Genomic DNA, 269,367 nt, shown 5'->3' on the forward strand with positions numbered 1-269,367 from the left:
CAAATGACTTTCCTACCTACAAAGAGGTAGGCAGTCTATATTTACAACGATGACTCTTCTTGTGTAGAGTAGGGATACATTTGTCGGCGAGCCGGAAGATGAGCAGCGATGACTTCTTGTCGGTACTACTTTCACTGTGACAGAGCCGGGTATAGCTTTTCCAGAAAGGGGCTGGGGTGCACACTTGCATTAGGGCCTGCACACTCCATTTTCACACGTTTCCAATTGTCATTTAGTAAACTTTCAACATTTGATGAGATAAAACAGTTCCGGTTTCTGGTCAAAGATTTTCAGCTAAATTTGTATTTCCATATAAAAGTATACAGTAGTATACAATAGTTTACAATAGATCTTGATCATATCCATTTTTATAGAAGTGACGGTTACATATAAAAATGGGCAAAGCAAAATGAACACCCTTATTAATGATAGATAAAACTCTAAGCAAATCATGCAATCATTATGGAAAACTGTGAATCGACTTTCGTCTGTGAAAAACACTCGCTGCCAATTTCGTACAAGGCAGTACGTATGAGTTTGTAAGTCTTTGCCCAGTGTAACCTACTACGACAATCGCTGTTCTTGAGTCACCACGATGTTCCTGGTTTTCACGCTCTGATACCTGCTGCACGTACGCGTGGTAGCGCGGTCCGTCGACTGACGACACCTTATAAAGCCGTTGTCGTCGTTTCCATTGCTGTGATGACCAGGTTACGCAGATGATGAGTGCCGTTTCTGGATGCTGTGACTGCCGTTTTGTGCGCTCGGCGACCGTTCTCGGGCGCTGTTGTGACTGATAGGCGGGCTGCTACTTCAAACGATTAGTTTTCCGTTACGGGGGCTTTGTTTCTGGTTTACAGGATATTGTTGCAGTTTTGGGTGATTTTGACACTGTTTTTGGTGTATATGACTTTAGTTTTGATAATTTTTTCACCGTTTGTGTGGTAGGCCTGGTCATGGGTGCTGCCAGTCTGCCAAAATATCCGCGATGTACGTTTGGCAATTTATTCGCAAATTCACGTCCTTCTGCACAGCCAATATGTGACATTTCGACGCATAATTACTTTGTCGGTGAACTGTTTCGGCCTAGAAAACTTTTACTGACTTGAACAACTTTGCCAAAATAGATCAAAATAAAGTGTTCACTTTATTTTGCCCATGAGTTTAATAACCGTGAATTAAGATCAAATGAAAAGTAGGTCTTCGTAATTAACGATATTGTAGCCGTTACATCGCTTTGAATATATCGACTATTATGTGTAATGACGATCATCAATGTATACACAAAGATAAAAAAAATCTCAAACACCCGTACGTTCCAGAATATCACTGTGTTACTGTTCCCCATAGCAAAGAAACCTATTGAGATCTCAGTTGAGCAAATTGACCCTTCACGTGACGTTGGCAAATCTAACGAGAGGAACAACCATGGCAAACAAATGGTCCATGTATATACTAAGGAAATCAGCAACAGTGCATAGCATAAACTTGCATTAACTTTAAGATATTTGAAAAGTTACCCAAATATCTCTGAGTAAAGATATAGCACCAGCACTTTGCGTGAAATTTGATGTCACGTATTTTTTGAAAAAATGTAGGTGTGTGTGTGTGTGTGAGTGAGTGAGTGAGTGTGTCTGTCTGTCTGTCTGTCTGTCTGTGTTGACGACACACACTCACGGACTGACTGGATTACATAATTCGGCTAACATCAAACTACCGTCAACGATTGATCTACATATCTACATAACTGTTGTCTGCTCGCCTTGTTACATTCAGTCTTACACACTTCCACATTTCAGGACTGAAGGGTGGGGGTAGGGGTAGGCACGCCTCACGCACACACACATGCGCGCACGCAAACACACACACACCTGGATCCACCTATGGTGTCAGCGAGCCTAACCATCTTACGACTAGCATGAGTTGCTGAAGATCAATTCTAACCCGGATCTTCATGGGTTTTCGACACATGAATTTATGACGTTCACACATTTCACATTTAAAATTTAAGAACGGTAGACTATTCCCATAGTCAGACATAATTTATCACTTGCTATTGTAAGTGGCAATGTGACAGGTCTGCGATATAGAGATGAGATGACTGGGTCTCATGTGCAGCCGTTTATTCAAGGACAGGGACTTAAGTTCACGCTTAGGCAAGATAATACCCGTCCACGTGTTGTGACAGATTTCGTGAGACAGCAGGATATTCCGGTTCTCGAACTGCCAGTTGTTTCCCTGGATCTGTCCCTTATCAAGCACGCGCATGGGGAGAAATGGAGACACGTCGAGCCCAGAATCATCGACTTTAGCTGAATTGGGACAAGCATTGGTTCAGACATTCCCAAGCTTTATTCAATGGTTTAGTGCGATTAGTCTATGCGTCGTCGTTGTCAATGCATCAACGCCAGTGGTGGACCCGTACAGTATTGAACTGAATCTCTCCAAGTCACACTAGCTTGTGTCAAATCATACAAACTTCCAGATTATCCTGTGAACAATTAAACAGTAATTGGTTAACACCACAATTCATGGCATTATGCTTTAGAACTGAAAAATGGCAAGGTCAAATATACCCATTTACTAGAGTGATATTTTATTACAGTGATATTTAGTAATGCGATCAAATGACGGTTGAACAAACTACAGGCGTCCAAATGGATTAAGACGCCTTTTGACAGAAAAGTTGGCTTTCCTGTTTGAAAGAGATCTCGAGTTTGAATTCGGCTTCTCCAGAATAGCTCAAGATGGCAGGCCCACCCCTCCCTGATATTTCCACAAATCTTACTATAAGTGCTTTATGGTTCAACTTCTTTAGTTTGATTCCTCCAACTTTTAAATGCCTTTGAAACAACTTCCACAAATCTTACTTTAATGGAGAAAATAAATAAGTAAGGACTATTAGCTTTCTATTTTTACTTGGCATAATTATCTAATGGTAAACAGTAACACAGTTAGCGAAATATACTGATTCATGAAAATTATCCTTATTGCAATTATGCATTATATTCAGTAGGTTAGGATCGAACCAAGATTGTTTTCGTATGAGACAATTTGTTTTGTATGCCGTGTGATATGTGCATTACCTCCCTTATATTCTTCCGTTTGCGCATGTGCGTCACGAAAGGAAGTTTTGGCGGAAGACGCGTGTGATTGGCATATTGTCGTGTTTTACTTAATATTTTTCTGTACGTTCAGTTTCTGTAGAAGTACACAACAATGCCTAAACAAGAGTCCTCTTCGGTGAAAGAGGTAATTCGAAACACTTCTACATTAGATAGCGACGTAGAGGTACAGAACGAACATTATTTGAGAAGTTGTTTTCTTACCACGTTTTCTTGGTTTTGAAGTTGATTGAGTTGTTTGTATACACGCAATTCAATATTTTCAATGTTCCATCATTGGATTTGTGGAGGTTATTGTTTCGGAGGGCGCTTTCATAACTTCACGAATGGTTCTGTCGAAATGATGTTGTTTTACACACTGATCATTCAAATTGTTCGTCTGCACGAATTTCAAGGAACGTTGCAGACGATAATTTATCAGTAACGACATTCAAGAACGATCTGTGAGCCATTATTAGCAATTTTCCAGACATTATTGGATGCTGCTTAGATATGAATTCCCCGAAAGTATGGGAAAAATAGCCTGACAATTTATCTGCCAGTTGTCAGTATTACTAGCGCCAACCTAAGAGCTGTACAGAATATGATCTACTTCTATAATTAGCTGCAATATGAAGACAAACCAAGTCACAGGCTGGCGTGTTATTTCTTAGAATTAGTGCCAAAACACTAACTGCCAGTTTGACTTGATTAAAAACACACTGTTCAATAAACATTATATGCGTCATAGATGTATGAAACCAATGAAAAAGTGTTTTGCCATCTGCAACCAGTCCAGAATCTACATCATAACATCTTGCAGAGGTCACTGAAGGTGTTGCACATGTTTTTCCCATGACAAATCTACATGTTTCCCATAACAAATGTCTTGAAACATTTCACTTTCAATTAGAACATATGATAAGATGTGAAAAATTAATTTGTCTGCATAATTATGAAATCTGAAGCCTTACTGGCTAGCGACCAGTTATACCTGTGTACCAGTTATCGCCAACAGCTTTACTTGTACTTCCGTAGTATTTCACACATTGACACATCCAAGAAAAGGATAGGTTACAAGAGTTAAAATTACTGTGAGTATTTTACATTGTAGACGTTACAAATGTGAATCCTTTGGAAGAAGAGACCCAAACATGTCGGGGTATGTCACATTACCATTAGTGTGTTGACATGAAATTTCATAAACAATGAGAATTGAATGAAAATCATCCAGGCGGTGTTGTGAATCTATGACTTGACACCTCAGTCCATGAAAAAGTGCAGATTTTAATTTGTCTGAACATACTCGTAATGGCAACATTCAGTTACTTAACTTTGAATTGACCCAAATTTCCATCTCCGTTTTATGGACTCGACAGATACCATGCAGATGATACTGACAAAATGTAACTGTCAGTGTCAATTTTCACCTTTATCTTTTCTTTTTCCCTGAGAAAACAAACATTGCCAAAATTGCAAACAACTACTCAAAATGTCAAGTTTGTTAAGGTCAACCCTGCGGTGACATCTCCGTTTTCCCCGTCAGCTTATATCAGCATCCGTCAACATCCACAATGAGGAGGAGTTTTGGTCTTTTAATTCTTTTTCAAAACATATTCCAATTAAGAAATTTCTTCAGTATGTGAAGGTTTAAAACACAATAGTTTTATTACCAAGTTTATGTCAAATTAGATGAATAACATAAAAAATGCAGAAATGGCGATAACTGGTCATGTTAGTTGTTGGGACAGCACGATCTACACTACTGCTCTTCCTGTTGACCGTGTTTTGGAGAAACACGATCAGCAACTGTAAATAAGCAGAAAACATCGGTGAATAGCTGATCTATCATCAGGACAAATTTGGTTTCATTATGTTAAGAAATAATGGAGCAAATCATTAAAAAACACTTTAAAATGGCGATAACTGGTCGCTAACCAGTATAGAGTACTGCTGATACAGTCGCTTAGCTGTATAAAATTATATTCTGATGCACACATCTGTTGGCAGAGTGAGTTAGATCCTAACTTATGAGTGTGTTCAATCCTCGATTGGACTCAGCTAAAGCAAATTTTAGAATCTGTACTTTATTGAAAAATTGTATTGCCAAATGGGGCAAAATATTGTTGCAGTTGATTACTTTCGGAATGGCATTGTGTATCTCGGATGGGACTTAAGCCTCAAACATAGTAGAAACTACATTTCTGAGAAATTGTAATCCCAAATATGTCATGTTAAGTCCTTCTTGTTATTGTCTCCGTGCCATGCAGATGCTGCACGAGATCTGAAAGAAAAAATTGTTTTAAGAGTGTCTGATCACCTTGAAGGCAATTTACACTCATGATAACGTGAACAGAAGACAAACCAATTCTGGCAAGATGGTTAGTGCAGATTCCAATCCAACTCGTGATAACTGCGTATTATGATGAACGCCTGTTTTCATATTTGGCATATTTTTATTTTTAGCATTATTTGGACCTGTATCATGTTATCATGAATTCGTTCATGTTTTGTTGCTTCAAAACTTCAATTATTGAATGTTTGCATGTTGTTGTGTTTAGTTTATAATTGCCATTGCCAATATTATAAGAATCCATAATTATCACTTGTATCTCCATTCTTTTGTTTTAGATGTACTGAACAAATTTACTTCAGTCGCTTTGCAGTTAATTAAGGCACTAGTTTAAAGCTCGAGTCACTTAACACCAGAAATTATGGCTTAGAAATTTTAGTGTCATTATATGGACTGAAAATTTACACAGGGTGTATATATTAAATAGGTCATATATTTCTTCTGTACAGATACACAATTACCCCTCTAAATCAGTTTGTAAATCAACCTTACGACTCATCTTTCGACAGATGTCTTGCTTTGATTATCTTCCAGTGGGGAACAAAGTAGAGCATTCACCTGAATCCCCTTGCTCCCTCATACTAATCATTATTTCTTTCATTGTCTGTATGTAATATGTTTTGAGTTTGCTAAAGGTACCAGTCACACTTAATATCGCAGGTGCCTACAACGGTCATGCAGCTCAGACTGCCATATCTGGACAATCTTTTGGAGATGTGGGTCAGACAGACACCTGAAACTTACAGGACCCAATGTCCTGTTACTTTGAAACACCATTCGTGAACACTTCAAGCATACATATATTTAAAATGTGACTTGTCAAACTGTTACACATGACAAATAAGGCGAGGAACATGCCAAATTGCTGGACTTATCGTCATGACTATTCTTTTAATCTCTTTGCGTTCAGTGTGATGTTTATGTGGCTTTATTGGGCTCATTGTCTGAAGTACAAGTCTCTACATGTCCAGTACATTATTACTTTAATGTGAATGGGGATGGATATGCCAAGGAAAATTGTGTGCATCAATGTTTGCTTATGCAACATCATAATCTCAAGGGTTTATCAGGCAGTGCGTACATTATAGAAGTATTATGTAGAATTTGAAGAATGTCCCTAAAGTGCTTCCTGCAGTTTATTTTAGTCATTTAATGTTTTTCAGTTGGAGAAGTTTTTTGAGAAGACAAAGAAAGATGTAAGTATTTCACAGTTATTAGTGTTTCCATTAAGGGCCAACTAATATGGTCAAAGTCTTAAGTACATAACTATTGAACTAGGTTTCATTTCTGAAAATATGTTTAATGTTTTGTTATTTTGTATTTAGTAAAGTGCCAATCTTTGTCCCTTTTCTTTGGTGCCGAGCTGCATCCCTAAGGCATGAGAGAATCAGGTTATTGTGGGTTTGCATGCCAGGTTGTCCCTATTGTTTCTTGGTTTGTCAACACAATACTCATTCTCATTGGTTTCATCTCAATCATTAATGCCTAACTGGATAACTTCTGGATTCCTTCTAAGTTAAAAGTTAACATGGTTAAGTTGAAATTTGAAGACATGCTGTATATATAACTTACAGAAGGTCAAGGTCACTATGACGATCACAGTAGCGTCTGTGTGAACTTAATCAGCTTGTGTTTGCGTGACATGTCAGGGAATGAAATAGTTCTGAATTTGTGTGTCATGACACATTCAGTTTGAAAGGACATGGATAATATATTTTCAATGCGCCAAGGCAGCACGACTGAAGTTGTAAAAATATTCCGCTTGCCGCTGGTTAGAGAAATGGAACATTCTATAAATTTGACTACATTAAATATTTCAATAGCTATTTTTTGCAGCCCATCAAACTGTTTATCGTAATTTCACAGCTTGACATGGGTGTAGCCATTCTGAATGCCAGTTAGCATCAGTGTTTGCCCATGACACCATGGTGTCATGAGAGGGAGTCATGGACATGTTGTAGGGAGTCAACATCAGTATGGAACTTTCATCAAGATGTCAACTGATTTTTTTATTACTTATAATATACAAGATAAAGCATGTCAGGTATTTATTCAGCACTGAGCAGTTAACTGGCAGACAATAAACTAAGTAGTTTTAAACAACTGTAAATTACAAGCTTAGATTATCTGAACTTAATGCCCAGTAGCATTACATCAACAATGACCAACCATTTAAAATTCACTGCATGTGTGAGTTAGTTTATGCATCAAATGCTCTGGTTTTCAGCGTCAGGGCAAACATTTGAGCATAGGGGCCAATGATATGACACAGTTTGTGGGTTATTGTGTAGCCACTAATAGGCATTGCAGAAAGGGCTGGGCAGAAAGGAACATTATGTAGTTCAGGGACTTTGAGACAGACTAGTTTACAGTGTTTTCTGTTTTGCTAACAGTGTATATTGAAATGGCATAATTGTTGTGATTTTTCTGTTTTACTCTTACATCATGTAGAAGACATCAGCTGATTGGCTTATTGCTGGTCAGATTCATTAAACTGACTTAGATAGAACTGTCTTATTTACACAGCTGCATGTAAGTCTCAAAGATGTGTCTAAACAGTAAGTTCTAAAACAGAAGTGATGCTATTAAAATGACAGTTCATTTAAGTGTATCTAGAGGAATTAGTCATGAACACTGGGACTTTGTTTTAAAATGGAGGTACATGAGACGTGTACAATTACAAGTTTTACTCTCTCATTGAAGTGTACCTGGATGATGGAAATTTCTAAATTGGAGTTGTCTTTCAGTAGACGTCTTTTTTCTCAAACCTGAAATGCAGTCATTTGCTGTAAGTATGTTATGGTACTTCCTCATAATAATGTAGATTGAGATATAGGACTGTTTTATTGTATCTAGCATTAGTGAAGTTAGCCATGGTTTGGCAAGGCAAGGCAAGTTACTTTAATGTGTAGGGGGCTTGTTCTTAACTTAGCTTTTTTATGCTTTTACAAATGGTTAACCTTAAGAATAGTTGTTCACTTTACACAACCATTGATGACTGTAAACCAATACAATGTTGTCTTTACCTTCACCCAAATTACATATTATATTACCTGGGTAAGTATGTACAGTGTTTCCAGTATGCTGATTTGTAGACCAGATTTTAGTGGACTATGGATGATTGCTCACAGAAGGTAAAAGGTTTATAGCTTCGAATCATAAATTTTACTACATACATGAAGAATGTGTGCTGGACATCATTGACATTTTCACATTTGCTGGTCACAAGCATTATTTAGTTGATGAGATTTTAGGTTTGGTTTGTTGCTTTAAGCTGTATTCAGCAATATTCCAGCTATATCGCAGTGATCTGTAAGTGATCTAGTATGGACCAGACAATGCAGTGATCAACAGCGTGAGCATCAATCTATGCAATTGCGACAAGATGACATGTGCCAACCAAGTCCATGAGTCTGAACACCTGATCCCATGAATTGCCTCTCATGACGAGATTGGATTACTGAAAAACAGGATCTTCACAGGGATACTGCATAATTATATTTGGCATAGTTATCGGGGTTTTTCATTGACATTGACTCATGGTGACTCACAGTAAATGTTTAGTATTTTTTTAAATTTTGGGGTATGACAATATTTTGCCAATGAAATGATTCCATTATCAAATATTGATAAAGCAAGGGCTCTGAAAGCATATTTTGCTGTATTGTTCTTTGTAGTAAGTAATCTGCATAGTTAGTTGTATTTAGTGAGGTATTTGGATTTAAGGTACTTTCATTTAAAAAATATTGCATCAGATTTGACTCATTTGAAAATATTTTTAGGGTATTTCACAAAATTGCAGAGTGACACATGCAGGAATAATGTCATATATGACCATGTCATTATGCAAGTATAGGGTAGTAGTTATGTGTATGAGTTTGAATCAGTATTTGACAAGTTGGTCAATTTCTTTGAAATGACATGAAAGACTTTTGCTTGAATTTACCTCAGTCTGTCAACAGAATTTGAGTTCGTAAGTCAGAATGTTCAGTCAAGACATCAAAAGTATCTATAGTGATAAAAATGCAGTTTAGCTCAAATGAACTGATATTGAGAAGGAAAGTGATTGTATGTCAGAGTGTTTGGTCCATTCTGTAATTAATGTTGTAAGTATGTTGTATTCTTCATAAAATGTTAAATTTGATCAACAGTTGGCCTTCTTTTGGCCATGATAATTGATATTGTTATTCATTAGCAGTGTTCAGTATGCTTACATTGTACAGAAAGAAAAGAGGTAATGTTTAGAATGTTATGTTTACCTTACTAATGCAAATATTTGTTGAAAAGTTTAGATGACTTGCAGAGCCTTGTGCGTTCAGCTATATATGATCTTAGAAGTGATTTCATTACAAATGATTTTCATTACTTCAGTTTGAAGGGACCCGTAAGGATCCAGGGTAGAATAGGCCTTCAGCAACCTTTGCTTGCCATGAAAGGTGACTCTGCTTGTTGTAATGGGACTGGGTGGTCAGGCTCATTGACTTGGTTGACATATGTTATTGGTTCCCAGTTGTGCATATCAATGCTCATGCTGTTGATCACTGGATTGTCTGGTCCAGACTTGATTACTTACACATCACCATCATATAGCTGGAATACTTGCTGAGTGCGGCGTAAAACTAAACTCACTCACTCACTTGGCATGAAGGTGACTTAGGCACAGAAGCAGTAGCACCGTTCTATGTACTATTACACTTAATGCAATTCTGCTTTTGTTAATCATGGTGTTGTTATGACAGGAAAATTATGTTTCTGTATTTCAGGCCGAGCTATTGGTTAATGACGTTTTCCCACAGAGAATCATGGCTTTGGAAAATCTGCATCAGGTGACTAATCAGTCTATCATTAATCGGAGCCTAGTTTTTCAGCTTCATAATAAGTTAGAATATAATAAGTTAGTAAGTTAGGCTTAGTTGTATGCTCTCATGAACATGAAGGTTTTTAGTTCAGATCTGAAACTTGTGATGTTGGAATTGTCACACAAGTAGGCTGGAAGTTTGTTCTATAACTCACCACCTGCTTTGCAGAATGCTTTGCAGAATTTCCGTGAGTGATGGTACATATCACAGGCACAGTAGTTAGGAGAGTGGACATAGATTGTAATGTCCTCCTCTGGTGATAAGGGCTGATGAGCTCGTGGATGTAATCAGGAGCAAGGCCATTGAGCGCCTTGGAGACAAACAATAGGAGTTTGAATTCAATCCTCTACCTTATTGGTAACCAATGTAGTTCCTTGAGTACAGGTGTTGTATGCTTTTACTTCTTTTTGTGGATAATCATTCTGGCTGCTGAGTGTTTGCTGAAGCTTGGCTAAAAAGTTACTTCTGCATCCAAACAAAAGACTGTTGCTATAATTGTGCCTGGATGTTGCAAAGGCATGGAGAAGGGATTTAACATCTTTCAGGTTGAGACATCTGACCAGTGTTCCTGATATGGTAGTAAGCTGTTTTACACCATGTGGACATACCTCACAAGGGTCAGTTCTGAATCAAAAAGGACTCCTGAGGTTTCTAGCACACACACTTGGCACAATCAGGTACTTGAAATGCCAGTTTCTGCTTCTGGGACCTTACTCCCTCGACAGTCACAGTTGGGAAACATCCTGTTAGATAGGATATAATCCTCATGAGGGCATGACCTGTAATACTGACACAGTCTTCCTGATGTGTCAACAGGATTGTGTGATCAGTTGTATTGAATGCAGCGGATAAGTAGAGAAGTACCAACACAGCAGCACCCATAGAATCCATAGAACAGAGAATATTTTTCTGTACTCGCAGTAAGGCAGTTTCAATGCTGTGGTCTAACACGGATTGCAGCTTCAGTAGTAATTAGTCAAATAGTTGTGTATATGCAGATTGTTATATTACATATTACATCATATATATGTTAATTTGGTAGCTCTTTAGCATGAAACTTTGTTCTGGTGCATATTTTAGTTTTGCAATGCTTGCTGTATCAATCAGTCTGCTCCAGTCATTTTCCTCAGACCAACTATTAAGCTCTTTTATCTTTTTGAACTCCTTATAGTAAGACCAGTAGTTAATTTTGATAAAGTTTATTTTGTAAATGTTTGTACAAATTTACTGTGACTAATTGATCTCTAAACAAATTTAGTTTGTTGCGTATAGTTTTAAAGGGGTAGCATGGTAATGCCATGGGCATGTATGGTTTTATATCCTGGATAAAATAAAATGAGTGCACCTCCTACAGTTGTCAAGAAACACAGACCTGCTTCTTCCTATGTGTTCAGCAGCTAGAGCTTTGCACATGTGTCTTACAGTAGATGGTCCTGGACTCTTTCATGCTATGGATTTGAAGTCTGTATCCATAAGATATCACTCATCAGAACCGTGTCAGCCAGCAGATACAGTCTGATAACCACTTAGTTTAAAAGCATCAATATACTTCGGTGAGCAACAGTGACATGGCTGTAACGTACTGGTCCTTTTTGTTCTTCCATATGTTCTTCCTTCTCACTATGGCGGTGGTGGTGAAGCCTAGTGGTAAAAGTGCTCATTTGTCACGCTGAAGACATGGGTTTAATTCCTCACATGGGCATAATGTGTTGAACCCATTTTGGTGCCCCCTCAGTGATATTGCGGGAAAATTGCTTAAAGAGACATAAAACTAAACTCACTCACTCACTCATTCACCTTATTACTATTATGCAGGATAGGTGATTTGGTCGTGCGTTCACAAAGTTTAATTGGTGGAAGTGAAGATTTAAGAATTAATCTAAACTTCAGTGATGAAAGTCAGTGTACTTGCATCTTTTAAGATCTTAAATTTCTATCTGTTTTGAGGATGTAAAGGAGCTCTTAATATGATGATGACTTAATATTAAGGGAGCTGCAAATATGTCTAGTTTTCTTTTAAGAAAGATCAATCAGGACATGGTAATATTGGGGCGATGCATGGGGATGGGAGGAAACGATATGCCCTGAGTCCCCATGTACTTTAATTTCTTTATTAACCTTTCATAGAAAAGTTTACTTTGTCTTTTCCTTTATTTTGTGCCTTGTTCCACATGTGGATTTCTCTCCTTAAATGCTTGAAATATACATTTTTTGAGTAATGTATAACTTGTGTTTCAGTCCATGAACCTGACCAAGTTGTCTGAAGTCCACAATGATTTAAACATCCCTGTGCCAGATCCTGTGCTGCTGCTTCCCGACACAGAAGAGGTTGGACATTAGTTCATGAATAGTTCACATGTACCATGTCAGCTCATGTCAACTGTCTCTCTGCTACAGTTGAACTCAGCTTAACAGTCTACTTATGAGTGTTGTTCTGAATAATTGAAATGATTGAAGACTGGCTGCACTGACTGAAACTCCCAAACAGTCGATCATGTTTTCTCATAATCAAACACAAACAATTTTGACATGATAAGGATGCTTTTGTGTGTTGTAAACTTTTCATTTCATAAGCACTATGAACATATTTAGTTGCTACTGTTTGTAGTTTAACACATCATCAGCATTACTAATCAATGAGATAGGGTAGCTAACAAATCCTGCAACCCACAGATTTTCCTGTGCCAGTGTTACGTGACGGATCACCTGTCAAACAAGTGAGAATCATTTCAGGGAAACAATGGAAATTCTGAGTTGATTTACATACAGAAAGTGTACCAACTAATATGAAATGACCCTTCTGATATTTACAGCCCGCTTTGTGCTGGATGTCTTTTAGATTTGGGCAAGTTGTTACTTTAACCCTGTTGCAAACTATATATTAGTATGAGTAATTAGATAAGATCATGTGGATGAAAATGCATGATTCCACTGCCCAACTGCAGCACCATGCTCGCTTTTCAAAGTTGACATTGCAAAAAGATCATCAAAACAGCATGAAAAATTGATGCTTTGTATACCCAGTATTAGTATGACCATTTCATACCCTTTCAATCTATGTTGTACAAGTAAAACCTAGCTCAACTTCCAGGTATGTAGTTGATGTTTGTGCCATCTATTGTAGGTGCATATCCATAATGGAACCCAGAACACTCACTTAGTTTACTGGTGTTGAAGATTATGACAATTATTATCATATAGATTTTCTTATGTATTCACACTTGCATTGATTGATGCTCATGCTCTTGATAGCTGGCTTGTCTGGTCCAGTATCAGTCCACAACAGCCCATCACCATGTAGCTGGAATATTGACGAGTGTGGTGTTATACAACAACCCAACCAACCAAAACCCAACTATTCCACAAAGTGATCTGCGTACATAGACAATCATAAGCCCCATGTTTAAACAGAGACTTACAACAGCACCAGCTCTAACCTTAGTCTGTGAAACAGGACCATTGGATCTGATCCTGTTGCTTATGGTCACAGGTCATATATTTCAGAGATGAATTGTATACGAATATCTGGAGGGTGTCATTATTTTCCTTATCCTGACTTATGTTTATTATGCTTGTCTTGTCCTTCTATCCAAGCATAGTCGAACACATGAATCCCTTGAAGTTCCCTTCATTAAAGCAGACATAAAATCATTACTCACCCTCGAATAACCCTCCTTGAGCCCATCCATTTTGGCAAGCTAATCAGTCACATAACATGCCATGCTCTTCACTCTCTCCTTATTCACCCTAGAGGATGGACACGAAGACATATCCTTTACTAGATTCGGCCTTATAATCAACTAAATTACAGCTGTATTCGGTTTTTTACCAGTATATTTGCATCATGTTACAACATTTTTACCAAATTGTACGTAAATTATTCCCAAATTGTACTTAATTTGTTTGCCATTTTAACTCATTGTCGTATGTTTCATAACAATTGATGAAAACTTGTTTGCGTTGCAAATATCAGTTGTCGGCGTTTGACTTGCATTTATATTGTGCTTCTTGCACTGACTATTCAACAGTTCAGTCCTTATATATTTGCTGTTCTTTAGTGTGCAAAGGATTATAACAGAAGGCATAACCATGTCATGTTGGGTAAAAGTACTAATAAAAGCACTAGTAATCGTTTGTTAACTGATGCTGAAATTCAACACTTCAATGAATCGCCTAGCGGCTCCCATGGACAGTCATGTGGTGCTGTGGGATATGCCTTCTCCAGTCAGAAGAGATCATCGTCTTCCAAGTTGCTGTCATCTCAGACTAAGAACCACAAGTCTACATCAGCGCTTGAGAAGAAGAAATTATCAACTTCGAAGACTTCGTCAAGTTCTTCACAGAAGTTGAGGTCCTTCTGTTCCGAGATACTCCCACCACACGAAGAAGACGTTTTTGATGAACCCTTGATCCTGCTACCAGAGGTTCCAATCCTCTGTCGACCCGTTACAACAGCTAGTGTGACGGCAACAGTTTCTACTCTGACAGAAAAGCTGATTCAACCCCTACAGCCATCACAAACACAAGATTCAGTGCAGAAGAAAAGGCTGCCAGAGCTCCACAGTACTACAATTGCATCGACGCAACTGGACCAAGATTGCAGTAGTCATGGGGTCCTGCACGAAGTTATTACAGACAGCCGATCAGAAGCTCACCTTCTAGATGATGAAAACCTGCGCTGTAACTCACATGCCAGTATCCAGTCCAAGCCTGTGTTGCAGGACAGCAGAAGTTTACAGTCTGAGACCTTAATGAGACCTTGAGGATCATCATAACTCTGCGTGCAGGAATCATCGCTGAGCTGACTCACCGTGGGATTCACCTGGAGACGGTCATCAGGATCACTCACCTGCATGCATCACGCACAGACTCCTACCACTATGAGGATAAATAGGATGCCATTTTTCCAGACACAGAAGTAACATCTTGGATTGCTCATTTTTTGGAATTAGAATCACCTTCCAAGGAATCTGACGTGCGTACTTATAAGATGATTGGCAGCGATTTTGATACGCTCACCATACCGCTGATTGAACCTATATCTAGAGTTCAGGAGAATCTACACACAGCATTTGATAAAGCAACTAAATATCAGGGTCAGCATATACTGATACTCAACCCAAAGAAGTTTCTGCCTTCTCTGCACCCAGTGTTTGCAATACTTCAATTTACCACCAGGGCCTGCTGCTATCTGCAGGCTTTAAAATCTACAGGCCCTGAATGAAATCTGTATGTCCATTTGGTTAAAGTCAATCCAATAAGACAAATTGTAAACCAAAAGTTACTGTGTTCTGTAATCTGATTGGTTGAAAAACATGATCAAATGGTATTAGATTCCCGGAAACTGCAAGACTATTCACTGCGTATTGACACGTAGACAATTGTTTTGTTATGTCATCAACAGTGGTGACTTCATTCAAATCATATTGTGACGTAGAGTTAGAATGACGTCACAAATGAGCGACTCCAGATGCTACCATGGGAACCAGCTGAAACAGCCAACTGATGACACTTCACTGCTGTACCCCTACTCGATGTAAACGAGTGCAGACAGTAAAACCCCTTTGGTTTACTTTTTTGTTTACAATGTCGATAAACATCATATGTTGGACAATTTCCGGGTGTTAATGAGTATTTGAAGCACGGGAATATTTCATTTGAAATGCATTCCCGTGCTTCAAATACTCAATAACACCCAGAAATTGACCAACACATGATGTTTATCTCCTAAAGAGACCACATTGTATACAGTTTCACGCTGTTTCTACAAAACCGAATGAAGCCTATGACGCACAGATGAGTTTTTATTTATTAGACTAGTGTTGACATTACAATACCAAAGTGCTGAAATACCAGGAAGTACAACTGTAAGCTATCGTAAAATGGTGGATCTTTGATGATTCTTGAATGTTAGAAAAGGGAAACATTCCAGTTGAGAAATAACTGACAGATGATTTGCTGAAGGTCATAAGGGTCTGCACATATATGTAACTGTTGGCCCGATACGAAAACAACTGGCGCTGAGCTTCCTGGCCCGAAGATGTTTTGGCAATTGTGGTACCCCCAAGATACAAGAACGAAAGTTGAAAGTTTGCACATTTACAGTGCAGTTTCAAGTTCCCATAGGAGGATGTGAAGTACATGACAACCAGAGATTCCAGGATGTGTCATTACACACCACTGATTTCGTCAGATTCTGGCAAGCGTAATAAGCATGAGTCAGGAAAAGGAAAAATGTGCAATTTTCTGATTAAGATGGCTATTTTATACTTATCCTGACTCAAGAAGTCAACTCTCCTTTTCTCCCCTCTCATGACACTCTGGATTTCCCTGCAAATCTGTCTGGGGCAAGTATTTGGAAAGAGTGGAGAGCATGGCATGTCATGTGACTGATTTGTGCACCAAAATGCATGGGCTCAAGGGAGGCTACTCATGGGCAAGTAATGATTTTACGTCCTCTTTAATGAAGGGAACTTCAAGGGATTCACATGTTCTGCTATGTTCGGATAGAAGAAGGGGACAAGCATAATAAGCATGAGTCAGGATAAGTATAAAATATCATTATTAATCAGAAAATTACGTATTTATTGAAAGGAAAAGGCTTAGGGTGTTCCAATATTTTCATACCATATGAGACTTGGAGTATCCTTCTCCTACGATTCCTAAATTCAACACATATAAATTAATGTGAATGGTAATATCTACAAAAAGAGGCAATATCAGTTACACTGAGTATGTAAGAGATGGTGGAAAAATCCATATTTCTTTAATTCTCTTCGCTGTGGAAGTTTAGTCAAGTTTCAAGTGGACTGCAGCATATACAGAGCAATTTGCAATGATCTTTTTTATTGTGCCTTCACAGTTTGCTTTAGCAGTTATCTGATAATGTAAATTTTTTAGAGACATTCATCATGACTATCCTTTTTTTCAGCCATCATCAAAAAAAAGGAAAGTTGAAGTCTCTTCTGACAATGGCGAAAGTATATCAGGTATAATTTGTCGACTAATGACTGCCTTGTAAAACTAGATGGCTTTCAGTTGTTAGAATGTGATTGCTGCTATGCCAGTAATTTTATGAAAAGGGTTATTAACAACAGAAATTATTATTCCATGGACTTTTCCAAAATGAACTGTTGAATTTTTGTTTATGTCTTGAAAAGATCAATTGAAGTGGTCATAACTTAAAGGTCACATGCAACCAAAAAATCAAACATTATTAAAACACAAATATCAGTTATTCATGACATATAATATACATTGCTGCTTGGAAAAAAACAAATAAAGAAAATTATAAGCATACAATCGTGATTCAAAAGTGCAATATTTCGGACTTTGGCTTACTTCCCTCGAAATGAAGTCCTTGGGAGACCGAACCCAGTCATGGCGGGTGGATGTGCACTCGAGTGTAACGACAACTTCTGATTGGCTGGTTCATTTGCTGATACGCTGAGGGCTCATTGTGTGTACAGAAAGATGATCTGTTTGATGGGCATTTTAGAAGTATGGCGAGTCACAAGAAAGTAAGAGGCGGTGGGGTAGCCTGGTCACTGCGTTCGCTCATCACGCCGAAGGCCCGGGTTCGATTCCCCACATGGGTACAATGTGTGAATCCCAATTGCTAGTGTCCCCCGCATGGATATTGCTGGAATATTGCTAAAAAGCGGCGTAAAACTAAACTCACTCACTCACAAGAAAGTAAAATTCTTTATGGATAACAACTTCTTTTATTGTACTTGATGCGTCGTTTCAGTGTGGATTCATATACTGTTGTCAAACAAAATCATATACACTAGAAGTTGTTATCCATAAAGAATGTATATAGAGAAGTTGGGTTTTGTAAATACATGTTCTCTGAATTTGTGTTCGATCCAATGACGAAAGGTCTCAGTACAGATGGTCAACAACTGCGTGAGTCGAAACTGTCATTCGTCCAAGTACAAAACAGGACTTGAAACTGACAATAGTTTGCATCAGTTTCCGTCAGATCCAGTAATCTGAGAAAAATTGTTGTAGTTTGTTTGCAAAGTTCGAATTGTATCTGGTCAATGATTGAAGCTGTGTATTGCATATTGTCTTTAACAGACAGGCAGGCAGACATACAGGTGTCCAGTGTTCACGAATAGTGTCTGACCGTCTGACAAATCTGGCACATTTGCCAATGGTCAGACAGAAGTCCCCAACCTGATGGCCCCAGTGTCTGACTGAATATATTACAATGACTGATAATGTTTGTCATTATATAATGTTAATAATTTCAATGCCAATTATGAGAAATGTTAAATCTGAAATGTGTGTATAATTTTATTCTGTGGGTCCTGTTAATTTTCAGTAGTCAGACAGACGTCTGAAACTTACAGGACCCAATGTCCTGTTACTTTGAACCACCATTCGTAAACACTGGGTGTCAATAAACCTTTGAGCTGTCTCTGTAACAGAGGCTGCTTACCACAATCAACAAGGTAGAGAGGGATGTATATAACCAACTTCACTCTCACCAAAAAAGCTAACATTACTCATCTGAAAGGATGTTCTGGCAGATTGTTTATTATTTGATATTCCATCCATAAATTGATACAAACATTGTTGTTAAGCTACAACTTTATGTTCACTATGCACTATGTCTGTGATATCAAATTTTGTAATATGCAAATTCCAACCAGTTGCTTGTATCATCTGTATATAGGGGATATTACAGCAAATGAGATCACTGTGACTGTGTAGAGAGTGTAAGCTAGACATGACTGAAGATGAATTTCATTTTGTTTTATGTCCAGCCTGTGAAAGCTTATGCTCTAAATACCTACTGTTTGTCTGTAGATCCTACAATATAAAAAGTAGTTTCATCAGTCTTATGGTATCTAAATTTTAATGATACAAACGTTGTCATTAAATTACAACTTTATTTTCACTGTGTACTATGGCTGCAGCCAACCTGCTGTACATGGGCCAGGGGCCACACATGCGGAATAAACAAACTGAAATTGAAATATGGGTAAAAGATTGATGTTAGTAAAATGGTCCTGTAGGAGCTGACATTATGTTTTGTTCTTCAGGGACGAGAGTGTTAGCTCTTCCTAATGGACTGGCTCCCTGTAACAAACACATCGTTGACTTGTCTGAGAAGATGAAACCTTTAATAAGGGATCTTATTGAACATGCTAATTTGGTGAGTTGATTTCGATTATCAATGAGGGTTTGCAAAGATTCTTCATGACATGATTTCTTGTATCAATACTTCCATCAAAAGTTTAGACTCGCTTGAAACACTCACTATAATATGTATATCATTAGAACAGTTGCAGAGGGATCATGCAACAAATTGCTGAAAAACACGTACAAATATCGAGCATGTGAACAGCTGTGTTTTGGGGTAAAGTTTTGTTAAGAATTGCTGACAATAATCTTTTCAAAGTTGTGAATTTGTTTTACGATATATTAGTTCATGTGTAAACAGTACCTTTTAACAGTATGGAATATTTTGCAAAATGTAGTTTAGAACAGTTGCCTGATGTAAGCGGCTATATTTACTCTAGTGAGTCTACACTTTAGATGGGAAGTAAATTTCACATGCATGACCATTAGCAGAACTGTGAAACGAGACTGCTTTAAGCATTTTTTGCAATTTTCGCTCCTATAGGAGATTTTTTTATAACTGCAAGGGGATTATTGACATTAGAGAGTTAGTATGTCCATGTACTTCTTCATCATGATTCTTGTTAATTGTTTTCAAAGACTCTTGGTCACAAGATGGGGACACTTCGTTTTTTATAATTTATATAATTTTAACACTTCCATAGGCACAGGTTCACAGTCAGATTCACTAACATGTTACACCATGCCAAGTCAAAGGTTTAAGATAGACACTTCAAAACATAATTTTAAGTAGTCATTTTCTGAGAACTCAGAGGAAAGTCAGAGCGGTCACCATCTTCTGTAAAGGGGGTCTATGGTATGATTGTTCTCTTTCTACTGGTTACTGCTGAACATTGATAGAACTATCATTTTATATATACATCATAACATGTTGACACATACTACAACAGCTATTGTAAGACACATGTCACTGGCACCTCCAAGGTTATTGTGATATGTGATTGTATCACTTGTTGTCTGTTAATGTTGCTCTTTGCATCATTAATTAAGGTCAGCAATTTATATTTTGTCAGTTAAGTGCATTGTTTTACATTGAACATTGAGGAAATGGTGATTACAATGTAGCTGTCTCGTTTGTTATCCCCTGCAACATGTTTTGTTGAGATGTTTGTGTAGGGGGTAGCATTAAAATGGACTCAGTCTGTGCATATTTGTCTTTTCTGGAGTACAACTCTCAAACTGTTTAATATTTCTTCACCATACTTGGCAGCCAACATAGCTAGATCTGGTGGTTTACTGGTGCGTTTTGGTAGTTTTGGATTTCTTAATGTAATGTATTTTGGGTTTCCATGGCAACAATATCAACACAGAGTGAAGTTGGTTGTAGTGCTTTTTTTCTGGAACAGAACTCTAAAAGCATTCAGTATTTCTGCACCATGCTTTTCTGGTGGCCTGCTATTGCCTTTTGGATGGTCTGAATTTCTGAATATGATAGTACAGGAGATAGTATTACAGTCTGAGATGTACAGAGATGAAAAGGATAAGTAATATGTTTTCATGTACAGATTTCAAAGGGATTAAGTGGTATGTTTATACAGTGGATGTACAAGGTTATACAACAAGAACCGTTGAATATATATGGTAGGGCTGATTGGAAGGCACATACGAAAACAGTAATAGGAAAAAAACGTGTGGAAGCAGTGATTAAGGGGAACATAAAGAAACTTATACATTGATAGCTTATTATCCTATACACCATCCATTCAGTCAGGGTGCTTTCCTACTGAACTTAAAAACTGTTCACTGTTTCATCACGAGATTTCATATATAGGTAGATCTAGTAATGAACTAGTGCCTTTTTGTAGATTTATGAATAAAATGGGTGTTTTTTGCGTGTGTTTCCAAGCTACAATTTTGGCTTCAGCTGAATTTGGTGGCTGTGCTCCTTTCTGGAGCAGAACTTTGAAACCTTTCATTACTTTTCTTCCACTTTCAGGCCCTACTAAGTAATTAAAGGAATTACAACAAATTTGAAGGAATTGTGAAAACGAAACTCACCGAGACGGGTGCTCTTCCTAGTGACACCATGTTTTGATGTGCGAGTTTCAGGACACGACCGACAAATCACGGAACGGAGTCGAAAAATCTCTGAAGATATGCGAGCGTGTTTCAAGTATTACCAACATTGCTTCCGATAGGGCCGTTGAGTTTATGTTATTATCACTAAACTGCTGATATCGCTGCAATTGTTTCGCAAGTGTGCTGCGTTTGTTTACATTTGAGATGCAATTCCTTCAAAGTTGCCGTAATTCCTTCAGTCACTTAGGGGGGCCTCACTTTGCCATATATACACCAAAACATTTGACATCATCATAACTCATAGGCATATTCATAAATAATATTTAGCCTTTAAGGTTGATAAAGATGACTTTGTTGCGTGTGTAAGCAAACATCTCTTGTCGTTTGTTGATAACATCATTATGTTGTGCAGAGAAACTTCGAGTAACCTTTACTGTATTTTGTATTTGCATTAAACTAAAGGTTAATTATTTCACTGGTTTAATCTTTGGTTTGAGTACACGTGAAGATCTGGGCTAAAATTGGTCTTCAGTAACCCATGCTTGTTGGAAGAGACAACTAAGGGGATTGAATGGTCATTCTCGCTTACTTGATGTCATCCTATACCAGTCATCCTATAGTATACCAGTTGTGTAGGTGGATGCTCATGCAGTTGATCACTTGATTGTCTGGTCTGGACATAATTTTTTACAGACCACCACCATTTAGCTTGAATATTACTGAGTGATGTGTTAAACAACAGTCATCCAAACTTTGGGGCATGCAAGAAAGAAAGGTAGTTGTTGTTTAGCTTTCAGTTACATAACAGGTACATGTGTTCTGTGGTCAATGTTTCTTCATTATTGATGCCAATTTAATCATTTTCCAGATCAAGATGTGGATCAGTTTTCTTATACCAAAGATAGAAGATGGCAATAATTTTGGAGTGTCCATTCAGGCAAGTGACACAGTAATATTGATGAAATACTTTGTGTTATGCTAGCAAACTATAGAAAACCAGGTATAAACAATGTCAATTTTGTATGTGATTAGATTATGTATGTTCCAAACATTTGTCGTTTACTTTATTATTATTGGTTTCTTTTTTGTTTGTTTACTAAAATTTAACCCATTTATACATAGGGTCTTAGATTTTCATCAAACTTTGTGTGCTAGTATATTTGGGCAAGCAGTGACGGGAATGGCATGTCATTTTATCAGTAATTAAAATTTTCTGTAGTTTTTTAACACTGCAAAAGTGTGTCCTATAAAGAGGACAATATGCAGATGCGTGAACTTAAATTAAGTGACATATTGGGATTAGGCGGGGATAAATCAACCTCTTCAATCATAAAATTGATTCTTTTCATTTGAATATAACCAAGCTGATGCTATACTTGTTCCAATTCCTAAACCTGGACATGACCTTACCTCTCCTTCATTTCATCAACCAATTTCACTAACTAGCTGCGTTTGCAAAAGCAAGGAAGGCATTATCAGTAATTTCTTAGTTTTGCACTTAGAAACCAATGATCTCCTTACTGGCATAAAACGTGGTTTATGTAAGAAACAGAAGTAAAGATTTACATGATTTAGTATGACATACCAACAAATACTTACCCAAGGTCCCATGAATGCACCTACCTAACACTGTAAAATAACCCTGTACCCATGGTTTTCATAAGTGAGTAGCAGAGGACTTAGGGATACATTCATTAACCATGATATTTTGTTCATCAAGAAACATTTTATGGGATCAAGGATCCTTATGAAATATTCAAATTTTATTTTGATAATACATATAGTGCATATAAAAGACAGTTTGATTGTATTCCATGAAAACGTTTAAACTAAAAGTGTCAATTTTAACATTTAACAGGTTGATCTCCCACTGTGTAAGCCAAAGATATTACCTAATTTAAGGTCACTTATCTCCATATCATCCCATTTATGCGACGGTACTGTAATGGAAAACTGAGTATGGAAAAAAATCAATTCGTCATGTAATGGAGGGGGGGGTTACAGAACTTGTAACTTGGTAGATATGTGTAGCAGATCCCAAAGTGATGCCTTTGGATATTTACAGGTTTTTGTGATTTATTATTTTCTCGGTTCCATGAAGACGTTGTGGACTTTGTTTTCAGAGCACAACTCATAAGCCATTTCATATCTTTCAAAAGATCTTTTTTTAATTTTTTTTTTTATTTGCACATTTTTTCTGGGTACAAGTCGACAAAACGGTAGGTAGCAATTGCATTGTCTTAATATTTCCAAGCAAGTATACAGGGCTGAATTTAAAGATTGCTATCCTGCTTGCACCAGGTGTAGCCTATGAGAAGAACCCAGCTGCACCAGCCTAATTCCAAAACTTCAGCTGTAGAGTAGTGTGTAAAACATCAGAGGTTTCAGTGTATATAAATTTGATGTAGTTACCATAAAACCATAGCAACATGAAGAGAAAGCTGATCCCTGCCTACATGCATTGTCATAGCCGAGAAGTGTCTATGTACAGCACTGTTTCGGTGCTATAGCTTTTCAAAGTGTAGGAGAAAGAGGAGCTGACATATGTCTGCTTATAATGTTAGACTTATTGTGGATGGATTACAGATATGTGGCATTTATATTTTTCATGAATTCCATGGTAAAAATTCAGACATGGTCTAAAAACACAATAAGTAACTGTCAGATGATTGCCCTTTCAAATATGTGGGGGCTGGAGGGATATGTCATCTTCTGATGACTCTTGTCTGCAGAACTTGGTAGATATATGAATCAGAACCTAAAGTGGTGCCTTTTGCTATTTACAAGTTTTTGTGATTTATCATTTTCTCGGTTTCCTTGGAAACGTTTCGGACATAGTCTGAAAAGTGTGAGGTGTGTTTCGTTTCGGGAGGAGAACTCAAAAGTCATTCTATATTTTGCCTTTCTTTGTCCTCTCAAACATGTGTGGGCCGGGGGGATATGTCATCTTCTGGTGACTCTTATATAGGTAACGTCAAAGTGCGATATGGGGATAATAATTGAAAGTCATTACAGCAGGATCCTTCTCAGGACATTAATTTCATAATGGATTTGTTGAAGTGAGGATCTAGCAAACTCTTTTCTAGCTAAAGTGAGCATGGCAAATAAGAGCAAATAACAATAAAATCTACCTGACACATATGTAACAACTTCAAGCAAATAATGTTAAGTCACAACATAAAGCAGATTTTTCTTTATCGGTTTCTGTTTGTTCATCCATTGACCCAGCATTTGTTCCAGGTACCATTTCATTCAGCAAACTTGGAGGTAAGTTATGAAAACACACACTATTTTTTTTCTTTTTTTATGTAGGAAGAGACCTTGTCAGAGGCAAGAACTGTGGAAAGTGAAGCCGCAACATACCTGGAGCAGATCTCGCGCTATTTCATCACAAGAGGGAAGATAGTGTCAAAAGTTGCAAAATATCCTCATATTGTACGTAGACTTCCATGTCTTTGGTCTGTAATCACACTGTTAATGATGTTCATGTTTTACTCAGCAGACATTTTGAAATTCATGTCAGAATACTCGCTGACATAATTGAAATGACTTACATATCACTTAAAATGCTCGATATTTGTAAATTTGGATGCAAAGTGACAGATAGAAGATGGCAGTGTCAATTAAATCTTGATATTACACAAACTGGTTATAACACGTATTCATTGTACATTGGAATGTTATGACCATACACATGGTGTTCATGGTGAGCTAATTAACTGGTTGTTAGGCATGAATGTTTTGTGCTCTTGATAACAACCACTGTATGATTCACAACTGTGAAAGCTTGGTCTTCCAGCCTGAAGAGTTACTCATTCAAGCGGCTTCAAGTTGCCAGTATTGCACTTAAAAATGAATATCTATTTAGGAAACTTCTTTCAATGGTTGCATGCCCACAGCATTCGTTTTGAAATTAATGAATGTATGAGCAGCCATCATAGTAAACAAACAGCTGTACAAAGCAACATGCACAGTAATGTGCTTACAGAGTTAACTGTTCTAAACTATTATTTACTTTCTTTATATGAAATCTAATCATCAGCGCTCCAGATATGCTGGGTATTTGTGTAAAATATGCTGTAGAAAAGCAGAAATATGCGAGCGTATGGAAAAATCCTAAGTGTTTACGGTTACTTTATGTCAAAATAACAATGCATATTTAGCCAGTACATCAAAATCGTGTTGCGTGATCGTATCAGTTCAAGCCTATTGAATAGAAAATTTTTCCATCTCAAAGTATTCGCAATTTAAAAAGCTTATGAACGTAAAAAAAATGGGCAACAGATGTTGAATACCAATTGTGGTTTGTTAACCCTTCAAATATTAGCCCATCTTTAAATAGCGACCAGTCAGGTAGCTGTTTTCTTGTAAAATTTCAACAATGGCAAGTGTGGTAGGAAGCTTCCACACGTTCAAAGTAAAATATCTATTTTTTTAGGCTTCATGAACAGACAACTACTTCATTAGAGGACTACTAGATGAATTAATAGGTCGTGGTTCACAATCAAAACCAGTTGCTGTTGATATTTTGTAATGAACTTGTAACTGTAACATTACCTATTTGTGGCATGGAAGGGAAACAACACGATGGGAACAAGTTTTGGGGGTTTTTTTTAAAAAGGAAACCTAACTGTCAGAGTAAAGACATAGTTGTTAATCATCTAACTTCCATCTTGGTATCTTGTTTTACATCAATAAGGATGACAACTAAGGCACATGTTATTTCTTCTAGCATAAGTGAATAAAGATAAAGATAGAATTTAGTATTTTGGGGATGATTCTGTCCTAACAAAAATTGAATAAAATGTTGTGTCAGTTATACTTATTTGAAAAGAATACACAGATTTTAAAAACATGATGAGTATCTAAGTAAATAGATACCCACTTGAAAATAGAAATACTCACTTTGTTTCAAATGTTTGGGTATTGCAACCACACGGCCAAAACTTTATCTGGAGCTCTGAATCATGCCAATGAGACTGCCTGAGAACACAGAGAACCATTATTGTGTAGACTTCTTAGTACAGTTAATGGCTACAGATTAGGGCATCAATAATTGCCTGTTAATGTTATCCTCTCAAATATACTTTTCAGGAAGACTATCGGCGATCTGTCAACGAGCTTGATGAAAAAGAGTATGTGTGTCTACGCTTAACCTGTTGTGAACTAAGGAACCACTATGTAAGTTCAAGCAGAGCATTAGTTTATGTTGTACTGTGTTGAGTCATATACTAGTGTATTTGTTATCCACCTGGCATGTAATGTGGGAGGATACAGTTAACGCCTTGTCTGTCCATCCGGCAGTAATCATTTTGTTTCCAGAGCATAACTCAGAAACCGTTCAATATTTGTAGACCAAACTTGATAGATATACTAATCTCAGCCTGTGGTTGTGCCTTTTTGCTATTTACAGATTTTTGGCATTTATATTTGTTTTGTTTTTCCATGGAACATTTTGGTGTTCAATATTTTTCAGCAAAACTTGGTAGATATATCAATCTGAACCTAAAGTGGTGCCTTTTGGTATTTACAGGTTTTTGTGATTTATTGTTTTCTTGGTTTCCTTGGAAATGTTTCAGACATAGTCTCAAAAGTGAGAGGTGTGTTTCGTTTCCGGAGCAGAACTCAAAGACCGTTCTATATTTTTCTGCAAAACTTGGTAGATATGTCAGTCAGAAGCTGAAGTGGTGCCTTTCACTATGTACAGGATCTTGTGATGTATTATTTTCTTGGTTTCCATGGAAATGTTTCGGACCTGGTCTGAAAAGTGAGAAGTGTGTTTCGTTTCCGGAGCAGAACTCAAAAACTTCTTAATATCTGTCTGTAAAACTTGGCACATATGTGTTGCAGACCCCAAAGTGGTGCCTTTTGCTCTCTACAGGTTTTTGTGATTTATTATTTTCTTGGTTTCTATGGAAACGTTTCAGACTTAGTCTCAAAAGGGAGGGATGGGCTTTGTTTCCGGAGCAGAACTCAAAAAAACGTTCAATATTTTTCTGCAAAACTTGGTGGATATATCAATCAGAACCTATAGTGGTGCCTTTTGGTATTTACAGGTTTTTGTGATTTATTATTTTCTTGGTTTCCAAGGAGATGTTTCAGACATAGTCTCAAAAGTGAGAGGTGTGTTTCATTTCCAGTGCAGAACTCAAAAACTTCTTAGTATCTGTTGGTAAAACTTTCTAGATATGTGTTACAGACCCCAGAGTGGTTTTTAAAGGTTTTTGTGATGTGTTATTTTCTTGGTTTCCGTGGAAACTTTTCGGACTTAGTCTCAAAATGGAGGGGTGGGCTTCGTTCCCAGAGCAGAACTCAAAAACCGTTCAATATTTTTCTGCAGAACTTGGTAGATATATCAATCTGAACCTACAACTCGTAAACCATTTCATATCTTTCAACAGATCTTGGCAGACATATGAGACAGATCTAGAAATTGTGACTTCGTTTCTGGAGCAGAACTCAAAAACCGTTCAATGTTTTGCTACAAAACTGATGTCAGTCAGAAGCTGAAGTGGTGCCTTTTGCTATAAACAGTCTTTTGTGATTTATCATTTTCTTGGTTTTCATGGAAATGTTTTTGACGTACTCTCAAAAGTGAGAGGTGTGTTTCGTTTCTGGAGCAGAACTCAAAAACTTCTTAATATCTGTCAGTAACATTTGGTAGATACGTGTGGCAGACCCCAGAGTGGTGCCTTTTGCTATGTACAGGTTTTTGTGATTTATCATTTTCTTGGTTTCCATGGAAACCTTTCAAACTTCGTCTCAAAAGGGAGGGATGGGCTTAGTTCCCAGAGTACAACACAAAAACCATTTCATATCTTTCAACAGATCTCGGCAGATATATGAGACAGATCTTGAAATTGCTGATTACAGATATATAGCATTTATAATTTTCATTAATTCCATGGAAACAATTCAAACTTTGTCTAAGAAAACAATGAGTAACTGTCAGATGATTTGTCCTTTCAAACATGTGGGGGCCGGGGGATATGTCATCTTCTGATGACTCTTGCTGGTTTGGTAATCCTGTTGTGACCCAGGTTAGAATGTCCCTGTCACACAGCTTGTACACTGAGACCCATAATGATGTTCTATACATTGAAGAAGGATTATCCTCTTTATGTTTCTCCTTTTGTTTTTCAGGCGAGTCTTTATGATATCATCCATAAAAATATGGACAAGATAAAGAAGCCCCGTAATGCCAATGCTGACAACTTATATTGACCAAATACGCAGACATAGGATGGACACCTTGAACACCATTCTCAAGTGTGGTCTGATGCACAGTTCTTTATATCTGCCTGTCATACAAGTGGACAAGTGGCAAAGACAGGACATCAGTCAGTGCAGAGTCAGATATTTTCATTTCATGTTATCAATATTCATCCAAGGACTAAGACAAAAAGTCAACACAAGTTATTGTTCACATTGTTGACCCAGACACAGTTCTTGAAATGTACGGAGCCATTTGTGGGATCCAGAGTCTTAAGTACACATTCCAGGAAGAGCAGTGGATATTTTTCCTGAAATAACATAATTGTTTCCTGGCTTTGGAGGAATGTCTTAAACTATAATTGGTTTCTGCAATATTGCATTCATTAAGACTTGAACCAGTGTTTTGTCACATGACATTTGTGTAATTCTTTGTCATCTGATGCACACATGGTTGAGAAATTGAGGAGGATGTCAGCAGACATTGTCACATGGAAGGTGTACTTGTCAAGCAGTGTTAGATATTTCATCTTCTTGCAACCAAGATTTAGTGTACAACTGTTTTAACATTTACAACTTTTTGTGTCTTGTTAATACATTTCTCTCTAAAGAGTTTTAAATTCTACACTGTGGTATGTGGTTCTTGTTTTAAACAGCTTTTACAACAGTGAAATGGTTGGAACAAGTTTGTGACAGTTACATGTGTTATTTTATTCTTGATAGCTTTCTGAATTGCATTGATAAAAGAGAGATGGTAATTGATCCCAAAATTTAATTACATTGTCAAAAATCAAACAGTGTCTTTTTGTGTCTTGTAAATTACTAAGACTAAGATATATTTTTCTATCCAATTCGACAATTTTATGATTGTCATGATTGTTTTGGAAGTATATGTTTACTTTGGTGGCAATCATTTGCACGAAGTAATTCTCTAAGAAAAACATTGGCATTAGACTGATGAAAGTAAATCAAAATCTGCTAAAGTATAATAGAAAGTCATGTTCAGTAGTGACAGTGGCTAACACACTTTCCTTAAAGCCATTAATGGTCGGCATGAACATGTCTGTCCTAATTGAAGTATCATGCATATAGGAGGTCATATATCACTGCGAAATATAACATGCAGATGCAAGTACATGCTATTGTGCATGAAAATGAATAGTGAAATGTTTTATTTCTTATTTTGCTGAAACAGTTAGATTTTTCACTCTTGGTTTTCATATATCTCATTTTATAAACAATAAATACATTTACATTGATGACCCACACTGCTCACTACCTTTTGAATGAATAGCTGTCTGGAACATATTTTTAAAAGCGAAGACCTGTGGTGGTTTTTCACATAGATTAAACTTTAATAGAATCAACGTTTATGTATTCATTACCAATGACACTGTCCATACTCTTATTTTATAAAATGCATAAGTATCCATGTTCTGCAAGTATAACTGTATCTGATGTTCATGTAAGCAATGGTGAATATGTAGGACTTTTAGGACAACAGATATTTTTGTTAGATGTTTATGCATATCTCTCCAAGTAAATGTAAGTATATCTGTGGTGCGTTCTTATTTTGATTAAACAGTATCTTTGATCATATCTCTTGCTGTACATTGAACATTAGTAATGTCGCTAAAGAAGGGCTCATCCTTTGAACCCTAAGTGAACTTCGCTATCCCAGTCGTAAGTGAAGGATGCTTAAGCTCTTGAGCCAATCCAATTATACATCATTTCTCTGCCACCTTCATTTGAATGCTTTTAAAATCTATTTAAAGAATACCCACACAAAAATCCTGTGATGGGACTTGTTTTTACATTTAGAGAGCATAGCATTCATATTGGGTTTCCTTTGTAATAGATACAAAATTCAGAAGCCTGACAGCTGAATGACAGATCAGAAAATTCATCTTTGTGGGGATTGTTCTCAGATTTTCATGTAATCAGATTTAAGTGAGCTTGGCAGGAATGGTCATTATTAGTTTGTTATATGAACTAAATCTCTGATGTTTTTGTATTTCAGTACCAGTTAGTGTGTTTGGGAGTTCAAAACATTTTGAAATAGTTATATATTTATAAATGATCTCTCACTTTGTGGTTTCATCTGAACAAAAAAAGCTGTTACTGTTGTAGACATTCCTTTGTTGACTCATAAATATCATGTATCTTTCATACATACTCTCATGGACAACTGTATGTTGGATATAAATGCATATACTTTGTACCTCAAAACTTTACTTGAAAAAAACATCAGGCTCCAGTTCTACACACAGTATTTCTTCACTGGATTATGTGAAATATAAAGTAGTTCTCTTTTCAGACCTAACATATTTGTATTGTGGAAAGAAAGGAATAATGTGCCTCTTAGGTGATATTGTACATGCTGACAATGCTCCATCATATGTAATAAAGTTTGACATTGCCAAATGTACCATACATTATTATTTATCCTTTTGCACATTGTTTATTTATCTTAACAGGGCACATCAGCCTAATCAATAATAAACTAGACTTCACCATCAAGTTACAAGGAGCATTTATGTCACTACATCTTCTCTCTATCCTACCCACGAAGGTCTGGGGTAGAATGGGTCTGAAGCAACTCAAGCTTGTTGGTCCAGACATGCTTACTGACAGACCACTACCATGTAGCTAGAATATTGTTGAGTGCAGTGTTAAACAACAAACCCACCACCCTAAGCATCCAAAGGCAGCATATATGTAAATGCATTTAGAGCACATATTTTATGCTGAGGGTTAAGATGTATGTGTTTCCTAATGAAACCCAGCTCATGACAAAGGAGATGAAAACTCTCCATCGGCATTGCCCTTCACCCTCCACTGATTATAACAGGAGGGATAATAATCTGCAATAGTGTGTACAGATATGTTTTATTGTAACGTGTCTTGGGCCAAGGCCAAGATCACTCACTGATATTGAGGTAAGGCTACCATTCCACAAGCTCTGAAATACTTTGGGTTCAAATCTTTCCTCCAGTTGTCCGTATGGCAATTGTTGTAATGAGCCTCTTTGAAAACACTTGATGTTGTTTAAACAACACATATCAGACTGTACAAAAAGTACAACAAAGTAATTCCAGTAAAATGTCTAGCTGGTGGAGACTGGATTCCTGGCTATCGTTGAAACTCCTCGTCTGATCATGAAACAAATTTGCCATCATGACACGAGTAAATATTCAATATCGAAATGGAAGTCAAAGTATGTAACTGAAATGCCATTGTATTCATTGTTCTCCATGCATTCTAATCAGCTGATATGTACACTTGTTATTCAATTCATTTTCCAAATGAAGCCATGACCATCAAAGCAAGCAGCTTGTAAGTTTCCCTATCAGTATTTCGAGTCATATCTTGATGAACTGCTAAAATTACACAGCCAGTGAGATGGAGAAGAAGCCTCCCTTGAGTGTCTAGCAATGATGTTATAGAGGCGCCTGTTTCACAGCACTTTTTCAGATATTCTGTTGTGGTCATTACATTTGGAGTTATGTGCACCATTGACTACGTAAGTCATTTGCAGTAGCAAATCAGTAATTAAGGGTCTGTGACCTTCAGAAAATGGATAACTTCAGGAACACGTCATGAACATTTGCTTGGAAGTAAAATGGTTTACCACCACATGCACTAGATTAAGGAAGACCCTTCCTATGCTACCATAAAATGGCTGGGAGAAGAATGTACAAGTGGAGGACCAGGTTGCTTTGTGGCCATGCTATGGAGCTAAGTAACGTCGGCCATACATGGCTACCAAGCAAGATAGCCGTCCAACCTAGTTGGTTGATAGGCGAAATAAAGATGGCGGCGTGGAAGGAAACAGCTTTAGGTAAATCTTAGAGATCTTTGTACTTGGTCAAGAAGGCTTGAATGATTTGTTGTCGGCCCTGTCCTATGAGTTCTTTATCTCGTCTTCGCCGAGGTCGGTGGTATTACGAGTCTTGGTTCAAATCTTCCTTCATGCGGTGGTACTTGGCTAGTTCGGCGAACACCAGATGAAATTCTTCCTCGCAGTTTTTACTGTCTGTGAGTGCTTTGGAAATATTATCATCCTGTTCGGCCAGGACCCTGATCTGGTAATGTTTGAAGACTTTCCACTGCTGTCTATGTGAGATGAATGTGAGCACAATTCCCGCCAGTCCCGACAACCCGACAGCTATTTCCATGCACAGGACAACATGGGCAGTCATAATGGTGGACAACTAGCCGACGGTTGGCCACGCCTAATCCCATGCCTGCGGTGTTGTTCCAGTTGGTGTTTAAGATCATTTACTGATGCAGACGAAAACCATCCACGGTTTTGAGCATTACAGCCACACCGTCCATGGCCGGATAGATTCCCTTGTCGGGTATAATGTCAGTCATGAAATAAGCTTCAATTCATCCTCCGTCAATTGTCGATGAGTATACGTAAAGCTTATCAGGTACAGGTGCACAGATAAATAAATGAGGTGGAGTATAGTAAAAGACTTGAAAAAACACTATGACCCTGTCGTGACTGGTGTTGTTGACTGTTCCTGGTTGTGCATAAATACGACAAGGTTTATGTTGATGGCGATCATGGCAGCCTATTTTTAACCCCGACAGAATTCACACATGGTTGTGCGGGGGCATCTCCGAGAAAGACATAGATAATAAGTGTAGAGCCTTGTATCACACTCATCCACAGTCTGGGAAGTCACTATGAGGTTTTTTCATTCATATCACTTTATATTCGAGTTCCGGACGGGTGACTAAACTAATACAGTTCCATTTGATGCTGACTTCTCATCGTGCGTACATGTTTCATTGTTCTCGGGCATGCACTTAAACCACATGAGATGGATGTGGCATTTAAGAAAGTTTTTGCGAGTGAGATCGTACCTTCCACAGTCACGGTGACGTCCTGCAGACTGGTGTAGACATTCACCCACACATAAATGAAGCAAGCGTGGTGTTGTTGTTTGATCACCTTGAGTTTGATCCCTTTCAGGATTTTGACGTCACGCGATGATGATGGTTTGCCGAGGTAGACTTGGATAAACGCAGGCGCATTTTCCAGGATGTTGACAACGCTGTTGAATTCTGACACCATCTGGAACCGCACGTTGTGCATCCCGGGTTTACTTGAGAGTGTGTGGATTATTATACAGGTTAGTTTCTTGACGACCATGCTGCGTCTCTGCGTCAGGATGTAAGCTGAGAGCAGCGTTCTGGTGTTGATGACTTTATGTCAGGTACTGGTCTCTGCTATGTCGTGAAGATGTAGGGAGACCCGAGCGTGAGGTTGAGAATCCAGTCGATCTGAGAAATCACCAGCACCCATCGGTCGTCATGTTCGGCGTGTACGGCTTTTCTCGAGCGATGACTGTGGTCTTGATACTGTTCAGGTTGAAAAGCTTGCCGCTGAAGGCTGGAGCCATCACCCATTTGTTATGGCTCTCAACTCTCTTGAAGGGCATTCGCCTTGAATGTTGTCGCCTTGAATAATCGAGATGAATGCACAGTTCGCGATATGGAACGAGGTTGGGTAGTTTCGTGCCTGTGACGGTGGTTTGTGGATGTCATTCGGTGGCAACCTGAGCCTTTGTTGGCCAGAGATCCCCCTCAATCGCAAGTTAGTTTTCTCATTGTTCAATTGCACGACCATTCTGTTGTAGTCGTTCATTTTGGGTGTGGTTTGAAGATTTCATTGTTGGGCGAGCGAGCACACACTGTAGTAAGTCAGGAGGTGTCGCTGCTGGTGGGGTTTTTTTTGTGGCTGTCAGTGTTGGTCCATCGTGAGGAGTAGGTGAGATCGCAGAGGGTGACTTTTAGCTCCCCTGACATGTTATTCATTGCTTGAGCACTTGAACAGGCTCGCTGCTCGTGATTTCTGAGAGGGTGATGTACATATTACACACATACAAGACACTACCATATATATTCATATATGTGCACACCCAAGGACATAGTGAAACTCAGCCACCTGTATGACACCAGGGTTTACCCCCAGAGATCATGCCCTTCACAGTACGGCCAATAAAAAGGTCGTTGGCAAGAGGAGGGACGAATGCGCTGGCCCGCCGATCGCCGAGATCGAAGATGTATTCCATCAAGAAAGTCATTCACGACGAAATCTAAAAGGGGTAAAAAAATACGCGGTGAAACAACACATCAAACACAAACTCTTCAAACAGACTCTCTTGGATAAACGCACTTTAAAACACGCCTATGGCATCACTCTTAACCAGACCTCGCTGTCGCCCTTGGATACCATCAATCTGCCTAGGTCTTGACGCGTTGGGAGTTTCAGAGACCCCCAATAAAGGAAACTCCACTGGATTCGTCAAGGCCTAGGCAGACTATTGAATGAAAGATGTCGTGTATACATGGAGAAGGTGTACTATAGCCGTCAGGGTTACCGGAAACTCGACAAAACTCGACAAAATCAATCGTGTCTTCGAGGATACCACAAAAGCTTGGCTCAAATAGGAAACCATCTGCCGTCTCTCCGATACATCACGAGAAGAAACTTTTGCGTTGCCATGCCCAGTCGTACCCATCAAGCCGGCCTCCAGTTTCTCACACACAACAGGGTGAGAAACAAAACGTACGCTTTGACCCTCGTGGACGTTGCCAGTCGCGACAAGGAATCGGAGCCGTTTACGACCAAAGTTGCTAGGGCCTTAGAACGGATCTATAAACGCAGTCGCTTAACCTGGATGACCGGATTACAGGTCTATCCCAGATGCGAGTTTATGGAACCGTGTAGCGTGTCCAGGTGAAACGAGGCGTGGCCGGAGCTCAAGAAGACAAGCCATCGTCGAAAGATTTAACGGGACTTTAAGTTATTTCTACATATCTTTGGTTATGTTTAACTTTCCTCCTCAGTGAAAATCAAGACAAGGTCTGTTATTATTCTGTTCATTCTGCTACATCAATGGCTAGGTGTGTTATTTCAGGTGTGTAGGCTATTCTTCATTTGTATATTATCATCAGTATATATAATAGGGGATAAAGATAATATTTCCTAGACATTTAATATCAGTTTGCCATCACGTCCTCTTTGTATGCTGCCAAATTCTTGTGATGTCATATCTATTTTCTAACTGTTAAAGTTGATATTTTGAAACCTTGATAATGAACCTTAACTTATACTTAAGACGTTTTCTCTCATACCTTCTGTATTTATTATTTCTAGCTCACCAAATGTTTCCTTTAATTAGGTCAACAAATCATCAATTTTCCACACTATATGTTCTCTTTATGTATGTGTTTCTTATGTCTTTTGTTTAATCTCTGTTTTCATTTCTCTTCATTTCTCATTCTCTTCTTCATTTCTAGGTTCGGAATTGTTTATGCAGTCATGTAGTTGCATAAATCAGTTGTATAAATCATCATCATCATCATCATCATCATCATCATCATCGTCGTCGTCGTCATTTATTCTAAAAACAACCGGTGGTACATGGGGAAATTAAATGCAAATAAATACAATAAATGTCAAGGTAGTAGGGATGTACATCGACATTTCGAATACATATACAAAGGTATATTATAACAAACAGAAAAAGCGCACATGTTACAAATTAAATTTTATTTGGAGCCTTTTGGAGACAATTCTGATATATTTCGCTAGGTTTGAGAAGGTTTGCCATTTTTTAAGAGAGTAGGTCTTTGTAGCAATTGAGTTGTAACAAAAATGGGTCTTCCGGAAAGAAAGGCTTTGCATTTAAAAAGATAAGGGAACTCATCTGCGACTGCTGGTGATCTGCAGAGGGGGCAACGTCGCTCTTCTCAGGGTATTCCACTCCAGCGGCCTGTCTCAATGGGTAGGTAATGATGTTCTGAAAATCAGCTTTGAGGAGGAGAATATACATTTCAAAATCTGGAGAGTGTTTGTACTATCGATAGTAGAAACCTATTGAGCTTGCCATGATATTTTCTTTCCAATTTTGAATAAACTGGCCCTTAAAGGTCACCTGCAACCAAAAAATTTAAACAGAATTATCACTTATTCATTACATATAATATACATTGCTGCTTGGAAAAAAACAAATATACAAAATTATAAGCGTACATTCGTGATTCAAAAGTGCAATATTTTGTACTTGGGTTTACTTCCCTCGAAGAGACAGAACCCAGTCATAGCGGGCGGATGTGCACTCAAGTGTAACGACGGCTTCATTGGTTGGTTCATTTGCTGACGAGCTGACTCCTCTTAGTGTGTTCAGAAAGATGATCTGTTTGATGGGCATTTTAGAAGTATGGCGAGTCACATGAAAGTAAAAATCTATATGGGTAACAACTTCTTTTATTGTACTTGATGCGTCGTTTCAGTATGGATTCATAAACTGTTGTCAAACAAAATCATATCTACTAGAAGAAGTTGTTATCCATAAAGAATGTATATAGAGATGTTGGGTTTTGTAAATACATGCTCTCTGAATTTGCGTTCGATCCCATGAAAAATCAACTCAGTAGAGATGGTAAACTACTGCGTGAGTGGAAACTGTCATTCGTCCAAGTACACAGCAGGACTTGAAACTGACAAGAGTTTGCATCAGTTTCCGTCAGATCCAGTCATCAGGAAAAATGGATGTAGTTTGTTTGCAACCGATAGACAAAAAAAAACCCCAGTCATGTGTATTACATCCGCCTAATTACATAATGATGAGGGAATTCTGCACTTTTTCATCCGGTTAAGTCTTTGTAATTCTTGACGCTACTCTCGCCGGTATAAATGGTATGAATATATATGCTTTTGTACGAACATATTTGTTTATTAAAGCAAATATTATACACGCTGTTCATTAAAGCAAACACTACCCTATCTATCATTACAACTACCTTGTATGAAGTTTATAGCTACCCGGTATAAATTGTATGAACACATATGACTTTGTGTGAACATGCCTTGTATTTTAATGCAAATATTACACTTTGTCCATTAGTAAAACTGCAAGGTATGAACCATATGAACGTGTATGTTACCGTGCGAACAGCTAAATATAAATAAGATCCGATTTAATACTATTGTTATGAACATGCTTTTTATTAAACTATATAATAATTACTGTCCGTAATTACAATGACCCTGTAGAAAGTGCATGAACTGGTATGTTACTGTACGAACATTTAACCACACATTGTAACGCAATGTCTTTATATATTGCTGTATGGAGATGAAATTCCGGTACCGGTGTTATGAAATACTAGTAACAAAAACTAAGAGTTGCCTCCCATAATGTAACACCTATTCCAAAATTCTTTTATCCGTATAAGGAAATACAAATGTTCTCAATTTCTGGCAAAACTGAACTAAACATTATTGGATGACACGTTTTGTTTTCTGTCCATAATTCAAGACTGAATTATATTTTATAGACTGAATGAATTATCAACTTTTCTCATACAATACATTTATCTTTGTGTAAACGTTGTCCAATAACTGTTGCAACGTCTCTTAGGTGCTGAATTAGTTCATCTTTCACTTGCACTGCTTTGTACTTGACGAATGACAGATTCCAGCCATGCTGTAGTTTACCATTTCTACTGACATGATTTTTTATTGGATCGAGCGCAAATTCAGAGAACATGTATTTTCAAAACCCAACATCTCTATATACATTCTTCATGGATAACGACTTCTTTTCGTGTATATGATTTTGTTTGACAACAGTATATGAATCCATACTGAAACGATGCATCAAGTACACAAAAAGAAGTTGTTATCTATAAAGAATCTTACTTTCTTGTGACTGGCTATACTTCTAAAATGCCCATCAAACAGATCATCTTTCTGTACACACAATGAACCCTCAGCATATCAGCAAATGAAACAGCCAATCGAAAGCCGTCGTTACACTTGAGTGCATATCCACCCGCTATGACTGGGTTCGGTCTCCCGAGGGCTTCGTTTCGGGCGAAGTAAGCCCAAGTACAAAATATTGCACTTTTGAATCGCGATTGTACGCTTATAATTTTGTTTATTTGTTTTTTTTAAAGCAGCAATGTATATTATATGTCAAATTGCACGTGGTCAATGATTGAAGCTGTGTACTGCATGTTGTCTTTAGCAGACAGGCAGGCAGACATATACGTGTGAATAAACCAGACACTGAGCTTTCTCTGAGACAGAGACTGCTTACCACAATCAACAAGTTTTTTTACGTAACGAGTAGATTATTTACTTGTTTGTGTACACAACCAAGATTAGACTACTGCTCACGACCTCAGACTCTGGGCATGCATACTGTTTCAAGCTCCGCGAACCTATTCACTGCGCATGCGTCATGGACTCAGCGTAGCACAGCTGTTGAAACCAGTTTTCCCCCCAGCGCTGGGGGAAAATTTAGTGAAACGTTTGGCTTTTCTTTCATCGCGTTTGTTTTCAACTTTATAGGTTGAATTGACATTTTTTTATGATTTGTTTCCGTAAATGCATACCGAAAGGTACCAGAATCCGCAAAGTTGTGTTTTACATTGCATGTGGCCTTTAAGAATACAATACTGGACTGCCTAATACATCAATGTAACATACAAACTGAATATTTGCTGCTTTGAGAAAGGCGGTGTGACCTGTTGGGATGTCTATAACAGGGTTGCAACTATTGCATACTTATATCAAAACACCAGTATATTCGTTAATTAGCCGCCTAGCAAGAGGTACCACACAACACACATAACACACTCACAAGGCCAGTGTAAATCGACGTATCTGTGATACTTCAGCGAGGATACTACCATCCCTGTCCTCATACTATTATCTGTGACTCTCCTGCGAGCATATGTCCCACAACGTTGTTATGATGACGATACAGAGATGTACGGTCTGTGTTACCTATCACAAAACTAATGTGTAGACAGGGAGTGGCACATCCAACTACCAAAAGACATGCCAAATCTACAGATCAGATTTCACCAGGTAGAGAATTTGAGTTGATTATTAACAATGAAACGTGACAAATCATTATCTTACCATTGGGTAATATCAGTTCTTATTCTCAAAATCTGTATATTCCGCGGTCCTAGATATTACCATCTCCCGCGAGTATATTTCCTGCCCTGATACTACCATCTGTGATCCTCCCGTTAGTATATTTCCTCGCCTGATTCTGAAGTGAGAATATTTCCCCGCCCTCATACAACCATCTGTGACACCCCCTGACGTTATATTCCCTAGACCTAATGCTGCTATTTGTGATCCCCAACGAGTACATTTTCTCATCGTCATACTAATGTCTTTGATCTTGAGAGGAGCATAGTTCCCCTCACTAACGCTACTATCTGTGATTCTCCCGCGAGTATATTTCCCCGCCCTCCAGTTACTATTTGTGATCCGACCGGATATAATTACCTGCCCTGATTCTACTGTCGGTAATGTTCTCGCGAGGATACTGCCCCGCCCTGATACTATTATCTATAGTTTTCCCGCGAGAATGTTTCCCATCCCCGATACTACTACCTGTGATTCTGAAGTGATCATATTTCCTCGCCCTGATACTTATATCTATTATCCTGAAGTGATCATATTTCCCCGCCCTGATACTTATATCTATGATCCTGAAGTGATCATATTTCCCCGCCCTGATACTTATATCTATTATCCTGAAGTGATCATATTTCCTCGCCCTGATACTTATATCTATTATCCTGAAGTGATCATATTTCCTCGCCCTGATACTTATATCTATTATCCTGAAGTGATCATATTTCCCCGCCCTGATAGTTATATCTATTATCCTGAAGTGATCATATTTCCTCGCATTGATACTTATATCTGTTATTCTGAAGTGATCATATTTCCCCGCCCTGATACTTATATCTATGATCCTGAAGTGATCATACTTCCTCGCCCTGATACTTATATCTATGATCCTGAAGTGATCATATTTCCCCGCCCTGATACTTATATCTATTATTAATAGTGAGTAGGGATTTATATTGTTTATATGAATAAGAGTCTGGTAAGTTATGAACACTTACACTCCAGGTTTGTTGTAGATTGTCAAATAGTCTCTGCTTGAACATTGATAGGAAAATATTTTTGTCGCCAACAACTTGGGAGATCCATACATATCCAAATCTAAATCTAAATAAAATATTTTTTATATTTGTAGCATAACAGGTGCGTCCCATGTCATCAAGGGCAGTAAGCATTCTGTAGCACTGGTAGGAGAGTCTCTCAGGGCCCATTTGTATCAGCCTACACCAGTACTTGACAGCTCTTGTCATATATGTAAGCTGTAGTGGAGCTCTACCACATTCACCAAGCACCATTACATTACATGTATATTTTGACACTTTGAGCAGAGATTTGCACATTTTTACATGGATATCTTCAATTATTTTGCAGTAATTATATCCCCAGATTTCAAAGCCATAGCAAAGGATAGGAGTAACAATGCTATCGAAAATCTTAAACAGATCTTTTCAAGAAATATCACCAAGTGTCCTCTGATATCTATGTATAGCCATCATAGCTTTAGAGCTCTGGGAAGCTAAAGAAATTTGAGCCCGTGCCCATATCAGTTTGGGTGCAAACATAATGCCTAAACATCTGTCGAAGGGTACAACTTCAATGTTTCCGCCATTGTATGTCCACTTTTCATAGCTACTTAAGGGTCCACCATTTCTAAAAACCATGACTTTTGTTTTCTTCAAGTTCACCGAATACGGCTGAATACGCTACAAATGATACATCGTCTGCAAACATTATAGCAAAAACATTTTTAAAATCTTGCGAAATAAAAACACCTTCTCCTCCAACATCTTCCAGTTGTTTTAAAAGCTTATTGATGAATATAATAAATAGCTGGGGACTCAAAATACAACTTTGACGGGTGCCAATATTACACTTTAAATAATCTGTTAATCCTCTTGAACCTATCACACAGGCACACAAGCTTGAATACATACATGAGAGTATATTATACAATTTTCAATTAATTCCAATCTCTTTCAAACTTTGTAATGGAATATCATGTCTTATGGTGTCAAATGCTTTTGAAAAGCCTTTAAATCTCCCTTTCCTTTTTCCGATATATTTCTGTATCATTGCTTTTAGGCTGAATATATTGTCAATAGTTGAGTAATTTGATGTGAAACCTGCTTGCACCTCATCAATAATTGTACATGTATTGTCCTCACAGAAAGTATTGCGTCTCTGGTTTAATATAGATGTAAATATTTTACACATTGTATCAATCAATGAAATTTCTCTGTAGTTGTTAACATCATTCTTATCTCCAGATTTAAAAAGAGAGCAAAAAATGCTTCTATTCCAAGCTTTAGGAAATACACCACTGTTTTTAAAGTATTCTGTGACAACTGCATCAGGTGATGTATTATTTGCCAACTTTTAGATAGGTTGTTCGACTTCTTGGCTGCTAATAGGTTGATTTAATACTGCTCACTAGTATCACTATCATCTTTGTCTATAATGGGAGGTAAAGACAGGTATATTTTCTATTTGGAGGAGAGATGAAAAGTGATCTGTCCATTCCTGAGTAGATTACTGATTCCATCTATCTTGTGTGATTGTCTCCCCTGTTTCAGCAATTTCCAAAATAATTTAAGGTTTCCTCTTGCATCAATTAGTTTTTGTTTCTGTTTATCCTGGTAAGATTATCTTTTGATAACAAATGCTTTCTTGAATTTAGAGCGTAGTAAATCCAAGTTATGATCTCTGTTGCTCCTCAGTGCGCGGTATTTCACACTCTTTTAAGTCTTCGAGTTCAGTGTCCCACCAGAGATGCTGACTAGATAATTTTGGCTTTGGATAGTGATTTGAACTAGAAAGGTAAACTCTCTTATTTATAGATGCTGCTTCTTGGTAAACATTAACAAGAAAACATAATGCAGTGTTCACATCTGTTGGTATTACGTGATCAATTTCATCTCTTTGTAGATAATATAACTCTGAACTTAGATTTAAAGGCTGCACTATTCTCCTATTCTCGCTCTAATACTACTGTCTGTGATCCTCCCCTCAGCATATTTCCTCGCCCCGATACTACTATCTGTGATTCTGAAGTGATCATAATTCCCCGCCCTGATCCTACTATCTGTGATTCTGAAGTGATCATATTTGCCCGTCCTCATCCAGCTGTCGGTGATACGGCCACCAGTATAATTATCTGCCCTGATACCACTATATGTTATCTTCTCGCGAGTTTATTTCCCCTCTCCGATACTGCTATCTGTGATCCCACTGTGAGAATATGTCCATGCCTTGACACTACAACTGTCTGTGTCTGTGAATCCTCCCTGTATTCGGGGAGGTTTTTTTTACACTTCACTGAGTGTGTGGCCCTCCCCTATGTCTGTGATGTCCCACATGAATGTATTTCCTCGTTCTAATGCTTCAGCGCTTCAATGACTATTCGCTAGCTGTCCTCTGCAAATGACGTGTTCACCCCTTGAATCAAGCTTACACTGAACATTGCTCCTTTCCGCGCCTTTTGTCGCCATTGAGTGCAATGTAGATGTGAACTTATGTTTCCATCAAGTGCAATTGATCAGTATCACATTAGATATGTGTACCTAAACTCCTATCGAGATGTGTCATATGTATAATGTTGTGCCATCTTATTTCTATGCATGAACTACATAAAGAAAACCCCATTAGTTTCCCAATTACACCTTCGCCCTCCCTACAGTGCTAAAGCCTAAATGAAGCAAGTCTAGATTTCCTCAGGTTCTTTATCTCTGGTATCCCTGGCACTCCTTTTCAGCTTAGATGGGTTTACGTGTTACAATCAAATTTATATATGTTCAGAGACTATGCATTAGTCTACACAAAAGCGCTGCTGAGTTTTCAGTCCATGTGTAACCACGTGTTGACCAGGTCTTCAAGGTAATATATTAATTTTCTATTTTCTCACAAATGTATAACACACTGGCGTCTTTACTGCGCAGTCCGCGTATCTAGACTTGCCTTTTTAAAAGATAAGCATTACTATACTTATCATTCAGTACAGCTTTGGAGCAAGGCTCAGTTCGAGGGATCACGTGCCTGTTCTTGTTTCAGCTCGCTTTATCTCTCGAAGCGGTTGTTCACTAAGGGACACAACTCGAACCGGTTCATATCGCTACCTGTCTATAATTAGAGTGATAACCTACATATCTACTATCAAAAGGTTTCAGTCAACCGGACTCGAATGAAACGTCTGCCTGCATGCACTCCCCCGGAAACTTACATACAAAGACGACACACAGTAGCCGAACCATGGACAACCATCTTTCTACCTTTGTTTGAACTCACGTCAATACCAGTGGTGTGGAGGGAATAAACTCTGTCAAGTTTTACGTCATATCCTACATATCTGGCAGTAAGGTGAGACATTCCCTGTGTTACATATACTGCGAGCCGCAGACACGTGCTTCGCTGGAACAGAGCAGACGTATGTTGTCGTCTGCTCACAATTCGATTCAGCTATTTCTTGTCTGCTGTATATATTCATGTTAAAAGAATGGGAAACAAGTCCAGTAGTACCTCCTCCGAATCGATCAACCCAGCAGTGCTTACCGTTAAAGAAGCCCAGAGGAAATACCTAGAAGAGATAGAGACGAAGTCCGAATCTGAATCTGATTCCGATCTAGAAGCGGATCCAGATAGCAGTTGTGATGACACAGATGGAATAAAACTGTTCAGGAAACGCAAGTTCTATTCTATGTTAAATACAGTTGACAGGAAGGCGAAGAAGGTCGACCCATCGGATTACACCTTTCCATTCGAGAACATCGTTTTCGAAGGCGGAGGGAATAAAGGACTTGCATACTGCGGTGCTGTTCGGGTAAGGATAGTTACAACTACAGACCTCAAGCATGTAACCTTTACACCAACTGAGCTAATACTGGATAAAATATATAACACATGGAAATACACTAGAATTTAACGATAATAGTAGCGTCAAAAACCATTGTGCTGTTATGTGCATTATCTTCGCAATGCATATTTATCAAGGGTGATTTATTTTTCTTTACACAGAGTACTATCCACTTGCATTTCACTAGCTGTGTACAGCGTCTTCATTGCGCCCCTGTATATTAAGCGGTGTGTAGCTGAACAGGTGTGGGTACTTCACTGATGAATGGGAAAGCCCTATTCAGCCCTCTTTGATCATAGATCTGCGCTGGTTCTGCGTTTAAACTACACCGGCACCGGTAAAACTATATTACCATGTGTGACGGCTGTGTCATAGTAAGGGTCGCTTGCCCCGCCGTCAGATACACGCTGGCATTTTGTGATTTTGCAGTCAAACATCTGCTGCATAGGTCAAACGCACTGGTTCGTGTCATACGATACCTTGTGTGAATTTCGCATTTAAAGAGATTTAGACACTAGATTAGGTGAATAGCACGCTATCTTTTCGGAAATAACAAGTGTTATTTCGTCATCCGGTACACGGCACGATAACGGCATATTACAGGCTGTGTCAGGGTGTCTAGGTTTACATAACGAGTCTGTGTAAATGTTTGAAATGTCCGTTTGAAGAGGATGTTCTGTACAGGGAGTGTTAGTAGAGGACTTGAAGCGGGGTTCACTGAGACATGTAAATTTGGTTTGAAATGTTAATGCAGCGGCGTCCGGGTATCTTCAGGCCACTGACAACATTACTGCATCAGTAAAGAATAATCATTTACCAGTATTAATGAACAATGCAACGCTGACTATTAATCTAGATCTCGTCTCTTAATTTCAGTAATAAAATAATATAATTTGAACTTTTGACTCCATGAGTATTTGGATGTGTTACATGGGAAAAGCATCCCGTTTTATCAGAATAGCCATTAATCAGGGTGTCACTCATTTGGATTATATTTTAATCTCTGGAATTGTACAACCGTAAACATGAGCGGTTGTCCAAACTCAGGGAGTGAGCAATTCCAGGAAATGTGCACGACACATACAAGGTGAGACGAGCACACACTGGTAGCTTATTTGAAGGCCTATGGGTTGGTTCCCCGGGTCAGCTTGCCCAACCCTTGCTGGTCGACACAAGTGTGAAGCAGCCTGTTTAGTCTTCTCTGCACAAATGTTATTTGATGGTTGAATCATAAAATATATGCAACATTAGCAATGAAAATCTTCACACTTGACGTTGTTAAAGAAGACAGGCACGGAATGAACAGTCGAATGTGGATTAACAACCAGCTGATGAGCGGACGCTTTAAAAGTAGGCTACCCGACCTCCCCAGTATCAATTCTCCTACTTTTTAAATGACATCGGTTCATAAGCAATTGTTCACCTGACTGGATCACTCAAACAATGTGGAAAGAAGGTCAGTTTCGGCGGTATATCTGTCTGTGTGACTGGTTGTACTTCAGTGCATGACTGTCATCAGTACAAGCTTGCTATGTAGGTTGGCCGTGTGTGCGTAAATCCATCTGTGTTCCTGGCTAGCATGTATGACTGAGGTATTTTAACCACCACTGGCTCAAATTTATAAACGCATATGAAGATTATTGCAAGTACATATCTATACATATGGTGCTTATCCCTGTCAATACTCATCCGACCAATACTGGATCTCCGAATTTCAAAACAAAGAGGTTAAATTTGCAATAAACCTTTCATGTAGGCTAAATGGAGACCAGTCAGTCCACTGTATTCGGTAAAGGACGTGACCGAGCGTGTCCATCCGCATTCATCTATGACGTCCATGAAATGTATTTTAAATTGTTATCTGAAGTCGAGTTCATTGTTCCTAGTTGTTTCTCCTGTATATATATATAATCAATGACTGTATCAGAGACAATGAGAACATGAATGTACAAGTATATGCCACAGGACTATTGTGACAGACGCACAGAAAATATGAGTTTTGCCAAATGAGAGGAAACTAGCTGGCCATGTCACAATATATTTGGAACACGTGATACTAGTATTTCATTTTACCAACATTCAATGCACTACTAACCGCATTGTATGTTCAATGAAGCAAGCGTATATTGGACTGTTCGCTGCTTCTCCCCCATTGACCTCTTGTACTTCAGTGTGTTCACTGACACGGAGCAGGCCACAGTTGCAGGTGTAACATTGTTTGGTCAGCTGCCCATAACCTGGAGCTCTGTACACTGTTGAAACGATCACCGAACCGACTAGAAACGATTTGTTTCATAAACAGTTGAGAAATATTTTTTCCTTATTTCCTCTTTTTTGTGGACATCGTTGGACAACCTACAACGCATCTATTGTTACCTGGCATACCATAGTCAAAGTATGTGAAACTCAGATTATATCACATTCAGCGAGTGGAAAGCTTAGATATCACTCGACCATATTACAGTCAGCGAGTGTAAAACTTAGATGTCGCTGGACCATATCATATTCAGTGAGTGGAAAGCTTCCATATCACTGGACCATATCAAAATCAGCGAGTGTAAAGCTCAGATATCACTCAACGATATCACATTCAGCGAGAGTAAAGCTAAGTTATCAGTGGACGATATCACGATCAGCGAGTGTCAAGCTTAGATATCACTGGACGATATCACATTCAGTGAGTGGAGAACTTAGATATAGTAGGACCATATCACAATCAGCGAGTGTAAAGCTTTTATATCACTCGACGATATCACATTGAGAGAGGGGAAAGCTTAAATATCACTGGACCATATTACAGCCAGCGAGTGTAAAGCTTACATTTCACTGGACGACATCACAGTCAGCGAGTGTAACGCTTGGATACCACTGGATGGTTGGTTTTCTGATATCCTAAGTTGACGGGACGGTTTTCTGATATTCCCAGTTGACAGGATAGTTCTCTGATATCCCCACCTGACAGGACGGTACACTGATATCACTAGTTGACATGACGGTTCTCGGATATCCTCAGTTGACAGGGCTGTCCTCTGATATCACCATGTATGGATGCCCCAAGGTGTTTTTGACATACAGGAATATGAACATATATCTTCCTATTGGAATGTGGTTTAGTCCTCCAACAGACGGTTTAAGAATATGAACATATATCTTCCTATTGGAATGTGGTTTAGTCCCCTCATAGACGGTTTAAGAAATGGCGCATATTGTGAGTGTAAATACATGTCGTGTTTCTTTGGGAGAGAGAGAGGAGTAGGGGTGGAGGGTGGGCACCCATTTCGTTTTGGGGAGGTAGGGGCGGGAACATCATTTTTTTAGATAATATTAGTTAGAAAAGCATGCCTTTGTAGCTGACATGTGCCGGTGGGTGGGGTCAAAGGTCAGATTGTCCATGCTTCTCTATAAAAATCATCATCACCCCACCAATCCATCCACGCTTCCCCAACTCCAAAACCTTACATATTATGAATGGTTCCTAATCACACAATACCTGGATTAACACTCCTGTTTTTCAAACATTTCACACAGAGTCTGATAAGTCATCCACTAACCAGCATTCGGTTTTTGCGGTAGTTGTGTCAGTTTTGATTTTTACGTATGTATTTGAATTTGTTTTCACTGATGTCCAGTTGTGTTGAAGTTAACATATGATGAAATGTCATATTTTCTATGGTCAAAATGCACAATAGTTTATCAAAGCAACACTGCATTTAACATATTTTAATGACACATGTTTTCCATATTAGTGTTCAAATTTGTGCTTGTCTTTGTCTAAATCCTGTGTTGTCTATAGTTTGTGCCAACCACAGACAACCATATCCATACTTATATGATAAATATGTGTGCAAAGTAACCTATGTCTTTCTTCTAGTTTAGTTCATGCATGTTTCAACTATGTCATATAATGTGTGTAATACTCAATAGACATATAATTCACAGCCAACATTTAACAATACCGATTTCACTAACGGCTGATGGTTTACACACTAAATATATTATCGTTGTATCCTTTCAACAATAGGAGCTCCCAATCCCCTGCCCCACAATACACGCCATCCGTCACAATCAGTGAAAAGGTGAAATGGATACACAGCTGATATAAATCCTTAATCTGAAAAAAAACCACTAATAGTTATTCATAGTTATTAAATATTTTCACCACCGTGTCTTACTTCCCGCTTAACCATTTCTAACATTACGATGTTTTGTTTTGCTAACGCCAATGCTCCACTACCAGGTACTGGAGGAACTTGGGATTTGGCCCCAGATCCGGAGACTGGCGGGTGCCAGTGCTGGGGCCATGACGGCCACGCTGTTGGCTGTGGGGTACAACTCTCGGGACATAGAAGGCTTCCTCAGTCAGGATTTGTCAGCTGTGTTTTTAGGTAAGGCTCTTCTGAAAAATAGAATAGCTTAACATGAATTAAAGTGCACTCTCCTCACCATTAGTGTGATCGTGTATGATAAAGAATGGAAACTGTCTTTATCATACTGTCATCCATCATACACGATGATACACGATCACACTAAGGTCGTTTACACTTTCAAAGAATGGAAACATGAAAGTGTAAACATGAAAGTGTAAACGACCTTCTTTATAAAGTGGGATGATAGTTGTTCAACGTTGGAAAGGGGAGTGAATGATCAAATTCTGGGAGAATGATAAAAAAGCATTGTTGGATAGAGGGGTATCACAGTGGATACGAGCCGCATGCTCGTATACGTATCTTTTAACTACCAATATTAACATACTTCTGCTGTTTAATATGCGGATAAACGATGTATCGACAGTAAGTGTTAATGGGCGCAACTGCGTTTGATGGGTTACGCACGGAGTCACTTGTAGAGGTCGACCGTAGCTCATTAAATTATTTGAAAATCCAATGAGACAATGTACTGTTTCTTGTTCTTCATGACAGAATTCCCACGAATTGCACTTTTCAAGTTACCCACTTATTTACATTTATTGAAAGCGACTCTGAAGTGCCCGACTTCGTAATGTATAGAAGCTTGTACCTACATCATAGATGACTTATCGTATGGCTAAATGGAACACTCTGTATGTGTTATGTGAAATATAAACACTGGTAAATACGACATGTGTACGTTGTCAGAATTAGAACGGACGAACCCATGAACCGGTACAGCTGCTGTCTCGATGTCTCACGGGAGAGTATTTCGGCACTAGCCTGGGATCCATTCCTCATCACCGCAATCATACATTTCTGAGTGTTGGCAATATCGACAGCATGACAGTATCAACAACATTGAAACCTGAATGTACCTGGACCTACCTTGTGTTTGTTTGTATGTATACTGACAGACCACCAGTGCGGCTATTGCAGTCTCCTACCAAACTTGATGAGGGGTTATGGCTGGAACCCAGGCAAGAAGATCTTTGAGTGGTTCGGCAACCAATTAGAGGCAAAGACTCAAGACAAAGACATTACTTTCAAGCAGGTACGAACCTAATCCTAACTTGCTACACCTTGCAGCCTATATCATATACACCAGGACCTGACACCACAGCCATGTACAGCGGGAGATATTCTTCCTCAACTGCACCATGTCCTCAAACCGGATCGTCTCTATTATACCACGTCCTCAAAACAGATCCTCAGTACTGCACGATGTTTTCAAAACAGATCCTCTGCTCTGAACCATGTCCTCAAGACAGATCCTCCCAACTGCACTATATACTACAATACAATACAATACACCTACTTCATCCACTCAACTGCACAATCCACATACCTCATCCACTCAAGTGCATAATATACTTACTTCATCCACTCAATTGCAAAATACACATACTTCATCCACTCAATTGCACAATACACATACTTCATCCACTCATGTGCACAATCCACATACCTCATCCATTCAAGTGCATAATATACTTACTTCATCCACTCAATTGCACAATCCACATACCTCATCCATTCAAGTGCATAATATACTTACTTCATCCACTCAATTGCAAAATACACATACTTCATCCACTCAATTGCACAATACACATACTTCATCCACTCAACTGCACAATCCACATACCTCATCCACTCAAGTGCATAATATACTTACTTCATCCACTCAATTGCAAAATACACATACTTCATCCACTCAATTGCACAATACACCTACTTCATCCACTCATGTGCACAATCCACATACCTCATCCACTCAAGTGCATAATATACTTACTTCATCCACTCAATTGCAAAATACACATACTTCATCCACTCAATTGCACAATACACATACTTCATCCACTCATGTGCACAATCCACATACTTCATCCATTCAAGTGCATAATATACTTACTTCATCCACTCAATTGCAAAATACACATACTTCATCCACTCAATTGCACAATACACCTACTTCATCCACTCATGTGCACAATCCACATACCTCATCCACTCAAGTGCATAATATACTTACTTCATCCACTCAATTGCAAAATACACAATCATACTTCATCCACTCAACTGCACTATACAAGTACGTCATCCACTCAACTGCACTATACACATACTTCATCCACTCAATTGCACAATACACATACTTCATCCACTCATGTGCATAATATACTTACTTCATCCACTCAATTGCAAAATACACAATCATACTTCATCCACTCAACTGCACTATACACGTACGTCATCCACTCAACTGCACTATACACGTACTTCATCCGCTCAACTGCACTATACACGTACGTCATCCACTCAACTGCACTATACACGTACTTCATCCACTCAACTGCACTATACACGTACTTCATCCACTCAACTGCACTATACACGTACTTCATCCACTCAACTGCACTATACACGTACTTCATCCACTCAACTGCACTATACAAGTACGTCATCCACTCAACTGCACTAAACACGTACTTCATCCACTCAACTGCAATATACACGTACTTCATCCACTCAACTGCACTATACACGTACGTCATCCACTCAACTGCACTATACACGTACTTCATCCACTCAACTGCACTATACACGTACTTCATCCACTCAACTGCACTATACACGTACTTCATCCACTCAACTGCACTATACACATACTTCATCCACTCAATTGCACAATACACATACTTCATCCACTCATGTGCATAATATACTTACTTCATCCACTCAATTGCAAAATACACAATCATACTTCATCCACTCAACTGCACTATACACGTACGTCAACCACTCAACTGCACTATACACGTACTTCATCCGCTCAACTGCACTATACACGTACGTCATCCACTCAACTGCACTATACACGTACTTCATCCACTCAACTGCACTATACACGTACTTCATCCACTCAACTGCACTAAACACGTACTTCATCCACTCAACTGCACTATACACGTACTTCATCCACTCAACTGCACTATACATGTACGTCATCCACTCAACTGCACTAAACACGTACTTCATCCACTCAACTGCACTATACACGTACTTCATCCACTCAACTGCACTATACACGTACTTCATCCACTCAACTGCACTATACACGTACTTCATCCACTCAACTGCACTATACACGTACTTCATCCACTCAACTGCACTATACACGTACTTCATCCACTCAACTGCACTATACACGTACTTCATCCACTCAACTGCACTAAACACGTACTTCATCCACTCAACTGCACTATACATGTACGTCATCCACTCAACTGCACTATACATGTACGTCATCCACTCAACTGCACTATACACGTACTTCATCCACTCAACTGCACTATACATGTACGTCATCCACTCAACTGCACTAAACACGTACTTCATCCACTCAACTGCACTATACATGTACGTCATCCACTCAACTGCACTATACATGTACGTCATCCACTCAACTGCACTATACATGTACGTCATCCACTCAACTGCACTAAACACGTACTTCATCCACTCAACTGCACTATACACGTACTTCATCCACTCAACTGCACTATACATGTACGTCATCCACTCAACTGCACTATACATGTACGTCATCCACTCAACTGCACTAAACACGTACTTCATCCACTCAACTGCACTATACATGTACGTCATCCACTCAACTGCACTAAACACGTACTTCATCCACTCAACTGCACTATACACGTACGTCATCCACTCAACTGCACTATACATGTACGTCATCCACTCAACTGCACTAAACACGTACTTCATCCACTCAACTGCACTATACATGTACGTCATCCACTCAACTGCACTATACACGTACTTCATCCACTCAACTGAACTATACATGTACGTCATCCACTCAACTGCACTATACATGTACGTCATCCACTCAACTGCACTAAACACGTACTTCATCCACTCAACTGCACTAAACACGTACTTCATCCACTCAACTGCACTATACATGTACGTCATCCACTCAACTGCACTAAACACGTACTTCATCCACTCAACTGCACTATACATGTACGTCATCCACTCAACTGAACTATACATGTACGTCATCCACTCAACTGCACTATACATGTACGTCATCCACTCAACTGCACTAAACACGTACTTCATCCACTCAACTGCACTATACACGTACTTCATCCACTCAACTGCACTATACATGTACGTCATCCACTCAACTGCACTATACATGTACGTCATCCACTCAACTGCACTAAACACGTACTTCATCCACTCAACTGCACTAAACACGTATTTCATCCACTCAACTGCACTATACATGTACGTCATCCACTCAACTGCACTAAACACGTACTTCATCCACTCAACTGCACTATACATGTACGTCATCCACTCAACTGCACTAAACACGTACTTCATCCACTCAACTGCACTATACATGTACGTCATCCACTCAACTGCACTAAACACGTACTTCATCCACTCAACTGCACTATACACGTACTTCATCCACTCAACTGCACTATACACGTACTTCATCCACTCAACTGCACTATACACGTACTTCATCCACTCAACTGCACTATACATGTACGTCATCCACTCAACTGCACTATACACGTACTTCATCCACTCAACTGCACTATACACGTACTTCATCCACTCAACTGCACTATACACTGACAGCTACCCACTCAGCTGCGCTATTGAACACTTGATGACTTTCTGGAAATTCGCTAGGATCTGGTTTCAACTCTCAAACAATGTCTTCTGACAGTCGGAAAAAGTGAAGTCCGAGGTAGCCGCACTACTAGTTCCCCTACTAGTTTCCCGTGGATAAAGCCTCTGGAATCTCTTAGCGTTTCTTGGTTTTCACAGAATCCACCCAATCATATCTAGGAAAAATGTTGATTACTATTAACAAGTACTATGTATCACCACTGCTTGAGCTATTTCAGATGGGTTTGCTAGTTTTAAACCACCTATCCATTGACCCTGTAGCCACCACTCTGTTACGCCTGAAGTATAACATCAAAGGTCTCTGAAGTGAGAATAGACCGCCCGTGAAGCAATACATTAGTGAATGAGCTCTGATCCGATAAAAAGTAAGCCCGTTTTTAAAAATGTGACAATCCGTCAAAGAATGGTAGACAAGAACGCCTTTCAACCGCCAACAATTATGCTGATAGCACCAATCAACTGTATTCAAACGTTGTCAAATCAAAGAAAGTTCAAAGGGTTTCAAATGTATGTCAAAATGAATTTTTATGAATAGGCGAAAAGTACACTCAAAGACAGATGACCGACATGGGCCATAAGCCTCTTAACTCTTGCATTACTAATAACTGGGACTCTCCCAGCTGTCTTTTGCCAACAAATTGCCCTCTATATGGCTGACACAATGTCGAAGCTACGTTAAATTTGAACTCGCTCACTCTTGGGGAACACGATACCTGAACAAGCCCACTAATGGTACTCCCTCCAGCACGCTGCTCTTCGCTTTCCAGCTATTGAAATTCCTTTTGGTGACAGGAGTAGACTTGAATCTGCTGCACAGTACAACTGCCTAAATGGTACGACCTCTCCTAGACGTTATTAACACCTGCCCCGGCCAGATGTCACAGGAACTCTACCAGTTGTTGGCACGTGTCTCACATTGTTCCGTTTGATCGTCTTGGAATACTGACGCGGATATCATAGCAGCACTACACAAACAGGTATAACTCCGATTTCACAGTTGTAGCATAAATAATGTAATCTACTGGCAAAAACAACGGACATATCAAGACCCTAAATCTGTTTTGAAAGGTAGACCTAGCTTTCCGTACGTCAGCGTTGAAACCCTTCCTACAAATAACGTCCCTTCAATACTGTGACACGTTTATAAAGACCCTTACACTGATGTGCCAAGCGCGGTGTCGCCCCATCAGAACTGTAACACTAACAGGAAGATTTACATCTCCTCGCCGACTGCAACGGGAATAACGTGGTAGATACGTAACCACAGTGTTCTTAAGGGCGGTCAACTCGACACGCCTCAGCAAGGGATAGTCACTAGATGTGCACTGCATGACCCGGCGATCATCTAATGGTGCCGGTTTTAGTTGCTGGAGGTTAGTCGTCCGATATCTTGGCCAACCGACCAAATGCATTTGGTAAAATGTATGCCATGTATTGGGTTGTGTGACTAGATGTCGGATAGACAACGTTGGTGAGCAATGAAGTGATATTTCAATTGAAGTGAGCATATCAAAACGTCTGCCAGTGCAGGGAAAATATCACTTTTCACAAACTTAGAAATTTCAGTCTAAAACCATAATGAAATAATACCCAGCACCAAAGCAGTAGCAGAATAGGGAAACGATCTTGTCGAGTTACGCCCTGCCACAGTTCTTGTTGGACATGTATGTGCATGTTCAAGTCTCAATCCTAGGAATCCATTTATGGTTATGGTTTTGTTGTTTTATTGTTTACGTTTTATTTTTAAGGTGCTACAGAAGTATGAGAAAGAGCTGTGCATTGTAGTTACCAACCTGAACCAAATGAGCACCGAATACTGCCACCCTAAAACAACACCTGATATGCCAGTTCGGCAAGCAGTGCGCATGTCCATGGCAATACCAGGTAGGGTTCATTTTCGAAACATCGGATTCAATACGGCCATAACATACTAGCTCTCGTGGGTCCACGCTAACGGTCCAAGTAATCAACACGCGTGTGTAATGAAATTTCAATTTCCCACGTGCAACTGGCTGTTCTACCAGCAAGTGGTTTCTCCTCGTAAATATATAGTAGAAATTTAACTACAAAATAGTGGTCGTTTGATCAACAACTATCTTATTCGGGTGTCCAAAATTATGAAACAAGTCATCCGAGTTTGTCTGTCGATTGTTGCAATTGTTAGATATTGTGTTAGTAAGCAATTCATTGGTCTCAAAAGAAATCAAACGGACTGTAACACATGTATCATTTGTTCATAAAACAATGCTTTGTTTCAGGTATGTTCAGAGCACCGAGGTATAAACTACATGGCGTGGAGGATACGTTTGTGGACGGCGGGGTACTCTGTAACTACCCCATACACTGCTATGACGGTATGTGCCGTTCCTAACTACCCCATACACCAATATCTGTAACTACCCCATACACTGCTATGACGGTATATGCCGTACCTAACTACCCCATACACCAATATCTGTAACTACCCCATACACCACTATCTGTAACTACCCCATACACTGCTATGACGGTATATGCCGTACCTAACTACCCCATACACCAATATCTGTAACTACCCCATACACCACTATCTGTAACTAACCCATACACTGCTATGACGGTATGTGCCGCACCTAACTACTCCATACACCAATATCTGTAACTATATCAAACACTGTTATGACGGTATGTGCCGTACCTAACTACCCCATACACCAATATCTGTAACTATAGCAAACACTGCTATGACGGTATATGCCGTACCTAACTACCCCATACACCAATATCTGTAACTACCCCATACACTGCTATGGCGGTATATGCCGTACCTAACTACCCCATACACCAATATCTGTAACTACCCCATACACTGCTATGACGGTATATGCCGTACCTAACTACCCCATACACCACTATCTGTAACTACCCCATACACCAATATCTGTAACTATATCAAACACTGCTATGACGGTATATGCCGTACCTAACTACCCCATACACCAATATCTGTAACTACCCCATACACTGCTATGACGGTATATGCCGTACCTAACTACCCCATACACCAATATCTGTAACTACCCCATACACTGCTATGACGGTATATGCCGTACCTAACTACCCCATACACCAATATCTGTAACTACCCCATACACTGCTATGACGGTATATGCCGTACCTAACTACCCCGTACACCAATATCTGTAACTACCCCGTACACCAGTATCTGTAACTACCCCTTACACTGCTATGACTGTATGAAAATCAAGAAGGGAAGAAGTATGGAACATCTGGAAGTATGGAATCTGGTAATCATTATCACTTTGCGAAAAAACACACTGTCTTTTATGAATATGTTAATCGATGCAGTGTGACTTTATCTGTTGGTGTGTTTTTTTTCGTTTGGCCGAGAAACATCGGTTGTTGAGTTACTTGACGGGTGGAGTGCGGAACACACAGAGAGACTGCACATTATAGACACTAACACCGGTAACAGTCTGCTTCCCGATCAAGCCCAACACTTTATTGCTTGCGTAAAATGCACTCGTTCTGCGTCAACGTCGAAAAAAAAGATATTTTCGTGTGGCAGTCTTACACCGCTCTTTAATCACACTGCCACTTCTATGTAGCTATCCTTATTGTTCGTTATGTCAACCCGTGCATAGTGTACAAATCACTGTTCAGTATGCCAATCCGTCTGCAGTGCACTGATTATTGTTTATTATTGAAACCAAAGTATATTTTACCCATGAGCCATGCAGTGTGTGTACAGTGAAGCGCTCTTTATTCAGTGTGCCAGTCTGTGTACAGTGAAGCGCTCCTTATTCACTGTGTCAGTCTCTGTACAGTTTAAACATCAATGTTAAGTGTGCCAATCCGTGTATGGTAAAGCGCTCCTCTTTCTGTGTGCCAATCAGTGTACAGTGTAGCGCTCCCTACAGCGTGCCAATCCATGTACAGTGTGGTGCTCATTATTTAGCGTGTCAATTCGTGTACATGTGTTTGACATAACTGATCTTCCCAGTATCTGGCTTCAGGTTGGTGGCTGTCGATGAAGAACACAGACAGCTTTATACAACGACTCCAGCCACTCAGTGCACTTACCCGACTCTTCGACAGGAGCGAGAGGTTCGGGGAATTCAACAATAAGACACTCGGATTTCTTTTGGTAGGTGTTTTTTTTTGTAAACCTGAGGGGTATGCTTGTTACAATTACGTGCGTGCCCTGAATTACACAGCCAAGTTTACATCCTGCATGCAGGGACTGCAATTACCTCCATCCTTTCTCCTTGACCCAAACATGAAGTACTACTTCTTTCAGTCACGATTCAAGCAGATTCACATGAGCAATATTTCAACAGACTGTTATTCCCATTTATATCTCAAACACAGTTTAGGATGGTTGTCATTCACGTATACAGGGGTTTCCCAAGCAGATAACAAATTAAGGTCACGTCTCTCACTGTTCTCACACTGTCTAGCATACAACCGAAGATTGGTTGGTTGCTCTGTTTGTTTTATATAACGCTCAGCAATATTCCAGCTATAAAGCAGAATTCTGTAAAAACAGCATTGCCATTTCTTCCTGCTGTTTGGAGTTAAGACGTATAACTTTATTTCATGAATCCTGTACCTGATGAACCAAAAGCTGAAGACGTCAACGCCGACATCACCACCAGCTGGGTAGACTACGATTCAGTGTTTCTCATCTACACCTGGAACCACCACACTACCATTACCAGCAATGGTTCGACTCTAGACCCAACATCGTCAAGGCTTTCCATGCACTCGCACCCTACCCTTTCTTCTGTTCTGTGTCACCGTCATCATCAAGAGCATAGAGAAGGGATAGAAGATTACGACTGTCCATTTACACATAGGTGTCCCCCGCCCTTCTCTCCACCACACTGAGACTATTCTGTGATGCAGGCGAAAGATGCACATAAATATAATCTAGGAATATTCTTTACTTGTTTATAAATGTCAGCCCTGAAAATAATTGTGTTTACGTAGCATTTAATGAATGTTACTTAAGAATAAACATCGACAAAATAGAGACATAATATCCCAGTGTGCGCTTGAAGAAATCTGGACCAAATCATTCCACTCTAGAGCTCTATGTTTAACTGTGCATTTTAGTTTACTCACTGATACACCCTAACCAACACATTACTCCCGCACTAGCAGGATGTCTGAACCACAATCACACTCAACTGTAATTGTACTCCACATTCAGGCGGGTTGGTGTCAGCGTATTCCCAATCTTCAGAATCAAGTCCATTCCCTCTGGAGTTGGTTGCGTGCATGTATGCATGAATGTCTTTATTTCCCCCAGATTTTAATCTGAAGATCATGCCAAATTAAATGCATAGTTTACAATACAGTATTTGCATTACTTCAGGGTATGAAATGAAGGCATGTGATATGCTATAGCGTTTGTTAAAGTTAATTTGCAGTGTACAATTTGAGAGCAGTAGGGAGTATTGCGTTTAGTAAATGTAAACTGAACCACTAAAGATATTGCGCACCGATTGTGGTTTCTTGAAGCACACACTTTAATTCACCCTCAGTAGCACAAAATAGGGAGGACTGAGTACAAACTTGACACATACGGCTAACACATTTGCAGGAATCAGACTTAGTATCTGGTATCATAACCGAAAGTCATCATTGTGTGTGGTCTCTATCGACAGCGATGAAAGCGTTGCAACATCTTTTCATGGTATGAATCAGTCGGTTCATGAAGGCTATTGGCTCTCTGATCCGTGCTCTGACATCTGATCGAGTCCAATTGCAGTTGTCGTCCTTGGTTGGAGGTCTTTCACTCTTCTTCACTCTCGTCCCAAAGGTGTTCTGTTGGACTTAAATCCCGACTGAGTGTAGACTGTTGTAGGGTTTGGATGCCATGTTGTCTTGGGAAGTCAAATGTTGCTGTGACAGTGTGGGCACGAGCGTTGTGTTACTGGTAGATGTGATTTCTGTAACGTCCAAAATGTGGTACAACGTGGGATCTTGTGACTTGGTCAATATAGCGAGCAGCTGTCGCGTCACTTGCTCATCTTGGACCAAGATTCTGGAACGCCACGGTATCAGCTAACTGGTTGACTGATTGGACTCCACACCATGACGCTTGAATCACCCCATGTTCTCATGCCTGCCTGGACGGTCGTGGATGCTGTTATTGACCCCAAACCACTCTTGCAGATTGTCCTAGGATGAATATTGAAATGACTGGCAGTTTGGCCAACTTGCAGTCGTTCTTCTAGTCTATATAATTTGTGTCATGGCGATTGTGTCAAAACAAACATAAGTTCGGGCGGGTTTGGTTCTTGCTTTCATTGGTAGTGTTGTCTCGAATTGCTCGTTTTCGCGAATGTCATACGGAACGTCTTATCACGTCTGCCTTTTTAGGTGCATGTAGACGATATGCTTCTTCATCAGAAAAACACACTGATGTTGTTTAAAACTGGTCAATCTGGATTGAAAAACATGTTAACAAAACTATACAATCATAATAAAAACACCATTTTGTAAAAACAAAATTTTTGACACGTGTCGTATTTCGATCGCGTAGATCGATGCACACGCTGTTGATCACTGGGTTGTCTGGTCGAGAAACAATGCCAGCATAGCATCGTCGTCAAGCCTATCTATTTCAGCAGTATGTAGAAGGATCCTACACATACGTGTTGATGATAGTAATATGAGCACAGATTATCGTTTGTCAGTGAGTTGCAATCATTATGACAGGGCCTTCTTAATTATTGTAATCTATATTTATCTATGAAAAAGACGAATATGTTGTATGTCTTGTACCCAGATCTTGTATATGGCGAGCAAGTAACACCATGTCCGTTCAGTCATTTGGAGTTCATTGTTTTATACAGCTGGTACCAATTCACGTCTTTTACATTTGTAGAATCAGCCGTTTTCACTCAGCTGGGTGGAGGTCAGGGCTGTTGAGGCCAAGTGATCGCAAGGAATTAACACATTGTGTGTTCATATATATTCCAAGAACAAGGCGGCCATCTCACTAAACTTATACAGCAGAGACCTCCTAATATGTCGACAGTGTGCTCAGTCGCACTGATAAAGGTCATTGTGCATGAAGCATATGTGCCATGTTCATTCATTTCTCATCGTTAACGTCGTGGCATTTGTTTGCACTGGTGACAATACACGAATCGTCGGAACATTTACTGTCAGCACAATACTTCACAAATACACGAATCGTCGTAACATTGAAGCTAATCTTTTCCATTAGCCTTAAGACTAACGTTCATGAAACAGCGAGGTTCACAAACTAAACTAAACAAAAGATACCTTACTAAACATGCTTTACCAAATGGTATAATTAATTCAGTTTCTCATACAAATTACTTACAGCATCGGAGCCTTAAACATAATTACTGCTAGGTTTTAGACGTTGCTTTCGCTGAATAATAACTGAAGTGGTAAGACGAATTGAGAATAGAATTATCTCTGCAGTAAAATGCAAATTTAACTTTAGAATGTATTTTCTTATTCAATAACTATACGCATGATGAAAAATACTATCCTCAAATAAATCATTACTCCAAATGCTTCAAAATTTAAAGATATCCCCAAATACACATACAATAAACATCTGTGTACCAACAACCTTGTCAACATTGAGACATCTGTACAGCATTAGGCCTACCACTGTTATGCCATATTGATGGATTGCATTCACTGCACGTTTTAAGGTCACATGACCTAACTATGCCCAGTCAACCCAGTCACAGACTTTCTGCTAAGTTTTTATGAAAATTGATTACATGAAAACTGAAATGAAATTACTCCTTGATCGTTAGTTGTTAGGATATAGCTGAAATATACTTTAAATATCATAAAACCATTTTTGGAAAAGAAACTTATAAAACAATTTGCAATTAGCATTCACACTGAACACCAACTGACGTGTCGAGGTGTTGTTATTCTGATGCCCTTGTGTCTATCTACTTCAACAGTTTTGTACAACATCTGTGAACGTGTCTGCTGCAATTATGAATTTATCTTATTACCAACTTTTAATATGATATGATGGGTGGCCCGTATTGCATTAATTTCCTGTATTGTTTTGACTATATCATACGATGTCCTATTGACGTCCACATGCAATATCCTTGCTTGGGGTGTATTTTCAAGAGCCGGAACCACTAATGTTGATCAGGCATGTGTTCAAAATTACTTTTTTAACACATTCAGAAAACTACACTTAGGTACCAACTGCAGCTATAATAAAGGCCAACGACACAGTTTATATTTGTGCATTTTAGAAATTTGACATGAAACGAACTGCGATCGTTAAAAGAACAAAATAAAATTGTCCCACACTGAAGAAAATTTAACTCTCCAACACACGTTTTAATGAGCCACTCACTGAAACGTATTGTTCTCAAAACAACTATTAATAAACTTATTTCCCAATTATTCCAGATACAAACAGTTAATATGCTGAACCCCATGGCTCCGGTCCGATGGCGTTCATGAGTTGGTAACACAGTTAGTGTAAAACAGGTTTCAAGTCTCAGGTGACGATAATAACGATCAATAATATTTTAAGGCACCCTGGGAATTGGAAAGAAAATGACATTTCACAGTTGACTTTGAAATCTTAACGGTTCGGATTTCCCCAGGCTCAAAGTGTGTATGTTTATTTGCCTGGTTTTTTTTATTTATAAAATCGGGGTATAAAGTTACCAAAGCGGTCCCAGTTGTAGGAACAGGTGCCCCAACATATATTAACATTCCGCACATCTTTTCCGATGCTCTAACCTCGGTCTTCAGCAGAATGCTACCTGTAAATTATATTCAGCCTACGTCACGTTGTCCTGGCAACCGAAAGAACATCGCTTGACTTAAGGAGTTTTCTCCCTCAGAGTGTCCGTTCTCGGCTTTATAACCCGACAGATGCTGCAAGGAGACCCCGTATATATTTGCTTTAACTCGTTATAATTGCAGTTCGCCAACACGTTTACTTGTATTACGGTCTTTCTCTGATGCTTGTTTACCTTGGAATGGCTCCTTTGGCAAACTTTAATGAGACAAATAACGTTTTCTTTTCTTTCATAGCACATACCTTTCCCTAATAATGTACTATGGATATCCGGTCGGGCCACTATGCTCACAGTGTGGGTATCCGGGTCACTGTGGTCACCGGAAGAGCATGACTTTCCAGCTGAACACGAACAGAACATGCCCTAAGAGTGGCATGCTGTCTTAAACTCGAGCGCGCGTCGTGAACGTATCTAGTGATTTGAAGAGAAACGGAACCTGGAATCTTCGGTGGTGGAGGTCCGAGTTTCTCAGACTCGGCTCTAACATTTGACTGCAAGCACGCATAGCGTACTTTGTAAACCCAAAAGGTGGAGCCGATTACTGCAGACAATATAATAAATATAAAGCCCGCAGATATATGATCTGCTATATGTTGCTAGATGAAAATGTGTCATTGCAACGGGAGTGAGGAAAATGCATGACATATACAGTATGGTTCAAAATTATTGAGAATAGCTAAAGCATTTCATATTATTAAACGAGAACAAATCAGATAAAATTGAATGTATTGTGAAAGTGAACTGACCTTTTCATGTTGTGTAGGTAACAATTTAATATTTTATCAAGTCTCCTTGAGCTTCACGGCACAGTCTAAGACGGGTAGGCATACTTCCTATCAGAGAGGTTAGTGTTTCGTGAGTTATGCTGTCCCAGTATCGGACCACTTCTCTCTTCATGTCTTCAATTTTTGTCAACCCCTTTTGATTCACACATTCCTTCATCATCCCCCAAATGTTCTCAATGGGATTTAAGTCAGGACTATATGCAGGAAATGGTAATGCAGTCACATTTTTCTCCTGAAACCACTGCTTGGCATGTTTTGCGGTGTGTTTAGGATCATTATCTTGCTGCAAAATCCAGTCATTTCCATAAAACACATGTGCACAAGGAGAAAATTATCTAATATGTTAGTGTAGCGTTGACTTGTCAGATTTCCCTCAAACACACACAGCGGGGTCGTTCCTAATAAGGATATCCCTCCCCATACATGAAACTTTGGGCTGTATTTAGGTCGTCGATACAACGGTGCTGACGCAGACTTTGTCCATATTTTCACATTATTGGGATATACCCATATTGAGCTTTCATCAGTAAAAATCACATTTTCCCAGTCAAAGTTTTCATGTGCCAAACACCACTCAACACGCCTGTCTTTATGTTCTTGTTTCATGAGAGGAGAAGGAATTCCAGTCTTTTTCTCCCATCCAAGATCAATCAAATTTCTTATAACTGTAGATTTTGATACAACTGTTGATCCCCTTTCTATCATTTCATACCTGATGTTGGAGATGCTTGCCCTTTGCTTTTTAGACACTAAATTCCCAGCCGGACACGATCTGAGAAGTCCAATTTTCTGGGTCTCCCTGCTCCTTTCTGGTGCCCAAAATCCTTTCCCTCTTTAAAATTCTTCCTAATCCTATACACAGTAGAGAGAGGAGGTCCTGTTCTCTCTGCCAATGTATTTACATCATCAATTCCTTGATTACACAACTCAAAAATCAACCTTCTTTTATCTTCAGCAGACATTGTTGACAGTGCTGAGGAAAATGACGTCTGCTACAAATTCAGGGGAGGTAACTCTAATTGTACTATACTCAGTAGGCAAAGATGAGTTACCTCCCTTACACCATTACTTAGTTTTAAGTATCAGTGAATCGGTTGAGGTGTTAGGATAGCTCAAAGTAAGAAGAAACATTCTCAATAATTATGAACCAGACTATATAAATGGGAGTAATAAATGAGCAGTTGCGGAATACTTATTTACAATGCTTGAAATATTTAGCGCTATTGATGTTATTTTTAAAGAGATTTTTATGCTCTTCTTATGATATTTCACATAAATTCCATGTGCCTCGCCATGTGCATTTCCCTGTTTGATGAATACATGTATATGTGTGAAATGTACATTAAAAACATCTCTTGTGTCGTCCGATTCAACTTACGATTCAATAATGAGAAAGAAACTTGATTGTATGCGTTAATTGTAGCCTAAATGATAGATTTAAATGTTAGATTAAACAAAAGACAAACCCGAGTGTCGCAAAGAAGTATACGTGGTGCCCCGTGATGTTACAAAACTAGTCAACACTACAACATTGTTCAAGGCAGACACTACGACATCCACATATGTTGCCAAGGGAAACCACTCCCATCTTGCGTGTAAATTGAGATTGACGGACCTCCAGTAGTTGAAAAGGTCAAGGCTATTGCCTATCGCCTGTCAACACTTTTCTTGATTTTTATTATCGAAAGGTATATTGTTTCTCATTTCATTGTTGAGCGTATCACTACCGTAAATAACAGTGGTTCTCATGTTAACAACCATAACAAAAATTAAAAAAATATATATATAAAAAATTAAAAAACAAAAGAACAAAAAAATTGTCCCAGACTGAAACGATCGGAGTTTTTCAAAACTGTGCCGAGTCAGTTGATTTGATTGAAGCTGACACTGGACTTAGCCTACAATCGTTTGCAACCGAGGTCTGAAATTGTGATCTTAAGGATTTACAATGATTTTCCGTTCCCATCCCGGTTCAGATATTGTAGGATGGTGTCGTTGTCGACATCCCCGAACATCTCGTGAAGGTGGCGCTAAGAAAATAAATAAAGAAGAGTAATAACTGGTCAGACATCAAAGACGTGGCTATTGTGTTGATTGTGTGTTGATGTTGCAGTATGCCGACAATGAGGAGGACGTGCTAAGGTACCAGCTGGAGAAGAGGATGGGGGTGGAGCTACAGGATCTCCCGGACACTAAACTGGCCAGGTAGGGTCGTCCGCCATTGTTTACATACATTAAACAAAGATTGTCATAACTGGTGATGGGTTGTATATCTTTATACACTTAGTCACTGCCGATATTTTCAGGGAGAAGGTGAAGACACGCCAGCTGCAGCTGAAGGCGGACAGGGAGCACAGGCGTGTTGTCAGGGCAGTGGACGCCTTCCTCCAGGTCAGACACCAATGTGCTTCTTCAGTTTTATATTATATTATATTATATTATATTATTATATTAATATTATCTAAACTTCCGACTCAAATAAATAAGCAGCAGTTAGCTGAATGTCAAACAAATAGATGACGATCAGGTTTAAACTGGCTTGAGGCAGATCTACAGGTGTTTTAAAACAGTATTCTTTGAAAACACATTTCGAATGTTGACATATACATTATATCTGCTAATGAATCAGCTAAAGGATATGAAACAGCACACTACACGCATCAAGTCTGTGTAAACAAACTATTTTTATGCAACTTCGCATCCCTCACAATTGATGAATTCAAAAGCAGTTCACGTTACCGATGCCTAAAGAGTCACGTCTTTAACAGAATGACGAAGTTTAAAGAATTGAACTTTTGACAAATGATTGCTTGGGAAGACCAAATCATGCCGTACTCACTGACCAGTTAGATCAAATATATTTCATTATTGTAAAATAAATGAATGTATTTCTTAGAAATGTATGCTGTCTATTTGATGTGACCGAATAATATTATCCTTGGTCAAGTCTTGTACCCACCACGGGTCCTTTATAAAACAACCATGCCCGCCCATCCAAATATTCTACTGTCAGTCCTTTCCCTTGTCTGATCTTTACAAATGAAATATGCTAGAAATTCTTTCTTTCCACTTCCTCAACAATTTTGCAGGTCCTTAAACGTCATAACGTCGACTGTGATGCAACAATTAGCCGGGATGAACTAGAGGCAGCACTTCGTGACGTAAGTATACCATCTTTACACACTACTACTATACTCTACCTCTATAAGGAAATACATTGCTGATTACGTTACGTTCTTTATTCGTATCATGAGGGAGAGGATTGTTATTGTGTCGTCATGTAACTGACATTGCGTCGACATACGAGACTTACATCGAATATATCCTTTATATATTGACAAGCATGACATATGCCCGCCTGATGCATTTTGTAATACTAATTCAGTGATTTGAGCACTCGAATAGAAACGGGTTGTTGCTGACTCTGAACTTTGGCGTTTGCTGGATGTAAGGTAAACTGATTTCAAACCTGTCTCCTTTCTTCTCCCGAAGTCTGTACAGCATGTGTGCAAGTCGTGGGCTACAGGGTGATACAAACGGCAAGGGCAACTGTTGTATTGTGCACATCGTTCTTCCGACTGACTGCTAACAATGTACTGGATATAATTAACCATACTGTATAAAGATATAGGATAAACCTTTATATGTATGACAGGATCACCTTAAGCCCCCTAAAGTTTGGTTGTGTGAAATATGTCAGTGTCCACTCTGGTGCCATTCTATATAGTCTCAGTGTCAAGAAATGTATTGTTTCCTTGGTAACTGCTGTGCATCCCTCCGTGTTGTCTAGAAGTATCCAGACTTTCGTCTATAAGAGACCAGCTACAGAGAGAGTCATCCAGAACTCTTCTGCACTTGTTTGTATACGTATTTCCTTACTTTAAACCACACGTCTTAGTATCAGCATTTGGGATTCTTAGCACCCACTATGTAGTGGTTCTCTAACGACAGTTTCCAGTAATGCAGACAAGTTGCATCCATTTAGGCGCTCACAGTGAATGCTCAACACAAATGGAAATAGAAGTTCAGATGTTTTCTCTTTTTCAAAATGAATATATCTGCAGTAGAACACATATAAGTGAAATTGCTGTATTTCACTTGTTTATATATACTGGCTACACCACAGGAGACCACCTTCACGAGAACGCGCCGAAGACGGATCTTCGGGGATGTCGACAACGACACCATCTTACAATATCTGGACCGGGATGGGAACGGAAAAGTAAGATAGCTGTCTTTTACCTGAGTAACAAACAAATATGTTATCCAAAGTGACAGATAATCTGTACTTGTTGGCTGATCCTTTTTCCAGTGACAGATCACTTACAACCAGCTGATACTCCACAGGTACATTCATAAGCTGATTTATGGTGACAAGCGCATTTTCAATCTGTGATAGATGATTTAGCCATCCCCAACGATAGTTCACACAGAGTAAACTGATCCCTTGTTTGTGACGTGCCAGATATTGTGAGCTGATCCTTTCTTTGCCACAGATCACATATAACGAACTCATGCGGTTTATGGAAGAAACTGGGATCACACTGCAGACTCGTTTCCTTGGTTACGACAGGAAGGAAGTGAACAATCTGTTCAACTTCTTCTCGACGCTACAGTCCACACTGCTAACTAACGTCAAGAGGATATATGTAGAGGTAGTCAGTTCTGACGTGTAGAGCAACGTTGTCGTGGTGGTATCATACATGCTGTACAGGTTTTGTAAAGCCATTGGTATCCGCCCTGACATGTAGAGCAACGTTGTCGTGGTGGTATCATACATGCTGTACAGGTTTTGTAAAGCCATTGGTATCCGCCCTGACATGTAAAACAACGTTGTCGTGGTGGTATCATACACACTGTACAGGTTTTGTAAAGCCATTGGTATCCGCCCTGACATGTAGAGCAACGTTGTCGTGGTGGTATCATACACACTGTACAGGTTTTGTAAAGCCATTGGTATCCGCCCTGACATGTAAAACAACGTTGTCGTGGTGGTATCATACACACTGTACAGGTTTTGTAAAGCCATTGGTATCCGCCCTGACATGTAGAGCAACGTTGTCGTGGTGGTATCATACACACTGTACAGGTTTTGTAAAGCCATTGGTATCCGCCCTGACATGTAGAGCAACGTTGTCGTGGTGGTATCATACACACTGTACAGGTTTAGTAAAGCCATTGGTATCCGCCCTGACATGTAAAACAACGTTGTCGTGGTGGTATCATACACACTGTACAGGTTTTGTAAAGCCATTGGTATCCGCCCTGACATGTAGAGCAACGTTGTCGTGGTGGTATCATACACACTGTACAGGTTTTGTAAAGCCATTGGTATCCGCCCAGACATGTAAAACAACGTTGTCGTGGTGGTATCATACACACTGTACAGGTTTAGTAAAGCCATTGGTATCCGCCCTGACATGTAGAGCAACGTTGTCGTGGTGGTATCATACACACTGTACAGGTTTTGTAAAGCCATTGGTATCCGCCCTGACATGTAAAACGACGTTGTCGTGGTGGTATCATACACACTGTACAGGTTTTGTAAAGCCATTGGTATCCGCCCTGACATGTAAAACAACGTTGTCGTGGTGGTATCATACACACTGTACAGGTTTAGTAAAGCCATTGGTATCCGCCCTGACATGTAAAACAACGTTGTCGTGGTGGTATCATACACACTGTACAGGTTTAGTAAAGCCATTGGTATCCGCCCTGACATGTAAAACAACGTTGTCGTGGTGGTATCATACACACTGTACAGGTTTAGTAAAGCCATTGGTATCCGCCCTGACATGTAAAACAACGTTGTCGTGGTGGTATCATACACACTGTACAGGTTTAGTAAAGCCATTGGTATCCGCCCTGACATGTAAAACAACGTTGTCGTGGTGGTATCATACACACTGTACAGGTTTAGTAAAGCCACTGGAATCTTTCAAAAAAGTTCTTGCATTGTTTAGCACCGTATCTAGAGATGTGTCAGACACTGTTATATTGTTCTTGTTGTTCCCAGGAAAGAGACATAGAGAGGAGTGTTGGCATCAACACTGGTCACGTGGGCACAACAGATTTTGTCCTGGAGGATGCGGACCGCGAGTTTATTGTCGAGGTAAGCATGTGTAGGTTACACGAGAACATATTTCCCATTTACAGGGTACATGTTTAAAAGGCGCAAGATACCGTTTGTAATATCTTATGCAACAATCATACAACTGATTTCTTGTGACAGCGAGGCAGACGGTCCGTCATAGCCTTCCTCAAATATTATGTCGCCATCAACGATCCTCCATTAAAACGTCTAGCCACCATCGAGGAGGGGCTTGTCCTACGTTCACAACCCCCAATACAACCGACATCAACAGCAACGGTCGCCACTGTACTCGACCAGGACCTCCCGTACATAGACGTGGCAATACCAGGGTCTAAGGACTCCGCGGGTGAAGTGGATATATCCCTCGAAGAGAAACTCCCAAGTGAGTGTTCTGACTGGTTAAGGGCTTCATAGGAAACCATACATTAGTCAGAATACCATCTATATGATCCTGCCCTGTGGTTGATACAGGTTTTATAGGAATTTGTTACGGGAAAATGATCATGGTGCACATTGATTAGTACAATTTTCATGGGGAACACTTTACATTCGTGTAGGATTAACATGATTCCTCTGATTGGTAAAGGCTTAATGACTAATATCTACTTTGTTAGTGTAAAATTAACCTGGAATATCGCCTCTGGTTGGTCAAGGCTGCATGAGGACTACTTCCCTTTCTTAGTGTTACATTGGCATGATCTCGTCTGACTGATATAATCTTCACGAGGACAACTTCCCTTTCTTAGTGTTACATTGGCATGATCTCATCTGACTGATATAATCTTCGTGAGGACAACTTCCCTTTGTTAGTGTTACACTGGCATGATCTCGTCTGACAGATATAATCTTCACGAGGACAACTTCCCTTTCCTAGTGTTACATTGGCATGATCTCGTCTGACAGATATAATCTTCACGAGGACAACTTCCCTTTGTTAGTGTTACATTGGCATGATCTCGTCTGACTGATATAATCTTCACGAGGACAACTTCCCTTTCTTAGTGTTACATTGGCATGATCTCGTCTGACAGATATAATCTTCACGAGGACAACTTCCCTTTCTTAGTGTTACATTGGCATGATCTCGTCTGACTGATATAATCTTCACGAGGACAACTTCCCTTTGTTAGTGTTACATTGGCATGATCTCGTCTGACTGATATAATCTTTATGAGGACAACTTCCCTTTCTTAGTGTTACATTGGCATGATCTCGTCTGACTGATATAATCTTCACGAGGACAACTTCCCTTTCTTAGTGTTACATTGGCATGATCTCGTCTGACTGATATAATCTTCACGAGGACAACTTCCCTTTCTTAGTGTTACATTGGCATGATCTCGTCTGACAGATATAATCTTCACGAGGACAACTTCCCTTTCTTAGTGTTACATTGGCATGATCTCGTCTGACAGATATAATCTTCACGAGGACAACTTCCCTTTCTTAGTGTTACATTGGCATGATCTCGTCTGACAGATATAATCTTCACGAGGACAACTTCCCTTTCTTAGTGTTACATTGGCATGATCTCGTCTGACAGATATAATCTTCACGAGGACAACTTCCCTTTCTTAGTGTTACATTGGCATGATCTCGTCTGACAGATATAATCTTCACGAGGACAACTTCCCTTTCTTAGTGTTACATTGGCATGATCTCGTCTGACAGATATAATCTTCACGAGGACAACTTCCCTTTCTTAGTGTTACATTGGCATGATCTCGTCTGACAGATATAATCTTCACGAGGACAACTTCCCTTTCTTAGTGTTACATTGGCATGATCTCGTCTGACAGATATAATCTTCACGAGGACAACTTCCCTTTCTTAGTGTTACATTGGCATGATCTCGTCTGACAGATATAATCTTCACGAGGACAACTTCCCTTTCTTAGTGTTACATTGGCATGATCTCGTCTGACTGATATAATCTTCACGAGGACAACTTCCCTTTCTTAGTGTTACATTGGCATGATCTCGTCTGACAGATATAATCTTCACGAGGACAACTTCCCTTTCTTAGTGTTACATTGGCATGATCTCGTCTGACTGATATAATCTTCACGAGGACAACTTCCCTTTCTTAGTGTTACATTGGCATGATCTCGTCTGACTGATATAATCTTCACGAGGACAACTTCCCTTTCTTAGTGTTACATTGGCATGATCTCGTCTGACAGATATAATCTTCACGAGGACAACTTCCCTTTCTTAGTGTTACATTGGCATGATCTCGTCTGACTGATATAATCTTCACGAGGACAACTTCCCTTTCTTAGTGTTACATTGGCATGATCTCGTCTGACTGATATAATCTTCACGAGGACAACTTCCCTTTCTTAGTGTTACATTGGCATGATCTCGTCTGACAGATAAAATCTTCACGAGGACAACTTCCCTTTCTTAGTGTTACATTGGCATGATCTCATCTGACTGATATAATTTTCACGAGGACAACTTCCCTTTCCTAGTGTTACATTGGCATGATCTCGCCTGACAGATATAATCTTCATGAGGACAACTTCCCTTTCTTAGTGTTACATTGGCATGATCTCGTCTGACAGATATAATCTTCACGAGGACAACTTCCCTTTCTTAGTGTTACATTGGCATGATCTCGTCTGACAGATATAATCTTCACGAGGACAACTTCCCTTTCTTAGTGTTACATTGGCATGATCTCGTCTGACAGATATAATCTTCACGAGGACAACTTCCCTTTCTTTGTGTTACATTGGCATGATCTTATCTGACAGATATAATCTTCACGAGGACAACTTCCCTTTCTTAGTGTTACATTGGCATGATCTCGCCTGACTGATATAATCTTCACGAGGACAACTTCCCTTTCTTAGTGTTACATTGGCATGATCTCGTCTGACAGATATAATCTTCACGAGGACAACTTCCCTTTCTTAGTGTTACATTGGCATGATCTCGTCTGACTGATATAATCTTCACGAGGACAACTTCCCTTTGTTAGTGTTACATTGGCATGATCTCATCTGACAGATATAATCTTCACGAGGACAACTTCCCTTTCTTAGTGTTACATTGGCATGATCTCGTCTGACTGATATAATCTTCACGAGGACAACTTCCCTTTCTTAGTGTTACATTGGCATGATCTCGTCTGACTGATATAATCTTTATGAGGACAACTTCCCTTTGTTAGTGTTATATTGGCATGATCTCGTCTGACTGATATAATCTTCACGAGGACAACTTCCCTTTGTTAGTGTTACATTGGCATGATCTCATCTGACAGATATAATCTTCACGAGGACAACTTCCCTTTCTTAGTGTTACATTGGCATGATCTCGTCTGACTGATATAATCTTTATGAGGACAACTTCCCTTTGTTAGTGTTATATTGGCATGATCTCTCCTGATTGGTAACGACTTCACGAAGACTCTTTTCATCTGTTAGTATAAGAACTTGTCTTGTCGTAACGTGGTTTGTTAATATGTTTCAGTTTTGAACCAGGCCCACGGCACATGAACAGCAACCCATAACATTTGTTGCCATCTGAAGCCTGCCAGAGGATGCATCAACATCCATCCCCGGATGAATGTATGAAAACATGCTGCTTTACATCAGTCACAGTAGTATTGGTACGGGAATAACAAACAGTGACATGGTCGCAATACAGGCCACATTGTATTTAGCAGGACAATTGTTTTCATTACAAAAGGATTCCAGCTGGATATGAATATGTTTTGCTGAAAGAGGCACATGAACAGTTTCAAAACGAGCAAGTATTTGGGTAGTAAACAGAACTCTCAATGGATAAATGCCATTTGAAAATCGTTGATGAACCACGAGTTTGTACATCGATTTTTGATGGATTGGTATTTATCAACATCTAGTATTGTCATATAACTGATGAGGCAAGTAGGTTCTTTGATTTCAACAAAGTGTTTATGTCATGATGTTTTTATGTGTGTTGAGCCTATCTGAACAATGTAACTTGCTTCGCTGTATCGTGCAGAAATGTCCATTCTTGTCCAGTAGTATCATATATTTCTGCATTGGCAATATGAGGAAGTGTCACCTTACCCCATTTAGTATCTCTGGACTCAGAGTGATGTCCGATCTGAAACAATGCCTGCCTGACCACAAGTGGATCGGGAAATTGTTCATTGCCGGTTGAAGCGGCTCACATCCTGCTATAGTGCATATCTGACTATAGTAGATTGGGAACATGATGAATTATGTGACTTTATGCACAAGACGTGATTGACTGGTGTCACATAGGCGTGTATAGTATGCTGCACATTACGTATAGTTTCATTGAATAACGGAGGACGGTGAGGTAGCCTAGTGGTTGAGGTGTTCGCTGTGTGAAGACCAGGGTTCGAGTCCCCATATGGGTAGTGTGTGTGAAGCCCATTTCTGATGTCCCTCGTCGTGATATTGCTGGAATATTGTTAAAAGCGGTGTAAACCTAAACTCACATACTTACTCATGTCACGGGTGGACCCCTGATATTAAACCACAATGATGATGTCACGCTGATGCTCTTACAAGTGATTCTGAAAATTAATTCATTAGTAGCATTACGTATCATTTATGGAAACTGCACACGGATAACCTCCAGCCAATGTGCCACTACGCCGTATCGCTAACCTTGATCTTCCTTTGGCTAGATCTTCTGTCATGTTAGTATCGTATAAACGCCATACGGACTCTGCGACATGTGTCGGAATGGTCATCTCCTTTTATTTCTCTGTTTGTTCTGTCTATACTGCCTCCAGTCCAGTCTGACTCAATCATCTAACTTTATCAGGTTTACGACTGGAGCATTTACTTACCGCGACGCAAGTTAACTTATTTGGAATACATTGAATACGCATCTACTTTGAGATTGTTTGTGAGTTGTGAATTCATTATGTCCGAGAACCTCGATTTGCTCTCAGCTGACTTTTCAATCAGGTGGCATCTCAATCAGATGCTTGAGAACACAAATACAAGCGCGTAGACTCCAGCCAAGTTTATCGCCGACTGACGGATCTCGCTGTATCACCATGGCAATCATGATTTGCAGGTACGGATATTGAATTACGTGGTGCATGATACTGCATGACTTCTGTACACACGTAGGTTCCGGTTATGTAAGGAGGTGTTCATAGATCTGTGTACATAATCCTGCTGAATATATTACACATGCAAAAGAGATAGAACTGCGGCTCACTTTAAAAATACATTGAAACGATTAGTCTTACGGATTTAGTTTCGGAAACTCCCACTGAAGTAGTTCACACGATGACGAGAGAAATATGCAGTAGTGAGTGAGTGAGTGAGTTGAGTTTTACGCCGCACTCAGCAATATTCCAGCTACATGGCGGCGGTCTGTAAATAATCGAATCTGGACCAGACACTCCAGTGATCAACAGCATGAGCTTCGACCTGCATAATTGGGAACCAATGATATGTGTCAACAAGTCAGCGAGTCTGACCACCCCATCCCGTTAGTCGCCTCTTACGACAAAAATACACCCTAAGAGCTGATAATACACTCTTACAAAAATACAGGAAAACGCATAGACTAACACTGAAATTTTACATAGCGTTCAAATGAATGTACACGTTTCATTTCTTATGAGTGATACAATAATGGACTAAGAAAGGCGATAGCCACATGATCTGTTGAGATAATAACAACAGCTGTTTAGATCCAGAGATCTGGAGTAAACTCAAACTCGAGCTGCGTATGATATAGCGTTGATGTTGTCTCCACCTTTGGTAGTTGATGAACAAGGGTGACTTTTGAGAATTCAACCAAAGTACCGATTTGCTGTCAGATTCTCCTGAACTGCCACCACTTTCACCTCCATGTAAGTTCTGTGTAGGATGTGGCTCCCGCTTCCTCCACCCAATTTGTCAGACGCAGCTGATGCAAAACGTTCACCGCACCGTCGGTAAAGGACGCCATGCATCTTGGCGTGGAGAAGGTATGATTCTTCACTACACCATGGTTACCGCCAGTGTAGAGCTGCAGCACCATACAGGTGCACTGTCGGGCTTACTCCTCCCGTCATTGTGTCATACGATAATCTCAAGCCAGACACGTATCTTACATCACGCTAGCACAATCACCTCAAAGACCTAAATGAAACACCCGGATGTGGTGGCCTTATTCAGATTTGGGCTGCCATTTCTCGGGCGACTTTGGTTTGAACTGAGGCGGTATGAGACACGATCGTGTGTACATTGCAATGGCATGCAGACTGGGACTCTCCGTTTCAGATGGCGGGGACAGACAGATGACACATGTTTGCTTTTTTATAGTTATTGCCACTGCACATCAGTTAAAAATGGTTAACGTCTGTTCACAAGGTCATTTATCGAACATGCGACTAGAATGTTTCTACAAACATATTACATTTGTACTGAATATGAATATAAACATGTTTATGAGTATGAATATAAATAAACACCATCAAGTTTGAAGAGTGTACCTGGTGTGAGTAATCCTAGAGCGAAAGGTATCGAGCACAAATCAGGATATCAGGTTGGCAACAATACGTATCATTCAACATGTCGTCATAACCCTGCGCAGACGACACCATTCGTGTCACTAGGACCTGCTACACCTATCTGCAGGGACTGGCCTCGCATTTCCCCTGGTACTTGACATACATGGTGATAACATGGAAACACCTGTTCGTACCACCGACTCATTCCGCAGATTCTTTACCTTGTAATACAGGTGTGATCGCAACATCCCTTGAGAGATATGTTGTGTTTGTTACATGAGTGAGTTAACCTTTAAGGTCAGCACACATGAGGTATGTAAATAATAAAAAGAAACGATTAATAATGAAGGCTTAAGTTGTATTTACGGGTGTCGCGGATAGCTACCTCACTCTACTTCCGCCGAATACACACCATGAACTCAGTAGCCATTTTTTGCCATTTCTAATGTTGGTACAGTCTGAATGTGTCCGGTGTACGTTAGCTACATCGTAGCCTTGCCACAAATACAATTTAACTAATATCTAACTGACGATATCCCATATTGTGAATATACTGTATATATGTTATCCTTGTGAACTGTTTGCATTGCAATATCCCACTATGAGTTTGTGTACCAATGTAAAAAGGAACATTCAGAGGCGCATACTCGTAACATCGGTTTGACTGCAGACACTTGCCAATGTAAAATAAGTTGGCTCTGTTCTTAACTGGTTGTGTTCTAAAACATATGAATCTGTTACAGTAACTATATTCTAAAACATGTTCATATTGTATTTTTTACATATCCCATACCATCTTGAGATTGTATACCAATATACCTACATGGGTTGTTAGTCCAGGTCTGAAGAAGTCATTATGTCGCATTGGCCATTCATACACATGAATACGTGTGCGAAAGGTGATAAATTTGGAATCCCAAGCGATGAAAGAATGAAGTGTTCAAGCATTGGCGGTGGTCATTTTGTCCACCACAAGGGATAAACATTTCAGTGATCAAATAGTCAAGGATTATATTTGATAATGTCAGATTTTTAATAATTGCTTTGTTAAAAGAAATTGACTTGTTTGAAAATCACATAGTTATATATCATAAGTGATGGTGTGAAATCTAGGTATGGTCCACGCATGAAGCAAAATTAATGTAAGTCCCGATTGTTCTCAGCCTGGTGATCTACCTTCAGTTGTTGGCGATATACAGTCTGTAATACATGTATATTGTATCGTCTGTGTTGCAGATTTACAATGCTATATGTCTGATATTATTGGTGTTTTTACTGCTCTTCGTTCTTCATATTCTGGATTCGTCCTGAATGATTGACTTGTTTCAATTCCTAAATGGTTGAAACAAGTGAACTTTTAACTCACTCACTCACTTCCGTTTTTTGTGGATCGTACCAGATTACCAGATGACACCCATATACCCCCCAGGTACTTTCCCTGGTCTTCAGCTGCCGGAGATCCATGGATGTGAAATAAACGATCCAGACTGGACCATATCATTGTTTACAAGCTGAGCGAGACAGCAGGGGTATCCGATACCTGTGTTGTAGAAGACAGCACTGGGCAGGAGCAGGGGTTAGGCAGATGAGTCCTGACCTACGTTATGACCGGCCATATTGGTGTGCCAGAAGCGATCCACTTCCTCCTGACAGCGCAGTAAGCCTTTCCTCTTCAAGTCGTCTCCAAGGAGCACGGTCTACGAGTAAGAAGCATGTTATACAGGCTTGCATTAATAAATCAGTGTAATGAGCAATGAGCAAAATTCTTCAACAGGCAAACCAGATTACGTACGAGATATAAAACAATGTCAAATGGCTTATTGTAACAGTCGGCATCAGTAAAATCCATTAAAAATACAAAAGTGTAATGAGCTGAAGAACCTGGCTAATGCAACAATTTCGACGATATTTTAGGTGTATATTCTGTCTTTTAATTTGAATGAAATAGAACATCATTACTACAGAACCATGCATTCCTCACAAAATGTAACCAACAAAAGTACATTTTCACGATGTGTTACTGACCTTGCCAAATTTTGTTTTTGGATATTTCTTGAAATGGCAAGGGTTGTTTATTGGAGGGAGAGGTTGTATTTTCCTGGCTCTCCGTTCACGTCGTCGCTGAAACAACGTCACCAACATATACACAGAGACACGAAACCCCTCGGTAACGCAGCTCAAAATGGCTGCAGGCATCCCGAGCTGTCGCTGGATGCTGTCGTACAAGGCTATACATACTAGCGTACAAGGCTATACATACTAGCGTACAAGGCCATACATACTAGCGTACAAGGCTATACATACTAGCGTAAAAGGCTATACATACTAGGGAAGTTGTACCTGTTGCTCCTGTGCCAGGATCCGGGTCTCTGTCTCCTCTGTGCGGCGTTTCATCTCAGCCCTCTGTCGGGTCACCTTGTCGTTGAGTCGCTGGATATAGCTGTCATATCTAGCTAGCTGTTCACTAGCAATCGCCTCAAGTTTCAGGGCCCACATCTGCTGGGTTACGTAATATCTTAGCTTATTGGGATGTGCCCGATACATTGTCGGTTGTACGTGTCATATTGAACACTGCAGTGATAACAACATGAAAGAATGTTTACATTAAAACTATTTTGAAAGAATTGTTTAAACTTACAACTACAGACTCTACCCCCAGTCTCTACGATCACACTCTTTTTCTCCAATACCGCAATGAGATACACTCGAGCTCAGCCTTATGGAATAAGCTGCTTGCATCCCTCAACAAAGGGACCGAAACTTCCGTAAAAAATATTCTAAAGAATTATATCTTACAAAAGATATTTCTCTATCAATTACCTTGTCTAAGCCGCATACAGGGCATACTATTATGTGAATAGACGCGCTATGGAAATGCATATACATGTATTATTATCATTATTACCCCACTGCTCTCTTACCTCCGTTTTCCCCTTCTTCTGCACGATCTTTTCCAGTCTGTCCAGATCGTCCCTGGTCTGTCTTATTCCCTTACTTCGTTCCTCCTCCTTGATTCGACGTGACCAGTGCACCTACATACATAAATGCCAAGCCGATTCTCACCATTTGATACTGCAGCCATCCCTATATATCTGTTCCACATAGAACAGAGACGTTTAGGGATCAGTTGCAATGCGGTATATCTGTACACACGGCAATGCGTTTGTTATATACAAGAACCTTTAAGATTACCTCTGATAGAGATTCCCGATACAATCCACATCAAAGCTAAAGACTGATTGTTGGACGTGTACATTATCCTAAGTTATTGATTTTTGGTGCACTTAACCATGGCTCCCATATTCTATACAATCTCCTCAGTAAGCCTGCAGATGCCACGCGAAAATATTAAAAGAAGTGTCAGTAAAATATGTGAAACACACCTCTTTACCTGGACGTTAGACTAATGCAGGTCATGAATTGAGGGTTTATCCACTGTATGGTGTATGGAAGAGCAGACAATGTTATTTTTTGTACACTAGCCAATGGTATCTGTCATCTTAAACCGGAAATATAAGACGCCCCGCCCCTTCCCCCCAAAAGAAAGAAACCATCATCAGACAAACAACAACACAAGATAATAACAAATATAAATAACAACATGAAATCTACAATTTACAATTAAACAAACCAAAAGAAGAACCCCCCCAAAAAAAACAAAACAAAAAAAACAAAAACAAAACAAAACAAAACAAAAACAAAAAAACAAAACAAAAAAAACAACAACAAAAAAACCCAGACATATCCAACCAAAAATCCCACTAAAACACCAAAACTAAGTTTGAAAGCCATAAGGAGTCAGGATCAGAAAGATTATGGCCCGTAATTGTAAGTGACAAGGTCCATTCGAAGTGTCTGTGTATGGAACTGAGACTGTGAAACCCTCACATCAAACATCACTTGAAGTGTCCTTGTATCCCACAGGGACTGTGAAAGTCTTCCATGTCTTTTCACTTGAGGCGTTTATGTATGCCACTGAGACTGTGCAAATCTTCTGTGTGATTTCACCCGAGGGGTTTCTGTATGCCACCGAGACTGTGCAAGTCTTCTGTGTGATGTCACCCGAGGTGTTTCTGTATTTCTGTCTGCTCCTGAGACTAGCACGGTGCAAGCCCCGTGTATGATTTCACCGGAGGTGTCTGCTACTGAGACTGTGCAAGTCGTCTGTGTGATTTCACCTGAGGTGTCTGTGTGCTGAAGATTTAGAAATCATTACTGTTGATATGTTCTCACCTGTTTAGCGAGGCGTGGGGTGTCGTACTGCATCAGTATGCTGGGGAACGAGGAGGTCTTCTTGTAGTAGTTTTGATACATTCTGCCCCTGCAGACGTCGTCTCCTGTGGTGATAGCAATCACACAGTCGAGTCAAGACTACCAAAGCCAATGTGCCCAAAATACATTCGAAATCTAAAACACGATGGAACTTTGTGAACCATTGAGACGCGAACAGTCTGACGTGAAAGTATAAGATACACCACATTTCAGTACCAACCTTGTTGGTGGCTTGTGTCCATTGTTGTCACATGGATTAATGTATTTCGCCATACCGACTGAAAGATGTTCATATATATGATAACACCGCCAACAGGAGTTTCTACATGCAGAATGTCATCATATGTGCATTGTATACAATGTATCACTAACGTACAATCTACGGTGTAGACGGGGGCAACATGCAATGCTGATGCCACCATATCATGGGTATAAGACTTATTCAGCGCTCCAGACATACTGGGGTCACCACAGACAGGCCAAGAATTAGACGTTCACGCGTCACAACGCCAGACAACGACAGATACCTCCGTCATAAAAGAGGGAGGATAACGTTTCTCTTGGCGTTTAGTGTATCAGTATTTATGCGTAGACAGAGTTTCAACCGGTCTGTTAAATGAACCAACATTGCCAAATTTATGTACTGAAGTGCATGTTTAACAAGAGTTCGTGAATAACATAAAACACTCGTTGAGAAGCCATAGGAACTATACTGCCTCCATTTACATAACGACATCCAGGTAGCATCCTGTTAGTACTCAGTACACAACGTAATTTCATACGTCACAAAACTGAAAACAACATGTTTATATTGTTACGTACCTTATTATATTTGGAGATAATGCCACTTATCTAAAAGTCAGAAAGCACAACTCTCAGAATATCTCCTTCTCCAGATTTCATATGTTTTTCATAACAACTGTCCGTTCGAAGCCATCTAACACTAGGACTGGTCTTTTGTTCTGCATTTTGACCGGCTTATAAAGCCTCGGCAGATCCACAAATGCTGTGGTTGTATGTGTCTTATAGTTTGTTCCACATATACATCCAGGGTGTATCAGTACAATGTTTTGTAGCTGTTTGTATGCTGTGTGGACTATGCAGGAGCAATTGTAAGCAGTCAGTCAAGCAGTGGGGCCTTCACCATGTTCACCGTCATGTTCTGGCACACTGGCACACCTGTGACGCCATCCTTCATGTTACCCGTTAGATCACGTCTAGATCTCCAAAGGGAGGTCATCAAGCCAATGAACAACACTTGTACAATAAAGACTATAGAGTACTTGACATCATTAACCGTGATTATTGGATTAAGTGACCCTCAGCAGGGATAATAACCCAAGTAGAAACATTGAGTCTGAATGTGAGAATTACACACTGAACTGAGGCAAGCCGCTGTTTGAAGGGTCAATTGCACAACTTAATTTTCACATCGACGTTATAACTTCATAGCAGCGATGACAGGATGGCGCTTGGTCTTAGTATATACGACCCCTGTAACTTACAAGAGTCTTACAGTCCCGTTCACCCTTTCGAAACACCGCGTGATGAATTTATTTCTGTTAAAATCTTTTCATCTAAGGTCAAGGTCATTCGTACTACCCGTGTAGTGTTTCACGTGACGTTAAACGCCACACTTTGTTGCAAGATACAGTACAACTGCTTCGGTCTGTAATGTGTTTCTGGTGTGTTAAACATTACACTTTGTTGCAAGATACAGTACAACTGCTTCGGTCTGTAATGTGTTACTGGTGTGTTAAACATTACACTTTGTTGCAAGATACAGTACAACTGCTTCGGTCTGTAATGTGTTACTGGTGAGTTAAACATTACACTTTGTTGCAAGATACAGTACAACTGGTTCAGTGTGTAATGTGTTACTGATGTGTTAAACATTACACTTTGTTGCAAGATACAGTACAACTGGTTCAGTGTGTAATGTGTCACTGGTGTTTTAAAACTTACACTTTGTTGTGAGGCATACAACAAGAGGTTCGCTGTGTAATGTGTTACTGATGTGTTAAACGTTATACAGTACAGCTTGTTTAGTGCTTTATTCACTGCAGTCTGTTAAGCGTGTTATCCACTATAGCTTTATAGTGTGCTATATGGTACAGCGTGTTTAGTGTGCTACTCAATGTATCATGTTTAGTGTCTTATGCACTATAGCTTGTTCAGTGCCTTATTCGCTATAGGCTGTTTAGTGTGTTATAACTATAGCTTGTTTAGTGTATTATACACTGTAGCTTGTTTAGTGTACAGTACATCTTGTTTACTGTGCTATATGCTGTACGTTGTTTATACATTACAGTTTGCTTAGTGTGTTACTCACTATAGCTTGCTTAACGTGTTTATAGCTTTATAGCTTGTTTGTGTGTTATACACTATAGCGTTTTAGGATGTTATGCACTATTGCTTGTTTGGTGTTCAAACGAAAAGGAAAATGAAATAAAGTAAAATTAAGAGTGCGAATCTTCATAAGTTTACCTTTCCATTTGAACATTTTAAACAGAGTTTTATTCAACTTAGGCTAAAAGTTGTTTTACAAACGATAATAGTTTCAAATTGTTATTTTTGTTTGTATTTCAAGGGGTAAACGCAGAAGTTGTAACAAATGCATTTGCGGTACGGGATGATTTTAACGTAGATCAACCCTACTTGCACTCAGTTTTTCATTTACTGTGCACACCCCTATATAATGCAAACTAATAATAACGATTTGAAACTGTGATCGGTTGTTAAACAAATTTCGTCCTAAGCTGAATAAGATTTTCAGGTTTAAATGTTTATTTTTCAAGGTAAAATATGACGATTTGTAATGTTAATTTACACTTCATTTGATTTACTTCTTTGTTTGAAGTAAAATTCATCGGTACGTGTTTCTCTGCAAACAGACTATAGTTCAGTGACTCGTTCAGTAGGTATGGTCGGTGTGTTTCATAATGTATTATACCTTGTTTAGTGTGTTATGCACTATAATGTGTTCAGTGTGGTGTACGCTACAGCTTGTTTAGTGCCTCGTACACTTAAGCTTGTTAGGCGTGAAGTACTCAATAACTTGTTTATTGTGTTGTATAGTACTGCTCTAGTATGTTATGCACTACAGCTTTGTTGTGGAATGCAGTACAGCTGTTAAGTGAGCCATGCACTACAGTCACACAAAACTCTTCGATTTATGAAAATTAACAAATCTGTCCATGGCGTGTGTGAATTAGTATATGTGTATGTGCGCGCATTCGTGTGTGGGTTAATGTCTGTTCCATAAACTGTGCCGCAGTTTGTCATGGATTCCAATCGCTGTCTATACCGAGGCACTGTCCACTACACCGCAGAGTCTGTTCAATTAGTAAAGATTAGACCCCAAAGTGTTTTTTTTTGTTGATGCACTTAACCCCTTTTTGCCATTGGTATAACTTTGTTTTCACAATCACTGGCGATAAATAAAACGATCGCTTGTGGGTCTGGAAAGGGAGTATTTCAACGTACACACAGAACTGCCCATATGTCACATGCACGGTACAGACGGGGACGGCAGTGTGACATTAACAACGTATGTAGTGTTTTGGTGCCTTTTCCTAGTCTACACGCGCAACAAGACCATACATTGTGACCTTGGCGAGTGTGAAAGCAAGACAATGCGATTAGGCAACACTCAACAAGGCAACATTTGAACGCTTGCTTCTTCTTGTGCTTGTGGTGCGATAATGCAACAATGATCCTTGCAGGTTTCATAGCTGAGTGAATCACAATCTACATCAACTACGAGTGGCGCCACCGGCAAGGAGCACGGTGCACAGTGCGATCACGGCAAGTATTGATATTTCCTACACATGCGTACTGGCCATCTCGGGGAATGTACACCGCTACCGGCGCATTATTCACGAGACGACCAATATCGCTCTTGTCTAGGAATATTCTCTAAAGGATTTTCATCAACTAACTTTCTCTAGGTAAGGATATTTTGCATCAAAGGCTGGTGTGTGTTGCCCAGATGACTGTATAAGTGGAAGGCGATGTATTTTGCCTCGTGTTTGTGGTATGTTTGGGACGGCCTCGGCATCGAGCTTCTTCTTGTTGCCATTGCAGCACACGACACGCAGCATTTCACCACTCGGTACCGTTAGTCATGTAATTTAGGTATGTAAACAAAGAATTGTGTGTTGTTTCAAGTTGGCATATGTCAAAACATACAGCATGGTAACAAGAAAGGATTTCCAATCAAATTAGCATAATGTCTATCACAAATATATTTAAACCGATACGACTTTGGAATGAACCCCTGCTTAGCAAATCATGACCACTGAGCAACATAACGATTCCATATTTCAACGTTCTTTTAGGAGTAAACGTCTGTATGACGTAATACCTAGCCTAGAATATGTGGATTGCCTTGCGTGCTTTCACGTCGTGCAGATATAGATGGCAACCATGTCCCGACTGCACTTCATCATAGTGAAGCCGCAGGCCACGCGTGCCGACCTAGTCTTGCAAGCACGATTATATACATCATGTTGCCATGCATGACCTCCGGAAGTCAAGATAGAGCGAGACGTTTTACGGCAATCGGCAGATTGGGTCATTAATTGCCATGGTAACCGAGAGGAACTCATCACGCTAGTATACTATCACAGGATGGCCAAAGCAAAAGACGATTACATGACAATGATATATCCATGTCATCGGTTTTCACTAGGGTTAACGAAAATACCCTATGTCGCACGACTTGACAGAACATACTAATTGAACTGGCGAGTCCTGATGTGCTTGGCTACATGACTCATACTCTGAGACTAGTTCAGTGTATTAATAAAATCGTGTAAAAATGTTTCACAGTTTGAAATGAAAACATAGTGTGTAGTATATTATTGTCTTTACACATAGAGCAATTCCATAATTACGATGGCAATAACTGCACTGTCGTGAAATTAAAAGTGAGCCACAGTTAGATGATGCACATACCATCAAACAAACAGTGATAAACCCACACAGACGGTAACCCTGTAGGCAGACAGGCAGTCTGCTCAAGGGTGAAGCTAATTTGTTGACAGTCTGGTTGTGACTGAGTCAGACATTTGTGCAGACGACAGGCACAACGACAGACCGATAAATAGCCTACTGGAAAGTCATACGTCTAATCGCGAGACATAAAGACGTAGGGACAATCTTAACCAGCCAGAGACACATGTACTTCAAGAGGCACCCAGTTCATAGTTAACCTCACTCTGTGATCTTTGTTATTTTTGCAGCTATTTGCATGCAACAATGTCCATATTTAGATCGTGGCGCTGCTACGGGCGTGTGCTAGGTAGCTTTTAGAACAGTCGGGGAAATCAATACTGGATGGGAATGCAGCTCCGTGTACTACGAGCTTGGTGCGACACACGCCAAGGGACCTGTCCCATTAACGCCTGTTATCTGAATACAGTAGTTCATCAAAGACCACTACATGTATTTCTATCTTTAGACACCCTACATCACACTGACACCCATCTATCTCTGGTGTCATACCAGAAAATATCACACTGACACCCATCTACCACTGGTGTAATACCAGACTATATCAAACTGACACCCATCTATCTATGGTGTCATACCAGAAAATATCACACTGACACCCATCTACCACTGGTATAATACCAGACCATGTCACACTGACACCTATCTAACACTGGTGTAATACCAGACTATGTCACATTGACACCTATGTAACAACGGTGTAATACCAGACTACATCACACTGACATCCATCTGACACTGGTGTAATACCAGACTACATCACACTGACACCTACCTCTGGTATAATACCAAGCTATGTGACACTGACACCTATTTAACACCGGTGTCTTGCCAGACAATATCATACTGACACCCATCTAACGCTGGTGTAATACCAGACTATGTCACACTGACATCCATCTGACACTGGTGTAATACCAGACCATGGCACACTGACACCTATCTAACACTGGTACAATACCAGAGTATATGACATTGACGCTATCTAACACCGGTGTAATACCAGACTGTATTACATTGACACCTATCTAACACCGGTGAAATACCACACTACATCACACTGACACCCATCTAACACTGGTGTAATACAAGACCACATCACACTGACACCTATCTAACACTGGTGTAATACCAGACTATGTCACACTGACACCCATCTAACACTGGTGTAATACCAGACTATATCACACTGACACCTGTCTAACTGGCGTAGTACAAGACATCACATTGACACCTGTCTTATACTGGTGTAATGCAAGACTACATCAGACTGACACCCATCTAACACCCATCTGTAAAACCTAGTGAACGAACGCATGACGTGGACTCTTGCATACTGGTAACGTGACAGGAGCTCTTGCATACCTTCAACTGCATGTAGGATAACATGACAGGGGCCCTTGCATACCTTCAACTGCATGAATGGTAACATGACAGGAGCTCTTGCATACTTTCCCTAGGATGAACGAACAGGTGGCAGGAGCTCATGCACACCTTCAAGTGGGCGTATTGACATGTGACAGGGATACGATGAGCACTAATAAACGAACAGGTGTGTCTGTACCTGTCGTTATCTCAGACATTATGACTCATACAGGTTCATTACAAACATCAATATACTCTGAGCTGACTCAGACTCAGTCTGTGTACAGACCGTTGCGTAATCTCACAAAGCCTATTTGTTGTTAGAAGCTTCTTTTTGTCTAATCCGTTAACACCTTGCAATTGTCTTTAATGTCCGGCGTCTGATCCCATGATTCTATGCCTGTGCACCTTTTAGTCTGCAATTATACATAGTAACTAGGCTGCAAACAAAGGCATATATGTATTTTTGTTGTACTATCAAAATACAATGCAAAATATAAGATAAAGGTAACCTGTGTTGATAACAAGCATGTTAAGTGCATAAACACAAGGATTCTGGTGTGCGCGCGCGCGTGTGTGTGTGTGTGTGTGTGTGTGTGTGTGTGTGTGTGTGTGTGTGTGTGTGTGTGTGTGTGTTAGTGCATGCACAGCTACCAATTTTCCTCACGCGACTGACTATATGTGTTTTCGTCGGTGACATAATTGCTGTGTTTCACGATTATGTAACTTGTTGCGCAATGTGACCCCAACTGAACCACACTTCATATTAGAGATTATGCATGTGGATATCACTGCGTTAAGTGTCAGGGGGAACATGTATGACCCAACGCAACGTGAACTCCATGATATCAGCTCTAATTGTGTTGGTATTCCTTTGGGTCAAATATAATGTCGCGGTGGTCAGTCTATCGTTGAGTGACTCAGGGTTGGGAGGGATATACCAAGGAAAGAGTAAGCGGGTGTCATATGAAGTCCAATCAAAATAAATTTAGTGTAAATATACATTATTAGATAGTTCACTATATTGTTTATCGGCATCTCCAGGATCATCGTGATTCACAGCTCATTTGTGTACAAGCACGGCAACCAGTGGGAGTGTTTTGGTGTTTCTTGGGAGCATGATACTTACAAACATGGTATTACAATGTAAGCAATGCACAGTGATTAGTATTTATATATTCATGTCGTCTGTGGAGGGGACATCAGGCTGATGGAAGGCCGCTGGTCATAGTTGTTCATGACAGCACTGTTGGAAAGTGTATTCCATCCTTTGTACAAGGGATATTAACGTCTCATTGTAGATCCCCACACGCTGCTCGTGCTGTAGCCTGTCTTCATATGGCAGTATAACGTTGCCTCTACGCCTAAAGAACATGGCTTTAACAAGAGGTACTAAATGGCCCAATGTTGGCTTGATGTTAGGAATAGCGTACCCCACCTGCCCTAAGTCATATTGCGTCTTCGAATCATCAGATGCGATATTGACCTTATTTGAATTTTTACCTCCCTGTCAGTTTTCTGTTACAACTTCTGGGTTTTGTGAGTGGTATTGTTACGATTTACCATTAATGAGTCCAATAACCAATTGCTATGCCAGTTCGAATGACAAAACATTGAGACTCTCCGCTTATCCGTCTTTTGAAGGGCCACTGAACCCGACAGCACACCATAATCTACTGTACTCACAGTGGTCGCCTTGGTGTCACACCATGAACTGCTGTACACACAATGGTCGTCCTGCTGTCACACCATGAACTGCTGTACACACAATGGTCGTCCTGCTGTCACACCATGAACTGTTGTACACACACTGATCGTCCTGCTGTCACACCATGAACTGCTTTACACACAGTGATCGTCCTGCTGTCACACCATGAACTTCTGTACACACAGTGATCGTCTTGCTGTCACACCACGAACTGATGTACATACAATGGTCGTCTTGCTGTCACACCATGAACTGATGTACACACAGTGATCGTCTTGCTGTCACACCATGAACTGCTGTACTCATAGTTATCGTCTTGCTGTCACACCACGAACTGCTGTACACACAGTGATCGTCCTGCTCTCACACCATGAACTGCTTTACACACAGTGATCGTCCTGCTGTCACACCATGAACTTCTGTACACACAGTGATCGTCTTGCTGTCACACAATGAACTGTACACACAGTGATCGTCCTGCTGTCACACCATGAACTGATGTACACATAGTGATTGTCCTGCTGTCACACCATGAACTGCTGTACACACAATGGTAGTCTTGCTGTCACACCATGAACTGATGTACACACAGTGGTCACCTTGGTGTTACACCACGAACTTCTGTTCACACAGTGATCGTCCTGCTGTCACACCATGAACTGCTGTACACACAGTGATCGTCTTGCTGTCACACCATGAACTGATCTACACATAGTGGTTACCTTGGTGTTACATCACGAACATCTGTACACACAGTGATCGTCCTGCTGTCACACATGAACTGATGTACATACAGTGATCGTCTTGCTGTCACTCCATGAACTGCTGTACACACAATGGTAGTCTTGCTGTCACACCATGAACTGATGTACACATAGTGGTCACCTTGGTGTTACATCACGAACTTCTATACACACAGTGATCGTCCTGCTGTCACACCATTAACTGATGTACACACAGTGGTCACCTTGGTGTCACACCATGAACTGCTGTACACACAGTGATCGTCCTGCTCTCACACCATGAACTGATGTACACACAGTGGTCGTCATACTGTCACACCATGAACTGTTGTACACACAGTGGTCACCTTGGTGTTACACCACGAACTTCTGTACACACGTGGTAGTCTTGCTGTCTCACCATGAACTGCTGTACATACAGTGACCGTCTTGCTGTCACACCATGAACTGATGTACATACAGTGACCGTCTTGCTGTCACACCATGAACTTCTGTACACACGTGGTAGTCTTGCTGTCTCACCATAAACTGCTGTACACACAGTGGTCACCTTGGCGTCACACCACGAACTGCTGTACACACAGTTATCGTCTTGCTGTCACACCATGAACTGCTGTACATACAGTGACCGTCTTGCTGTCACACCATGAACTGATGTACACACAGTGGTCACCTTGGTGTCACACCACGAACTGCTGTACACACAGTGGTCGTCATACTGTCACACCATGAACTGATGTACACACAGTGGTCACCTTGGTGTTACACCACGAACTTCTGTACACGTGGTAGTCTTGCTGTCTCACCATGAACTGCTGTACACACGTGGTCGTCTTGCTGTCACACCATGAACTGATGTACACACAGTGGTCACCTTGGTGTCACACCACGAACTGTTGTACATACAGTTATCGTCTTGCTGTTCCACCATGAACTGCTGTACACACAGTGGTCTCCTTGGTGTTACACCACGAACTTCTGTACATACAGTGACCGTCCTGCTGTCACACCATGAACTGATGTACACACAGTGGTCACCTTGGTGTCACACCATGAACTGATGTACACACGTGGTCGTCTTGCTGTCACACCATGAACTGATGTACACACAGTGGTCACCTTGATGTCACACCACGAACTGTTGTACATACAGTTATCGTCTTGCTGTCACACCACGAACTTCTGTACATACAGTGACCGTCCTGCTGTCACACCATGAACTGATGTACACACAGTGGTCACCTTGGTGTCACACCATGAACTGATGTACACACAGTGGTCGTCATACTGTCACACCATGAACTGATGTACACACAGTGGTCTCCTTGGTGTTACACCACGAACTTCTGTACATACAGTGACCGTCCTGCTGTCACACCATGAACTGATGTACACACAGTGGTCACCTTGGTGTCTCACCATGAACTGCTGTACACACGTGGTCGTCTTGCTGTCACACCATGAACTGATGTACACACAGTGGTCACGTTGGTGTCACACCACGAACTGTTGTACATACAGTTATCGTCTTGCTGTTCCACCATGAACTGCTGTACACACAGTGGTCTCCTTGGTGTTACACCACGAACTTCTGTACATACAGTGACCGTCCTGCTGTCACACCATGAACTGATGTACACACAGTGGTCACCTTGGTGTCACACCATGAACTGATGTACACACAGTGGTCGTCATACTGTCACACCATGAACTGATGTACATACAGTGGTAGTCTTGCTGTCACACCATGAACTGATGTACACACAATGGTCGTCTTGCTGTCACACCATGAACTTCTGTACTCACAGTGGTCGTCTTGCTGTCACACCATGAACTGATGTACACACAGTGGTCGCCATACTGTCACACCATGAACTGATGTACATACAGTGACCGTCTTGCTGTCACACCATGAACTTATGTACATACAGTGGTAGTCTTGCTGACACACCATGAACTGATGTACACACAATGGTCGTCTTGCTGTCACACCATGAACTTCTGTACTCACAGTGGTCGTCTTGCTGTCACACCATGAACTGCTGTACACACAGTAGTCGTCATGCTGTCACACCATGAACTTCTGCAAACACAGTGATCATTTTGCTGTCACTCTATAACCTACTGTAGACACTGTGTATCTAATGTACACACGGATCAATGTCTCCCTCATCTAACTGCACTCACGGTAAGTGTACTACTGATGGATTCCGGGCAATGCTGCATCTTGTTCGAGATCACACCTGGCTTTCCTTAGACAAAAATAATTTTCACTAGAAAATTCTCACTTCTCTGTACTTAACACTTTTTTATATTTGTTTGAAATTGCCATGTTCAAGGAGACGCCGTGTTGCCACATCTCCTTGATGCCTGTAACATAGCAGGAAATACTTTGGATTAGCCATAGTTTCTTTCATATTCAGTCACCATCAAACTTGGTGTACACTGCCCTTTGCCTGTACGTTCATATAAACGTATGTGGACACATTCGAGAGAATGGCAGAACTATGTCTGTGTACTATGGCCGCTGCACCAGCGTATGAAGAGCATAATCAAAGTTGTACATAGTAAATACTGACGCCTAAGTGCGCACTTGTGAGAGATGATTCGTGTTATCATATTAACATAGCACTTATTAGACTAATCATTTAATTTGCTTCTGACCAGAACGCGTTATAATCAGTCAGTAGATACATGCTTGGTGTAGGTACACTGGCTTATGCGTGTGTAAGACTGAGTATTATGAGGATGAATATTATGAGTACATGCATAATGATTAAAAATACAGCGACTGGTCATAACTGATGTATATGTGTGGAACCGTATGTTTGTAAAGACCTGTAAAGAACATGTATGGTGTAACTAGTCTAAGTGTTATGCATTACAGATTGGTAGACAATGTCCGACATTTTCTTGGCTCTGCCTGGTGCAACAGTTGATGGCAGTGTTCTATTCGGGAAGAATGCGGACAGACCGCAATCAGAAGTTCAAGAAGTGATATATGTTCCCCCGTCTGACCACGACGCCGGTGGGAAGCTTCATGTAAGTGCACTTTTATATCTGATATAGAGCGTTAACCGAGGATATCTTATAGCCTGTCCATATTATTAAAGTTGCTTCATATATTCACCACGAGGATATAATCTCAATCCCATTATTATATTCATTATATGCACATTCTATGCTGTAGATGTTGCTTTTCATATAGAAATATAACAGTGTCAAGATCGAATCATACTGGACGGAGAAGATTCATTGCATTTTCAGAAACTGCACGTGGCCTTCTGTTTATTGCAGTGGGGCAAGCCATGACATGGTAACTCAGTAATATGAGTAGCAACATGATGTTTCCAATATCCCTCTTGCGGCTCACGTATCCATTCAAACAGGGATCCTCGTTAAACAGAAATGGTTAATTTGTGTCTTTATTGCCTACGAAAATATGAACTAATTTCTGAATAAAACTTCTTCATAGGAGACATATTTATAACGTATTTTGTTCTGACAAATGACTTAATGTTTTCATAGATGTGTACCCAGGTACTATTCAAGCAATATCTGAATCTCTTGTATGTATTATATTGCAGACCCTGCACGACCCAATTTTGAATGAATATACTCGAAAGAAAAAACTCCGAAAAGATTTAAATTATCACAAATAAGCACCATCACACGTTTAGGGGGACTATTCAATTAGCCGCTATATTCTGTGTCCTATAAATACAAAGAATATACATACGAAGGATCACATTTTGTCACACTGATTTTCAGCAGCGATGTCATCATCAACGATCATGTGTTCGATGAACCACACCTTAATTGAGATTTGTTAACTAAGGTTACGTGGCGCGTTAGGTTGACACAGAATATCATTCACAGAACCTATGCAGCAAACCTACTCAAATATATCACCAACCCATCCAACCTAACAGAAAGACCTGTCCTCAGTCTGTGTATCATTTGAAGACTGTTGAGACTCAGTACTGGACGATGATGTGGAGGAGGAGAATTCTACGAGCGCTCACCGACATACTGCTTATTTGGCACACAATCCATCCTCGATATCTCCAGTGAATCCGCTCCGGTAAATCTCCACTATGCCATGGATGCATCTACGGCTCGGCCCGACGCGTTTATTACCTTCCAAGGCTGGCTGTGCATTCTCAGCTAAGTAGCCGTTACAACCGAGCTTGCCAGTGTTAATAAAGATAGCGGTCGCAGCTCATACAGGCAGTCCTACAGAAAAATTGTCAGGTCCGAAACTATAAAATATTATACTCCTTCTGCCTCTTTCAAAGTTCCTCTGCATGATTTGTGTCGCAAAGTTTAATCGGTTAGATAATATAAAAAGCGAAAGTGAGTTGTGATTGGTACGCTCAGCTTCCCAGTGTAGACACCTGATTGGATAGAAAGCTAGGCAAGGGAGGTAATAAGATTATTGTGCCGTAGATGCATCCAGGGTATAGTGGAGATTTATGGGAACGTATATTCTGGAGATATCGAAGATGTACACGAGCGAGTTGAATCCAAAGAGGGTGTGTTGCCAAATAAAAAGGCTTATTTGGTTTTGTTCAAATTACAATTGAGAGGGATGGTAGCACGTTTGTTTTAGGTTAGCATGAGTTTTTTTTTAAATTGTTGCTTTTGTATTGTACCACGATTGTTTGCAGTGTACATTTATAGAGGTGGACCAGGTTTCCCACACGTATGGAGCAGTGCTCAGCAAACCCGCGTGGGCGTGGGGAGCCGAGATGGGGGCCAATGAGAACGGTGTCTGTATCGGCAACACGGCGGTGTGGACCAAACTGTGTCATCCAGGGGACCACGCAGAAAAACTAATAGGTGTAGATTTTGTAAGGTTTGTTTGATTTGGTCTTTCATCTTTCTCACTGTGTGCTGATTGAAGTTAGGGTCAGTTCCGTTGAAGTCAGTCTAAGTCAAATGCAAACAGAATAGGGATATATTTTCTACATAAAATAATAAAAACAACCATATCACATTATTGAAAAGAAAGGTGACAGTTTGTATACATGTTCCATATATTTTTGCTTAGAATCCTTTACATGAGAATCGTATGCAGTTTTCAGTTGAGGGAAATAATTTACCTTGTGTGTTCAAGACATGTCCCTAAATGTTAGCCTATTCATCGTTATATGCATCTACTTTATTTCATCTCGCCTTGGTATTGCTACATGGATTGACACGCATGTGTCCTACATTCAGACTTGGCTTAGAGAGAAGCAAGTCGGCCAAGGACGCCCTAGATGTGATCACTGCACTGCTGGAGCGGTACGGCCAGGGTGGACCATGTGCAGAAGACCACAGCTTCAGTCAGTGGACATACCACAGTAGTTTCCTCATAGCTGACCGCTCAGAGGCATGGGTGCTGGACACAGCTGGTCAGTTCTGGGCAGCTCACAAACTGACAAGTAAGGAATCGTAACAAGATATAGACTAACGCATAGTACCTAAATAGACACTGCCTGGCCAAAAGTGAGTCATCATTAGTGAAATTCCCATAGACTTGCACGTTGATTAACCCTTGCAAGAATAATTTTCAAAAAATTAATTTCGGTCGCATTGCTTTCGATATTGATCTATCTGGGAATTCATCTCAGCTACATACACATAATTTCCATTCAATTTGCCGGTGATTATTACCAAAACTGCAACATATATATTTGACATACCAGTCAGGTTTTCTATGAGATAGATTACAACTAGTAAACTAGCTTGTACTTATGGTTCTTAATCTGGTGTCATTCGGTAACCCATCAACGTAAAGATGAAAGAAATTATGTACATGTACCTGAAGATGATGTCCAAGACGTTTGCAGATTAACAAAATACGATGACTCAATTTATGAAACGTATGCTTGCAACAGTTAATTGCAGGGGGTATAGGCAGTAGGAAAAAACGTGCTTCTAGACTTCTAATAACGGGCGTGAGGCCAAGACGTTACCGTGACAGCGGAATGCTCCAAGCCACATTCACATCTATTTGACATTTGTCCAAGATTCGGCCGATGGAAGGAAAAACTCAGGGTGAAAGTTTTTAAACAACAGTAAGGGTTATTGTTGTAGGCTGAAAGAGATCTGTAGATGTAGCGGAAACAGTAATATAATTCATGAGAGGGACTGGACACTCAACCCAAGTGGCCACATAGTTAACACAAACATGCAGGAAGGTGGACGGCGATTTTCTATTCTCGACGCTGGTGATGCGCTACTCATAGTTGCTGTACAAATCATTTGTTCCTGGCGATGATCGTGGCCAGTTTCCTTGTTTCCAGGGTAGATGTGTTACTCAAGGGGACTGACTTACGAACATGTACTTACGTAAGACCAGTGATCGTAAACTGACGTAACCTGGTTACAGATACCAGTGGAATTTCAGGATACTACCTAGGGGGAACTTGTCATAAGAGGGTATACGAATGTTTGCTGAATGAATGAGACAAAGACAAAGTCTATGTAAAAAGTTTGGTACTCTTTGGAATATATTGGAATTTGGAAATTTTGGGAATATGAAGTTTTTAAGAAACATATTGAAGGGGCTTCCATTACGATAGTATTTTATGGCTAAAACAAAAGAATATGTTAACGAATGTTAGTATTGTTGATCTAGGTGGTACATACAACATCTCCAGCACCCTCTCTATCGGCACTGCCTTCGATGCAAGTTCTAGTGATCTGCAAGAGAGGGCGAAGGCAGAGGGGTATTGGAAACCCGAGGACGGAGACTTTAACTTCTCCCAAGTGTTCGGGGCTTCTTTCACTGGAATGTCGCTGTCCGAGGCTCAGACTGCCAGCAACAGACTGCAAAAAGGGAAGGAACTCTTGGAGGCAGCATCGAATGAAGGTACGCCAGGTTAAGACGTGGTAGGATATCTTTCAGAGAAAGGGAAACAAAATCTTCAGTGTTTTGCAGAAGTGGCGTGTTAGAAGAGTGGGCCTCATCTAATGTTTCATAGTGTGACCGCATAAGCCACACTGTTTCAATCAAATAAGTTTGGTAGTAGGATTGTACCTATAAAGACCAAAGATCAAAGATTTGTAAAACTTTCAGGTAAGCTGAACCAGAACAACATTTTCAACATACTGCGTGATGAAAAGAGCAGCATCAACTTCAGTGGCGAGCTGCAGACAATGTCAAGTCAGGTCAGCCTCCTCCGTCCGGAGGGATCCAAGTCCATGGATATTCACTGGTTTACAGCCACGCCTAACCCTAGTCTTTCAGTTTTCAAGCCTTTCCTGTTCTCTCCTGAACCTTCGACCGGAAATTTTACCGTTTCTCCAAACTTTGGAGACAAGGCCCGGTCAAGTTTTCAAACAGCCGTGGATCGGCGCCACCCGTTATTCAAAGCCCATGAGAAAGGTAGAGCACTGATGGAGGGCGACACCCCAGCCGGTAAGAAATTGCTCCATACCATGCAGAGATTAGAAACAGACTGCCTTCAGGACACCCGAGAGTTTGTTCAGGATATCGACGACAACAAGCTGCAGGAACTCAATGATCTTTTTAATGATTTCTGTGAAACCGAAGTGAAATTCTACAAATAAATGACTATTTGGCGACCTTCTACCACAGCTTTCTAGAGTACCGCATTCCGTGCATAAACGCGTGTGCGTTTGTTATTGTCTCAACCAGGCCAGCGTACTGTCTCAGTCTGTCGACACGCAGTAGTGAATACTTGTAACAAACATCACTACTAACATAATGCATAATATTCTTGTGCAAATACTGTCCTATTAAAAGTGAAACAACCCCGCTCTTTACATGTGTCCAGTAACAAACCAGACAGACACACACACTGTCTGTCCAAAACAAACCAGTGGTCTTCAAACATTGCACCTATGCTTGTCATATGTGTGTGTGTGATTGCACAGTGTTAGTGCATTCTTGATATTAAGGTTTAATGCATTCCATTTTTGTTTAATATATTTTCTTGAGAAGTATTTCCCCACATGGTCAGGATCCACGGGAGGACACGAGCAAGAGGTATATATATTTTTATTATCACAAAAAAGAAATCTTACAAAGAGTTCCAGGTAAACTTGACCCTACACGACATTGAATGTTTAAAGCAGGGATGTTTTAGGCACTGTGAACATACCACACACAAGGACCACTTGTCTTTCTATGTGCTGTTTGTATCTACACACCATCTAGCTAGTAAACTACAACTCGTAACAACATTTCATTTATCGGCTGCAAATTCATTTCAGTGTACTTAATGGACTGTATGTTTCGGAATATATGAATTCAAGGTGGACATGAGATGTATCTTACTGAAAGAACACTCGGATGAAACATGGAATTATTTTTAAGCATGTTACGTAGAATAAGTCTGGCACGTGTAGAATGTCTGCGTATGAAGTGTATTGTTACGTTAATATCTTCACTGTACGCCCTTGGAATGAAACTCTTGATACCACTTGATACCTTGAGGATGTGCGCTAAAGTCGGTCTTACAATCCTATTACAATACTTTGTGGAAGGCAACTACTGACGGTGTTTGGGGCCAGAGAGACGTCGCTGTGGTTGATAGTCAGTCTCCAGCCACCGATCGCAGCTGTATCTCTGTGAAGTCATAACTGGGAAGTTAGTGTATCTACACTTTGAACACTGCTTGATAAGTTTTCCTTTCCCATAGAACTGGTGCACTATGGCATCCAGACACATGTATATATTTCTAAAATTTCCAAACCCGTATTATTTTCTGAATTGCTCATATTTAAATGAAGATATACAATAATTACGCTTCAAGAGAAGAGGCAAAAATGTCCATGTCTGTTATATGTATGTATTCCTGTACGGAGGGCCGTGAACTTGGCCAGTGACTATACCACGTGTTGCCTGACATAGTAAACACTGCACCTGGGAATTATCTTCCTGGTGGAAGTCTGTTGTGTGGTCACGTGTAGCCTTGCACCTTGCACTCGGCCTCTGTGTGTTGTTGCATCTGCACTAAATGTTGGCTATGTCGGGGCTATCGCCGATCGATTGAAAATCACTTGAAAATAACCAGAAGTGGCTTCGTGTATTCTTCTGGTTGCGTCCAGAGGTCCCTAAAAAAGCTTTTATGCTTTATATCTATGAAGTATTTATTATGTAGCTATTAAAGTTGTATATATTGGATAATTTTGTTGATTTGGTTATACCAGCAAAAGTAAACTGATTGCAATTTCTAGGTTGCCTTTTTACGCTGTTCTTAGGACTGCTGTAAGCTTCCATGGAAATAAAGCTATTGAGATGTCTGAGTATGTTATCTAATAACACGTGAAGCACTTCTGAAGCCTCTAATGAACAAACTGACAGGTATTTGTTCATGACTGGTGGCACAGAAGGAAGATAATGGGCGGCAACAAAAATACTACATGTAATAAATACGTAATATGATTGCAGTGTGATAAACATCGAGTATTTATAAGGAAGGTAATATTAATGTTTAATCTCTGAAAATTCTCCAGGGTATTCTCACTTTACAACACTGCTGATGAAGAATGTCTTCAACTGAGTACAAACTATGGCAATTTTTCATGCGTACCTTCTAGGAGTGGAGTCACTCAACTTCACAACCATACGGTACTGGTGGTGAGGATCCTTCATGTTTCGAGCATATCAACTGGATCTCACTGATGTAGAACATACCAGTATTTCTGTATACGTACATACATACAGTCGTACTTATGTACCTTCTTCACTTTTTTGTGAAGCACTGTAATTGAAAATAACTGATGTAGATGAAAACATTCAAAACGCCTTCAAGACTTTGTATACGCATCAGTCATGTTTAAGGCGCGACTCATTCCAGGCACTCTTCCATCAGACATCTGGGTAGAAGGCACCTGATAGATAAAATAACATCTGATGTATGTATGTATGTATGTATGTATGTATGTATGTATGTATGTATGTATGTATGTATGTATGTATGTATGTATGTATGTATGTATGTATGTATGTATGTATGTATGTATGTATGTATGTATGTATGTATGTATGTATGTATGTATGTATGTATGTATGTATGTACTGCTAGACACACATTAGATGATCCTGCGCACTAAACGCATTTGTGACAGGAGAGGCTGTACAACGAATTGGGCGAGTACACTTGGATGCTACAGGTAGCTTGACGATTATGCACGTGCAATACATGCTAACCGTGAGATGAAATCAACACCGCATATTCCCTCGAATGATAACACTGCAATTTCAGGCATAAGATACTGATATTCCACGCTAACCTTTAGTTAAGACGAAGACAAATAGATCATTGGGGCATTCACAAGCATTTGAGATATTCGACAATTTTGCTAAAAAAAACACAGGAAAATGTCATTTGCTTCGTGAAATGGATCAGTGGTCCTAAACATATTTGCTCAGTATATTGTGTTGATTCAATTCGTTGGGATTGTACCTGTTCCCAAATCGAGTGTGCTATAACAATTCATGCGTGAAACGCACGGGGAAAATGAACTTCTCGATATTTATCAGACAACCTGTCTCCCTGTTGTTTCAAGTGGATCGTTCCGTGGGGCGTTCCCAAGTATGCAAATTGGGGTCATTTGTCAGGTCGTGGATCATCTTATATCTGTTTACCAGTATGTATGTATATATATGTATGTATTATCGACTAATATATTGCCGAATGTGCAATGAAATCTGACAACAGATGGTTTGATATATATATACAGTTTTAAAAAGGTACATAGTCATCTCGCATCATCTCGCATCAACATGATGCATGTTAGACATGAATGAATTCTACATATTCAGTACGCACTTAGTAAATCTTATGAATGAAAAAGGTAGTTCCCATTTGTGACGCAAAGAAGTCACGGTCGAATTCAACCAATCAGTGACAAGCACAGCCACACGTGCACACTGGTCACTCAACTGACAGTTCCTACTGCAGACAGGAAATCCTTGTGATGCATGTGAAAAAACCCAAACGGTGGGTCCATTCCAAATAAGCTTCATTTGTACCTATATCTGTTGCAGGTAACTTTTCCAGGCAACATGTCAATATTCTTAGGCATCTTCCTCAAACAGAGGCGCTGACTTAGCCTAGTCCCGGGTTCAATTCCCACATGAGTACAATATCTGGCGTTCCCCGCCGTGATATTGTGAAATATTTTTACATATGGCATAAAACCTAACTCACTGTTCCCCATTCACAGGAAGGGCATAGGCATGTTGTTGTAGCTGTGGGCTCATTCTAAAGGTGGACTGAAGCTTTTCTATTGCACGCCCTAGATACCTTGGACATATCAACAGAACTCGATAATGAGGTCTTCATAAGGCATGGTGCCCCTTGAACTTTGATAACTGATAGAGATCGCCAGTTCACACCCAAGTTGGCCAGCAATATTTGTGAAATCTTTTGGTTAAACATCACTTAATATTTCTTCAAAGTATTACCTACAGACAAATGGAACGGGGTAACATTACGATTGCACAAGCCTTAAAATCTTTGCGATCATTCCCAAAAAGGAGGGATATTGTCATAGTCTTAAAATCACTATAATTACTTAAATTATGATAATCATATTTCGATAATAAGTTGCATAGTTGCACGAATACTTCATTAAACAATGAGCAATAATGAAATCCACAGATCGTAAGGTGAAGTAAACGACTTGCCGTCACATATCAGTAGCTATGAATAATGCAGCTTAATCAAGTTACCTCGGGCTGTAACATGCCGTGCATGGCCGGGTGCATCGTCATTCAAAAGTATAGATAATGTCATATACTTTATGATGTAAGTGATGGCACAGGAATAATCACAATAGATACAGCAGATGTTAGATCATTATAATAATAAGGCAAAGGTGTGAGTGAGTGATTTCAGTATTTTAGCCATATTGTGACTAAGAAAGCTGTACTTAATCAGGGAGCCTATAAAGAGGGGGAGGAGAAACTCCTCGAAAAGCCGCACAACGTATGTCTCGGGTCGTTACGTAACCAATATGGTGGCAGCGTAGTATTTAAGATTGAGCTCGGTTTATTTTCAACAGCTGATTAAGTTCGCTTAGTGTTGTAACAACTGAAATCCTACATGTAGAAGATAGGTTAACTATTTTGTCACTTCAGTTTAAGTCAAATAATTGGTATTAGTGTCTGTATTAGGACAGTAGATTTGTAGTAAAGTTTCAAGTCGATATGTTATAGCTCACTGGCTTCAATTGTCGATTCACCGCGAAGATAGACTAAATTGTGCCGATAAAAACCTCTTTCACACATTCGTGTGATTTTAAGAAGGAAAACATACCTTTAGTTGATAGGTATTTGTAAGTAATAGTGACAGTGTTATGACCTAAAAAATTGTTAGGGTGTAATTGAGGTGTGTGGAAAATGTGACATATCGCCGATCTGCCCTGATCCGTCACTGAAATGCTACAAGCCGTTGTTTGATTGTTTCTAGTTATTTCTTCAAAAAACATCTTTCATATACACCTGTAGTTCACATGAGGGGAATAAACTATCAGGTGAAATGTGTTTGCAAGTAATAGTGATAGTTTCATAATCTCAAAAAGAATGTTAGGGTGTATTTGAGGTGTGTGAAAAATGTGACATATCGCCGATCTACTCTGATTCGCCATTGAAATACTACACGCCGTTGTTTGGGTGTTTCTAGTAATTACTTCAAAATTAGCTTTCACATACACCTTTAATTCTTATGAAGGGAATATACTATCAGGCGAAGTGTGTTTGCAAGTAACAGTGATAGTTTCATAATCTAAAACAAAATGTTTGGATGTATTTCAGGTGTGTAAAAAATATGACATACTGCCGATCTGATCTGATCCGCCATTGCCGCTTGAGGATTATAGTTCCACAACTTCTTTCTCTCCTGGTGATCTTATTATTTGACAAAAGTGGAAAGGTGTTTTAGAACGCTTTGTGACAGTTTTACACTTTATTTTTGAGGGCAGTGTGACAGTGTCAGTTAACATTTTGTCAGTGCCCATTCCATTCCCCACATGCAATAAGATGTCTGAATTAATTATTAATGTCAACAAAAATGTCTCAAAGTAGATTTTTTAAAAGGACAGCTGATGTTAACACGTGTTCTTGCGATACTTTTGCGTTCTTTAACATGTTTTGGGAGGGAAGACCGCGGTGTATCATTTATTCTGTCATTCATTCACATATGTACTTCTTTCATTCATTCACATAATTCTTGCTCTTAATTCTTACTATAATTTATTCATTGTAAAATTCCGACTGATACAATAAACTGGTTGAAGTTCTGTTAAACACAACTGCAGTTGCGCTGGGAACGAGCCAAATCACTGTGTGTGCTGAAGCATGACGAGACACACGTTATTTAGTACAAATGGTAAAAAAGCAAGCGAGTGACCTATCCCTGTTGTAGAGTATCCCTGACTTAATAAATGAATAAAAACAAACTTACATAATATACTTACCTGTCTGAAAAGGTCAGTAAAACAACTAGATTATCACAGGAATAAATTAAGGACCAGTAATTAAAATTAAAATATTTTAACTGTAAATCACAAAACAGTATAAAGACCTAGGTTGCCAACGACTGAATGGCGGAAAGGCAGTTATTGTTAATGTTAATGTTGATAATCTCCATGCATTGATGATGTGTCAGGGGTTGTAGATACCCCACCAGAGTTGCAGAACAGGCTAAATGCACTTACGTTATTTAGCAGGCATGTATGGACATTAGTATGGACATTAACTTAGACAAAACATTCAGTGTGGTACCTCGAAATTCGGGATGTTTAAGGCATTAAACACATTGAGGTTGTGTCATTTTATAGACATCTTGGAACGGTTTTCACTCCTAGGCCAAGGCTCATGGACTAAGACTACAGGCTGCCTGCTCTCCCAAGTTAATAGAGCACTTATGTCTATGTATTCTTTTCACAGAAATGTTGGTAATTTGTCAGCTCAGGATGTCTTTCAGTTGTTTGATTCTGTCATTCTGCATATTTTGTTTTACGGATCTGAGATCTGTGGGAAATCATATTGTAAAATTATCGAAGACCTTTAGATTAAGATTTGTAGATATTACTTCAGAGCTGGTGGAAATGTAAGCAGTAGTATAGTTCAGGTTTCCATTACAGTTAAATCATATGTCTGGAGCTATTAAAATATATTGTAGGTTAATTCAGTTAGAATCATATAGACACTCATTTCAGGGTTATGATATGATGAAATCTCTTGACGATTTGAGCGGCAACAAAATATCTTAGTTGCATTTGTTTTTGGGTTTGTATGATATCTCATATTGTCGGTGATAGCAAGCTATTTATGCAGAAACAATAATGGTCTGCCACTATTCATAACCTTTCAGATTCACGTGTTTACAAGCGTTTTAAAGCGTTTACAAGCGTTTTCTTATGCTGATAAAGACTTGAATGTCCAGTAGTGACATGCTTCTTATGCTGGTTAAGACCTGATTGTCCAGTAGTGACATGTTTCTTATGATGGCTAAGACCTGATTGTCCAGTAGTGACATGTTTCTTATGTTGATAAAGACCTGAATGTCCAGTAGTGACATGTTTCTTATGCTGGTTAAGACCTGAATGTCCAGTAGTGACATGTTTCTTATGCTGGCTAAGACCTGAATGTCCAGTAGTGACATGTTTCTTATGATGGCTAAGACGTGAATGTCCAGTAGTGACATGTTTCTTATGTTGATAAAGACCTGAATGTCCAGTAGTGACATGTTTCTTATGCTGGTTAAGACCTGATTGTCCAGTAGTGACATGTTTCTTATGCTGGGTAAGACCTGAATGTCCAGTAGTGACATGTTTCTTAGGCTGGCTAAGACCTGAATGTCCAGTAGTGACATGTTTCTTATGCTGGTTAAGACCTGATTGTCCAGTAGTGACATGTTTCTTATGCTGGCTTAGACCTGATTGTCCAGTAGTGACATGTTTCTTATGCTGGCTCAGACCTGAATGTCCAGTAGTGACATGTTTCTTATGTTGATAAAGACCTGAATGTCCAGTAGTGACATGTTTCTTATGCTGGCTTAGACCTGAATGTCCAGTAGTGACATGTTTCTTATGCCGGCTAAGACCTGATTGTCCAGTAGTGACATGTTTCTTATGTTGATAAAGACCTGAATGTCCAGTAGTGACATGTTTCTTATGCTGGCTAAGACCTGAATGTCCAGTAGTGACATGTTTCTTATGCTGGCTTAGACCTGAATGTCCAGTAGTGACATGTTTCTTATGCTGGTTAAGACCTGAATGTCCAGTAGTGACATGTTTCTTATGCTGGTTAAGACCTGATTGTCCAGTAGTGACATGTTTCTTATGCTGGGTAAGACCTGATTGTCCAGTAGTGACATGTTTCTTATGCTGGTTAAGACCTGATTGTCCAGTAGTGACATGTTTCTTATGCTGGTTAAGACCTGAATGTCCAGTAGTGACATGTTTCTTATGCTGGTTAAGACCTGATTGTCCAGTAGTGACATGTTTCTTATGCTGGCTTAGACCTGAATGTCCAGTAGTGACATGTTTCTTATGCTGGCTAAGACGTGAATGTCCAGTAGTGACATGTTTCTTATGCTGGCTTAGACCTGATTGTCCAGTAGTGACATGTTTCTTATGATGGCTCAGACCTGAATGTCCAGTAGTGACATGTTTCTTATGCTGGTTAAGACCTGAATGTCCAGTAGTGACATGTTTCTTATGCTGGCTTAGACCTGATTGTCCAGTAGTGACATGTTTCTTATGCTGGTTAAGACCTGATTGTCCAGTAGTGACATGTTTCTTATGTTGATAAATACCTGAATGTCCAGTAGTGACATGTTTCTTATGTTGATAAAGACCTGATTGTCCAGTAGTGACACGTTTCTTATGCTGGCTAAGACCTGAATGTCCAGTAGTGACATGTTTCTTATGATGGCTAAGACCTGATTGTCCAGTAGTGACATGTTTCTTATGATGGCTCAGACCTGAATGTCCAGTAGTGACATGTTTCTTATGCTGGTTAAGACCTGAATGTCCAGTAGTGACATGTTTCTTATGCTGGCTTAGACCAGATTGTCCAGTAGTGACATGTTTCTTATGCTGGTTAAGACCTGATTGTCCAGTAGTGACATGTTTCTTATATTGATAAAGACCTGAATGTCCAGTAGTGACATGTTTCTTATGCTGGCTAAGACCTGAATGTCCAGTAGTGACATGTTTCTTATGCTGGGTAAGACGTGAATGTCCAGTAGTGACATGTTTCTTATGTTGATAAAGACCTGATTGTCCAGTAGTGACATGTTTCTTATGCTGGCTAAGACCTGAATGTCCAGTAGTGACATGTTTCTTATGATGGCTAAGACCTGATTGTCCAGTAGTGACATGTTTCTTATGATGGCTCAGACCTGAATGTCCAGTAGTGACATGTTTCTTATGCTGGCTCAGACCTGAATGTCCAGTAGTGACATATTTCTTATGCTGGCTTAGACCTGATTGTCCAGTAGTGACATGTTTCTTATGCTGGTTAAGACCTGATTGTCCAGTAGTGACATGTTTCTTATATTGATAAAGACCTGAATGTCCAGTAGTGACATGTTTCTTATGCTGGCTCAGACCTGAATGTCCAGTAGTGACATGTTTCTTATGCTGGCTCAGACCTGAATGTCCAGTAGTGACATGTTTCTTATGTTGATAAAGACCTGAATGTCCAGTAGTGACATGTTTCTTGTGCTGGCTTAGACCTGAATGTCCAGTAGTGACATGCTTCTTATGCTGGCTAAGACGTGAATGTCCAGTAGTGACATGTTTCTTATGCTGGTTAAGACCTGAATGTCCAGTAGCGACATGTTTCTTATGCTGGCTAAGACCTGAATGTCCAGTAGTGACATGCTTCTTATGTTGATAAAGACCTGAATGTCCAGTAGTGACATGTTTCTTATGCTGGCTTAGACCTGAATGTCCAGTAGTGACATGTTTCTTATGCCGGCTAAGACCTGAATGTCCAGTAGTGACATGTTTCTTATGTTGATAAATACCTGAATGTCCAGTAGTGACATGTTTCTTATGCTGGCTAAGACCTGATTGTCCAGTAGTGACATGTTTCTTATGCTGGCTTAGAACTGAATGTCCAGTAGTGACATGTTTCTTATGCTGGCTAAGACCTGATTGTCCAGTAGTGACATGTTTCTTATGCTGGCTTAGAACTGAATGTCCAGTAGTGACATGTTTCTTATGCTGGCTAAGACCTGATTGTCCAGTAGTGACATGTTTCTTATATTGATAAAGACCTGAATGTCCAGTAGTGACATGTTTCTTATGATGGCTAAGACCTGATTGTCCAGTAGTGACATGTTTCTTATGCTGGCTCAGACCTGAATGTCCAGTAGTGACATGTTTCTTATGCTGGTTAAGACCTGAATGTCCAGTAGTGACATGTTTCTTATGCTGGCTTAGACCTGAATGTCCAGTAGTGACATGTTTCTTATGCTGGCTAAGACCTGATTGTCCAGTAGTGACATGTTTCTTATGTTGATAAAGACCTGAATGTCCAGTAGTGACATGTTTCTTATGCTGGCTCAGACCTGATTGTCCAGTAGTGACATGTTTCTTATGCTGGTTAAGACCTGAATGTCCAGTAGTGACATGTTTCTTATGTTGATAAAGACCTGAATGTCCAGTAGTGACATGTTTCTTATGCTGGCTAAGACCTGAATGTCCAGTAGTGACATGTTTCTTATGCTGGCTTAGACCTGAATATCTACACTCCAAAAATCTCACGTTACAGGTTATATGCACAATATAAGAGTCTTCTTGAGCCTGAGGGATATCTATCCTTAAATTTGGTATATAAACTCCAGAGGTGGTGTATTACGTTTAAAGAATAACGTAGGTAGGTGGCAAAATATTGATGGATCTCAAAGAAATTGTCCCGCGTGACTTAGAAGATGAATATCACTTTTTGTTGAAATGTCCAGCTTATAAAGATCTTCGGGAAAGATTTTTGACTGACAACTTGCAAGTAAATATGGTATCGTTTTAAGAATATCCTTAAACAAACAAATCTGAAGACATAATTAATCTAGCTCGTTTTATCTATTATACATACAAAATATGAGAAAGGCTAGAATAATAGAAATTAGTATTAGAATTAAAAATAATACATTACCGTCACACGTGTACATACATGAGGCTCTGATATTTCGCTTTGGGGATGTAACTAAAGGAACAATTAACTCAGGCAGACAGGTAAATGCTGAATCCTTTAAGAACCTTTTCATGTTTTTATGCCTGTTTCGAAGATGCACATTACTATGTATATGGACCTGTGGCCTTCATACGTAAAGACTTTGATGATGATGACGCCTCTTTTCTGAATCCTGTAAGTATAAAGTTTATGCAGACGAAGGATCACAATTTATCACACATAGTTTCCGTCTGTCGCGACCCCATACATCTCTAACGTTAGGCATTGTTGACACAGAATACCAGCGCAGATAGATATTTGACGTTGTCACAACGTTATGGTTTCGTTGTTACAACGCTATTCTGTGGGCTCCCATTTACGATGTCACAGTGTTGTGGCCTGGCGTTCGTCAACATTGTAAAGTTATTAGAAGCTAACATATTTTACTTTGATTGAATGGTTTTCCCATTTGTGTGCAGTACAAATGAAGCAAAGCAGAAATTCAGTTCAATGTTTAATCGTCATATTGTCTGCTGTTTTGCTTGTGTGTTGTCTGAAGCTGTAGTTTGATAGTGGAAGAAAGCATATCAAACTGAAAAGGTTTGGCGAAAACTCTATGAAAACTCTACATGCTATGAGAAACGTTGTTATAACGTTGTTAGGAGCCCAACGTATGTTTCCTCAACGTAAAATGCGCAACGTTGGTATTAGGGTGTGGCATGACACCACATAAAATGACAAAAAACACTAACGTTGTGACAACGTTGTGTCATGACGTTGCCAATCAACAATCTGGTTTGCTGTTAGCTTGGAGTTCACGGAAACTATGCAGCAAACTAACTCACACATACCCCAACCCATCCACAATAACAAGGAAGACCACGGCGACAGTCCTAAGTCTCATTTAAACACTGTCGAAACTGTGTACTGCGATGACGATGATGAGGGTAGCACGTTTGTTTTAGGTTAGCATGAGTTTGCTTTTAAAATTGTTGCTTTTGGATTGTACCACGATGGTTTGCCTTGCACATTTATCGAGGTGGACCAGGTTTCCCACACGTATGGAGCAGTGTTCATACAACCTGAGATTGGGGCCAATGATAGCGGTGTCTGTATCGGCAACACGGCGGTGTGGACCAAACTGTGTCATCCAGGGGACCACGCAGAAAAACGAACTGGTGTAGATTTTGTAAGGTTTGTTTGATTCGGTCTTTCACCTTTCTCACTGTGTGCTGATTGAAGTTAGAATCAATTCCGTTGATGTCAATCTAAGTCAAATTCAGATAGAACAGGGATGTGTTTTTCTTCTTGAAATGGTTAAAAAACAATCATATTGCATTGTTATTTAATGATGATCTTGTTAACAAAGAGTAACCTAAGTCGCAGCAGGCACCTTATCGTCAGTCGGGCTAGGTTGTGGAATCTTGATAAAGCAACTAAAGGTCACAATGACAACTTTGTCGCCGGTTGTTTTGGGGGATTTTTTTTCAGTATATGCATTAACTGAGAGCTGGAATAGTTCGTGCAGTTTACTCAGGTAAGACACCTTATACTTTCTTCTACTTTGATAAATATTTGAAACTGTTATTCTGTATTAACCATACCCTATTGTAAATACCGTAAGCATATGTTACGACCCTTGGCACATCCATCAGGTTTATGTGGAACGTGGCGTCATGTCATATATTTCTGTGTACGATTGTTTATGTGATACTGATTTACCTACATGGTTTTCTGACTACTAAAGACTATTACCTGGCGTTGTGAGCACGTTTCTGCAACTGTAAGTCTTGGGTGATGTGTAGAATACTGACCTATTTCATTTCGTTGTGTTTAATATGTAACGAATCAACATGTAATGTTAAAGTGTTCTGAAAGCTGATTCCGTTGTGAACACTTTGTGTTTAGTATTTGTAATCCTTACTATTATTGACTGATAACGTCTGCTGTGTAGTAATATCTTCGTACATTAACACAGGTCTTGTCTTGCGTGGGAGATGGTATTGTCGACCTCTTGCCAGGCCAGCTGATTCAAAACAACTCACGTATTGATAAGGCAGTCACACTGGTGTTTGATGACAGCTACACTCTTCTGTGTGTATTATGACAGACACTCTGTTGCCATGTGTGTATCATAACAAGACACACTTTTGTCATGTGTATATTTTGTAAGGAGCGTCGTTGTCAGGTGTATATCGGGACATACTAACTCTTTTCCAGAGTGCATTAAGACCATAACATCATTCTATACTAGATACAAGAAATAGAAATAAAGGAACCCGCAAGTGAAATCTTTAGTTGAGGCAAAGCTACATAAAAGTTGAATACTGACTGTGTTCGAAGCCAGATCGGAAATAGCTCACGCCTGACGCCGCAGTCAGTACCATGTTACATTTACATGATACGCGTGCATCATGCGCCAAACTAGCATCTAGACTTTAAAACTGACTGTAAGCTTGTCCCACTATCTCTTGTGAAAATTCCGCCTCGACAGTACCTGACAAACGCACAGAAATGGTAGGTCATTGGCATAAGAGGGGGTGGACAATCTCAGGATAGTGTTCCTGATTCTTCAACAAGTTCAAACGCGTCATTTTCCGTTTCAACCTTATCGTCAGACGGGGATCGTTGAAATGAGGACCGGTAGGGCAAGATTCCCTAAAACCCTCCCGAGACAAGACAACTTCCTCAGAAGTAGACCTCCGGGTAGTCGATTTGTCACAAGATTTGGAGATTCTTGAAGAGCCACAGGAACACGTATTTTGAACGCTACCCTACGGAACAGGCACCGTAGCAGACGCCTATTCAAAGGCGTGACGACAGCATGTAGCTTGAGATGTCTTCGTTATCAGTATTCTCAGCAACGTCACAGTTGGGTGAACTTACGTTAGTGATTCACTGATGGACGATTGTGTGTGTGTGGCGACGCCGAGGAGAGCATTATTAGAGACCAGTGGTACAGGATTCTTATGGAGGCGGCTTTATCATAGTCTAGGGAGGAACTTCTTCCAAGAGGAGGACTGATTTCATTCTTGTACGGGGTACTTTGACAGAACTGCGGTACATGGATGTCTTACGGCAACACGTGGTTCCAATGGCTCACTGGGCAGGTGGCAACTTTGGTTTTCAGAACTCGTGTTGCCGTGAACTTCATGCAACAACAACTTCCAACAAGGTGTTACAACTTCACTCTGCTCGGCAAAATCACCAGGTCTATTCCTTCTCGAACATCTGTGGGATGTGTTAGGCTGTCCAGCAAATCTTGATGCGCTAGGTAGAATACTACATTAAGAGTGGCACCTGATTCCAAGGGCGACATTTCGGCGGTTGGTGTTCAGCATGCCAGCAAGGTGTCCTGCGTCTATTGCTGCTCATAGTGGTCACAGTCGTTATTAAGTATATCTGACATGTGTTCCTAGTATATGAATACCATGACCGATACACTTTTGCATTGTGTAAATCTGCACTCGTGAAGCATAACCCAGTTATGACGAGTGCTAATCGCAAAATATGTCCATAGCATCACATTCGTGATCGTAAGAGACAATCAAATTGGACAACATGTTTGCCCGGTTATTGGAGACCGTTCATAAGAAATCGTGCCTATTAACCCATGTTGACAGGTGATAGAATAACACGAATCAGATGATTCGTGCGAGCGATTTTTTGCTTTATTTGTAGGGGCGCTATAAAAAAAGATTCACCTTCTTCGGCGATTGATATAATCGGGCCCATACTAGCACCCGTCTAGGTGAAGTCAGGTTCGCAGTGGTGTATTGGTCAAAGGAATGCTATTTCTGGAACCAGTGCCCTCAACCAGAATCCCCACTCCACACCGGGCCCAACCTACGGCCAACAGGCTGCCCAATTCGGTCGCTTCAAAACATTTCGGTACAGATACCCACCCTGCCATTGATTTATCAGTTACAGATTCAGTACTAATTCACATATTCGTAAACCAAGGCAGGGAGCCACGGAAGAAGACTGAGCACTGTTTACGTGACTAAAGTGAACAACGGTAAGTGCTAAAGCTAGGGAAACATTCAATCAAAACAAACTCCTTCGCAAACTCAGGTTTCGAAACTAAATGCACTGACGCCTGTGTCAAAGGTATGGAACATGATTCAGAAAATTAAAGCTAAGGATCTAAATTAAGCATCAGCCATCTTAAAAATGGGGCTTAACTATCAACTAATAAAACAAAAGTCTGATAATGGGGAAGATTATAACGAGATAAAATTGCACTTGGGCAAGCTCATGATATGGCAACAGGAGCTGATAATATACATTATGAACTTTGGGAGCGCTTGCCAGAATCCCTTTTAACTATTTTGATGATCATTCGACGTCCAGGAAGTTTCCTGCATCGTTGTTTTTCATTTATTTTTTCAAATTCAGAGTGGTGTATGGATCAAACTACCCTCCTTCACATATATGGATCATTGGTCCGATTAAAACTTGATTACGGTTCCATCGTATAATGGTGGAGCTTGAAAAGCAGCCTGAAACTACTTGACTCTGTCGAAGGTTTAACACTTTGTCTTGGATATTCCAGAACCTCTCCTAGTGACAAGCTCCACGTCAGTGCCGATGGGCCATCCTTGAAAACACCGTTGTATTTATTGCACAATGAACACCAAAGTATTTTGACAATATATGCTTACAATTGCGTTTTTATTTTTCTTTATGAGGACTTGTACAATACAGCGTTCAGCTAGAAACTATATCTCCTTCTCGCCCTCTTTTCTTCTCCTCCTTGGCAATTGGTGAGGCCACCAGTCGACCTAATGTTAGTGGCATTTAGACAATCAGAAACTAATGAATTACAGTATAAACAAGAATTTAGTCAATTAAGAAATAAATATGACACATAAAAATCCATATTTACCAAAGGATCCAAGGATCCAGAACAATATCTTGTCGATTACTAAATGACAGTTCAATGTTCACAGCAGATGGAAAAGCCATATTAACAGCCTTAAATATATGTTAATAATACCACTAAATATCAGCAATATATTATCTTTCAGACTCTCTTACATGCAATTCAGGCTATTAAAAATCACGCTTGTAAACATCCATTCTTAATTGAAATTATTGAATTATAATGATCTTGCTACTGGCCAATGCAGCATCACCCTTTGTTAGTTACTCAGCCACGCTGACATTTCTGGTAACACATTTTCCTGTTAACAACACTCAAAAAATATGTGACACCACTTCTGATTCCATACTCTGATTACAATGCTACGAGGGTTGGCTGAAAAGTTCTAAGCCTCACTGTGAAAAAAAGTTACAAAGTCCACGTTTGTAATTTATTTTTCTACATAGTTCCCTTCCAAGTTCACACACTTTTGCCAGCGATGCTGCAAGGCCCGAATCCCGGTCAGGAAGAAATCTTCTTCAGCTACCCTAAAAAATCAGTCACAGCGGAAATGACGTCATCATTACTTGCAAAATGGCGACCGGCGAGTTCCTTTTTCATTTTGGGGAACAGGTGGAAGTCAGAAGGAGCCAAATCAGGTGAATAAGGAAGATGGTCAATGAGTCCAAAGCCACAATCGCGGATTGTTGACATGGCCACCACCGATTTGTGAACAGGCGCATTGTCTTGGTGGAAGAGGACACCTTTAGCGATCATCCCTCGTCGTTTGGCTTTGGTTGCTTCTCGCAACTGGTTCAGTAGATCAGCATAGTATCTGCCGTTGATAGTTTGACCTTTTTCAAGATAATCAATGAGCAGAATACCTCTGGAATCCCAAAAGACTGATGCCATCACCTTTCCAGCTGAAGGAACAGACTTGGCTTTCTTCGGAGCTGGTGAATCAGGATGCTTCCACTGTTTTGACTGTAGTTTTGTTTCTGGTTGAAAGTGATGTATCCAGGTCTCATCCATGGTTACAAATCGTGCCACAAAATCATCGGGATCTGCTTCAAAACGACGCAAATTGTCAAGGGACGTCTGGAACCTGTCACGTTTCTGTTCTGCTGTCAAGAGCTTTGGCACCGATCTTGCAGAAACTTTCGTCATTCCTAATTCGTTGGTGATAATAATTATGCTCAACCCTCTCATGAGAGATGCCCACTACACTAGCAATATGTCGAGTAGTCAATCGTCGATCATCCATCAACATATCGAGCACTCGCGTGATGTTTTCTGGAGTGGTTGCTGTTGAAGGCCTTCCTGAGCGTGGGTCATCATCATGGCTTTGTCTGCCACGTTTAAATTCTGCAGCCCACTTCTTTACTGTGGAAAATGAAGGAGCATCATCCCCTAGAGTGGAGACCATGTCAGCATGTATCTGTGTTGGGGACATCCCTTTCTTTTGCAAGTACTTGATGACTGCCCTGTATTCAGTTTTGTCCATTTCTGATGATTTCAGAGGGTAGGTTTACCAAAAGAGCTGTAGTTGAGATAAAACTATTAGTACGTTTGTAGTTCTTGTGTCTATGAGTTACTAAATGATTGTCCTCATTGGTGGCAAACACCTGTCTCTACCTGGTGGGGAAAAAACACTCAGACTGAGAACTTTTCAGCCAACCCTCGTATCATTAGAACTTACATCAGTGAACTGATGCAGAAGAAGTGGGACACCCAGGAGTGTATCAATAAACTATCGGCTACACCTACTTGGTTTGTCAGTCCAGATTTGAAGAGGTCATAATGCAACGGTGTCAGAAGTTTTACTCACGATTACCCACTGAAAGTTGAGGATCCTTCATTTTGCATCCCTTGTGATGAAAGAATCACAGACAAGCATGTTCTGCTTGACTGTGTTGATATTGAATTGTAAAACAATTAGGGATCTTTTAGTAATGGTAACTATCATTTTATCACTGTTTTGTAAATAAGAAGCTGATCTAACTGACAAGTTTGAGTCAAATGTTATGCAGATAGATGTATTTTTATCAGTGGTAGTTTACGTCAGTAACTGAGATGGTTAATGAGGGTTAACGTATCGAAAACTAATTACCTGTCCCCCTGAGAGGGTACGTTAATCCCAAAACACTCGAAGTCAATTTAATCTCTCTTCTCTTTTTAAGTTGTATACAATATGTGTCCTTTTAATATATGGCTTGATCTGTCTAAGATGCTAACAGCTGAAGGGGTGGTGTAAGTCCATGCAGGAAGCAAATGTACTGTGACCATGGTATCTTGAACGGTGATCTGCCTTCAGTTGTTGGCAATCCATAGGCTGATTTGGCATGTCTAAATTCATAACCGACACACCATCTAGTGCTCATCAGCACACGCACGCACACTGTTGCCCTGTGCAAATTATGACCTATTGTTGTCATAATTCTAACATGGCTGATGCGGTGTTTCGCTATGTATCATAACAGACACATTATTACACACTAACTGTTCAATACATCTTCAATGTTGTTATACCTTGAGTAATAACATCGCGTGCTGTCTCAACTATGCATTTGCACTAGGTCACATGACCAAAGTAACGTGATCAAAACAAAATGGCGGCCGTGTACAATACATCTCGATGTTGATCTTCAACTGTGCTTTGCTGGGTTGAGTGTATTAGCAGTTATGAACAAAACTCAACGTTGGTTGAAGTCATTTGGTCCCTTTTCTATACCCTCTTGTATATATTTTTGAAAATTAAGTTGAATAGACTAATACTGACAGTCGTAAATGAAATGTGACCCTATTATGACGGCTTAATCATGGTAATGCACTCCACTCGTTCTGTAAGTTATTCTGAGATATCACATTTTGCTAATGTAGAGTGAGTATGAAATAAACTACTAAACTATGTCCTGTGTAATAGCACATTTATAAAAAATCGTAAATGGTGTTGATTTCTAACTTTCTTTTGCACATCAGATACTAAACCATTCACTCGTTTCATACATATGTCATTACACGAGACATCGTTTAGTATACTCGAATACTGCGAATAAAATGGCAGGGACACTTACTTTTGTCATATACATGTCATGACAGGCTAACGTTTTTCTGGTGCATATCATCACACGCTGTTGTCTGTCGACACATTAGGTTAACATACCGTGTATGCTGTGTGCATTGCGACAGTCACATAACTGACTACTGTCTACTCGTGACCTACCGACAGCCTTATGCAAGCATTATTCACAAGTAGTGGTAGTGGACCTGATTCACGATAACAGATGTCACTTACGTTATGGAGTGTGGATTAACTGTGACAGAGATCACAAAAGTGTTCCTCAGATGGGCAAACAGTCAGCTTTCACTTATGAAAGTAAATTTCACTGATGCAGGAAGTATGAGTGTCCATATCATACCGCAGTCTTTACACGTACAGTTCATTAAACAGTCAGGTCAGTCGTGTGTATTTGTCGCCATGAATGTAAGCCACTGTCGATAAAGGCTTACATTAAGGTTAATGTGCATCAGAAAGTGGAAGAGGAGGAATGATGGTGCACGTTTACAAGTAGACGCTGTTGTGAAGGAAAGGAGGTGAGTTAATAACAGTTTGAATGGCGTTTGCAACCTGATGTGGTACTGACCCAGTTTCACTCAAGTCTGTGCATCTGCCCAGTTATCGGCCAACATCTTTGATGCCGAGGCGGTATTCACTTACTCTCAAATAATGGTGTTTAGCTAGCGTGTCTTGGTGTTCCTATCACTGTGCATTCAAACAGTAGTGTTCAAACACTCGCCTCTGACCGTCAGAGTTAAAGCTTATGTAGAAACGTTTCACTCAAGGGCATCTAAATTACACCGTAAACGTGCAGAGGCTGGTGTGTGTTAGTATTGGTCATACTCTCTGATGCAGGTTTACTCAAATATTTGTTAATCTCACAAATAAAGAAAGAATGAGGATAGGGTTGATTTCAGCAACCACGCTAAAGTTACATGTTACAAGTTACACGAGTCGTGTTATACATTGCAATACAGAATAAAACGTAAAATCTTGAAGGCCATCTAAACCTACAGACCTGTGAGACGAGATTGATTCCAGGTCCTTTTACGACGCGTCTTACCTCCCTATCAAGTGGGGATTGGACACCTGAATATCCGAATCCTTCAGTTCTCAACGTTGTTCAATATTCAAGAACAGGCTATTGTACAAGCATACTGTAGTGACTGTTGACAGTTTTCATTGCAACCTTAAAACTCCATGTTTGCGATAGAATTAGTTGTTTATTGATCATGATATTGTGTCAGGATGTAATGACTTTCCGAGTTATCCTGTGCGTTTCATTTGGAAATCATCTTATAAAATATTCAACATTTGTGGATGTTCACTAATTTCCCAATAAATCACCTCTTGACATTATATTATACCACAGCTAATGTTTGAACTACCCCGAACGGTCTTCAATAAAGGACAAGTTTCGCTAATTTGCAAATGTTTTGACGTATTTTTTGTTATTTTCAGGTATTCCCAACTTCGGGTGTAGCTAGAAGATAGAGACCATGGATCTCGCGACTATAGACTGCAATGCATTTAACAGTAACACGTTGAATGAATCTCTACCCCAGCTGGACTACTCTCTAAACGACACATACAAAGTTGTGGCAGGGTTGCTTGTGTTTCTACTCATCCTGCCTTTTGTTCTTTTCGAGTTCAGCTGTTTCCCAATTGGTGCCAGCTCCGCCATCCTCCTGGGGGCTGTGCTCATGGTGGCGGCCACCGTCCTGTCCCAGAGCGACTTCTATGACATTATAGGAGAAGATGGCAACATGCGGACAATATTTCTTCTCCTTGGTATGATGATTATATCCCAGTACTTTGAAAGAGAACATATCTTTCAAAATTTGATTAATAAGGTGTTGAAGAACAATATATCCTTCCCCAGCTATTTATTGAGAGTTACGATGTTGTCCTTCTTTGTGGCTGCCTTGTTTACTAACGACGCTGCATGTGTCATACTGACACCGTTGATTCTAAAGCACTGGTGTTCACAAGAAAGATCAAGTGTTGAGCTGGAAACCCTTTTACTATCCATTTCAACATCAGCAAACATTGGAAGTGTCATTACCATATTTGGTAATCCTCAGATGGCACTCATTGCATCAACAACCGAGGAGACTGTATTCCTTAAAAGTCAGCTTGATCTCCAGCGCAGTGTGACGTACCTCGGTATACCAGCCGTCATGGGGTACCTCCTCAACCTTGCCTTCCTGACTGTACACTCCAGGCTGAATGCTACTGGCTGCTGTAAGCAGCAGGCCACTGTAACAGAAGAGATAGATGGTGTGGTGCCATCAAATAAACATGAACAGGGTCGTAGCCGCATCTTCTTTTGGCTGCCACCATTGTTTCTGGTCATCATGCTGGTGCTTTTGTTTGTTAAGACAGACGAAATCCGTTTTGACATAGGTTTGTATGATTTTCCTTCACAAGCTGGTATACGCTCGAGAGTAGAGTTATAAAACACGAATAAAGGCATTAATCACTAGATATGATGCATGAATGAGGCATTGTCATCAGGTTGTAATTGATCGGTGTCTTAACATTGTTAAATGACATATAATCCTTTTCCTTTTGTGTTCAGGTATTCTTCCAATGGCGGCATCTGCGTTAATAATAGCAGCAGACGTTGCACTGAATAAGACCAACCCCAGCCACCTCATCATGAAAGTAGACTGGAACGTCATCCTCATGTTCTTCGGTATTTTCGTATGGCTGGGTGGGGTAAACGCCACGCGAGTACCACGCTACTTATGGAAGGCTATAGGCTTAGCTGGTCGGCCTATCAATGATGCCAAGAGTATTACAGTATTTGCGGCGTTTGTAATCTTTGGGTCAAATATTTTCAGCAACGTTCCCTTAACGATTATCGTTTTGGAACAGTTGCAACCGTGTGCCAATCAACTGGATCTTGTATTATACCTTGCGTGGTGCTCTACCATCGCTGGGAACCTCACTCTCTTCGGCAGCGTGGCAAACATAATCGTGGCACAGAAAGCGAAACAGACCCTGAATATTCCTCTTACGTTCGTAGCGTTCTTCAAATACGGCTTCCTTACGACTCTTATTATTACTGTACAAGGCATATTTGTCATCTATGGACTGTTACAGATATAACAGTGGACTGTTTCAGCAAGTGTGTACTCATGCCCACAATGTGATTAAGGGGAGTAATGAGTAGGGAGAACTGAGACTGAAGAGCAGAATAATGTATGGAGAGAGATCATTCAATATGGGAAGGAAATGTGTTCCTTTAAATGCTTGTTACCACATTCTTCTTCAGAAATCATGGCAAATACAAGGAAAGTTGAATACTTCACATCAAAGAAAGGAGGAAAGCACTTCTTCATACACACTCAACAACAGACAACAGTCCTGCGACTTCTGGAAGTGTGTCCAAGGTGGCTGCTTTGGCAAGTGTATAACAGTCGGACTGTTTGTTCGGAATCAGTCCCCACACAGCCATTCACAGGAAGATCAGGTAGATTGCTACTTCTCTCCGGGTACAGGCTGAGACGACGCCAGTATAAGTCAGTTAAGATGAGTGAATTTTCAGACTTGACCGAGGTGAAGCACAACTGGAATATTGTTGAGTGTGGCGTAAAACTAAACCCGCTCACTCACTCTGAGAAGTCATGTTATCGCGTTGGACATCGTGTAAGACTGATATCCCGTAGCTGAAACCGATGTACAGCTGGGTGCGTATTGCCTAGTTAGAACTTCATAATCGAATAAAAGTACATACAGACATGTACAACTGTACACCACAACCGCGCCTCATCAGAGTCAGAAGATCAGATTCGACTCCTACCAATGTATTACTTCCAGCACCAAAATACTAATAATTTTTGTGAATTATGGCAGATTTGTAAACTTAATGTATTGAAGAAAATGAATGATCATTGAACTTCTATGAAAACAATTACTTTTATTATATTTATAGCATATTATATGTATGTATAGCACCGTGAGTGAAATTCTGGAAATATAGGAACGTTTATCTATCTATCTATCTATCTATCTTCGTGTGTCCCCTTGATGCTGGTCTGTTGCCATTTATGTTCACATGCTTTTGAAATCAGCCTTAAAGCAATGAAAGTGCAGTTTGGTTGTGACGAAGAGTTGTCCAATATGCAAGACACAGCATCAGTGCCATCGTTCTCACGTGTGAAGTCCTGCCTCTGCCATCACAGAAGCAAGGTCCTACCAAACCTACCCACGTCTCCATCTGACCTTCAGCTAGAAGGAACATAGAGTCAAACAAAAGATGAATCAACATGAGTTCCTATTACTAGCTTGATCATGTACAGAAACAGGAGAAACAGAGAGGTGTAATATGTATTTACTTGTATATAGACGTTTTGTGATTAACCCAAAGTTTGTCACTACCGACCACCATAGACTGTATACGTACAAAGCTTCCTACTACTTCGTATATTATTGGTAGGTGTAACAATGGTATGTGTACAGCTCTGCTTATATCTGTGTACATATCTTTATATCTGTTTAGTACACAATACACCTGGGATAAAAGGTCGTCACCAACCCATGCTTTCCACAAAAGACTACTATGCTTGTCGTGAGTGGCGACTGACGGGATCAGGTGGTCAGACTCGCTGACTTGGTTGAGACGTCATCGGTTCTCAATTGCTCAAATCGATGCTCATGCTGTTGATCGCTGGATTGTCTGGTCCACACTCGATTATTTACAGACTGCCACAATATAGCTGGAACGTATGATGGCGTAAAATAAACTCACTCACTCACAGTACACTCTGTTTGTTATCTTGCATATCACATTTGAACATTACTATGCTGCAGAACACATTAACTTGCCGTGTGTGTAAACGTGTCACGCAGACATTTTACATAATCAAAGGATGAGACATAAAAACCTTCCACTGTAATACCAATAAATAATCCAAGGTGGAAGGAGGTTTTCTGTGAACCTGCCCAATCACTGCATGCTGCAGTGGCTCCAATAATGGAACTCCAGAGGGTGAAACAACTCTGCACCTAATCTTTATAGGTTTAGGAGAACGACATCCTAGGTCCACATTAATCATCCGTTTTATGCCAAGTCTGTGAGTTGACATCGGCATCAGTATTTTTCGGCCATAGAGCAAGCTAGTAAATGACTTGTAATTAAGTACGTCCAAAGGTATTAAATTCTTCAAAACTGCTATGTTGAGTTGATATAATCAGGGCGGTCACCACTCATTCTAAATCTCCATGTCAATTTTTTTCCCCACTGTACACTAAAAGGAATCTGTTTCTAAAGACAGCTAAGACTGGTTGTTCTTTAGTACCTATATTTTAACTTGCACAACTTGCAACTTGCACAAGTTGTGATTGAGATCAATCAAAGGCTGGCGACAGCATTTCGGTGCTTCGTGATTGTGACGGGTTTGCATCAGTCAGAGCTCCTGAAAATATTGCTGTGCGATTCAGTCATAAGGCCTTGTCTAGTGCTCCAATCACACTACATGATGTTGACATCGTATGTTTCACCTTATGCTGCGTGCAACAGTAATGGGACCTGCCTCTACCACGTGTTTAAAAAATGCAGCTAACATATTCAAAGATGAAAACTTTTTATTCATGACTGATAGTATATTACGACACAGGGTAGACATAGCACAAACTAGAGAGTATTGGCACTAGATTACTGGGTGTGTATGTGTTCCATCTACCACCTGCACATGCAGGGACAGTACCCATATACATCAAGGCAGCTCTGTCCCAACCTAGCAACAGTCAGAGACTAAACAACATCAAAATGTTTACCAAATGTACTCTGCCTCAAACAAAATAATGTTAGCATGTTTGGTATATGTTAAAAGATGAAGTAGACTTGATATGTATTATGCTCAGACAACTACTATATGATGACTGTTGTATGACAACAAACAATATTAAGGAATATGAGGTGTGATGTGTCTGTAATAATAATTTTTCAAGTACAGTAGCTACAGAACTTGACTTTACATTACTTCTGGGGATTTCACAATAAAAAGCATACAAAACAGAACCAAATGTTCTTCAACATTTCCAAGAGTGTTTGAGGATGTGGATGAAGAATGTGATGTATGTCGCAACTATGAGTATTACCAGTTTATCCACTCAAAGTTAAATGCACACTATATAATTTCTTATATAAAGTGCAACAAAATATCTTCAAATCTGAGAACATAAGATGATTGATGTAAAACACAATACAAAATAAAAAAAAACAAACAAACAAAAACAAACACAAAAAAACGAAAAAAAACAACTGTGACATAACTAACACTAACTGGATATAATGCTCCAAAAAATATTCCCTCTGAATGCCAGTGTCAAGAACAGTGACATGATCCAGTGGTAAGGTCATCCAAAATATCAGTAATTCAGATTATGTTACTCAAAAAATAAACTTGTATTGATTTTGAAGAAAGCTTGAACACCTTTCTGAATTAAAAAACACAACAGAAGAAAAAAAAGTCCTTTAACACATTCCCCAGATTCTACAGGTAAGACGCTAAACTTTTCCAATAACCGATGCCATCTGAAAAAAATTGACATATAAAGACATATAAGGGAAAACCTAAAGCACTTTACATTTACACTTCTTTGTTTGGACACTGCATATACAGAAGTCACAAATATTGGTGTACATGATGAAGCACAATATGCAATTAAAATAATGAAACAAACAATAATTGATAATATCTCATGAAAAACTCTATGCTAGAAATTAGGGAAACAAAACAATACTCAACACATTGCAATCACAAGTAATGGAGTCCTTGTCACAGACTTGTTGAAAATGCATTCCCTATCTTCAGCTGGTGTGAGAATGAATAGAGTACTAAGACCCAGACTGAATGGCCCTGATTTCAACAGACACTTTTCCAACACTGATACTTGTAATGGATAAACTTGAGACTTGAGGTACACAAGTTCAAATGATCATCTTCCTTTAATTCAGGTTAAACTCCACATGTACCTTATTTGTTGCAAGAACTCATCTAACACATGCAGGTTTCTATTACAGGAATGGGTTTCAACTTTCAGCAGAGCATGTTCCTGGTTAGCTTGGATCATTCGATGGTTTCATACATATTCTTGGGGAAGGGAGGTTACTGAGTACACATAAACATCTCAGTGTATTCAATCATTCAGTTGCTTAGACTAAGCCAGAGTGAAAGGGATAATACCACAAAGGCATTGTTGCTCCACAGGTACATTTCCGCTGTGGCTGAAAAGATCTGCACATAAAAATGACAGTTGATGGAGTTTCTTGTGAAATATTTTTTACATAATTCCTTTCGAGGTCCCCAAACTTCTGCATTGTCCTGGTGGAAAATCACTACTGATACTGAGTTTTCCACAACACCTAACCATGATATTTTCACATTAAAGGTGACTGTCTTAAATTCAGAATTTGTCTTGAATTGTTTATTTTGTTTTGCATATGCGTTAAACTACTGCTAAGCACTGAATCCTCTTTCTCTTTGATGATCCCGTTATCAGTTAAGTACAAGTGAACTCCATTCTGCCATATCACAGTTACAACCATAATGAGGAACATTGGCAATGCTGACTCCAAACGTCCAATTAGCAGAAGACCTAGGGCCTAATATAGGTCTCAGTATAGGTCTGTGTAGGTCTAGTTCCTGTGACCTTGAACCATTTCTGATAAGACATCAGTAGCCTTGAAAACCCCTGAGCTGAAAACCTTTGCCATGGTCAGTTGATTCCTCAGAAGAGAGATGCTTGCCTCACATAACGACTAGATGATGTCATTTTCAATCAAAAACATTATCTAATATTGTGTCACTATTTCTTCAGTGACAGGTGAAAGCCTTCCTGATGTTGGATCATCTTTGCAGCTTTTATCTCGCCACCTAAACAGCAGTGAAGGATAGAGCATCATAGGATAGAGTGCCTTCACATCAACAGAAATTAGTCACTTTGATGCCTGCAACAATACAGTGCGTGGTTGTGGATCTGGTTCAATGCAGCCAGGAAGGCAGGATATCTCTGTCCTATATACTAGTATTTTCTTCTCAGTAAGCCACCCCTTGTATTGTAGTTAAAAGAGTAAAACATGTGGCTATTTGCTGTCAATACGGTATGTTGAATGCCAGATGATATGATACTAATGGATACACTATGAAGCAGTTTTGAAATTTCAGAGTTAGTCAAGATTACATTTCCCCACATGGTTAACAACAGTTTGAGTAAAAAGCAGGTAATGTTTTCCACAAGAAAAGAAATTGTGTGAATCAGCTGTAGCTACCCTGGATGTGAGATAAAATGTCAGATGTGATAGCCACTTAACAAACCCTGCAGTCAGCATCACTATTCAGATATTTTCCACAAACATACTGAGGATTAACATAACAAGGAGCATGAACAATAAATTATATCATCATTCAGTGAAACACACAACTATGTATCTAAATGCCATTATTGAATCTAATCATCATTGAAGTGTCAGATATAATAAAATCAGCTCTTTGATATATAAGGTTTTCAAGAAGATCATTCTCAAAAATGTCCAGAATTGAAGAAAAATTTCCAGGTTGAAAATAACTATTTCTGCAGCTCAATACAACAGCTTTGGATCACATTAAGATCATGCAGATAATATGTATGTTTTAAGTTCCAACAGCATCAAAACTGGTTCTGAGATGAGTAATGACATTGTGCTGCTATTCAACTCCAGACAGGAACATATATACACACACACACACACCACATGAAGGCTATTGTCAACATAAAACATACAATCAGTACAAAATAATGTGAAACTACCTACAAAACCAACGACTTGAAAACTACATGGAAGAGTAATCTCCACTGTTTGCCAAGGGCTTGTTTGCAGAAGGACGACCACCATGTGTCTCTGATTCATTATCTTTCATGTACAATTCATTACTTACTCTAAAACATCTTATGGATATCAAAACATTTTGTCATGGCAACAAAGGCTGACCTGTGTATAATGACTGGCACAAGGACTATGAGTATTTACTACTACTGATTATAGTTCCTTGTAACATGGCAGAAATCAAGAACAATCTCCCTTTCACTATGCACATCTTGGGGTTATGCCTACAAGTGCACCTGCCACACACACTTGCAGTTCATTCAGTATACATGCTCTTTCCAGCAGTGCAAGGACATGGCTGCACAAAAGTGTCAACTTAAGACAACTGCTATTCCTTGTTTTGACATTTTTGCCTGATAAGGAATGTAAAGCATCAGTTTGTCCGAAGATATAAAGATCACCTTCATCTGCTGAGCACAAGAAGCTAGTGCTGTATCCTGACTGGTGTCTGCTCAGCCTTCTCCATCCATCTAGTCATCCTTCGATCCACAGGGCTTGACTTTATTACACTACACGATCCAAGTACTCATCTGAGAATGACAACGCTATTTCCTTACAGGCCATTGTTTGTCTCCCTAACTGGGAATCAATGAACATTTCACAGACCAAACAATTTTTCTGGAAACATAGTTTCCTACAGAGTAGCAATTAGAGTGGAATTTAGAAAAAAAGAAACCCAAACAAAAAAATTCCAAGATATTTTCAAGTGATGGGTAACACTGTATTTGAAAGAATGTTCCGATGTTGAGCGTGCAAGTGGAGGTAATGTGTTTCTATGGCTACAAATGATCACCCTACACGTTCCACTCAGTTTTCTCGGAAGACTGATTTTACTTTCAGTAAATGTTCTGGCAAGTTAAAGTAATTTCACCAACAGCATTCACACTGGTGTTGATTTGTAAAGGCCATTGCTATCTCGGCGACAGCAGAGGGCAACAGTGATGGCGATAAGTCCAAAGAGGAGAATGATACCTGCAATAGCACCAACAATAGTGTATATTGTCCACAGTCCTATACCTCCTTCTTGGGGTTGACGCTTCCCTTGTGACGTCTTGTTTTCTGTGCTCTTGTCTGTATTGATGTCTTCCTCTCTCATACTAGGATTTAAGTCTGTGGCCAGCCGTGGGTTTTCGTTGTGGCTATAGCCATTATCCTCAGCAATATCTCGTGTCGGAATTGCATAAAAAATTTCAGCTGTTGTGGTCTCCATGTTTCTATTCCTGTTTTTATTCTTTTTCCTATCCTTATTTCGCCGTCGACCATTCTTACGATTTTTTGGTTTTCTTGTTGAGCGAGGTTCCTTTACTCTTCCATATACAGGCGTAGTTCTTGATCTCTCCACATACACAGGATGAACTGTTCCAAAGAATGGTCTGAATGTTCGGCCCAGTGATGTAGTTGGTATAGTAGTTGTTGTAGTCGTTGTTGTTGTTGTTGTGGTGGTGGTGGTGGTGGTTGTAGTAGGAGTTGTAGTAGTTGTAGTTGTTGTAGTAGATGTAGTTGGTTCCAAAGAAACTGGAATATGCAAACATAAATAATGGTATTTGTACAATTATGGCATAACTTGTACCCCACGAGGGAGTTCTCAGTTTAAGGTTCCTTCAGAAAACCAATAAGCAAATAACTGTGAAAGGATTCACAGAACAAGTGCGAATCAAAATACACTTAAGCCCAGAACTAAAACACCTAAAGATTTACTTATTCAAGATCCCTAAAATATACTTATGATAGTAATAATGATAATGATAATTCAATGAAGTGTTTACTTACTATAGACTCAGTCCTGTTTGTTTACATCAACAGTCTCCACTGACAAAGTCTCTATTTAGTCACAGTGCTATTGCTCACATGGATGTCCATCAACAGTTTAACATGTCAACAAATACCAGCAGGCACAGGTTGAACTGAGGCTTCTATGCAGGGATGCATTACATTAACACTGTTTAACATTGGCCTAGAGACGTTCTATTTCCTGTTGTTTGTTTAATGTTTAGACCTTGAATAATTCATGCCTGTAAAGGCAGAGTGATAACAAATGAAACAAACATATTGTATTCTTTTTTCCTTTTCAAACAAGTGATAGTAAGAAGCCTGTACCTCAGTTATCTACTCCTTGTATCTGGGAAGGTCATTCAGTCACGGTATAAAGTTCGGGAGTCTATTGGATGTAACACAATGTAACACACTACCAATTGTCCCACTTCCATTGTCTAGAAACCATGAGGACTCACTGGATAACATCAATGACATTGTGTGCAAGCAATCAGATGTGTGACACTGATGGTGTGGGTTCGAAACCCGGATGCTACTCACCCTTAAAGATGTACTAGAATGTGTACTTCACTGAGGAAGAGTAATACCAGACATAATAATGTTACGTTTCATACTTTCTAAACAGCAATGTATCTTACTGTCATGGTAGCAGTTCTATTAAGTATCTAACCTGCCAGTTGTCAGACTTCCATTTTTGTATTGCTGGACTGCTGACCTTGTGTGCAAGTGATTAGGTGCCTGATCTGAATCCACGATGGAACTCAACAGCAACACCGTGGAACAACCCTTTTGTATTTTATGATTACATGATTTGTAAGCCTTTACTTTTAAAATATCATATTCTCAAAAAGAAATGAGAGATTTTGATTGACTTTGGACTGTAACCCTGTGTGGACTGTTTCTCCCTTGCTTCATTTCAGCTTTGATAGCACATAATTATTATCAGTTCCAATGTAACTGTCATCTTTGTTTTCAGTGGTATGATCAATATTTTTTCTGTGAGAAGTTATGAATATTAGAGATGAGGTGTCTGTGTATGTCATCAAGTTTGCAAACTCGATGAAATGCACACTATTCATGTAACAAGGCTAGACCAATTTTATTTCTTGTTTTGAATCCTAAAACCGTCAGTAGGACAAATGTTCAGAGTGGGGGTCTGCTATAGGCCATTGACCTAAAGTTCTTTTTCACATTTTTTCAATCCAAATGCCATCATATAACTAAATTGTTAAAGACATTAAACTTTGCAACCTTGGATTCTAGATATATGGCAAACTTCAAGCTATTTTCAAAGATTTATGACTTACATACAGATAAATAAACATCCTTCACTGAATAAAGAGACTGAACAAAACAAAAGTGTTGTTTAATAATCAAATGTTTTCCCCAAAAGTATGAAGCAGAAGATTTGATCTTTGAACAAATCATAAAGTCTGTACTAGTTTCCAACTAGCAGATTTCCCAGGTTCACTCAGACATTTTTGGCCCTGCCGATGTATCAGTCTAAAATAATGCCAAGAACATGAAAGCAAATTTTTTTATGATTTCAACAAAAAATACTGAGTATCACTGTGAATTACATGTTAATGCATCACATCATGTAGTGTGTACAACAGCACATTGATGTATCAGTGTATTAGTGTAGTGATAATTTCCTATAATTAATAACTATCCTAAAATTCTGTTGTTCAATCAACCAATTGAGTTAGGGTGGTTAAAAGGCACTGTCCCTTTGTCAACTTTCTAAATTTTCTAATATTCTTAAATTAAATGTGGTACTTCTAGTTATCATCTAGGAGAACCCACCTCAAGGAAGTTTTAGGATGTGATGGTTGATGAAGTAAATTAGCTCTCAAATGTGGAACTGTTCCAATTCTGTCAGTACTCAGTCATGTTAACAAGTAAACAATGCTTTCCTTGACTGGCATTTCAGAAGATGATGAAAAATAACAAAGGTATAACACTTTATGGATAACAAGTTCTTTATTATATTATGAAACTATGATAAAGAAGTTGTTATCCATACAATTACATACTTTCCTTAAGTGAAGACTACATGCTACTGACTTACCAGATGGACTGTTACCTAAAGCAATGACAGTGAGCCAGGCGTTGTTGTACTTGATGCCCCACAGGTTGCCAGCTAGACACACATACTTCCCACTATCCTTCTGAGTAACATTAGTTAACACAAGGACTTCTGGGTCTGGTCCTATATTCTTGAGGAACTGCAACAAACAACATTGAGTCTTCAGCACTTACAGACACTACACAGACACAGACTTTTTAACATATACTTCAGAAAATAGTAACCATCAGAAGCAGCAGTAAAATATGAGCTAGTGTCGGTGTTGGACAGTTAGTTGATGTGATGGTGGTTAGCAGTAAGGTGATGTTATGGTGGTGGGCTATACGTTGATGTGATGGTGGTGGGCAGTAAGGTGATGTGATGGTGGTGGGTAGTAAGGTGATGTGATGGTGGTGGGTAGTAAGGTGATGTGTTGGTTGTTGGCAGTAAGGTGATGTGTTGGTGGTGGGCAGTAAGGTGATGTGTTGGTTTTGGGCAGTAAGGCGATGTGATGGTGGTGGGTAGTAAGTTGATGTGATGGTGGTGGGTAGTAAGGTGATGTGTTGGTGATGGGTAGTAAGGTGATGTGATGGCGGTGGGCAGTAAGGCGATGTGATGGTAATGAACAGTAAGGTGATGTGACGGTGGTGGGCAGTAAGGTGATGTGTTGGTAGTGGGCAGTAAGGTGATGTGTTGGTGGTGGGCAGTAAGATGATGTGATGGTGGTGGGTAGTAAGTTGATGTGTTGGTGATGGGTAGTAAGGTGATGTGATGGTGGTGGGCAGTAAGGCGATGTGATGGTAATGAACAGTAAGGTGATGTGATATTGGTGGGCAGAAACGTGATGTGATGGTGGTGGGCAGTAAGGTGATGTGATGGTGGTGGGCAGTAATGTGATGTGATGGTAGTGGACAGTAAGGTGATGTGATGGTGGTGGGCAGTAAGGTGTTGTGATGGTGGTGGGCAGTAAGGTGTTGTGATGGTAGTGGACAGTAAGGTGATGTGATGGTGGTGGGCAGTAATGTGATGTGATGGTAGTGGACAGTAAGGTGATGTGATGGTGGTGGGCAGTAAGGTGTTGTGATGGTAGTGGACAGTAAGGTGATGTGATGGTGGTGGGCAGTAAGGTGATGTGATGGTGGTGGACAGTTAGTTGATGTGAAGGTGGTTAGCAGTAAGGTGATGTTATGGTGGTGGGCTATACGTTGATGTGATGGTGGTGGGCAATACGTTGATGTGATGGTGGTTGGCAGTAAGGTGATGTGATGGTAGTGAACAGTAAGGTGATGTGATGGTGGTGGGCAGTAAGGTGACGTCATGGTGAGGGGCAGTAAGGTGATGTGTTGGTGATGGGCAGTCAGGTGATGTGTTGGTAGTGGGTAGTAAGGTGATGTGTTGGTGATGGGTAATAAGGTGATGTGTTGGCAGTGGGCAGTAAGGTGATGTGATGGCGGTGGGCAGTAAGGTGATGTGATGGTGGTGGGTAGTAAGGTGATGTGTTGGTGGTGGGTAGTAAGGTGATGTGTTGGTTGTTGGCAGTAAGGTGATGTGTTCGTAGTGGGCAGTAAGGTGATGTGTTGGTGGTGGGTAGTAAGTTGATGTGTTGGTGATGGGTAGTAAGGTGATGTGATGGTGGTGGGCAGTAAGGCGATGTGATGGTAATGAACAGTAAGGTGATGTGATGGTGGTGGGCAGAAACGTGATGTGATGGTGGTGGACAGTAAGGTGATGTGACGGTGGTGGGCAGTAAGGTGATGTGTTGGTAGTGGACAGTAAGGTGATGTGTTGGTGGTGGGCTGTAAGATGATGTAATGGTGGTGGGTAGTAAGTTGATGTGTTGGTGATGGGTAGTAAGTTGATGTGATGGTGGTGGGCAGTAAGGTGTTGTGATGGTAGTGGACAGTAAGGTGATGTGATGGTGGTGGGCAGTAAGGTGTTGTGATGGTAGTGGACAGTAAGGTGATGTGATGGTGGTTGGCAGTAAGGTGTTGTGATGGTAGTGGACAGTAAGGTGATGTGATAGAGGTGGGCTGCAAAGTGATGTGATGGTGGTGGGTAGTAAGGCAACAATGGCGAGATGCATGTTGGAGTGATGGAGAGATGCCAGCCCTAATATAGCCCAATCAGTATTTTTGCCAAAAACTGATGGAAAAATCACTATTCTTTGATCACAATAAGCATTACCTTTTTGAAAGGGTTTTATCTATGATAGATAGATAGATTGGTATATAACTTAATTTAATGTATTCTTGATTATTTGTATAGTTTTACTTGCTATTGTAGTAGTGTATATTGTGTTAAATCATATTTGTTGGCATCTTTGAGTGATGTTGTGTTTGTGTTAAGTATGTTGTCATGTTGATAGTTATGTTGTGTAATGTACCTCCGGGTTCTTGTCCACCATTTTCGAGTCCGCGTCCTCATTGCGTTTTAGCCAGCTGATGGTGGCATCAGGGTCATTGAGGACTCTACATCGGAACTTGACTGACTCCCCTTCAAGCACTGTGAGGTTCATTGGGCCCTCAACTATAAGTGGGCGGATCTTCACTGCAGACACAATCACACACAATTACAATTACATCAGCACATGGGAGGTATCTGATGACTACTTATAAACAAGAGTTTACCTTACTGTCCACCACCATCACATATTTCAAAAGGACAAACGGTCACTTGATGCATTTTTAGACTAAGTTTGAATCATTTCCATGGAAATCATGAAAAATATAAATGCCATACATCCATAAACAGCAAAAGGCACCACTTCAAGATGACTCATATATCTGCCAAGATCTGTTGAAATGCTTTTCAAGTTGTGCTCTGGAAATGAAGCCCATCCCTCCATTTTGAGACTAAATCTGAATTGTTTCCATGGAAACCGGGGAAAATAAAAATGCCAAAACTTTCACATCACACCCCTCCCATTAGACTTAGACCAAAACGTTCCCAAAAATAAAAAAAATGATTAAAAAAACCTGAAAGTGCAAAAAATCTGTAAATAGCAAAATGTACAACCATAGGGTCAGTTTATTACATTCATCAATTTGGGTCTAAAAGTATTGAGTGGGTTTTGAGTTATGCTCCGGAAAGAAATGATTATGGATGGACGGATGGACAGACAGACGAGGCATTGACTACATCGTCCCGCATTACATGCTGGGGGGGGGAGAGAAATAAAAATAGATATTGACTACAGTCATAGACAGTAACTAGACAGACAGTATCAAGGCAGACTAGCATGGCAGATGACATAGACAGTAACAAGGCAGACTAACATGACAGATGACACAGACAGTAACAAGGCAGACTAACATGGCAGATGACATAGACGGTCACAAGGCAGACTAACATGGCAGATGACAGACAGTAACATCTATCTATATGACCAACATGGTAGATGATAGACAAATAGTAACAGTGCAGATTAACATGGCAGATGACATAGACAGTCACTAGACAGAACAACATGGCAGATGACAAAGACAATCACAAGGCAGAATAACACTGCAGATGACAAAGACAGTAACATCTATCTATCTATAACCAACATAGCAGATGACAGACAGTCACAAGGCAGAATAACATTGCAGATGACAAAGTCAGTAACATTTATCTGTCTATGACCAACATGGCAGATGACAAAGACAGTAACATCTACCTACAACCAACATGGTGGATGAAAAAGACAGTCACTAAAAAGACAAACATGGTACATGATATAGACATTAACAAGGCAGGCCAGCATGGTAGATGACAAAGACAGTCACTAGAGAGACCAACATGGTAGATGGCACAGACAGTCACTAGAGAGACCAACATGGTAGATGACACAGTCACTAGAGAGACCAACATGTCTTGTATAATGTAAAAGGGAGAAATACTTACCATCCACATTTACAATGTAGGTATACTCTAAGCTGCCATGTTCATTCTTCACTCTACAAGTGTAGTTTCCCTTGTCAAACACACTGAGATTCTCGAAGATAAGCGAATGCTTCTTTATCTGAAAACAAACATTTGTAGCAATAATGACCTTACTGAAATAATCCAACAAGCAATCGATCACATTTTCACATAATCGAACACAAACTACTTTGGAACAACTGTTTTAGAGTTTCCAGCACTTGCAGACAGAACAACTGAAACTGAAAGTTTCAGTAAATGAGATATTCTATGCAATTTCTAAGGAAGTCAAACAGACGAAAAAAAAAAAAAAAAAAACAATGGAAAAATCATACCAACCAAGTTTTAGCCCGTGAACCCTGAATCAGTTGGGATGTTTTTGTAAATACACTTACACTAATGCCTAAGTCCACCATATTGGACAGTGTTTACAAAATCGTGTTTCATGAAGGCCAGTTTGAGATAACTATTACATCACATATTTCTGACAGTCTGCATGACTGATTTTTCCCATACATTTTAGAATCATGTTACACATGGTTTTTGTCACCAATGCCAACTGTCACGATAAAACAAAATGAAAAAGATATTTGGTGTGGAAATGAACGTTGTGCTCATAAGGCTGCACTTGTTTGAAACGTAAACAAATGAAATTTCTGATTTTTCACTATGATGCATTTTCTGACATCCAGCCATCTAATTATTGCTTACAATGGCTCAGTATGTTTAGAATATGCAGGGGAAGAGTATCACAGCAAAAAATAGCAAATCAAAAATAGATACAATACAATGGCTGGATAATTGACAAAAATGTCAAAGTTTCCATGCTCCGTGATGCCATGATTGACACAAAAGCATGCAGAATGATGCTGCTAATTATCACAATTTCTGGCTTCTTCTCTTAGTTGCAAACAAAATGATAAAAACATATAACAATACACAGACAGTCAGAATCATTCTGATTACTTAAACCTTAAATTTTAGACACAAATGATCCGTGATGCGATATGTCAACATTGTTGTACATACCAGGCAAGTTCTTTGTGGTGAAACTTGGCTGAACAAGAGTACACACAATCGCCTATAATTCCGATTACACTGTCGCTACTATGATGTAAATTTTGTGTACCATTCAGATATTTTTTTTTATTGAACTAATTTCACTATCTACATTTAGCCTTGTTCAATATCATATCATACAAGAATATAGGATATGCATTTTTTATTCTTTGAAAGCTTTTGATAGTTTGAATAACATTTACATAAGACATTGACACTTTTAGTGTCTTATGCTATATTTTAAGCCTTTACACAAGTTTGAAGATCACACATAGCCATTACTGCAACATGCACTTTAGTTCCTTTGATGTATAATATTCAATATGTTGGGCCTAATATTGCAGTTTTATATAAATAGGTTAAAAAACAGTGATTTAATTCAATTTTTTAAGTAAAACTGATAATATTAAAGGTCACATGCAATGTAAAACACAACATTGTGTACCTTTCGGAATGCACTTACATAAACAAATCATCAAAAAATGCCAATTTTTTCATCACATTTTTTTTTCCAACTTGATAGGTTGTATTTATTGTGAGTCATTTTTAATGCTGGGCGTATAATGTTATGCATTAGCACATAAATCCATTTCATATACACTTATGTCGTTAGAACATCAGGCTGTATTTTCTTCGCTCACACTTTCTGTAAAGATGCCAAATATTAAAAAATCATAGCTGAGTGCTTTCATTGGTGCACAATGAAAAACGGGAAAATTTACTGTTTTTTAAAGCATAACAAAATCTTTGACAACATTTAGCAATGTCTATTTTTCAAACCACTGAGGCAGTCGCACTTATACTTACGGATTAGAAATTTAATATTTTACATGTCTGTGTAATTTTATAACGCGCAGGTTCAGGACCATGCAAGCGCAATTATTGCACAGCATTCACTTTTCAAATTTTATGAAAATATGCGCCTGATGAAAAAAACTCCTCTGCATCCAGGGGGTTAAACCTACCGGTACTCACACTGTATGATGCTTGGTACTTGGCAGTAATAAGTCTACTCACTCTTTATGCTATTTGGATATGATATGCAAATATGGTAAGATATGGTCAGTATTTATATCTCATGCTTGTTTCACTGTTTAACTCACCGACAGAAGCAATGTCACACATTTCCCCAACAGAGAGTTCACTGTATGCTTGCTTCCATAATGTAACAGTATACATGGCTATTATTTATGTTCAGATACTTATTTACATGCGGGTTATATGTAAATAATGTCTTATTCTGTTCAGATGCTGATGTCCACTCATCCATGCATGAAGAAGTGGTGGTATGCAAGCTGCTTTGATAATCAAATAAATCATATAATCATGTTTACACAAAGGAAGGCAGTGATTGGATGAACGTTTTACAACCTGAAGAATGTCCACCCTGTGACAAGATTGAGGAGAAACATGAAGGGAATGTTTAAGAACACTGCATTTATTTAATGATATGAATGTGTATAATAAAAAATACTATTATTGATCAAAGTACATTTGTATATATACATGTATTTACAGGTTCATATTCCTGCATAATAACAATGCAGAAAGTGGTTAAGACAGTTAACAAGTCACTTTTAGACATTTTGTGCCTGTCTCCTCACATCATCTATAGATACATCAAGCATCTTGGTAAAAGTCATGTAGGTTTTTCTGCCGTTTCACATTTTGAGACTGTCATTTCAGTTTTTCTACAATGCTCTGCACCTGCATTGCTGCAACTTCGGAAAAATCTGTCGATCATTCCATGTGTTTCAAAACAACATGAGCACATTCTAAAACCAGAGACTGGCGTACAGTGTTCATTTCCAGGTTTGATGCCATCAGTATCATCCTTAAAGTCTTCCACATCTGTGTTTTCTGATGTCATGGCATCCTCAATCAGATCTTCATCCCCCTGGTTTCCACAAATATATCCCGTGATATCTTCTGTCTCCATTATGAATCCCTTCAACTTCTCATCTCTTAACCAGCCTCTGCGACTGACACTAGCCTGTGACTCTCCATTCCTAACTCTCTTGATATGGGCCATTTTCTCCCCAACTCTTGCAAGCTTCATGTTCGTTCTTTGTTGATGCCATGGTGAAATTCACATATGGTACAGAACAACTGCGACTTTAACTTTCATACCGAAGATGTGGTTGCAGCTTAATTTAACAAGAGTCATCAGAAGATGACATATCCCCCCGGCCCCCACATATTTGAAAGGACAAATCATCTGACGGTTACTTATTGTGTTTTCAGACCAAGTCTGAATTGTTGGAATTCATGAAGAATATAAATGCCATATATATGCAATCAGAAAAAAGACACCATGTCAAGATCTGTCTCGTATATCTGCCAAGATCTTTTGAAAGATATGAAAAGGTTTTCGAGTTGTGCTCTGGAAACGAAGTCAGCAACGTGTTCATGGAACCGAGAAAATAATACATCATAAATATCTACAAATAGCAAAAGGCACCACTCTGGGGTCTGCCACATATATCTACCAAGTAACACTGATAGATATTAAGAAGTTTTTGAGTTCTGCTTCGGAAACGAAACACACCTCTCATTCAAAGTACGAAACGTTTCCATGGAAACTGAGAAAATAATACATCACAAGTTCCTGTACATAGCAAAAGGCACCACTTCAGCTTCTGACTGATATATCTACCAAGTTTTGCAGAAAACTATTGAACGTTTTTTGAGTTCTGCTCCGGAAACGAAATACACCTCTCACTTTTGAGACTATGTCTGAAACATTTCCATGGAAACCGAGAAAATAATAAATCACAAAAACCTGTAAATACCAAAAGGCACCACTTTAAGTACTCGTTGATATATCTACCAAGTTTTGCAGAAAAATATTGAACGGTTTTTGAGTTCTGCTCCGGAAATGAAGCCCACCCCACCATAAGCCTAACACCAAAATGTTCCATGAAAAAACAAAAAAAATATAAATGCCAAAAATCTGTAAAAAGCAAAAGGTCCAACCATAGGCTGAGATTACTATATCTCGCAAGTTTGGTCTAAAAATATTGAACGGTTTTTAAGTTATGCTCCGGAAACAAAATGATTGCGGACGGATGGACAGAAGAGGTATCAACTATATCCCCCCGCATTACATGCCAGGGGGATAAAAATATTACAAACTGCATTGGTTCAGGCTGTCTGAACTCACAATGTGGTCCAATGACAACATGCAGCAAGTTTAATGTTCAGATTAGTTTTTGACAGTTTAAAGGGCTGATGTCATTAATTTACACAAACAACGGATAATACAGCAACAGCCCCAACAACACATAAGGTAGACGTTTATTTACCAATCAAGGATCAATTGACGAACCCAATTGGATATGGTGAAAAGGAGCTGTATCAGATGGATTATTAAGTCATTGCTTTGCTCTCATTACGCAACATGTAATCACATGAACTTACTGGGAGCCATGCTTTTTAACAGCGGTTTAAGCAAACCAGCGGTATCGCAAAGCACGATATTGTGAACAATGACAGTAGTTGGTAACTCATTAAGGCCGAGAGCCGCATATATGTGGCAAATTAATTAGCTTCTCACAGCGAGAGTCACTTATTGGGGGTAATAAAAAGCACCTCTTATTCAGCGAGAGCCGCATATTGGGGGTTATGAAAAGCACCTCTCATTCAGCGAGAGCCGCGTATTGGGGGTTTTACATTTTAAATTCGTACTGTGCCTATAATTTCAATAAATTTAGCAGTAATGATCAAAGATTAGCTTTTCTTACGACAGAGGTTACTTTCTGTGTTAATCAGAAGAGCTATTAATGTGTTTTGATAACAATTGCTTGCAATGTCGGCGGCTTATACAGGCAAATGAACACGTCTGCGAGAAAAGGGATTATGAGATGTTGTTACAGGAGGTACGTGTTTGTTCCTCGTCATTGGGAGTGAATGCTAAGATACCATGTTTGCACACTGATTGAATTAACGGTGACAAGGTTACAAAACCTTCTTCTAAATTAAATCATTCATTCATTCATTGTAATAGTCCATATAATGAATCATAGACATAAATAGCAATACTGTGTTACACTCATGTTCGTGTAGATTTGAAATAAACCAAGTTACTAATTTAGGCCTAACTCATTTTCGACTATTGATTTTTAAAGTTGACAATAATATATAATCGAATATGAAGAGATAACTCTTGCATCTACTCATAATATACATATATAGTACACATAAACCATACAAAGGTAACTGGGGTATTTTGTTCAAGCTGTTTCATGTTTGTTTGAAATGTGATTTTTCAATGCAATTTACATAAGCATTGTGTAAGAAACGTTTGTATTTGATCTCCGTAATTATCTTATCCTGTGTAATGGTCACGTGTATCAGATCCATCGTCAATAAAAGGAGGATAATATATCAGTTACGGAACTGATGCGTATAATCATTCAATTAGACAACACTAAATGAGATATGTGAACACCTCTTTAAACCTCAAAATAACAGCCTCTGGCCGAATGCATGTCCAGGTAAACTTTTGTCCCGTGACAAGTGTAAAACAAACTAATGCGCTGTTACATCATTGGACAACCTGTTTTGTGGAGTCACGCCCATTGTCAATCTTCTGAACCTCGTTTGCTTTCAAAACAAATATGAGTATGTCCATCTTCATAAATATTTGGGGAGATTCAACTTCAAGTGTATACATCACAATAAATTAGTATCGTGTTACTTTTTTAAATTCTATAATACATGTACTTGAATTATGGTATTTATTCGTAACAATATGCAGATTAAATTGAAATGTTCAGCGAACCATTATGTTTGATGTACAAGTAGTGAGCGCAAAAAGTATATGCAAATAAATACCATCTCTACTCAATAGTTGGACTGGGTTATCCAGGGTAAAAATAATCGGATTGTAGCGCTTTGAGCGCTTCAAAGAAACATAAACTCGTCAAAGTGCTTGTTAGTTCTATGTGTACATTTCAGGCATCCTTACGATTATATATGTTCACCATACACAAACGTTTCATGATAGCTAGAGTTGATAAAGCCAAAATCTAGCATATCGATTGGTCAACGATCTAACCAATAGTCAATTTGTATCCAAGCTGTCTAGTGACCGAACGTACTCTTCAGAAATTTAGCCCACGCCCCATCACCTGTCATTTCCAATGTGACAGGTATGTCATGATACGATTGGTCATAGATAACAAATCAGGGAGTATATTGAACAGTTAAGGTACAAAACGACCTATTCGGGAACTTTGATGACGCCCACCCCATGACCCTTTGTCTTATGTATGTGCAAGGAATAGCATTATACAATATGCATACATGTATGTTCGTGCGATAACGTATATTTTCTGCGTTAAATTCGTCTTTACTGCCATTGACATAGATGTTTTGAACAATTTAATCTCACACAATGATATGAGAGAGACATCATTTGGTTTAAGTATGTCTTACATACAAAGATTCCAAACATGTGTGAAGAAGGGCAGACTTACATAATCCCTTACTTTATGTGCTATTGAAAGTTTCTTGACACCTCTCTGTAATTATCACATGTAGCAACTAATTTCGTTGATCCATCATCAGTAAAAGCAGGATAGCATATTAATCATGGTATTGATACCCTTGCTTATCATCATTCAGACTACAGTAATAAGATTATTTAGCGCTACTTTTGGTCTTGAAACAACAGTCTCTGGTAGAATTTATACGTATCCACGCCCCTACTCCCTTATTGAACGGACTGTCCCGGGACAAGCGTAAAATAAACATGTGTTGTTATTTTGTCGGACAACCCACTTGATGGTGCTACGTACGCTTCATTCTCTGTACTGTATATGCACACATGGGTGCAGTCTGGTGAACCTTGATAGCGATACGATATCAGACAATACACAAATTGTTATACGATAGTGAGAATACACAACCAAAACACAACATATACACTGGTCAACAATACAATAAAAAATCAATGTATCCAATCTGAGTGACCCAACGTGCCCTTCAGAAATTTAGGCCACGCCCCATCACCTTGCCCTTCCTATGTGACAGGTTCTCACGATACGATTGGTCAAAGTATCAGCCAATATAATGAGTAAGTGAGATATATTGCGTTACATTCGGGATATTTTATCCCATCACATGACGGGGAGCTTTCTTTAGCATCGAGTAATGATAAATGTATCATGCAGTATGTATGTGTATGAATGGTGATGTATGTTTACAGCGTTAAAGGGGCACTGATGCGGAGCAATTTCCGTGGACTGGTGTAAACTTTTGTTATTGTTTTTTTCCCGTGAGTACCCGGATGATATCCCAGAATTCGTGACTGGTTCGTGACCTCTGCTGCGCAGTCCGTAAGCGCAATTGATAGTTTAATTATAGACAGATCAACTGAGGTGAAGTCATTTTTACTTCATTCCAAATGTATTATGAAAACAAATGAAACACTTTGGAGGTTAATCATCTGCCCGTGGTAGAAATGGTAAAAAACTATTAGGACGGAAAACGTCTCTATATTTTGTCTCATAACCCTAGTTAGTTTATGGTCATACTAGTATGATTCTGAAAATTAATAAAAGAACACACGATCTGCTTATACTCATAGTAAATTTCTAACATAACAGCAACATTTATACATTGTATAGAATGCCAATGTGGATCCTATTTCACACACATACGCGATCTAGTGTGTTTTTTCTGTCATACAGATTCTGCTGAATGCTACAACAAATAAATTAAAACAAAATGAAAAAAAATGAATGTAAAACAGACTAATTTTATAGCAACGATGTCAGGCTACTACCTTGTTCAGGAATGTATCCATCAATATCCACGTAAAAGAAATCGTATTCCATTCATCTGCAGCTGGTAAGTAATCCTGCTCTGTGTCGCGTGTCTTACAACTGTCTCATTTGCGAGAAAGTAACACATCGTTTCACGTCTTTCGTTGGTGAAAACCAGATAAACCTCTGATTGGTCTCCCAAGATAGCACACCTGGCAACTAATTGTATGATGTCCACTATTCTAAGTAATTTAGTTAACCAATAATGAGCAATCAATCAATCAACGTAAGGGTGGTTAATTCTTTGAAGGGAGGATGTTGTTTTTGCACTTACACTTTACGACAGGGTGTAGTCATCCACACACACTGCCTTTTGACAAATCCGCTAGAAGATAAAAGTAATTAATCAATCAGTGAGTTATCGGTTAATCCTTTGATCAATGTTTGTTTTTGTAACTTAGTTGATAAGCCCTCTTGCATCACTTACATGCACATATTACATAACATACAATACATTTGCCATTACAGACCTTAATTTATAATGTTGAGTATTTACTCCAGACAGGAGAAATGCCAAATGGGAACCTTTGTTGAGTAACCGAAGTTGTGTTACTACTAATTATACCTGTTATAAATTCATGAATTGACCATCAAGAGAATGATGACAAATAACACGTGTAGGTTTACACCATCAAACGCGAGTTACAGCAAGGAAGATGTAATCTCTGTGTCGCATGCAGCCTGAAAACACTTATGGGCCGAAACTGTTTTGAGGATACCAACGAATTTCGTTACATAAGGAATGCACACGGGCATTTGCTGTGTACTTGGGTAAATAGGTGAAATAAGGTTTTTTTACGTAAGAAAATTTTCAGATTTCTCTACCATAGGCAAAGTCATCGTTTTTTGTTTACGAATTCAAATAAATCAACTGTGTGTTTTTATTATCATAAATAATAAACCATTGTAGCTACCATAGCTACCAAAAGTTTCGTAAGATATTTGCTATCACAGCTGAACCAACACTCAGAATTACCTAAATATAAAGCCTTGCAATCTTCCGTACTGAAACAAATGGCTACATGCCTGTAGACATCATATTTTCCATGTAACATGATTAAATATCAGGTTAAAAACACTGAAATAGGATCAAATTGGATCAGTAACTATACCATCCAAGCATCCGAAAAGAACTACACTGCTGGGATATTTGGTTACGATCAGACAAGGAATACCATGGATATTTTTAAAGAAATGGCATATGATGGGCATCCGGCCTCCCGACTGTTTAGGTGAAGAAATTCTGCTAATATGGACAGGAGCCCAGTTCCTTTGTCCGTCACGGTCGAAGGAGCGGGCGCTGACCAATTTGCGGTTTGATTTCGTAATTAGACCGTTGGCGAGAAACATTATTCGCTCCGCATCAGTGCCCCTTTAAGTTAAGATGAACAAAGTGACAAACTATAAATTTCTATATGCTCCATTTTACTTACACACCTATTGATACCTTTCCTTGAAATAGTCAGCAAGCACGAGCAATGTATTGGCAAAAAATGTAGACTGCATTATAATGCAAGTTCCCCCTCTTTTTAAACTCTATTATAAATAATATATTATAATTCAGTCAATACGATGAGAGAGACAGGAGGAATTTGTATATTTGTTCATCTCGTACGTACAAAGACCGCGTAGGTGTTGATAAAAATACAGCACACACTGGCAAAGGGGTATGAGAGACACAGGTAATAAATTACATGAAATGCTGTAACATATGTATTCACATCAGCCTCTTTTCCATCTTTACGACACAATTAAATAATCAGCAATTGTTTGTGAGACTAGAAAGTTTCCTGTCATATCCGAGACCTGCCAGGGAAATCAGGCATGATTAGCACTAATTAGCCTCATCGCAGCAATCAGGCAGTCAGCGAGGGGTGCCAGGTGTTGGGCAGTGGAGCGGCTCCAGGGCTTAATGAGGTAACATAAAGCCTACTCAAACCCTATGGTGTTTGGTAGTATTAAGCCTGCTCACACTGTATGGTGTTTGGTAGCATTAAGCTTGCCTAACTACTTATGAGTGAGTGAGTGAGTGAGTTTAGTTTTACGTCGCTTTTAGCAATATTCCAGCAATATCACAGTGGGGGACATTAGAAAATGGGCTTCACACATTGTGCCCATGTGGGGAATCATTCAAGAGAGAAAACTCCAATATGCCTTTTTCATTAGTTAGTGAAGAGGTATCCCCCTTCATTTACTTACTAGCAGACGACAGTTTCAGTGATCCTAAGTATGGATGATTTAGAGAAGAGGAAGTTGATTTTAGAGTATTATACCAAGGACATCACCTAAAGTGATTTCAAGTAGAACAGGCATGATGTGTCCACTGTTTATCACGTTTTGACAAATACTGCAAAAGTATATGGCACTGAAAAATGACTGTCAGTGACAGGAGGCAACTTGGTATTCTTGTTCCTAAAAACACATGAAGGAGTTTAGAAAACTTAAGGCTGGATATCACTGACAGAGGAACTGTGGCTGTCTGTAAGGAGACAATTGGAAATGAGCTGCATGCAATGGGTTGGCAGAAAAGTCAAGGAATTTTACCACCTATCATGAAACCTGAACAAAAGGTGCAAAGGTTGAACTGATGCTTACAGCTTAGAAATTTTAACTGGGACAATGTCATTTTCTCAGATGAAAGTTCTGTGTGACTGTTTTGTAATACACTGAAATTCTGGACAAAAAACTGCTGAAAAACCTTTGTATCAGCACCCATAGTACATTCCAAAATTTAACATATGGGCTGGCATATCTGTGTCTAGGGCAAAGCCCCTCAGTGTATTTGAAGGGAATATGAACAGTGAACGGTACAGAGATGTTCTTGAGGGACATTTACTTCCATCTGCTCATGTGTGTTGTGAATGTTTTTTTATTTTCCAGCAGGACAATGACCGAAATTGTTCAAAGCATTCTCACACCCAAAATATCACATTATTAGATTGCCAAGCCATTGCCCGGACTTAAATTTAATAGAAAACGTTTGAGGGACGTATGAAGGAAAGAGTCAGTAAGAAAAATCTGACAGATATTGTTGAAATGAAAGAGTTAGTCCGATATTGGGAGAGCACGGACCACGACTTTTTAACTTCTTTGATCAGTAGTATGCCCCACTCCATTGAAGCCTGCATTGCTGCCCACGGTGACTTGACTAAATATTAACTGTTCACCTGTTTTTGAATCTGGAGTTACGTTCAGCCAGTATTCACATTTAATATGTAAGTAATGAGTGAAAAGCAATAAAAAAATTACAATCTATAAATTCTCAGCAACTTTTGGTCATAATATATAACGGCATATAAACTGAATCACACCCTTCCTCATGGGGTACGTATCATATTGTATTGCATCGTGACCTCAGCATACTGTTACACTCTAGCTGGTATATTCACCAAGATTGAAAACAGAACTGCATCTTAACTGGCCAGATGACATTCTAATTGTTATTGGCGATTGGGTTTAAATTTCTGTTTTCTGCCTGTCAATTGTTGGTTACCTATAGAAGAGAACTATGTAACATGGCACAGAAATTGACACTAATGCTTATGTTAAAGTGCATGAATGTTTTTGATGCTACTGTCAGTGATATATAAACCATAAAATAACAACAAAACTTTGTGAAGGTTTGTATTACTCACAGTTATTCGATCAGTAGATGAAAGCTTTGTGCCATCTTTGTGCCAAGTTACTTTAGGCTTGGGTTTCCCTCGTGCAGCACAGTCCAACTTGAGCGTCTGTTCTTCTAAGGCAGAGCGCACTGGGTCCTCTGACTTGCGCCCCTTCCACCTGGGTGCCTGGCCTTCTGTGGATAGAACAGGATGCTATACAGTGTACTTCCCTCCCAATCCTTTAACTTGTCAACTTAATGTTGGATTTCCTGTGATTTGTAAATATAATCTTAGTGTCAACATAGCTTAGCTAAAAGACAGCTATTATCTCATTAAACATATGTCAAATTTCCACAAAACCTGAATGTTCCTGTTTCTCTTAACATATCTTGCCATAATTGGTACTCACCTCCTGGTCATATCTTGTGTTTCTGGGGCACTCACCCACCTGGTTGTATGTTCTGTTCCATCGGTACTCACTCACCCCCTAGCTGTATTTTGTTCTAGCTGTTCTCTACCCTTGGTTCTATGTTGTGTTGCAGGGGTACTCACCTCCTGGCTGCATGTTGTGTTCTAGTGGTACTCAACCAATGGTTGTATGTTATTTGAGTGGTATTCAACCCCTTGTTGTGTGCTTTCTAGTGGTACTCACACCCCCTGGTTGTATGTTGTGTCCTAATGGTACTCAAACCCCTGGTTGTACGTTGTGTTCCAGTGGTACTCATGCCCAGGTTGTATGGTGTGTCCTAATGGTACTCAAACCTCCTGGTTGTATGTTGTGTCCCAGGGGAACTCACCCCTGGTTGTATGCTGTGTTCTACAGGTACTCACATCCTAGTTGTGTGTTGTGTTCCAGATGTGTGCTTACCTTTCTTGTTCTTTCTCTTCTTGGCAGTAACTCCAAACATACATTCAGCCACAATAACTGTGAGAACTAGGACTGTGACAACAGTGCTGCACTTCATGTTGGTGTTTGTTTGCAGTCACCTGGAGCTAGGATCTGGTCATAATTTGGGGCACCTGAAAGAATGACAATTAGGTGTTCAATATTGCTCACATACTTATATCCATAACAAGCCAAATATTGAAAACAACATATTAGGTGACTGAAACACCAGTCCAAATGGATGAGAGAGTTCTTATCTAACCTTTTCATCTGAATACAGACACTATATTATGAAATCAGGATACAGAATTTGTGTTTAATATCTGATACCTTTGTTTGAACAGTCTGTTATGTAGTCAAAACAAACACACCAACAGAGTACATCTCACACTTGTGCCCATGGGAAAAGAAATATTATAAATTCTAAACATCCCTACATAGCAAGAGACACCAGATGACAACCAGGCAAAGACATCAGTATGCACTTAGTCAAACTTGTTATCATGGAAAGTTGAAAAAGTACCTAAACAGCAAATGGCACCATATCAGCCTCTGAATAATACCAGGGCACATGTCCCATGTTTGCATGTAAAATGCTGAACAGCTTTTTCAAATTCCTCTCCGGTATTGTTCACTACCTCCTTTTCAGCTTTTGTCAAACTTTTCATGGCAACATGAATTTAAAACAAGAGTCGTCAAAAGATGACATATCCCCCAGCCCCTACATATTTGAAAGGACAAATCATCTGACAGTTACTTATTGTGTTTTAGACCAAGTTTGAATTGTTTCCATGGAATTCATGAAAAATATAGATGCCATATATCTGTAATCAGAAAAAGTCACCATTTCAAGATCTGTCTCGCATATCTGCCAAGATCTTTTGAAAGATGTGAAAAGGTTTTCGAGTTGTGCTCTGGAAACGAAGTCAGCAATGTGTTCATGGAACCGAGAAAATAATATATCATAAAAACCTGTAAATAGCAAAAGGCACCACTCTGGGGTCTGCAACACATATCTACCAAGTAACACTGACAGATATTAAGAATTTTTTAGTTCTGCTTCGGAAACGAAACACACCTCTCACTTTTGTGAGTAAGTCAAAAACGTTTCCATGGAAACTGAGAAAATGATAAATCACTAAAACCTGGAAATAGCAAAAGGCACCACTTTAGGTTCCGACTGATATATCTACCAAGTTTTGCAGAAAAATACTGAGCGGTTTTTGAGTTCTGCTCCGGAAACGAAGCACATCCCTTCATTTTGAGACTAAGTCCGAAATGTGTCCATGGAAACCAAGAAAATGATAAATCACAAAAACCTGTAAATACCAAAAGGCACCACTTTGGGGTCTGCCACACATATCTACCAAGTTACACTGACAGATATTAAGAAGTTTTTGAGTTCTGCTCTGGAAACGAAACACACCTCTCAATTTTGAGACAAAGTCTGAATCTATTCCATGGAAACCAAGAAACTAAGAAATCACAAAAACCTGTAAATAGCAAAAGGCGCTATTGCAGCTTCTGATTGGTATATCTACCAAGTTTTGCAGAAAAATATTGAATGTTTATTGAGTTATCCTCTGGAAACGAAGCACATCCCTTCATTTTGAGTCTAAGTCCGAAATGTTTCCATGGAAACCAAGAAAATAATAAATCATAAAAACCTGTAAATAGAAAAAGGCACCACTTTAGGGTCTGCCACACATATCTACCAAGTTTTACTGACAGATATTAAGAAGTTTTTGAGTTCTGCTCCGGAAACGAAACACACATCTCAATTTTGAGACAAAGTCTGAATCTATTCCATGGAAACCAAGAAACTAAGAAATCACAAAACCTGTAACCAAGTAACACTGACAGATATTAAGAAGTTTTTGAGTTCTGCTCTGGAAACGAGTGAGTGAGTGAGTGAGTGAGTGAGTTTAGTTTTACACCGCACTCAGCAATATTCCAGCTATATGGCGGCGGCCTGTAAATAATCGAGTCTGGACCAGACAATCCAGTGATCAACCACATGCGCATTGATCTGTGCAATTGGGAACCGATGACATGTGTCAACCGTGTCAGCGAGCCTGACCACCCGATCCCGTTACTCGCCTCTTACGACAAGCATAGTCGCCTTTTATGGCAAGCAGGGGTTGCTGAAGGCCTATTCTACCCCGGGACCTTCACGGGTCCTCTGGAAACGAAACACACCTCTCACTTTTGGGACTAAGTACGAACGTTTCCATGGAAACTGAGAAAATAATACATCACAAAAACCTGTAAAGACCAAAAGGCACCACTATAGGTTCAGATTGATATATGTACAAAGTTTTGCAGGAAAACATTGAATGGTTCTGCTCCGGAAATGAAGCCCATCCCTCCATTTTGAGACTATGTCCGAAATGTTTCCATGGAAACCAAGAAAATAATACATCACAAAAACCTGTAAATAGCCAAAGGCACCACTTTGGGGTCTGCCACACATATCTACCAAGTTAACCACTTCAGCTTCTGACTGATATATCTACCAAGTTTTGCAGAAAAATATTGAACGGTTTTTGAGTTCTGCTCCGGAAACGAAGCCCACCCCACCATATGACTAACACCAAAATGTTCCATGGAAAAACAAAAAAACATATAAATACCAAAAATCTGTAAATAGCAAAAGGCACAACCATAAGCTGAGATTACTATATCTATCAAGTTTGGTCTAAAAATATTGAATGGTTTCTGAGTTACGCACCGGAAACAAAATGATTAAGGACGGATGGACGGGGGATGAACGGACAGACGAGGCGTCGACTATACCTCCCCATATTACATGCCAGGGGGATAAAAATGGCAAAAGGCACAACTACAGGTGGAGATTATTATATCTATCACGTTTGGTCTACAAATATTGAACGGTTTCTGAGTTAAGCTCCACAAACAAAATGATTTAGGACAGACGGACAGACGAGGCGTCAACTATATCCCCCCGCATTACATAAAAAGGGGGATAACAAAGTTTTTTGATAGGCCACTGGTTCATTTGTTGATACACTTAGCCAGCTCTTTGTTTATGACTTCTAAGCCCAAGAGGTGTTGATTGCATGTGGTCAGTGATTGAAGTTGTGCACTGCATATTGTCATAAGCACACAGAGACAGACAGACATATAAGTGTCAGTAAAGCAGACACTGAGTCTTCTCTGTGACAGTCTGCTTATCCCAATCAACAGGTCTTTTTTAAGTAATGAGTAGATTATTTACTTGTTTGAGTACACAACCAAGATTAGACTACTACTGCTCCGACCTCATACTTCGGGCAGGCATACTGTTTCAAGGTCCACAAACCTGTCCACCGCACATGTTTTATGAGCACAGCACAGCATAGCTGTTGAAACCACTTTTTACCCTGGTGGTAAAATTAGTGAATCATTTGAACTGCGATTTCGGTCCATACTGAAAGTATCAGAATCTGCAAAGTTGTGTTTTACGTTGTAGGTGACCTTTAACAATTTTTTTTCTTCCATGAGGGTACACTCACAGAAACTCTCCTGGCAGTGGTGCATTCCCTGAAGCCAAACTGATGGTCATACAATCATTTGTGATCTGATATATGTCTTATTTATTTTAGAATGAGTAGACGGTACATCCATTTTGTTTTAGTTCATATTTCTATTCCGAAATCAAAATTTGCCTGCACTTTGAAACTTTGCCAATTTTCTTAATTTCTGATGGGAACGAAGTGACAAGAAACATGCTTTTATGGCTGGAAATACACTACCTCCGCTCTTTTAATGCATGCATCTCTGAGTAGATTTTTGTCAATATACTAGGTAATAATAACAATAATAATAATAATAATAATAATAATAATAATAATAATACGACTCTGTCCCTCACGAATAGATTCTGAAGTCTCTTCAGTGTATTGACCTCCCTGAGCGACTACTTGATTTACTCAAGTCTTTAATGAGTTGCTGGTCGACTCAACTTGAGATGTACTCACAAGGGCAGGTGCAGACTTCGGAATCTATTCCAATTAGAAGGGGAATTTTCCAGGGAGACTCCTTTAGTCCATTGCTTTTTTGTCTGTCTCTGAATCCTTTGAGTTTTCTGCTCAATAGGGAGGAGGGCTATCATCCCGGACCTCCTCAGCACAGATCCCCAACACCTCTTACTCATCTCCTCTACATGGATGACATCGAGCTCCTTGCCAAGGGAGAGACCAATTTGAAAGAACAGGTTCTCCTTGTCGAGTCCGTCTCTAATGATATAGGCATGACGTTTGGACTCGACAAATGTAATACTCTTCATTTGAAACGTGGCAAGGTAACTAATGATGGATCGGTCAAGTTACAAGGGGGAGGAGTTATTGAGCATCTTGTGGAAGATCAGGCCTACACCTATCTTGGAATGCAAGTTCGAGACAAGCTCCAGAATGCCCTGATTCAAGATAAACTTCGGGCCGAGTATAAATCTCGTTTAAAGAAAATCTGGAGTTCAGAGCTAAATGCTCGAAACAAAGTCAAAGCCACCAATACTTTTGCTGTGCCAGTCCTCTCCTATTCCTTTGGAGTAGTTGATTGGACAAAACAAGACATCCAGAATCTTGACCGCCTGACCAGAAGGATCATGTCTGATAACAGAGCACACCACCCTCGTTCCTCTCTTAATCGTTTATATATGCCAATCAATTCAGGAGGACGGGGTTTGATTAATGTGGAAGCTCTTCATGACAGAATTTTATTGTGTACTTTTGCACATATTTATTTGTCAGATGATCCTCTGGTGATGCACGTCAAGATTCATGATGAAAGCAAGGAATTCCACAGCTACTTTAAGCGTGCCAAGGTTGTTGGACACAATTTGAAATTTGACGTTGATTTTGTTGATGGCGATGTACTGCTGGACGGTACAGTGATGGGAGTAAACCAGGTGAAGTCTTTCACCAAGTCTGCCCAGAGTCGGTCCTTTGTGGAGAAGCTGTCTGAGAAGCCATTGCATCGTGTTTACATGCAGTGTGTGGAACAGAACAGCAATCCAACCGACTCCTTCGCCTGGATGAAGTCGGCTGGTCTCAAATGTGAAACTGAGGGCTTCCTTTTTGCTGCTCAGGACCAGTCACTTCCCACTCGCAATCGCCAGAATGTTATTCTTAAAGAAAATATCAATATGAAATGTCGTCTTTGCAATGAATTTACAGAGACTGTCCAACACCTTGTCAGTGGATGCCCTTCCTTGGCACAAACTGCATATCTCAAAAGACATGATGGCATGGCTCGCTGTTTTTATTATCGTCTCCGCCATGCCTGTGGCTTTGACTCCGAGGTCCATCCATGGTATGACCCTGAACATGTCCAGGGTGTCCTGGAAAATGATGCTTTTAAACTTCTCTGGAATAGGCCAATATACAGCCTGAGACGAATTCCAGCCAACAAACCTGATCTTGTCCTTTTTGATAAAGCCAATGAAATTATTTATATCATTGAATTTTCTGTCCCTTTTGACAGCAATGTGATTGGCAAGATTCAGGAAAAGCATGATAAATATGCGGACCTCGCCTTTGAAATGTCTCGCTTGCATCCCAAGTACACTGTCGTCAGGCTCCCCATTGTTCTCGGTGCCCTTGGTTTGGTACCTCCTGATCTCTTGGCGCAGATGAGGAGAGTGCCCGGGTTCTCCACCGGGAGCACAGCCCTTCTGACAATCAGGGTAATCCAGAAGGCTGCAGTGTTGGGGAGCCTCCATATTCTCCGGAAAGTTCTTGGTGGGTTCGACTAGGCAGTGTTTCCTGGGAGAAGTCCCATTCGCTGTCTGGGCTGCGTGTAGAGGGGGCGAGGGCCCTGAGCTGATGATGAGCTTGACCAGCCTGACTGTGCCAGGATCACCCGAACCCTCTCTGCTGCATTTTCATTCTAATCTGTAAAAAAAAATAATAATAATAATTGTCTCCGCCATGCCTGTGGCTTTGACTCCGAGGTCCATCCATGGTACGACCCTGAGCATGTCCAGGGCGTCCTGGAAAATGACAGCGACAAACTTCTCTGGAATAGGCCAATATACAGCCTGAGACGAATTCCAGCCAACAAACCTGATCTTGTCCTTTTTGATAAAGCCAATGAAATTATTTATATCATTGAATTTTCTGTCCCTTTTGACAGCAATGTGATTGGCAAGATTCAGGAAAAGCATGATAAATATGCGGACCTCGCCTTTGAAATGTCTCGCTTGCATCCCAAGTACACTGTCGTCAGGCTCCCCATTGTTCTCGGTGCCCTTGGTTTGGTACCTCCTGATTTCTTGGCGCAGATGAGGAGAGTGCCCGGGTTCTCCACCGGGAGCACAGCCCTTCTGACAATCTGGGTAATGCAGAAGGCTGCAGTGTTGGGGAGCCTCCATATTCTCCGGAAAGTTCTTGGTGGGTTCGACTAGGCAGTGTTTCCTGGGAGAAGTCCCATTCGCTGTCTGGGCTGCGTGTAGAGGGGGCGAGGGCCCTGAGCTGATGATGAGCTTGACCAGCCTGACTGTGCCAGGATCACCCGAACCCTCTCTGCTGCATTTTCATTCTAATCTGTAAAAAATAATAATAATAATAATAAGGGCCTGATGATGTACGCCTCTCCGTGGTGGGCCTAGATAGGGGAATTTTATTCCCTGAACTGAACGTACATCACCCAGTTAGGGCTGACCCCCCGAAGCTGGTTTTTACTGGGTTACAGACAAACAAGGAGAAAAACATCTTACAACTCCGCAGCCCAGTCAGCCTTCCTCCGGTAGTGACACCAACCACACTGGAGATGGGACTTGCCCCAGGGGAAGGCACAGAACCCGACCAAGAATATCTTGGTCACAACATCTAAAATCCACACTACTAGAGTGTGCGAAAGCGACTGGATGGCCTGAAAATCCACGAATTAACGGCAAGTCGCTTAAGCTGCATTGGGACAATGCCATGCCCATGTATGCTTACCTGACGGAGCAAAATCTCCGAGATGAACTCCGGCGGCTAAAACATCTTATGCCCCGTGAGCCAGTTCAACCCACAACTGGTGCCCGTTAGGAACCTTTGCAAGAGCAAAATGCTCAAGTGGCAGCAGACCCAAAACTTCTGATGGACATCCGCGTCAACCTCTTTCCTCTTCCTGGTGGAAACTCTTCCGAGAAAGAGCCAGTTGGCCCCGAAATTTTGGACCCTCACTCTTCCTCTTCTTCAGTTGCAGACCTTACCGAAAATCCTGTTTATATTTTGTTTACTTCTATTTATGAGGAAATTTGTGATTTACCTTTAGAGAAATGGAGGCCAATTAAACAACTTAACATGTCTTTTCCCAAAAATGAAATTGATTTACTTAATGAAATTATCTCTTTAAAACTTCCTGTGGACTGTTCATTACATGAAGTAAATTGTTGTATCTATGCTGCCGCTCGAACCTTGGAGGAACTTCACACAGTTTCCAAAGAAAAGTCTTCTGATACTACTAACAATAAACCAAGAAAAAACCGGTTTCAAGTGAAATTAACAGAAACTAGAAAATATATTTCCTGGATAGAGCTGTGCCTGAAATTAAGATCATCAGGGAATCCCATGTCTAAACGACAAAAGGCAATTTGGAGAAAATTAAAATTACAGTACAAAACAACAAAAGAAAAGGTACTTCTCCAAATTGTCGATTCCCTTAAGGCAAAAATAAAAATTTGGACTGAAAGAAAGAAAAAATGGGAAAAGAGAAACAAATTTATCAAACAAAATAAACTTTTAAAAAATAATGAAAAGCAATTCTATAGGCAACTTAAAACAAGTGGTGATGGTGAGCATGATAAACGGCCTCCCATGGCTGCCAATGAAAGGTTCTGGAAACAGTTGTGGTCTGTACCCGGCAACTGTAACCTGGAGGCACCATGGGTCAGTGATTATGACCATGCAACGCATGAGAAAGTAGCTAGGTCGTTTGTGTGTTACATCTCACCAGATTGCCTGAAAAGTGTCATTAAAAAGTCCAAATCTAATACATCTCCAGGGCCTGATGGCATTCGAAACCGGTATTGGAAACTGTTTCCCTGTGTCCAAGCACCACTCCTTCACTGTTTCAATTCTCTTGTGGATACAGGTGATGTTCCTCCATGGTTCTGCAAAGGTCGCACAATACTCCTTCCCAAAAAAAGAGACTTGACGGATCCCAAAAACTTCCGCCCTATCACATGTCTAAATACTCAATATAAATTATTCACAGGGTGTTTGTCAAACCTCGTGTCATGTTACTGCTCTTCCAATGAGATAATTTACAGAGAGCAGAAGGGGGCGAGAAAGGGATGTTGGGGGTGCAAGGATCAACTTCTTGTACAGAAAATGATTTTGGAAGAGGCTAAAACATACCACCGCAACCTCTCCATGTGCTGGATAGACTACAAAAAGGCATACGACTCTGTCCCTCACGAATGGATTCTGAAGTCTCTTCAGTGTATTGACCTCCCTGAGCGACTACTCGAGAGCTAAATGCTCGAAACAAAGTCAAAGCCACCAATACTTTTGCTGTGCCAGTCCTCTCCTACTCCTTTGGAGTAGTTGATTGGACAATCAGAGTCTTGACCGCCTGACCAGAAGGATCATGTCTGATAACAGAGCACACCACCCTCGCTCCTCTCTTAATCGTTTATATATGCCAATCAATTCGGGAGGTCGGGGTTTGATTAATGTGGAAGCTCTTCATGACAGAATTTTATTGTGTACTTTCGCACATATTTATTTGTCAGATGATCCTCTGGTGATGCACGTCAAGATTCATGATGAAAGCAAGGAATTCCACAGCTACTTTAAGCGTGCCAAGGTTGTTGGAGACAATTTGAAATTTGACGTTGATTTTGTTGATGGCGATGTACTGCTGGACGGTACAGTGATGGGAGTAAACCAGGTGAAGTCTTTCACCAAGTCTGCCCTGGATGAAGTCGGCTGGTCTCAAATGTGAAACTGAGGGCTTCCTTTTTGCTGCTCAGGACCAGTCACTTCCCACTCGCAATCGCCAGAATGTGATTCTTAAAGAAAATATCAATATGAAATGTCGTCTTTGCAATCAATTTACAGAGACTGTCCAACACCTTGTCAGTGGATGCCCCTCCTTGGCACAAACAGCATATCTTAAAAGACATGATGGCATGGCTCGCTGCTTTTATTATCGTCTCTGCCATGCCTGTGGCTTTGACTCCGAGGTCCATCCATGGTACGACCCTGAGCATGTCCAGGGCGTCCTGGAAAATGACAGCGACAAACTTCTCTGGAATAGGCCAATATACAGCCTGAGACGAATTCCAGCCAACAAACCTTGTCCTTTTTGATAAAGCCAATGAAATTATTTATATCATTGAATTTTCTGTCCCTTTTGACAGCAATGTGATTGGCAAGATTCAGGAAAAGCATGATAAATATGCGGACCTCGCCTTTGAAATGTCTCGCTTGCATCCCAAGTACACTGTCGTCAGGCTCCCCATTGTTCTCGGTGCCCTTGGTTTGGTACCTCCTGATCTCTTGGCGCAGATGAGGAGAGTGCCCGGGTTCTCCACCGGGAGCACAGCCCTTCTGACAATCTGGGTAATGCAGAAGGCTGCAGTGTTGGGGAGCCTTCATATTCTCCGAAAAGTTCTTGGTGGGTTCGACTAGGCAGTGTTTCCTGGAAGAAGTCCCATTCGCTGTCTGGGCTGCGTGTAGAGGGGGCGAGGGCCCTGAGCTGATGATGAGCTTGACCAGCCTGACTGTGCCAGGATCACCCGAACCCTCTCTGCTGCATTTTCATTCTAATCTGTAAATAATAATAATAATAAGAGTGCTTGTAAAGCACACAACTCCACGCGCTAGGCACCTGCTCAATGGGCATAACAATACAAGTCAAGTCAAGTATTTTTATTCCGTACGTAGGCCACAGGCCCATATACAATATACACACAATTGTTACAAATATAAGTTAATTATTACAGGGTATACATATTAATGGTACATGTGGATTGTATTAACAGATTCTTGTCACTATAAATATAACATTGTGATATAAACATATATACACACAAATGTAAATATATGGTTAAAATGTACGAACCTGTGGTTTGAAGAAAAATTATTGGAGTTTGATTGTCCTGCTTTTATAAGCATGATAGATATATTTACATAAATTTCTTAAAGTTGTTTCATTGTTCGTTGATAACAGAGACTTAAATTTATAGTAGTTTGGTTGTTTCTGATATATACATGGCAAGTATTTTAATCTTAGTGCGTTATATTCAGTACATATAAAGATGAAATGGTACTCGTCTTCTACACCTAGATTACACAGAGGGCAACTACGTTCAGCAACCTCAACATTCAACCATCTACCTTCATTATACTTTAGCCTTAATAATCCACATCGGAATTTGGTCAAAATATTTCGAAACTTTTTGTCCAATATACATGATAAATATTTTTCTGGAGTTAACAGACTTTTAAACTCACGGTACATATGGTATTGTGAACTGTTATTCAATGTACTGTTCCATGATTGAAAAAATATATTGATTGCAACAGTCTTGAATCTACTTAAAAATAAATCTGCGTCACCAACTGTCTGGGACATCCAGACGTAACCAAACCCATGTGCAAAAAGTATTTCTCTTATATAAGAAGCATATGTCTTGTAGCCACAGTTATCGTAATACACTTGCATTTTGTACACTTTCAAGGGGATTCTATCTTCATGCATATGAATAACCTTTACCCAATATTTCACAGTTTTACACAATGCGTTTATATAGAGAGGATATCTTCCACATTCGCCATATACAATAGCAGTAGGTGTTTGAGGGCTGACATTCAAGAAACGTTTGCAGGCTAAAAAATGGACCTTTTCTATTTCATAAAATCTATGCATTCCCCAGATTTCTGCTCCGTACAGTAATATCGGCTGTATCTGGGCATCAAAAATTTTGAAGTACACACTGGGGTCTATTATTCCAATTCCATTTAAATTACTTAATACTTCCATCAATGCTAAATCAGTGATGCAATTTCTCATTTTGAATTTTGACGAAAATACAACTCCCAGATATTTATAAGTACTTAATGTTGTTATTGGCTGGCCATTTAAAAACCACTTTTCATTCCTTGCTAAGCGCCCTCCCCTTCTAAAAACAACTATATTTGTCTTGTCTAAATTTACCCCTAGACTTGAATATTCAGAGTAATTGTGCAGTATATTAAGTTGATTCTGTAAGCCTGTAATTGTATCAGATATAAGAACATCATCTGCAAACATAAGTAACATTATTCCTAATAGGTCGGGAAATAACTGCACTCCATATTTGCCATATCTAGATATGTCATCTGATAATCCATTAATGAAAAAGGAAAACAATACGGGGCTAAGAACACAACCTTGCTTTAAACCAATTGGACAATCAAAATATTCAGTATACCCATTATAACCTCTAACACAAGCTGTTACTGAACTATATATACTCATGATAGCAGATAGCATTTTCCCCTGAAGACCAGATTTGAATAAGCACTTGTATAACTTCGGACGGTCAATTGAGTCAAAGGCTTTTCTAAAATCAATAAAAGCAACATATAACTTTTTCCTTTTCTTAATTAGACATTTTTCTATATGACCATGTAAAGTAAAAATATGATCAATCGTAGAGTACCCTTGTCTAAAACCAGCTTGTGTTTCGGGAATTTTACTCCTTATATTTGCCCAGGTTCTGATGCGGACATTTAAAATGGACGTATATAATTTACTTAATATGCACAGTATTGAAATCCCTCTGTAATTATCTGGGTTTTTGCGATCGCCCTTTTTATGTAAAGGAATAACTATTGCTTTCGTCCAAGCCATGGGAAAATGCCTGTATCAAAAATCTTATTAAACAATACCTTTAAAAAGGGCATAATAACATGCTTAGATGATTTCAACAGCTCAGTAATTACACCATCACTACCCGCTGACTTGCCATTTTTCAGATGGGAAAGACATGAACATATTTCCTCATCAGTGATAGAAGACTCAAGAATATAGCTATCAATATCATTTAAAGGAATATTCACATCAGGACAGAAAACATCATTCTCAGTGGTATCGTCAGCTAGATTTCTAGGTTTGAACAACCCTTTAAAATGATTATACAGTAAAGATTTGTCTAGTGGACAACGTGGGCTCTTTGTATCATTCAGACTTCTCAGCTCTTTCCAGAACGCAGAAGTGTTATGGATGGAAGATTTTAACTTAGAACTTTTCTTTTGCTGAAATGAGACCTTAGCTTTTCTACATTCATATTTATAATTATTCCTCAGTTCACAGTATTTACGTCTACTGATGGCTGATTTAGTGTTTCTATAACGCCTAAGTTCTCTTTTAGCCTCTCGCTTAGCATACTGACATCTGCTAGTATAGAAGCCACCTTTAATTGCTTATAGGGTGTGTTTTTAAACACATCTGCCGATTTCAAAACGTGTTTGACAAATAGATCAAGTGCGTTATTAACATCAACATTAACTAAATCTACTAAATCATCAAGAGCCGGTAGGCGCTCACACAGTGTGTCTAGAAACGTTTGTTCATTTTCTGTGTTCCATATATATTGAGTTGAACCTTCATTATCCTTACCACCACTGCTATCTACAGGTGCAGTCACATCTGCATCTAAGTTTAACATCAAACTAACAGGCATGTGCTTCTATTCAACTCTCGAGTGCACCGTTAAGTATTCACAATGTAAATGAATATTTACAGATGCAATGAAATAGTCAATAACGCTCGAACCAGCTTCTGATATATAAGTAAAGTTCCCCTCCCTATCTCCCGCGCATCTACCATTACATATGTACAAATCATGAGTAAAACAAAGGTCAAGTAATTTTCTCCCTAAGGTATTTACAGCTAAATCACATGAGCTTCTCGTATCGAGAGGTACACTTTCCTCCTCGGGAAACGCTGCTCTGTTGATCCCCGGCTGGTCAACTGTCTCAGGGGGGTTGTTACTAAGCCCGACCCGTGCGTTAAGGTCTCCGCGCATTACAGTCTCAAAGCTGCCGTCTGCGTTGTGTGTGAGCCACTGTTCTACCTCGTCTAAGGCTGTCAGGTGATCTTTGGTGAGGTAGAAGGGAGAGCCAGTGGGGGGTATATACATTCCTAACAGTACAAGGTCCTTACTCATTCTTGTCAAAGATTTATCTAGTCTGATGCCAATGACATTTGGTATACCTAGGTTCAAGTGTAGGCAGTGTTTAGCAATAGATTTATGAATTAGCATGTAAACACCACCTGATAGTCTACCCGCACTAGCTAGTCTACGAGCATTTGCAACATAAACATCATAAGCAGAAAGTCAGGGGATATTTATCTCTTTATCAAGAAATGTTTCCAAGAGACATACTATGTCGAATTTCGATAAGAAATCAATAAATCCTTTATCATTAATTTTTTACCTTAAACCGTCTATATTCCAAATAAGGATAGGCAATTGTTTAAAACATGAGGAAGTAGTAGCACCTGGGGAGTGGGTGTCGACTGTTGGGGCCTGGCCGCCTCCCTATGCCTCGTCCATCATTTTGTGTGGTAGGAGGTCACGTGACCTCAACGTCTCCCCTGGGGCAGTTGTAGCTGCTTCTTGGCTGTCGTGGCCTTCATTTGAGGTCACGTTCGTGGCTGGGGGTGGAATCCCGGATGTGGAGGGCGTTGTTCGGGGGCGAGCCAATCTCCGCCCCTTGTTGTGTATGTAAGAATGGAGTGGTTTTGTGAATAGTTGGCCATTCTTAAAATAACCGAACAAACCTTTAGTTTTCAGTTCAGACAACTTCTGTCGCTGCTGTTTAGTTAGGTCGTTGGCAACGCCGATGTTGGACCTTCGGAAATGATCCCGATGTCGCAGAGTTTCAATCTTGTCATCACTACTCGCAAATTTTGCTATAAGTGATCTCGGTTTGGTTTGTCTGTCTACCTTGGCACCAATACGATGCACACGTATGAAATATATGATGTAAACAACAGAAAATTTACAAATATGTACAAACTGAGGTAAAAGCATTGCTGGTACACAGTGAAGATGAAAAGAATACATTAGAGATAGCGCTTGAAAAAAAGTGTTTTGAGACATGACTTAAAGAGATCGAAAGATGAAGCTGTTTTCACAGGGAGAGGTAGAGAGTTCCAGAGCACTGCAGAACTGTGAGAGAAAGAGCGTTCTCCAAAGTCTTTTAGATTAATTCTTGAGATGTCGAGCTGTAAGTTGCTACCCGAACGAAGAAGAGAGCGGGATGGGATGTGTGGCTTGACAAGATTCTGGAAATACTTTCGAGAGGAGTTGTGGAGAGATTTGTACGTGAGACACAGTATCTTAAAGTCTTGGACCCAGAGCCAAAGAAGAGAAGTCAGGATAGAGGAGACACTGGATGATGAAGATGAGTGAGTGACAATACGAGCGGCGTGATTCTGAATTTTCTGTAGACGTTGGATTTGACTTTTAGAAATACCACAGAGAAGGCTGTTGCAGTAACCTATGCGAGAGAAAATCAGAGAACGGACTGGGAGTGCAGCAGTGTCTTCCGTGATGAGGTGACGGATATTTCCTATATTTTTAAGATGTAGATGACAGATTTTACACAAATAACTTATGTGAGCTTCCATCGTTAGTCCCGAATCTAAAAAGACACCAAGATATTTTACGACTGGAGAGTAGGGGATGTTTGCACTTCCAACGGTGATTTTGTCAGTTGTGCACTTTGACAGGCGGGCTTGGGTTGAAACCACGAGAGCTTCAGTCTTACTTTCATGTACACTGCATGTATTGTCATATCTTCACAACACTGCATGTATTCTCACATGTTGACAACACTGCACATATTGTCGCATCTTCACAACACTGCATGTATTGTCGCATCTTCACAACACTGCATATACTGTCACATCCTCAAAACACTGCATATATTGTCACATTTTCACAACACCCACCATCCCACCCCAAACACTGTCTGAATACACTGACACACCCTCACAAGACTGTTTTAATACACTGACACACCCTTATAACACTGTATAATACTATGTCACACCCTCATAACACTGCATACATTGACACACCCTCATAACACTGTATGATTAACAAACTCAACATTTATAAGACACTGGTTAAGAATTACAGCGGACTCCAAATACTATGTGAAGTGCTGTATGTATCCTCCATGTTTCCATTTTCAAGCAGGTTTCCTAGAATTACCGTTACTAAGAGGAGTGTTTGTGACTGTTTTCTCCAAATATGAAAAGGATATTTCACAGGCCTTGTTGAGATGTAGTAAACAACTTGGTAATTATTTTGAAGCATATCTTTAAGTGGTGTGCTGCTGATGAAGATGGCCCCCAGTTGAACTGGCCTACTATATAATGTGTAATACCAACCTTACCCTGCTGTCAGAACAATTACAAAGAGCTGGTCTCTGCCATTTCTGGCCATTAACCCTGCTGGCTGCATCCACTGCCTTACAATCTTACTTGGATCAGTCCACAAAGAATTCTTTGAATAAGGGCCTGTCCATTAATGAAACAAGGGTTGGGGCCAATTTAAAACTTCACGCAGTATTTCTAGTTCAGAAAATACTTTAACACAAATGTAACCTGAGTCACAGCCCACTTGCCATGATCCCATCAGATATAGTTGGTGCAACTTGAAGCAACAGAACACAGAAACTGAGATGGGAGCTAGACTGCCTATATCAGGCAAAAAACAACGAACCTTCATGCAATAAACCAACAACTTCAAAAACAAAAAAGACCTAAAAAACTTTTTTTCCTTTCTTTACATCCACAAATTAAATGGGCATGTTTTCGTGTGACTATGCTAATTTTCAGCACATATTGTTGTTCCTTGAGACAATTCGGGATATTATAAGAACTTGAAACAGCAGTCACACCCACATATTTCACACAAATTGGACATTCCTTCTGCAATACTTGTTGTGAGTAGAGCATGAAATGAGCAGTGGTGCAAGCTACAGACACAAGCCCCAGCTGCAGCCAGGGTACATGCATTCAATCACAACCCTATGAGGCATCTTGGGACCTAAAATCTGTCACTTACTTCCATGGTTCATCAAACAATATGACAAGAACAGCAGATACCAAAAATTTTAATTGTATGACAGAATTATTCATGGTGCTATTTCCCTAACCTGATCCAAAATTTAGTAGGTAGAATTAAAAATACTGTTGGTTCAGATACTGTATCCAGAATCTCATGTGACAAGAAGGGATGTCATGTTGTAATCAAACCATAGTGGTCAAGGCAATTAGCCATAATTACCATCAGCACTAATGAGCAATTTTCTCTCTAGTAACAAAAAGACATATCAGTTGGGCACCCTGCTGGTCCCTAGCCTTGCCTTACCATTATGTAGAGCTGCAAAGCTGGATGTTTTGGAGATGCCATGTGTGATAAAGTTGCTGGTAGGTTTGTGCTTGAACACCCTGAAGAAATGGCTAGCTTTCCTCGCAGTTATGTGGGTCAGTGGTCTCTCCAATATGTGGGTCAGTGGTGTCTCCAATGTGTGGGCAGAATTGCGTAATGTTACCTTTATCATCCTGTCACCTGGGGCAATCACAAAGGCTCGAACAGAACATTGAATCTTGTAACTCATCCAAGATTCCAACAGTGAAGAAAACCTCACCTTTTCCCCCCAAGTACTACTAATCTGTCAATGTATTGAGGGTGTCACAGTTGAATCAGTGCCATGTGTCAATGAAAACATATCATGCCTGCTTTACAATCAGCCTGATTTGATGACATCAAAAGTTCCAAAAAATCTTAAGTGCCATGTACAATGATCAATAAATACCCAGTGCAGGTTAATACTGTCTATATGCACTATTTTCTGTTTCGCATGGATGTTTCTTATGGTAGTGACAGAATGAATACATTAGGCCTTGAAGCTTCCATCTGAATGGTGCTCTTCAGTTTAAAGTGTATTATTTGTTTCTATCAAAAGGATATATAACCGGAGACTAAGCATTGGACAGTCTACAACAGACTGTTTGAAACAGTAGTGTCAAGGCAACAATATTATTTCTCGAGTTTTAAAAGGACAACTGTAAATGATCATTGGTATTACTATTCTTGCATAGCAAATATCAAAAACAGCGAATATTTATTTGCAAATTTTTTCACTGGTTTAGGAATTTCTCAAGAAACTGTGACTGGTCATCAGAGTATTGGTTACAATCCACTAATGGATACTCTCCAAGTTCAAAAGTCCATTGATTAGAGTTAGAGGTTAAGGATAACAACTGCATTTTAGAACAAAACAATTGCAATTTGTTAAATTCTACATTGGCTAGTGATGTAATTACTAATCCATAAATCTTTGTACACGCTTGCTTTCCAAGAACAAAAAATACCTACATAAGACAACCAAATGATTTAATAAAGGCACATTCCAAATGTCTTCCTTTGTGCCCAAAGCTGAAGCCTTGACTTTCAACCCCTCAATACCGTCAGGATGATGTTCAACAGACTGGATCTAAAGCAAGGCAGAACTCATGTGAAGCTCTACTGCTGAGACATTAACCAGCATTTTGACCAAATGTAAATAACAGGGATTTGGGAAAGCAGGGGCCATGGGCTGTAAGAAATGGCCCCTTTAAAATTTTAAAATTTACTATTCATACAAAGGCAGTGTCCCATTCTTAATTCAGAAAATGGCTAATGATCCTGAAAATGTCCCATTGTCAAAGTTCTCTTTCCCAAACCCTGAAATACTATACAGTTTAGGGGAATAATTAGGAAGCATGATTCTCAAAGTGTCATGGCCTACTTGAGTGTCATATACAAAGTGCAGGTTATTTATGTAATTTATTCTATCAACAATTAAAACTGTGGACTTCCTGCATCAAATGATGCTTCCCCCACAATATTGTTGTTCAGTTCACTAACCAGTGATTTCCCACAAGAACCTGAGTTTCTGTAACTGCACCATTTCTGCAAGCACTGAATGAAAACTTTACTCACTGCAATTACCAATCCAAGTGAGTGGCATAGCTCCAATGAAGCACAAAAAGCATGTGTTTACATTTGAGAATTGAAACAAAAACTTTAGGATTGATGATGTGAAAAAAATTACATTCAGTTTGTTGTCACGTTTCTAGGTTGGTTTCAGGCATAGTACTGTGGCTTTCACAATGTTATAACATGATGTTATAACAATAAAACATGTCTTTGTCTACATTATGCAATAAATTATACCTCAAAACAGGCTGACACTTCAGTCCCAATTCACATAGTTTATAGGCAACATCAATTATCTAGTCTTTGAAATTGTATATTTTATTATGAGCATAAACGAGTCAGAAATCTGCAAAACGTTCACCTACTTTCTTCAACAATCCAGATTGACTGAAACACTCATTTTACCTGACAACAGTACCAAGTGTTCCCAAACACATGATAAAATAGAACAACCTGAAGCATGTACTGATTCCTTGCCAATTGTTAAATTAGACACTCAGAAATGATCTACTGTCTCTGCTGAGCTGGTACAATTGACAAATGTTAAAACTGGCTCCACTGGTCTTGATATTGAGTCATTTACAGTAACTGTAATTGCAATATTTACTTGGTCTGTTTGACTTTAATCCACTATAGTACTGTCGAAGATAGAGAAAAACCTGGGTTTTTTCATGTTTATCTCTACAATTTATTAGTGGATATGGGAACATGTGAAATATCTGTTAAAATAAATTCACCCTGACCACAGTTCCAGTGGTATGGAGATAGGAAACATGGAAAATGGACTCTACTGAGGAAAGAATGGTGCAGAAGTGAGCAATGCAGACTTTTCAAAGTCTAAAGTGACTTATTTGGAAAAGACCACGGCTTTATGGAATTAGTGTGCGATGATATTGCATTACAAAGGGCACCTTTTAAATGCCCATTTGGAATTTAGACTTAGATTCATTATAAACTTTCATGCTGGAACTATTAGGGATGTAGCTACCATGTCACTATCACTATAAAAAGAAACAGTTAGGAAGGTCGTCAGGTTGAGACAGGTCGTCTCAAAAGCAAAACCAGGACAGGTGACGCAGATGATGGTTGGTGTCAGGGAGATGGATGGAGATATCAACTCAGATATGATTGCCCCATGGAGGAATTACAGTAGTTAATTACACACCATGTCCAGAACAATATCCAGACCTGTTGATCATTGGGTGGTCATGCCAAAATTATATTTTGAGATATTTAAGAAGATGCTTTTCTATAGGTATTAGGTATGATACACATCTTAACACAAACTTGATGAAAGAAAGACACGTAGGATTTTAATCAGTTGATAAGACACATTTTACACACATGAAAAAGCACAAAATATATTTGAGATGACCCCTTGGTCCTACAGGCAGCGCATGTACTTTATGCCAGGTGAGTCCACTTTCTGTTCGTCATACCTGGCAGAACAACCTAATTGCCATCTGTAGCCATCCTCGATATCTCTAGGGTATACATTCTGACAAGTCTCCACTATACCCTGGATGCATCCACGGCTCAGCCCGATAAATTTATTACGTCTCTTGGCTGGCTCTTTATTCAATCAGGTGTCTATGCTTCGAAGTTGAGCAAACCAATCACAACTCGCTTTCGCTTTACAAATTATCTAACCGATTAAAGTTGGCAAAGCAAACCATGCAGAGGTTCTCTGAAAGAGGTAGAAGGAGTTTTTGCACATACATGTATTTTTATTTAAAGTTTAAGACCTTAAAATATGTCTGTATGAATTCCACAAAATCTGAGTCGCACTGCGAGCAAACTTTCGCGACCACTACCTTTCTTGACACTGGTTATACGACGACGGCCTGGCTGATTAGCTATTGTGAGAATGCGGAGCCAGCAAAGGGAGGTAATAAAATTATCGGTCCGACCGGTAGATGCGTCCAGGGTATAGTAGAGACTTGTCGGAACTTATACCCTAGAGATATCGAGGATGATCTATAGCCTGATCTTTTGTTTTCAGCAGCTATGCATATTTTTTAAAACTTTTGCTGGATTTTACAATTAAACGTGCTTTTCTGGATATCCTGATAAACATGCCACTCAATGCTCAGCGAGGCCGAAGTGAGTTATTTTAACATAGTCAGTTTGCAGTTGTGTAAATTTGAGGGATAACAAACAATAACAGCCTAAAAACTTTTTTTTTCTATTTCCAGCAGTACTAAACTTTGGAGTATATTTTCATGGTTTGCATGTTTTGCTATGTTAAGTTTTTGAAGGGCATCTAGAAGTGAAATACATAAGAATGATTTTTATGGATATCAACTTCTTTATTATGAGAACACAACGTTTCGGAGTTATCAACTTCTTTATTATGAGAACACAACGTTTCAGAGTTATCAACTTCTTTATTATGAGAACACAACGTTTCAGAGTTAATGCTTACTGCTTCATCAGGTGAAGGAGTAAGCATTAACTCCGAAACGTTGTGTTCTCATAATAAAGAAGTTGATATCCATAAGAATCATTCTTTTGCTATGTTATTATGTTTTCCAAATGTTTCATCGACTTTGCTTACACTCTGAATTTTTTTGGCTAAGTGCCTGCAAGTGTGTCATCTCTTTGACAATATGGCTTGGGAGAGCTAATGAAGACCAAATGGGTTCAACACAGACAAAAAGGTGTCCTTATGACTACTCTCGTCAACAGCTAAGATCACCTGCATAATCTGTCAGTTTATTGCAGGTCTATCTGCAACAAGCAACGTCCTCAACTTAATAAAGCAATAGGATATGTTTAGTTTCTTCATTTTTCCAAAATGATCATAGTAGTAGTGTGTAGATTACAGAAAAGCAGAAAAAGGTCCTCTTCAGCACAACACTCTTCTAAAGGCTGTGTTGCCATGGTAACTTGGGCACTTGATGGAATAAAAACAATCTAAAGGGGCCATGTCTGCAGTTTTGATAGAACAGCTGGAGAAAGGATCATTTACACATCATGTGCAAGTGACGGATGGATTTAAGCTTAAAGGCATGTTTATTGCCCTCTGAACTTAAATTGGCTAACATCAAACTTGCAACATTATGAAAAGCCATTTGTCCATGTGAAAATGTGAACAAACTTTGCCTTCAGTCAGTGGTATTCTGTACACATGAACATCCCGAAGTGCTGCACAGGTCGCATTGATTCATAGACATCTGGTATGGTTAACGACAATTGCTCTCCCTCTACAACAAGACATGACTGTGAGGCTACCTGATGAGACAGGTTCCCGACCTACTAGAAGATGTGGTGCTGAGAGTAATTACTGAGATGGCTACCAACTAGTCTGTCTCACAGTCCCTGAACCACATATTACCTTACTGCCAAGCCCTCTCTGCCATGCTCAGGCCCTAAATGAAGTGAGTCTGGATTTTCTCCTGTTCTAAATCTACCATCTCTCTGAGGCTCCCTTTAAATTCACATGGGTTTGCTTGTTGCTACAAAAACTGTATATATTCTGAGACAAAACATTAGTCTAGGTTCCCAAACTACAACCGGTCATGATGTTAAGTACAGTTGGTGAGACTAGCTTCCCACTTACACAGGATGTGACCTTGTGATGAGTTGGTGAGAATAGCTCCCCATGTACAACAGGACATGGTGCTGAGTACAGTTGGTGAGATTAGCTCCCCACCTACAACAGGACATGGTGCTGAGTACAGTTGGTGAGATTAGTTCCCTACCTACAACAGGACATGGTGCTGAGAACAGTTGGTGACAATAGCTCCCCCCTACAACAGGACATGGTGCAGAGTACAGTTGGTGAGAATAGCACCCGGTCTACAACATGATGCGACTATGTGATGAGTTGGTGAGAATAGCTCCCCACATACAAAAGGACATGGTGCTGAGAACAGTTGGTGAGATTAGCTCCCCCACCTACAACAGGACATGGTGCTGATTACAGTTGGTGAGAATAGCTCCACCCTACAACATGTGACCCTGTGATGAGTTGGTGAGAATAGCTCCCCACATACAACAGGACATAGTGCTGAGAACAGTTGGTGAGAATAGCTCCACCCTACAACAGGACATGGTGCTGAGTACAGTTGGTGAGAATAGCTCCACCCTACAACAGGACATGGTGCTGAGTACAGTTGGTGAGAATACCTACCCATCTACAACATGTGACCCTGTGATGAGTTGGTGAGAATAGCTCCCCACATACAACAGGACATGGTGCTGAGAACAGTTGGTGAGAATACCTCCCCACCTACAACAGGACATGGTGCTGAGTACAGTTGGTGAGATTAGTTCCCCACCTTCAACAGGACATGGTGCTGAGTACAGTTGGTGAGATTAGCTCCCCACCTACAACAGGACATGGTGCTGAGTACAGTTGGTGAGATTAGTTCCCTACCTACAACAGGACATGGTGCTGAGAACAGTTGGTGACAATAGCTCCACCCTACAACAGGACATGGTGCTGAGTACAGTTGGTGAGAATACCTCCCCATCTACAACATGATGTGACCCTGTGATGAGTTGGTGAGATTAGTTCCCTACCCACAACAGGACATGGTGCTGAGAACAGTTGGTGACAATAGCTCCCCCCTACAACAGGACATGGTGCTGAATACAGTTGGTGAGAATAGCACCCCATCTACAACATGATGCGACTATGTGATGAGTTGGTGAGAATAGCTCCCCACCTACAACAGGACATGGTGCTGAGAACAGTTGGTGATATTAGCTCCCCACCTACAACAGGACATGGTGCAGAGTACAGTTGGTGAGAATAGTTCCCCACCTACAACAGGACATGGTGCTGAGTACAGTTGGTGAGATTAGTTCCCCACCTACAACAGGACATGGTGCTGAGTACAGTTGGTGAGAATAGCACCCCATCTACAACATGATGCGACTATGTGATGAGTTGGTGAGAATAGCTCCCCACATACAAAAGGACATGGTGCTGAGAACAGTTGGTGAGATTAGCTCCCCAACCTACAACAGGACATGGTGCTGATTACAGTTGGTGAGATTAGTTCCCCACCTACAACAGGACATGGTGCTGAGAACAGTTGGTGATATTAGCTCCCCACCTACAACAGGACATGGTGCTGATTACAGTTGGTGAGATTAGTTCCCCACCTACAACAGGACATGGTGCTGATTACAGTTGGTGAGATTAGCTCCCCACCTACAACAGGACATGGTGCTGATTACAGTTGGTGAGATTAGTTCCCCACCTACAACAGGACATGGTGCTGAGTACAGTTGGTGAGATTAGTTCCCCACCTACAACAGGACATGGTGCTGAGTACAGTTGGTGAGAATAGCACCCCATCTACAACATGATGCGACTATGTGATGAGTTGGTGAGAATAGCTCCCCACATACAAAAGGACATGGTGCTGAGAACAGTTGGTGAGATTAGCTCCCCCACCTACAACAGGACATGGTGCTGATTACAGTTGGTGAGATTAGTTCCCCACCTACAACAGGACATGGTGCTGAGAACAGTTGGTGATATTAGCTCCCCACCTACAACAGGACATGGTGCTGATTACAGTTGGTGAGATTAGTTCCCCACCTACAACAGGACATGGTGCTGATTACAGTTGGTGAGATTAGCTCCCCACCTACAACAGGACATGGTGCTGATTACAGTTGGTGAGATTAGTTCCCCACCTACAACAGGACATGGTGCTGATTACAGTTGGTGAGATTAGTTCCCCACCTACAACAGGACATGGTGCTGAGTACAGTTGGTGAGATTAGTTCCCTACCTACAACAGGACATGGTGCTGAGTACAGTTGGTGAGAATAGCTCCACCCTACAACAGGACATGGTGCTGAGTACAGTTGGTGAGAATACCTACCCATCTACAACATGTGACCCTGTGATGAATTGGTGAGAATAGCTCCCCACATACAACAGGACATGGTGCTGAGTACAGTTGGTGAGATTAGTTCCCCACCTACAACAGGACATGGTGCTGAGTACAGTTGGTGAGAATACCTCCCCATCTACAACATGTGACCCTGTGATGAATTGGTGAGATTAGTTCCCCACATACAACAGGACATGGTACTGAGTACAGTTGGTGAGATTAGCTCCCCACCTACAACAGGACATGGTGCTGAGTACAGTTGGTGAGATTAGCTCCCCACCTACAACAGGACATGGTACTGAGTACAGTTGGTGAGATTAGCTCCCCACCTACAACAGGACATGGTGCTGAGTACAGTTGGTGAGATTAGTTCCCCACCTACAACAGGACATGGTACTGAGTACAGTTGGTGAGAATAGCTCCACCCTACAACAGGACATGGTGCTGAGTACAGTTGGTGAGAATACCTCCCTATCTACAACATGTGACCCTGTGATGAATTGGTGAGAATAGCTCCCCACATACAAAAGGACATGGTGCTGAGTACAGTTGGTGAGATTAGTTCCCCACCTTCAACAGGACATGGTGTTGAGAACAGTTGGTGAGAATACCTCCCCACCTACAACAGGACATGGTGCTGAGTACAGTTGGTGAGATTAGTTCCCCACCTTCAACAGGACATGGTGTTGAGAACAGTTGGTGAGAATAGCTCCCCCACCTACAATAGGACATGGTGCTGAGATCAGTTGGTGATATTAGCTCCCCACCTACAACAGGACAAGGTGCTGAGTACAGTTGGTGAGAATAGCACCCCCCTACAACAGGACATGGTGCTGAGTACTGTTGGTGAGAATAGCACCCCATCTACAACATGATGCGACTATGTGATGAGTTGGTGAGAATAGCTCCCCACATACAAAAGGACATGGTGCTGAGAACAGTTGTGAGAATGGCTCCTCAACAAGTAGACAGAAGAACAATAACAATCAACTGTCAAACATGCATTACATAGATTTTGTGAAAAGACTTACTCAATAACATGCATTGTGTATTCATATCAATAGTCACTGACTGTGTGTGATCTCTTCCAGCAGTTATCTAATAGGTAGTGATTGTTTATAACAAGCATCCTTTCTGATGATTATTTAACAAGTCTGGATAAAATAAAATAATATAGTTTGTTGTCACTGATGTATTGCCATCTATAATTAACAAATTGTTTTACATATGAAGTCCAACCAATCATATGGTATGATCGTATTAGGTGTTAGTGAAAATAATTAAGCATATTAAGCTGCTGATGACTTTATATTGAGGATTATGTTTTCCATCCCTATAAAAATATCCCAGACATTCCCATGTCTCCATTTCTTTACAGCAGAGAACTAAAATATAACATGTATATGAAATTCAAGATTAATACCCTCATGGAAAAAGTTATCAATGCACATATCACATGCATATGACATACTCGATCACATTTCCATCACCACACTACCTTTGCTTGCTAATGCTGTAAGTACAACTAACAGGACAACACAAATACTCAATACAGCTTCGATAATTACAAGCAAAGAGCGACACCTGAATTTTCACATTTTTTTTAAACTGCTATGCTGGCACTGCCACTGTTATGTCTGCTAGTGATGAGTTTGAAGTGAACCAAACGTTTTGCTGTTATCTCCACAATCTGTTTGATCTTCCTGTCAATAAACATAAAAAGATATATACAGCTAGCATCTTCAGGAAAGAAGAAGAAGTTGGCAACATCAGGCATTTGGGAGTAATTTCGACCAGGCTAAATAGGACAAATAAACGAGGCATTTAGGTACCATCGGAACATCTGATGAATGCACAACACTCCCAGCAGTATATTCTGTGATAATGTGTACTGATGAATTTTGCACATGGAATTTTTCATGAGACTTCATTGTGTTGACATTTCTGATGTACTTGGTGACTTCTACAAGGAGCTTATCTGTGTACATATGCTGCCGTTTTGTCTACTACTAACTTGTCTTTCTACACTGTATGAATGTTACTGATATCAATGAAACATTACCATTACATTTCCCCTTCTCAGTCATGAAGCTTTTCAGAAGCATTTAACTGTTGTAATGATGTTTCACTGCCTATCCTAAGGTCTTTCTTCAGGTGCATGGAAAGTGTCACAAGCAATGTTACAACAAGAGGACAAAGTTATCCTACGAAATGGTAAATACTCATCTTGAAAACATGAACTAGTTACATGGTATCTGTGTAAAAATTTTCTTCCGCAACAAAAAAAAAAAATCACATGACAACACAATAATCCCAAATCTCATAATTTTATATCCAACTTGAAATACCTTGTCCATATACCCTATCACTTCTGTACTAGGTGTCATCATTTAAAACCCTCATCACTTTCAGCCCCGTGAAGGTGCGGGGTAGAATAGGCCTTCAGCAACCCATGCTTGCCATAAAAGGCGACTAAGCTTGTCATAAGAGGCAACTAACGGGATCGGGTGGTAAGGCTTGATGACACTTGCTCACTTTACACTAGGTATGTGTAAACATCATTACCTACCATGAAAGTAGCAACAGTCATCAGAAGATGACATATCCCCCTGGCCCCCACATATCTGAAAGGACAAATCATCTGAAGGTTACTTGATGTTTTCTTAGACCTAAGTTTGAATCATTTCCACGGAATTTCGTGAAAAATATAAATGCCATATATCTCTAAACAGCAAAAACCTGTAAATAGCAAAATCCACTACTCTGGGGTCTGCTACATATATCTACCAAGTGTTGCTGACAGATCTAAGGAACTTTTTTTAGATGTGCTCTGGAAACAAAACATACCTCTCACTTTTGAGACACAGTGCGAATCATTTCCGTGGAAACCAAGAAAATAATATATCACAAAAACCTGGAAAAGGCACCACTTTCGGGCCTGCCACACTTATCTACCAATTTTGCAGAAAAATGTTAAACGGTTTTTGAGTTCTGCTCCGGAAACGAAGCCCATCCCTCTAGTTTGAGACCATGTCCCAAACATTTTCATGGAAACCGAAAAAATAATAAATCACAAAAACCTGTAAATAGCAAAAGGCACCACTTTAGGTTCTGATTGATATATTTACCAAGTTTTGCAGAAAAATATTGAATGATCTTTTAGTTCTGCTCCGGAAGGCCACCCATTAGACTAACACCAAAATGTTCCATGGAAAAACAAAAAAAAATAAAAATGCCAAAAATCTGTAAATAGCAAAAGGCACAACTATAGCTTGAGACTATTATATCTATCATGTTTGGTCTAAAAATATTGAACGGTTTCTGAGTTATGCTCTGGAAACAAAATGATCATGGACGGACGGACGGACGAACAGACGAGGCGTCGACTATATCCCCCCACATTGCATGCTGGGGGGATAACAAAAATGTTCAATAAATCCTAAACTACAAAACAAACAATATATACTCTGGAATGAGTACAACCACATTCTCTGTTCTTAGTCAAAGTTGTTGCCATAGAAACTCGAAAAATATATATTCTGAAAAATAAATACTATCCCAGTGTTAGGGTTTTTTGACAATATAAGACAAAAACATAAATTTTATCTTTAATATCATGTTAAGTTTTGATTTTGTTGACCTTGAGTAACAAAGGTACATTCATCTATTTCACACAAAAGTATCATGTGTTTCCAACAAAAATAGCATTGATGACATCGTATCAGCAAAACTGTAGCTGCTTGCCACATCCGGGTATTTTGTATATGTTTTCAACGATGAGCCACACTTTTCCCTCCACACTGCGAGAGAGTCTTGATCACATGGCTTCCTGTTTCATGCATAACTTGTCACTAACAGACGACTGATCTTGCTGAATTTTGCTTGCTATTTTTTGCTATACAGGGAATTGATTTTGCATCTGGAGTGGTATTAACGATTGAGGGTAAATAATATTGATGTTTATTTGCTCTTTACATAACTTAATTTCTTGATTTCAATAACGTCTCACAACAGGAACTGGGCATACGCCCTACCGATGAAACTGTTTGTGCACTCTGATCGCGCACATCTTTTCTCGATATAGCACTAGCAAAGCAATCGTCGAAATCACCAGAACGTCAAATTCAGCTCGCTTTTGGGATATCAAAAGGCAACTAGTTCACCACTTGGCCAATCTAAGTGCCAACGTTGGTGAAGAAATATTTTAAGGTTTCAAGGTCTGTTCATGAAACATCATGATCATTGTCCATTTTAGTATTGTCTACATAATGCGTTGCCAGGGATAAGACTACTTGTGAAACTGCAAGTAATTTGCATACCTAATAACACTGTCGACAAGGGTTCAATTTTTCTTTTCTTAACAGCCACTTACCACAATGCATGAGACTTTAATTAAAGAAAGTTACTTGTCCTAACTAATTTTCCACATTCCCTGACTTTATTACATTATCATGATGGTGTAATTATGAAAGAATAAATCAACATGGTATTTTATGTTAATGTTTACTTGACTATTTATCGAAAAGTGATAAATAGCAAACAAAGATAACTCTACTTTATTATCATTGCGAAATTTAATGTCTACATTTTGAGCACATATGAAACGATATCCAAGTTAATTTGCAGTTTGAAACCATAAGTGGAAATTATTTGGCAGTCCACAGGCAAGTAAGATACCATTATCTGATTGCCCCAAAAGAAAACTGACTTGTCCCCAGTATTTTTTAACCCCTGCTGTAGACCCAATATCTGACCCACTATCTTCACAGTGGACTGTGGAATGAGTTGAAAAATATTTCAACCTCTTATTCTTAACTAAAGTAGACATACATACTTCTTTCTCATTTTACTGATCATATTGTTCTGTCAATAGTTAAGAGGAACATTCATAATAAAGTTTGGATAGTGCCAAATGAGCATCACAGAAGGGAATAATGATGTTGCATTTATCTCGGTTTAGAGTGAGTACAGAAAATCAACAATACTTCATCTTTCTTTTTTTTTTTTTACTTTACACTTGGTCAAAACATACTCTCACTTCTTGGCCTGAGAAGACAGGTAGGCCTGTATACATGGCCTTTCACGATAATATCTCCTTGTATGCAGATGCATAACAATTATCAACTGCTCACCATCAACATAAGCTGCTGTACTAAAGTAAATGTGTGCTTCTTTTTGGAAATACAGCAGTGGCCTGTATGGCTAGCTGTATATGGCGGCCAACCTCATATCATGCACTGGAAACATTAGCTCCCTCTGCAACAGAATGAGCCAACATTCATACCTGTTTTACCCAGACTGTTAAATACTCCAGGAATTTGTATTGACACAATACCAGAAATACTCCAGATGTTTGACAGAATTCCAGTCCATGCCACTCTTAAAGTTGCAAATTATAAAGTTGTATCCTGGTTTGTTGAGTGTATCCAAGTTTTGCAGTACTCCTCTGTATCCTGCACCATCCTTCTCAAAATGGAAGCCAAATGGCCTGGTTCCAGACTTGCAAGGCTCCCCATGAGGGGCAGGGAGGCACTCAGGCTAATTCTTATATCAGTCAACATGCTCAACGCTAAATGCTAATTCAACCCTTTTTCAAATAACCAATGTCCCCATAAAAGTCTTGCAGTGTTCTGTATAGATTTCATCTCAATTGTTTCCCAAATTACAAGGTGGCGCAGCACTTTACATCCCCCTGCAGAGCCTCATACCATCCAGATGTTCTTCCTATACAATCTCTGCTGCAAGTTTTTGTAGGCAGTCAGGTCATCCTTGCTTTGTGCGTAACATGATCACCCCTCCACCCACCCTTCCCCCAACACACACATGCCTGCCCACTCATACAGTAAGCCTCTTCCTTCCTTATTATCCATGCTGGTCATAATTAAGATATTAACACTAAAGAATCTACAACTTAACTGGCAATTTAAAAGTGCCAGTATACCATGCCTGACTTGCCGGTCAGTTACAGGTACAAACTGCATTATATAACTGTTACACTGGAAAGAAAAACACATTAAATTCTCAAGCACAAATATTAATAAAAATGCTGAAATTATCACCAGAGATGGATGTATTTGTGCCTTAATACCATAATCAGAGATGAAAGAGCATTTTCCCCCTTTGTTCATTTAAGTGATTAGTTATTTGCAGTAAAAAGGCATCTAAACCTGCTTTTATTTAGATACAGAAACTTCACTGCTTTGTGTACAAAAAGGGAACTAGTTTGATAATGTTCACAGACCTTACCCTCTTGCTAGAATCTGATGCCATGCCTTCACATCAGAGTTGTTATTTCATTTACTACTTAGGGTGCGTCTACTACTTGTCAAACAATAGTCACTAACAGCGACCACACAGGTACTTCGTCAAACAACAGTCACCAACAGTCATCATGCATGTGTTTGTCAAACAATAGTCATTTGTTCCATTTTGAGACCAAGTCCAAAACGTTTCCATGAAAACCGATAAAATAATATATCATAAAAACCTGTTAATAGCAAAAGGCACCACTTTAGGTTCTGTTTGATATATCTATCAAGTTTTGAAGAAAAATATTGAACGGTTTTTGAGTTATGCTCTGGAAACAAAGCCGGAAACGAAGCCCACCCCACCATAAGACTAACACCAAAATGTTCCATGGAAAAACAAAAAAAATATAAATGCCAAAAATCTATAAATAGCAACAGGCACAACCATAGGCTGAGATTACTATATCTAGCAAGTTTTGCAGAAAAATATTGAACGGTTTTTGAGTTATGCTCTGGAAACAAAGCCTGCCCCACCATTAGACTAACACCAACATGTTCCATGGAAAAACAAAAAAAATAAAAATGCCCAAATTCTGTAAATGGCAAAAGGCACAGGTTGAGATTATTATATCTATCAAGTTGGGTCTAAAAATATTGAACGGTTTCTGAGGTATGCTCCGGAAATAAAATGATTACTGACGGACGGACGGAAGGACGGACAGATGAGGCGTCGAGTATATCCTCCCCGCATTACATGCCAGGGTGGTAATATAGGGTTACTAAAGAAGTCTATGGGAAAGCATTTGGTGTTGTGCTCAAACCCTTCAGGTTATACATTTCAGTTATTCATACTTCACATGCTTTCCTGTGTTTATTTCACCATGGAAACACTATTTTCAGTTTGCAGTATGCCTGTTGGTAAATGGGGAGGTGTATATGTACACATACAGCAGAAACAGAGACCTCCAAATCCAATGTGGTATTTAGACAAACCGTTCTTAAGGCTGTTGTTGGCTGTGTCTAATCAAGCACACACCCTTTTCATTGATATGCTTTACCAACATTTAGAGGTTGCAGTACTTGGACATGTAGGTACATGTAGTAGCTTTAAGTGCCCCAGTCCAGTTAAAGCACCACTTTGTGTCAGTTGTCTGTCTGACTGTTAACTTCCACCACTCGGTAATCATCATCCATCAGAAATTTCTGCCTCACTGTGCAATATTGCAGTATGCAAGACATGAATTAAGGGCTGTACATCAACCCAAGAAGCTGATCAGATGTAAACAACAACTGTGGAATGTAATGTTATGGGTCTGAGTTCATATTTTATCGACATGACAGTGTTTGATATCTCTAAATTAAAAATCTCCCCTGTTTACCCAAATATTGTATGTCTTTCTGTCACCCAGTAACCCAGAAATTATTTTCACAGATAACTGTGAAAAGAATAGGCAGTAAATATGGCTGTTGACAGCCTGGATAATTTTTACAAACAATATAGAAGTCTATGGGAAAACATCTGGTGTGGTATAACCTTGAGACTGTATCACAGTACTGATGTTAACTGTCATCATCATTGCAAGGGGCATGGACTATGGGCCAAACGCACTGATACATTGATCAGTCCACTTACCACATGCTACCCTGGAGTAAATTGAACTGAAAGTGGCAGGTTTATTGCCAATGCCCCTGAAACTAAATGGAGACCATTTGTGCAACTTCAAATCCTGGAGGAAAAGGAACCATGGGAGAATCCGCACAACAAACTTCATCCCATTTTTACTGGGCTATATTTATATCACAAGTACAGGAACCAATAATTCTGTTTTTTCCAGATTTGGGCTCCTGCTGCCATAATTCTTTTCCATATAAAACAAATGTAGACAAACAGCAATAATTTCATCAATGAGTAATATTGCATATTTAACTTGTTATGTTTTAAAGTTCGGACCCATAAGTATTCTCTTTGAAAACATGTTGCTGTTATTATTTGTATTTTCCATGGATACCTAGACGATATCCGATATACTCAACTAGTTTGTGAGTTATGCGATGATGGTGACAAAATCTTGATTGGGATCCTGTATGTTTACTAGGGCTTGTTATTGGCAAATAATTTGTAAGACGCTGAAATCCTGGTATCCATATTGCGCTAGGACGGCCACCAACTGGCAACTTAAGAAACTGCCAAAGGTCACAGACACAGGAGATCCCAACCAGCAATCAACCAGGACCACACCTACCTATTTGCACTCATTAATTTAATTATCTGTACTGACTTCCATGTCATCATGCTTTTTAGCCAAAAAAGGACTAATTATGGTTAGACTTAGTCCTGGCCTTGTTTATTGATATTACAATCAGAGCCATGACGACATGCTTAAGCAATACAATAATATACAAAACTGTTTCATTTGTCCACTCTGTTATAGAAACAGTAATCTAAGGTGAAAACACAAGTATTCATAGACTGAAGGGACTAGAACAATAATGACAAACTGCCCACTTGCCAAAACCTGGCATTTGGGATGACCCAAACTAATAAATGTTGAAATGTTCTTAGCCACAAAGAAATCCTTTACTACTATATGGAATCACTTCACAACACAAACCAACCTAGCTGCGATTTGCCAAAATTTTCATTCTAAAAATATCACACACTATCTCTTAGATTCTTCTACAAATCAGTGGGGAGTTAGTGCACTCAGTTTTGACTTCCCGTCAGGGGCCACATGACTTATCTGGGGGCACATGGCTTATCGTATCCCTTATATCTCAACTCCTGTCTAGATTAGAATCCTTGCCTTCAGCAAGTTCATCCAAGTTTATAGAACCACTTATACTATCGCTTTTAAACAATTCCTCTGGGGCTTCTCATCACAAGACACCAGAAGAGAATACAATGTTCTGAAGGCAATCAGTTCAACATGATAGTTCATTTTTTGACTTTCTGCTGAAACTATGCTAAGAGGTCTGTAGATTATCATAATGACTACATGCATGAATTACAGAAACACATTTTTCAAACTTACAACACACAGGAGCCTTTTGTTTATATCAAATGAAATCATACATGATGTTCACACAGCCTGGTGTACAAAACTGTTTGACAGGTCTGTCTCTCTCTTCCACTGTACATACATGTTGCTCCACTAATTACAATGTGCACTTCCACTTTACCTGTGACATATAACTGCACTCAACAATTCGGGCACGAGATGCTTGATCAGCAACACATGACATATTAAACAATTCACCAACAAATTGAGCACAAACGCCCTTGACTGTGAATCACAAAGAGAAGAAAGCACCACCCTCCAGAGGTGACTAACAGCAGGCAACCATCTCCTCGAGCTGCTCTAGCACAAACAATGTCCTGACTTCAAATCTCTGTACAGGCACATTCCTGCCTTCAAAACTATGTACACATTCCTGGCTTCAGATCTCAGTACACATTCCTGGCTTCAAATCTCAGTACACATTCCTGGCTTCAAATCTCTCTAAAGTAACATTCCTGCCTTCATATGTCTGTATACATTCCTGCCTTCAAATCTGTTCAGTCACATTCCTGCCTTCAAACCTCTCTAAAGTAACATTCCTGCCTTCATATGTCTGTATACATTCCTGCCTTCAAATCTGTTCAGTTACATTCCTGCCTTCAAATCTCTGTACAGTCACATTCTGGCCTTCACATATCTGCACTCATTCCTGCCTTCATATCTCTGTACACATTCCTGCCTTCACATCTCCGTACAGTCACATTCCTGCCTTCATCAATGTACACCACTTTGGGGTCTGCCACAAATATCTACAAAGTTACACTGACAGATATTAAGTTCTTGAGTTCTGCTCTGGAAATGAAACACACCTCTCACTTTTGAGACGAAGTCTGAATCGTTTCCATGGAAACCGAGAAAATAATAAATCACAAATAAGTAGCAAACGGCACCACTTTAGGTTCCGATTAATATACATTGGAAGCTGTCTTACTCGGACACTAAGTAACTCGGTTTTCCATATTATTTGGACCGAATTGTGGGTCTTAACTAAGTTAACTAAGTTATCATTACATACAGGGTAACTAATCCGGACTTCATGTAACTCGAGTTTCGGACTAAAATCTCCGCCCTTCAAGGTAATTTACTATGAAAACATCATTAATTAACTCGGACTAGTGGGACTGCCTGAGGCGGAAGTGCCTTGTAGTTAGCCGATTACCGACTTCAACTGGATTATCAGGTGTGATGACAACCAATGGAATTAACAGAGAAGTTCAGCAAGCTGACACGACTCACTCAGAGAAGATTAAATCACATGCGCGTCCATACATACCCCATGCAATAGCCAGTAACATGAAAACATGGTACGTCACTTCTAGCGCTCATGCTTACAGACAAGACATGAAATTTGTGTTGCATTGGAAACCACCGGACGACAGAACATTCTAACAATAAATTATTCGTAAAAGATGAGGTGATATTTATTGACAGAGATACAATCTACTGATATGCAATAATGTCCGTGATCATCTTTTGCGCTATTACCCCCGAAAACACGTTACACCATGGTAAAATTACCGTGCATGCGTATCTCCTGGTCAAGGGAGCAAACACTTGACTCTCACCAGTCCAATTCCGACTCTTCATAATTCTGACACAAAAGTCGGTCCCAGTTGAGTCCGAATTAGACAGCTTCCACTGTACCTACCAAGTTTTGCAGAAAAATATAGAACGTTTTTTGAGTTCTGCTCCGGAACCAAAGCCCATCTCTCCAATTTAAGAGTAAGTCCGAAACATTTCCATGGAAACCAAGAAAATGATAAATCACAAAAACCTGTAAATAGCAAAAGGCAGCACTCTGGGGTCTGCCACACATATCTACCAGGTTTTAATGACAGATATTAAGAGGTTATGCTCCGGAAACGAAACACACCTCTCACTTTTGAGACAAAGTCGGAAATGTTTCCATGGAAACCAAGAAAATAATACATCACAAGAACCTTAAAAAAACCCAAAATGCACCATTTTGGGGTCTGCCACATATGTAGAAAGTTTTACTACCAGATATTACGACGTTTTTGAGTTCTGCTCCAGAAAAAAAACACACCTCTCACTTTAGAGTGAGGTCCGAAACGTTTCCATGGAAACTGAGAAAATAATAAATCACAAGATCCTGTACATAGCAAAAGGCACCACTTCATGTTCTGACAGAAAAATACTAAACAGCTTTTGAGGTCTGCTCCGGAAACGAAACACACCTCTCACTTTTGAGACTATGTCTGAAACATTTCCATAGAAACCAAGAAAATAGTAAATCACAAAAACCTGTAAATACCACTATAGGTTCAGAGTGATATGTCTTCCAAGTTTTTGAGTTCTGCTCTGGAACCGAAGCCCATCCCTCCATTTTGAGACTATGTCCGAAACGTTTCCATGGAAACCGAGAAAATAATAACTTACAAAAACCTGTACATAGCAAAAGGCACCACTTTAGGTCCTGATTGATATATCTACCAGTTTTTAGCAGAAAAATATTGATTGGTTTTTGGGTTATGCTCCGGAAAGGAAGCCCACCCCACCATAAGACTAACTAACACCAAAATGTTCCATGGGAAAAACAAAACAAGAGTCATCAGAAGATGACATATCCCCCTAGCCCCCACATATTTGAAAGGACAAATCATCTGACAGTTACTTATTGTGTTTTTAGACCAAGTCTGAATTGTTTCCATGGAATTCATGAAAAATATAAATGCCATATATCTGTAATCAGAAAAAGACACCATTTCAAGATCTGTCTCGTATATCTGCCAAGATCTTTTGAAAGACATGAAATGGTTTTTGAGTTGTGCTCCGGAAACGAAGTCAGCACTGTGTTCATGGAACCGAGAAAATAATACATCATAAAAACCTGTAACTAGCAAAAGTCACCACTTTGGGGTCAGCCACACATATATACCAAGTTTTACTGACAGATACTACAAAGTTTTTGAGTTCTGCTCCGGAAATGGAACCCACCTCTCACTTTTGAGAGTAAGTGCAAAACGTTTCCATGGAAACTGAGAAAATAATAAATCACAAAAACCTGTAAATAGCAAAAGGCACCACTTTAGGTTCTGTTTGATATATCTACCAAGTTTTGAAGAAAAATATTGAACAGTTTTTGCGTTCTGCTCTGGAAATGAAGCCCACCCCACCATAAGACTAACACCAAAATGTTCCATGGAAAAACAAAAAAAATATAAATGCCAAAAATCTGTAAATAGCAAAAGGCACAACCATAGGCTGAGATTACTATATCTATCAAGTTTGGTCTAAAAATATTGAACGGTTTCTGAGTTATGCTTCAGAAACAAAATGATTATGGACGGGCGGACAGACGGACAGATGAGGCTTCGACCATATCCCCCGGCATGTAATGGGAATGGGGATAATAATATAATGAAATGGAGCTCTGAGACTTTCTTCATTCCTCAAGCTATGGAAATCTATACTTGCCACATTTTCTAGACTTCAGGGACTGTACGACAGACTAGCCTTCATATATCTGTACACATTCCTGCCTTCACATCTCTGTACATACTCCTGCCTTCATATATCTGCACAGTCACACTCCTGCCATCACATCTCTGTACACATTCCTGCCTTCATATATCTGTACAGTCACATTCCTGTCTTCACATATCTGCGCTCTGTACCCATTCCTGCCTTCATATCTCTGTACACATTCCTGCCTTCACATCTCCGTACAGTCACATTCCTGCCTTCATCAATGTACAGTCATGACAACTATCACAATATTGATAGAGTGTGGGATGTTGTTGCAATGCAACAGACTAACAGTCACCCCCTCACTGTACTCAGATACCTGCTTTCACACTTCACTGACAATGACATTCCTACAACCTTCAACAAGGCCATTTATCATGGCTTTCTGTGGTGTGTAATTGCCTATGATTAGAGATTTTGTCTAATGAACTTTAAGATCAATACCAAAACTTAAAACACAAACATATTTCAAGCAAGTCTGATGATTACTGATCCCAATATCAAGGGAGGCAAGCATTTATTTAGAAAATCTTGAAGACAGAAAGGTTTATTTTTTCGCTTGAAATGTAATTCACTGTTACAGTTGGCCTGACTTGCGAGAAGTAAACAGTCAATAGCCTCATTGGTAGCAGGAACAACTGAAACCCCCATTTCTCTAAGTTTAAGAACCTACATTGCCACAAAGAAGTCTCCATAAAAAGTGTCACTTGAAGCTCATCAATGAAATGTCTCTGATTGCCCACTTCAGTATAATCAGACCTCAAATCATTGCCAGATGTCACAATTTATTGACCGTCTCCCCCAATGAGCAGACAAGACTTTATTGGCCGAACGGTCCTGGAACCAGGAGGCACACACACATACCGTCTGCCACATCTCCCATAGAACACTTCATTTGTTGCCAGCCTTCAAAATGCTTTCAGTCCCATTCTTTTAGAAAATGCAAATGACAGAGTTGCAAAATCAGATAAAACTAAACACTATTCTTTGAAAATATTATACATCAAACTTTCAGCTTAAAGTTTGTATCAAAGGGATGAGAAATAGAGAAATGGGCACACACTGAGACATTCAGCCAGATAAACAACCTTCATCATGTACATGGGCACACAATGAAAGACAAAAAACCAGATAAACAAGAAGACAAAGTCATTAATAGCCCCATCAATGGCAAAATATTATTCATGAATATGTCCATGAGTTATGTCAAATGCTTTGGTGTGTATAGATAGCAAAGTGGAAGGCGAGTACAGATAGGTTTCAAAGTTCTGCTCCATAAAGGAGCATTACCATCAAATACAGTTGAAGCCAAACTTGTTGCCATGGGAAATGCCAAAACTATCTTATTCACATGTCCAAAACAATTAAAAGGCACCAGTACACCACCATATCTATCTATGTGCTAAGTTTCGCAAAGAAATATTGAATGGTTTGAAAGTTATGCTCTGAAAAAGAGTACTACCACCAATTTCATTCTAAGTCAAGCTTGTTGCCCTGGAAACTCAAAAAATATTGTATTTAGAAATCCAAAACTACCAAAAGGCATCAGGGACCAGCAGATCTATCTATGTGCCGAGTTAGGTGCAGAAATATCGAATGGTTTAAAAGTTGTGCTACAGAGAAGAAAAACGTGCACAGACGCATGGACAGCAGGGGATAAATACATGTCATTAAATGATATAAGTATTATGGCAAAGTTGGTCAATGGTACCTTTATCTAACAATGAGAAGCTGTCATGAATCGCCTTGTAGTCTTGTACTAATATTGTCCAAAGGATCATGGCTAGACAAAATCCGTATTCCCATCTATGGTTGATGTTACTTCTTATACTAACAAGCTGTGAGAGGTTCCAAGTTTACATAGGGCCATTCATGATCATGTCGTCTGCCTCCAGATAATAGTTTCAACTTGGATACAAAAAAGGACAAAGTCTGGAGACAATTTAATGACAGAATGTCAATACAGATAGCTATTTATAGGACTAGTGTTGGTCTCCTCCACTTCTTGTTCTTCCAGTGACTGGCCTCAAGCAAGCACACAACTTAACATGTTGAAATGACTTCATGACCAAACTTCAAACCCATGCATAACTCACAATGTTAAGGTTAAAACATAAGTGGGAAGTATTTTGCTGTTATACCTAAAATTTGCAGCTGAATATGATATTTCACAAAACAGACAATTGAAGCCCTAGAACAATGAATTAGGCCTGACAGTATGGATTTTCCTTTTGTATATTTCATCCCATCTTCCCATTTTATAAGAAAGTTCACGTAACAACTTGAGAGGGCAGCATGGTAGTAATGTAAAACACCTTTGACATTAAAGAACAATGTTCAGGTAATTAGTGTTTATGCACCATATCAGCACATTTTGGTAAAAATCATCATAGTTTTTTTCAGACTAACAGATTTTTGAAACATAAACAACGGCCGAGTGAATAGAGACAATAATGATAAGTGTTTCATTTTGTGTAACTTTGCATATAAACAATTGTTTAGTTTGGACAATCATACTTACTTTTGTTTATAAGACAAGATCTAACTTTTACATTCAGATTTCTGGACTGCGTTGTCACAAACTGGGATTTCATAAAAAAATACATTGCCCCATTAAACTACCTGCAATATAAATGCTTCAGGCTGTCCAACGTCTGATAGTTTTCAACCAGGAAAATGACACATATCATGAATTTTTTAGTTTTTAAGAAAAAGATACTTGTAGAACTTAACAATTTTCATTCTCAGGCTCAGAGAAACTGTTAGAGCAGGCAGATGATGAACAAGCAGGCAATGGACGATATACAAAGGTATCATATCATACGCTTTGAGAGGTGACTTAAAAGTTCTGAGCCTAACTTATGGCGGATTTGTTCAGATGGAATTAACTGACCACGCTGCATAGATTGCTTTCTCCTGGTTGTGCAACTAGAGATTACTACTTGAGTGTCTCTAAGATACCATTATCTTACAAACTGTACATGCTATGTAACAGACACGACTACAGTGATCTGTTTCTCAACTCCATAAAATCACAACATTCTTAATTCAAATTTAACTTTTTTTCTCATTACAGTGGCTCAATATTGCACAACACAATATTCATGAATGAGAGGTAAGACTTGGCTCCCTGGTTGCCACTGGTCCCCAAGGCGACCCTCCACTAAAAAGTTTCTACAATGTGCGCTTCAATCAAGGCCACAGTGATGATAAAAACTAGACAAGATTAAAGAAAATTCACTAAACATTCTAAAATGTTGCAATGTAGATACTGATATCTGACACTGCTGTATTCATTTCGGGCAGTTGCTGATGTCGCTTATTCAGTTTTGATACTGTTGTCATTATGAGAAGGCTGTTTCTCTGTACATGGGTTTCTGCAGGCTAACATCTTCTCTTGGAAATGAACATATTTTACCAGAAAAATAGTTCCTAAGTTATAACCATAAAAATTTAATGACAAGAGTCATCAGAAGATGACATGTCCCCCTAGCCCCCACATATTTGAAAGGACAAATCAGCTGACAGTTACTTATTGTGTTTTTAGACCAAGTTTGAATTGTTTCCATGGAATTCATGAAAAATATAAATGCCATATATCTGTAATCAGAAAAAGACAGCATCTCAAGATCTGTCTCATATATCTGCCAAGATCTTTTGAAAGACATGAAATCGTTTTCGAGTTGTGCTCCGTCCAGAAACGAAGTCTGCAACGTGTTCATGGAACCGAGAAAATAATAAATCACAAAAAAAAACTGTAAATAGCAAAAGTCACCACTTCGGGGTCTGCCACACATATCTACCAAGTTTTACTCCTCTCAGGAAATCGTAAAAATCTGTAACTAGCAACAGGCACCACATTAGGTTCCGACTAATATATCTACCAAGTTTTGCAGAAAAATATAAAACGGTTTTTGAGTTCTGCTCTGGAAATAAAACCCATCTCTCAAATTTGAGACTAAGTCCGAAATGTTTCCATGGAAACCGAGAAAATAATACATCACAAAAACGTAAGTACCAAAAGGCACCACTTTAGGTTCTGACTGATGTTAGTACCAAGTTTTGCAGAAAAATGTTGAACGGTTTTTGAGTTATGCTTCGGAAATGAAGCCAATCTCTCAAATTTTAGACTAAGTCCAAAACATTTCGATGGAAACCGAGAAAATAATAAATAAAAGAAACCTGTAAATAGCAAAAGGCACCACTTTGGGGTCTGCCACACATATCTACTACGTTTTGCAGAAAAATATTGAACGGTTTTTGAGTTCTGCTCTGGAAACGAAGTCCACCCCACCACTAGATTAACACCAAAATGTTCCATGGAAAAAAAAAAATAAAAAAAATAAAAATGTCAAAACTCTGTAAATAGCAAAAGACACAACTATAGGTTGAGATTATTATATATATCAAGTTTGGTATAAAAATATTGAACGGTTTCTGAGTTATGCTGCAGAAACAAAATGATTACAGATGGATGGACAGACGAGGCATGGACTACATACGACTGCATTACATGCTGGGGGGATAAAAAGTTTCTAAGTTTAAATCTGTTGATGACACATATATATGATCAATCACAATTTTTTTACGTTGTTAACACTTAAAAGAGATAGTTTAAATAAACAAATCATACCATGCTGCAATACCCAGAATCAATTACATGGTGAAAAAATTTTTTGTTCCACAATATCAAATAATGAATTACATCTGAATTTGGGACTCTCAGTTGTCAAAAGTTCCAATTATTCAAGCATGCTTGAATGAAATTATGTCATTATTGATAAAGTTGCATCTTTAAATATGAAGAAAACACACCAGGGAAAACAGTTGTCATATTTTCATATAATTAAAACATCAAAACTCAAACTAAAAAGTTTGTGCCACACCTACACACACCATACACACAGCAGCTAGATTCAGCCTAGAGAAACATCCCTCCTCACATCTGTGTGGAGGAAGATTCACTTGCTTAGTTGATTCCACTGACAGGTGCACTGATAGTGAAGGTCTGTAATGAGCAAGATCAGATGATACCAAGCTCCACATGTACTGGGCCATAAACTTGGACAACTGGTGTCAGTAGACTGGCCCATCACTACATCCTTCTGATGCCAGTCTCTGAAGGAGCAATTCTCCACTGGAGCTGGCCAGCTATTAACCATGTTTAGATTGAAACATCTATCTTCCTCAACCCAAGATCCATAAACTTTTAGTTCAAAAAGTCAATGACAGCTAGAGAGGATTTTTAATCTCATGGTTTCAAAACTGACTTAAACTTTCTACATTATGTGGCTGCCATGAAGGACATGTTCTAATTTGTTATATGTGATGCCACACTTTAGTTGAAGTGGGTCCTGCAAATATCAACAAAACATTTCATATCATCTTCTTAAAGATGACCCTCTACAAGCCTTCAGAATTAACATCTATCACATGACCCTGATCAAAGTTTGTCATAGCTTAACATGATTCCTAAATTTGTAGTAAGCAAGTGTTTGTGTTAGAATAGTATCGTATATATACAATGCAACAGCAAATTGATTAGTGATAGTAAAAATATTCTGTCCATTAAATTTCTGAAGTAAGTAAGACAAAGACAGTCTACTTCCTGTAACAATTGCTAATTATATTTTAATATACTAGACTTAGGTTTGTCTAAAAATGAGGTGTTCATTCAACAGACTTTTTACACACCTTTCAAACACTTACCCTGATAAAACTGATGACATTGATTTCAGGTTTATCAGTTAGGTATCATATGAGAAGTCATACAGGGAAATTTCAAGTTATGAAGATGTAACGTAACAGAATTTGTAACCCTTCTACACAATTATAGTTTCTGCAAGAGAAACACAGCAAGTCATACACATGAAAATATGCATCTTGCCATGTCTTCTATTTACTCTTTTTGCAAAATGGCATGTGTCAATGATATAAGCATTCCTATATGCAATAACTTTTTGCAATTTACTACATATTCAAAAACTTCTCATGTAAAAACGTAAACTAGGTCAGATACCACGGAATGGCCACAAGTTCCTTATAATTTGTATACAGTAATGAGACCAGTGTGATATTTCATTTCTTACCCACGCCTTGTTACAATTGTCAAAACACAGTGCTTTTATTACTTTGAAGGTTTCAAACCAAAACTCGTCTCATAGAGAGGTTATTATAGAAGAATTGTGTACTGAAGAACATGTTTTTTTAGCGTGACATTGCACTGTATTGATCTCACTAAACCATTTTCATCTGTCCCCTCGATAACTGATGTCACGATGCAGTTGCTTCACTCAGCTAATATCACTGGTGGAAACATTACATTTATGTTTTACAACAGATATAATGTCTCAATTAAACAGCAACATATATTTGTTCACAATGTTTACATTCCCACAATGCATATAACTTGTAGATTGAATGACTTCATGTGTTTGTTATGAATGAAAAAGTAGTACCATCACAGTGTGACCTAATTCAAAGGTACTACTCAAGTCATGCTTCTACCCGACCTAGTTACAATATGACATTCTTGAGATGTACAAGGTTAGTATGCAACTACCCATATGGTGACCAATATGGGAATAAAGCACAGTATCAGAGACTCTAATGTTATATTACACTAGCATTTAGCCCATAGGCATGGTACAAAATCATCCCCACACCTTAATATCCTCTTACCCATTTCTTTGGCATTTTCACATTTACATATTTGAAAAACTGGTATAAAAAGATAGCTTTGACAATATATATTATCCAGCCTCATATAAGAATGTCGACTTTTGATTGCTCTATCCGCGAGCAGGGAGTACAAAAGCCACATTTATCCCCAGTCACCACATGAAGTGAGGAAAGCACGCTGCTGCATGCATCACCAAGCCTTTAGTAACATGCACTGCACTGAGGTCAGTCGATCAGCTGGTGTCAACATGACAGCAAGGAAATGTGAACCATAGCATCTCACATAAGTAAAAACAAGTCGATTCGATGTGTATTGATTTCTTTTGATTTAGTAAAAACATGAGGCTAGATATTGTCAAGGGAAATACAGGGTCTTATCAGACCCAAGGAAAGTTGTACCTAAGGCAAGGCAGCCAATCACATTACAGTAAATGAAGACTGCGCCCAAAAATTCTTTGTTAAATAATGATATTCTGAACATTCTAGGCAGGAAATCAGTCGGCATAATTGAAATAGAGAACATCATGAAATTTTGTCACAAAAAGGTTACAATGTGGACTTGTTGCTGAAGCATGTTTAGAGGGATTATTTTTCAGTAACATACCAGAAAACAATGAATGATTTGGAATCCATTGACAAAAATTGGTTACGTGAATAGGAATACAGTTTTTGACATCATGAAGAGAGACAGAATTAACAAGAGTCATCAGAAGATGACATATCCCCCCGGCCCCCACATATTTGAAAGGTCAAATCAGCTGACAGTTACTTATTGTGTTTTTAGACCAAGTCTGAATTGTTTCCATGGAATTCATGAAAAATATAAATGCCATATATCTGTAATCAGAAAAAGTCATCATTTCAAGATCTGTCTCGTATATCTTTTGAAAGATATGAAATGGTTTTCGTGCTGTGCTCCGGAAACAAAGTCAGCAACATGTTCATGGAACCAAGAAAATAATTCATCAAAAAAAAGGGAAATAGCAAATGGCTACACTTTGGGGTCTGCCATACATATCTACCAAGTTTTACTGACAGATATCTAGAAGTTTTTGAGTTCTGCTCCGGAAACAAAACACACCTCTCACTTTTGAGACTAAGTACAAAATGCTTCAATGGAAACCGAGAAACTAAGAAATCACAAAAGCCTGTAAGAGCAAAAGGCACCACGTTAGGTTCCAATTGATATATCTACCAAGTTCTGCAGAAAAATATTGAACGGTTTTTGAGTTCTGCTCCGGAAACGAAGCACATCCCTCCATTTTGAGTCTGAACCGTTTCCATGGAAACTGAGAAAATAATAAATCACAAAAACCTGTAAATACTAGAAGGCACCACTTTGGGTCCTGTCACACATATCTACCAAGTTACACTGACAGATATTAAGAAGTTTATTAAGAGTTCTGCTCCAGAAACAAAACACACCTCTCACTTTTGAGACAAAGTCTGAATCGTTTCCATGGAAACCGAGAAACTAAGAAATCACAAAAACCTGTAACTAGCAAAAGGCACCATTGCAGCTTCTGATTGGTATATCTGCCAAGTTTTGCAACAAAATAATGAACGGATTTTGAGTTCTGCTCCGGAAACGAAGCACATCCCTTCATTTTGAGACTAAGTCCAAAACATTTCCATGGAAACTGAGAAAATAATAAATCACAAAAACCTGTAAATAACAAAAGGTACCACTTTGGTGTCTGCCACATATATCTACATATATCTACGTACCAAGTTTTGCAGAAAAAGATTGAATGGTTTTTGAGTTATGCTCTGGAAATGAAGCCTGCCCCACCATTAGACTAACACCAAAATGTTCCATGGAAAAACAAAAAAAAATAAAAATGCCAAGACTCTGTAAATAGCAAAAGGCACAAATATAGGTTGAGATCATTACATCTATCAAGTTTGGTATAAAAATATTGAACAGTTTCTGAGTTATGCTCCGGAAACAAAATGATTACGGACGGATGGACAGATGAGGCGTTGACTATATCCCCTCGCATTACATGCTGGGGCGACAATAAAGGAGTCCTAAATGAGACTGGTAGTTTCTAAAACACATACAACAGTTTGCTGTGTCTATGGATTGACCGGTTTTTGGCTTCCCTCTGGTGTTTTGGGCATATTCCCAGTCTGCAGTGTTTAACAGTGTTTATAACAAAATGAAATATACACAAACAACCTAAACGACTGTGCTTTGTTTCATTATTACAAGAGATATCATGTCATCGCTTAAAACATCACAGTACACACATCAGAAAGTCAACACTATGTTCATGTGAAGAACTGCAGGACAGTCTGTCATCATTCACAATACTGGTGACATCATCACCAGGAAAGGGAACATGAAGGAAAGACAAGGCAATAGAGCTCACCTTATCTCTATCTCAAAACAACAAACTTTATGAACATGAATTTATGTATTGCTTATTTCATCATTAGAAACACCTGCAGAATCATACAACTGTTCGAAAAATAAGATATGAGAGGATAATACAGATTGATTTTCCTAACTTTAAATGAAATGGATGAACTCCCATTTCCAAACTTAACTTCTCCTTTGACAGTTAAACAGTAAGAAGACTGAAAAACAATTACCAGTAGCTTTGTTATCACAAAGTTCGCATGATTGACTTACATAGTTTTCTTTAAAACATACCAAGTTACAATATTGTCTGTGACACACAGTCTCTTGAGATGATTTGTTGTGCATAAACTGATCAATGAAAAACTAAATGAGCATACCTGCAAAAGATGAGTGCTGCTATCCCTGGAGCTGGCTTGGAATTCTACTGCAAACAAAAGAACAACGGATGTGATTAACAAAGAACTAATAAATCAATTTAAAATGATCATGCATATTTCCATAGAAACCAAAGCTGAATTAGTTGACACTTCTTCTCTTGCCCCTATGTAGTACACATGACAGCGATCCTATGACAGGTCCTCCCCAAAGGCTTAATTTAAATTTAAAATTATCACCAAGGTCCATGCAAAATTTGAGCAAAATAGGTGGAATGGTTTTCAAAGCGAGCACGTGGTTGGTACAGGGAAAAAGTTTTTTTTGTTGTTAGAATTGAAGATGATGTTTTTCAGATGGACTTTGAAATAAGAGAAACAATTGGTATCAGGGTGAGCCACACATGAAACAGTGTAAGCTAAGAGAACGATCATCGTACAGTGGGTGATGTGTAAGGGACAGTGTTGTGAGGAACGATTATCAACTCCTCTCTGACAAATGCACTCCTTAGCCCGACTTTCGAGTGGTATAAGGTCGGTTCGCCGACTCTGACGTTGACGTACGTTTTCATGGACCATATGGGATTGCAGGTGCATTATCTGCCGTATCCTTGTATTCACCTGCCTGGTACAGACATGCCGACCCCAAAGTGTTGTAAATAGTAGTTTCAACATTCAAAATTAGCAGTTTGACCATAAAAATTATTAGTCAACGAAATAAACAAAATCATGATGGATTCTGAGAAAAAATTAATGATGTTATGGTCATGTGGTTAAATTATTTCAGCTGGAACTAAATGTGTCAAACTGCAAAGGTACTGAAATCAGCTTCGCTAAAATTATGCTTGTTATTTGCAATCATTCCAGTTCTGACGAATGGAAGGTATGTAAAGTCAGAAAATGCTTTTCATGTTTTTGTCTATTTATCCGGTATCCGAAATACGAATGAATTTTGTAGGCTTTCTAGTGGAAACATATTTGTGTAGTTTGAAGTTAAAATTCGTAGAGACTACGATTAAATTGGAGAGGTTGGCATCTCTGCGGTTAGGTAATGTCAGACGGTCAGGTTTCTCTTCCGCTTTATCACAATGCCGAGCAACCAGTGACAATTCAATGGATTTCAGTTTGACCGCTTCAACGGGTCTCTTGCCAAGGAGTCTGGTGAATTCGTGGTTGATGGCATCCAACACTCGTGTGCGACCCATTTCATGTTTCTGTTTCCGAGATGAAATAAATCCCACAAGTACTTATGCAGAAACAGGCATTTGGTTAGGGTGCAGTTGAATCTCTCAACGATGGCTTGCCTGCAATGAGCTCCCGCCAAGCCTCGTCTCACACTGACGTTGAGCTTGGCCAGCAGCTGCGACACAGCTCCCAGGAACATGCATCCTGGATCAACTTGCAGGCCAGGTCAAGCAACTGTGTATGTAGATGCGTTCCAAGGCTTTGGTGACTTCGTTTAAATCTTTGCTCGTCTTTGTAGCGATTGGCGATGTCGACGAGTCAGGGCATACTTTAAGTTTTGCGTTTCACCCTGTCATGGGGGAAGAGAAACAGGAGGTCAGCTTGGCGAATGCGAATTTTCTTCTTGAGATGTACCAAGATGCTGGCAGGTACACTTGCCAGACTTGGTTCGTTTTTTGAGATATGCTTTGGCTTTCTCTTCAGAGACTTTGACGACCATCACAATGGCATCACCGCCTTACCAGAATTCTCGCGGGTGTAATAAATTATCTCCATGTATGTATGCATGTGTGCATGAGCGTTCAATTAATTATTCGCACATTTCCATAGGCATTAGTGGTGACCCCGTCAATGGTGATCCATTGTTTTGTGTCCATGGGTGACAGCAAAGTCTTGTTGATCATCAGTAACTACAGCTTGTGTCCCTTACTTCTCAGCATGTTCATTTGATGCGTGAACGTTTTGGTTTCGAACAGGCTTTGAATTTGACTTGCTTGATGTGCTTTTTCACGGGTTTTGGCTTTTTGGATTTTCATAGTCAGCTTTTAGGATGGAATACATCTTGGATCTTGAGCCGAGGTATTTGGCGATGGGCTTGCGGAGCGTATTTTTGTTGGTCTGGCTGTGCATCAGGTGGTTTCTGAAATAGCCACTGGTGTCATAGAGGCGCATATGTATCTTCATGTCCTCGTACATGTCCACAGTGTGAATTTCCATCTGCAGGGAATCCATGTTTGTGTATAGCACTTTACATTCACATTTGGCCAAATTGTTTACTTTTTCAAATCCAATCCAGTAGGAGATGGGCGTCAAGCATTGGTTCGAACTTAGCATTTATGACCGCCACCACCAAGGAAACATTATTAATATCACTGTCATCTTTAATTTCGGGGTTAACAATGACCTTTTCATTTTTGTAGTACGGCAGCAGGTCCATGTACAATCTTCCTTTGAAGGGTTCATACTTGGCTACATCCAGGTAGGCTGTGTCAAATGTGTCTACGGCCCAACTTGAGCCCATGTGTGTGTAGTGTTCCAGGGTTTCTCATATTTTTGCAAACAAGGTGTCAATGGGCGCTTCGATGAACGCAGGTTGAGTCACGACTTCTTGGTTGCATCTGAAGTAAACCTTGGCGGGTTTGGTGGAGGTTTGTCCAATGACAAACTGGAGTTGAAATTTGAGGTTTCTCAGATCATTCAGTTCCTCACCAACTTTGGCGGTGATCAGGGGTTTGAGGTCGTCGACTTCAATGTGTTTGTCAATGTTCATACTCCATCCTCTCTGATACTTACCTATGGCGTGCCTGGTTGGCACAAATTTCAGTTGTATGTGCTCCTCCAATAGTTCGAGGAGCTTGGCTTTCCTTGCATGTGAAAACCTCTGCGCTTCTGCGCGAGTCTGCGCTTCTTCACTAGGTGCTTGAGTTATTTCACCATGAAAGGTGGGGAGGAATACTGAGCAACTTTAACAGCTGAGGTTTCCCAAAACAGGACTAACTAGTCACTCCTTGTTCTTTGGCAAACTTTTACAGCTCTCAAGCAGTTGGCATTGCTGCTATGTTCAGATGCGAAGTCAAATCTCTAATAGGGTTTTTGAGTTTTCCACATGTGAGGTCAAACGTCTCGTAGGATCAATTGTTGGTATGTGAAGTATGTCTTGCTTGAGAAGTATGTCTCACTATTAAGAAATAGCAGCCCCGCCAATACATTTGATATTTACGATTAATAATTTAGATTATTTAATAAGAAGACAAAGTAATCAATATCCCCCGCAACGGCAAAACATCCCTCATGTATATGTCTGCAAGTCATGATTATGCCAAATGTTTTGGTATGTATATACAAAAGTGGAAGAAGAACAATGAAAGGTTTCGAAAGTTCTGTTCCTGATAGCAGCACAACCACCAATTTCAATCTTAAAGGACCACTAAACTCAATTTTTGGGTAATCTTTTTATCACTGCATATGAAAGACTTAGTCATAAACGAAACACCATTTGTTTTTTAAAAAAACTTGTGGTTAATTTATACCAAGTGCTTAAAAGTTGCTAAACAGCTGTCAGCCTCTCTCTCACCCGCAAACGAAACCGCAGACAGGTTTGCATAACTCTGTCGCCAGAGCCCTACAATGACGTCATAGAAGGAACGATATCCAATTAAATGTACAGAAAATGTGTAGGAAGCTCGTCATTTTGCTGATTTCTCGACGTCACCAAAGACATGCTGAATTGTTGTGTTGCCGTCAGTTGTTCCTTGCGGTCGGGTGATGGTGTCACTATGCATAGATTTCCACCAGACTCCGTAGTTTGTGCTTAAATTGGTTGTTAGTGTGAGCTTTTTGGAAGACTGTGGTATATACTAAATCGGATGGTTCGCCCCCTACCACGCTTAACGGATAGAAAATGGAGTTTAAGTTTCATCGAGTTTATAAAATAACGACTGCGTACTACACATTGCTGACCAAAAGCATTTTGCATGGATATAACGCTTTCTTCCCCGGAAACAAAGTTGTGGTTGAAGTGACAATATTATAATAAGTAATATTATATTGACCCCTTATATTGACTGATTCCAAGAGTGAAATTGTTATGTTATAAGCAATGTCATGTACAATCCTAATGTCCATCAATAAAATACATATTTTACTACCAGTATAAAGTAATTTTGATTTTGTAAGTCGGTGTAAACAAACTTAAATAGCATTCATCCTCAGATAGGGTGCCGCCATTTTTTTTTTTTTTTTTTTTTTTTTTTTTTTGGAGCTATGAGAAGGAACTTTTTTTTTTTTTTCCATTTTTACTTTGATACACAAGTCCATTTATGATGAGTACATTCTGTGGGTTTGTAATTAAGGAAAAGAGAAGATACATAATATAACATGCAAAAGTTAGGGCATCATTCAGAAAACAGACCATGGCAGATAGACCAAAATTTATAAAAGTGATCAATTTTTGAACATATCGCAGCTGAATATTTTGTTAGTTCATAATATTTTTTAAGTTCCAGTTGTAAAAACCGAAAAGTTGGCATCTGTTTGGATGTTTTACAGTCGAAGATAATCTTTTTGAATAGAATAAGAATTATGTTGATTGGGTCATTATTTTTCTGGTCGAATCCAAGCAGAATTTGTTTTTTAGTGAACTTTAAATTTGCCTCGAGGTTATTGTTGAGCCAGTTTTGAAGATTTCGCCACATGTGACTAACCTTGCTACAGTCGTACAATAAATGTGTTATTGTCTCTATAGAAGCCGAACAATAGCTACACAGGTTATTGTCAACATATTGCATCTTATAGAGTCTATTTTTTGTTGGTAAAATATGATGCAAGAGTTTGTATTGAAACCATTGCAGAGCGGTATCTTCAGAACAACGGAAGGGGATATGGTTGTATTGTTGCCAATAGTTTGTATCAATATTTTTCTCTAGAATTCTATTCCATTTTACGCAATGTTGATTTTTTATTGATTTTGTTTCCAGTAGGACCCTGTAAAATAATTGACTGCCTTGTTTTTGCCTATTCAAAAGGTTTAACATATATGGTTGCAAAGGGTTTTGTTTTTTCCTAATTGTTTCTAAGCTAATATTTCTTCTTTTGAGGAATGTTTTAATTGAGTTTATTACACCTGAATATTCTAGACAATTTGTTTTTACATTGTATTTATTTTCAAAGATATCTCGAGAAAGGAAATTTCCAGAGTCATTCAGGAGATCGTTTATAAATATTACACCTTTTGCATTCCAGTTTCGGTAAAATATAGTTTTCTTATCGATTAAAATATTTTGATTGTACCAAATAATTTGAGAGGTAATGTTTTGTGAATTTGTTGCCCCATCTGCGGATAGTAGATCCCACCAGGCATTCAGGAGATCACAGTAGAAGTTGTTTCTTACAAGTGGATTGATAATGTTTCTAAGATTTGGACAATTATATTCGAAGATCGTTGCAGATCCCAGTTTAGGCAAATTTTCAGAAAAGAGATTACACCATTTGGTGTGGTTATTATAAAATCGTCTTATTATGGAAATTTTTTGAGCTTGCATTATTTCTTTAATATTTGGTGCATTAAGACCCCCATCTTTTACAGTACATATTAATTGATCACGTTTCACCTTATCGGGTTTGTTCCCCCATATAAATCGGAAACATTTACCTTGCAAATCCTCAATCATTTTATCCGGAGGGTTAGGAAGAGAGGCAAACAAATGGTTTAGTTTTGGGAGGACAAGCGATTTCAAGACAGTTATTCTGCCCAGTGGGGTTAGGTTTCGAGTTGACCATATTGACATGAGGGATTCGCAATGTCTTAACTTATCTTTGTAGTTCAAATCAATCATTTCTTTAATATCCAGGTCAAATTTTATCCCTAATAGTTCAAAGTTTCCTTGTTCCCAGTTTAAATTCCACTTCTGACAAAGTTTAATTCTTGAACGTTTCTTTGAGCCAATCCAAATTATTCTAGTTTTGTCGATGTTGACCTTTAATCCTGAAAAACAGGCAAAGAAAGTTAAGGTTTGGAGCACTGCGTGTAGACAACGTTCTGTTCCATCTAAGGTGCAGGTTGTATCGTCAGCAAACTGATTTAGCAGATATTCTACATTGCCTACATGGATTCCTTTTATTTCTGCTTTATTACGTATCATTGTTGCAAGAATTTCAACACAAAGTATAAAGAGATATGGTGATAATGGGTCACCCTGACGACAGCCCCTGTGAATTTCAAAGCTATCTGTCCCAAAACCGTTTACCAGGACACTCGATTTAATATTTTTATAGAAAACCTTTATCCATTGTTTTATTGATTCCCCAAAATTAAAGAAGGTTAAAGCTTTTTCAATAAACTACCAATCAACAGTGTCGAAGGCCTTTTCGAAATCTATCAATAATAAAAGTCCAGGAATTTGATATGTATCAGTATACTCAATTAAGTCATATATCTGTCTGGTGATATCCCCTATGTATCTACCAGACATAAAGCCTTTTTGATCTTCGTTGATCAGTAAGTTCAACACAGGTTTTATTCGTTTAGAAATTGCCATTGAAACAACTTTATAAAATATTGATAACAATGATATTGGACGCCAATTTTTCATAAATTGTCTTGGTTTATTTCCCTTAGGTATACATGTGATAAGTCCCTGTTTTTGTGATTATGATAATTCTCCATTTTTATATCCATAATTCAAAGAACGAACCAAATATTTGCCTAAGTCACACCAAAAAAATTTAAGGAATTCTGCGGTGAAACCATCTGCACCAGGACTCTTGTTATTTTTAAGACATTTTAGGGAGGCAAGAATTTCATCGTCTGTAAGTATACCTTCCAATTTCGCCGCAGCATCACTACTTAACCTCGGAACAGAATAGCCTTTAAGCAGATTATCTAAATTTATGTCAGAGACATCATGTTTGCTGTACAGTTTTTGGTAGAACAGTTTTACTTCATTCTCAATGTCAGTTTGGGACTCAAGAATACGTCCGTTTGAGTCTTGTAATCTAGAAAAAGATTTATTAAGGAAATTTCTAGATTCCAGTCCCAAGAAAAAAGAGGATGGTTTTTCGCCTTGCTTAATCCAAGTCGCTTTCGATCTTAGAATTGAGCCTTGGGTTTTAAATTGATATACTTCTTCAAGTTCCTGTTGAATAGCCTTTATTTCGGTGATTATTTCCTTTTTAACGGTTTCACTATTAGATTCATCAAGTTGTATTTCTTTTTCATTTAAATTATCAGAAAGATATTTTTCTCTCTTAATTCTTTCCTTTTTTTGGAAGGATGAGTATTTAATGGTTTCTCCTCTGATCATTAATAAGATAGTTTCGAAGAGAAGTTGGTCATTAATGGTGCAGTCATCAGATTCTGTATCTACTTTATACTGAGCAACTGTTTCTGAAATAATACTTTTCACTTTCTTTACATAAATATGGTCTCTTAGTAGAGAGTTATTAAATTTCCAAAACCCTTTGCCGCGTTTTAGATCCGATAGTTTGAATGTCATTGATATCAACGAGTGGTCTGTTTTAAAGCCTGGTTCTATGTCTGATTGTATAATTGAGGGTAATATATTATGGGATACAAGAAAGTAATCTAAGCGCGCCTGTTTAAGTGGAGTGGGTTGTCGCCAAGTATATCGCCGGTCGTAGGGGTTCATTTCACGCCAGGCATCAACGAAATCTAAATCTTCTTTTAATTGTACAATTTGGTCTCTGGCCTTAGAGTTATTCATATGCTTATAATTGAATGTGTCAATAGAGAATTCTTGTACAGCGTTCCAATCTCCACATAAAATCACATGGTCACTTTGAAATCTTTCTATTTTTTGCTTAAGGGATATATAAAACTCTGCATCGTCATTGTTTGGACCATAGAGGTTAACAATAGCGAGTTTATAGCTATCTAAATTCATTTCAATTATAATCATATTACCTTTTTCGTCTGTAGTTATCCCTTGCAACTCAAAGTCTAGCCATTTAGAGCATAAGATTGCTACGCCACGAGAATTACTCCTAAAGGAACTAAAAAAGCAGTTTTTATTTCCCCATTCATCCCGTATTTTAATTTCCATATTTTCCGTGAAGTGTACATCCTGTAGGCAATAAATGGATGCTTTTTTACGTTTTAGAAATGTAAACAATTGTTTACGCTTAAGTTTATCATTTATACCCCTACAGTTTTGTGATATAATTTTTAGTTTATCCGCCATTGTCAATAATATTCACATTAGACGTAGTGGATTGTAGCAAGGTACTAGTGGTTACATAGTGGTATATACAAAGGCATGTCAAAGGTATTGTTTGAGCACATCTTGCTAACAAAGGAGAGATTGTAATATTCAACATGGTAAAAATGGAAACAAGAATATATAAAACAACGAAAATATCAAAGATCAACCGGTCGGTTGTAACAGCCCGCAACCCACGGGTAGTACGAATAGTATCGGAAGGTGGAGCCCATCTGGTTTTTGAAAGGGATAGTGGAGTCTAACATTTCATAACTGGAAAGATAATTTGGTGAAACAGTGTTAAAAACAATTACTATTGGTTGTAGCAATCCGCATCCCGTAAACCACGAGTATTAAGAGAGGAAAAAAAAAAAAAAAAGAGATGAATCATTACCCACTGTTATTTCCTTTGCTCCAGTATGTGCTCCATATCATCTCGCAAAGAACGAGAAGGACTCAAAAACAAAAGCAAAAACATCTCTCAGGTAATCACGCCGCGTGTTCTGAGTTATTAAAATAGATTCCCGCGCACAGCGAGAGACTAGTAGTGGAACATATCAAAGGTTTTTGTTGAGCACCTTTGGTTTATCAAAATGAGGTAGTGAAGATCAGCATGAACAATACAAAACAAGATTGATATTACCTGCATCGTTGTGCAAGCAGTGCCCCGTGAACCGAAAAGAAGGCCATAATTGTCGCATGTTACGGATAGACATAATTCGGTAGAAACAAATACATAAACAGATTACTATTGTCTGGTTTTTGTATCAAGTCACAGCTCGTAAAACGCAGGTATTAAAGTATTTGTCCACTTACATGTATCGCTACTCACTACGTGTGCTCCAACATATGTTCCATACAATCATAAAATCAGACAGAGGAGACACTAAACATTCAGAGCCAAGGAAAGCACGTCTCCTCAAGTAATCGCGCCACGTGTCCCTAGCTAGAGAAACACGCTGCTGCTCTGAGCCCGAAAAGCACGTAAGATCGAACACGATGACCGTGCAACTAGTTATTGAAATGTAATACAATACCCAATACAATACCATACAATGTTATAGATTGAGACATAATTCGATGGTAAGATAAATACAAGAACAGATTACTTGTCTGGTTAGTTGTAGCACACAACTCGTAAAACACAGGTATTTTAGTACTTGTTCACTTACATGTATCGATACTCACTGCGTGTGTTCCAATATATGCTCCATACAATCGTAAAGTCAGACGGAGGAGACACAAAACATTCAGAGCCAAATGAAGCAAATAGTCGCGCCACGTGTCCCAAGCTAGAGAAACACACTGTCGCACAGAGCGCGAAAAGCACGTAAGCTCGGACACGATGGCCGTGCAGCTGGTTATAGAAATGTAATTCACATTTGTTATACACAGGCATGGCGTTAAGAACAATAGAAACACAAAATTAATACTGTCTGCTTGGTTGTGCAAGCAGTGCCTCGTGAACGGAAAAGGAGGTCATAATTTACGGCATGTTATAGATAGAGATATAATTCGGTACAAACAAATACAAAAGCAGATTACTATTGTCTGATTAGTTGTAGCACGCCACAACTCGTAAAACAGGTATTTAAGTAATTGTTTACTTACATATGTCGATACTACGTGTGCTCCAATATATGTTCCATACAATCATAAAATCAGACAGAGGAGACACTAAAACATTCAGAGCCAAGTAATCGCCCCACGTGTCCCAAGCTAGAGAGACATATTGCCGCTCAGCGCGTGTGAAAAGCACGTGCGGTCGAACACGATAACCGTGCAACTTATTATATAAATGTAATAAAAAGCACAGGCAAATCGCAGGTATTGTATAATGTATCATAACTCAAAATATAACGTGATAATTAAAGAGTTGTTTTTTAGGAAATCCTTTTTCCACATTGTTTGTGTTTGTATAGAGGAATCGGAAAGGAACAGCCGAAATTACTGGTTGTTGTGCGCCACCGAAGTACGTTGTAGGAGGGTATCATTTGTCCATATCGTTTGTTGTGTTTGTAAACACAAAGCATGACGGCCCAGGTATCGGGGACGAAGAATATCTATTGGTATATCTTCCACACGGACGATGGGATTAATGGATCTCTGGTCTCCAATACCACCTCTGTTCCTACGACTCGGACCCTAGTCCAGAGTTTGGTCGTTTCACGGATGTTGTTTGCCTGACGTCCAAGGATGGCTCTCCTCTTTTTCATCGCACCCGGTAAGTCTGTTTGGACACTGTATCCTGTCCCTTTCAGCTGCTTCCTGGCCTCATAAACTGCTTCTCTGTCACTTATTTGGAGAAAGGTGGCTATTATACAGCGAGGAGCGGAAGGGCGATGTTCCCTTTGGTACTCTGACTTTGGCAGGCGGTGTTCAACTTTGAAGTAAATGTCACTAACTCGTTGTTCGCTAAAGTTTAAACAACGCACAAAAAAGTTTCTCAATACCCGCTCGGCATTTTCTTCTGGTTCCTCTGGAATTCCGTAAAATAGGAGATTACTTCTCCTGTCATGAATGTCTTTGAGTATAACTTGTTTTTCCAAAGTCTCATAAGCTTGCTTAACTTTTGTGAGTTCACCACGGAGGTCCCTGATTTCGTCAGTGTGCAATGACACCTCGTGGTCAGTTGCGGCTATTTGGCCTTTCATTTCTGTTAATTCTGTTTTTATAGAGTCTATTGAAGCTCACAGTTTTGAATTAGTATCCTTAATCAACTCAGCCAACCTTTTTTCCGAAGCTTGTACGACCTCCTCCATTGTTGAGTTTGAGCGTGTGTGTCGCTGGTCCGGCATGGTGCACGAACACAGAAAAGTCCAAGAATGTTAAAAAGTTCCAGCGGGTTTTTTTCTCACTTTTAGTAATTTAGGTAAAGTGGGTGTTGCTGGTAACCCAATAATGTATTCATTGGCGAACCTTTCCAGTAAAAAAAGAGAAAAAAAGGTCCGTGGGTTGCGGAGCCAATATGAATCACGTCCGACCTTGTCCCATGCGCAACCGGAAGTCATTTTTGACAATCGTGAAGTCACAGGCTGAAGTCCGTTAGAATTATTGAGATTATGATTTGTTCTCATCAGGTTAGAAAATCAAAACTACTTTTTACTGGTAGTTAAATATGCATTTGAATCATGGCCGAAAGGATTTTGCATGACACAGTTTTAACATAAGACCTCCCTCTAAGGAAGCAAGGTGGGAATTGACGTGACATTTATATTGCAATGTTATATTGACCTCCACCTCACTTCCAAGAGTGAAATTGTTATGTTATAAGCAGTGTCATACAAAATCCTATTGTCAATCAATAAAATACATATTTTACTACCAGTAGAAAGTAATTTTCCTTTTGTAAGTCGGTGAAAACAAACTTAAATAGCATTCATCCCAAGACAGGGTGCCGCCATTTTTGAAAATTGTGTTAAGTCAAGTTAAGTAAGTTTGAATTAATGAGATTATGTATGGTTTGTTCTCATCAAGTTGGAAAATCAAAACTACATAAATGCGTATTTGAATCATTACCAAAAGGAGTTTGCATGACACAACCTGTAACATAACCTAAGCGTGGTCGGGGTCAAAGTGAAAATACTGAGCGATAAATTTCTTCACTAGCTAAATTTACTTGGTTTGTAACGTTCACTCACCAGTATATAGATACTTGTCAATATACGTCTTTATACTTGGTCTCATAATCCTAATTACTTTATAATCATACTTGTATGCATTTTGAAACTTAATAAAAAGAAGCGATCTGCGAATGTATAACAGGAATGTAATATGTAGACATTTCATAGTTTTCCTATATGAATCATATTTCACATGAACGCCCTAGTGTATGTTGTGTGTATCATAACACTTAACGACAAAAACAATGATTCTGTTGAAAGCTACGACAACTTATTAAAAACAAAAATGCAAATATTAAAATTATAGTTATGGGAGCAATGTCAGGCTATTACCTTCTTCAAGGAATGTATCCATCAATATCCACAAAAACAAGTGATATATAATTCATCTGCAGATTTCCCAAGTGATGTGTCTTTTAACAGTCTAATATACGAAAATGTGATGTATCGTTTCTGGTTTTTCACACTGCTGTATAGTTTCATTGGTTACCCAAGATAGCACATCTGGCAACTAATTGCAAAATGTGCGTAATTCTTTTTAGAGTTATTTAGTTTGCCAATACTGAGCAATCAATCAATGTATTGACGGTTAATCCTTTGAAAGAAGGGTGTTGTTTTCCATAGACATAGACACAGACACGACAGTGTGTATTCAGTATAGATTAGTAAATGTACATACATAAACACTACCTTTTGACAAATCCCCCATTTAAATCCCCATAAAACTAATTAATCAATCAGCGTGTTATCGGTTCATCCTTTGATCGATCCAGACAAAAGAAATGCCAAATGGAGGGCCTTTGTTGGGTAATCTAAGTGGCGTTACCAGTAATTATACCTGTTATAAATTCATTAACTGAGCATCAAGTGAATGATGACAAATAACGTGTAGGTTTATACCACCTAACACAGATTACAACCTAGCGACACCGAATGATTTTGACAGAATCGTCTATGAAAACAAGGATTTTAACTCGAAAACTAGGCAAAGCAGGAGACAAAACTAAATGACAGTAGACTGTGTGAACATATGGCTTTCATTTTTCTCAACAGCTTTCGCAATTTCAGGTTTGTACAAACCTGTAAACGAAATAGTTTAACCCCTGAAACGTAGATGAATACTGCACAGACCCTCATTTCTATACCCACTATTACGTCACGGAGACACTCCGCTCTGATTGGTTGAAATTTCGTTTGCGGCTGAGAATTGTGCACTGTTGACAAAAGGTTGATTTAAGGTAATTAAAGATCGAAATGAGCAGTTTTAATGACGGGATTTCATTTATAACTATGTCAGCAAGTGATTTTGCATTTGTACCCTATTAGAGTATATGTGACCTTTAAGTAAAACATGTTGCCATGGAAATGCCAAAATATTTTTATCAGAACTCAAAACTCACCTAAAGGCACAAGTATACCACCAAATCAAGCTATGTGCCACATTTTGGTGAAGAAATAGCGAACAGTTTTATAGTTCTGCTCCAGAAAAGAGCACTACAACCAATTTCAGTCGAAGTCAAACTTATTGCCATGGGAACGCCTTAAAATATTTTATTCAGAATTAGTTTGGTGAAGAAATAGTGAACGGTTCTAGAGTTCAGCTCCAGAAAACAGTACTACGATCAATTACAGTCAAAGTCAAAGAGAAAGAAAGCTCACAGAACAAAGAAGGCAACAGGTCCGAAAAGCCTTCCTCATGAAAAATATTATCGAAGAAAATTCATGATAAATTGCCTCATGGACTGGTGACACGAACTAATCTTCTCAGTGTTGTTGCACAGTGTTCTTCAGCAGCATCTCCAGTCAATTTACTCGAATAGTTCAACTAGTTTGACAGCAACAGGTCCTTGGGGTATACATATCTGCTTCAACATGTGAGATGGAACAACCTGCTGTTATAAAGTTTTTGACACGGGAAGGCATTCAATCATCAGAAGTGCAGTACATATGTTGAAGGTGGGCTGCTTTATTCAAGTCTGGCAGGACAAGTCTGGATGATGACCCAGTGTGGACGGCCCTCTAGAGCCATTAATGAAGAAACAGTAGAAGCTGTGGAGAAATGTATTCTTACAGACAGATGTGTGACTGTTGAATGAGAAACGGGTCTAAGCCATGGATCCATTCAAACTAATATTCATGATCATTTGACCATAAACATAGTATCTGAACGACAGGTCCAGAAGTTTCTCAATGCTGATTTGAAGAAAAAGAGAAGCGATATTTCAAAGGAAAACATGATTTTGAAAATTTCAAAAGTGCATTAGTAACAGGTGATGAAACTTGGATTTATCATTACGATCCAGAGCTAAAACGTTAATCCATGGAGTGGCACCACCCCACTTCTCCACCACCTAAGAAGTTTAAGTCCTCAAGGTCAGTTCAGAAAGTCGTGGCCAAAGTGCATCATTCATGTTGACTACCTGGAGAGTCAAAAGACTATCACTGGTGCTTACTACGTTGATCTACTCCACAGACTGAGAGCATCTGTCATGGCTGGAGTTCTGATTTTACAGGACATGCACCTCTTGCACCTCTAGAAGTGTCTATAGTACATCAATGTGGCTTCAAAGAACTTCCTCATCCTCCATTATCACCTGACCTGGCCCCTAGCGACTTTCACCTACTAACAAAATTGAAGGAACATCTCTGTTGAAAACGCTATACTGATGACAAACGCAAATTTTCTGTAAGTTAGTATTTTACAGGACTTCCAGAAGAGTTCTATGCACATCGAAATGAGTAACAGCAACACTTATACGAGAAGTGCAATGCAATCAAGGGTAATTATGTGGGAAAATAGAACATAAAAATCTGACTAAATAGTTAGTTGTCTGTGATAGGCTTATAACTCTTTTTTCAGCCCTCATATTCAGTCATCTCAGTAAGCTGCGTTTTGTGCAGTGGTTTTTGAGCAGAAGGGGATAAAGTACCCCGAACCCACCCACCCCCCGTTGTATGGGACGAACAGGATGAATAGAACCAAATTCAACTAAGTTAAAAAATCTGTAGACATGACAAAATTAACAAAACTGGATGTACGAGGTATGAGAGTCTCAGTGAAACATATGCAGAAGCTCAATCAATTCAGTTGAGCTGCTTTTGTAGACAAGTGGATAGACTTCATTCCCTATAACACTATATTCAGAGAGAAACTCAACAAAATCTATGTAAGTTCAAACAGCAATTAAGTTGAAAAAATAAATAAAATACATAATCAAAATATGCACACCCTTAAAGTCCCTATAAAGCACATGTGTAATCTAAATGAATTCAATAGAGTAGTTTTTGAGGAGAAGAGGATGACATACACCCCCTCTTTGTCCCTTATTGCACTATCATAGAGAAAATTTGCGAAATGTATTTAAGTTCAAATGTCTCTAAACTTACAAAAATAAAATGTGAGATGCACACCATGAGTCCCAAGATAGCCAACGTGTAAGTTCGTTGAATTCCATAAAGTAGTTTTTGAGACGTCGGCAGAGTGCATTCAGTGTTTCGTACAGATGGACGGACAGAACTGGAGGGTAACCCTATATGCCCCCAACCATATTATGGCGGTGGGCACAAAAAAATTCTGAAATGATATGTGAAGCAGTCTATATCACGGTATTAGTGCCTTTCCACTTGGTACCACTACACAACTGCGAGAACTACCACTGTTTACGAAGCTACAAAGCTTCATATGAGTAACTTGTGAAGCTGTGAACATCAACAATATCACTGTACCAGGAGTATTTTGACAGTTGTAAAAAGAGACTTTACTGAATAAAGATTGGTTTCTAATGATGCATTTTTTTTTTTGTTAGTGTCTGCTATAAGGATCGCAATTGGTCAAAATCATGCACATGACCTATGGCAGCCAATCATATTACTGCAATGGCTACCATCCTTGTATACGAAAACTTTAGATTTAAAGTCTCAGTAAATAAAGGGTAAACCTACATAAATGATGGAACTGGATATATTGTACTATGTTGCCACCTGCGACGATGCTTCAAGCATATATTTTCACAATAAACTTGTTGTCTAAGTGCAAAGATTAAGGCAATGAAAGCAGAGAAGCTTACATTGCATACACTGGTCATACCCCACTTTACCAGAGAACTGATGTGATAATGCATTAAGAGTAATGGCCAACTATTGACTGTTTTCAATGAGTAGCTAGCTAAGGTTTGTTTATTTTCACCTTCACCGATAGGATATAGGTTTGACTAGCAACAATACATGAAATAGCAGTTTTGTTAGGTCCTTAGAGTTGGAAAATACGATTTTACTTGGCCTTTGTTCCACATTATGTAATAAGTACTATAACGTGGATGTCTACTAATGCAGGGGGTCATCAGTGGACCCCAGGACATGCGTTATGACTGTAGGGATGACTGTATTATCATAATGGGGAGATAATCGTTTGGCATACTGATTTTGAACTCATTAATTACAATGCACAAATTTATACTGAGTGAACTCAAATTATATTAGCTAAACTGTGTGAAACTTATTCAAAAGATTATTTCTCTCATTAAGCCTGTATAAAAGGAATGTAGATGTGGTTCCCTCATTGCAAAATTGCAAAATGGCAAATGAACAAGTCAGCATTCCAAAAAGGGATGGAGAGCAAGAAAGGATGGAGTTATTGGAAATGTTGTAAGGCCGGTTTCTCCTGCAACCCCCAACACCATCAGTGATGTTCAGAGCAGTTCCAAGAACATACATATCCATCATCAAGTTCAGCTTCATATTGACACATTTAATAATAATGATGTACGCCTCTTCGTGGTGGGCCTAGATGAACGTACATCACCCAGTTAAGGCTGACCCCCCGAAGCTGGTATTTTACTGGGTTACAGACAGCCAAGGAAAACTCCATCTTTCATTTCCGCAGCCCAGTCAGCCTTCCTCCGGTAGTAACACAAACCATACTGGAGATGGGACTTGCCCCAGGGGAAGGCACAGAACCCGACCAAGAATATCTTGGTCAAACCATCTAAAATCCACACTACTAGAGTGTGCGAAAGCGACAGGATGGCCTGATAATCCACGCATCAATGGCAAGTCGCTTAAGCTGCATTGGGACAATGCCATGCCCAGAGATCAACTCCGGCTGCTAAAACATCTCATGCCCCGTGAGCCAGTTCAACCCACAACTGGTGCCCGTCAGGAACCTTTGCAAGAGCAAAATGCTCAAGTGGCAGCTGACCCCAAACTTCTTATGGACGTCCGTGTCAACCTCTTTCCTCTTACTGGTGGAAACTCTTCTGAGAAAGAGCCAATTGGCCCCGAAATTTTGGACCCTCACTCTTCCTCTTCTTCAGTTGCAGACCTTACCGAAAATCCTGTGTACATTTTGTTTACTTCTATTTATGAGGAAATTTGTGATTTACCTTTAGAGAAACGGAGGCCAATTAAATAACTAAACGTGTCTTTTCCCAAAAATGAAATTGATTTACTAAATGAAATTATCTCTCTAAAACTTTCTGCAGACTGTTCATTACATGAAATAAATTCCTGCGTCTATGCTGCCGTGCGAACTTTGGAGGAACTTCACACAGTTTCCAAAGAAAAATCTTCTACTACTAAGAACAACAAACCAAGGAAAAACCGGTTTCAAGTGAAATTAACAGAAACTAGAAAATATATTTCTTGGATAGAGCTGTGCCTGAAATTACGATCATCAGGGAATCCCATGTCTAAACGACAAAAGGCAATTTGGAGAAAATAAAAATTACAGTACAAGACAACAAAAGAAAAGGTACTTTTCCAAATTGTCGATTCCCCTAAGGCGAAAATAAAAGTTTGGACAGAAAGAAAGAAAAAATGGAAAAAGAGAAACAAATTTATCAAGCAAAATAAAATGTTTAAGAATAATGAAAAACAATTCTATAGGCAACTTAAAACAAGTGGTGATGGTGGGCATCATAAACGGCCTTCCATGGATGCCAATGAAAGGTTCTGGAAACAGTTGTGGTCTGTACCCGGCAACTGTAACCTGGAGGCACCATGGGTAAGTGATTATGACCATGCAATGCATGAGAAAGTAATTAGGTCGTTTGTCTGTTACATCTCACCAGATTGCCTGAAAAGTGTCATTAAAAAGTCCAAATCTAATACATCTCCAGGGCCTGATGGCATTCGAAACCGGTAATGGAAACTGTTCCCTTGTGTCCAAACACCATTACTTCACTGTTTTAACTCTCTTGTGGACACAGGTGATGTTCCTCCATGGTTCTGCAAAGGTCGCACAATACTCCTTCCCAAAAAAGGAGACTTGACTGATCCCAAAAACTTCCGCCCTATCACATGTCTAAATACTCAATACAAACTATTCACAGGGTGTTTAACAAACCTCGTGTCATCTTACTGCTCGTCCAATGAGATAATTTACAGAGAGCAGAAGGGGGCGAGAAAGGGATGTTGGGGGTGCAAGGATCAACTTCTTGTACAGAAAATGATTTTGGAAGAGGCTAAGACATACCACCGCAACCTCTCCATGTGCTGGATAGACTACAAAAAGGCATATGACTCTGTCCCTCACAAATGGATTCTGAAGTCTCTTCAGTGTATTGACCTCCCTGAGCGACTACTTGATTTACTCAAGTCTTTAATGAGTTGCTGGTCGACTCAACTTGAGATGTACTCGCAAGGAGAGGTGCAGACTTCGGAATCTATTCCAATCAGAAGGGGAATTTTCCAGGGGGACTCTTTCAGTCCTTTGCTTTTTTGTCTGTCTCTAAATCCTTTGAGTTTTCTGCTCAACAGGGAGGAAGGGTACCATCCCGGACCTCCTCAGCACAGATCCCCAACACCTCTCACTCATCTCCTCTATATGGATGACATCGAGCTCCTTGCCAAAGGAGAGACCAATTTGAAAGAACAGGTTCTCCTTGTCGAGTCCTTCACTAATGATATTGGCATGACATTTGGACTTGACAAATGTAATGCTCTTCATCTGAAACGTGGCAAGGTAACTAATGATGGATCGGTCAAGTTACAAGGGGGAGGAGTTATTGAGCATCTTGTGGAAGATCAGGCCTACACCTATCTTGGAATGCAAGTTCGAGACAAGCTCCAGAATGCCCTGATTCAAGATAAACTTCGGGCCGAGTATAAATCTCGTTTAAAGAAAATCTGGAGTTCAGAGCTAAATGCTCGAAACAAAGGCAAAGCCACCAATACTTTTGCTGTGCCAGTCCTTTCCTATTCCTTTGGAGTAGCTGATTGGACAAAACAAGACATCCAGAGTCTTGACCGCCTGACCAGAAGGATCATGTCTGATAACAGAGCACACCACCCTCGTTCCTCTCTTAATCGTTTATATATGCCAATCAATTCAGGAGGTCGGGGTTTGATTAATGTTGAAGCTCTTCATGATAGAATTCTATTGTGCACTTTTGCACATATTTATTTGTCAGATGATCCTCTGGTGATGCACGTTAAGATTCATGATGAAAGCAAGGCATTCCACAGCTACTTTAAGCGTGCCAAGGTTGTTGGACACAATTTGAAATTTGAAGTTGATTTTGTTGATGGCGATGTACTGCTGGATGGTACAGTGATGGGAGTAAACCAGGTGTAGTCTTTCACCAAGTCTGCCCAGAGTCGGTCCTTTGTGGAGAAGGTAGCCATTACATCGTGTGTACATGCAGTGTGTGGAACAGAACAGCAATCCAACCGACTCCTTCGCCTGGATGAAGTCGGCTGGTCTCAAATGTGAAACTGAGGGCTTCCTTTTTGCTGTTCAGGACCAGTCACTTCCCACTCGCAATCGCCAGAATGTTATTCTTAAAGAAAAGATCAATATGAAATGTCGTCTTTGCAATGAATTTACAGAGACTGTCCAACACCTTGTTAGTGGATGCCCTTCCTTGGCACAAACAGCATATCTTAAAAGACATGATGGCATGGCTCGCTGCTTTTACTATCGTCTCCGCCATGCCTGTGGCTTTGACTCTGAGGTCCATCCATGGTACGACCAACATGTCCAGGACGTCCTGGAAAATGATGATTTCAAACTTCTCTGGAACAGGCCAATATACAGCCTGAGACGAATTCCAGCCAACAAACCTGATCTTGTCCTTTTTGATAAAACCAATGAAATTATTTATATCATAGAATTTTCTGTCCCTTTTGACAGCAACGTGATTGGCAAGATTCAGGAAAAGCATGATAAATATGCGGACCTCGCCTTTGAAATGTCTCACTTGCATCCCAAGTACACTGTCGTCAGGCTCCCCATTGTTCTCGGTGCCCTTGGTTTGGTACCTCCTGATCTCATGGCGCAGATCAAGAGAGTGCCCGGGTTCTCCACCGGGAGCACAGCCCTTCTGACAATCTGGGTAATGCAGAAGGCTGCAGTGTTAAGGAGCCTCCATATTCTCCGGAAAGTTCTTGGTGGGTTTGACTAGGCAGTGTTTCCTGGGAGAAGTCCCATTCGCTGTCTGGGCTGCGTGTAGATGGGGAGAGGGGCCTGAGCTGATGATGAGCTTGACCAGCCTGACTGTGCCAGGATCACCCAAACCCTCTCTGCTGCATTTCAATCTTACTCTGTAAAACATAATAATAATAATGGGTATTTGTAAGCCGTGCATTCGATGCTCGCCCAAGGCACTACAGAAAAGGTGAATGTATGTTTAACATATACATGACGCTACTAATAGTTAGAATTAAATAAAGGAAGAACGATCCAAGAGAAAACTATGGAGAAGCAATGGGTTTTCAGAAGGGACTTGAAAGAGTTTAGTGATTCGGCGCATTTGATGTCAGCTGGCAGTGAATTCCAAATCAATGCAGCGGTGTAGGTAAAGGTCCTCTGACCATAGGAGACATAGGTGTGACTTTGGGGACTAGAGTAAATGCTGATTCTGGGATCTGAGACATCTTGCAGGGGTGTACAGTGTAAGAAGTTCAGATAGGTACTCTGGAGCTTGACCATGGAGACATTTATATACAAGACACAATATTTTAAAGTTCACACGGTACTTAACAGAAAGCCAGTGTAGGAAAATGAGTGATGGAGTCATGTGATCTCGCTTGGATTTTAGACATAGAGTAGCATTTCTTGCTACATTGAAGACCATGAATTTTATCATAAAGAGAAAATATACCCAATTTTGAATTGCTGAAATAAGAAAATTGCAGCTACAGTCATGCCCCGTTTATCCGAACACTTGTGTTTTTATTGAAATTGTTCGGATCAGCGAATTTTCGGATATCTGAATCACGAGCCATATCTACAAAGAAACGTACATAGAAACGAACATAGTAGGCATCGGACATAATCTTTATTGATTACACATAAACAAATATCAGTGCATACAATGTCTCATACATGTTCATGCTGTTATGCTCACTTGAAGAAATCAGTCATAGCCTTTTTCACTGGCTGTATAGAAAAGCAAGAGGACTGTTGCTAGTCAGTTCATCACTGTCGACATTCACAAGATCGTCGTCAGTAACAGTCACAGTTGCAACTTGTGCATAGGATCGTAGTACATCACATAGTTCCGACAAGGCCATGTCTTCTTGTGGGTCCTCATTTGATTGGACAATATCCACATCACGAAAGCAGTTAGCAATTGCACAGCGGATTAATCAATTATAGTGACCCACAAAGTGACATGCCTCAAGTGATCTCAACACAATTTATATGTTTTTCAACTGGATGAGAAGACTTCAAGTTGATAACATGACTAAGAAACTAAACTATTCATGTAATCTGTGACATAATCATCAAATCTTCATATGAAACAGCCTACATACAGCCTGGTCTCTATTTTGACTCTGGGCACTGGGGAGTCACTTTTCCCTGTGATACAGCTTGCCATTACACATCATATGCAGTCCAGCATACTGAAAGAAACAGGGTTTTACGGGACACAGGATTCCTGCGTATTGGATGAAGAAATTTGATGGACCCCCCCCAAACTAAAATCCAGTGCATCCTTAATATTTGAAAATTATTTTACAAAAGATTCCTCAAATGATATGTATGGTTGCCTATTTCCAAAATTCAGTGGCTTTCCGTTCGCTATTGTGATGCAACAACGAGAAATACCTCGGCTTTTGAGGCTTTGTTTTAATATATGGGGCGATTCGTTTGATGGCAGGTGTCGTTCTAGAGCTCTAGACATCGTAATATATTTGTACCCTTGCCGAGAGTATTTTTGCTGTTGTAAGAAGTAATTATATTGGATAAGTATTTGTTTCTAATGACGCTTATTGCCCAGTTAGCTATTCAGATAATGATTGGTCAAAATTGTGCATGTGACCTATGGCAGACAATCATATCACAACAATGGCTATCGTGCTCGCAAATGAAAACTTATACATTCAACGAAAGTTTGGGGTAAAATTTCCCTATTCTGAAAGTGTTAGGCAAAACATTACCTATTACTAATATATTATGGAACTTGGTGAACAGATCATGCTTGGTTATGACCGGTGACAACAATGTTTCATGCAGATACTTCAGCATCAAAATTTGTGTCTGAGCATCAAGTTCAGGGCGAAGAAAGCAAAGATGTCAAATTACATTACACGATCGTTCAAAAAAGATGGAAAAAGTAAGTTATTATGTATGTTTGACAACTTATGTATGTTTTGACAACTTTTACTTTAATTATTTTCTCGAAAAATTGTTACTTTGCTTCATGACATCTTTGATGAAACAAGAGTCATCAGAAGATGACATATCCCCCCAGCCCCCACATATTTGAAAGGACAAATCAGCTGACAGTAACTTATTGTGTTTTTAGACCAAGTCTGAATTGTTTCCATGGAATTCATGAAAAATATAAATGCCATATATCTGTAATCAGAAAAAGTCACCATTTCAAGATCTGTCTCATATATCTGCCAAGATCTTTTGAAAGATATGAAATGGTTTTCGTGTTGTGCTCCGGAAACGAAGTCAGCAACATGTTCATGGAACTGAGAAAATAATACATCACAAAAACCTGTAAACAGCAAAAGGCACCACTTTGGGGTCTGCAACACATATCTACCAAGTAACACTGACAGATATTAAGAGGTTTTTGAGTTCTGCTCCAGAAACAAAACACACCTGTCACTTTTGAGAGTAAGTCCGAAACGTTTCCATGGAAACCAAGAAAATAGTAAATCACAAAAACCTGTAAGTAGCAAAAGGCACCACGTTAGGTTCCGATTGATATATCTACCAAGTTTTGCAGAAAAATATTGAACAGTTTTCGAGTTCTGCTCCAGAATCGAAGCACATCCCTCCATTTTGAGACTAAGTCTGAAACGTTTCCATAGAAACGGAGAAAATAATAAATCAGAAAAACATCTAAATAGCAAAAGGCATCACTTTGGGATCTGCCACGCATATCTACTAAGTAACACTGACAGATATTAAGACGATTTTGAGTTCTGCTACGGAAACAAAACACTCATCTCACTTTTGAGACTATGTCTGAATCTATTCCATGGAAACCAAGAAAACAATAAATCACAAAAACCTGTAAATACCAAAAGGCACCACTATAGGTTCAGACTGATATATCTATCAAGTTTTGCAGAAAAACATTGTATGGTTTTGGAGCTCTGCTACGAAAATGAAGCCCACATCACCATACTCGGCATCCAGGGGGTTAAAACAAGCTGCTGTCAGCATTGATACTCAAAACCTTAAAGCATAAACCTGTTAGGATTAAACATTTTCACATTAAAATGAAAATATCTGAACAAAATCTGAACTGTGATCATAAAGAAGAAAACTAACCATAGCCAAAATTCAAGTCTACTAATATCGACCACATATCAATATCGTTCAATTGGTTCAACCATATTCTGCTGATGTTGAATTCCAAGAAAACTTTCCAAAAAAATTCCTTTTTCCTCAAGAGATTTCAGAAGTCGATCTTCCTTCCACCAGATGTTAAGAGCTGTTTTAACATCTTAATTTATTGCTTGGCTTTCTTCCCCTCTCAAAACACTGAAAATTCTAAGGCAATGTTTTATAAATGTATAAACGTTCCTAATGATTTTTTGTAAAATCCACCATCCAAAGAACCTAAACGTTTGTAATTTGCAGTTTCAACATGACATCAAGGTAAAATATGCTATACTTCAAAAGACAAGGATCAATGACCATTCTGAGCAACTGTGTCAGCTGGGCCTCATTTTGACTCAGGAGGTGATGATGGACGTTACATGTGAAGTACATACTGAAGGAGGAGTTGGAGGAATAGGTCACAGACAACAGGCAGAACGGGGAGCCTGTTGACAGTGGGAAAACGGAGCACAGAATGGAGACTGGATTTATAAGGAGTAGAGAGACGTACAAAGGGTATAGAGAGATATACATGGGATGTAGAGAGGTGTACACAGGGTGTAAAAAAATGTACACAGACTATATAGAGATGTACATGGAGGTAAAGAAAGATGTACACAGGGTGTAGAGAGACTACACAGAGTGAAGACTGGGTATACAGGGTGTAGACATACACAGGGTGAAGACTGGATGTACACAGTACAGGGTGTAGGGAGACGTACACAGGGTGAAGACTGGATGTACACAGTACAGGGTGTAGGGTAAAGACCGGGTGTACCAGGTGCAGTGAGATGTAACACAGGGTGAAGACTGGGTGTACACAGTATACTGTGTAGACAGATATACACAGGGTGAAGACTGGGTGCAAAAGGTGTAATGAAACGAACAGAGTAAAGACTGAGTGCACAGGGTGTAGAGAGACATATACTATGTGACGACTGTATGTATGTTTCGAAAAGTACACAGGGTGTAGAGATATGTACACAGGGTATCGAGAGACGTACACAGGATGTAGGGAGATGTACACAGCTGCAGAAAGAGGTACACAGGTCATAGAGAGATATACACAGGTGTACAGAGCTATACAGGTTGTAGAGAGACATACACAGGATGTAGAAAGACGTACACAGGATGTAGAGAGATGTATACAGGTGTACAGAGGTATACAGGTTGTAGAAGGTGAAGACTCGGGGTACAGGGTGTAGAGCAGGGCTGTAACGATACACCAAACTTACGACACATTGCAATTGTTGTGTCTATGATAGTAATTAATCTAGGGTCTATGTAAATGAGACAGAACTTTATGCAAATGAATAACCCGCTTAAATAACTGAATCTGGACCAGACAATCCAAGGATCAACAGCATGAGCATCGATCCATGGAACTGGGATATGCTGACATGTGTCAACCCCCGTCAGCAAGTCACCTGATCTTGTTAGTTGTTTCTTACGTCAAGCATGGGTTACTAACGATCAATTCTTAACCGCATCTTCACGGGTCCGAGACGGTTGTGAAAAGAATCCATGAGCTTCATAAGACCAAATATTATTGCTTACAAATTTCCATCCACTAATACTGTTTATCAAAATATACATATTCATAATTTGTGTATAATTTTGTGTAAGTGTGACCTATTAAGACAGCCAGTCTTGGAATTATTCAATGTCACCTAATAAGACAGCCAGTCCTGGAATTATTCAATGTCACCTAATAAGACAGCCAGTCTTGGAATTATTCAATGTCACCTATTAAGACAGCCAGTCTTGGAATTATTCAATGTCACCTAATAAGACAGCCAGTCCTGGAATTATTCAATGTCACCTAATAAGACAGCCAGTCTTGGAATTATTCAATGTCACCTATTAAGACAGCCAGTCTTGGAATTATTCAATGTCACCTAATAAGACAGCCAGTCTTGGAATTATTCAATGTCACCTATTAAGACAGCCAGTCTTCGAATTTTTGGCTTCGAAACACCTGACAAACTAATAAATTCTATTGAAACTGCAGTTATCCTTGAAAAGATTTCTTTATGATGGAGGTGACATGACAGCCGAAGTACACAGCTTACAGTTTCTAGTCACACAGACTATAAGGTGACATTCCTAATTCAACTGAACAAATGCCAATTAAACCGAACTGACGCCAAACTTCTATAGCGTCTGGGTAATTCTTCAAAATTACATTAACTCACTGTCATATAGGTTCATAATGGGACACAGCACTTCAAGACACTGGATAAATGTGGTTATCATCAAGTTCCATCATCAAGCTACAGAAACCTATATCCAACACGACACAAATAACACTTTAGTGCTTTGATGTATACATCAAAATGCTGTATTACCTGGGCACAGGTGGTTAGATCTTTCATCTTTACATCTTGTGAGTGCCTTACAGTACTGGCATCAAGCTATTCATTTTGATCTAGTAACTCATGAAGGTCACATAGAAAACTTTTTTCAATCATAAAGAAAGGAACAAATCAGACTTCTAAAGGTCTTCATTTTATACCTTCTTCAAACAAACACAATCTTGTTTTGCATTCATTATTAGTTTTTACACTGATCTGTTACAAGAATATTACGAGTTAACAGTATCAAATCAACCAGACCAATAACCATTTGCCATAAACATAATGCTTGCATACCCTGAACAATTGGTCATGTAAACAGCAAATGTCTCTAGGACAACGGCAAAGCCAAACGCAATAAACATTAATATGTCACACCCTATACACAGTACAGGGTGTAACATTCACATTCCAATGTGGCCCTAGAAACCCAAATTGTCTATTTCAAGGTTCTATGCCTGCAGTATGAGGGTCCTTATTGTAATAAAATGGAATAATGTATTATCCACTTCAAAGCCTGCTAGGAGTCTGTATGGACACAGGTCATTACCGATGTGTCCAAAGACATTAACAGCTCAACATAGTAGGTGTAATTTTCATTCCCTCAGGATGCAATGTATCTTTTTCTATACTGAATGCACACTTGTGCTACACAAAAAACACTATTTGTTAGACAGTTGGTGGGTTTAATGCAGCACTTTTCATGTCCTCCAATTCTGGGATCTATGAAAACCAACTCTGGACCAGAAGACTATACACATGATTCTACCCAATAGCCCGACTGACCTTCCCACAAATAAAACAGACAACATAAGAAAAATACAACAGTGGCTGAATGTATACACGAGCACTGACACACAGCTGGGATAACATGCATGAGCACTTGACACACAGCTGGGATATGTATACATGAGCACTTGACACACAGCTGGGATGTGTATACATGAGCACTGATACACAGCTGGGATATGTATACATGAGCACTGATACACAGCTGGGATATGTATACATGAGCACTGATACACAGCTGGGATATGTATACATGAGCATTGATACACAGCTGGGATCTGTATACATGAGCACTGATACACAGCTGGATATGTATACATGAGCACTGATACACAGCTGGGATATGTATACATGAGCATTGATACACAGCTGGGATATGTATACATGAGCACTGACACACAGCTGGGATCTGTATACATGAGCATTAATACACAGCTGGGATCTGTATACATGAGCACTGATACACAGCTGGGATCTGTATATATGAGCACTGATACACAGCTGGGATATGTATACATGAGCACTGATACACAGCTGGGATATGTATATATGAGCATTGATACACAGCTGGGATCTGTATACATGAGCACTGATACACAGCTGGGATATGTATACATGAGCACTGATACACAGCTGGGATATGTATACATGAGCATTGATACACAGCTGGGATAACATGCATGAGCACTGACACAGCTGGGATCTGTATACATGAGCACTGACACAGCTGGGATCTGTATACATGAGCACTGATACATTGATGGGATGTGTACACATGAGCACTGACACACAGCTGGGATATGTATACATGAGCACTGACACACAGCTGGGATATGTATACATGAGCACTGATACACAGCTGGGATATGTATACACGAGCACTGATACACAGCTGGGATAACATGCATGAGCACTGACACACAGCTGGGATATGTATACACAAGCACTGATACACAGCTGGGATAACATGCATGAGCACTGACACACAGCTGGGATATGTATACATGAGCACTGACACACAGCTGGGATATGTATACATGAGCATTAATGCACAGCTGGGATATGTATACATGAGCACTGATGGGATGTGTACACATGAGCACTGATACACAGCTGGGATATGTATACATGAGCACTGATACACAGCTGGGATCTGTATACATGAGTACTGATACACAGTTCGGACGTGTATACATGAGCACTGATATACAGTTTGGATGCAATGATGTATCGTGTCTAACTTCGTGATCTTGTTACTTGCTTGTCATAAGCATAAACTGCTGAAGAGTAACATGTATGTTAATACATCACATTACTTTGTAACACTCTGTGCATCATGCACATTAATGTAGCCTAACATGTACACATTAATGTGATAACCCATGGAGAAATTACAGAGTAATGTAGTACATAATGTGCAACACCAATCTCATGATACATAAAATGTGTCATGATACATATAAAGTTTTTGCTTCACCATATTTACATTACAGGTAATAGTATGTGCTACACCATACATATCTGTGTGCTGCACTATGTGGCACACTATACATATCAATATGCTCCACTATGTACTACACCATATATATCAATGTGCCACACCACACATACCTACGTGCTCCACTATGTGCCATACAGTGCGTATCAATGTGCTCCACTATGTGCCACACCACACATATCATGTGCTACACTTTGCCACACCATACTTATCAATGAGCTCCGCTATGTAATACACCATACATATCAATGAGCTCCACTATGTAGTACACCATACATATCAATGAGCTACACTATGTAGTACACCATACAGATCAATGAGCTACACTATGTAGTACACCATACATATCTATGAGCTCCACTATGTAGTACACCATACGTATCAATGAGCTACACTATGTGTCACACCATACATATCAATAAGCTACACTATGTGTCACACCATACATATCAATAAGCTACACTATGTGTCACACCATACATATCAATGAGCTCCACTATGTAGTACACCATACAGATCAATGAGCTACACTGTGTAGTACACCATACATATCAATGAGCTCCACTATGTAGTACACCATACATATCTATGAGCTCCACTATGTAGTACACTATACATATCAATGAGCTACACTATGTGCCACACCATACATATCATGTGCTACACTTTGCCACACCATACTTATCAATGAGCTCCGCTATGTAATACACCATACATATCAATGAGCTCCACTATGTAGCACACCATACATATCAATGAGCTACACTATGTAATACACTATACATATCAATGAGCTACACTATGTAGTACACCATACATATCTATGAGCTACACTATGTAGCACACCACACATATCAATGTGATCCACTATGTAGTACACCATATATATCAATGAGCTCCACTATGTAGAACACCATACATATCAATGAGCTACACTATGTAATACACTATACATATCAATGAGCTACACTATGTAGTACACCATACATATCAATGAGCTACACTATGTAATACACTATACATATCAATGAGCTCCACTATGTAGTACACCATACATATCTATGAGCTCCACTATGTAGTACACCATACATATCAATGAGCTACACTATGTGTCACACCATACATATCAATAAGCTACACTATGTGTCACACCATACATATCAATGAGCTACACTATGTGTCACACCATACATATCAATGAGCTACACTATGTGTCACACCATACACAACAATGAGCTACACTATGTGTCACACAATACATATCAATGAGCTACACTATGTGTCACACCATACATATCAATGAGCTCCATTATGTGTCATACCATACAAATCAATGAGCTCCACAATGTAATACACTATACATATCAATGAGCTCCACTATGTAATACACTATACATATCAATGAGCTCCACTATGTAATACACTATACATATCAATGAGCTCCACTATGTGTCACACCATACATATCAATGAGCTAAACTATGTGTCACACCATACATATCAATGAGCTCCACTATGTGTCACACCATACATATCAATGAGCTACACTATGGAATACACTATACATATCAATGAGCTCCACTATGTAGCACACCATACATATCAATGAGCTCCACTATGTAATACACTATACATATCAATGAGCTACACTATGTGTCAGCCATACATATCAATGAGCTACACTATGTAATACACTATACATATCAATGAGCTCCACTAAATAGTACACCATACATATCAATGAGCTACATTATGTAATACACTATACATATCAATGAGCTCAACTATGTAGTACACCATACATATCTATGAGCTCCACTATGTAGTACACCATACATATCAATAAGCTACACTATGTGTCACACCATACATATCTATGTGCTACATGATGTGATACACCATGTAGATCATTCACATTAGGATAAACAGTACCGTAGTGCCAATGAAACCGAGGCAACATCTATCCAGTAGAAAACTGAAAAAAAAAATAGCATGCACCTTGTGTGAAGTACAGATTGAGCATCTCACCAGGTGGGTAATAAAGCTCAATATGGTCTGCTTGCTATTAATGGCAGAATCAACATGTAGCAACCGTCGTATTGTCACTGTTATCATGGTTCTATTGAGGTACCTACTTCCTTTGTACAGTAGCTCATGGAAAGTGTGACATTTGAATTGCTAACACTGCTAACAAAGATTGATGTCCTTCATTAATATTAACATTGCAACTCATATGAACTGTGAATCATGACAAAACGTGCAAAATGCATTTATCTCTCAACAGTTCTCTGTTCTTTGTTATGTGTACCCAAGTTCACCAAACAGTTATGACGGTCACCAACTGCACATGACAGTACTGTCACTCTTGCTAACCTTGCACAATAACCATGATGACTGTATGTACAAGCAGGATATTGCTCCCACAACTGGGTGAACATGTGAACGCTTAACATAGTGAATACACATAGCCCACTTGCAACACAAGGGAAATATACTACTATCTTATTTCAATATAAACGAACACAATATCACGGAATTCCGTATGGAATCTCGTTAAGCTATACTATCAATATACACACCCACTCATGATATCATGCATGGTTGGCCATAAACACTAAAAGTCTGTTGTTCCAAGACCATGAAATATCTACATGGACTACCTAAATCTGTGAAAAGATAAGACGATCTCTTAAATCTAAGGGTCATCTTACATTCAGTCAAGGTAGACATTTATTTTTTCATTGCTTTTAAATACATATTTTCCTAGACAAACAGCTAGTCTCTGAAATGAACATATATTACAGAAAATCAGATATAATGAAAAGAAGCCCCGAGTCTTTCTTCATTTCCCGAAGCTGTGGAAATCTAGACTCACCACATTTTCTAGACATACATGGGCTTTCTTGGATATAGCTGCTTTAGGGTATGTATGACATGCTAATTTGACAAGAGTGCACAATTCTCTAGCACAAACGAAATTTCAACCAGAAGGGTGTGTCTCTGTGACGTAATCTGATGTATGGCTATGACGGTCGCTGTAGAATTCATGTACATTTCCAGGGGTAAATTATCTCGTTTACAGATTTGTCTAAACCTTAAATCATGACAACTCTTGTGAAAATGCAAGCTTTATGTTTCAACAATATACTGTAGTTGGAAGTAGTTGCGAATGAACTGTAGGTATCTCCTTTCCTGTTTGAAACAACAATTACCTTTTAAATTTCTATGATACATATTTTAAAATATATTTATAAGATAGCGGAAAGACCACTTTCCCCATGAAAGCATGGGTCACAAGTCCAATCTGCACATTAATTAATAGGTCAGAGGCAAATATTGACGGTCTAAGGACGCTGACATATCTGAAACTCAGCATTTGTTTACAAGGATAAGTGAAAAAAGTCATAAAATAATGCCATTATATTTGTCATTTTTAAAATCGGACATTTCAGGTTGAAAACACATTTGTGGGGCATTTTTGGACCCATGTCAATTCTTTCTTACAGAAATGAAGAAATATCAATTTGAAATGTTATAACACTGGCAATTATTTTAAGACAATTTGGACAGTATATGAAATGGCATCTGCCCAGGAGCTTGCTGCTTGTTACATGGTGGGCTTACAATGCTATTTCAAAGCCAGCCCTATGGGCCAGTACATTTTCCATGGGTATATTGTTTACCATGTCATTGACTAAAGGTGATATTTTGAAAATAGTTTACAACTGTGGTAGTTAGTCGATGTCTGTATCATAATGTACGTTTGGTTCATGATCAAGCAAACCAAAACTTCCACAGATCAGTCTACCCTATTATCTAACAGTAAATGTGAGTGGCCTAGAGAATGCTTTCAGTGACCCAGCTGACCCAAGGAGAGTTACAAATCCCATGTGCTGATTGCATGAAGAACATGTAGAGACCATTCTTGCCAAAGATACTGACCATTCTGACTCTGCCTGTTTTTTTGACTCAGATGGCAGTGACAGTAAATGAATCAACAGTGACCACCAGGTCATGCTTTGTAAAATTTGCTTTTGGATATGTTTAAGTTTACTTTAATAGAAGTAATTCATCAAATACATTATTTTAACACCTGATTTCAGTTTCCCTTTTTTGATACAGGGCTGGTTTCATGTTAACAGGGCCAGCAACATTTTTCAGTTATCAGCCCTGTGGACTTCCAGGTGTTTTCAGGAGTTTCATACACTGATATGGACCAATAACATGTATTTCTCTTCACGCATAAAAAAGTTGCAAAGCATTTCCCATATGGAAACACTGGCATGAATGATGAAAAAGGTTAATGGATACAAGGGCTGGTGGGCATAGAGACAGTTTAATGTGTCTGAGTGGGGTATTCATTAGTGGTGTTTTGATGATCGGCTATAATCTACAATCGTTTGGTTACTCTTTCCCCATGCAATAACCGACTGCAAAATTTCATAACAGTAATGAATATACAGGTTAAGACAGCTGGCAGTTACCAATAATTATAACATCTCTGTTCACATTATTCACAGAAATGGCAATCATACTGCATCTACTCTTGATTCCAGAGGATGTGTAGTTGTCTGAAATAGATTATGTTTAGACATATATCTTGCTTTGCTAATTTGTCATATTTATTGGAGCTGGCGATCACAACAAACTGGCATGTGTATTTCATCTCATTCCATGTGCATACAACTTCCACTTACCACATTCATAAGTGTATACTCTTAGCTCCAACTGCCAAAGCCCCAATTTCCACATTATTCTCAAAAATCATGACTATCACATCATTGTCCATAGTTTAGGTCCTAGTTTCCAGCAAATTCAGTGAAACTGCGTGTGAAATGGCATGCTTATTGCATCTCATTCCATGTGCATACAACTTTCGTTTACTATGTTCATGAGGGTCTGTATAACCTTAGTGTAGATTATACATATTTTACATTCATAGATTAACCTCTTAGTAAATCTGCTTAATGCAAGGATATTTCTCAGTAAGAATACAGAATACCAGATACCTTCCCACCACAAGTAAGCGAGCTCACTTTGGTTAGGTTTAAGGTAAGGTTTAGAAATTAGAGCAAGGATCAGGGTTTAGGTCTAAGGTAGGTTTAAGGATTTGGGAAATGTTAAATGTTTATTGGGTTAGGGTGACATTAAACATTATGGCTAGTAGGTATCTGGTATTCTGTAGGCATACCCATTTTTCCCTTGTAAAATACTACTATTAGACATAAAATTATTTACCAGTCACTGCATCAGGAGTCATCAGAATTATGTTATACAGTATGTTTTAACTAGATCGCTGGGATGCATATATATACACATAAATGCTATTTCCGGCTATTCAAGACAAATACATGAAGTAATTTTAATCCCTGCATTTTATACAATGCCTAGCCAAGACAAATTATAACTGAAAAGGTAAATAATCTTGTCTAGTGATATTTAATTGCAAATTTGATGTCTTCACTGACGAAGTTGTTTTCTCTTTATACTTTTGCTAAATGACATATGTCCAGAAATTGATGAAAATGTTATTCGTAGATAAGCCTTCTACAGGTTGCCTTTTCTTATCTTCAAAATTCAACTTATCTACAGCAATATACAGTGTTGCCTTTCCTTGAAATGATTCTTCTGAGTTCAAATATGTAAAAGTCAATCTTCAAGATAAAGCAAGCAAGCAGTCATGTCTTGTTCTTTTACCCTGATGAATAACACCTTCATTTACTATCTACATTTATATATCTAAATAAATAGCAATACTAGTACAGTAGCAAACAGTACCTAGTTGTCAGTCACTGGCAATTAGTCATGTTTGTGTTTATGACAACTGACACTAATTCTTGTTTGTAAAAAGTTTGACAACTGATGCAGCTGATGGTAAATAATAAACCATAAAAGAACTTTTTATTTTCCATATCTTTTGTGTACCTCTCCATTTTCAACCATCTGTCCCAGAACTGCACTCGCTCACAGTTAGATGTCTGGACAACAACAAACACATGGACCTGTCTGATGTATTTACTATTTAGAGGTTATTCGTGAGATTTGATTTAAATGATTATTAATAGATGATTGATCGTTTGGGACAATCCGATTGTAACTGATGATTGAGTATGATATCACAGCCGATTCCCACAACTAGACTATTCATGTGGCATGGTATCTCAGTGATCTAGCACTATACAAGCAGTTTACATGCATGCACATCATAATATGACACAAATATTCTTAAGTATGACATTAAACTCCATTTCAGTTCATATATGAGACATAAATTACATCATTTCCTGAATGACCACAGGTGTTTTTCATAGAGCACTGAAACCTGTGATCCCTACAACATAATTCTGCAAAGTACACATCGCCTCAGCAAGCCTTGGATATTAAAACTTTATCAAGTCATGTCCATATAATTGATATCGGAAGACACTTGGGTGAGATTCTATTTATCATCCACTCTTCATTGGTTTTTAATGAAAAATGTACATCTCTGAACATGGTACAGATATTAGACTTGCAGTCATAACATTGTGAAGTCATAGCATTGTGACATCATTAGGTTTGGGATGCCATACCATTGTGAGTTCAGTAATTGATGTTCAGGCATTGTACAAAATCTTCAGGCAAAAAGATATCTCCTGGGAGATATCATTTGATCTCACATTAGCGAACTCTCCAATGGAACACAATTTGGATGATAAAAAAATGTAGCATATATAACTGGCAAAGCTTGATTTCACATATATACTTTAAGTTCGCATCAGTTTGTATATTTCATATTTCTTGAAAAATGCTCCACTGTTCTAGCTTTATGGGCAACATTTCTGAATGACCATCAGCCTTGATATCTACAGGGTCTCCAATATCTCAAGGGTATACGGTCTGATAAGTCTCCACTATACCATAGATGCATCTATGAAACGGCCTGATAAGTATATTTCATCCCTTCACGGTAGCCAATCAGCTGAGCCGCCATTACAACCGAGCATGCTGGTGTCAACAAAGACAGCACTTGCAGCTGTGAAGGTTTGTTTGCAGAGTGACTCAGTTTTGGGGGAAATCATACAAACTGATAGGTCCTAAACTTTAAAAAATATATATGAAAGTACTCATACCTCTTTCAGAGAACCTCTGCATGGTTTGTGTTGCCAAGTTTAATCAGATAGTTTAAAGAGTGAAAATGAGTTGTGATTGGTTCACCCAACTTCCCAGCTTAGACACCTGACTGGCCAAGGGAGTTAGAGCAGTAGATGCATCCATGATATAGTGGAGCTTCATCGGAATGCATACCCCAAAACATGTTGAGAATGAATGATCACAGGTGAATGTATAAGCCACTAAAACCTGTGATCCTTACTGGACAGCGACCAGTTATCGCCTTTTTTCAGTGTTTTTTAACAATTGCTACATTGTCTTTAAACATTACAAAACAACATTTATCTTGATGATAGATCAGCTGTTCACTGACGTTTCCTGCTCGTCTACAGTTGCCCATTGAGTCTCTCCAAAATGCTGTAGGGAAGCACAGTAAAGTAGAGTGTACTTTCCAAACATGAGATCAGTTATTTCTGATATCAGTTCTGAATTTATCATGTTATTCAGCAAATGTGACCTAAATTCGGTAATAAACCTATTGTGTTTCAAACGGTCACACCTTGAAGAAATTTCATAACTGCAATTAGTTTTATAAAACAAGAAATTAAAAGAACAAAATTCACTCTCATGAATGTGGATAAATGCTGCTATAAGCTGATGGGAATATGGAGAAGTGGCTGTACAGTTAAACTTATCAAAGTTTGTTTTCTCCGGGGAAAAACGTGAAGAAAAAGGTTAAAATTGACAGTTATCATTTTGTGAGTATTGTCTGCATATGGCATCTGTCGAGTCCATAAAACTAAGATGGAAATTTAAGTCAATTCAAAGTTTGGTAAGTTAGTGTTGCCATTATGAGGATGTTTTGACAAATTGAAATCTGCACTTTATATAGACAGAACTGTAATATCTTAATTTCACAACATATCCAGGATGATTTTCATTCAATTCTCATCATTTATGAAATGTCAGCACTCTAATGATCATGTGACATCCCCAGCCTCTCCGAAGTGTTTGGATCCTGTGAGGGGATTCATATTTGTTGCATCTACGATGGACATGACTTACAGTGATTTTAACTCTCATAGCTTATTACCCTTGTGATGTCAATGTCTGAAATATTGCAGAACTATAAGTCAAGCTGTCTGCACAAGTGCTACAGTCAGGTGTTGGCATTAACTGGCAGGCAGCCATAACTGGTCACTAGCAAGTACAAAATAATCTTGCTAATTATAAATTAGTCAAGCATCAACCATCAGACAAATGTACAATTTACTGAAAAATTTGAGTAATTTTCACTTTTGATAATGGATGATAGCCCAGAAGTGAAAATTTCCAACAGAATTCAGACTCAGGGTATATTTGCACTTAATATATTTTGGCTTTTGTAAATCACTGGTTGAAGAGGCATTGAGGTTAAATATATGTATTTAAACTGCATTGGATTGAGGTTGTGAATTTCAACATGTCATAACTTCAACCCCTAACAAAACATACTTGTGTGCACAGCATGGTAGATGTAAGTTCTAACTACTGAAGGAGGTTCTGTGAAAGGTTTGCAGTGATAAGCTGAAAGACAACTCCATTATCACTCATCAGGCCGAGCATCCAAACAAAAGATCACACTTTCCGGTTGATGTGAGAAGTCAACGTCAGAATATTATCTCCACCCCTGTTCTTCAGCTCAATAAGACTAAATAACGTAAAATGTCTTAATGTTGCTAAAATTGTTCACAACAAATTATTATAAGCCAGACAGCAAGCTTTCAAACACGTAAATAACCACGCCCAACCATCTTGCCCAAAAACTGCCGCGAGGGAACAAAGCCCGACTCAAATCAGCGTACTGACTGACCGAGCCCTCACCACAATGCGATGTTGTCAGAAACATGAAATCCCGTTAGATTGTACTGAACAAATTCCCGACTCGACTGAACACGAGAAGCGTCGACAGGTCAGGACTAAGAAACTTTCATGTTACAAATGTACTGCAGCATGGGTATCGTTTCCAGTTGTTATAAAAAGACCACCAAAACAATCTAGCACGTGAATCACTGTTACTGCATGCATGGCTGCCGCTGGCATTATTTGCACGCACAAGAAACGAGATGCACATAAAAAGGGGTGAATTTACAAATGAAAATCGTCAGCAACGGTCACAATTGATACCAACCTTCTACTGGCGCAATACACGCTCCAAAAGAAATCCTTGTGGATGTCACCGCGAAGAGGTCATGGCGCGAATTTCTCCCCCAAGAGTTTCGAATTACACCAGGTTGATGAAAAACGAGAATCTCCTCACGGAAAAAGAATAGATGTCCGATAAAAACCTCCGATCAGATTCAAAATATTAATTCCAAATAAATGAAGAAAAACACACATTATAGTTCATCTTCAACCAACATAAACTTGCTTCACTAAAATGGTTAGATCTACTCCTGTACAAAATGAATGTTGTTCCAAAGCTGTTATAGTGAGAATTCCCCAGTACTCGAGAAGCTCTGTACAGTCGTCGCAGCCACGGAGAATATTGGTGGAAATCCCGCAGCAGAAAACATTCCAAGACAGCTCTCATTTGAAGGCAGTCACGTGACAATCAATCCCTCCGAGGACTATCGTGACAATATTATTGCTTCTGCTAGTTGTGGGTTTATTTGAATACGCCCGACAGTGATTTGAAGTCGTTCCATTCTACCATTATTTGCTGCATATACTTCAAGTTTATCAAATGGCCTCTACGTTTCCACTGCTGTATAGCCCATGCCACCAAGAACAGATTTATATACTACTGTAAATATTTTGCTAAATTACCAAAGCCATGCTATTTATGTAACTGGAGGAAACTAAATGGTAACGATGCAGGATGTAAAATATCTGTATCTGGTTATACTCTGGCTTCTGGGATGTCACAGACCGTTAAATCTGGTGAATGTGGCGTAAAACTAAACTCACTCACTCACAGCCCTGGTTATCATAATCTTTCAAGCGTAAGCAACAGAGAAACCATATGGCAGTTATGAAGCTGTGTGGTCTAAGATGAACCTGGTCTAAGATGAACCTGGTCTAAGATGAACCTGGTCTAACATCATACTTATATACGTATATGTAAGACAAGTCTGTCTCTCAGTCACTGAACCACATTATTTCCTTAAAGCCCCAAATAGAGCAAGTCTACATTTCCCCATGTTCCAAATCTCCTATCTCCGTGGGGTTACTTAAAGGTCACATGCAACGTAAAACACAACTTTGCAGATTCTGGTACCTTTTGGTATGCAATTACCGAAACGAATAATAAAAAATGCCAATTCAATCTATAAAGTTGAAAAAAAACGCGATGAAAAAAAAGCCCGCGAAATCGGAGTTCAAACGTTTCACTAAATTCCCCCCAGCGCTGGGGGGGGGGGGGGGGGGGGGGGGGAACTGGTTTCAACAGCTGTGCTGCGCTGCGTCCATAACGCATGCGCAGTGAATAGATTCACGGAGCTTGAAACAGTATGCATACTGAGGTCGTGAGCAGTAGTCTAATCTTGGTTGTGTACACAAAAACAAGTAAATAATCTGCTCGTTACGTAAAAAAAACATGTTGATTGTGGTGAGCAGTCTCTGTCACAGAGAAAGCTCAGTGTCTGGTTTATTCACACCTATATGTCTGCCTGTCTGTCTGCTAAAGACAACATGCAATACACAGCTTCAGTCATTGACCACGTGCGATTTGAACTTAAAGGGGCACTGATGCGGAGCGAATAATGCTTCTCGCCAACGGTCTAATTACGAAAGCAGACCGCAAATTGGTCAGTGCCCACTCCTTCGACCGTGACGGACAAAGGAACTGGGCTCCTGTCCATATTAGCAAAATTTCTTCACTTAAACAGTCAGGAGGCCGGATGCCCATCACATGACATTTGTTTAAAAATATCCATGGTATTCCTTGTCTGATCGTAAACATATATCCCAGCAGTGTAGTTCTTTTCGGATGCTTGGATGGTATACTTACTGATCCAATTTGATCCTATTTCTGTGTTTTTAACCTCGATATTTAATCATGTTACATGAAAATATGATGTCTACAGGCACGTAGCAAGCCATTTGTTTCAGTACGGAAGATTGCAAAGCTGTATATTTAGGTAGTTTTGAGTGTTGGTTGAGCTGTGATAGCAAATAGCATACGTAAATTTTGGTAGCTATGGTAGCTACAATGGTTTCTTATTTATGATAATAAAACACACAGTTGATTTATTTGAATTCGTACACAAAAAAAACGATGACCTTGGCTTTGGTAGAGAAATCTGAAAATTGTCTTACGTACAAAAAAACTTATTTCACTTATTTACCAAAGTACACAGCAAATGCCTGTGTGTATTCCTTATGTAACGAAATTCCGTTGGTATCCTCAAAACAGTTTCGGCCCATAAGTGTTTTCAGGCTGCATGCGACACAGAGATTACATCTTCCTTGCTGTAACTCGCGTTTGATGGTGTAAACCTACACGTGTTATTTGTCATCATTCTCTTGATGGTCAATTCATGAATTTATAACAGGTATAATTAGTAGCAACACCAACACCACTTTTTCGCAAATGAGACAGTTGTAAGACACGCGACACAGAGCAGGATTATTTACCAGCTGCAGATGAATGGAATACGATTTCTTTTACGTGGATATTGATGGATACATTCCTGAACAAGGTAGTAGCCTGACACTGTTGCTGTAAAATTAGTCTGTTTTACGTTCATTATTTGCATTTTGTTTTAATTTATTTGTTGTAGCATTCAGCAGAATCTGTATGACAGAAAACACACTCTAGATCGCGTATGTGTGTGAAATAGGATCCACATTGGCAATCTATACAATGTATAAATGTTGCTGTTATGTTAGAAATGTACTATGAGTATAAGCAAATCGTGTGTTCATTTATTAATTTTCAGAATCATACAAATATGACAATAAACTAATTAGGGTTATGAGACAAAATATAGAGACGTACATTGGCTTCGTTATTTTTCCGTCCTAATAGTTTTTTACCATTTCTACCACTGGCAGATGATTAACCTTCAAAGTGTTTCATTTGTTTTCATAATACATTTGTAATGAAGTACAATTGACTTCACCTCAGTTGATCTGTCTATAATTAAACTATCAATTGCGCTTACGGACTGCGCAGCAGAGGTCACGAACCAGTCACGAATTCTGGGATATCATCCGGGTACTCACGGGAGAAAAACAATAACAAAAGTTTACACCAGTCCACGGAAAATGCTCCGCATCAGTGCCCCTTTAACACCTATCAGACTATACGACATAAAGAAAATAAGTTGATTTATGACTCGTGCACCCGAGTCCCGTGTCTGCCACATTATGTAATAAGGCACGTGTGATACACATGACATGTTATTATGTCTGTTGGTTGCAAACAAACTACATCCATGTTTTTTCGGATGACTGGATCTGACGGAAACTGGTGCAAACTCTTGTCAGTTTCAAGTCCTGCCTTGTACTTGGACGAATGACAGATTCCAGCCGCGCAGTAGTTTACTATCTCTACTGACATGATTTTAGTATTGGATAGAGCGCAAATTCAGAGAATATGTCTTTTCCAAACCCAACATCTCTATATACATTCTTCATGGATAACAACTTCTTTTAGTGTATATGATTTTGTTTGACAATTGTATATGAATCCATACTGAAACGACGGATCAAGTACACTAAAAGAAGTTGTTATCCATAAAGAATTTTACTTTCTGGTGACTGGCTATACTTCTAAAATGCCCATCAAACAGATCATCTTTCTGTACACACAATGAAACCTAGCATATCAGCAAATGAAACAGCCAATCGGAAGCCGTCGTTTCACTTGAGTGCATATCCACCCGCTATGGCTGGGTTCGGTCTCCCGAGGGCTTCGTTTCGGGGGAAGTAAGCCCAAGTACAAAATATTGCACTTTTGAATCGCGATTGTACGCTTATAATTGTGTTTATCTGGTTTTTTTTAAAAGGAGCAGTGTATATTATATGTCATGAATAAGTGATATATGTGTTTTAATTATGTTTAATTTTTTGGTTGCATGTGACCTTTAATGGGAATACTTGTTGCTACCAAAATGACATATATTTAGAGATTAAGCGTTAGTTTGACACCAGACCAGTAAGCTTCAGCACCAGTATCAATATGGCAGAATGTGAACAGTGAGTACTTACTACGTGCTTGTTTTAGATTGGGTAAATAGTTTAAGGTCGGTAAATGTTCTCTAACATAACCAAATCACTCGATCTGCTAACCCATGTAAAGTGTTTAAGTAATATAAGCATGGGGTTCTAGTTGTCAACAGCTATTTATCTGGTCCAGTCATGGCTTGACCAGTAGTGCTGGATATTGCCCTGATTCTCATATTGGGGTATATTGCAGTAATCTAAGACATATATTGTAATGGATATTGTGATTTATTGACTGGAGGCTTCTGTCCAGCAGCGTAAATAAAAAATTCACAATAGCCCTCTGTGTGTGAAATCGTCTTCTTAGTTGCTGTTACAGCGTACTTTTGAGGATCCGTGAGGAACGGCAATGGCGGCATGCCTATGGTATACATATAATAAAATGATATAGACCCTTAATGTAGAATGTTCAATTGAATTACTGAATTGCAACAAAGGTTTGCGGACATATTGATAAAGATAATAGTATAATATAATTTTCATGGTCATTGGTGTCGAGTTTCAGCTCCAATTTTTTACATACTTATCATAGTTGAAAGCCAACAATTGCCCCAGCGCTCTCCGGTTTTGCGCTGTTTTTGGGTTCCAGCACGTGACTGTTACCACCTACTTTGGGTAGGTTTACTTGGATTGGTGTTACAACTTTGAATTATTGACTAATTTGCCTGGTCTCAGGTAGCTACCTGATTGCACGTGCGTCCCGCACACGGGCTGGAATGAGCGGGGGCTATGCACCGACGGACCCTTCGGTCCTGGATCTTCCGTCTTCACGGATACTTGGGGTTCGTGACACACTCTGAACCCTCCGTGTACCGATCCCTTCGTGTAGCGAACCATCTGTGTACCCAACCCTCCGTGCACCGAACTCTCTGGGTACTGAACCCTCCGTGTAGCGAACCCTCCGTGTACCCAACTTTTGGGTACAGAACCCTCCGGATTTATTTCACCCTTCCAGATGTGTGAACGAATCCTTCGGGGCATTAAGGGTCCGTACTCGTACGGGTAGTTGCACCACGGATGTCGGCAGCTCAGCCTATTATGGATCGGGTCTATCCCCCCTTCTGTGGGAGATGCGGGACTCGTAAGAGTCAGAAAGACTCTCAGGCGGTCTGCAGGAGGTGCAAACCAACGTGTGCAGCTGATTCCCGTTGTATGGAATGTAAGGATCTATCTGAGCCAGAATTCAAGGCCTACTTGACCACCATCCGGAGATCCACACAGGAATCTCGGAGGAAAAAGCCCTTGGCTTCGGCTACCTCCCCAGCTTCCTCCACCTCTTCGAGGGTTTCTCACTTTACATCTCCCCACACCTCCCTTTCCCCTCGGGCTTCGGCAGGTGAGGGACCAGATCGTTATTCAGGGGCGGTCAAAGGAGTTTGACCTTGAAAGTGAGCAGGAAGCACTTACGGACCCCCTGGTCTCAATGAAGTCCCATCAGATGAGCCATTCGCCGGCTCGGGCCCCTTCTCGTGCACAAGGGCTTCCTCCAGCATCTCCCCCTCACCTTCTCTGGACAGAAGGAGGAGGAAAAAGAAATCCAAAAGCAGTAGGTGGGACGAAGCTTTTCTAACCGCTAGGGTGCTCAACTCAGAGAAGACACTCGTCTCGAGCATTCTAGACCAGCGGCTAGGCCCTCCGAACCCTCCGCCGAGACCCCCTCCCCCGTATGGGAATCTTCTCATTCACCCCGGAGGGTGGTATGGATGGCTTCCACCATCAGACAGTCTACCCCTCCGAACGAGCTGGATATATATAACCCTCCCCTCATTCGCATCCCTCCGGAGGCTGAGGACGCTACCCCTATACCTACATCCGGATAGCTCATCTGGCGGCTGTGGCAGAATTTTCAGGCACACCACTGGTGGAACTTGAGGTCCAGCCATCTACCGCCAAGAGGACTAGGGTGGCTTCCTTTTGTGGTGAGGATTCCCTCCATTCCCCTCGGAAGGCCCTCCCACCCCATCGTCTCCTTCAGGAAGCGGCAAGGAACTTTAAATCGGAGGTGGCCCGCAGCGGGACCTGGTCATCTCCTTTCTCCGTTAGTCCTTATGGACAGACAACGTAACAACATCCCCTTAGCTAACTCCCTAATCCCACTAGACCCCCCCACGTTGGACCAGGGCATCAATCGGGTTGCTTCCGGGCAGGTACCTCATAAGGTTTCTGATGCACACTTGTCACACCTTGACAAGGAGGCTCGGTCTATCTTAGGTTCGATTAGGCCAATTACTTAGCGCACTCCTGTCAGGCCATGGCAACTTTTGCCAGGGAAGCAGGCATGGAAGATGGTGCCGAGGATCTATACCATGCATTCGGATCCATGGCCGGAGGCATAGCCCAAATCTGCTTGTCTGCCGGACGTATTTCGGCAAGCATCACTAATCTCCGATGTGAGGGGTTCTTAGGAAGAACGAATCTCCCGGCGGAGATCAGAGATTCTCTCTGCCACGCCTCCCCGTCTGCGGGAACTCTCTTTGCGGGAGAGATTCCGGAGGCCCATAGTTCGAGGCATCAGTATCAGCAACATGAGTTGACTAACAGACTTGCCTCGACCAGAGGGAGAGGTCGTTCGCAGCCACAGGAGTGGTCCAACCGAACCCAAAAAAAGACAGAGTCTACTCCCAAAAAAATGGACAGGACAAGTGTCCATTCGGAATATGTACCAAACTGGGTTCAGCTCAGACTGGACAAGTTCGTATGTCAGATTCTGGAGTCGGGCTTCCACATCCCTGTCTCCTCCCCTCCACTTCTCACCTGCCATCCAGTCAAACGGCTTCCCGATATGAACAGGTTCGAGTTGATATTGGAACAACTCCTCCTTCCTTGTACAGCCACCATATTTTCGACTCTTGACGCTCAGATCAGTCATGCAGTTGCTGGAGCCCTTGGACTACGATATCACTCGACCTCCAGGATGGGTACCTGCACATCCCGATCTATACACCCGATTGCAGGTACCTCCGTTTCATCCTGGGAGGTCGCCACTTTCAGTGAAAGGTACTTCCGTTTGGGATTTCCTCCGCCCCATGGCTGTTTACGCGAGTAACGCAACCCATTATCCACTTCCTTCACGAACATGGGGTCCCGTTCATGATGTATCTGGACGATGGGTTTGATCACGACCATTCGCCGTCCGTTCTGGAAGTACAACAGGACTTTGTAATTCTTCCGCTCTGGCGGTTAGGATGGCTTGTAAACTTGGACAAGTCGGACCTAGTGCCAACAAAATTTCTACAGTTTCTCGGGGCCATCCTAGACACAGCTCGGTTCAGAGCCTTCGTGCCACGTCAGGGAATGATGAGACTCTAATGATCCAGGCTCTAAACAGACCTCTGTCCCTCCGTCAGTGGCAGAAGCCACTGGGTCTTCTGACGTCCACACAAGACCTAGCGATCAGGGGCGACTCGTCCTCTGACCTCTTCAGGTCTTCCTGAACCATCACATCAGGCAGGTCACTTCCTCAAATGGTGTAACCGAGACGAGAATGTGTTCGGGGGTGTCACCCTCCATCCTCCAACCCCGTTACTCCATCTCTTTGTGGACGCCTCCACTCAAGGGTGGGGATCACACATCGGTACGGAACAAACATCAGGGGTATGGAGTCCCTCCCTCCGGTCTCGACACATAAACCTCCTGGAATTGGATGCAGTACGGCTAGCAATCCTCCACTTGAGGGAAGCCCTCAGGGAGCAAGTGGTACTGGTTCACACGGACAGCTCGGTGGCGGCCTGGGCGATCAACCGCCAGGGCTCGACCAGAGCGGATCCACTTCTCCAGTTGACACTACAACTGTTCGAGCTGTCAGGCAGCTTGTGGTTGAATATTTGGGTGGTGCACATCCCAGGGCCAAGAACATCTTGGTGGACGCCCTCTCTCGTCCGGACAGCCCTCCCTCCACAGAGTGGCAACTACACCCTCGGACCTTCCAAACACTGTGCAAACACAAGAACCCTCAAGTACTCAATCTGCACGCTTGGATAGTATACAAAGGAGTCTGAGGTTGAGTGGGTACTCCAACAGCGTCGCTTCTCTATAGCAGGCTCGCAGAGGGTGACATTTAGGAAACTGTATGATTTCCAGTGGGAAGCGTTTGTTTCCTTTTGCGAGGGTCAGGGATTTTGTGCTGACACTGCTTCCCTTCCCCAGATAGCAGACCATCTGGTCCACCTACGTACCACAAGAGGCCTCAAGGCCTCTTTCATCAACACCAACCTGGCGGGCATCATGTCTGTCATCAGGAAATGGTCCCCAGGGTTGGATGTGTCGGTACTCAAGGAGCTCATTAAGAGCTTCAAGCAGGCAGATGGCAGACGCAAACCCAGGGCCCCCGAGTGGGACCTGAGCATAGTCCTGAACCATCCTAAGTCGGACTTTTATGAGCCCCTAGAGGAAGGCCCCATCCTCAGGCTGATGGTCAAGACGGCCTTTCTGGTAGCTATGGCTTCAGCCGCTAGGATCAGCGAAATCCACGCACTTCATGCGGACCTCTTGTGATTCAAACTGGCGGATGGTGGCTCAGCTATTCTAGGGCTCGATCCCACTTTCGTGTGTAAAAATCAAGAGGCGGACGAACTCTGCCGCACTTGATGTTCTACCTACCGGAGGAGAAGGTGGGTCAGATAAAGAATCAATGCAGGGAGTTGCTACAATCCCACACAGTAACAGTGCGTCAGGTCTCTCAGCTGGTGGGAAAACTTCTTTCATCCGTTCAGGCCATTCTTCCTGCATTCCTTTTACAGTGCAGATACCTTCAAATGATGAAAATATTAGCGTTGATTCCGGGAAGGTCTTACGAAACTCCATTGACCCTGGATCAGGAGGCGAGAGAGGAAGTTGCATGATGGATCAGTCAGATGGAACATTTTAATGGCAGAGCCATTATTTCCCCCAGTCCCGATCTGACAGTGGACTCGGATGCATCCACCAAGAGCTGGGGGTGGGGTGGGGGGAGCAGTGTGTCGTGTCAGACTACTCAGGATGTGTGGAGTCCCACAGAGCTGTCTTATCGCATCAATGTGAAACAGCTCCTTGCAGCTCTACGAGTTTTAAAATCGTTCTCGAAGGACAAGAAAGAAATGTGCGTTCACATGAGGCTGGACAATCAAACTGCAGTAGCACACAGTCAGGGGAGGGGGGTGGGGGTTACAAAATCCCTTTTGCTAAAGCGCCTCTCCAGGAGATATGGGGGGGGGGGGGGGGGGGGTGTGCTGCGAGATCAATAAACCTGACAGCAGAACATTTGCCGGAAATTCTGAATTTGGCGGCAGACTGGCAGTCCCGGAATTACCAGGACAGCAGCGATTGGATGTTGAACAGAGTCATGTGCAAGCAGATACTGTTGCTGTTCGGGCCAAAGTCAGTGGACCTGTTTGCATCCAGGTTGAACAGACAGCTGAGCCAATATGTCAGTTGGAAACCAGACCCAGATGCCTTGGCGACGGACGCTTTCCTCCTGAACTGGAAACATTATCGGAACACCCCCATATGCATTTCCTCCATTCATTTTGGTGGGGAGATGCCTGGCCAAAGTAAGGAAGGAGGAGGGGACACTAGTGGTGGTAACACCCCTGTGGCAGGCTCAGATCTGCAGTGGTGAACCCGATCAGATTTCCATTAACTCGGGACCTCTTAACCTCGCCATTAGGTCAGGCCCACCCGTTGGTGGAACTGAAGACACTGCATCTACCAGTTTGGAAGGTTTCAGGAAATCTGTCTCAACAGCTGGAATATCAGCAAGGTCTGCAAAAAACTAAAAAACTATGAATAACGTTGTGACAACGGGGGGCCACTTATTTAAAGATCTTCCCGCTTGTAAAATGTTATATTGAACCAACAGAAACAAAAGTATATTTGGCAATTTTTGAGCACTTTTTGTTGCTGCTGAAATAAAGAACAGATAGTTCCAAGGGAGCTAACACTGGATGACCCCGTATATTGCGGAATTTGAATCCTATCGTGATAATCGTATCGCGAGATATTGTACCGGTATATACTGTTTTACCGATAATGTTGCACAACCCTATTGACAGCGCTTGTTATTTGTGTTGCTTGACCGACTTTCTCTTCCCATGTCATTGCTGCATCTCAGCTCTGCATGATTATCACATCATTGCAATTATTGTGGAAAGGAAATGTGTATTATGTCGTATTTATGCGCGTGTACGTATTTTGATTTGATTGTGATCTGACACGTACATGTAAGTATTTTGGTCTGACACATGTAAGTATTGGAATCTGACACATGTAAGTATTATGATGGCCAATATCTCCACAAACCAGTTGAAGATATATATATACTGATGTTATACTCTAAGAACTATCACATCACCAAGGTGCTCACAGTCAATCACAGTCAGCTCTTCATTACATCCATACGTTACATCGTCAGACATGTTAGAAGGGCTAGAAACTCATGCGGCAGTAGCCAGTCTGAACTGTCTGTCACCGACACGCATGATGTATAACGATGAAAGGAATACATGCTACATGCCCGACACGTCATACAAACTCCGCGATGTTTAGAAGCTAAGAGGATTACCAGGATCGAGAGTTTTCGATTTCTTGTAAATATATTCTATTTAATCACGATGTACATGCTGCTCTGCTCTACAATCGATTATAATGGATGCATTAAACGTTTGTCAACTATGTCACATTACTCGGTAACCAACAAAAAACACGCCGAACTGGCCAGTAGAAAGATCATTCTCTAACGCTAAAGAACATGACTGTAAGATACATTTTTCAGTGCCCGGAGGCATGATAGTGAATCAAAAAAGATAGTATATAGTTTACAATGTGACTGATATTCAAAAGCTGCCAGAATAGCCCTAGTTTTAGCTGTGAACATTGAGCTATTATCTGCCATTCGGAAAGTTATTTGGCATTTGGGATTCAATATTTGACAGTGTAAATAACCTTAGCCTAAGTACTTTTCGTTACACTCCACTACTGAGTCTCAGTGGTGGAGTGTAACGAAAAACACTGAGAGTAAGGTTACTTAGACTGCAATATTTGAACATTTGTTGCTCGCGTGAAACCTATGTTACTGGTAAAATCATATAGATTCAGAGACTAAGTGTTAGTTTAATACCATGATAGCAACTTGACGTGAGACTGTATTCATTACCTACTCGTGAGACTGTATTCATTACCTACACGGTAGAGTGCATTCATTACCTACACGTGAGACTGTATTCATTACCTACACGGTAGAGTGTATTCATTATATCTACACGTGAGACTGTATTTATTACCTACACGGTAGAGTGTATTCATTACCTACACGTGAGACTGTATTTATTACCTACACGGTAGAGTGTATTCATTACCTACACGTGAGACTGTATTCATTACCTACACGGTAGAGTGTATTCATTACCTACACGGTAGAGTGTATTCATTATCTACACGTGAGACTGTATTCATTACCTACACGTGAGACTGTATTCATTACCTACACGGTAGAGTGTATTCATTATCTACACGTGAGACTGTATTCATTACCTACACGGTAGAGTGTATTCATTATCTACACGTGAGACTGTATTCATTACCTACACGGTAGAGTGTATTCATTATCTACACGTGAGACTGTATTCATTACCTACACGGTAGAGTGTATTCATTACCTACACGGTAGGGTGTATTCATTACCTACACGGTAGAGTGTATTCATTACCTACACGTGAAACTGTATTCATTACCTACACGGTAGAGTGTATTCATTACCTACACGGTAGAGTGTATTCATTACCTACACGTGAGACTGTATTCATTACCTACACGGTAGAGTGTATTCATTATCTACACGGTAGAGTGTATTCATTACCTACACGGTAGAGTGTATTCATTATCTACACGTGAGACTGTATTCATTACCTACACGGTAGAGTGCATTCATTATCTACACGTGAGACTGTATTCATTACCTACACGGTAGAGCGTATTCATTACCTACACGTGAGACTGTATTCATTACCTACACGGTAGAGTGTATTCATTACCTACACGTGAGACTGTATTCATTACCTACGCGGTAGAGTGTATTCATTACCTACACGGTAGAGTGTATTCATTACCTACACGTGAGACTGTATTCACTACCTACTCGTGAGACTGTATTCATTACCTACACGGTAGAGTGTATTCATTATCTACACGTGAGACTGTATTCATTACCTACACGGTAGAGTGTATTCATTACCTACACGGTTCATTACCTACACGTGAGACTGTATTCATTACCTACACGGTAGAGTGTATTCATTACCTACACGGTAGAGTGTATTCATTACCTACACGTGAGACTGTATTCATTACCTACTCGTAAGACTGTATTCATTACCTACACGGTAGAGTGTATTCATTATCTACACGTGAGACTGTATTCATTACCTACACGGTAGAGTGTATTCATTATCTACACGTGAGACTGTATTCATTACCTACACGGTAGAGTGTATTCATTACCTACACGTGAGACTGTATTCAATACCTACACGGTAGAGTGTATTCATTACCTACACGTGAGACTGTATTCATTACCTACACGGTGAGACTGTATTCATTACCTACACGGTAGAGAGTATTCATTACCTACACGTGAGACTGTATTCATTACCTACACGGTAGAGTGTATCCATTACCTACACGGTAGAGTGTATTCATTACCTACACGTGAGACTGTATTCACTACCTACACGGTAGAGTGTATTCATTACCTACACGTGAGACTGTATTCATTACCTACACGGTAGAGTGTATTCATTACCTACACGGTAGAGTGTATTCATTACCTACACGGTAGAGTGTATTCATTATCTACACGTGAGACTGTATTCATTACCTACACGGTAGAGTGTATTCATTACCTACACGTGAGACTGTATTCACTACCTACACGGTAGAGTGTATTCATTATCTACACGTGAGATTGTATTCAATACCTACACGGTAGAGTGTATTCATTACCTACACGGTAGAGAGTATTCATTACCTACACGTGAGACTGTATTCATTACCTACACGGTAGAGTGTATTCATTACCTACACGGTAGGGTGTATTCATTACCTACACGTGAGACTGTATTCATTACCTACACGGTAGAGTGTATTCATTACCTACACGTGAGACTGTATTCATTACCTACACGGTAGAGTGTATTCATTACCTACACGGTAGAGTGTATTCATTATCTACACGTGAGACTGTATTCATTACCTACACGGTAGAGTGTATTCATTACCTACACGTGAGACTGTATTCACTACCTACACGTCAGAGTGTATTCATTATCTACACGTGAGATTGTATTCAATACCTACACGGTAGAGTGTATTCATTACCTACACGGTAGAGAGTATTCATTACCTACACGTGAGACTGTATTCATTACCTACACGGTAGAGTGTATTCATTACCTACACGGTAGGGTGTATTCATTACCTACACGTGAGACTGTATTCATTACCTACACGGTAGAGTGTATTCATTACCTACACGGTAGAGTGTATTCATTATCTACACGTGAGACTGTATTCATTACCTACACGTGAGACTGTATTCATTACCTACACGGTAGAGTGTATTCATTATCTACACGTGAGATTGTATTCATTACCTACACGGTAGAGTGTATTCATTACCTACACGGTAGAGTGTATTCATTACCTACACGGTAGAGTGTATTCATTATCTACACGTGAGACTGTATTCATTACCTACACGGTAGAGTGTATTCATTACCTACACGTGAGACTGTATTCATTACCTACGCGGTAGAGTGTATTCATTACCTACACGTGAGACTGTATTCATTACCTACTCGTGAGACTGTATTCATTATCTACACGTGAGATTGTATTCAATACCTACACGGTAGAGTGTATTCATTACCTACACGGTAGAGTGTATTCATTATCTACACGTGAGACTGTATTCATTACCTACAAGGTAGAGTGTATTCATTATCTACACGTGAGACTGTATTCATTACCTACACGTGAGACTGTATTCATTTCCTACACGTGAGACTGTATTCATTACCTACACGTGAGACTGTATTCATTACCTACACGATAGAGAGTATTCATTACCTACACGTGAGACTGTATTCATTACCTACACGGTAGAGTGTATTCATTACCTACACGGTAGAGTGTATTCATTACCTACACGTGAGACTGTATTCATTACCTACACGGTAGAGTGTATTCATTATCTACACGTGAGACTGTATTCATTACCTACACGGTAGAGTGTATTCATTACCTACACGTGAGACTGTATTCATTACCTACACGGTAGAGTGTATTCATTACCTACACGTGAGACTGTATTCATTACCTACACGGTAGAGTGTATTCATTATCTACACGTGAGACTGTATTCATTACCTACACGGTAGAGTGTATTCATTACCTACACGTGAGACTGTATTCATTACCTACAGGGTAGAGTGTATTCATTACCTACACGGTAGAGAGTATTCATTACCTACACGTGAGACTGTATTCATTACCTACACGGTAGAGTGTATTCATTACCTACACGGTTCATTACCTACACGTGAGACTGTATTCATTACCTACACGGTAGAGTGTATTCATTACCTACACGTGAGACTGTATTCATTACCTACACGGTAGAGTGTATTCATTATCTACACGGTAGACTGTATTCATTACCTACACGGTAGAGTGTATTCATTATCTACACGTGAGACTGTATTCATTACCTACACGGTAGAGTGTATTCATTATCTACACGTGAGACTGTATTCATTACCTACACGGTAGAGTGTATTCATTACCTACACGGTAGGGTGTATTCATTACCTACACGGTAGAGTGTATTCATTACCTACACGTGAGACTGTATTCATTATCTACACGGTAGAGTGTATTCATTACCTACACGTGAGATTGTATTCATTAGCTACGAACTAAATATAAATTGTTGAAAAATGCTACCAGTAACATCTTTTGAGGATCGCTTTACTGTTTACGCTTGAAATCTGTACATAATACAGCAAAAGGCTGGTATTTGTGTTTAGCACATTAAAACTGGTGTGTATGGAAATAACTAAATAATGATGTGTTTCACTTACTCACGTATCTGATGTCGAAAGACACAGAAATATGATTAAGTTTACCGTCCAGAATAATTCCTTGAGAACCACCATCCTCAAATACTCCACAATTTTCGATGTGAAGTATACAATATATAATTTTTTGCCTGTAAGGAGTGATATCCATGCACGCCACATTTGAATCCAATGTGATTTTTAAAAGTGTATTTCCTATAGATTAACCATTTAGGTAAAACATTGATACCCTTTGTCCAGAAACGATTTCATGATAGATTTGTGGAATTACTTAAAAATAGCTTCGACCCTACAGCTTCGAACATACACATTTCTCATTTCATGCTTGATATGCCGTCAGAGTGCTTTCCATCATTTCTACACGTGTCCTAAATATAACAGTGTACGATATGAATCATATTTCTACAAGAAAGGTTTCACATTACGGGACGTGCTGAATGGCAATAGCTCAGTTTCATATCAGACAAACATGGATATTCTACACTCTGTTCATCAGTTCATCATTGCATCAAAACGATCTGATTCTTAAAACAAATTAGTAGGTAATAACTTCCGTGTATTAACTGCCCACGAAACAAATATAAACAAATATTAGTAAAGCTACTACGTTTACTTCTTAACGTCACTTAAAGCTTATTATAGTGATATCATGTAAAATTTCCAAGTACAAATGTGAACAAAGTGTTGTTCTGGGGAGGCATTAATATAAGCCATACAGGCGTGTTTGCCAATCCATTTCCAAGTGAATAAACTATGTTTAAACCATATGCCCTCAGAGTGAGTGAGTGAGTTTAGTTTTATGCCGCACTCAACAATATTCCAGCTATATGGAGGCGGCCTGTACATAATCGAGTCTGGAACAGACAATCCAGTGATAGCAGCATGAGCATCGGTCTGTGCAATTGGAAACCGATGACATGTGTTACCAAGTAAGCGAGTCTTAAGACCTTTTTTACCCCGGATCGATATGCCATCAGAAAGAAAATTGACACTATTAACAAAAAAATGTTTGATGTCAGACCTTTCATGTGAAAAAACCCCGCATTTCCTTAATAACTTGGTATCACGTTCATTTGTTATGGTATACGTTTGTTCTATCCTAATATGAACAGGTACATATCTGTTCAACATATCCTAATTGCAAGGCTTTTTAGGATATGTTTACGTTAACAGTCACGTATATTATCAGCAAACGGATAGTTAATAGGGATGTTCTTTAGATTTACATGGAATGGTGTTAAACAAACTATTGAGCCAAAAGAATATGGTTTAATGAAAGATCAAGCATTAGTAAAAGGGTGTTCGAATCTGGTAATCTATCAACGGTTGGAAGAAACTGTAGTAGAATTTCCAACATATTTAAACAGAATGAAAATGACACAGTGGACAGGTTTCCAGTTTTTCCTTTATTCCACTCTACAATGATTTGACGAATGTGAACTGTCTTTTACCAGGTGAACTATACTAAGTCCACAATAGCGCTGTCCAGACACAGCTACCAAAACCGTTCTGGTAACAGTTTACACATCACCCCACCGGAAACGTTTCTCCACATTGGCGATAGCGTGTTACGTCAGGATGAGGGAATAAACTCACATTATGATGTGTATGATTCTATGAACTGGTAAAGTGTGTTCAATATTTCAAGACAGCGATCAAGTATCGAGTGTTCATGTCTCTGACATTTGTAACATGATCTTGGTATTCTGTTTCAGACGTGTGTATGAAACATGTTCACTTTGTTCACAAACGTATTTAACCAATGTTTCTGTCGAGGGAGTAGACATACATACTTTCTTCATACTTTTCTGCATCGCATGGATGTCTATTCTGTGGTCATCACCTCTAGGACATACACTGTATTTCTTCTTTTTTTTAACTTTGGTGTTTTAGTGTTTTATAGGCATTTAGAACTTTGTAGAGTAATACAAGACACTTGATATTGATGTGCAACTTCTTTATTATTTACGCACGACGTTTCTGGGTCCGATGAAGGGACAGGTATTAGCCCAGAAACGTCGTGCACGTAGACAATAAAGAAGTTGCACATCCATATCAAATGTCTTGTATTTCTTCAGTTTGTTTTGAACGTGCAAGTATCCAGTAAGGAATACTTGTATTCCATAAAGGCAATAAAGTACAAGATAGATAGTCATGTTTAATGCATACAATTGAACTCGGGTCGGTGGAGTAGCCTATTGGTTAAAGCGTTCGTTCGTCACGATGAAGACCCGGGTTCGATTCCCCTCGTATGCACAATGTGTGAAGCCCCAATCTACTCATCTCTTCCCATAAAGATGCGGGATAGAAATGGTCTCCAGCACCTTATGGCCATCATATCAGTCAGTTCATTATCTAGTTAAGACTCGAACAGACTTAATAGACCGCCAACATGCAACAGCCAACATACTTTCCAAAAATGCCAAAGGACAAGGCGTATAGTTCACTGGTCTGATAAAATTACGAGTTCATTTGTTACCAACGGTCGTTCTCGCAAATGAAGACATCGCAATGAAGTGTATTACTACAAGATGCTGCATGCAGCTAAATCCTTTGGTGGTGGCTCAGTGTTGGCGTGGGGTAGTGTTTCATAAAATGACTGAAAGTTGGATCTCATTACGCTATCTAAACGATTTCATGGTCGATGTTTTTCACAGGAAGTCTTCGCTACCGCCATCGTGAAATATTTTCAGAACCATCCTGTCGCCAGTCATACGATTTCATAGATGACAGCGCTCTACCTCATCCTCCTCGAGCTTTCATCGCCCGTTTCTCCATGAAACAACGCGGAAATCAGCGGAAGATCGATTTGTCATGATAATGCCATATATGCTGATTTGTGATATACCTATACTCTCAGGCAAGCAAGACTATCAACAGTTAGATATTCCGGACATTCCTGTGCAGTGTTTTAAATTTGAAACACAAAGCGTCGACATAAGGGATTTTAAACCATCTTGTTTAAAGAAAATCAATTAAATCTGGGAATCAACATATAATACCGTTCACTGAACTTATTCACTCATTCTTTGTCTTCTGAAACTTTACTTATTTTTATGTATGCGGGCACAGTTATTCCTTTACAAAACAAGTGCCTTGAACCAGTTGGATGTTATCAAATACACCATAAATGCAAACAAATACTAGTAGATGTATTGATGATCAGAGAAGTCCATTTGGCACTGTTTTGTTCGTTCGGCATTTTATTTCGTTAGTAGTCACATGTTCAATTTTATAACACAGTCATTACTGTTATCACCTTTCTTTATGTTATACGGATTCAGAATCGGAATCAACCATTTTTAATGACGGTTTATTAAAAGTATTTACTTGATTAGTTGTCACCTGTCACATAACTGTCTCTGACACACCTGACACGTACTTCTGCTCCTGTCACAAATCTGGCACCTGAGACTAACTTCTGCACCTGACACTTCTGTCCTTAGGCGTATCTCTGGCACCTGACACTTACTTCTGCCCCCTGACACTTACTTCTGCCCCTGACACTTACTTCTGTCCCTGACACAAATCTCTGGCACCAGACACTTACTTATGCCCCTGACACATATCTCTGGCACCTGACACTTACTTCTACCCCTGACACATATCTCCAGCACGTGACACTTGTGTCTGCACCTGACCTTCACTTCTGCACCTGACACTTACTTCTGCCCCTGGCACACATCTCTGTCCCCGACACTTACTTCTTCACCTGGCAGTTACTTCTGCCCCTGACACATATCTCTGGCACCTGACACTTACTTGTGCCCCTTACACATATAGTCTGGTTCATAATTATTGAGAATTTTTCTTCTTACTTTGAGCTATCCTAACACCTCAACTGATTCACTGATACTTAAAACTAAGTAATGGTATAAGGGAGGTAACTCATCTTGGCCTACTGAGTATAGTACAATTAGAGTTACCTCCCCTGAATTTGTAGCAGACGTCATTTTCCTCAGCGCTGTCAACAATGTCTGCTGAAGATAAAAGAAGGTTGATTTTTGAGTTGTGTAATCAAGGAATTGATGATGTAAATACATTGGCAGAGAGAACAGGAACTCCTCTTTCTACTGTGTATAGGATTAGGAAGAATTTTAAAGAGGGAAAGGATTTGGGGCACCAGAAAGGAGCAGGGAGACCCAGAAAATTGGACTTCTCAGATCGCGTCCGGCTGGGAATTTTAGCGTCTAAAAAGCAAAGGGCAAGCATCTCCAACATCAGGTATGAAATGATAGAAAGGGGATCAACAGTTGTATCAAAATCTACAGTTAGAAGAAATTTGATTGATCTTGGATGGGAGAAAAAGACTGGAATTCCTTCTCCTCTCATGAAACAAGAACACAAAGACAGGCGTGTTGAGTGGTGTTTGGCACATGAAAACTTTGACTGGGAAAATGTGATTTTTACTGATGAAAGCTCAATATGGGTATATCCCAATAATGTGAAAATATGGACAAAGTCTGCGTCAGCACCGTTGTATCGACGACCTAAATATAGCCCAAAGTTTCATGTATGGGGAGGGATATCCTTATTAGGAACGACCCCGCTGTGTGTGTTTGAGGGAAATCTGACAAGTCAACGCTACACTAACATATTAGATACTAGTAATTTTCTCCTTCCAAGTGCACATGTGTTTTATGGAAATGGCTGGATTTTGCAGCAAGATAATGATCCTAAAAACACCGCAAAACATGCCAAGCAGTGGTTTCAGGAGAAAAATGTGACTGCATTACCATTTCCTGCATATAGTCCTGACTTAAATCCCATTGAGAACATTTGGGGAATGATGAAGGAATGTGTGAATCAAAAGGGGTTGACAAAAATTGAGGACATGAAGAGAGAAGTGGTCCGATACTGGGACAGCATAACTCACGAGACACTAACCTCTCTGATAGGAAGTATGCCTACCCGTCTTAGACTGTGCCGTGAAGCTCAAGGAGACTTGATAAAATATTAAATTGTTACCTACACAACATGAAAAGGTCAGTTCACTTTCACAATACATTCAATTTTACCTGATTTGTTCTCGTTTAATAATAAGAAATGCTTTAGCTATTCTCAATAATTTTGAACCATACTGTATTTCTGGCATCTGGCACTTACTTCTGCCGTTGGCACATATCTCTGGCCTCTGACATTTGCTCCTGCACCTGGCACCTGATACTTCTGCTTCTGACACTGACCTCTGGCACCTGACACCTACTTCTGCACCCGGCCCTTATTTCTGCCCCTGACACTTACTTCTGCCAGTGTCTGGCCCTGAGATATATCTCTGACATACGAATCTGTTCCTGTACGCATATGGACCCACGGAACACACTTGCTTACAACGTTGGGCAGTTTTCAAGAAGTCCAGTGAGTGGTATTTTCCCGAAAGCCTGGACAAACTGGAACTTTACTTCTACTGTCAATATGCATGAACAGTTTGGTGTACAGGGATGATGAGCAATTAAATCGTTGGCTCTAAGTTCTTGAATTAATCCTTCTACGCCACTTCCTGATCTTAAGAGTCTATGTAAGTCCCAATTCGGCGGTGTCACATCGACAACGCTCTGCGTTATTGTTCCTTACATTCGACCGACCAGCCTCTTTCTCTCCTGACAAGTAAAATTTCCACTAATTTCTCTTTGTTGGCGTCGAGGGAACGATTACCCATTCACAGTTTGCGTTCATTTCGTCACGGTAAAGTTTCAGTCCCGATTTGTATTTTGCCACGCATTTCTTCAACATTATATTCTCTCACAATCTCCTGTTTTACTACTCCCTGGACCGGCATTAGTGGGAGCGTGAATCTGTCTGGGGATAAAGGTCCCCTGATTTATCTCTCTGTTTATTTAAAGATAGAGAGAGTACCAATTGGTATTGGCACTACCTGGACAAACCTGACCAAATCACACGAGACATCAGGGAAGTATTTCGCCCAGAGCACCTGCTGCAAATGTTTGTTGAGTTCATTGCAAAACAATTAACAACTCGATCATCTAAGTACGTAGTTATAATCCACATTTTCATTTTTGTGAAATCATTTCCTGTGAGTGTAAATACTTTCAAAGATGTCATAAGCACTCCTATAGTCCGTCACAGTACAAATACCTATCAATGATATGCAGAGGTTGACATGTATGCCTTTCATACTGCCTATTTTCAACAATTATTGTCATATTGTGAACAATTTGCAACAGTGGTACCAGTCATGATTTACAGCAAAACAAGTTTCATGTCACTGAAGTTAAGAAGAAAACATCTGAATGTTAACTCGCGAGTTTGGGGAATCAGCTCGCTTGGCAGCTAGGAGGTGTAACTATACCAACCCACACACAACACGAGAACCTGAGTAAATAAACAAGGAGTTTATTGCAGTCACAGGATGATTTTTACATAATTAGGTACAAATAATTATTAGAACATATTGACAATCAGTAATCAGTTGCCAAGATACATTATCATTACATGCTGCTATACAAAGTACATAATCATCATACGTCGATGTACACGACACATACTACATAAATCAAGATACATTTCTAACACAATTTCGTTCATACATCTTATAATACTAGCATATCCAAAACAACATTACGCAGTACATAATGAAATACACAGTGTCGAACACACTCTATACATTATACCAGTATCATTCAACACGGAAAGATATTCACTCATAATACACTAATTGAAATAATACACGACACGCTCCACGACAGTCACGAAACCACTATTATCAAACAGACAAAACATAGAACAGCAATGCAGGGAGCGATTTGGGTTTTACAACGCTTTTAACAATATTTCAGCAATAGCATAGGACACCAGAAATGGTTTAAGACATTGTGCCCACGTGGGGAATCGAACCCGGGCTTTCAGCTTGACGCACAAACGCTCTAACCACTAGGGTACCTAGCCGCTCCTGAACAGAGCAACAGAGAGTAAAACAGTCTAAAATATAATATTAACGACCACGTTCCACCTAAACATAACGACCTTGCCAAGGATCTTAACATGTGGTCACGATAGCAAAAATGTTTTACAGAAAACATTGAACAGTGATGGTAACGATTTGCCAAGGTAGAAGAAAGTAAAGGGTCTTACCTGAGTAAATAAACAAGGAGTTTTTTGCAGTCACAGGATGATTTGTGACTGTGGTCGTCCCTGTTTTATACCCTTTCCCAGTTGTCATAGCTAATCGGGTTTACTGATAATATTGCTGATAAGTTGTTGTATCTCAATCCTATTGCCTAATTCGAGTACCGATAACGTACCTACTGCGAAGTTAAGTTACTCTATCTGTCAGAATTACATAAAGATTTTCATAACGTATTTGACCACAACGGCGTTGACAAGCGAAAGACACGATGCATCTGCTGACACATACAAGATATTGGTCTTGGACATTCGTTATCGGTGTGACCACGAGTGAAGTTCACGATAAATTGGATTAGCCTATCTCTATCTGTTAACACTTACAAGATACTGGTCTTGGACCTTCGTTATCGGTGTGACCCTTGGCAGACTGAAGATGTGGAACGAGTAGCATTTCAATATTTCAATAAAATATTCTGTCATAGAATCTTTATAAAATATTGTGCATTTCCACCATGTTAATAAATTTCAATAAAATATTCTGTCATAGAATCTCTATAAAATATTGTGCATTTCCACCATGTTAATAATATCCCCCCGTTCGTTTTAAAATTTCGTCCCGAAATTTTGCATGAAGAATGACGCTATACAGATTTACGCAACCAGAGATGGGTAGATAGAGATAGCAGGTAGTGTCCCTGCACGTTTCACAGAGCCGACTGGCAGTATGTACCCATGATGATCTATCATTATATATGCACAAAATGGCCGCTGTAAAATTGGATGCAAACAGGAGGCAATTCTGAATGGCAATAGAAAGGAAGAAGGTAAGGTGACAGCCTTACCTAAAGAAACGTCAGTGATGGTAAGCCCTGGCATGTCGACATATAATCTAGGACGAAACCAACCTACTATTTGGAGATTGGTGATGTTCACCGGAGCCTCTATGTTGTATTGCGTGAAACATTTGGTCAGTTTGGCAATGGGTATGAAAATACATTTGGGACCATTTGTTATTTCCAATACAATAGTACAATACTGTTGAAACCTTTGCCGGAACATCTTGAGAGTGAAGCACAATAGTAGGAAAACAAGGACAATTGACTGAATAGTGAGGACCGTGATCATAGCATGGTCCAGGGTAAATTCGATTGACTCCAATGCCGCAAAAGGGTTAAAAGGGGTGGTCGTGGGAACGTTATATCTAAGTTGAGGGAGCTGAACGTCTGCCTTGACCCTGCTGGTTTGGAGAAGTATGAGAAGAGTGGAGATTGCACGTCATCGCTGGAACGTATATACAAAAGCAAGAGTAGATGCGGATGCCAACGTTAAGGCAATAAGTGCCAGTATGGAGTCAAGACTGGGCCACGAAGTAACAGAGATTGTTGAGCCATCAAGGATAGGTTCAGCTAAATTGGTAAAGGCAATTTTTCTGTTCTTAGCTCTTTGTACTAATCGGGATAAGCTCAGATGGTCCTTCTTATCTTGACTTATAACGGAAGTCAAAGAATAATTAAATATGTGAAATGGGGGTACGTCAATAGTTATAGGTTCCAGGAATGTAGTATCACCACTGATAGATGCATATTGGGTATCATTGAAAAAGGCCTGGATGAGGGCTAGATTCACTGGATGTTGAATGGAAACCGTTCTTTGAACATCGGAGCATGATGCCAAACGTGGGGGCAAATACAAATCTTTGGACGAAAGGGAACATCTACAAGGGACAGACAGGACGCAAAACTTACATCCCTGAATCATTTGTTGATGCGCATGACAATCAACAGCAAGTAGATTTGATTCATAAACAAGTACTGAAACTGGTGTTAGTTCCTGAAGCTGTGGAACAAGGTGGTTTATTCGCAATCTGAAGTTGCAAAGAGTGCTAACATTTAATTTCAGATTGAAATATAGGGCCGAAACGCAGGACATGGATGACTTAGAACGAAATGCTAGATTAAAAGGGCAAGTTAAAGTGTTACCGATTGAGCAAACTGCTAAGTCGGTAGTAGACATGGTGGTAAAATAATCACTGGACTCGGTCTTGATAAAATAATCAGGTAGGTCTAAAATTTGGGAGGCGTGAGAGGATGTTCTATTGATTGGAACTGGAGATGATTGCACTTTATAAATGGATAAAGGAGAGGAAAATGCTGTCAGAGGAATCTTTATAGTAACATAAATTTTCAAACCATCTCTGGCAATGAGAAAATTACCTTCTCTATAGTAAGAATGGATGACTGTGTTAGCCACATGAAAACGAGGATATTGTTTGTTCATGGTATGCTGGACTCGCTTCAGGGTATGTCCCAGCACTTGGTATGGAACCAGATAAGGTGAGAGTTTACCATTTACTAGTTCTTTGGTGGCCTGAAGGAGTTGATCTAACTGATGTTCAAGGGTCGTGGTATGGGCAATCTGCCGAGCTAAAAGACGTAGCATGCGCACATAGAATTTCCTCATATTTGACTGTGATTTCAGCAAATCTTTTTCCAGTACCAGAATGGCGTCATGGTTTGATTTGACCCCATTTAGAACATTTGAAAAACGATCATTCTCTATTTGCATATATGATGAGAGGTCATTTTCATGTTGCTTAAACGCCTTGGTCATTTCAGAGGTTTGTTTGCTAAGAGATACACTGTGGCGCCCAAGTGTTTGTACATCACCTATTGTCGCTGTACCAAAAAGAGACCTTGAAAAGGACCCTACAAATCCAAAGAGTGCTCGTCGTGAACGGGCTGGTAAGATAGGAATTTCTGGGATAAGATCATAAATTTGAGCACGGGTATTATTCAGATAATGTGAAAACTGGGATTTAAAGGAAAACATTGGTGTGAAAACATGATGAACATAATGACATCTGGTTTCATTTGTTAAGCAGTGGAATGCGAAGACCGGAAGATTTGTTTCAGGGAGGGGAATCTCAAAAGAGTGGAGCCAGAAATCACCTGATATTTGTAGTGTCCTTCGATGTGTGAAGGCTATGCCATAATTTACACGAAGTACGGAGTCTTCAAAGGGCGGTGGCGAAGCAAACAATGGTTGGGCAATGGCGATTATCAGGATACAGAGGATGTTAAAGATGTGCCCCTTCCCTAAAACAAAACACAAGAAAATGTGAGTTACTGAATGTGTACACCAAATAGAACAACATATAGGGTTTGGGTGAAATTGTCCGGACAATTTCTAGCACTTCAGAACTATGTTTGATCTAGATGGTGTTGACATAATTAAATTTAGGTATGAAGGACACATCTCAAATCCCAGTAACTTACATTATCTGAAGATATTTATAGGGGCGTTTCCGTCTCTTACCTTTCATGGTGAAGCGTTCGTGAAAGATTTGCTTGGAGTCTTCAGTAACATCTTCCGAGGGTTCCCATGAGGGTTCTGAGTAACCAACCCACTTGACTAAATAGTAACGTTTACCCTGTTGCATGCGCTGGCGCAATAGCTTTTCAACAGGGTAGTACTGGTCACTTACCTTGGATGACTGTTTGTCACCATCCGCATCTGTGGTCTGAGAGACTGACTGATTGGTTGCTGTGGTTTCCGAGTGTCCTTTTGAGTGTGACCTGGTTAAGACATCCTGCAGGTTGTCCTGGGAATCGTTACCTACCTTTGTTGCCTGAATATCCAAGTTACCATTTGTTTCCTGAGAGACAGCAGAAGTGCTGACGGTAGATCTGCTTTCTAACTGAGAAGTTGCACTGTCACCTTCTAGGACGTCCTGTGAATCAGTGTCTAGAGCAACCTGTGTACCAGGTCGATTCAGGACATGGTTTGTCTCATAAAATGGCTTCAACCGATTGGCATGAGTACGTGATGGTAGCTCCTTCAATGTGACTCTGTTGCGTAGTTGATAAGTGTCATTAGAACACTTTCTGCTAATGAGGTATGGGCCTTTGTACTTTGGTTCAAGTTTGGGTGACCGTTTCTTCACAGTGACGGGGTTGGTGATCCAGACGAGGTCCCCTTCATCATAAGTACTCTCCTTGGCCTTTGAGTCGTACCGTTGTTTCATTTTCTCCTGGACTATCTTCATATTTTCTGAAGCTATTGTCTTAGCAACTTTCAGGTTATCCAACACCTGCGAAACGTGTTCCACTGCATTTTTACCCAATGAAGTCTTTAGTAAAATTGCTATATCAAAGGGAACATGCATTTCTTTGCCGAAAAGCAAATGAAATGGAGAGAATCCTGTAGATTGTATCCTTGGAGTCATGCGGAATGCCATCATTATCCCTGGAATCAAACCAGGCCAGTTTGAGTGATCAGTGTCACAATATGTGCGAAGGGATTGCAGGATGGTGCTGTTTGTCCGCTCACAGGCTGAATTCGTCATTGGATGGTAACTACTTGTGACATGTCGTGTAACCTGGAAGATTTCACATATAGCACTAACCAGTTTAGATGTGAAATTGCGACCTTGGTCTGACACAATGGATCTTGGAGCACCGTAACGACAGAATATCTCCTGATATAAAACCCTTGCCACTTCTGTGGCTTCCTGGGACTTGAGAGGGAATGCCTCTGACCAACGACTGTAGGAATCTACGACAAGAAGGATGTGTTTGTAGCCATCAGGTGTCTCTGTCAATGGTCCAAGGACGTCAATGTGATAACGCTCAAATGTCTCAGTGATGGGCATAGGGTGGAGAGGTGCTCTGTTGGGGTGACGTGAAACCTTGGAGACTTGACATTTATGACAAGACTTGACATAATCATGAACATTCTGATACATCCTAGGCCAATAGTACTTTAGTCTGAGAGCCCCATACACTCTGTCAGCACCAAGGTGACCACCACCTGCCTGTGAATCATGATAAGATAGAAGAGCATCCCTGCGGAGACTCTGGGGAAGGGCTAACTGACGAATGAGTTTATCAGCTCCTTCAGTCTTGCGAGTACGAGGCTGGTGGAAGTGGTAAAGTACACCATTTAACATGTCATACTCATGAGCAGTGTTTTGGATCCTTTTCCTTTGGCTGTCCTCTTTTGGTAAAGTACCATCTTCGAGGAAACTGACAATGCCTTTGAAATCAGGACACTGTCGTTGCATTTCTCCGATATTCTCCATATCCGGAGAAGAGGGAGTCCCACTTGTCTCAATAATGGTATCTACAGCAGAGATAGGTGGAGAAGGGGTGTCATAGAAAAATTGAATTTCAAGAGATTCAGTTGGTGTGTCATGGTCGTCATTGACACCAAGGGTCTGTATAGGAGGGTAGGTTCTCCTAGACAGTGCATCAGCATTGGCGTTCACTTTCCCAGGCCTATGAACGATTTCATAGGTGTACTCTTGCAGTTCAAGAGCCCATCTATGGAGACGGCTGGTAGTGTGTTTGATGCTCTGCAACCAATCAAGGGCCCTATGGTCTGTTATGATTTTGAAGGGTTTACTGGTGAGATATATGCGGTTGCTCTTGACTGCCTCTACCACTGCCAGGCACTCTTGTTTGCTGACAGTCCATTTCTTTTCATATGAATTTAGAGACCTTCCTCCATATGAAATTGCTTGTTCCCTACCCTGGTCATCTAACTGGCCTAACGCATAGCCGATTGCTGATCCTGACGCATCTGTGGTGAGGATAAATGGCTTTTTCATGTCAGGGTAGGCTAAAACAGGAGCTTGAACAAGAGTTTGTTTCAGTTGTTCAAATGCAGTTTGACACGTGTCAGACCAGTGAAAGGGGGTATCTTTCTGCAAAAGGGCATTTAGTGGTGTAGCTAGTTTGGAATAACCCTGGATAAATTTTCTATAATAATTGCACAATCCAAGAAAGCTGCGAAGGTGATGAATGTTTTTAGGTGGGGGAAATGTACGAATAGCTTCTGTTTTGGATGGGTCAGTTCGTATACCCTTTTTGGAGAGGATGTGACCAAGATAGAGAACTTCAGAGCATGCAAAGTTGCATTTATCTGGCTTTAGTTTTAAATTAGCTGATCTCAAGCGATCAAAAACTGCTTGTAAATGGGAAAGATGCTCTTCAAAAGTCTTGCTGTAAATCAAAATGTCATCCACATATACCAGGACATGTTTCCATGTCAAACCTTGTAGGGCTCTAGCCATGACCATTTGAAAGGTGGAGGGAGCATTGCGTAACCCAAAGGGCATGACACGCCATGTATAGAGACCACTCTGTGTGACAAAGGATGCTTTGTGAGCAGTTTCCGAATCCATAGGAATCTGCCAGAACCCTGATGCCAAATCAAGTGTGGAAAATATTTGAGCATGAGAATCACCAATAGCATCAAATCCATCTTCCAGGCGAGGCAAAGGATAGGAAGCTGGCACAGTAATCTTGTTCAACGATCTGTAATCTATGGCAAAACGGAACTCACCCGATTTCTTTTTGACCAAGACCACGGGACTCTGCCAGGGAGATGTTGAGGGTTCGATGAACCCTAGGTCGAGAAGTTCCTTGGTCTGGCGATCAGTTTCAGCCTTGCCTTCAGGGCTCTTTCGATAGAAAGGCAAACGAACAGACTTAGAGCCAGGCACTGTGTCTATCCTATGGGAATATAGGTTAGTAACTCCAAGTTCAGTTTTGTCAGCAGCAAACACATCCCTGTTAGCTTGAAGAAGTTGAGATAAGGCTGATTTCTGAGTGTCATTTAGATCCGCCTTGCTGAGATCAAAGTTTAGGTTTGAAGGCTTACCTTGAGATGTAGACCTGGATCTGTCCTCTAAGGGTTGTATGAAGGCCACGTCGACAGGGTGGGCAACTGCTATGACTGTGCGGGAGGACAGTACGATGGGTTCGCTGGTTGGGTTCAAAAGGGTAAAACATGCCCTACCTTTCTTAGACTGTACAAGACACTTAGCACCTGCCAGTTTGTAGGTGGTCAATTGAGGGACGGGTTCGAATAGAAGGGCACATGAGGAACTTTTGTGGTTCAACCTAACAGGAATCGTGATTTGCGTGTCAGGAGGTATGGTGACAGGTGAACAAGTACGTACCAGACCTGAGCCATTGCTTGGAGAGGAACCATGACTAAACCATGATGGAGGGCAAGAGTATGTGTAGTGTAATCTATGATGGCATCATTTTGATTAAGGAAATCCTGCCCTAGGATGATTGAATGTTGTACTGACTTGAGAACTAAGAAGTGATGGTCGATTGTCGTACCGCCGATGGCAAGGGAAATACTAACCGACCCAAGCACCTCAATATGCTCTCCCCCAACACCACTAACCTTCGAGAGTTCACTGGCCTGCATCTGGGCCATGGGAATACCTGACCGTTTCAAGGTGGGGAGGGACAGAACAGACAGGGTGGCACCTGTGTCAACCAAGGCATGACAGGAAACATCACCAATCTTTACATGTACTGTATTATTTATCTCTGTTGGCCTGAACATACTAAAAGATTTAGAGGTTCTGGCATGCTGATTAGGAGATGATTTAAGTGAATTCTTTTTCCTCGGAGATATCATTTTGTGCCTGCTCGTAGGCCAGGACCTACCAACAGGCGCGAATCCCTATTGCCGGCTTAACCTTAGGCGACATACCCTAGCAAAGTGGTGTAACGCATGGCAATAACTACATTGCTGATTTAATGAAGGGCATGAAAATCTAGATTTACAGTTGGAGCCACACCCTTGGCAATTACCTGATGGCCTATAGCTGTTCGGCTGCTGTTGCTGCTGTTGCTGCCGCTGCAGAGGCTGTGCAGAACGTCAGATGTTGACATGGGGATGATGAGGTGGGTTCCGGTTGACATCTCTGCTAACAGAGATATCTTTGTGCCTCTGGGGGACACTGGCCATCTGAGCAGTTAACTTGTCAAGCTGTTGCTGTTGTGTTGTCAATAGAGCAGCGATGGTTGCCAGTTGATCGTTGTCACCCAGTGGAGACGTCACAGCCGATATTCTTGGGGTTGCATTGTGGGTTGCTTGAAGAGTTGTCTCAGCCAGTCGCACTTGATTGGCCAATGTATCAAGTGATTTTGGGCCATGTGGGATGACCAATCCCTTCAAGGAGGTCTGAAGGCCATTGATGATGACCTGTACCAGGAGTGTCTCAGGGATCTGGAGGCCAGCAGTGGTCTCCTGGACACGTTCAATAAAGGCAGACCCAGACTCTGTGTCACCCTGGCGGGCGGACAGGAAGGCCGTCTGTGAAGTCACGTCCTGGTACTTTTGTGAAAAGAGGGCTGCAAATTGTGCTGCAGTCGTGGGTGCTGGATTAAGAGAATCTAGCCAGGTAGCAGCGGGACCGTCTAGGTACAGTGGAAGGAGGTTCAGATAGACAGCATCTGTGAGTGACTGGTGCTGTCGCAGGCAGTCCATTTTCTTTAGCCACTGTCGGGCGTTGCCTGTTCCATTGAACTTTGGTACTAGATTGCCAACGTATGACATACTGGAGGCCTGTGTATGGTGTGACTCTCCGTTGATGGCGGCTGCAGGAATACCACTGTTGGTGTCTGGACCGAGTACGAGATTGTCTGCGTTGATAGCTTCGTGATGAACGTCGTCAGTGTTTGAGCCCGAAGCTATGGTTGTTAGGTCCTCCAGGAGTTCGTCTAGGCCACTTGATTTGGTGGCCGTGTCGGAGGTCGTCTGTGACTGTGTTCTGCTCCTAGTGTTGTAGTTGGTGGGTTGGTATGTAGCCATAGGCCGATTTTTGATCCTCCACCACTTGTTAACTCGCGAGTTTGGGGAATCAGCTCGCTTGGCAGCTAGGAGGTGTAACTATACCAACCCACACACAACACGAGAACCTGAGTAAATAAACAAGGAGTTTATTGCAGTCACAGGATGATTTGTGACTGTGGTCGTCCCTGTTTTATACCCTTTCCCAGTTGTCATAGCTAATCGGGTTTACTGATAATATTGCTGATAAGTTGTTGTATCTCAATCCTATTGCCTAATTCGAGTACCGATAACGTACCTACTGCGAAGTTAAGTTACTCTATCTGTCAGAATTACATAAAGATTTTCATAACGTATTTGACCACAACGGCGTTGACAAGCGAAAGACACGATGCATCTGCTGACACATACAAGATATTGGTCTTGGACATTCGTTATCGGTGTGACCACGAGTGAAGTTCACGATAAATTGGATTAGCCTATCTCTATCTGTTAACACTTACAAGATACTGGTCTTGGACCTTCGTTATCGGTGTGACCCTTGGCAGACTGAAGATGTGGAACGAGTAGCATTTCAATATTTCAATAAAATATTCTGTCATAGAATCTTTATAAAATATTGTGCATTTCCACCATGTTAATAAATTTCAATAAAATATTCTGTCATAGAATCTCTATAAAATATTGTGCATTTCCACCATGTTAATATGAATATGAATATAGGTACAGGTATATCATCTTGATATCTCACTGAACTTCAGTTAAATCAAGTCTGGAATAATGACAGTTTTAACCCTTGCGGTGGATAACATTTACATGCAATCATCAGTGTAACTAAACTCACACATCGCTCACCTTCCTAGAACGAGTAAACTAAGGGACACTCTTCCGGAGGACTATGTTAAAAGTTGCTCGGCTGCAGCGAATTAAATTATCATAATCGACATATATTTTATATTAGACTGCAAATGATTTAACCATTTTTATATTTTCTGTTAATGCGGTGTGCAGAACCTGAAAGCGGTTTTATGGGGTAGATATCAGCCACTACAGTCTTATTACTGACAAAAAGAAAAGGTGCGAATAATCAGAATAAATGCATTTTAGATAACTTGTTGAAATTATGACACCACATTCCTTCATCTTGGACACAGCTAGCTCTAGCTTACGGTTACAGTCACTTTACTGAATATGTATATTTATATACATATAAATCCACAAGCTGACATCTGTTTCACTAATCGTGAGCTTTTTGTTGATGCATATGCTTTTACCTACCGATAACAGTAGCCATGCATGCAAAATCGGTGTCAGCTGTTTGTCAGAAGTTGAACGTATGGCTTGTATTAGGCCGTTTATTTGCACCTGAACTTTATCATACCTGTGACACTTGGTATTAATTTATTACCTTCTGGTATTGATTAACAATAGTGAACATTTCCGATGTGATCTCTCAACTAACTACACATTTAGTAAGTGAACGCCACACCTGTGTTACCCCTTGATCCCTTAGCTATGTGGCGATTCATCTATAGTATCCTGGAAATGTAGGGCACCATTATCGGAAGTTTAGATTTTTCAAATACACTTCTAAATCTAACAAATTGTAGATTGGAAGGTAAGTGTGGGTGGGTGAAACTTTCAGCAGATCCATGCGTCTGGTGTGGCTATCGATAATTCATTTCTCAACTCTAAAGTAGTTATAAGACCCACCAACTTATAGATGTTAGTTTGGACTTCCGTCCAAACAGGTGTCAGCAAACTGTTTACCATATCGCTGACACCTGCAAAGTCAAACCATATTGTTTTTGGCGAAAGACCTGTTGAGCTTTTTGTATCCCTCTGGCCATACTGACAAGTTGTAGTGTTTCGCACACTTTATAACTGGACTTGGTTTAACGACTTTCTTTCATCAGCTACAGCAGAAACTGTCTTGCTTCATTCGAACACGACAGGGCGGCCAACGACGAGGCTCACGTGCCAAGCTGAGCGGCCACAATCAATACTTGATGATGAAAATACCCCATTAAACACACTGCTCCTTCATTACAGCTGACAGTATGAACTTACAAAAACTGCTACTGTGGGTTGCCTCGCAATGCGTGACAGACAACGTTGCAACTAAACACATGTAAACGATCAGGCAGGTTGTGTAAGTTCTTGCCAAGGCGCGATTGCGGTATACATGTGATAACGTATGTTACAGGAACTAGAAACGTTGATGTAGAATCAAGTGAATGGGGTACGTTCTTCTTGATCCACTAGACGATGTACATACCACGTTTATTGCTAACATATTAAACATTGCAGTAGAATACACGTTAAAACATATGTTTGAACTTCTGACAAGCCCAGTGAAGTTTACAACGTCCGTGGACGTACAGCCATGCTTCTGAGCCGTTCACCACTTTCCAAGACCTATTAAGACGAGAGGTATTTCCAATCTTGTAATGATTTTTTGGCAAGGCTGGAGAAATAAACACACCAAGACTCTCCGTATCTTTAAACCAAACGCTGCTGAGCGGACGTTTGACGTCTAATTGGGTGCTTTTAACAGAGCTAATGCCTGATATGGTGAAAGGTATCGCGTTTCTGTGTGCTCGAAAAACAGGTTGTCACTGTGTCACGTTAACTGAAATTAAACTTTAAGCAATTCCCCCACCGTTCAGCAGTTAAGAATAATGCCAGAGGACCTTCATATAAATAGTTTTCGAAGGATTTTCCTCTCACAGCACAAAGAGCAAGTTGTTTTCTTCCCACATAAATACTCAGTAATGCAGCTCTCAAAAATATTCCAGGAAAAGATTCACTGTGAAAATAAGTAGAGATCACAGACGGCATGTTTAAGCGGTATCTCCAGGGTACAGACAGGGCGAACCAATTAGTTCTTCTACCAGCAGCTGTTGTCCATAGTCCTTTGGCTCTGCTGGCATTAGAGACTATAGCCCGCTGGACAACACCAACAGTATCATGGGGTATTTCCTCCTTTAGTGCAAGTGCCAAAAAATATTTTTAAAAACCCCAAACATTAATTATTCAGTTCTTCAGTTTTTCTATGCAAAAGCACTTATTAATGGCCAATATGTGCCCGTCAGACAAAGCGCTAATGGTATAATGCTGCACCGACGTGGTAAAGCTATCAATATCTTTCCGAAACGACAACCAAGTCATTCTGGAGTCACTATTCCCTGGAACTAGTTAGTAGAGGTTGAATGTTTACGTGTTACAGCCACATCAACGTGTGCTGACTTATTCACATCTACATGGAAGGTCGACCTACCTATGGTACATGTCACAGCCACATCAGCGTGTGCTGACTTATTCACTTCTACTTGAAAGGTCGACCTACCTGTGGTACATGTTACAGCCACATCAACGTGTGCTGACTTATTCACATGTACATGGAAGGTCGACCTACCTGTGGTACATGTTACAACAACATCTATGTATGCTGACTTATTCACACTTGCATGGAAGGTCAACCTACCTGTGCTACATGTTACAACAGCATCAAGGTGTGCTGACTTATTCAACTTCTACTTGAAAGGTGGACCTACCTGTGGTACATGTTACAGCCACATCAACGTGTGCTGACTTATTCACATCTGCATGGAAGGTCGACCTACCTGTAGGACATGTTACAGCAGCATCATTGTGTACTGACATATGTGTGTGGCGCATGTTACAGCCACATCAAGGTGTGCAGAGTTATTCACACCTTCATGGAAAGTCGACGTGTGATACAGGTTACTTCCATTTCAATGTGTGCTGACATATTCACTCCAGTATTCACGCCTTGTGTTACAGGATTTCAGCTTTTCCTTCTGGTTTGGTTCAAGCATAAATCACGCATTCGTATTCAGAGGAAAACTAAAAAAATACCGACATCTTGATTCGAACATTGATTTTCAAACCTGACTCATTTTGATTGTGCAGACAAATACACTCTAATTAGGCGAAATGTGATAAGAAGGCAACAACTGACAAGCGCTGTATTAATTTCTATCATGAACCGTTCTGACCTACTTCAAACTGTCTCACTAACTATCCCATGGTACGCACGTAATTACCAGGTAGTCAGCTTCTCAGACGTGTTTTATCGGTATGAGCAAATATTAAGTAATCAGTACCTGCCAGGTATATTGACCCAAACACCCTAGTTATTGACAACTACAGGGCGCGAGCATGGGCTGCATTATATACATGAATATAAATAACTCAAGTGGTGAGGGTAACACATATACACCTGTAGGTGGTAGTCCCCCATTGACAGTATCATAGTCCGATCATCTCAACTGAATTTACTTTCAAGCCTTCGTCAGGTGCATGAAAAGAACTAGTACACAGTGCGATGGCGGTCAGAGAACTGATAGTGTTGCAACATAACAATTACTAGTTCACACATGTTAAGATCTAATCTGCACAGTCAGTCATCTGGGTCAGTGGCGTGCTATTTTCGGACAGAATTTTTGAACATCGTTTTCTCAGGTGTAGAAGGCTAAATTAAAAAAGTGAAATGTTTCTCAGGCGTCGGGGAATCACTTTATTTGTGCGCGTAACCAATTCTTATTGACATTTAAGAAAAAGACTTTGCCGCGTCGCGATTGTCCATTTGTCCACTATAAAAAATTGTATCTGTATATCTGTATGAACGAGTGTGTCTGAATCTACAACTCATTAACAAGTTCTAACCTTTCTAAGCTGTATTTCTGAGAGAGAAAAATGGAAATGAGTTCCTCCCTCGTCACCTTCTGGCCATCAAAAATAAAGAAAAAAAGTCCTACTGCCCTTCCTCACTTTTGACAAAAATGTGCCCAAGAAACATTTCATTTTTATGCATCCTATCTTTTACCTGGTCACCAGAACACCAGCATTGTTTGTGATGAGTACATGCTGTGATGTTACTATCAAATTATTATTGCCTTGATTGCTGTCATCACTGCCCTCTGTCATATTACCTCCAAATTTGTATTGCTACACGATTGTGTACTGCCCAAGTGACACATTTGTATTGATTTGTGAAGTTAGTTAATGTTAGAATAAAAATGTTAATGACAACACATTTCTTACATGTTTGTTGCTCCTACGGACTGACTACTGGTTAACATTTTAACTTCAACTCAGGAGTCGACACAAAAGCATACAAATTCTGAAAATCTCTAAAATCACAAAATCTTTGTGTGATTTAATCATTTAGGTGATATCACGGAGTGTAGAGATATGAAGCATGGAGGATTAAAATGTAATAAGCCCATTTCCGCGGCATTTTAACATGGATCTCACGATGAGTGACATATAGTATTCGTATATTCGGTTTTATCTGAATCCAGTAAGTTGGTGTGCGTTTTTCGTGGCATCACACATTTACGGTTCCATGTTAGGAATGTGGTGTTAAAGATGTGTTTACATGGCTTGGAATATTCAACACACAATGCTGTATCGGGTCTGTCACAAGGGAAGAGGGCTTACTTTTCATTAATGCCCACAATTCATGATATATTCAACTTATAAATGGACCGAGGACATATACTTTAGATATAATTTCAGTAATAGTATTTGGTATTCACTGATGAAATCAACTGGAATGAGGCTGGCAGCCGACGCCTTGCCTTCACGCGCTAGCCGTTTCCTGCACATGCCCCGCCTGCAATTCTCGTCTTGCGAGTAACATACAGTTCATACCGAGAAACATCTCAATCTTCACAGCGATCCTTCGTAGCACAGTGGATAAAACACCAAGCTAGTAAGCAAAGGGTTCGAAACCTGGTGGCGAAACCTCATCCAGACAATTGTTAAACTGTCATATTTTGCGATCATATTCAGTAATGGCAAGATAAAATCGTATCAATCTTTAAAACAAGTAATAATTCAAAGTTCTGGAGCAGAGGGACATTATTAAGATAATGCCCGGATCTGAGGGACATTATTGAGCGAGAAAGCGAGATTGTATCAGATTTGAGGGATAATACGAAAAATAGTGTCCCTCACCCGAGAACAATAGAGTGACGTCACTGGAGGTTTATAAATCGTGTTTGTATCTGTCCCAATTCCTCTATGTGACATTGTGTTTGGATCTGTCCCAATTCCTCTATGTTACGTTGTGTTTGCATCTGTCCCAATTGCGCTATGTTATGTTGTGTTTGGATCTGTCCCAATTTCTCTATGCTACGTTGTGCGTATATCTGTTCCAATTCCTCAGTGTTACGTTGTGTTTGTATCTGTCCCAATTCCTCTGTGTTACGTTATATTTGTATCTGTCCCAATTTCTCTATGTCACGTTGTGCTTGGATCTGTACCAATTCCTCTATGTTACGTTGTGTTTGGATCAGTCCCAATTCGTCTGTTCCAATTCTTCTATGTTACGTTGTGTTTGGATCTGTTCCAATTCCTCAATGTTGTGCAGCGGCGAATCCCATACTTCACGTCAAATTATGACACATTCCTCATTTCTTCAATCTTGTGATGTAGCAGGTATTGCAGCATTTTGAGAAAATACATTATTCATAGGGAGTTGTTTTTGAAATAGCAATCCCTTGGCCTCTAGCTAACTAAATAGGTAAGTTGTACGTGTTGTGGTTTATGGTTACAGAGTACTGGAGTGTTAAGCATAAAGCAATCTAGTTATTCTAGTCACTTAATCCACACATTGCCTGCTTTCTTTCAGCTGATCACATGCTTAGTCACAGTATTCCTGGTTGCAAAGATAGTTTCACTATACAAAGAAAGCGTCAGAGCTGCTTAAGATGTTAAGTGAGCTTGACCGTTAATAACTGTCACTGGAAACATCATCACGTGCGACACACAATGCCTCAGAAAACTGCATATGAGCAGAGACAGTATAATTCTTGAAAACAATATGCAACCCTTACGAGAAGGTCACCGTGACCAGCATCATTAACTCTGAGGGGTAACTGAGATACCGACGCGCAGTAAGGATGACAACTTCCAAGTTTGAAAGGCATACATAGAGTCAATGTTTTAGGCGTTACCCGGAACACATACTTTTCCCAGGCATGTGGATCAAGGATCAAGAGGATGACTATTATTCATGAATGCCTCATCAATGTCACACGTGAAAGTTAAAAGTCTGGTTTTAAGAGTAAATGAGACAGTGGTAAACTCGTAAACCTATTTTGACAAACCCCTATTTACACTTGGCTTCCTAATAATTCAAATATGGATTCCAAATCCTTTCCACTCTTCCATAGTGACAGCATGACAAACTAGTGACGACATAAGGACAAACTGACCTCAACCAATGAGTCGCAAGCAGCATCGTAGTCACACATCCCAGAGAGACTGGTTCTAACAACAACTGTCGTTCTCCTCAATACAATGGCCCTTCCATGACACGGGGTTACTCGTTAACCTTGGTTTGCAGAAATTTTATTACGGTAATTTTCCTCAAGCTGACATCAATTACCATTTGCTTTTGCCAAATGGTTTACTTATGTTTTATTCAAAATCTCTGAAATCCACAACTATGCAATATATTCTCACTTTTAACCTCACAAATGATACGCCATTGAATAATTTCAGCATTATCTCCCTCCTCTGAACTGTAGTTGGGTTCGTGGTGAGATAAACGTTAAGTTATATTGTATTCTATATATGTTCCGGACATTCCAGCTAAGTCGAACCATCATTAAACATTTTATCTGTTTTATAGCAGAATCACTAAAATAGGTTTGTGAGAAATCTGATTTGGGATTAAGCAGCCATCTAAGAATCACGTAATTCTACAACCATGTAAAGTTCCATAAGCAGTCACATGGCGTTATACAGTCAGCAGAATACCTCATATTATTAACGAAATGTGCATAACATTAAGTTGCATAAGATAAAGTTTACGTTCTAAAAGTACCCCTAAATACTTGAAAAGCACTTTGCATGGAAATTGTTACGCATGTGCACTTTGTGCATAATGAACTGACTCGCTTTTTGACACTCAAAGTTCACACTGTCTTGATATTAAAAATTGAAGAACAGTTGAGTATTGTCTAACCTTAGGATGTTGTGGAAAACACGTTAATTTTAACCTCAACTGCGCGTATGCCACGTGACACCTCACAGAAAATCAGCGTCTCGTAGCCATGGGTATGTTGGAGACTAGAATGTCCCAAAAAGAAGTCGCAAGACATTTTGGCACCCATCGAAACACGATCTCATCTCTATGGAGACGTAATGGGAACATATGAGATTTACCTCTGACCGACCGTCCACGCATGACGCCAACATGACAACTACATTCGGCTGACCTATCTAACGAATCTGTTCCAGACTACCAGTTTGACTGCGCACGTAGTTCCTTCGAGTCAGTGCCAGAACTGCATGGGACCGACTGTGGGAGCACAACATCCGATCCCCATGACCTACAATATGTCCAAATTTGCTCAAACGTCACCGACAGGCACATCTAGCCTTGTGCACACAGCATCTATGGTATTGGAGAAATGATTTTCACATTTATCAAGCAATTAGAGAAACCTTCCCTTGTTTCATTTTCACCCGAGTTTCAATAATCACAAAACGACATTTCAGTACAAAACGGAGGTGCGCACCCCTGCAACCACGGTATCTTCCCATAAGGACAGACCTCACAAAAGACAGACTGCTTAAAACAATACATTTTATGGTTGGTTGCATAAGGCTTATTTAAGCTGTACCCTTGAAAATTATGGTATGTGCCCAGAAAAAAAGACATATTGGAAGGTCTGTCTTAAGAAAAGATACCGTCCGAAGCATATTTCCTAAAATATTCGTGATAACTCTATCAGTCGCGGTACACATATATCAAGCATGATCCTTAGGTTTGCCACCCAAATGTGACTAGGCTGTGGGTATGAGGATGTCGTCTTCAGCAGATTTCCTTAAACTATGCATGCTAGCTTCATCAAACTTAGAATTAAGATAAAAACCGGCGCAAACAGTAAATACTCGAAATTTCAAGTTTGTTACTGAAACTTTTCAGCGACGAATACTAGTAACTAATCGAAGCAAAGGGAAATTAATCTTGAGAAAATATTCGAAATTTCAAGTTTTTTTTTTTAAAAAAAAAGAGTTGAAGTACATGTAGCTGGAAAATATTCGAAATTTCAAGTTTTTGACTGAAACTTGAAGGGACGAGAAAATACTCAAAGCAACGAGAAAGTAATTGAAACACCGAAAAAGTAATTGAAATAACGAGAAAATATTTGACATTTCAAATTTTTGAAAGAAACCTGAAGTGACGAGAAAATATTCGAAGCGACGAGAAAATACAGATATGAGAAAATTATTGAAATAAGGAGAAAATACTCGAAGCACCGGCTAAATATTCGAAGTAACAAGAATTGTGGCGGGAAAAATGTTTTATGCTACAAAAGTGGCAGTATTAGGATTTCGTAGGAGAGCTGTTGAACCTGGTATGAAGTTAGTCTGTCCCTAAGGCAACTTGCAGGTGGCTTTTTTGCCATCTCTGGTCAAACGTTTCTGTTCTTTCATGGACCCACCTTCAGGATATTGGTGCTGTTGTGTCCAATGAAAATCTGCGGAGTGAGTGTTGGCTGACCCTCCTTTTGTAGTCCGTTGGTCATCAGATTTCGCCACTTGTTATGTAATATATGTCGGATGGCAGTTGAAGTAATGAGCGATTACCCTCCAATGTCACAACGAATACTAATCAGACGGTGATATATATCACGTTACCCTCCGATGAGAACTGAATATTGGTGATGGACGGCTATCAAGCTCGTCGGGCAGACCGCAGATTTCAATCAGTTGACTGTTGATCATTCGACACTTGTCAGATAGAAGTCAGACGTCGGCTAGATACTTCCGATAGTTGCATAACACAAATCTGACTCTCATCGGACTGACTCGACATTCATCCGACACTGACTCGATTTGCAACCGGAAACAGCGTCCGGTGGCGATCTAGGTTCTGCGTTTAGTTCCTTCATCGGAGGATTTCGTCTCATCGGATCACGACCGATATGTCGAACTATATGGACTGTGATTTGATAATTTACTTTGCTTGCAGTGAATGGCCGATGAGCCAGAAATCTCTGTGGAATGGGAGTGTAAACACAGTACTTGACAATACCAGAATTCACAGATGTGTAGGCGGAAGTGTTTCATGGCCGGACACAACTCGTCATTGTCGGTGGTAGTCTCACAGGTCTGCAATACAGAGGCGAGATCCCTGGTCCTCATGTGCAACCGTTCATTCAAGGACAGGGACGTCACTTCACGCTCCAACAGGGTTATACCCGTCCACATGTCGCTCTTCTTGTGACAGATTTCCTGGTACTGCCCTGGCCAGTTGATTGTCCTGACCCATCCCCCATCGAGCACTCTTGGAATGAAATGGAGCTATGTTTACGTTAAGCCCAGAATCAGCCATTGACGTTAGCTGAATTGGGACGAGCTTTGGTTCAGTCATGGAACAACATGGAATAATCAAACTGACGTAGGGTAGAAGTGGATGTCATGGGTGCGTCTAATTTCATGTTGAAGATGGAAGTTATTGTTTTCTCTGTTCAACCTGTGGTGTGTTGCAGATATCTAGGATTGAAGCTGTCTGAAATCTGTGTTACATACAATGGTCCTCCGTATTGGTACACTTAATTTATAGTGGTGGAGATCAAAGTGAGATGTTATAGACCATGGTTTTGGTTATATACACGGAGAGGACACTTAGGTTTAAACTAACACATTAAATGGCACATTAAGTCATTATGGATCACATACGTTTACAGTGCTGTGTGTGACTTGGAACTCAGCTTAAACTAAAATTTTCACCTTTTAAGAGAGTAAGCTGAGGAATTAGAGTTACCTCCTCTTTCTCATTGTTGTTGTTGCCTCCGGCGGATGACCTTGGGGTTCATTCCAGTAATTTCTATAAGGTCGTAAATGTGATATAAATGGTCGTAGTAAGGTGTGGGTAATGCTAAAACCCTC

General features: G+C 39.8%; 7 protein-coding genes across 17 annotated transcripts; 4 read left to right on the forward strand and 3 right to left on the reverse strand.

The window, feature by feature from the left end:
• Positions 1-3,093: 3,093 nt before the first annotated feature.
• On the forward strand, positions 3,094-31,128 carry LOC137255922 (proteasome activator complex subunit 3-like). 5 transcript variants are annotated; one of them, XM_067793516.1, is made up of 10 exons: positions 3,094-3,252; positions 6,603-6,653; positions 10,221-10,283; positions 12,555-12,644; positions 17,248-17,305; positions 19,370-19,482; positions 22,357-22,425; positions 24,801-24,923; positions 26,583-26,669; positions 28,632-31,128. In XM_067793516.1, the coding sequence occupies exons 1-10, from the start codon at positions 3,220-3,222 to the stop codon at positions 28,710-28,712; spliced, it is 768 nt and encodes a 255-aa protein (XP_067649617.1). In that variant the 5' UTR covers positions 3,094-3,219; the 3' UTR covers positions 28,713-31,128. The 5 variants fall into 5 exon arrangements, with proteins under 5 accessions (XP_067649617.1, XP_067649618.1, XP_067649614.1 ...); XM_067793517.1 differs by having other exon boundaries at positions 3,099-3,252; positions 6,621-6,653; XM_067793513.1 differs by having other exon boundaries at positions 3,112-3,291; positions 6,621-6,653.
• A 12,656-nt stretch (positions 31,129-43,784) lies between these two features.
• On the forward strand, positions 43,785-74,239 carry LOC137256298 (uncharacterized). Its single transcript, XM_067794045.1, has 14 exons — positions 43,785-44,473; positions 48,744-48,891; positions 49,830-49,966; positions 55,407-55,542; positions 55,917-56,012; positions 57,675-57,805; positions 65,397-65,488; positions 65,590-65,674; positions 66,373-66,444; positions 67,410-67,505; positions 67,780-67,938; positions 69,300-69,395; positions 69,516-69,759; positions 72,858-74,239. The coding sequence occupies exons 1-14, from the start codon at positions 44,150-44,152 to the stop codon at positions 72,881-72,883; spliced, it is 1,842 nt and encodes a 613-aa protein (XP_067650146.1). The 5' UTR covers positions 43,785-44,149; the 3' UTR covers positions 72,884-74,239.
• A 2,636-nt stretch (positions 74,240-76,875) lies between these two features.
• LOC137256618 (uncharacterized) lies at positions 76,876-80,175 on the reverse strand. The gene is made up of 5 exons (XM_067794500.1): positions 80,095-80,175; positions 78,783-78,893; positions 78,202-78,357; positions 77,887-77,982; positions 76,876-77,558 (listed from the first exon to the last, which is right to left on the reverse strand). Exons 1-5 carry the CDS (start codon positions 80,173-80,175, stop codon positions 77,439-77,441), a joined length of 564 nt encoding a protein of 187 aa, XP_067650601.1. The 3' UTR covers positions 76,876-77,438.
• A 3,741-nt stretch (positions 80,176-83,916) lies between these two features.
• LOC137255790 (secernin-2-like) lies at positions 83,917-98,226 on the forward strand. Its single transcript, XM_067793324.1, has 6 exons — positions 83,917-84,083; positions 91,853-92,007; positions 93,636-93,823; positions 94,189-94,394; positions 95,594-95,827; positions 96,035-98,226. The coding sequence occupies exons 2-6, from the start codon at positions 91,864-91,866 to the stop codon at positions 96,526-96,528; spliced, it is 1,266 nt and encodes a 421-aa protein (XP_067649425.1). The 5' UTR covers positions 83,917-84,083; positions 91,853-91,863; the 3' UTR covers positions 96,529-98,226.
• Positions 98,227-108,557: 10,331 nt separating this feature from the next.
• Positions 108,558-119,806, forward strand: LOC137255962 (uncharacterized). Of its 4 annotated transcripts, none has more exons than XM_067793578.1 (4): positions 108,565-108,656; positions 116,503-117,447; positions 117,623-117,739; positions 118,322-119,806. In XM_067793578.1, exons 2-4 carry the CDS (start codon positions 116,541-116,543, stop codon positions 118,717-118,719), a joined length of 1,422 nt encoding a protein of 473 aa, XP_067649679.1. In that variant the 5' UTR covers positions 108,565-108,656; positions 116,503-116,540; the 3' UTR covers positions 118,720-119,806. The 4 variants fall into 4 exon arrangements, with proteins under 4 accessions (XP_067649677.1, XP_067649679.1, XP_067649676.1 ...); XM_067793577.1 differs by lacking the exon at positions 108,565-108,656 and adding an exon at positions 115,198-115,577; XM_067793576.1 differs by having other exon boundaries at positions 108,558-108,656; positions 117,623-119,806.
• Positions 119,807-120,615: 809 nt separating this feature from the next.
• Positions 120,616-228,174, reverse strand: LOC137255964 (uncharacterized). 4 transcript variants are annotated; one of them, XM_067793579.1, is made up of 8 exons: positions 227,595-228,174; positions 190,107-190,153; positions 144,023-144,174; positions 143,185-143,348; positions 131,643-131,760; positions 130,141-130,304; positions 127,761-127,917; positions 120,616-125,431 (listed from the first exon to the last, which is right to left on the reverse strand). In XM_067793579.1, exons 3-8 carry the CDS (start codon positions 144,117-144,119, stop codon positions 124,797-124,799), a joined length of 1,335 nt encoding a protein of 444 aa, XP_067649680.1. In that variant the 5' UTR covers positions 144,120-144,174; positions 190,107-190,153; positions 227,595-228,174; the 3' UTR covers positions 120,616-124,796. The 4 variants fall into 4 exon arrangements, with proteins under 4 accessions (XP_067649680.1, XP_067649682.1, XP_067649681.1 ...); XM_067793581.1 differs by lacking the exon at positions 227,595-228,174 and adding an exon at positions 227,288-227,522; XM_067793580.1 differs by lacking the exons at positions 190,107-190,153; positions 227,595-228,174 and adding an exon at positions 173,169-173,398.
• On the reverse strand, positions 154,118-155,020 carry LOC137256381 (uncharacterized). Its single transcript, XM_067794210.1, has one exon. The coding sequence runs from the start codon at positions 155,018-155,020 to the stop codon at positions 154,118-154,120; it is 903 nt and encodes a 300-aa protein (XP_067650311.1).
• Positions 228,175-269,367: the final 41,193 nt, after the last annotated feature.

The sequence above is a fragment of the Haliotis asinina genome, chromosome 11 (genome assembly GCF_037392515.1).
Source record: "Haliotis asinina isolate JCU_RB_2024 chromosome 11, JCU_Hal_asi_v2, whole genome shotgun sequence".
NCBI lineage: Eukaryota > Metazoa > Mollusca > Gastropoda > Lepetellida > Haliotidae > Haliotis > Haliotis asinina.

What these genes read in the sequence shown, in the direction of transcription:
- LOC137256381 (XM_067794210.1), bottom strand. Translation starts at nt 155,020, where the DNA reads ATGGAAGTATTAAGTAATTTAAATGGAATTGGAATAATAGACCCCAGT.
- LOC137256298 (XM_067794045.1), top strand. Translation starts at nt 44,150, where the DNA reads ATGGGAAACAAGTCCAGTAGTACCTCCTCCGAATCGATCAACCCAGCA. An exon ending in TTTGTCAGCTGTGTTTTTAG is followed by an intron (nt 48,892 to 49,829) that starts GTAAGGCTCTTC and finishes GTATACTGACAG; the next exon opens with ACCACCAGTGCGGCTATTGC. An exon ending in TAGAGGCAGCACTTCGTGAC is followed by an intron (nt 66,445 to 67,409) that starts GTAAGTATACCA and finishes GCTACACCACAG; the next exon opens with GAGACCACCTTCACGAGAAC.
- LOC137255922 (XM_067793513.1), top strand. Translation starts at nt 3,220, where the DNA reads ATGCCTAAACAAGAGTCCTCTTCGGTGAAAGAGGTAATTCGAAACACT. An exon ending in TTATTGAACATGCTAATTTG is followed by an intron (nt 19,483 to 22,356) that starts GTGAGTTGATTT and finishes ATCATTTTCCAG; the next exon opens with ATCAAGATGTGGATCAGTTT. An exon ending in ATTTTGGAGTGTCCATTCAG is followed by an intron (nt 22,426 to 24,800) that starts GCAAGTGACACA and finishes TTTTTTATGTAG; the next exon opens with GAAGAGACCTTGTCAGAGGC.
- LOC137256618 (XM_067794500.1), bottom strand. Translation starts at nt 80,175, where the DNA reads ATGTATCAAAACTACTACAAGAAGACCTCCTCGTTCCCCAGCATACTG. An exon ending in CCCCACGCCTCGCTAAACAG is followed by an intron (nt 78,894 to 80,094) that starts GTGAGAACATAT and finishes TTATGTATGTAG; the next exon opens with GTGCACTGGTCACGTCGAAT. An exon ending in CAAAAACAAAATTTGGCAAG is followed by an intron (nt 77,559 to 77,886) that starts GTCAGTAACACA and finishes TCTTACTCGTAG; the next exon opens with ACCGTGCTCCTTGGAGACGA.
- LOC137255790 (XM_067793324.1), top strand. Translation starts at nt 91,864, where the DNA reads ATGTCCGACATTTTCTTGGCTCTGCCTGGTGCAACAGTTGATGGCAGT. An exon ending in ACGCCGGTGGGAAGCTTCAT is followed by an intron (nt 92,008 to 93,635) that starts GTAAGTGCACTT and finishes GATTGTTTGCAG; the next exon opens with TGTACATTTATAGAGGTGGA. An exon ending in ATAGGTGTAGATTTTGTAAG is followed by an intron (nt 93,824 to 94,188) that starts GTTTGTTTGATT and finishes TCCTACATTCAG; the next exon opens with ACTTGGCTTAGAGAGAAGCA.
- LOC137255962 (XM_067793576.1), top strand. Translation starts at nt 116,541, where the DNA reads ATGGATCTCGCGACTATAGACTGCAATGCATTTAACAGTAACACGTTG. An exon ending in CGAAATCCGTTTTGACATAG is followed by an intron (nt 117,448 to 117,622) that starts GTTTGTATGATT and finishes TTTTGTGTTCAG; the next exon opens with GTATTCTTCCAATGGCGGCA.
- LOC137255964 (XM_067793579.1), bottom strand. Translation starts at nt 144,119, where the DNA reads ATGAAGTGCAGCACTGTTGTCACAGTCCTAGTTCTCACAGTTATTGTG. An exon ending in TGGTGGACAAGAACCCGGAG is followed by an intron (nt 127,918 to 130,140) that starts GTACATTACACA and finishes TGTTTGTTGCAG; the next exon opens with TTCCTCAAGAATATAGGACC. An exon ending in TTTAGGTAACAGTCCATCTG is followed by an intron (nt 125,432 to 127,760) that starts GTAAGTCAGTAG and finishes TGCATATTCCAG; the next exon opens with TTTCTTTGGAACCAACTACA.